The sequence below is a fragment of the Cuculus canorus genome, chromosome 20, assembly GCF_017976375.1.
Source record: "Cuculus canorus isolate bCucCan1 chromosome 20, bCucCan1.pri, whole genome shotgun sequence".
In the NCBI taxonomy this organism is placed as follows: Eukaryota; Metazoa; Chordata; class Aves; order Cuculiformes; family Cuculidae; genus Cuculus; species Cuculus canorus.
In genome coordinates, this window is record NC_071420.1 from 10,149,146 (window position 1) to 10,407,910 (window position 258,765).

The 258,765-nt window shown below is 45.4% G+C and overlaps 1 protein-coding gene across 1 annotated transcript; it reads left to right on the forward strand.

Annotated features, from left to right (window-relative positions):
* The first annotated feature begins 13,666 nt into the window (after positions 1-13,666).
* Positions 13,667-234,135, forward strand: GALNT17 (polypeptide N-acetylgalactosaminyltransferase 17). The gene is made up of 11 exons (XM_009567029.2): positions 13,667-14,076; positions 69,721-69,904; positions 92,168-92,334; positions 101,974-102,148; positions 104,213-104,410; positions 152,743-152,860; positions 214,026-214,211; positions 221,448-221,585; positions 222,906-223,001; positions 230,161-230,328; positions 230,807-234,135. Exons 1-11 carry the CDS (start codon positions 13,839-13,841, stop codon positions 230,933-230,935), a joined length of 1,797 nt encoding a protein of 598 aa, XP_009565324.1. The 5' UTR covers positions 13,667-13,838; the 3' UTR covers positions 230,936-234,135.
* Positions 234,136-258,765: the final 24,630 nt, after the last annotated feature.

The following is a 258,765-nucleotide window of genomic DNA, read 5'->3' on the forward strand; positions in this document are numbered from 1 at the left end:
TGGCTCATTACATTTAGTATGTCAATATTTATTTTGTTCCCTAATTGAGTTGTCCAGATTAATCTTGTGACCGTGTAGCTGTTCATTACAAATGGTCTCATAAGCCAGAATGGAACTAGATAAACAGGAGGACAACTGCAACACAGACTTGTACATACCGATCACTCGCATGATTCAATTTGGTGAGCTAGTGTAGTGAAATTTTAAATATGAGGCTTAAATGAGTCGGTGTTATAGGCAGGTATTGGCCTGGCCCTTTGGACAGGAATGGTTGACAGGCTCTAATGATGCCTTCAGGTCCCTGTTGCGCTACTGAGATTATCCACACAGAGGATATTTTTTCTGTCTTTGTAAGCAGTTCACAAATGCAAGGATTAAATCCAGTAAATGGTGTTTCCTTATTTACTGGATTACTCTGAGTAGCTTTTCTGCCCCCAGTCAAAACCTGCATTCCAAACCCCAGTACTTGGGATCCCAGTTCTCCCAGCACTTACTGCTGTAGTACTTTTTGTCTGAGTGCATGTGGTCATTGACTTCAGCAGGATTGTGCCTGTGCTCGGAGTCAGGTGTGCCGTAGCATCGGGAGTCTCAATAAAGTAATCTTCCAGCGTGTGAATGTCCAACTCCAAAGGCCACGCTGTGCCTGCAGAGCCCTCTAGACCAAGCTTTCCAACTGGTAGCTGTAACTTGAAAGCTTAAGACCTGAATTCCTTCGTTTCAATTATCTCAAGAGGTACTTCAGCCACACGGCACAATCATTTGTATGTGGCACCTCTCTCTCTGTTAATCCTGAGAAGTGATAGCTGGTGCGCTCTGTGAACTTCTTAACCGATTGAATTTAACCTATTGAGTGGTTTCTCGTCATCCTGTCCACGATCCCTTCTTCGGCTGTAGTGCACAACTACAGTAGCTAAACTGAGCAAGTAGCTTCTGTGGTTTGCAGATTTGGGGGTTTTATTATTATTACTATTTTCTGCCTATATGTAATTTTGAAATGACCCGCTCAGTTTTGACTTGATTTTTGTACAAGAAGAAAAATTCACCCATGGAATTTTACTGTTCAAAGTTTCAAATGCTCAGTTTGAAAGTAGACCTCTTCCAGGTTTTTTATCCACAAACCAGGGATAGTCTGGCGAGTATGTTTGCCTGGAGCTCTGCCATGTGCACCTGACTCTTCAAAGGTCCATGTGCAGAGTGAGTGCACATTTCTTGGTCTCCAGCTGTTGCAGGGGAGGGCTTATAGCATCAGAGATGAGGACATGCAGTGATAGGACGAGGGGGGGGATGGCTTTAAATTGGAAGGTGGAAGATTTAGATTAGACATTACGAAGAAATTCTTTACAGTGAGGGTGGGGAGGCCCTGGCCCAGGTTGCCCAGAGAAGCTATGGCTGCCCCATCCCCGGAGGTGTTCCAGGCCAGGTTGGATGGGGCTTTGAGGAACCTGATCCAGTGGGAGATGTCCCTGCCCATGGCGGGAAGGTTGGAACAGAGCAGGCTTTAAGGTCCCCTTCAACCCAAACCATTCTATGATCACCTGATTACTCCAAAGAATCCTTCTGTATACATTTCTGCTGTCCTGTTTCTGAGCACCAAAACACTAAATACTGAAAAGAAAAAAACGTGCATCCTAATTTAGCTGCCTTGTTTTATTGGTGTGAATAGTTGTGAATGGTATTTCTGACTGGCCAAACCTTGTGGTTTTTCAGTGCGAATTCTGGAAATGGGAGGATGTTTCCCAGGGAGAGCAAAGCAGTTTGCAAAGCTGCTGACGGCGTGTGTTCAGCCTCTCAGGCCTGTGGATCTTGTTCCTGCTTATTTACTGTGATCTCTATGGGTCACAATAACCTTTCTCTCCAGAACTGCCTTCTCTGTACCTCAAGTACTTTCTGCTTGAAATTTTTATACTGCTAGTGACAGCACACGGAATGAGTCAGCACCACGCTGCTCACAGGCTGTTAAATGAAGGGATGCTGAAGGCATTATTTCTTTATTACTGAAATGTGGGTTTGCCAAAGTTCTAGAATTCAGTGTTTCTTTGTTGATGTGTGTGCCTGATGGAATGCAAACGCCAAACCATGGTGGAAAAATCGGAGGCATCCTAAGTGGGTAATTCATATGCCCCAATACTTGCTGATGCAGGAATGCAAGGGCAGCAGTGGTCTGGTTAATCACTCTGACACCTCCCCTGTTTAAAAAGCTGCAAGATAAGTGTATTTTTTAGGGAAAAAATGACATTGTTGCACATAGTTGGTTATTTCTCAGGGAAATATCAAAACTATTTTTCCCATTATCTTTAGCCTTTCTGCAAGAATTACCTTGTGTAGAAAATTATATAAATACACTGTCCAAGCCACAAATAAACCCACTCAGGAACAGCATTGCTGCCAGTGTATGGGCCTGGCTCTGGTCCTCTGGTTTATCAGCTGTTTTCATTTCCAGGAGATCTGAGCACACAGCCAGAAGCTAGAAACTCACCTTGCACCCTGCTCATATTTTCCATTTACCTGAGGTTTTGAAGAGACTAAAGATCACTGCACTCAAAATACTTGACAAAAGCGTCTATACTGTGCAAGGAAGTAACTCCTGCACTCGTCAGCGGAAGCATTTTTTCCATCTGCCCAATCTCTTTGCATCATCTTTCCCAGAAAATTCACCCTCCTGCTCTTTTTGGTTTCCTGACCTGCTTCAACTGCCAAGAGAAAAGGACAAGACCAAGTACTTAAAAAGACCAGGGAAAGGAATGAGGTATGAAACCCTTTTAGCCTTTGGCTTTACACATGAGAATATCAAGCTGTACTTTCCCCTTGCATTCCTCAAACACACTTTCCTCCCTGTCCCTCCATCCCACATCAGCCCAGCCGTTTCTGTTGCAAAGCCCTTCAGAAATAACCAGGGCATTTAGGATTAATAGGTGTGCTTTAGTGTTCCCATCCACAAAATGGATATTGCTCATCTGGAGGTTATGGTCAGTGCTGATGGCTCTAAAGCTCCTTAAAGATATGATGCCATAAAAAAATGCAAAGGCTATTTACAGCTGTATTTTTTTTTGTATGTAATATTTACTGCCTTCCCTTGTTTTCTTGGGCAACATAACAAATGCTGTTCAGCTTCCTGAAAATACGCGCTAAATCAATTGTTCAACAGTTCTTTCAAGTATCCTTACTTAATGCTACTTTTCATGCGTGCATTTTGGAAACTATGCAAAATATGCCTTAAATAGCAGACTAAAATAAATGCCAGCGCTCTTACAGCTTCTTCCACCTGCTTTCAATGCAGAGTTGCCAAACAATTTCATTGTTTTATAGCCTGTTGCCCCAAATCAAATTCTGTGTTGCTTTTGGTTTAAGGGCTAATAGCTTTTTGAAATATATTAGTGCTTTCTGGTGACAGATCCAAGATTAGCTGTTTATCCATAGTTCCAAGAGGTATTCTATAATCCTGTGGCACACTAAACTTTATGAGAAATTTTACAAGCTTTCACGAGCACGTTGTGTTTTAAAATGCTAAAAAAGCAGTTAAGGAGGGAAGAAAACAAAGCACTGCAGTGTCTCTGATGTTCGCTGGTCTTTGAAGTGCAGCAGTGCTGGTGAGGGAAGGGGGAATGACTATGGGATGTACAATGAGTGAGGGAGCCAGCAAGCCAGAAGCCTTGACTGCTGCAGAATTGTTTTACTGGAGGCATATAGGTCTTAATATAATGAACAGCAAGAATGTCCCAACTGTTACCTGAGCTGAAATCACTGGAAAACATCGAGCGTGCACTTCACGGATTCACGCAGAATGCCAGGTTGAAAGGGACCTTGGGGTTCATCTGGCGATATAGAGTTTAAATGAGATGGCTCAGCACCCTATCAAGCTGAGCCTTAAAAGTGTCCAGTGTAGAGGAATCTACCACCTCCCTGGAGAGTTTATTCCAATGTCCTCATGGTGAAAAAGTTTCTTCTGGAAGCCAATCAGGATCTCCCCAGGAGCAACTTCTACTCATTACTTCTCCTCTTTTCCATGTGACTCCTCATAAACAAGGAGTCTCCGTCCTCTTGGTAGACACCCTTTCTATACTAGTATGTGGTAATAAGGTCCCCCCCCCTAAGCCTTCTCTTCTCAAGGTTGGACAAACCCACTTCTCTCAGCCTTACTTTGTGTGGAAGTAGCAAAAGCACTGAGAGAATGACAGGATGGAGTCCATTGGAGTCATCCTCACTGTCTTTTCACTTAATGTGATTTTTGAGGCAGCGTGCAAGTAGGACCTTTAGAGCACGTGCCTGCTGCCAGTCCCCATGCAGGTGGCTAACACGGGACAAGGAGAAGGCAGAGTGGTTCTGGGGTGAAGGCAAGGCTGAGGGCACTTCTTTGTGCTGTTGCAAGCTGTGGATGTGACTTGAGTGAATCCCTCCAGCTCTTAATGCCTTATTCCCCTTCTGTATGGAGAAATAGGGAAGCCCCAAGGTGCTACAGTGAGGCAGATGACAGGAGAGACTTGCATAGGCTCACCACAGCTTTTTGCATTTAAAAATATTCTTGTCTGCAAGATCTCCAGCCCTGGCTGTGGGCACGTGTTCCTTTAGGGGATGCATTTCAAAGGCAAGGGTCTAGCAGTAATTCTCTCTCTCTGCTTCCTAAGATCTGTCATATATTTCACCCACAACAAATCCTGTTGTTGGAAAGGGAAGAGAAAATCTTTCAAGCCATTCTTCTGAAATGAAAGCAGCAATCTTCAAGGCTAAAGCAAATCCCTTCAGGGTAACCGGTAACTACTTAGACCATATGAAAATGGACAGTTTGAACTTATGGCCTATCAAGATTGGCAACTGCTCTATCAAGGTAGAGCTACCTGTGGAACCGTTTGCATCTAGCAGTGGCTGCAATGGTGCTTCAGCAGGACATAGGCAGGCTGTGCTTGGAGGCAGAGAAGATTGCTTGAATCCTGCTTTTATAACTGGGGAGAAAATTGTCGCCTATCTTAGGCACCAGGTTTCATTTGATGGAGCGAGTTATAGGTTTATACAGCCTTGGAATCTGCTTTCCATTGCAGCCCTGCCATCCGGTAACCGATGTGAGCAGAGCTGACCCAGCTCTAACTGGCCCTTCTCCTCCTATGTTCTTTCAGAACAAGTAAGCCTGACAAGAAGGCATTATACAGCCAAAACTCTTGCTTGTATTATCCCAGGTCTCCTACAACAGCTTCACCTAGACATTAAGCAAGAAGAGGAGATGGTTTTGCCCTGAATGAATCCTCAGCTAAGAATATTTGCCATAAAAAGGTGACTAAAAGAGCTGCTTTCTAGAGCCTCCCCACTGGGTTTTGCAGTGTTGTGGACCCCACGCCCCAAACTAACTGCCCATCACTGGTGACGAGGAACATTCCAGCATCTTTGCTGAGCTGAGGATTTCGATGTGTTTCTTAAGCCTGCTTAAAAACTTGAGGACAGCAGCGGAGAATGTGAGTTTGTGCAGTATTTATTCAGGAGAAAAGATAGATCCGCCAAAGATCTCCCTTTCCATGTAGGCACCAGCTGTTCAAAGCTGCTTAGCACGTTACAGGTTATGTGCAGAGTGGAGCTCTTGTGAAACCGTAGCCTTCAGCTGAGTCTCTGAGTAGTTGACCTATGAGTACCCTGAAAACACAGCTTTGGGCAGTTTGCCTGGGGACACCCAATGAACCAACAGCAAATGTGGAAAAATCCCATTTGGGTTTAGTTTTGTGGGGTTTTTTTCCTACCCTACTTTTGAACTCCACAGGGATACCCAGCACCTTGTATTTTGACGTGAGGTATTGCCAAGACAGGCACTTGGCGTGGTTTGGGAACTGGCAAAGCAGTTGCTGTACAGATAAAACCAAAGAAAAGGATACCCGATGAGGAAATTCAGTTGTTTAATTCCAAGTATAAACATATCTTTGTTAGTTCCTTGACCTGCTTGATTTTCTAAACATTAAGAACTGCTTTGAGGTAATCTTTTTTCTGCGATGCAAACCTCTTGAAATTTTTATGAGAAGCGTCTTTTAAGTTCTGTAACAAGAAATTTACTCATATATATTAATGATATTTAATTAGTGTGATGCAGTACACAGATTGGTATTCATTAAGCAGTTGTTGCAATCTCTGGTGTCTCTTTACTAGCAGTTTTAAATTTCTAAGGTTAGAACAGTGTATTATTTCCAGATGGTGAGCCCACCATTCATAATCATAGCAGGATAAAAGCTGCCCTACCCTAACTGTAACATAGTTTAAGCACAAATCCAGTGTAAGAGATACCTTAATTATCTAAAATGAATTACATGAAGATACATAAAGAATCAAGTATTCGTGTACCCTGGCTTGTAAAACTTAAAAGTAATTTTTTTTATTGCTTTCTTTATTTAAAGAGATACCCTTTGTATTTTTGATGTCAATACAAAGAGATCTGTCTTGGATAAGGGAAAAAAAGCAGGTGTCAGTTTTCCACTGGTATCTGAATTTGGAGTGATGCATCTTTAGAGCGGTCAGTCTCCACAGGTCTGCCCCAACCCTGCTTTTGCTGGGGAGAGCCATGTATTGCACCTCCTGGAGTCCAAGGGTTCAGAACAGGCTTTCAGTCATGACCCTAAGCTGAATACCTGATATAAGGCCTAGGATAATAACTGATCCTCGTGCATGAGCTGTAGCATTAAGAAAGTCCTCAGAACCAGGCTTGATGAGCAGTGGAGTGCAGATACTCCGTTTCTGGGATCTCTCCTGCTCTAACAGAGGCTGAATTGCTTACAGGAAGCAAGATCAGCCTTTTAGAGAGAAAACTAAGCTCTGAGCGGTTTTATTCTATCTATGTAAACTGACTTCTTGCTGACATTCTCTTTGAAGTGTCCGGTCTGCCCTGCTGACAGTCATGTAAAATGTAAGTCCAGTGTTAATGAGAACAGGGATATGGCTTTGGGGATCCTTCTGGATTTGCCTGCTTTCTGCTGGCATGGATGTACTGCAGTGCTGATGAGAGGGTTATCAGCTGAGTGTGTTGGCCTTGAACTCCAGAGGCTGGTGGCAAACTGAGCTCTTGTGCTGAAGGCTCTGGCTTTCATTATAGCCCGGTTGTTTTTGTCACTCTTGATTTCCTTGGGAATTTAAAGCCCATTTTTCAAAGGTCTTTAGGTATCTTTTTGTTTACACTTGTAACATGAAGAAACAACTGGCTCAACTGGAATGTTCTGAAGGACTGTGGGATGATTAGGTGCTCAAATAACATGGGCCACATCGGTATCTTCCATCATTAAAAGAAATCATAGAATGGTTTGAGTTGGAAGGGACATTAAAGATCATGCAGTTCCAACCGCGTAGCCATGGGAAGGGACACCTCCCACTAGATCACGCTGCCCAAAGCCCCAACCAGCCTGGCCTTGTGGAGAGTTTTTTTCCTAGTCACACAAAAAGTGAGTATTTGAAACATTTTCTTATTTTTCAATTATTCGTCAAAATTTCATTGAAAACTCTCTTCTCCCTTCCTCTCTTTTTTTTGAGAAAGGAGCTGGAACTTTTTCTAACCAGCTTTAATAAGGAAATGATGTAAGAATTAGATTCTGGTTATCAAGCTGAATACTGAAGTTCAAAGCAGTAGAAATGAAGAGCGGTTGAGCTTTAAATTACAATATTGCTTTTTCTGAGTGAGTTCTTTCACTCCTGAACTCGGTCGAGAGTTGAAGCCATTCTAGAAGTTTTAGAAATGCTGATCCTGAAAGATAGTTATTGATAACTATTGCAAAGATCTCTTTTTTAATATTCTTGAGAGAAACATAAAGCAATCTCGTTAGCTACAAGTACAGTAAGTTGCTTGTTTTTCACTGATGTGTCAGTGATGAGCTGTCCGTGCACGCAGCCTGAACTTAAAAAATGCATGAAATATGAATAGAGTCATTGTCATTCAGAACTAAATGTGTTCCCAAACTTTGAAGACAGAACTGAGGAAAGTTACTTTTGTGCATTAGCTGTTCCCGTAGTGGAGGAAAATTTTAAGACTGGAGATAAAGGGTTCACTCCTTGATTTTAAATACTTGCCTAAATTACTGTCAAAAATGAATCCAGGGAGAGCAGACAATATGCCATCAACTTCTTAATATTCTCTCCTGGAAAAAAACATCTTTCTGTGCAAGTGCTTAGTCATTTCACAAGATCGGGCCTCACGTGGCCAATAAGCTGAGAGTATGGAGAAATTTAATCACATGGATGACCCTTGCAACACCAGCACTGCTGGGTTTCCTGGAGCAGGACAGGATGGAGCTCTGCAGGCAACAAGGCTGTTTGCTGCTGGGAGTGTTGGGATTGCCCTTCCCTGGTTGGTGCCCGTGGGTGAGTGCACGCTCCGTGCCTCCTGCAGAAGCTGTCAGCCCTTCATGGAGCAGATTCCTGCAGAGAGAACACTGGTGTGCAAGAACAAAGAGCCCATAGGCAATGTGGAGGTTTGAATTTGCCTGACCCGGTGGGAGAGGACTTCCTTGAAGGTCATTTTGGGCAGCAAAGAAACAAAACTAAAGGTGAATAATCAGGAGCTCTCCAAAGCCTGAGAGAAAGAGGAAAAGCTGGCAACTCCTGATCAGCACCTGAAGTGTTAAAACAAAGAAGAAACCAAATTGCGCTGACGATACTCCAGCCAGAACTTAAAAGATTTTGAAGAAACTGCTCATGGCTTTAAATAGAACCTTTCTGGGATTTGGGTTTATTTTTTTCCCCTCTTGCAGATCCTGGTTTTTATATGGGGATTCAAAGTCTCAGGCTGACTTATGCATCTCAAGCAAATTTATCTAACAAGACCCAAATATATCTCCTTTCTTATACTGGTGTTTACAAAGCTGGAAATGTGAAAGTTTAGACTTCTCCAGGTGGGTGAAGGACACTCCAGCAACAGCCTTGCTTGCTGCCAGCCCTGGAACAGGCCGGAGGTGGAGCTAAGCGGAAGCACCTTTGCCTGGAAAACACACAGCACTGGCAGTGGCTCCAGCAAGGAGCAAGAAACCAGCTTTTTATGCCCCATTTACATCTACCACAATGTGAAGAGTCTGCCCCAGATGTGTCACACTGCCAGCGTATACTTCCAAAGTGATCAGGATGAGATAACTTCTGGAAACTGAGTTATTTTTGTATTCTTAATGCTTCTTGTAACTGACAGTGCTCACTGTATCTTAAGGAGCAGAGTTTTTCGCTAAAGGATTAATATGCCATTAATCAATCCATTGAATATTCATGATTTAATGGATCTTTCCCCCCACAGAAGGAGACAAGTAATTATTTTGGCTAGCACTTAGAAAGTGCACGTGCGCTCTTGGTAGAACGGCACTGGGTTGGGCAAAAATAGAATTTTTCTATTAGACATGCAAACTGATCTTCTTTCCCCAATACTGATAAATACCCTTTAGTTCTTCATCTTCTCTATTTAGTAACAATGTTCCATGCTTTTTTTTTTTTTTTTTTGGTAGGAATGAAATGAAAATGGAAAAAAAATGAGGGAGAAAAACCCTAAAGCAAACACTGCAGTGTTGAGGAGGTTGAGCTGCTCCTTGTTGAAACCCTGATTTGGAAAGTTGGGTCTTTGGACAAACCTTTTGACCTTTATAGCAAACTAGCATTTTGAATTTATCTGTTCAGTTTTGCAGTGGTGCAAAGCTCAAATGAAATACTGGATATGGAGCATGTGGGAGGCTGTGCCAGAGATGCCTGTGCCGCAAAGCATGACCTGTTCTGGTCCCCTACAGCTGTACCCTGTTGTGTCCATCTTCAGTGGATGTTCTGGTCCTTAGTTTGTGATCTGCAGGGTGCTGCTTTCTGCTGTGTCACTTTAGGGAGGTAGGAAAGTCTCCGTTGGTAGGTAATACTGCAGCTTTCGATGCAGAGAGCATCAGGAAAAGCATTGGAGCCGGCCCAGTCTCACACTGAGCGTGCCAGCAGTTGTTGCTCAGGACATGCTGAAAGGCAGATAATGAGTGGTCCTAATTCTTTGGGTTTAGGACTCTAGTGATTTCTAAAATCTTGATCGTCAGGCCAGAAGTGATTGTAGGCGACTAAGCAAAGCTGAAATAACTTCCTCTGGTTAAAAGAAATGAAGGAAAAATTGTTTTTGCTGCTAAGAGTAGCCCAAGGGAAGGAATTCTGTGAAACACTCAATGTTGCACACCTGTTTGAGAGAGGGGAATCAGTTTTTATAAGGTGCATCTCCGCACCTCAAAGCCAATGCTGATACTGTCAGGAGTTTTGGCCAGGAGTAGAAAACTTTTCTCTTCTGTAATGGAGACAGTTTACAGCTGAGTTGGTGAACTACCCAGGCGATGGCTGTTTTTTGTCAGTTTACAGAGCTTCAAAGTCTGTACTGTTTAGTTCTACCCTTTCTACCCCTTCTACCCTTTCTACAAAGAAAAGCAGCAACAACAACAGATGCCTACAAAAGATTTTGAAGTTGATCCTCCTGGATAGGGCAGTGCGGTTGTAGGGCTGGCTGTTGAATGCATCTGTATTCTTATTTTTCAGTGCTCGTGCTGTTTCTCATACAAAGTACCTGTATATTTCTTTTTCCCTGCAGGTTGTTGGACATGGTTGTCTTGTCCTGGTGGGCTGTCCTCACTGGGACCACACAGTGGCACAGCGGCCAGGTGCCCTGTGACTGTAACACAGGGCCACCATGAGGTGGGTCCTGGCTGACTCTCTCTTTCCCTGCTTGCTTTAGGGACTTAATCCTGCTCCTTTTTGGAGAAGGGGGACAAAAATACTATCCTTGTTCTTCAGCAAGGTGCTGCTTCAAACTCCTGTGTTCACTTTTAAAAAAAAATATTATTTTTTTCCTTTAGGATCATATTATCTAATAACCATCTGCCAAGCTTCCTTAAATCCTGCTTTTTACAACTGCTGTTTTATAATTAAAATAAATCTTGCTGTTTCTGTGTAATGCAACAACGCTGACTTCAGTGGGAGCACTGCATAATGAAGGACTTGCAGGAATGCATGGTCTTTATCTGAGACTGTTTTACAATAAGCAGCAGGTAGTTTATTTGTTTGCACAAATACTTCTGCTCCTGATAGTGTGAGGCCATGTGGCTTCCCTTTTTGGTAAACAGCTCTGCAGAGCTGTGGGTTGTGTGGTTTTGTGGGGGTTTGTTGCTGTTGTCGTTTAATAAAAAGTGCTTTTATTGATAGAGGAAAAAAATCTCAGTTGACAGCTCTGGAAACAAAACTCTTCTGTTTCTCCCTTGCCAAAACAGAGAAGAAGAACCCCCAAACCCACCAGTGTCACAATAAGCTTCCTCTCAGTGCCAGCAAAAAGCTTCCACGGTTTTCAGGAACTTGTAAGGTAGTTCTAGCGTCATGTCACCAAGAACATTCACAGGCTTAGGCTCTTAGCAGAATGAGAAACCTGAGTGTGGGTAATAGACTGACCACATAATTTTATGTTCTGGCTGTGACTTATGTGCCTGTCTCCCTTTTCCAGGTTTGTAGTGGGGTCCTGCATGTAGAAACCATAAAAGATTTCTTGTGCAGCTCAATCTGAATTAAAACTCCAAATCCTTTACAGCAATTTCGGGTTTGTTTCCATGGCATTGATTTCTTTCTTTCTTTTTTCTTTTTTTTAATTATAGCTCGAAGGTGAGAGGGGATATTCTTACATCTTGAAAAGTTGACTAGTAGGATACAATGACTCAACGTTGGCTGAATTCTAATCTCTTTTCAGGTCCTATCATAGAACCAAAGAATGGTTAGAGTTGGAAGGGACCTTTAAAGATCACATAGTTCTACCCCCCTGCCATGGGTAGGGACACTGGATCAAGTTCCTCAAAGCCCCATCCAACCTGGCCTTGAACACCACCAGGGATGGGGCAGCCACTGCTTCCCTGGGCAACCTGTTCCAGTGCCTCACCACACTCATGGTGAAGAAATTCCTCCTTATGTCCAGTCTAAATCTGCCCCTCTCCAGTTTATACCCATTGCCCCTCATCCTATCCCCACAAGCCTTTATGAACAGCCCCTCCCCAGCTTTCTTGCAGCCCCTTCAGGTACTGGAAGGTCATGATAACATCTCCTCAGAGCCTTCTCTTCTCCAGGCTGAACAAGCCCAACTCTCTCAGCCTGTCCTTGGATTGGAAGGTGCTTCAGCCCTCCGAGCATCTTTGTAGCCCTCTTCTGGACCTGTTCCATTCTTCCCAAAATCTCACCTAACTTTCCCCTCTTTCAGCTTAAACTCGTTAAGAAGCTGCTCTTAGAGAGGTTTGCTGCTCTTGGATGAGGATAGACAGTAGCTTGGCTTTAAAACTTGGCATGTGACTTCCAGTTTGTGGTCTTTAACACAGCCTCACTCTACCTCCCTTTCCCACCCTGTGCGCTGGGCCCCTGCCCTGCACCCCCCATCGCTCCCTCCTCCAACTGCTCCCTTTATGCCCCAGTCTTGCTGCCTCCTCTCTCTGCCCCGCACCTCCCCACCCCGTTTGATAGACTTATAGAATCACCAGTTTGGAAAAGACCTCTTGGATTATCGAGTCCAACCATTCCTATCAACCACTAAACCCTGTCCCTGAGCACCTCATCTACTCATCTCTTAAACCCCTCCAGAGATGGGGACTCCACCCCCTCCCTGGGCAGCCTCTGACAGGGCCCCATGACCCTTTCTGTGAAACATTTTTTTCCTGATATCCAGTCTGACCCTCCCCTGGCACAGCTTGAGGCCATTCCCTCTTGTCCTGTCCTCTGTCACCTGGGAGAAGAGCCCAGCTCCCTCCTCTCCACAACCTCCTTTCAGGCAGTTGTAGAGAGCAATAAGGTCTCCCCTCAGCCTCCTCTTCTCCAGGCTAAACAACCCCAGCTCTCTCAGCCACTCCTCGTAAGACTTGTTCTCCAGCCCCCTCACCAGCTTCATTGCTCTTCTCTGGACACACTCCAGAGCCTCAACATCCTTCTTGTGGTGAGGGGCCCAGAACTGAACCCAGGATTCGAGGTGCGGCCTCACCAGTGCCGAGTGCAGGGGCAGAATCCCCTCCCTGGACCTGCTGGCCACGCTGTTTCTGCTCCAAGCCAAGATGCCATTGGCCTTTTTGCCCTCCTGGGCTCTGCTGGCTCGTGTTTCCCTCCCCCTCCGCTCCCCCAAAGCCCCCTTGCCCCCCCCCCCCCCACCACGCCGCTCCATCTGCGCCTTCCCACGGCCCCCCCGCCCCCCTTTCCCCCGCCCCCGCTCCTCCCTCCGCGCCGCCCCCGCTCCCCCCTGCCCCGCACGTTATTCTCCCCGCTCCTCCCGCCTTGTTCCCCCCCTGCCCCATTCCCCCCACCCCGCAAACGGTTCCCCCCAAATCCCCCATCCCCGCTCCGTTCCTCCTGCCTGCGCCGCTCCCCCCGCCCCGCAACCGGGTCCCCATCCCCGCTCCCCGTTCCACCCCGCCCCGCTCTCCCCTCCCCACAGCCGGTTCCCCATCCCCGCTCCCCCCGCCCCGTTCCCCGCTGCCCCATCGCCCCCACCTTCCCGCCATCCCCTCTCCTCCCGCCTCTCCCCCACGGGAGTTGCTCCTCCCGCAGCCGCTCCCCCCGCCCCGTTGCTCCCCCCCGGCCGCAGCCCCGCAGCCGCTCTCCGCGCTCCTCCCGCACCCCGGTGTGCGGCGGGGCTCGGGGCATGCCCCGTGCGCGCAGCAGCAGCAGCAGCGCCGCCCCCCGCACGGCGGGCGGAGGCAGCCGCGGTGGCGGCGCTGCCGCAGGGCTCCCCGCAGCCGCGATGAAGTTGCGGGCGAGCGGCGGGGCGGGCGGCCCCGTGTCCCCCCGCGCGGGGCCGTAGCCCGGGGCGCTCCTCCCGGCCGCGCTCCCCGCCATGCTCTAACCCCGCCGGCGGCGCTCTGCCCCCTCGGGGAAGTTTGATGGCTTCTTTGAGGAGAGTCAAAGTCCTGCTGGTGTTAAACTTGATCGCCGTGGCCGGCTTCGTCCTTTTCCTGGCCAAGTGCAGACCCATCACGGCCAAGAGCGGAGATTCCTTCCGTGACATCCATCCCAGGGCAGAAGTGGCCAACTTGACCGCCCGCGGCATCGGCTCCATCCAGGATGCCGTGCTGAAGAGGCTCTCCCTCCTGGAAGACATCGTCTACCGGCAGCTGAACGGTAGGAACGGTCCTTTCTCCATCCCGCAGAACATCTCACCGATTGCAGAGCTGAGATGTTGAACGGGACTTTGAAACGCACCGTGCGGGATGGAGAAACCTTGTAGAGATGGGAGCCGAGGCGAAGAGCGGGCGCGTGTCAAGTTTGCGTGGTGCAGCCACGCTTTTCCCTGTGTTGTCGTGCAAACGGCCGCGACACCGGATGAATTTAGTCTCTGATTTCTTAGTTCTGTTTGCTTTTAAAGCTCAGGGTGCTTTGCACAGGATGGGAGTGAAGCGTAATAACATAACGCTGCCTTTCAGGTTTATGGCATCGGTCAGGAAATTACAGCGTCGTGATTCCTGTATCAGCTGAGAAGGGTGTTGGGTGGCGAGCGCAGGCTGGAACTGTCTATTGATTGAGGGGATGGCTTTTACTACTACAGAGCTCTTTCTTTGGAAGGGAGTTTTGAAACGGCTAAAATACGCTGCATCATTTGAGCGCAGAAGGTCAGGAAGCAAAATGCAGTTTAAGTTAAGCAAACTATTCGGTATTTCCTATGGCTCAGCATTGACAGCTGCTAATGAAAAATCTCAAGTAATGCTTCTCTTTATAGCGTATCGAAGGGATTTCTATTAAAATCTCACCAGGTTCAGTAGTTCCGAGATGTAGAATGGGAGTTTCAAAGACACCATGCGGGATAGAGAAACATGTTGTAAAGAAGTAAGAAGCCTAGGTGAGGTGTCTAATTAAAACACTGACGGGGAAGCGAATCTTTATTGAAATTACTCCCTGTGGATTCATGACTGGGAATGTAATCTCAATCAAGAGTCCTGTTTATTGCTTCCAGCCTCTGTTGCTTTAATGACTGCAAGTTTTTGTGTACCAGAATTAGCAGAGTTAATGTTTTTGGCAACAACAGTGTGATTCCCTCTCTTGAGTTTTGAATACGAAACTACTGAACGATTCTGTGCTGTGTTGAACCAAAAGCTGGCGTGCTCTGTCTCTGCACGGAATCAGAGATGTTGCCAATTACACTTGTGCACCGAGGATGTGAGACAGGTGCAGGAATGCAATGTGTCTTTCCTGATGCCCGTTCCTTCCCTCAGTCAGTGTTTGTGGTTGTGGGAAGGCGCTGTACAAAAGGAGAAGCGCTCGGCTGAGCAAGAAAGCGGTATTTATGTTGCTACTTTATACACTTGCATGAAAAACCTGTCCTACCTGTGAAAATGCCTTGCACTGCAAGGGGTTGAAGCAGCACCATTGGGCGACAAACGGGGTGAACCAAAAGAATAACGAGGAATGAGGCAGAAAGCTGGATGTTATTTACAATCAAACTGTGAAACTGGCTGCGTGTGCATATCTGTAGGGCAGAAGTTTCTGAGAAGATTTATGCCATTGTTTTAAAAGGGGCAGTAGCTGCAGTTGGAGACAGGAGACCTCACACTAGGACCTTGGTATCGGACAAATAATCATGATGCTGTCTACCATTCTTGCAAATACAGAGAGCTGCAATTATAAGTTGTTGACCTCTTTCTGTGGAGATTAAAGTGGGACTCCCTTCTTCGATGTGCTCTGGGGGCTGCTTTAGGAGCTTAACTGGTACTTGTAACAGCAGCCCGGAGCATACGGACCGCTCTGAATGTGCTGATTCCTCTGTAGGGTGCTGTGGGCACTCGGAGCGCGTTTATGGTGTAGTAAAGGCACCTGCTCAGTGCTGCAGAGCAGTTGTGCACCGGAAGACCAAGGGAGGCAGAGAGAGAATAGATGTGTTGCCCATATCACAAATGTTTTCTTAGGGCAGGCAGAAAGCTGAGCACCTTAATATGACATCTTGTCTGGCCTCTGCATCCTTGGGGTGATTTATGGCAACGCTGATGAGTCGTGCTAAAAAATAGCTCTGGCATAGCACTTATGTAACTTTGGGTCAAGTATATATTTGGTACATGGATTTTTAGAAAAGTACAGTGTGCGCTGTGCTGTAAGCGATGTCTGCATGTTGTGTTTCAGCAAGACATGGGTTTAGAGCAAGATGGGAAGGGGGGCATGTGAAACCTCCAGTGCCTCACCACCCCCAGCTCTGAAAGGAAACAGTTGGGTGTGCTGAGTTTGTAGGACCGAGGGTGCGGAGGCAGCTCCACCAGCTTCCCTGCCAGGAGAGTTCTGTGCCTGATCTAGCTTTCCTTCTGGGCGCTGGCAGAGTACCTCAGGCTGAACTGTTAGTACGCTCACTTGAAGTGCGTTGACTTCTTTTTTTTGCTTTAGGATAGGGAGGTTGCATGCTGGCAAGAAGCGCTTAACAAACCCCACCATATGCTCGCCAACAAGCTCCCTCCGAAACACATCCGCTGAGAGAATTCTCTCTCTGTTGCATAGGGTCATGCTCTGTTTTGAATCTCACCTGTGCTTTAGCACGTGCGAGATGTTAGAACGTAGCGTAGCATGTGGAAATCCTACACCTCCGGGAGCATTGGGAAGCGTTTGGCCAAAGAGAGAAACTGAAACACTGTTTGGGTACAATCAGCTATATATGTATTTCTTTTTTTCTTGGCAGGATTTCAGTGTTGAAGCCATTTTTAAAGAGCTGAATCTCTTAAAAAGCTCCATTCTGTAAAGATCAAATGAGCAGTCTGATCGTACTGTTGCCGTGTTTTTGTTTTTTGACTCACATAGTGTCGAGCATATTGGAAATAACATCCCTCTCTGATATGGCAACCCTCATTTTTTTCTGTATGTATATTTATTTATTTTCAGAAAATGTTGGCCTTGAAAACAAACTGAACGACACTGCCTTGGGTCTGGTAAAGGGTCTGTAAATTTTACACCGTCATTCCTAATGAATGATGTTTCTCTGCAGTGCCATTCTGGAAAGAACACCAGGCACCCTCTTACTGCGCTCTGTGCAAGAAGAGCTGTCCCAAACGGGGCTCAGTTTGCCTCCTAGAGTGACTCCTCGCTCTCCCGCTGATGCCCGTTGCTGGTCTCCAGGCACTGTTAGCTGGAGTTGAGTGGCACAAAGTTCCATCCTGTCAGCCATGGACTGTTCGTTTCCGAGGGTGGTTGAAAGGGTGCCTTGGGGATGCTGAATGGGACTGGGGAGTCACCACGGCAGCCGGTGCCCTGGCTTAGATTTTTCTTCTTTGTAATTCGTGAAGTATCTGTGAGAAGACTTGGGATTGTCCATATTTTTCTATTAAGTCTTCTTTTATCCTGAAACCGATTGAGAACTGTTAATGTGCTTTGTTCTTTCCAAGTTTATTATTGCTCCTTAGTTCACTGCACCAGTCTTGGGGGTTTTACTTTTTGCTTTTCCGTTGTGTTTTGGGGGTCTCTAAGTGGATGGCTACCACAGTCGCAAAGTCCAAGTGTGCCCTTTGAAATGGAGGCGTTTGTACGTGCATTCGTTTTTCGGAGGGTCCAGAGCATTTTTAATTTCTGTAGTCACTTTTATGGATGGAATTTTCCTGTTCAGCAGATGTTCAAAGAACACTAATGAAGGCTTGAAAGGAATGTGTGTGTTTTACGCTGGGTACTAGCCACAACTTTTTGATCCAAACCTAATTTTTTTAGTGCTGACATTTACATAAGCAAAAATTGTCATCCAGATTATCTCCTACTTTATGGAGATTCACACAAATGAACTTTTCAGTTGGTCTGTGTTTACAAAGAGAGGGTTTCTGGGCTTACGTGCCAAACTAGTTCGCTAGGGAGGAGCTGGAGTGAACAAAGACTTAGAAAGGGCATTTAGCTTCTGCCACAACCATGGGCATCCCAGACAGCTGGGAAAATACTTTGATTTATATGACTCTTTCCCTCCAGGGTTTGGGAAACAGTGTGTTTGTAGGATCCTGAGACTACAATGATAGGCCAACCTTTTAACATCAAAAGGACCTAAAGGATGAGCGATGTGACTTGAGGGAGGCTGCGGTTTGCCTCGTGAAACGACATACAAGGATTTTGCCCACCCTAAGGCTCCTCTCAGTGCAGTGGGGCCTGTGTCTATTGCATGGTGAGGAGCTGCCTGTGTCCACTCCTACAAGAAGTGGCCTTGAGGGAACTGCCCAGGTAGCTTTTGTCTAGCTGCGTTTCTTCTTCTTTGAACTCTTGCATTACCCTCCTCTGCCTGCCTTTCTCCTTGTGAAGTTGTGCCTGATCCCACTCTGGGTGTAGGAAAGGGAGATGTTCACGGCAGTGCAGCGTCCGTTCACCCCCTCTCCAGAAGGAGAGAGGAGGTGCATTCTTTCAGCAGTGCCTGCCCAAGGCAATAAACATTGAGAGGTTGGACATCTGCTGCTGGGGCACTGGGAGGCTGGTGGGATGTGTAGGGTCCATAAGCAGGTTTCTGTAAGTGTGCAGAGTGCTAAGGCTGCACCAGCGTTCAGTGTTCATCCCAGGTAGGAGGAAACAGCTGGGTTTTGATTTTGTGTGTTGCGTTTTGTCTCTATCCTTCTGAGTCTGCTGCTGCCCAACAGTGTGCAATCCCTTGGTCTAAACCCTGAAGTCTAAATCATGTTCCCTGAAGTCAATATATAAATAGTTTAGGCATTAAATAGTGCTCCTAGTCTGAGAATAAGAATTATAGCAGGGAAAGTGCTGTAAATAAACCGCTAGTTTGCTTGTGAGGAAGCTATCGCCTGTGTCTACTGTAGCTGGGTGCCTTAAACATATGCTTCTGTTCTGCTGGTCTAAGGAACCTTCCACCCAGGTACCCCCAGGTGGGCCGGTGTAAACACCTCCTTGTGCCTCTTCAACAGACATCTGGAATTAAAGACTCCAAGGAGAGTGAAGGCTATAAACTCCCTCTCTATTGCTTTTTGGTTGGTGAACAACAATAGCCAAATATCATAAGCTCTCAGCTGCTTGGAAGCCAATAAGGTAGGATTGATGTGATGCCTTTCACATAGTGTGAAAAAAAACCCATTCTTTGCTTCAAGCTAAATATTCGTAAGAAGAAAACATTGTGAAAGGGCACTGCTGACTCATCCTAAGATCATCTTTTAAATTTTACTTTGTAAACTCGCAACAGATTATGTGTAAGATCAGGGAGAACAAAAGCTATTTGCAAATTGTAATTGAGAAGCTGGCGATGAAGAACCACTGAAGCTGGGCAGCAAGTGGGTGAGCAGAGAGGGTTTATCCATTCATGCTGAAGAAGTGCACAGCGAGTAAACTGCTGCTTAACCAAATGTTAAAAGTTGAAAAGGATCTTTAAATTCCTTGGTGGTTAAATAAGCCTATGTTTGTTTTTTAAACAAGCTCGCATCTGTGCTTTTGCACATGGAATTGTTTGCACATGCTAAGATATGAACAAGTGCGTGGCAGCAGCCTCCCTGCACACAGATCGGGCTCTCGTCTGCTTATCCAGTTAGGAAATGGACTTTGAGTGTTGCAGATGGACATTGAGGCTGATTCTGCGACACAGCCTTTTGCATGATCTTGCTACCCCCCCTTGTAAAGTGGCACTTAATTAACTTAAAGCACTTTAGAGATACGTGGATTTACTTCCCATAAGGATAAGATAATGCTTATCTTCTGTAACACTTATCATCCTCTAAGTACATTACAAACTTAGCTAGCTACTGAGTACAGAAATTATAGATGTAAATAAGGCAGATTAATAGCGGTCTATCAGCCGTTTAGTAGTGTGTAACAGTGTTACACCCACAGACTAGCAATAGTAAGATTTTAACAGGTAGGCAATACATTAACTAAAGTGCTAAGAAATTCTCTAATTAAGATAAGCCACTACATGCAAATAATGGACAGCAGGGAAATGCTATTTGTAGGCAGAAGGGCCCAAACTTTAATCACGTTAATGAAATAAAATAGCTTATCGTACGAACAAAGCCTAGCTGGGTGAAATCCTTTGATATAAGAAATGATGATGGTTATCACACAGAATCTGAGATGCTGTTTCTCTGTCTGCCTCGCTTCCATGATGTTCCTAAACTAGGAACTATTATTTTGCGTAGCCTTTAACGGCTGCTTGATTGCAGCTTTACTATTTATTATATACCTAACAGGTCTGGCTGCCATATTCCCCTTCAGGAATAATGCACATTATCCAGATTCAGCACATATTTTTACAAGTTCTCAGAATAAACTTCGTGGCACCTGAGAGCTGCTGTCTGTGAATTATTCTTACCAGGCTCATGGACATTGGGTCTGATATCAATCGAAGAATGAATAGAAAAAATACTTCCTAGATAAATAATAGAGTTAAAAGATGAGGTTTCAGATAGTCTTTTAGGAAGCATCTGGAAGCTTAGACGTTATTGTGACATTTAGTTTACAACCCCGCTGACTAGGAACTGGTAGATAATTTTTGTTTTCAATAGTTGCTTGGCATCATCATCTGAATATTCACTGTTATTGGCAACGAATGAGTAATAAGCCACTAACACATTTATCATGCAGAGACAACACAGGATTCATGAGATGCAACAGCAATGACTAGAAAACAGTGACAACGATGGTATTTTATTCTTGCATATTAATTCAGGTCTTCCTGAATGGAGAAACAGAACCTTACTTCAGTGGTAACATTTACAGAAGTACGTTAGATTTATGCTGTCAAATTAGTTAGGCAGGCTTTAGGAATACTCTTCTGAGGATACAAAAAAAAGACTTGCTGTAATTCTGTGAATTACAGTACTATTTCCAAGTCTCAGTCTGGATCAGCGATGTACTATCGTCTCTCCAGTAAGAGACTTTTGGAATTGGATGCATTTGGCTAACCATAGGCAGCTAGTGACATTTCAGTGCCCAAAGGCATCCTGCTTGGCTTCCAGCTGCCACTCCAGAAGGGCACGACTCAGCCGTCGGTGGAGTGTCACATCTGCTGGGCTCGTGTGGCATCTTTGAACACCCGAGGCCTTTCGCATGGCAGCAGGCATTGCTGAGAGGACCGAGTCCCATGCTTGCCGTCTTGGAGATCTTTCGCTTTGATCAGGGAGGACAGACACAAACAAAGTCGACTCTAGAAATACACTGTCAATGTGCTTGGATTTTGAGGAGTCCTTCTGGTCTGCTCTTGGCCATCATGTTCCCTCCTTACTTCTCTCCTGGTAGAAAGTGCATGCGTTTCTAATAAGAAAATGCTTCGTGCAGCCTGTGAGCAAATCTACCTGTTAATAAGGCATAGCACAAAAGAAAATAGAAATGAGCCTTCTCAGGTAATTAAAAAGGCTTTACACACTTTGTGATTTACGCCACTAATCTTTATCTAACACTGAACAATCTGGTCCAGATGTTACGGCGGGCTGGCAGTTCCCAGCTCCTACAGACACACCTGAGGATGTTGCACGTGTCAAAATATTAAACCTAGAGGGGAGACCTTTTTTTGGTAAGCTATCCTTATCGAAGTGTGCAAAGAGCTGTTCAAACTGAATATGTGTGGTATTGACCTTGCCGAGAGTCAACAGCAGTGATTTATTCAACTCTGGTAATGTATCCTAGCGGTAAAATATCATTTTTCCTAAATGGTTTTGGGAGCACTAGCAACTGTATTTTCTGGCTCCCAATCCCCGTGGTCAAATTTCTTCAAGAAACTGTCAAATTGAATTCTTTACGTTCTAACTGTTACAGGTGTAGCTCATTCTGCCCATAAATCTAAGAACTATCGACCCATATTCTGGCATTCACTGATGGTTATCTAAAAATAATGCAGTAATGATGTAGTGAGAGCCCTACGTAAAACATGACGTGCAGGGAGAGTGCCCTGCTGAGCCTCGCTCTGTTGTCACGGAGCAGTTCCACACCGTGCTTCTGATGCAGTCTTAGGGCTTTGATGCTTATGTCACTGGGGAGACGTGAAGTTATCTAAAAAAGACAGACAATTCCCCAAAATGGAGAGTGAATTGCATAAAAGTCATGGTTTGCCTTTTCCTTTTTAAAAACCTGATGATCTGTGCTCGCGTGCCTCTCACTGTGTAATGAGTTCCTAGGATACTGCCCTCCCAGGGATTCTCTCCCTGTGATTCTCTGATACCTGATGCCCCAGACAGCGATGCTAAAGGCTAACTGCTGTATTACAACACTTGTTCAGTCCTGGAACAGGAAATACCTACAGCTTCACTGGATCTGTAATATGATAACTCTTGGGAAGTGGATTTTTTCAAAAATAGGGATCTTCCCAGATTGTCCAACGTTGGCTGTTGTGTAAGAGCACCTCTCTTTGTGCTGCTCGGGAAAAGGAAACATCTCTTAAAAGCTGGGGCTGTCACATAGACAGTAAATCACTTTTTCTTCCTGCACAGCTGGCATGCCTTGTTGCACCTGAATTCTTAATTTTAGCACAGAAAACCAACTGTGTGATGTGTCAGCGCTTGATGCTGAGGAAGGAATGGGAATCCTTGGTCCCTCTTCCTTATGGCCTCAAGTTGCACGAGGGGAGATTCAGATTAGACATCAGGAAAAATTTCTTCACCGAAAGGGTTCTCAGGCACTGGCAAAGGCTGCCCAGGGAGGTGGTGGAGTCTCCATGCCTGGAGAGGTTTAAAAGGTGGGTAGATGAAGTGCTCAGGGATCTGGTTTAGTAGTGGACAGGTATGGTTGGACTTGATGATCTCAAAGATCTTTTCCGCCCAAACAATTCTATGATTCTATTCCATTTAGTACCCTCAATGTAGGTGTAACTGGAAACGTCTTGTATTCCTTCCCGTGGTTTGAAGCGGGATTGCCCAGTGCCAGCAGTTCTCTGGAGTCCATCAGGAGAAGGTGGGAAGGCAGAAGAGCTGGGCTCCAGGTTCTGCTGCGTGCCACCTGGGCCCTTGAGCACCTTTGGTGTCCCTGACTCTGTTCCCCAGCACCCCAATGGCTTAAAGGATTTTCTTTTCTCCCAACTCCTCTATGCAACAGTGGGGCCTTCTTTGTGTTTGTGGGCAATGGAAATCCAAACTGCTTTTCCTTGGCGTGTCTGCGCGCTGATGAGATACAGGAAGCAGAAGAACATTACAAGAGCAAAGTCAACAGTGGATTGAGAGACACCAACGGTGCCTTGACTGTGCTTCTTTGGGTGTTCCCTCACGCTGCAGAGAGCGTGAGAGAGTCAAGCAATGTCTCTTACCTGATGGTTGTCAGAATTTATTTAATCTTTCTTCTAATCTTCATTTGCTTGTATGGTGCTTGGGGCCACGTATGGGCCCACCGTGGTTGTGCGTCTTCTCAGAGCATAAAATCAGAGAGAGAAGGTTAATTTTTAGATGCAAGAATTAGAATTTCTTTCTGGGTCTTTGCCTACATTACACTTTAAATTAAATCATCAGAGCGCTCATGTTTGCACCAAATTGCTACAAAATTTTCCAAAACAATTGCTTGACCAGACTCTAAAAACACAGAGCAAAAGAGGAGGGAAACAAAAAGTGAAAAAACATTTAATGATATTTTAAAGCTTGCTTATATTCCATTATTTGGTTTAAAATAATTTGTGTTGACCTTTGTGTGCTTTTATTGTGTGCCTCCTTTTGCGAAATGCCCTGGAACACTGAATGCTTTAAATAGATTGGAACATAAAACCCCTATTCTGCTAGATTTTATTTCAGTTTTTCATATTTGCACTGACAAGACAATAACAATAATAGCCATTATACTTGTTTAAACCTATAGTCAAGGCTGGGGCCGTGTTGTGATTTGCTCTTTGCTAAGTGTAGACCAAACGCCGTAATGTGGAATTGCAGTTTGCATTATTCGTGTAATCAAGAGAGACCGGGGTCACCACAGAGGCTCCTGGCATTCCGTAGGGAAGGGTAGGGCTCTGTTTTCCTCCAGTTTTTTGTGTGGTCCTGGACAAGTCACTTAGAATAGTATTAGAAAACAGTAGACTAGAGGTTCAAGTTTCCACAGGTGTTGCTGAGCAAGTGGCTCAAGGGCAGAGGGATGAAGGGGTTACATGGGTGGCATGGGATGAGAACAAAGAAAAGAAGTGGTAGACTTGAAAATATTCAGAATAAAGAGGTAGGAACACAAAAGTGAGAAAGAATAGGAGAAGTGTTTGCCTCATTTCCTATTCCTTCCCATAACAAATGGCTGGGATGTAGCCTTAATTAAGCAATTACCACTCACTCACATTAAGACCCTGCCTAGTGGCCGTGGCTGTTTCATGTCCCATAGATTTGGTGCTATAAAGCAGTGGGAAACAGGCCATTCCCGAACGGCTTATCATTTAGTGAGATAAATCACGCGGCAGAATGAGGCAGAAGATGGGGGCAGAATTAGATCTAATATTGCATTAATTCCCTGTGGCTTTGGGATTTAAAGCTAATGTTGGTTTAAATCTATATTAATTATGTGTCAAATAGGTTGAAGGGGAGATGTGTAAGAAAATGAGGTAATAGAGCAAACAGATGTGCAAGAGGGAGGATGGCAGGAATGGTCAGAGCAGAAGGTAGGGCAGTGGTTCCTCCAGGAGCAACTTGCTGAGCTAAATCCTGCAGCCGGAGGGTCCTTGTTGGCCTTGAGGGCTGGGGAGGGGGCAGGCAGCAGTTCGATATGTGTGCTTCCTCAGGGTTTCTCCCTCCAGGGGCCTCGCCCCTCTGAGTTATGGGGGACAAGCCGATGCTGGTGGTGGGGCAGGTCCTAGTTGGATGAGGCAGCTGTGACTGCTGCCGTGTGCAGTGCCCAAAGGGACATAGCTGGTTTTTAAGCTCTGCAGGTGGAATGCAGTAGCAAAACTGCAGTATTTGGAGAAATAAATGAATAATGAACCTAATGGACTTGGGATGAGTGAGCTGCTTTCTCTGACGTGAAGGGGGACGGTTCAAACGTGATGCTGTTCGATTAGTGCTTATGAGATGAAGGGACACTATGACGGCTGGATGGTGCAGATGATTTATGGGTGTGTAGACAGCTTTCATTTAGAAATCTGCCCCTGTCAGGAGCGTCTAAAGGTAGTTACTGGATTTTACAATGTCTTACATGGAAGGTGTTACTAGGGTCAGGTCATATTGACTTCGGTTGTCTTTGGATCAAGCGCTGAATCAGTAAGTGGGAGGCTAATAGCTGTTCTGCACGGACATCAAAGGGGTTAGACAGTAAAATAGGATTTTACACTTTTAGCAGTCTTTTCTCAGGAAGTTGCTCAACTTCCAAATACTAATTAATGCTCTGGTCCTTCCACAAGTTTTCCTCCCTACTGATGCTGCCTGTTTGATCCCATAGAACAGCATCAAACCTTGCAAATTATAACTGGCTGCCAGGCTACCATGAGGAAAGAGGCAATGAAAGGAAAAGAATAAAACTTCAACATTGCATCCCAATTTGAGGCATTCAGCATAATTTATGCTCTTTGTGCAGCTGCTGGGAAAATCCTGGAATATGCTTGAATGTCTGGCTTTTATTGTAATTACCAGAACTGCATATCCAAAAATACCCAGTTCCAATTACAGTTACCGGCGTTGGGTGTCCAAAGAAAGTAATTCCCTCCAATGCTGTAGACCCAGGTGTACACACCTCTGGTCACACCTTCTTCTGAGGCTGCCCATCTTGAGAAACTTCTTTAATTTGTTTATGAATTTTCCAGTTAGGTTGAGATAGTAGAATTGTGGAGTGGTTTGAATTGGAAGGGACCTTAAAGCCCATCCAGTCCTACCCCCCTGGCATGGGGGCAGGGACACCTCCCGCTGGATCAGGTTGCTCCAAGCCCCATCTAACCTGGCGCTGAACACCGCCAGGAACGGGGCAGCCACCACTTCCCTGGGCAACCTGTTCCAGGGCCTTCCCACCCTCTCAGGAGAGCATTTCGTTCTATGATCTCATCTCCATCTCCCCTCTTTTGGCTTAAACCAGTTCCCCTTTGTCCTATCCCTTCACTCCTTGATAAAGAACCCCTCCTCAGCTTTTCAGATGATCGGATATTGTCAAGATCTTGTTTATCTTTAATGCCAGCAAACTGCTCCAGATGTGTTTGGAAATGCATTGGAAAAGCATGTAGCATTGTTCCCACAGAGGGACTAAAGCTGGTAGAATGGGAAAAAGAGTGAAGGGACTGAATTGGCAGCTCCCAAAAATGGGGCTGAGAAACCACAGGAGCAGAGAAGGGAGGAGATGAGTAGGTTGGCATGGGTGGGTAACATGGGAATCAGTGGGAAGAGGGGACATTGGGATGAGGTGTCCAGGTAGGGAGCAGTGTCTCCAGGGAGCGGGGAACCTGTGGGCACCTCTCTTTTCCTACAGGAACATTTGAATGCAGTGCAGTTGCTTGGTGGTTTTGTTCCAAATAGTGAGAAAATGGCTGTCTGCAAAAACAGTGTTATTTTCAAATCACCGTTTTATATAAATGAGGTATAACTAGAAAGATAGGTTGCTTCCCAAAACCTTAATGCCAGATGTGGTTCTTGGGCATTTTTGCTGGCTTGATGATTAAAGAGCTACAGAAAGACGTCAGAAGATGTGTGGGTATAAAGCCGGGGCAGGTATTATTAGCTGTGTAAAGCAAACTAGTACAGTCACTGTGGAAAAATTATGGGGTTTATGCTGAAGCAGATATTTAACCTTTGTTTTTACAACTCTAGAAATGAAGCAGTTCGCTTCTTAATGTACGCTTAATGCTTAAAGTGTGTACTGACTGGATTCTCACATCTGAATGTATGAAATGCTGGGCTATTAAAATCTGTTTTAACGATCTCTTTTCCCATAACTCCTAATATTTGCCATTTACTAATTATGATGTGCCTAAGTAGTTCTCATTTGTAGTAGGTGTTTTAAATGCTGCAGCTGTCCTAGTTTCAAGCTAACTGCTGTTGCCTTTTTATTTTATTTATGCCTGAGAATCAAGCACTATTTGTGATTTTTACAGGTTGGCCTTAAGTGCTCACCTCAGCCTGTTCTTCATTAGAAGGTTTTTGATATACAGATCCCCAGCGGAAGCAGAAATAGCTTGAACACATGTATTTTCAGCAAGGATTTCTTTGTGGTTTAAACTCATGCTGAGTCAGCAAGGGCATTACCCAGGGACGCTTGGTGTGGAGCAGTTTTATTATCCGAAGTTCCTGCCCTACTTGTCTCTTCTTATTATTATTAAGATATTCCAGCAATTTATAATGGGGGAAGAGTGGTGATTTGCAAGGTAGCCGCCTGGGCAACAGCTTTGCAAGCTTTGCGAGTGGCTTATGGGAAAGAAAAAGGCAGGGTGCTTTTTTAATGGACCATTTTATTGCTCTGAAGGACCATTGTAATGGGACCATGTGAAGTAGTTTAAGGCCCCACGGATGTTATTGAGGCCTTACAGTTGGGTGAATCTCCCTGCAAACCAAAGAACGAGGAAGGCAAGAAAAGTGGTAATAAAAAAGGAACTTGGAAATAGTTTTAAGCTGAAAGAAGGGAGATTTAGATGAGATATTAGGAAGAAATGTTTTTCTGTGAGGGTGAGGAGGCATTGGCCCAGGTTGCCCAGAGCAGTGGTGGCTGCTCCATCCTTGGAGGGGTTCCAGGCCAGGTTGGATGGGGCTTGGAGCCCCTGATCCAGTGGGAGGTGTCCCTGCCCGGGACAGGGGGTGGAACTGGATGGGCTTGAAGGTCCCCTCCAACCTGAGCCATTCTATGATTTTGTAAATTGTAAGTTGGAAAGACAGGGCTATACTTGAAGGAAAAGGGGGAAATATGCAACTTGGAACAATTTAGATGCTCTCCAGGAAAAGAAAACCTTTGAACTCAGTTATCTCTCCTGCTTGCATTTCATTTTACCAGAATTTTACCTGTTATTTCTTTTTTTTTTCCTTTTTTTCTTAATCCCATTTTTCAATCACCTTCATCAGAGGCAACTCCAGCTGTGAACTGACAGCCGTTCCTGTCTTCCCCAGTGTGTGCTGCCAAAATTCCCCGTTGATTCTAGGGCTTAAGGCACAGTGCTGGCTTGTTTTCCATATTCCTTCCTGCTATAAAAAGATATCTATTAATATTAATGATGCTCTTTCTAAATTCATAAGCCTCTAGGGCTATTGCAATTATGTTTTTTTAACCCTTAGTTTTTGGCAGGGGCGTCCTGCCAAAAGAAGAAGTAGACTCTACTTATAAGCAAGTCCCAGAATACGGGCAATGCTTGACGATCTGGTGCAGTGGGTCTGGAACCAGGTCCTTGAACTCTTAAGGAAGCTTTAACATAAATGAAAGCTTTGAATATAATCTTTTTACTCCCCATCCTGTGGCATTATTCCCTCTGACTTGAAGAACAGACTGTGGTGCCCAGGGTAGGATGTGCTGCAGGTCCTTCTCGTGCTGAACTTTGCCAGCCAGCAGCAGCTCTTCCCGCACAGACCTGAGGTGATTACATATTTACTGGGCTTATTTCTTGCTTCTTAGCTATAGGCTCCATATCTGCTGACTAGAAGGCAAAATGCTGCTGCTGTTAAGAGTCAGACCTGCAGCCTCACTCTCTTTCCTCCGCAAGTTAAAAAGCACTTGGTGTTTTTTCTTTTTTGCCTGCCCCTTCCTTTGCAGTTCTCACACCTCCATGCTGAGGCTTGGCTTAAAACCGTAGGATTTAAAACTCAAGAAGCTGGGGAAAAAAAGCTGATCTAGGAGTCTTCTGACTGGATCAATGGAGCAAAAGAACAGGCTGAAGTTGCACAATTGTGAGTTAGGAGAACTTTGCTGAGTGTGCTGTGTCAGGGTCTTGTACCACATGATTATCTGCAGAGGTGCATAAGGCGAATGGTTTCCCAGTCTTGGGAGATCCCTTTATACCTGAATTTTAAAATGCCATTTTCCCCCTCCTTTTTTTAAAAAAGGAAAACCAAAACCAAACCCGCTGATGGGCACTTTCAAGTAATAATGGAATTCTTGTGCTTCATTTTCTTTGCCTTGTGTTTTTGGATGTTGTTACATAAAACCTTTTCAGTATTGGCCTTCTGTGAGAACTAGAATTTCTTTTCATGCCTTTCACTGCATTTCATGCAGTTTGCACACTCAGTACCCGGAGCTTTCTAACGGAGCTGAGCGACAGCGTTCGTCCCTGCCGTCTGCGGGTGCCGTGCATCCCGGGGGAATGCTCTGCTCTGCTCCCCCGCTGCGGTCCCTGCTGTGCTCCGTGATCTGGGCTGGAATTAGAAGAAGCTGCTTGGTTTGATCAACATTGAATATTTTCTATGAGTCTAAACGGGGACAGCTGAAACCGCTGGTAGTGTTCGAAACCCTGTAGCCTGGGTTGTAAATCCTTCTGATGAGTGGATCCTGCTGGCATCCCTTCATACAGGAGGGATAGGAAAAACCCAAGGAACTTGCTTTCATCATGACAGGTGCACACTGTGTTGCGTTCAGGGACTTCAGCGGGGTTAGGATCAGGCTTCTATTCTGTGCTTTATTGCTTGACAGAATTGGAAGACTGTGTGTTAGGTTAAAGAAATGAAAAGGTAGGGCCTAATTTTCAAGCTGAAATTGGTATGAACAGGGCTGCTTTCACATCTGTCCCTTGAGCTTTTAGAGTCTAATTCAAGAGATTTTTTTTCCCTTCTTTTTCTTTCCCTTCCTAGGCCATGAAGACCCTTTGTATTTCATTTGCATTGTGTTACCTGCCTGGGACTTGGACTTGTAGCTATGTACGAAATTCAGAACTAACTGTATGGCAGATACCTGGCAAGCTTTTGTTCGTTTTTCACGGTTCAGTTTTTTTTGACAGGCAAATATGGTTTCATATTTATTCCCGTGCCAGGAATAAATCAAATTAGTCTGAAATTAGCCTTTGCTCTTACAATGCTTTGCACATGTCTTATATTAAGGAGATAGATAGAGAAGAAGACAAGCAAACCTGCTTTGAAGATGAACTGATTTCCATAGCAGGCAGAGTGACCTACTTTAAGAAAGGGGGGAGCGACTGGAGTAGAAAGTGGGCTCTTTATTTATTTATATAATGTTGAAGTATCTGCGTCAGTGCTCCCCTGGCTGCGCTCTCTCCTGACACTCACCTGACAGAGGGATGAGGAACTCAGAGCTGAAGAAATGCTGTTTGTCCTTCAAAAGTCTCCTTTGTACTAGAAAGATTTCTGTTGGCGTTGCAGCTGGGGTGGAGCGGCGAAGCTCAGTGCGAAGGCATTTGGTAGATGACAAGATTCAACAGGACTTTGGGGGAATGTTAATCACAGTTTAACATTTGTAGGAAATCTACCTCGTTGCTTCACTTAAACAAGAAGGGAAGCAGTGTGTCTTGCTCTTGAGCATCATGTTCAAGAGCACAGGATGTTTGGGAATGTCCTCACAGAGAGCTGCCTAAGGGCACAGCACGTCTGGAGATCCCCCAGTAGATAGGTTGGAGCATCAGATGGGTGGTGAGATGCATTTGCTTCTATCTTTACGGGCTTCTAGTTTGGTAGCCAGGATACACGTAGTCTCATATGTACGCGTGTGCCACCGAATGAACACTGGATGGGTGGGTATATGGTTGGTGGCCGTATTCTTTAATGTGGGCTCCCTTTATGTGTCTGGTTTGGGTCTGGTACCATCTTAGTAGAAGTTTAACTCTATAAAACAACATCAGTGTCTGGAAGGCCAGTGCTGTCCGTGCGGCTGGAGTAAGTGACACAAGCACACGTGCTTATGACTTGTTGCCGCATCTCTACTGTGGTCGTTTCCTTTGGTTTGTAGTCAGTGTAATGTATACGCAGATCAGAATGACCACAGGTCGTACCAGACATTGAAATGCATGAATTTATACAGTAAAAGAGAATTTACCAGTGCTGGTGGTTTTATAACTTGTTTAGAGTGCCAGCACTCGCTTGGTTGCTGAGGGCTGGCTGTGCCCCACCAGTGCTGCTTTGTGATCAGCAGCTGTGTTTGTATCTTAACTTGATTTACATCATCTCCAAGGTAATTTAGATATCCAGGACCTGTGTTGGGCACATGCTTTGCAAGAAACTGTGGTGAATGGACCTCTTGCATACTCCAAAATGGACAGATACTCTGCTCCTGCATGTAAAGTATTATGGTATCTTGATAGGCAGAAGGAAAGGACAGGTTGGTCTGAGCTTCCGACCAAGACAAACTTGTCTGGGTGGATCACAGAATGATTTTGGTGATCCACCACTAGGCCGTGTCCCCAAGTACAACGTCTGCTTGTCTTTTAAACACCTCCAGGTATGGTGACTCTCCCACCTCCACAGGCAGCCTCTGCCAGTGCTTGACAACCCTTTCAGTAAAGAAATTCCTCCTTATCTTCAGTTTAGGTAGAGAGGAAGATTTGTTCATTTATTCACACAAGGTACTAAAAAGTTTTCTTTGTGTACCCTGCATAGTGATAAATATTATGTAAGAACAGTGTCTCTCTGGTTGTCTTGGCCTGAAATCTTTTTTTCTTCCAATACCTGAGTGCAACGAGATGAAAACTTCCCTGCCCTGTGGGTAGTTGCATTTCACTGGAGCCATATGTTGAGTTTGTGGCACCCGTTGGGAATTTGGCAGGATCTCTGAACTAAGTTGGAAATTAAGAAGTGACTAGTAGGTGAGAAAAGGCTGCTCACAGCCACCTCGGGGCATTAATGCTCCTGAAACAACTTTGCTCTACACAATTATTGTCCCCTGCTGCTTTTTTAATAGCATTTCTTTTTCTGTAAGTCAAAACTCAGCTCCTTTTAGCTTCCATTCTTCACCAAGAACAGCAAATCCAGGAAGTTTAGCAGAAGTCTCGTGGCCTGTTTTAAAAGTTTTGTATGTTTTAAGTAATATATATAATAGAAGTTCATTGAACCATTGCAGAGAGGAAAGTATTTCAAGTCAAGCTGGCAGAGTGATGGGGAGAGTGAGTGTTCCACTGCCTTAGATATCACGTGGTCATGTTGTTTCTCAGCTTCTCGCCCCTTTGTGCTGCACTGTGCGGGGACTTTGAGTGGCTTTGTGGTCCCTCTATGGTTCTGCTAAGAAGTGGACTCTTAACTGCATGATGTGGAGAAGACCATTTCTCAAGATGCCCGAATTAAACACTTTATTCCAGTGGAAGTACTTTGCAAAGGACGTTTAGGCTCTGTGGGAGGTGCTGACAGCTGCACACAACTGAGCTGGGCACCGTGGCTGAGAAAAAGCCATCATGGCAGCGAGGGGAGAGTGGAGAAGCCGCAGAATCACATGCACAGTGGCCGGCAAGGGCTTGTCCTCCTTGACGGTCGTCTGGTTGTGTGACTGCATAGCTTCCAAACTGGGCCAAGCCAAAGGACCACCTCCCCCAGCACTACCAGTAGTGTGGCTTTGGGGAAAGACTATGGGCCCCCTTCCTTTTGTCTTCTAACAAGTTGTAAACTTCCTATCCGGTCACTTTATAGGCGCTCCTGACTTCTGAGGAGGTGCAGTGAGTAATGGTATCTTGCTTTTTCTTGTCATTGTTCAGCATTGCAGAGTTCTCACGTCCTCTGAGCTCATCTGCCTTCTTGCCGTGGTGAAGAGTCCTACTTTATTTAATTTCTCCTATACCAGAAGCATTTTTCACATCTGTGATATCCTATTGCTTTGTATTGCTAGGGTTTTATACTTTCATTTGTTTTTAACTGGAGATTACTAGATCTGCACCCAGAACTCTGAGTGTGATAGCCAGGCCCAGAATAAGGAGGGGATACTCAGGCCAGACATTGGTAAAGTGGCATCAGTGTTTGGCAGGAAAGGCAAAGGCACTCCTTTATGTTTAAAGTGGTTCAGGTCGACAGTTTCTTGTACCCTGGACTGAGTGGCTCTAATGTTTAGAAGTCTTCTTCTTCCCACCCTCTTTCCAGGAAAGTCTTGGTGGTGCAGAAGGCAAGACTAGAAGATCCCTTCAGTCTCCAGTATCTTTGGGCTGCATAGCAGGAGCTGTAGATTCTCAGCATGTCAAGACAGCAGTAAGGTGCTTAAGGCTGAACATAAATTCACGTGGAATGCTTAAGCTGCTTGTGGAACTTCTGACCATTCATTTTATTAGTATCAGGATTTTTGGAGTTTTTAGGAGCTGATGTTTACCCCTCTCTCCAGGGATGTGTTTTACCTGTTGTTGGTGGGGTTGCACATGAATCTTCCCCCTTCGCTCTGAATGTGCGTCTTGTAGAGGTTTTGGAGCTCTCACTGAGCAGCGTTTGACAAGTCTGCACTTGTTCCACTCTCTGCTCTGCAACTATTCCTCTTGTGCGGTGCTCATCACAACCCAGTCTTTTCCATGGACTGTGTTGTTAATGTCAGAATCTTTGGGGTTTGGGGTTTTTTTTGGTAGCATACGTGTGTTGGTACGATGCACTTCAGATTTGCACGTGGTAATGCTGCAGAGTGTAAACAGAAATGTAAAACATAGGACGCTTTACAACATAATTAATTCTGTGCCATTAAAATGATTTGTGTCTATGGTAGGGGTTTAACGATTTCTTTCAGAAGGATTTATTTTAATATATTGTTTTAAAGACCCCACTTTAACTGTCTGAACTGTTGGAGACGTAACAAGGCAATGCTTCCTTAGCCGTTTTGCCTTTTGATTGAATGGTAAAATAGGTAAGTTAAGCTTCAATAAAAACTTTTATTTTTACAGAGCACTTGGAGAATTATGCATTTCAGAAATACCAACTAATTCATTCTTGTATAGTCCTGTGTGGCCAGTTAGAGAGGGGTGTAAACTGAGGGGCGAGTGTTTGATTTGTGTGACTGTGGTCTTCGGGCTGGCTTCAGCATCGGTCTCTCTCTCTCCCCTTAGTGCTGGTCCCAGTGTAGCCAGATGGATCTGCTTGGAACCTGACTGATGTACAGCCTCAGGGTGCTTGGGTTCAGGTGCAGGTTGTTGTCCTGAGCCCTATTGCAAGGCACCCGAGCCCTGGGCCACCTTGTTCCCACTGCCTCAGGTGGGCGGTGGCCAGTCCCTGCCCAAGCTGCAGCTGGATGAATGGTCAAGGATGCAGGGATGACGCATGCTGGTCACAGGTTGGAGCTCGTTTCATCTGCTTGTGAAAAGATCTTAACCTCACGGTGGGGAAAGGAGCAAGTCCTGCTGCCCAGCTACACCACAGGGTAGCTCTGGAGCGCCTGTGCATTCAGAATTAACGTACGCTGGTGGGATGCAGTGTGCTTGCCCCGTGTGGAAACATTTGCAGTCGGATATTACTAAACCAGCAGTGTCCGCGCTGCTCAAGGAAGGAATCAAAAAACTCGCTCAGCTTCGCTGGCCTTGATGTAAAGGAGAGGCAGAAGGCAGGATATTGCCTAAGTCAAAACAGTTACCAAACCGGGGTATTTTATACTTGCCAGACAACCCGTTGAGAAGGGAGAGGTGAGAAGTGATGCTGGCTCAGTCAGGATTGACTCTGACTCTGGCATGAAAACGGGGCTTGGGCGCTGGGTGAACTGGAAGACACCCAAAAAGGGAATCCAAAAGCAAAGCTGTTTTATTGTTTGCTGTTCTCTAGCTGTCTTACAATAACTAGTAAATGAAATCTTGGCTTTCAGTGTGGTAGCCTCTTGCCTTTAGCTGAAGGCAGTTTGTTATGGATAATGGCTTCAGATGGCTGGGAAGCTATCTCCAAGGTCTTTTGGGTCCTAAAGCAGCAGTGACCATCTCTCACAGTGCCCAGAATATTAGTCTGAAATCAAAGGTAGCAGGGGTGTTATGGGACACTGTGAGTTCGTTTCATTTCAGAGCTGAAAGCTAAGGCATTGGTGAAATGTCACCTAGGGATGTGATTTAATCCTTGATACACAAGGAGATGGAGAATAAGTCTCCCCATGTCACAACACTTGCTCTGGGTCAGCAGACTCTCTGCTTCTCGCTGTCTTTTAATTCAGTTATTCTGTTCTGTGGTGAGGTTATAAAATAGAAAGATTAAGCCTTATGCTTTGAAACCTCAAGCGCTTCCGTTATCGGGTGCTCCATGCGGATGGCAGTGGACAAACTGGGCTGAAGCCTGATGATAAATGCCTCAGTGTTTCTGTCCTCAGTGTTTGCTGGCTGGCCAGAGTTCAGCTTCTGAGAGGGAGAGTGCAAAAAATGGTTGAGTAATGATGATGACAGTGTCCTTTTTCAGATGTGCTTGTCCATGGCATCGGATAAAGACATTCCTGTGGGTATGGCAATACAAATAAAAATAGCAGAGCTCTTGGATCCAGTTGTGAGAGATGGAACAGATGGGCCCTTGTGTGCAAACAGAGCGCGTTCTGCATTCCCTGGCACAGCAGCCAGTGCGTCTGTTGTAGGAGGGGAGCTTCAATAATGCCAGACCCTGTAAAAGCCCTGGAAAATCATATTTTCTTGAGAAAATTAATTAACTAGTTGTTTTTTCTAATACATATAGACTGACAACTTGTGCTGTTACAGATGGAGGTTCTGCATCACTGAGCATTATGATTTTTTCCCTCTTGCTCCCATGAAGCTCTTGCGGTTCCCTTGTGCTGAAGGGCAGCGAAACTAGAGCGCTGCTGCCTGTGGGACTGCTGCCTCCAACCTCTGCCTGCCTGCGAGGACACGTATCGCTTCCCATGGGTATGCGCTAAAGAGACAGAGCAACTTTCTGGAGCCATGGAATAGATAAATAAACACGAAATGTCTTAGAGATCTTATCTGTGTGTAGAAAAAGGATGGATGCAGCTGTGTCAGAAGGGTTAGCAAGCAGTTGCTGGAGTACCTCTGAGCAAGGATGAATTATATGAACTAAAGCTGTGTCAGCAGAGACAGGTTATCTCATCTGTGCCTCTGGAAGAGAGAGGAGGAAAGTTCCAAGAGCTGCGATGGACTGGGCTTCAAGAGAACGTCTCTTAGGAGCAAGAGGAGAATGCAGGTTTGGATTTTGATAATAGGTTCTCATATCATGTTTCTGTCCTTAAAAGCGTTTGCACTGCGCTTTGTGCTTTTCCATATGGGACCTTGCTCACATGGCTTTCCAAAGAGATGCTGCAACTGGTGTTCCCAGTAGATCTCCGAGCTGGAAGCAGGGGTGGATACCAATCCACTGCCTCCTGTTCAGACATGCAAGTAGAGGGGCAGATGCTCCACATTGTGCCTTGCATTTGAGCCTTCCCGAAGGGTAAAAAACCAGGATGCTGAAACATGTAGACCTCAAAGTAGAAAGGAAGTGGAACATCTGGGATACAGCAGCGTCCAAAATCCTCTCTGGGTTTGGAGGTTAAGAGGAGTGTTTTGGGGTTTTAGTTTTGGGCTCTTTTTGCGGAGGCTGGATTTTTTTTTTGTGGGTGGGTCCGAGTTCTTTTGCAATCCCTGTAGTCTGGCTTGCAGCACAGCAATGCTCATAAAGGCGATACAGAGGTGGTGGTGCAGGGTAGGCAAGGTTTGACTCTCAGTTGTATGTTCCTGAACCAACACAATTCACCTGCTTGAAAAAAACCCAACAAACCTAGCAATTGCTAACAATAAATGATGTCACCAGTTCTGTACAGGAGCAAATATAGAAAGCTGTTGGAAAGAAAATCTACAGTTAAGATCCGCAAAATCAGGCTTTTTGTATTTTCAGATATCCTCAGTATGTGTTCTCCAAGTATGGCTCAATAATTGGTGTCACTTGCTGATTTTTTTTGTCAGGATGTGGCCTACCTGAGAGCCTTCAGTCTGTACTAAGCCTGTGATAAGCAGCTTTCTTTTGGCAAGAGGTCTCTGGGTTCCTCCCGCTGCTTTCTCTTTATGGCTTAATTTCTTTGGCTTTGCCACAGTTTGATTTTATTTTACGGCTTGCAGCATGAGGTCCCCAGATCATTTACGTCCGTTAAGCAAACATCTATTTCTGGGATTGATGTTTTAATTTAATAAACCACTTTCTAATGGGGGTCAGCTGCAGCCGTGAATTTGTAATGAGCGTTTGTTGGAAGGCCTGTCGAATGGCAGTGTTTAGTACTGAGGGTGCTCGTTCCAAGCCTCTGCAGATGGGTGATTTGTCAGGGGCTTTGCATGGCTCGTGCTTCTCGCTGTGCTGCTTGTGTTGGATCAGCCACTGGCGCTGCCCAAACCCTCCTGTTTGCCCTTTCCTGTACTCTTTGGAACTGTGTAGGACCGACATCTGTATGAAGAAAGGGGTATCAGAGGCTCAGTTTTTGCATCCAGGTGGGCACAGTCCCAAATGGAAAGAGCAAGTATGTATGCAAAGAGTTGCATATTAAAAGGAACAAGGAGCTGTTCCTAGGAGCTCCGCTGAGCGATGCTCTTTTGGCGGCACACAGAGATTTTTCCCTAAAATGTTACGGTGCATTTAGGTTCGCATTACAGCAGGTGTAGCACGCAGACATGAGGGTTGCTATGCTATGTACCACCAAGGAGGACTGCCAGACCAACTGTTGTTGGCTTGTGGGAGCAGGGCTGGAGCAGAACATCAGAGGTCATAGAATAGTCAGGATTGGAAGGGACCTCAAAGATCATCCGGTTCCAACCCCCCTGCCATGGACAAGGACATCCCACTGGCTCAGGCTGCCCAAGGCCCATCCAACCTGGCCTGGAACACCTCCAGGGATGGGGCAGCCACAGCTTCCCTGGGCAACCTGGGCCAGTGTCTCACCACCCTCATGGTGAAGAAATTCTTTCTAATGTCTAGACTAAACCTGCCCGTCTCCAGTTTGTACCCGTTCCCCCTCGTCCTATCACCACAAGCCTTTATGAATAGTGTGAATATGAAGCTCAAGAAGCACCACGTACCAGCTTGGGATAAATGGCCTGTTGTTTAGCGTCAAGTGTAAGGGTTAGAAAAGCCCTAGGACACAGACTGCTGGACCAAGGCTGTGTTTAGGTAGAGTTGCATAAGCCAGGGCACAAAATTTTTGTTGAGATCTGTGCCCAGTGAAGTCGATTGGGGACTTCAATTTTCTAAAGCAATACAGAGTGATTCCAGGCTGTTGGCTCTCTTCTTGGTCCTCAGGAGAGCAGGCAGAGTGATCTTGTGTAAATTACATGAGATTCGCATATTAGTTTGTGTCTTCTTTTGGTATGTCCTTTCTCGTCTTTGCTAATCTCAAGTAAATCAGTGTTTGGGGAAAGAAGAGGCATGAAAAATCACATAGTAATAGGTTTTTAATAAATTCTCCCTTGAGCCCTTAATTTCTCTATTCACTTGGACATGCTCTGTCCCACTGCCAGTCCCTTCTCTTGGGTAACATTTTAAAGCATTCTTCCTTTGCCAGACTTTCCCAGATAGATTTGGGGTGAAATGTTAAGCATCCCCTCACCCCTAAGGAAAATCCTGACTTTTTCCAGAAGATAGAAAGACATTTCTAATGCAAGTCAGTTTAACTTCTAACACCCCCTTGAAATCATTTGCTTAAGCCATTTCCTTGCCAGCTCTGACCAGGATAATATCTAGTGAGACTTGCAACCAGAGTAACCCCCCTATTCTTGTGGTAGTGCTGCCTTCTAGGTCATAAAATTCCCATAAGCTCTGTTTTTATTTCAAGACAGCTGTCAGGCACCCATCAAACAAGAGGAGCTTTGATGGCCTGTGTTAAATTTCAATGGGTGGCTTTAATTGATGACATTTTACACCTTCCTAAGCCCCAACGACTCACTACAGTCACTTGTTGGTGATGTATCCTGCTGTACTTGCCCTATTTTTGCTGCTTTTCCTGCAGTGTTCCATCACAGTCTTGTTTGGACCAATGTGGCAGCTCTGGTGGTCAGCGCCCATGCAACCTTCACTAACAATGCTATGCTTTACAGCTTTTTTTCTTCACTCTTCATGTCTTCTTCGTTTTTCTTCCTAGTTCTCTGTCTCTCTTTTTTTTTTTTTATGGATTTTTTTTTCTTACTTCTCTGTGTTTTTCCCAGTGATTCTTGGGGTTGTGCTTTAGCACCTGCTCACAATAGGGCTTAAACCTTAGCAGATGGACAAGGGTACCCATCCTGCGGTGTCAGGGAGCCGTAACTGCCTATAGGGGTATTGAGGAAGAGGGAGAGAAGCAATGTGATGGCAAGGGTCGAGAGAAGAATAGAAAATGTCTAAATCCAAACAGGAGGACACTTAAGCCAAAGCTGAACTTGCCAACAAGTGCCATAATTCTTTGGATTGGTTTAATTGGTCTTGGTACCCCAAGGTATGTAAAAGGGTCTGGATGATTAGCGTTACCATCTATTGACCGCCCACTGGCTCCTGCTCTTCTCTAAAAACATTGTCGGTAGTTTCCAGTGAGAATTGTGCTCCACTTACAGCTGGAGTTTTGCACATAAATAACTTGTTAAGAGCTGTTGGAAACCTGTTGTAACCATCATCCGTCTGATTGCAAGGAGCTGGCGCTTTCCTGTGTTCGCCTTGTATTTCTCAATTAAGGACATATGATTATCCTGTAGCAAGTGGCATTGCTGCACAGAGAAATCTATGCTCAATATCTCCAGCCTTAACCATTATCATGAGAAGAATGGATTTCTCCTCTTCTGTGTATTAAGGACGTGTTGTGACTTTGTGGAATCACTGCAGGAGTAAATGATGTATGAAATGAGAAATCTCTGCTCCGTGCACGCAGACACAGCCGGTGCTGTAAAACGTTCAGCTCGGATGCAGGCAGAAAAATCTCTGAAGTATCCAACATGACTCCTGGTTCTTCCTCTGGTAAAGTATATCCCACCAAATCTGGCTTAAATTTTTTCTTCACAAGTCTTGACTGATCATTACTGAGAGAGGTGTCCATGCCGGATGTGGAGAGCACGCTGCGCGCGCTTAATGAGACTGTTTCACTTGTGGCTTGTAGTCAAGGACGGAAGCTCGTTAGCTTGGGAGGAAGTTTCTTGTTCCTTCAGAGTCCCTAACTGTTGTATGTTAAAGCCCTTATATAAAGCTTCCTTTTGTAGATATCCTACCTTCCTTCTTTCCACAGACAGATGAGGTGGACGAACTGAAACTGGCAGGTGTTACATGGAATTAATGCCCGAGTAAGTCTTGGAAAGTGCTTCAGTTTTCTGATTTTTATTGCCGTATGTGGATAAAGCCTAAGATTGAGGTTAAATCTGCATACTGACACGCAGCTGTCCTTCCTCTAGCCTCCAGTCCTTATCCCTTAGCTCTCACAGGAGAGCACGTGTTTCCCATGCAGCCAGCTCGCAGCTCAGAGCAGCATTCGGGCGAGGGTGAGAAGCTGATGGCTCATGGCTTGTGCTGGTTTGGTCACCAGTGTCCAGGCTGCGTATGGAAAATCCACCACTGCTGCCAAAAGGCTCATTAGGGCATCACCTCCAGTTACAGTGCTTGCGACCTTGAACGTAGGAGTGCCTAAGACAATGGTACGTTACTAGGCTCAGACCCAGTTTCCATCACTGCTATTGCTGCTTTGCACAGTATTCCTCTGTTGGCCAAGAGATTACAGGGCTTTGAGGAAAGAAAAAGGTACTGCAAATAGTGAGCTTGCAACTCGTTCCATGTGTATTTATTACTACAAGATGGGAGGAAGCATGGGGAGGAAGATGATTACTAGGATGAAACTGATAAAGGGAGTTGGGCGAAAAAAGCAGAGGATGTCTTGTGAAAACTCCAAAATTTTCAGTGTTGCATTTAAGAAATTCAGAAAGAGGAAACCAAGCTGAGTAGCAGCTGTAGGAAACAAAATGGGCTCACATCAGAAAAAGGGTGCAGAATGTTTTAGTCGTCATTTCTGTGCTCGGGCGTATGGATCAGCCAAAAGGCATGTGCTTTATACAGTGAAAAACAGCAGCAACAGGAGTCTGCAACTTCTTGTAAGATAGGTTCATGAGGTTAAAAATACAGGGCTACGTGTATTTTCTAAACTAACCTCACCTCCTTTTCTGGAAAAGGAGATTCGGTAGTGCAGTGTGAATCTCTAAGATCCTTCAAGATAATTCAGTTGGAGGACAATTTGGAATTACTCGCAGAGGACATTTGTCTCCCTATCTTTAACAACGAGGCAGAATGACTGAGAGATAACTCCCTTGGCTTCACACCAAGAAGCTGCATCAGTGTTCCTGGGAGAGTGCCTGGAACTCACAGAAAATATATCATCTTTTTAGCCAAGGCTAGATGAGTTCAACACACTCTGTACCTCTCTGCTGTTTTAAGTGGGTCCTTCTTCTGCGCATAGTATTTGAGATGAACCCTTGCCCCTCTTCAAGTTTCCTGTGTGACAGATGGGTGATATTAACCCTTGAGGTGCTTCAAATCTGCCTTGCTTGCTCCCCTAGCTCAAGACAGGTTGAGAGATTGCATCTGGCAGTGGCAGTGACCACGTTGCCTCCTGCTCTGACGGCTCTTTGGGCTCCGCAGCTGCTGTAGAGCCTCCCTTGCCACCCTGTGCCCATAGCCCCTGGGTGCTCTCCTTGCCATGCCGCATGCGGTGCAGGGCTGAGACCGAGCAGTGCTAACTGCTGCTCCACCATGATGTATTAGAAATTCTCTAAACGAAGCTTTTCTCCATCAAAATGTTAGGTACAGATAATATGGATATGGCTGAGCTCTTACAGTGCTGCAAATGCTTTGCCTGCTGAGTTTGGCAGTGGTTTCTTGCTGCATTTGTCGTGTGTGGGGAGAAATGATGGTCTTCTGTGCCATCAGCTCTTTAACTTTCACCCTCAGTAAGTCTCTGCCAGGAACAAATAAATCTAAGGTAGGGACAGGGGAGAGGTGGAGGAAAAGTGATGTGTTTTTTTTTTTTTTGTTCTAGCACCGATGTGGCCGTTTTTTGCTTTTCTCTGCATTTCATTTCAGGATGCTTGATCAGCTATAAGAGCTTCTTCAGTGGTTGCAGAACACAGCTGTTCATGAGGCCTGGAGCAAGGTTGCCTGATGGTTCTTTTAAGGTTGTTGTTTTAGATTTTAAATCATAGTTCTGTATGATTTTCTGCTAAGAAAAACAGCTTTATCAAGAATTCATCTGGGGGCTTTCAGCAGGCTCTGAGAACGGTTTAACACAGATCCTCCCGCCAGCTGATCTCTTCCCAGAATCTGTTCTACTGAGTAGCAAGATGGCTCTTAGGTCTTATAAACATCGGAGATGCGCCTGTCGGTGCGTTCATCTGTTGGTGTGTTTGTCTGTAGGTCCATTTGCTTTCCGTGCTGCACGTGTTGCTCTTTGTATTTTGTGCTGCCAGTTCATCCTTGACCTTCTCTGTCTTTGTGTGTTGGAAGGCAACTGACTGACTGATCCTCCAGCTGTCGTCTTCTGTGCTTGAACCCGTGTTCTGCTGCTATTAAGTGAAACCCAGTTTAAAACGTCTTCAGTTCTCCTCTGTGTTTCTAGGGAGAAAGAGCTCTTCCAGGGCTTTTACCAGCAGGGCAGCCACTTGCAACTGGCTCTTGAAAGAGCATTTTCAAGACTGCTGTAGCTACACATCCCGGTTTGTTTTCCTTAGTGCTCTCTCTAGCAGGGTTACTGTTGTGTTTAGCCTTCTTGTGGATGTTATGCAGCATTTTAACACTTTATATTCCCCTTGCATTGCTATTCCATTATGTCTGCAGATTATTTTAAACATCATTTGTTGGGTCTGGCTGGCTTAATAGCTCAGTAACTGTCTCCCTGTTGGCTTCCGACCCATCCTTCTTTTAAACTTCTTCTTCAATGTGGACTTTTTGGGGTACTAGACAACACAACATCCTGCGGTGACTAACTGAGCAGATGATGTATGAATAGATGGAGAGAGATCTGCCAATAGGGTGGTGCGCCCGGGGCCACTGTGCTGTGGGGTTGGCATTTCTGGGCCCGATTAGCTATGATGTACATGTAATTATTAACAATACACAACATGTCTGGGCATTTAAATTGAATGTGTTCTTGGCGATTTGTGTTTTGTAGCTCATGAACGCTGGATTTCTGCAAAGTTTGCTACACGCAAAGGCAAAAAAGCTAAATTTGCGTAGCCTGGAGTTGTTTATAGACTGCATTAAACCCCATGTTAGTTATTTATTTCTTTATCCTGTCAGGCTGTAATCAATTTGCCCTCAAAAGCAGTGACCCCGCACTTGTGCTTTAACAAAAACTCTAGAGAAATCTTTTCAGTGTCACATGCAGTGTTTGGCCATTCGGACATGGCGGGTGACTTCCATTTTTGAGAAGGCACATTTTCTTTTTCCCTAGGATAGACCTGCAAAGAGCCCGGTGCAGGGAGCAATGGTGCAAACAGAGGTCTCGGTGAGGCTTTCACTTTGCTGTTTTGTGGTTTTGTTTTCTCTTCTTGTTACAGGCTTATGTTTATGGAAAATGCTAGGTAGGTTCTTTGGTTTAGGCTTTTCGTTACGCTCTAGTGGTTTTAGATGCGTGTTTTATAGTAAAATTAATAGATTGCTTTAAAAATGTAGCCACAGGACTTAACTGTGGTAATATAGCCCTGTTTGTAGAGAAAAGCAATAAGCATGTGGTTGAACGCACCACACGTGGGACCCTACAGTGCAGGGCTGTGAGTGGGAGCCTTTCTGTCTGGGTTGTGGACCAAGGAGGGGCCATTGCTCTCCTGTGTTCTACAGAACAGCTCAGCAAACCTCATTTTGCGACACTGGGTAGGACCTCCCTCTCCATCAGGAGAGGGAGCAAACTGATGGCACTGGAGGCTTGAAGGCCTCCTTAAATAATGCACAGAAGCAGCATTGCATGGTCTGTAACTGCGCAAGCCTTCTGAAGAAATGGATATCTTCCCTAAGTGTGCCTTGCAGAGGCTCTATTTTGTGTGCATGCAGGCTTGATTCACCTAATAAACACAGCTGCGTATTGTGCTATAATTGTAAATCCCGAAGATCGATAGATTTCTCTTCCATTTAACAACTTGTGAATGAATGCAGAGCTGCGCAAAGGGAGCTGGTTAATGAAAGTGGTTTAGGAAGATGATACAGGCAGGTGTGGTAGTTAGATGAGCCAGCAGTCCCCGGGGTGTCTCAGTCCTGATATATACCATCCTCTGCCAGTAGTGGGACCTTCACTGTCTTTGTTCTACATGCCCAGGATATTTGGGAATAGGTTTTGTCTTTATTTTCAGGAGGGAAATCTTATGGCACATGTTCACAGAGCATTTGGGTTGTCTGCCTTCCTTGTTGAGAAGGAGATGGGGAGGCAAGCAGTCGCTGTCAATCCTGCAGCTTTCATATTTGTCTTCTGGTTACGGTGTGTGCGCTGGGACAGACAGGCTGAGTGGCTGCCGAAAGGCTTAATCTGATCATATTAAGTTGCACGCTAACTTTTCCCGAGAACTTACGTGGCTCCCTCTACCCTTCTTCTCTGCTTAATGATCTCACGTCTTTTTCCTGTGAAGGAGGGGAGAATTTTTCAACCCACAGGAGAAAGATGTACTGAATGATCGTTATCATGTTAAATCTGTACGCTTTGATTCCTGGCTTGCCAGGAAAATGCTCTTTCCAATGAATCAGCCACAGGCATCTTTTCCCTGGCTCCTCCATGCTCTGTGAACCTTCTCAGCTTTCCTCTTAGGGCTGTCTCCTCCTGGAGAGATCTCCAACTGGAGATAAGTGCTGGCAGCCAGCCCTAAACAGGAGGGTGACCCTGTGAAAGGAGAACACTCTGATGGGGGTGTGGACTCCTCTCTGGTGCTAAATCTGGGGTAACATTTTGGAACGAGGAACTACGTTAACGCTTTTGCATTGTTTAAGACTTGGGGAGCATCACCATGCCCAAAGCAAGGTTTGTGTGTCACTAGTTTTCCAGATGGGGTTCTATCTAGAATTTTTGGACCTATCTTTTCAACTTTCTATGAGCTGCGTAATGTTCAGAAATGCTGGGCAATGGCTTGTGTTGGACACAGACTGTGCTGCATGCCCAGGGCTCGTTTTGGACTCCATGAACCTACAGAGTCACTCTGGGCCATGTGCAGCAGCAGAGGCTGCAGTCAGATGTGCTGCGGCTCTGCGGGTTAGCGCTGTCGGGGTGCCTGGCACGTCGAACCTCCTGATTTGTTGTGCTGTTGTTGATGTTAATGTTGCGCTGTTTACGTTAACATAATTACATTAACATAAACAAAATATTTATAATAAAGTCGTTGCAGGAGAAAAATCACTTTCACCTCCTTCATTCTGTCTTGCATCTCCACGTTGCCTGGTCTTTTTTTATAATGTACGTTTTAGTCTTTGCTTATTAAAAACAGCCAAAGATCTTGAAAGTACAGCTGATAAGGAGTAAGATAATGATAACTCATGCTAGAGCGAAAATGATGTCAGTACATTTTCCATAGCAAATAGTCCGGAATCCTGCTTTCTGTGTAAGGAGGAGATTTTCAGGGGCACAGCATTAGATGTCATCAAGGGGAATCAAACACTGTGTTTTCCAAAGAATTGATGTGGACTGAAGGCCAAAAATCAGTAAGACTCAGTCTTGTACAGAAGCTGGGCTTAGCTGGATGCGGTTAAGTTCATCATTAGAGCTGCTCAGCAGTGTGTTGGGATAAAAAGATACGTGAGTTTCTGCAGGCCTGCAATTCTAGCAACCTTTGGCAAATCAAAGCATTTAACTTTCATATATGTCTTTGGAAGTCTCTTCTTTAATCTCAAGACAGAGCTCGAGTCTGGCTTTAGGCATCCAGTATGAAAAATCTTGGCCTCTCTGCCCAAGGCATACTTATTTCTCCCAGAAAGCAAGGGTGCTTTACTGTACTGAGACCAAAGTAATTGTAATTAATAACAATAATAATACTTTCAGATTTTTTTTTTCTGTTACTTTTTTTCTACCACAGGAGGATCTTAATACTTTTTTTTTTTGGTTATAGTTGCTCCAAGGCAGCAGCTTGTATGTCAAGTTCCACTCTGGAGCAAATTCATATTTTCAACTTGAAAATATAGATTTTAAGGGCAACACTGACAACAGTGTTAGCCGCCTAACAACAAAGCTCCCGCAAGCGCGAGAGGATAACGCACGATGGTCTGGATCTTCTGTGATGTTAATCTGTGTGAGAGGAGAAGGAGGGTTGATAAGTCCAACTACACCAGTCATGAGTTGTTAGGTCGCCTCTGCGTCTTGAAGATGGATGTCAAGAATTACCTAAGGCAGCCCATAGTTTTTAGAGTTTCACTCTGAATTATTTAAGCATATTTTGACCGTATTACATTTGCGGCCATTTGACAGACTTACTGTGGTTTATACAGAGCACTGAAGCAATAAGATGGTTTTCAAGCAGCGGTCACGGAAGAGGTTTTGTCCACCTTATCTGTGATAGGTTGTTATAGGTCACACTTTTTACCTGCTGTTCTGTCCCTTAAGGTATTGCCCATTCTTTCATTTGACCTCGTTCAGGACAATTGGAGGTTTTTCCTTGCTTGTTTGTTTTGTTTGGTGTTACTCTTGGCTGTTACTGATGTGTTTAAGCTTAAGCAAGTGCTCAACAGCTTTTATACGAGGCATCTGTGTTCCCTTCAGGTTCCTTCCAGGTTCGGGGTTGGAGGCTTTTATTTTATGTTTTTGTGCAATTGAAGTCCAGGGAAAGATACTGTATTGCCTGCAATGGGATTACTCGTGTTCTTAACATAAAGCACAAATAAATGGACAGAAATAGTTGCTGGACCGGTGCCTCTGGCTCTGGTCTTGCAGAGGATCTGTGTGCATGGACTCCTGTGTCCCCATGGAAGTCTGCTGGACACATGGGATCCATCGGAACCGGTGGGACGAGCGCAGGGTGTCAGGTGAAGTAGTTTTAGTTAAGTTAGAGAGGACAAGCAGGGAGGGAGGATCACAGGTGCCGTTTTGGGTCACGCGGGACCTTAGCATGGCCTTGGCAAGGGTCTCTTGTAGCCCATGTGAAAGCCATGCCTCTAGACTACAAACCCTGAAGATTTTGCCAGTGCCTCAGACTTACACCTACTCCTGGGTTTTCTCTCCTCCCCTCTTCCCTTTGTCGCTTGACCAGAAGCTGCAAACAGTGCAGATGTAATGAAGCACTTCCACACAAGTGAGTGTTCCGTGTTCTGGGTGTGAGTTGGGAGTAGGCAGGCACACTACGTAGGCACCTGTGCCTTTGCTTTCCTCCCCCATTTATAAATTATACAACTCTCTTCTTAAGGTGATCTCTTCCACACCAAAAATGCTCCTGGGACATTCCTCAACAGGATTTAGGTTTCCAGGAGCATAAGCACGGTACCTTCCCTCAGACTTAAATTCACTTTAAAAATCCATTACAGGTCCTATTATCAAGGATGCTATTAAACCCCCATAGCATTAATCTCTTTGGTTTGTGCATTAAGTGGGTGATCTATTTCTGGACAAGAAGATACTATGACACCATATATCACAAACCTGCAGGTATTTTCCTGCCGGCAGTTAGATACTTGGCTTGATTTGCAAGGATTCTGAGCAGATGTAGTTTCCTTCAATGCCAGAGGTTGTCATGAGTCCAGGTAAATTTGGTGTGAGTATTAAGCAAAGCTGCGATGGATTGTGTTCTCCCATGAGAAAACTGTCAGTCCTTACTGAAAGGAGCAAGTGTCTCTTTCCAGGTACAAATGGCAGCAGGTGCTGATCCCATGGGGCTGTCTTTCAGTTCCTCTCTTGCCTCTGCAAATCTGCCTCGCTATTTATTTGTTTCATTGGCCTAAATAAGTGTTTTAAGCTCCAGAACCGCTTAAGCCCATCTTTAGCTTTAAGTTTGTTAATAGCCAGAAGATAATGGGACTGTTCACATGCATACGGAAAAAGCATATCAGGAGGTTGTAGAGAGGTGGGTGCTGGTCTCTTCTCCCAAGTAACAAGTGACAAGATGAGAGGAAATGGCCTCAAGTTGCACCAGGGGAGGTTTAGACTGGATATTAGGGAAAATATCTTCACCGTAAGGGTACTCAGGCTCTGGTAGAGGCTGCCTGGGGAGGTGGTGGAGTCGCCATCCCTGGAGGTGTTTAAAAGACAAGCAGATGAGGTGCCCAGGGGTATGGTTTAGTAGTGGACAGATGTGGTTAGACTTGATGATCTCTAAGGTCTTCTCCAGCCAGACTATTCTATGATTCTATACCAAAGCACTAACTGCCCCCTTTCTACTTAACTAGCGTTTGGAGCATTTGCAGTTGTTCTCAGAAAAGGAAATGTTCCTCAGAAAACCAAGGATGTGTCACAAAGGTTTGTCATGTGTCAGCTTGGAATTCAGTGCCCTTTGCCAGCAGGATGAGTTCTTTCGCCAGTGCAGGGTGTGATGGGCTCTGTGCACGAGTCATCTGGTTTTATCAGTTGAAAGCGTTTCACAGACACACTGTGTAGGTTGTAGAGTAGCGTGGGTTAAAGTGCTTGCTTGCCTCAATGCTTGTGGGACAGCATGGGGGGAAAAGGAAGGGTTCCACCAGAACTTAGGACCTCAGACCTTGATCTGCAATGAGGTCCCTGCAGAGCCACAGCCTGAGACAAGTTACTCGATACGTGGTCACGCTGTACGTCGAGGAGGCACTGGTGGGCAGCAGCTGAGGCAGCACTGGTGCTGTGCCCATGCCCTTTGTGGAGCTAATTTTACACCCTGTAAGGAAGTTGCTGTACCATGTCAGGAGGGCATCCCCACCCTTATTCATCACTGGGGTGGTAAATGCATCCACAGCTGCAGTGGTCAGGCCCTACAGGAGCAGCCAGGACCTCACTGGGAATGGGGATGCAAATGGCATCTGAAGTATCTCCTTTTGTGTCCCAAGCAACCCTGATGTGCCAGCACAAAGGATTATCATGAGTTAAGTTTGCTGCTGGACAATTTAAGGTTCTGCTTCTTTCCAGATGCCTCCTGTGATCTCAGGCAAGTAATTTGGCTCAGACCCTCATGTGTGATTTATATTTCCAAATATGATAATGAACCTGGTGGAAATTGGAATCTTTATCCCCTTAAACACCTGGCTATAGGTGCTTGTCTGAAAACTCTCACAAGGTATGCAAATTGAGTGTCGGATGTCTAAAACAGAGCTCTTACTTGGGCAGAGAATGGAAAACATTTTTCTGTCTTTCCATACCACAGCTGGAAACATCCAGCCTGCAAAAGAAATGATGAGTAAGAGAAGAGATATTAGACTGTTTTTTTTTTGTCAGCCCCTATAGCCACCAGCTGGTTCCGTGTGTATGTATTTTATATGCAGCACGATTCAGTGCGGCTGGGCTTTCGCTGTTTGCAGTGAGCTCCTTTCACAGCAGCAAATGCTTTTGTGCTGCCTCAGTGGGAAGGAAAATCTGTTGCTTCAAGGCCTTGCGCTGCTGCAGTTTGCTGTGGCACAAGTGAGCATCATGCACTGACATAAGATGGGAGTGGAAATGAGTTAAGAGCTCCCAAGATGACAAATTTGCTGATGTACGATGGTTTCCAAACGTGCAGCTCGCGCTGTGAACGAGGCCGGGGTGTGTAACAGGTTACGATGCGCTTCAGCAGTCTGATGGGGCGATGACATGGGAGATAACTGGGGATGTAGTAACGCGGCTTGGATCCGCTCCAGCAAACATGCCTTCTCATTTCTGCAGCGCCTTTTCTTTAATCTCTGCGTGTTCTTCACCTTTCTTATCTTAATCGTGTCTCACTGCATTTGAAAGGCACTACTCTGATATTATTGGTATTAGTATTTGTGCTAGCGTGCTAGTATTCCGCCAGCGAGATCTGTTCTATGCGTTGATTTTTCAACGGTTACACGGCCCTATTGAGATATTAGAAACACAGCAGTTTCTCCAGGGGAGAAGTCACCCTGTGAAATGGCAATTTTCATCCTGATTCCATGGAAGTATCGCTTAGTTGTATGTGTTTTAAAGTAAAGGTTCTTCTTCCTTTGCCGTTACCTATGCTGTATTTATGCTTGCATTGGCTGTTTTGACGTGTTCGTGCCTCAAAAGACTCACAAAGTCTGGAGCTAAATTTATCGAAGTAGCGTAAAAATAGGGAAAATGCCAGTGTGCTCTGTCGGGCACGTGTTGGGGACCTGCTTGGAGAACTCTTCTTGGCCTCCACCCTGGCTGTTGAGCTCAAGCCCTGAATGCTTGCCCGCTCCTTTTCCAGCAAAAGATGCAGAATCCGCAATTAAATGCAAAGAGAAGTTAATAGCACTGTGCTTGCCTTTGCCTGCCTTTAATCGCTGTCGTTACTTGTTATGGACCAAACGCCCAGGTCCCGGTGCTGCCGTTTCTCCAGTCTGATGTTGAAAGGGACAGTGGCAGCAAAGCAGTGGTACCACTGCTGCTACCACACCAGATCACTGGCAGCTCATCTGCTGGTGATGGAATGGTCACCACCTCCAGATTAAAGAACATCTTTTATTTTGCAGTGTCTTAATGCTTGAAAATGATTTTCAGCCAAGCCCAAGCCAGATGCACAGGACGATGCAATAACTCTGTGGTTCCTCCACTTGTCTTTTTATCTCTGGTACTCGCTCCTCCATCGGGCTGCCTTCTTCCACAGTTGAGTGCCGCCTTTCAGACTTCTACATTTCTCTGTGTACTCCTGGTTCCGGTAAGCACTCTTTCTCCATCAGCTAGAGAACCAAAAATGTGTTTTGTAAATTGGACTTTTAGGGGTGTTGTTGGTGCCACGTTAGGTGGGGATAAGTTGGGTATCTGATGGGCTGCGCTGACTCGCTGGTGAGCAGCAGCACTTGGATGACCTGAGTGTTTCTATGAGTCAGCCACTCAGAGCTCCTAAAGCTTTGCCTTTCGAGGCTGAAATTCTTCAGGCTTGCCCTGGACTGTCTTTGTTCATTTATGTATATGTATGCCTGAGAACTGTTTTTTAGGTGTATGCAGGGTTAGTGACTCTCCGATCTGAGAGCGGTCAACCGGTGTCTCTGTGTTTCTGTAGCAATAACATGACATGCAGAAATGACTAGAAAAAGGTCGTGGCTTACTTTCTCTCCCCTGTTGTTGAGGAATCTTGCTCTAACTTTGGCTCAAATGATTGGGGATTAAAGATAACCGCAGCCCACTACGGTACAAGACTTTTGAGGCTGCTCCGGACTTTAGGAGGTTAAATTAAACCTAAGGATCTCAGGCTGTTGGGTGGGATTCAGGAGAGGTATGTGTGTGTGTTGATGGAAAGAAAGGGGTGATTAGAGTGTCTTCCTTCCCAGACAGCTGCTGACAGCTCTAATGTGTTAGATAACACTGCGGTTCAGTAGCTGCATGCTAATACAAACTCATCTATCTTCATTTACTACCCTGCTGCTGTTCTTTCCCTTTCTTTTCTCCTTATATTAGTGTTTTGGTTAGTTGACAGGACTAGTTTATCAGCTCAAGCCTAGGTATTGCCTGGTTAGGAGGCAGCAAGAGTGTGCCGCAGGGATGCCTGTGGTGTCAGAGAGCCCTCCAGTTGGCAGCAAGTCAAAGTCTGTGTGATGCTGTTGCTGCTGATTGAACTTCAAGAGAGTTTTAATCTGTGGTCCTGATCCTCTGATGGCTAAAGAGCTTTGGGCTCTTCCAGGAACCTGGTATCAGCTCAGCTGGCTGCGCTCAAATAGCAGATTTTCTACCTAAACCTGGGTGGGGTGTCATTAGGGATATATTTTCCTTCCTCCTTTGTCGGTAAGATATTGCAGCCACGTGGTGTTACCTCAGTGTAGTTTTACAAAGCAGATTGCTTGAGAGACTGGTGTGCTAGGAGGGGGTAAAATGACCTTCTTGGTGCTGCCGATGGTAGTTTGGGCCATGGGGTGTTTGGTAGCTGACGCCAACATGTGGATTTTGTTTCAAATTAACATAATAGTGAATCATGTGAATCAAAACATGATGTGCTTATTTTAGATAGAGGAGCAGGGACTGCACAAGTCTGCCTATGGGATGAAACCTGAGAAGAGAAGTTACTGGTTTTTTTTTTCTTGGCCGTTAATTGGGACAACCTGAAAAATTTTACTGGCATCTCAGCATTTCTTCTGTTACCAACAGTAGTAAGTAGGACTTGGTGCTTGATACCAAGTCTAGGATATCCTGGATTGGACCTCGGGTGTGCGTAATGGTTTGCAGCTGTTTATGATTTCATTTGACTGGTGCAGGGCTCACAAAGGCAAGTCTAATAAATGCCAGAAATACACACAGCAGGGTTTGGGGTTTTCTTAACACAAAGAACAAGTTACTTTCTGCTGACAATTACAAGCCTGTACCATATGGGGAATGATGGGATGAGGTCTGCGATTGCCCTGTATTTGTTTAAAAGTTCATCTGGGAAGCATTTATCCTGCTGCTTTGTGGATTGTCATTCCCGAGCAATCTGCTCTTTGGCGCGGACACCAAGGGTCTGGTGGGGCTGCCGTGCTCCCCCTCCAACTGATGCAGCCCACACACAGCCCTGTGTCTGAAAAATAATTCTCTAAGGGCTTTAAGAGTGGTGATTTCATTGCCTTAGGAGCTCCCTGTAAGGTGAGAGGTAGCTGATGGTGGGCAATGTTGGCTCTGTTGGCATTAATGTTGAGGAATAAGAAAAAAATGGAATTACAAACACAAAGTCTGGACAACTCGCTCTAGAATGTTATGCGAGCTTGTCTGCCAACAACACCGAGAAATGAGTATGAGTTGCTTTTCAGATGCTAATAAAAGTCTTCTGCTGGTAACTCGTGATGCACTTGCCTTTCCTTCCCCTCCTACATTGTGCAGCCCAGTAGCAGATGGGATTTTCTCTCCCCAAAGGGATGCAGCTCTTGCCTCCAGCCTTGAGAGGGGAGGGGTATTCATTTTAGTACAGGCAAGTGTTTAAAAATAAGTCGATGGAATGGCAGTCAGTATTGGCTGGAGATGTGAGTTTTGACATTGCAAGAGATAAAAACAGAGTTGGTACAGTTCTGTGTCGTCCCTGAAGACTAATCAATACAATAATCAAATCCCAGCCTCAAATACAGTGTAGTTTGTAGTTATCATCTTTTTTATGTTTGCCACTAGCACAAAGAGCCCTCAGTCCAGGGTCAGATCCCTGCGGAGGCACGTAATGAGGGTGATAAATTTGTCCTGATTAACATCTTTTTCCTGGAGTCTTACAATCACCTTAAATATATTGCATTTATTGTGGCTGTCGTTAGTTATTTGTACCTAGGTAGTGTTAGGAAACCCAGTCATGTATCAAGATCTCATTGAGTTAAGCTCAGTACAAATAAAGACTGAAATGACACAGTGCCTTACAGGCCTTTACAGTCACTGCCTTAACTAATTTCTCTAATTAATCTGCAAAAATCGGAGAATTTATTGAGACCTCTTAAAAATCAGTAAATGTATATTGTCCTTTTTTTTAGTCAGATATTCTCATCCTAAGGTTTTTAACCTCTGCTCTCGGTGATTCAGGAACACGAGAATAGCCGTGCTGGGATGTCCAGGCGTAGCCAATGGATTCATTTAGCCCCTAGTCACCTTTTAATGTTCACGTGCCTCCGAAGCTCAGGAGCGGGCTGGTAGTGACCAGAGAGCAGGGGTTTCCCTTTGGGTTTGCAGGGAATCTGCACTCGTGGATTGGTGTGGAGGTTGGTTTTGGGGGGAGAGGGGTGTAGCGTGTCTGCTGTATCTCTCTTTCAAAAGTCTTGGTCCGGGAACGACTTATTGTTGAAGCGGATTTAGTTGAATTGAGCACCACATTTCTTATGAGAGTGCATGTATTGAAAATATGACAAATAATTTAGCCCAAAGGATGTGATACTGTCCTTCGAAATGAATCCTCTCAGGAAGCTGAGCTTTTAAAAAGTATTTTTTGTAGTTGTTGTTTTTTAGCAAGGTATTTTCTAGTACTTCAAACTACCTTTCTTGCCAGCCCCACACCTATGCCAGTCTGGAACCGGAACCCTGAGCAGCACAACTCTACTCACTCCTGTTGTGCTGTGCTTTTGTGTCTTACCCGTCCTCCTTCCCCCAGTGCAGATTGTTGAGCATCTGCATGCACGTCAGAAAAAGCCTGCTCTTAGCTGCTCCTTACCTGCCCAGGACCAAGAAGAGGTTTGTACCTTCAAGAAGTAATGACTTTTCCAGCATCTGGAATGAGAGTCAGGAGGAATTCAGCTCCAAATGGTAGTGACCCTCTGCAAACTGGCCAGCTTCAGATAAAATGAATCTGTCTTAAGGCTCACTGAAATAAGGTGAAGGACTCCTGTGAAGTCAGACAGCTACGAAGCCATTAGCAGCTTGGGTTCAGTAGTTCAGATACTTGTTTTAATCTGTAGAAGAAGGTGGGGAGAGTTAATTGCCAATATTGCAGTGCCTTCAGGTGCCGTCATGCAGGTTGCAAGCGGTGTGCCCTTCCACCCAGGGATCTCGGCTTTGGTTTGTGAGGCATATAACTTACTTTGACTCATGCAAATTAATCTAATGGCTTGCTTTTAAGTTCACTTGGAGCACAGCAAGGCGCCAGCAGCATGTCAGATTCACGGGATCCTTCTGCATTTCTTTCAAGGAAAGTGCTTGCAGAGTTTAAACTACAAATTTCAGATTGCAGTCTTGCAGTCTTTTTGAAGCCCAGTTTGAATTGGGGATTGCTACCAAGTCAGCACCAGCCTCTGAGCATGTTTAACTCGGTAGCTTGGGGTCTGGATTTCTGATGGTTATGTTTCTATCAATAATTAGAAAATGGAGTAAGAGGAGTAAATCCAAAGCAGCCTGACATTTCAGTTAGTGAGGTTACGTAGAATAAAAGGGTTTTTGGTACCCAAGGTCATCTGCTGAAACCCATGTGGCAGATTGAAGTGTGAAGGATCAGTTTTGAGGAAAAGAGGGATGAACGCTCTCTACCATTAGATGCTTTAATAGCAACAAACGCCGGTATTCTCTGATAGAGAGAAAGTCCTTCTGCACCTGGAGGATGTTTCTGAGGACCTTGCACACATGTAGAGGTGAGATGGCCAAGGCGAGGGGAGGATCATGGTATGCAGGAAAAGATGCAGGAAAAGGGAAAGGAAGGACTGGGTGTAACTCCAGGTAGGGTTTGTGGATGGGATTCCAGGGCAGTGGTCTGGAAGCCACTTGACCATGGAGATGCAAGGAGGACTGTGAGCGTAGCATTATTGTAGCAGTGCCTGGTAGTCAAAGTAGAAGCGGGAGTGTGAGCTGCTGGCATATAAGTCCAAAGGATGAGTTGGGAGAGAAGCTCAGTGCTCTCTCTGCCTTTCCTTGCTTGCTGCTCAATATTTCTTATTCTTTTTGAACTCTAGATCCAAGTTGCTTTTGGTTGTTGTCAAAAGGTGGTATAACCTTAAGAAGTAAACATGCACAAATGAATGTAACTCCTTTGTTTTTTCTCTTGACCCGCATCTGAAGCAGGAGCTGTGTTTCACTCATAAATAGATAATTTCCCCAAGGATGAATGCAATCATCCTTGTGTGAGGGAGGCTTTGTTGTGGCAAACAGGAACAAAAAAAGTGGCAGATTCTAGAAGGATGTCTTTGGGAAGGGTGGGAAGAGAGAAACTATCCCCTTCAGCCCTTGTGTAAGTCAAAGGTGAGTGTGACCCTGTCCTGCTAGATGAAGATGTCCCTGGTTTAGGCCCATGGCTCCCTTTGTCCACCCCAAGCTCCCTGTGAGCTCTGGTTTTCATTCCCTGCTGTATGCACTGGATTTGTAATTGTTTTGGAGACTGTAAAGCAACCCCCTCCTTTGCCGAAGACGAGCACCTCTTTAGGGCAACTTTTTGACAGCACCTCCAGGACCCCCTTGAGCAGCGAAGTGATGGGGCTCAGTATTTGGCAGTTCAGTGTCCAGCATGTTAGTGTTTTCCGCTGGGAATCTGGTTCTCTAGCAAAGACTTGGAAAGGCGAGAAGCTGCTAAATGAGGTTGGTGAACCTGGGTGTCATACAACCTTTTTTTTCCACTTATGTCCTTTAATCTGCCTAGGGGTGAAGAGGACAGGCCTTGCGAGGTGGGTGTTAATTGCATTTCTCTCTAGATAGATTGGAAGAGCGAGAGGAAGATATAACACACTGAACGGTTATGAGATACTCCGAAAATGCTTAAGATGATGATTTGGGGGATTAATTAAAATATAGCCTTACCAACTCATCTTTTTCCGTGTGTGTCTAGAACAAGCAATGGCAAGGCATGCAAAATGTTTTTTAGCTGTAAGTAGCCACACAAAAGGAACAGGTGAGCTCTGTATCCTGGGGAGCTACAAGGTTGCTCACCAGCACAGTTTTTAGGGGTGAGTTCATTTATGTTCATGGGAATCTGTGTGGCAGTCTCTGGCCTTCCCTTGGCTCTCCAGAGCAGGATCTGGCCGTGACTTGGCATGGGATGTGTGGTCCTGGGGACAGGAGGTGGTTGGTGGGAGGGCTGAAGCGTTCACGGAGTGTGGTGTGGAAGGGAGACTGCCCTGATCAGCAGGGGGGCTTAAAAAGGGGATGGAAATAAGGTAAAGGTAGGATGAAGAGGCAGAAGAAAGTAAGTGTGCCAGAGGGCTGGGAAAGAAAATGGAGAAGATTGCGTCTCTGCGTGGGAGGTCGTGGTACCATATGGCAAAATCAGGGCAGCTCTCCCACAGAGGATGTTTGGCAAAGGACATGTTTTGTGAGACCTCTTATTTTCTACTTGGAGGCCGGAAAGCAAAGCAGCAACTGTGCATCATTCTGACATTGCTGGCACTGGATACATCCCTAGGGTGTGTGGGAGTCTCTGCCACAGGGCAGGAGGCTTATGGAGGCCAATCCACAGGCACACCACACACCTCAGTGCTTGCTTCACCTCTGGGGGCTTCTTCATCATTTTCTTTTAACGCATTCTTCTCAAAAAAAGACGTAAACGCTTCAAAACCCCCCAAAATCCTGTTGAGCACTGTAGCAGTTGAAGCTGGCGCGCTGGATTGGTGTGGTCCTTCAAGATCAGCCATACAACCTGGAGGTCGGCTCTCAGAGTGAGGTACCATCCCATAACTGCCCAGATACCCACCATTTGATGTTGGTCACTGAAGAGGTAGCGCCTCTGGAAGATGCCAGTCTGCCATGGTGGCCTGTCCTGAGTCAAGTTCCTCACTCCTCAGAACAGACTGTTTTCCACAGGATGTGCTTTAGGTTTTGAGCAGCTTTTACAGCTGTATCATAGCCCAGATTTTTGTTCTGGAGAAACTAAGTCCTTCAGTTTCATAAGGATGGGTATGAAATGGAGAGGGGCAGATTTAGACTGGACATTAGGAAGAATTCCTTCACCATGAGAGTGGTGAGGCCCTGGCCCAGGTTGCCCAGGGAAGCTGTGGCTGCCCCATCCCTGGAGGTGTTCCAGGCCAGGTTGGATGGGCCTCGGGCAGCCTGAGCCAGTGGGATATCCCTGCCCATGGCAGGAGGTTGGAACCGGATGATCTTTAAGGTCCCTTCCAACCCAAACTATTCTATGATTCTATGATTCTAAGGACTCAGGTTCTGTCTCTGAACACCAATCTTTTCTAAGTCGCCTTGTACAAATTATTTTCTGTGTTTGACCATCTAGAAAAGCAGCAAGCTATGTTTTCTGTTGTGTTCTCTTGGTGCACCAAACACAATGGGACCGAGACCCTATTGTACCAAGTGTTTTATGAAAAGAACAAGGACAGTCCTGCTTGAGGCAGCTTAAAATCCGAGTCATATATTTAGCTCCCTCTCAGGAGTGCTTTGAGCATTAATTATGTTTTTAAAGCACTTAGTGCCTATCATCAGAAGCTCTCTACAGAAACACAAAGTTAAATAGTCACAGACCTGTGGCCTCTTAGGAATTCTTCCTGATGCTGTATAGTGTAACCACTTATAAATTTGTATTGACGTTAGAGATCAAGGTCCAGTTCTCCTTCTTTGAGACCCCCATCTGGCAATGCATTTAAGCTTATGCTTTCCTTAAACACTTGATTAGTTTTACTGTGTTCAGTAATTTGGGGTTGGTAGCAAAGTACTTGAGCTTACACAAAGCTCTGCCTTCACTGTATAGGGACTAAGACTTCCTAAAGCAATTCCAGGTTTTCTTCTAAGAGGTATGTTGTGCTCATGTGTTCGTTACAATAACGCGTATATAACCCAAACCACCCTGGATCCATTAAGAGTGGAGAATGCAGATGTGTACAAGAATAAAGGCATTGCAATGGAGGCTGTTTCTCTCCGATGACCATATTAGCGCATTTATTCCTGTCCATAGATGTTGCAAGTCACGGTGTGTCACCCCTGTGACCTGTTTGCAAAGCACAAACAGATGGGAGGAAATTTGAAGAGCAAAAGCACTCTCTGGGGTGTCCTGTGTGTCTGAGAGCACTGAATGCACACCAGTAAACCGGCAACAAATTGGCTCGGTTGCTGAGTGAGAATAGCTTCTGAGCACAGCCGGAACAAGTATTAAAACAGGAATTAAATGTGCTTAGCAAACCCCTGTAAAATAGACTTTCTTGACCTTCTAAAGTAACTCTTAAGTTCACAGCTCAGTAAAACACAATTAGCAGGAAAAAGCAGGCACACCCTTGCTGAAGGTGCGCATTTTAACTCTGAATTTCTCTTTCTGCAGATACATTAACATAACAGTTGCATGTTGGCTTCAAGATTCTTGTCCTTTTGGGAAAACCCATTGTGGGCATTGTCATTCCTTCTCTAATGTGTCGGTCTTTAAAGAGCAGTTTAATGAGCAGATTTAGGGGTAGCCCAGGGGAGGGGTAATATGGATCAAGGAGCCCCTGTAAAGAAACTTGGGAGCATGCTGAGACCACTCTGGAATGTGGTATTTCTCAGGGCACAGTCCCTTTTTTTTTTTCCACCATTCCCAACTGTTTGGTGTGTTGTCTCAGTGATGTGGGTACCCTGCTTGGGGCCATGGATTAAAAATAGCACCCGTGCTTACCTCCTTCCCCCAGTCTGCAGGAGTGGGAGCTGGGGAAGGAGGACTTCTTCACAGTAAGAGTCATTGGCTACTGGAACAGCTGCCCAGGGAGGGGGTCGAGTCGCCTTCCCTGGAGGTGTTTAAGGAATGGGTGGATGAAGTGCTGAGGGACATGGTTTAGGGAGTGTTAGGAATGGTTGGACTCGATGATCCAATGGGTCCTTTCCAACCTTGTGATTCTGTGATTCTGTGACTTGGTTGGCCTCGTCAGCCTGTGTAAGGTTTTACAGCCTGAGCTCGTACAGGTGCTTGGTGACCATCTCCAGTTTCCTGCCCTTTCCCGACCTCTGTCTCCTGGTGGCTCTGCAGAGGAGATGCCCTGTGCGCGGGGCTGACACAGTTCGCATGCTGAACTTGTAATCTATCACGTAATTAAAAAAAACAAAGTGGAGTAGCCACTTCGTGTTTATGGTGTCTGTGCTCAAGTGTGGTATTTTCCTTTCCTACCAAATGGTGACTTTTTTCTGCCTTTCCCACAGGCTCATCTATAGAGAGAGGAAGTGTTTTAGAAAAAAGGGAGACGGGAACATGCATTAAAAGATACCATAAACACTAACAGCTTGTTACAGAAACACGATCTGGAAATAACAGATTCCTTGTGGAAATAAAAGTGCAAAATATTATTTTTAATCTTTGAATGAAGTTTAAATAATGTTGGCTAGTGTGTTTGTGGGTTCTGTTCTTTTTCTGTTTCCGTGCTTGTTCCCATGGCTCTACTCCAGTTCCTGGAGGTCAGTCCTCTCCCTCTGAGGCTGTAACTCCAGCTGCACTTTTTCTGGGAGCAAGATGGATATAAGAAATTCCTGTTTCCCCACCTTTGACTTGTGTGGTCCTGTCCTGACCCTGCAGATTGGCACCTCGAGGTGTGCCCAAGCAGCAACATCCAGTGCCTGGATGCAAAAGGGTTGTGATAGGGATGGGAATGGACTGCATTGCTCAAAGAAGGTGACTTTTACACTGGAGCATAAAAGCAGCAATGTGGCATCAAAGAAAAGGTTTGTTTGACCCTGGGTTTCCGGCAGTGCCTGCGGGGTGACTGCCCTGGGATGAATAGTTTGCAGAATGGCCCCACAGGTCACTGCATCAGCGCAGATGAGAGGGGGGATGTTCTGCTGTCAAAGACAGAAGAGTTTGGGAACTCCTTAAATTGCCCACGCTACAGGAGTTGTTATGGTGAGCAGTGTATCTTAAATTCTGTTGTTCACTCTGATGCTTGGGTTGCATCTCAAAATAGACGAGGAGACAGTGCAGAATGAGGGAGTGGTTTGGGTTGGAAGGGACCTTTGAAGATCATCTAATTCCAGTGGCTGCTCAAAGCCTGGTCCATCCTGACCTCAGACACTCCCAGTGTTGGGGCATCTGCAGCTTCTCTGGGCAAGAGAGCTGCTCTTGCCATCTGTGCTGCTCCTGCTGACTACACTGAGCGTGTCTTGCACGTAGCCATGTGTCCTGCCAGACTGATTTCTAGGCAGTTTGAATAGGAAAGCAAGATAGTTTGTACTTGCCTGAATTGCAATCTACTTCCTAAAAATAAAGCTGTAGACAACTGCTTAGTTCACCCCCCAAACGGGCTTATGGCTGGCCAGCATCAATATGCATGATTGCTTTTACCCTTGGCCTTTCTCATTCAAGCTTCTGCATCCCAAGGTCTGCGATGGGCACCGAGTCAGTCAGTGTGTATGGGAATAGTTTGGGTGCTTCAGCAAAGTCCATCAATTGCAGAGCTAGCACTTAGGTGTTTGCCAAATCAATACTCCATTAGGTGCATGGACCAAGGACCTTGTCTTTCTTTTGAATGGTGACGCACCCTAAATTGATCTTGGAAGTTGCTGGAACAGTATCAGATTTTTAATGTGCAGTCCTGCCATGGTTTGTGTTATATTGCATCAGTAGGCGGCTTCTTATGATACTTCATCAGGTTTTAGACAGCTGTATGTTAACTCATAGCAAATGTAGTGCTGGACAAAGCTTTTAGTGCTGCTTTTCAACCTCACTTCTGTCAGCACAAAGAGAAGCTGTGATATCTCGCTCCCATGCAGAGAATTCACCTCTCACAGACTGTCCACAGTAGCAGTTGTGTCCCCATCATGTTCGGGAGCCTCAGCAGGTAACTGCCAGATTTATGGCTTGGGGTGGAGCAATCATTCACGTTAAGCCTTACATGTCACTCATCTGGTCCTAAGAGGGGAAACAAATGTCCGAGAGGAGAAGCCTGGGAAGCATTTTATCTGTAGCCACTGGAGTGACCAATGGTTTAGAGAAGGGGTTCTCCAAGTAAATAGAACGCAGATTGCCGACACGGGAGCATCTCACCAAGAAGACGGTTTTAAGCCATACAAATTCACTCACGTTGCCTTGGAATCAAGCTGGTGTGTCCCAGGGTGCTGTGCTGGGGGAGGACATGAGACAGTGGACTTGCTCTGCTCTGCTTGGCATCTGTTCTCTCTCCAATTAGGTCTCATTACTCATGTCTGATGTGTTGGGTGCTCTTCCATCGGCTTTCCCCTCCTTCTAACTGAGAGTATTCTTTGCTTTCTTATTGCTCCCTGGGTATGGTGGTTCTTCATGATGGTTTATGCCAATTAAAAAAATAAAAGTGAGGTGATTGCTTTAGACTGTTCTGAACATTTCAAGGAAATATGTTGCAGTGTGTCAGTGGGGAAATGGTTCTGCCTGTATCCCAGTAAGATTGAATCCTTGAAAGCAGGCCTTAGGCAGGACATAATAAAGTGAGCTCTCTGGAGCTCTTCTACATCTTGAACGTGGATGCAGTATGCCTGGAGCCAGACATCTTACTAAATGATCTTAGTGATGTTTTTGACTCTGATTTTCCTTTTTGTTATACATTGTGATCTACTACTTTTTGCCTTTTTCCCCCTTCTCTGCAGTACAAAACGCAGATATTTCCAGAATATGATCGCCTCATGTGTTAGTCAGTGATATATATTTGTATTTGTGTCGTAATGTGCAAGCAAGATTGCTACAACGCATTCTTTTCTTTGCCTTTTCTGCAAATACACTTCATCCATCCCCTCTCGCAGATAGATTCAAGTCTCTTATCTGGATTTGAGACTCAGCTCTGGTGCTGCATATGTCACTCCATTACTTTGCAGCTGCCTCAAATATATCAATTGCTTGCCTGCAAAATATATATCCTTTCTTACAACCCATGTATCTTCCACCTGCTGATGTAATGATGTGGCTTATTGCAGCGTATTTCATCCCCAGAAGCACTATGAGCTGCGCACCAGTCCCAGGAGGCCCTTTTTCTACAGTGAATACAGAGATGCTTTGGGGCAGTGGGGAGCGAGGTCAAGGTGGGAAGGGCACAGGAATGCCCGATTGATTCCAAACCTTATACCACGCTGAGGGCAGCAGAGTGTAAGTGGTCATTTGGAGGTGAACTTGTACCACCTGTGAGCAATTGGCCTCTGGGGTTGAAATTCTCCTTTGCAAGGGGGAGCTCCTTGCAGCAAGGCATCTCCTGGCGGGGGTTATGTCGGTACAAGCTTGGAAGGACATTTCTCAAATTAAATGGCCAGGAATTCTTTGTGTGTTCCTAGGGTTTTCCTTGGGATATAAATCACCTTCAGCCTTGTCTCGTGTATCTATATGAAGTATCTATGCACGAATCTCATATCGAATTGGTGCCTGTTCTCCCTGCTGAGCTGCAGAGAGCCTTCCCTAGCCACGTCTCCCAGGTTTTCTGACTCTAAATGAGTTCTATTGCTTAAGTCCTGCCTTTTTTTTTTCAAAAAGTTATTTCAAACACGTCAAGCAAAATCATAAACGCTAATATCCTCAGACTTTCAGAGAGCATAGATCTCTGTCCAAGCTCTTCTACTAGTCCCAAGTTTAGAGTCAACTGAATCATTCCTATGAGCAAAACAGTCTCAGCCAGCTGAAGAATTCCTGTTACTTTGTGCCTGAGGCGAATCTTGATTGGGAAATTATCATTTGCAACCAGAACTTGGTAGTGTAATGGCCTAAACAGGGTGAGACTGGCTTTGAAATTCTCCTGATGACTATATTCTCCTTGCAACCGGTGCTGATCCTCCCTCTGGCTCTGAAGGTAATTTCTCCATGTTTCCATTTCCATACAGATAAGAAAACTTCAATTCTGAATGCCTGTGTAGGTGCGTATGTACATATGTATGTGTATAAATGTATATTTATGTTAAAATATTTCAAACGAGACTTCAGAGACTGAGCAGTCTGACTGTGCTCTCTTTTTCCATCCTTTTCATAGAGTACAAGGTGGGAAGAAACCTTGACATTGTCTGACTTTTCCTATAATGATATAAATGCAGCCGTACTTAAATCATTCTGATACAGGTGTTTATCTAATCTCTGCTTAAATATATTTAATAATGAGGAGCTGTGCCTGTCCTAGGAAGCCTGGTTTGGTGCTTGCCTGGCTGGGCTGCTGGAAAGCGTGCATGATTCTGTCCCAATTCTTAGTGTCTTCTTGGACAAATTAATTTTAGTGAGAATTATTAAAATATTTTTTCATACAGAGGAGCATTTTAGAGGTGAAATATGTTGGATTACAGGTAAAGTATGCTATATTTTCAGATAGTCTGTGCCTGGCTATAATTCTTGCTTGCTAAGCACGGGCCCAGCAGCGTTCTCTGCTGCAAATAGAGTTCACATTTGTCATTCAGCGTGAAGCCAGAGGTCTGAAATTTTCTTGAGACCACCTTTGGCCCATCCTTCCGTTGCTGTTTCTCTCTGTGGTAAACCAACAAGTCATTTGCACGGCAAAGGACATCAAACAGCTCTGTGGGATCCTTGCAGCTGCAGGAGCTGTTTCGGTATCCTGAAAGATGGCTCATGGGTAAAGTATTGTCCAAATAGACTTTGCTACCGTTGATCCTTCAGCAAGGGGGCTTTGTCATAAGCCTGCTGCAGCTTCTGAGATGTACTGGCTCTTGATAGGTGGCCAACTCTGGGAAAAATGTACACCTTGCATGTACACTGAATAAAATCCTACAGGGCTCAGGGGAATATTGATTTTTTTTCCACTCAACTCTAGTATTTAAAATCATTTTTAAAATATGCATTAGGGTTTTATTTTTGCTCAAGGAATTTTCTTCTAATCCCTTTACTTCCTCCTCTTGCATTCCTTTGCAAGAGTATAAGGATATCCACTCTGGGGAGGCAGCGAGAGCAAAGGAAGCTGACAGAGGCGGTTGTGTTTGGTACTCCCTGAACAAGTTTCGTAGCCCTTTCACGGCACGCTGTTGCATGGGTGTAACCTACAGCCAGAGGAACTTGCATTATTTAGTCTGATAAACAGAAGGTCGGAGAAAAGACTGTGTGAAAACTGTGTAAAAACTGCTGCAGGGAGAAAAGAGAAAACTCCAGGTCTCAGGTTCCACCAAAGCTGCAAAGAAAAATTGTTAGTCTGCCAATTACCCTTACCGTTAATGAGTCCTCCCTTTAATGGTCTGTATTTGCAGCTATCAGCAGGACAACACTAAGAGCTTCAGCAGTTTTCCATAATTTCTAGCATTACCTATGACATTTCGCCCTTTAGAGTCTATTCTTGTTTCTTATAAAATACCCCTAAAAGCCCATCTATTGTCTCCTCTTTCCATCTTCACTGAGAGGTCGTGCAGTGGCAATACCCGCAGTGGAACACACGGCATGTATCGGGCCATTTACCTCATCGTAATTTCGGCTTTTCCCTGAGTCAGTAATTTCTTGTTGGCCTTCCCATCTCTGCCTGAAGTGAGGCCAGAAGTACGCGTGCTTCGGAGAGCTGTTTGGGCTGGCAGATCCATGGCGCTCAGCTTAACAAGGGCTGCTCTTCTCAGAGGCATCTACTTTAATTTTCTCTTTATGATTTCCTTATTTTTGGTACGATTTCGGTATTTATTTCTTCTTAAGGAGGAAGGCTTCGTGTTCCTCTTTCCTATAGGAACGTGCCTTTCAGTCTGAGTTTGACTCGCTCAAACTCCTGCAGAAGGATGACATCAATAAGGAAGGATGCCACTACAAAAATGGCTTTCCGAGCAATCTTTCCTATATTATTTCCTCCTTTTCTTTTCTCTCCTCCACCTCCAGTGTTGAGACTCGGTACCCTCGTTTCTCAGAAATGCCGCTCCAGTTTGGATGCTCTTCCCTAGCCTTCCTTTGTAGTGCAAAACGTTTTCTGGGCTAAGTTTTGTATCGGTAGGGTTAACGTTTTCCTTCATCTAGGCTGGTATCTAGGAAAACTAGAGCTTCCAACACGCCGGCTGCCTGGGGAGCGTTTGCCCGGGTGCTCTATAAATGAAGGCTGGATATTGCATTATATTGTATTTTAGCAAAGGTTTTCTCTAGCCTAGGAAACTCCTGTCTTCATAAGAAATGTACTCAATCTAGGAATAGTTTTGCTATAGAGATGAATTTTTTATATAGTCTTGAAGAAACCCAACTCTCTGTCAGACCCCAGGGGATCTCTATCTGGCCATTTCAGCAGGAGTGGCTCAGATCTTAGCAGCTCTAAGTGGTGTCCTTTATTTCCTTCTGTTCCTGCAGTACAGGAGCAATACCTTCCTTTTGTCCCAAAGTTCAGATGTTTTAGGAGACTGAAAAAAAGAAACTGGTTTTGTTTGTAAGGTACTTGTTGGGTCAATGTGGCTTAAGGATGAGTGAACCTCAAGCTGTTCAGAGCTGTGATCTACACTGAAGATCTAATCTTGATGCAGCCCATTACCTTCTCATGAGTTTATGAGATTCACTAGGGAGTAAATTTGCACCCAAGATCAAGCTTTTCTGTGGGGGATTAGTGCTGTTTATTGCTACAGATAGTCTGCAGCAGGCATCAGGAGAGTCTTGGAGGCAGCAGTTGAGCAATTCTTCTTTGATGCCTGCCTGCAATCATAAAGGATTTGGTCTGTGACTTGGGAAGAGGGCAGTTATTCAAGGAAATAAGCTGTGATGGGGTCATGCTCTTGTGCTTTCTTGTTCGTTGTGTCACTGTGTGTAACTCCTGGCCCTTCCAGGCTGGTTTCAGGCAGGTTTGGCAAAGACAGAGGTTTTCACAATGTGAAGATGCTACAAACATGTGCTACTGAGATCCCACAGCAGGAGGCTCTGCTGGAAACCAGCCCTGGATGATTGTGTGTGAGGAACAGCTGGCTTCAGAGGCCATGTCCCTTTTCTGCTCCTGTGTCACCGAAGGCACTTCATCATTCATTTGCAGCTTTCTGCCATTTGAACGCGATGTGAGAGGTCACTTGTCCCAAGTGGTATTTCCATGCAAGCTGTGAAGGGCAAACAGAACGTGGAAGAAGGTGTGTGTGCGCTACCAGAAACCTGCAGCCCGTAGCTCTTGGCTCCAGACATGGGCCAGGTCTTTGCCGGAGCGATGGTGGTGTAAGCAGGGACCGAGACAGGTGGAAGCAAAGAGAGGAGGAGACAAAATTGCACATAGGAGTCCTCTTTAGAAGGCAAGCTGCTGGGCTCACTCTCCGTTAGGCTTGGGAAGCATGCAGCGAGTCTCTGCATACCCAAATGTGGGTTAATGCAAAGCCTGGAGTGCTCCCTGCTGAGAATGGGCTTTCCCGGCATTCCTGCCTGGGTGAGTGAACCACACGGGTGGGCTGAGGATAATTTCAGAAGGTACAGCAAAACCAAAATGTGCCCTGCTTTTTGCAGCCCTAAAATGAGTCCAATAAAAGTGAATGGGCCGCTGGTTCTGCTGCGACCATTGTTTGCGGTCCTGCTTCTCCCGAGGCATCTTTTCAGCCAGTTGGAAGCAAATTTCTTCCTCTTCTGTTTGGACAGGAATTATCATTCTTGCCAAAAGTTACTTGACTCTTGCTTTGAAGTGCCGTGCACCAAAGTGACATCCCAGCTGCACGCATGAACCCTTCTGACAGCCCGAACTGGAGGCTGAAATGTTTAACCAGCACAAAGACAGACACGGAGATCCTCTCTGTCACATCGCACCTGGGAATATTCATCTTTGTGACTACCCCTGCGGGGGTGTGTGCTATCCTGGGTGGCAGTGGAAAAGAAGGTGATGGTCCGGTAGTAGTGCCCTGCCCAGCATGTATCAATCGATCACCTTGATTGACTCCTTTGCTTAAATGACATCTGTACTTAGTGAGATGAGGTTTATAGGAGTAGAAGGACTGAGAAGTGCGTATGGAGAAATAAGGGAATACGTGTAGTGAGGAGAAAAAAATATATTGCTGGGGATGTGTGCGTCTAGTTGACACCATCAGGGTCTTGGAATAAAGCAGTTAATGGCATTATAGGCCCGTCAGTCAAAGCTACTGAATATAAAGTCACATCTTGGCATTTCTCTGGTGTCTCCACAGTCAACAAGGAGGCTTCATTTTGACAGGCCCCTCATTTTGCCTTGTCACGGCGGAGCCTGCTGCTTTGCGACAGCTGAGGGCAAGGCGGGCACAGACGGGTCTATGTTGGCTCTGTCCATGCTTTATTTTGGGAGAGATGGAGGGTGCACCATCCTCTTGCGTATCTTTATTCTGTAATAAAACCACAGATGGGCAAGTGAGGAAGGTGTCCTCGTGCTGTCCGGCAGCTCCTACCTGGCTCTGCCCAGGCTGGTGGACGAGGAAGGAAGGTTTGACTGCAGAGTACACACAGGCTGCAGTTTTGGTGCAGCCAGTTGAACAACTTGGGAAAGCTATCCTTCCTCTGGGCATCTCTACTGCTGCTAATACCAGCTCAGATCCACCAGGCTGAGCAATGGCTGGAATAGTCCGTTCCTGTGGTTGTTGGTATTTTGAACGCAGAGAGCCAGATTCCTCGCCTCTAATTTTAGATACTTTACCAAGATAGTGTTATTGGGAGCCCGATTACCTTAGTCAAGAGACAGATGAGCACCTCTGGAGACTATTCAGATCTTGCGGGGGATGAATTAGCCTTGGAGGGATGAGTCTTTCTCTGTTGACTTTAAGTGTGGAGCTCTGGGAGAAATGCTGCCTTGGGTTTCTGAGCTCAACAGTTATGATCTGTTGATAATAACCTGAGCTTGTTGATTTATTAAATCTGCTAAACATAGCAAGGTGCTGGGATGTTAGTGGTTGTGAAATCCCACTGGGTGAGAATCCTGGGTTCCACTGCCCAGTACCAACGTCCTCCATCCACAGAGCCTCTGCCAGCCCTAACCCAGCTCAGAAAATTCCCACTTCTCTTCAGCCCTAGATGTAGATGTGTAGATCCAAAGCATCAATAAATAGCAAAGCACCAGGGAAGTGAAAAATGTGTTAAATGGAATGAAGTAAAGCAAAATCGAGCTTTAAAAGTGAACCAGTGGGTCCCGAGGATCCGTGTGGTTGAAGTACGAGCGTGTTAGATGCCGTGGAAGGGCTTTGTGGCTCTGTGTTACTGTCCTTGTGACCAAGAGCTGCCACTGGGAGACAGGAAGACAAATTCTTATGGATTTTGGTGAAAACATTTAATAGGAAATATAAAGAAGAGGGAGACTGAATTTCTGTTAGAATGTGTCTGTTTCAGTGGTAAAACCCTCAGCTGGTGAACTGAGGAAGCTGTTTTGTCTTTTTGGTGTGACAAGAAGCAAGACATGATCTAGGTTACCCTCAGGAAACGTGTATCAGCAGGTGCAGTGTTCCTGAGTAGAAAAGATCTGGTTTTCCTAAAGGAGTAAACATTTTGAGAAGAATTGTCCATTTGTGAGAATATTTTTTAAAGAATTCTGCTTTAATTCTGCTGGAATCTGTGTCTGAAATGAAATGGGTATGTGTTCTCTTCCTATGCAAGCTGAACCTTGTCCCTCTGGGCTTTTGGGGTTAGGAAGTTCACGGAGCGATCTCTGGCCTACTGCAGACCAGAAAGTTTTGCCTTTCCCGGCTTTCTTGACTTAGTCCTCTGGCTGTAGCTGAGCCTTGAGATGGAAAAAGGCAGCTTGGATATCTAATCCATCCCGTCACAGCCAGCTGCTCCTTGCAGTTGATTTGTTATTATTGTCCTCAGATAAAATCTAATCAAGCCCAGTGCGGTCAGAAGGACTCTATCAACTCTCAGAAGCTCCCTTGCAGGAAAGACCATTTAGAGGTTCCTTGTCAGAAGGAATAACAATAATTTCTATTTGTGTGCTTCAAATTATAAATTACATTCATAGGTGATTTTCTTACTGCCTCACAACACCACTTTTTGAGGAAAGAAACGTTCAAATCTGTGTCAGAGGGAGGCAGAGTGTTTCGTCCAGAAATCCATGGGAGGTTTGGATGTTGGACTGTGCTGTTGGATCATGAAACCCTGTGTAACCTCAAGGTCATTGTCCCTTCCGAAGCGTCAGTGGTGACAACAGTTGGTTCTGCTCTCAGCCAGGGCCGTGCCATTAAAACCAAGGGGAAGATACCCTGCTGCCTTTATTTGAAAAAGAAAAAAAAAATCAACAAGAAAATCCACCCATTTTTTTGTGGTTTCTGATAAAAGGAAGAGTGTGAGTCTCTGCTAATGAAAAATGTTAAAATTCTAGGAATCCTGTATAATAAATAATAACATGAACATGAACTTGGCTTCCCGCAATCACCACCAAATCATCAATACAGCTCTTTTTGTGCAGCTCATTTTGAACTTTGCCTGTTTCCTTCAGCGATGCAGATATAAATAAATAATTCTGCTTGATAAAGGTCTGAGAATGCTATACTTTAAAAGATAAGAAAGCTTTGAGGGGAAATTGTTTTTAAATCCATAACATTTGTATGCTGTTCGCTGTTCATACTGAGCAAAAATTCATTCAGTTGGCAGTTAACCAACCCTATTTTATTCTTATTCTGTGCTCAACCTATCCTTCTCCTGGGGACATCTAACCTTATATGTAATTACCTCTCTGAGAGCGGGAAGGAGGCCTAAATAACCTTCCTAACAACTAAATAAGCGCACAGATCTCTAGGACAGGTTATCAGTTGGATGCTGGTGGTAGAGCTATCAGGAACAGTGGGTTTGAGCCGTGAAGGATTTCAAAACCCGAGTCATTTTCTTTCCAGCATTGGGGCAAAGAACTCCAACTTGGAATATTTTCAGAAAAGCAAAACAGACCGCACTGCGTTATCAGGTTATTTTTGATAGCTTGGCAATAACAGTCATGAATTGTAACAATGATGGTGGTTTTTTTTTTTTCTCTAAAGGTCTGTCCAAGTCACTTGGTCTCATTGAAGGCTATGGTGGGCGCGGTAAAGGTGGGCTTCCAGCCACACTGTCCCCTGAGGAGGAGGAGAAGGCAAAGGGACCGCATGAGAAATACGGCTACAACTCCTACCTCAGTGAGAAAATTTCACTGGATCGTTCCATACCAGACTATCGTCCAACCAAGTAAGTACTGGTTGCCCCATGAAGAAGCGCGTGTATTTTGGTGTTATCTGAGCATGAGGAGTGATAGATGCTGTCATGTTCTCCTGTGATGCTGTTTGCTCTTCCTGCCTTATCATTTGCAGGGCCTTGCTCAGTAATGAGCAACCAATGGAGTTTAATCAAAACTGCGGTACTTTGTAAAGACAATTTATCAGGAGGAAAAAGCAAATTTCTTCCTACTCTTCTCTCTCCTGCTTTTTATTTTCCCGAAGCAGTACATTGTTTCCAGCGGTAGCGCTGCCAGCAGAAGCTCACGTCTGCTTTCACTGGCAGAGGGCTGTTGGCTGAGCTATTGGCCTTTGGTGTTTCTTACCAAAGACGCTCCCTCTCTCCTCCCTTGTCAGCTCCTTCATATCCCTACGAGACCTCCAGGGCTGTTCTTCCCGGGACGCTGCTGTGGGATCTCCTGTTGGAGACCTGTGCCGATGCCTTTGAAGGGAGCGTAATGGCTCAGGGAGCAATATCCTTCCTCTGCTCTTTTCCCAGAATGACCTTTTAAGACGATGGTGCTGTTTACCTACTAAGCGCCACAGAAGAACAGACTTTAAATGAGATGCCATATCATTTTGTTAAAGAGTGTGAGAAAAGACATGCATTAAGTTCATCATTTTGAAAGTTAATTTAAGATATGGCTAGCAGAGTGTTCCTCAAAATAGGAAAGTGTCAATTTGTACAGGCCTGGAGTAAAATCTCTGATTAAAAAATGAGCTGAGAGAGGCTTAGATTCTGAAAGATATGTGTCGGATGCCTTTGTCATTAAGGCAGTGACAAAGCCATTGCAGCAAGGGGATGCAGCTCCATGTCTCCAGCGTACTGGCAAATTGTTAAGAATGTGAGAGCATGGAGAGCTTTTGTTCCTTCCTTTCTCTGCATGCTACATGAATTTCAAGCAGCCACTCGGAGTTTCCAAGGCTGTCAACCGCTGACAACAGAAATATTTGGATGAATTTTCAAAGGAATGGAGGCCCAGCCTCTAATTCTGCTGGTGCGGTTCGTCTGGACAAAATGAACTGCAGGTACAAATTGCACCGTTGGCTATAAGATATGCAAATCCCACTACAATGACAAATCCTTGAAGTGAGACCTTCTCCAGCAGTTACCTGAGTCTGAGCTGCTTATTTTCATTTCTCTTCCAGAACTCTGGCTTCTAGCAGAGCCAGCATTACTTTGTGAGAATTAATTTGAGAAGTAATGTTTTTTTTCAGGTCTTGGGGGGAAGAAAAAGAAGGATTAATTCTGACGTTTCTAGGTTTGCATTGTATTCTTCCTCGGTGCCACTCTCCATCATTTCATGGGAGAGCGGTGGGGAGGACAGAGCAGACACAGCTATTTATTAAATATGCATCATTTTGGAGCTGAGCTAATAATTTGGAGAGAATTTGCGAGTACTGACTGCAGCTGCATAACTTAGCGTCTTTTATCTATGCAAGAACTTCAGGAGTGTGTTTCGGTTATTGCTTTTTTGCTTTTAGGGATCAGTTGTCTTGGTATTGTAAGAGAGCAGTTGGTCTGGTTATGAAACAGGCTTGAATTTCCTGGAGGATTTGGAAAGTTTCAGCTTTTTCTGCTTCTGACTTCAAGATCCATTCACTCTTTTGTGCAAGCAGTTTTATGGCTGCTTTTATGAAGAGTTTAATACAAACCATTTAAGTCAAGTATCCTGGTCTCTGATTAAAATAGATTCAAGTCAAAGGAAATTAGCCTAAATGGTTTTGAAATTGCAGCATTACTGGGGAAAAAATGTTGAAAACCCTCCAGCTGATAAGCATTACAAAGCATGTATTAGTTTTAAATATAATAGTGAAGCCTCTTTGGTTCAACTAAAGGCTGTTCAGTGTCCAGAATGCCGATGGACTGTTCCTAACAGCGGCTATTACTTCTGATTTCTCTGGAACACATAATACACCCTCCCTGGAAGTGTTCAAGGCCAGGTGGGGGCTTGAGCTGCCTGGTGTGGTGGGAGGTGTCCCTCCACACCGCAGGGACATTGGAACTGGATGATCTTTAAGGTCTCGTCCAACCCAAACCAGTCTATGGTTCTTTCCTTTTAATTTTCATTTAAAAGATTAACGTGATTGTCGCTCTTCTGAGTGCTGAGCTGTGCTGGATTAGACCTCTTAGTCCTTTTCTTGTCCCCTCTTTGTGACTGTGGCCAAAGTGGAGGGAAATAAGGGGAGTTTAGGGGAAATTGGGCATGTTTCGTAATCATTCTGTATTTAGCCTCCCTGCAGCAAGGGTGCAGAGCTGCAGGTGTGCCTGCTCAGAGCCATTTGCAGGCTGGTGTTGGCAATGAGGAGCATCATCAGCCCCAGCTGATGCCCTTTCAAAGCCCTGCCCCGAGGCAGCAGCAAGGATAGAGGAGGCGAGTTTCTCTGGAGGAAATAGTCCAGAAGTGCTGGGTGCAGGAGGACTTAGGAGAAGGTAAGATCTTCCCCGGGGACAGGAGTACCTTTCTTGGCTGGATTTGGGAGCTGTGCTGTCTTTCAGTAGTTTGGCTTATCATTTTCACTTTGATTATTAAAATGCAATTTGTTTAAGGCATTTTTTATTTTTCTTAAAAGCTGAGCCTGCTTGGTGAGGTAGGAAGTCTCCCCTGCTACTCACCTCTTGAGCAGTGTTGGGCTTTTCACTGGGCTGATTCCTGGAAAAGTACTGCTGCTTATGTGGGCACATGAAATAAAGTGTGTGGTCTTGGCACCGTAAGGGACCTGTGCCTGTAAAACCTTAGGCTTGAGCTTGTTAATGCCGATGTTTCTGATCTCAGCCTTCTGCTGGGTGGGAAGGTTATGCGGAGTGTGCAAAGCAATGCACTTTTAGAGTGTGTAAGATAATGGCATTTCATTTTGGATGACCAAGAAAGCTGCTCTTTTAGCTAAAATAAGGCAGGAGAGGTATGTTGGTGTAAGGGAACTTATTTCAAGTCCTGCTGCGGGAGAGTAGTGTAACGAGGTAGGCATAGGAAACACATTTCTATCTTGCTTGATTAGCTCTTGGGACTTTAAGATGAGATTCTTGTGTGTTCTGGAAAACAATTACTGCTTTTAGATTGGAAACACCCAAGGTGCTGCCCGCAGGCTGCAGGACTTATACACAGAACTCTGAAAGAAATGAGATGGAGAGATTTTCTTCAGTTGTCTGCAAAACCTGTGAAGGACAAGGCTGATCCGTGAGCTTTACTGATGGTCAGTTCACAGCGTTTTCTGCTTGCCTGTGAGATGGAGGGTTTTAAAAATGTGTTGTTTTCTTTATTCAAGGTGAAGCATATTTACGTGGGGTCATAGGGGCTGCTACTATTCCCTGCATAGACACTGGGTTTTATGCACCTCTCTCTTATCCTGTGATGTATGATTTAATGGGAACTCTTCCTATGTGTAGCAGTGAAAGAAGAATTGCTGTGTTAGATCAGTCTGCCTGTCTGTCTTATCCGCTATCTAATCTCACATAGTGGAATTACCAGATGCTTCAGGCTGAAGATATCATATTAAGGAAAACTATGAAATAATCTACCCATCTGGTACGTTTCGTCTTCTCTAGTCTCTCTTTTCAATCCTATCTAATATAAATGTGGAGTTCTCATTATCTCTTTAAAAGTCTCTTCCTTTCTGGAATCCTGCTAAGCTCTGATTCAGTGGTATTTTATGGCATTATGGGATTAAGGAGTAGGTTTAAGAAAAATAATACCCACAATTGTTAGGACTATTGAATCATTGGGTGAAGATGACATATTCCTGCTGCTGCGAATCTCTCAACAGCTGTTCTCGTGCCGGCAGGCTTCAAGTGAAGGCGAGGTATTAAAATGAAGAGGATAAATGGTGTGACAAGCAACTTCTACAGCTTAATTTTCAGAGGGTTTGGTGAAAAGGCTTGCATTTGCGCTAAGGCCATGTGGTCCAGCTCGTAGCGTCCTGGGTAGAGCTGTACCATCCGGGGAAGCCGTTGCTGAAGATTAAGCAGTTCTGTATCACTGGCTTGATTTTAATTTTTCCCAGTGGTGTGTTTGGGGCTGGAGTCAGTCGTTACACTCAAGTGTCTCAAGTGGCTCAATCACCTGTTTATTTCTGTAGCTGCCTTCCTTGGGAGCTTGGGAGCAATTGGGCTTTTTAGCACCATCTGGCTTTAGCCGGTTTTATTACCACAGACTTCTGTGTAGCAGCCAGTTGAAAGTCTTTATAGTGGAAGAGACAGAGAGGTGTAGAGAAGACTTTGGGTAGTTCTTCGACAGCTTACTTAAAGGAACTAAACCCATTCTTGATCTTATTTTTATTTAATGTGGTCTGTGTGTGCCCTTTGGGGGATCTCGGTGTGTGCTAAAACACTGGTGTGGTGGGAAGGAGCTGTAACGGGAGGCACCTGCTCCCTTTGAGATATCTCCCCACCTGCTAAGAGCCCCTTGCCTTCTTTCAGGGGGTTTCCTTTGGGTCTCAGCCTCCACTGGGTTGTTGCAGGGCCAAAGAACTGGATTTTGGTTTTATAATCAAAACTGCATACATCTTTAGAAAGTCATGAATGTGGATGTGACGTCGGGGCTGTCGGGAGGATGGACCTTGGAGCCTCCTGCCTGTGAGACCACACCTGCCTTCACATCTCACTTGTGCTGAACCCAAGATGCTCTCATCCATATCTGCTCTCTGGGACTCGCCCTGCAGACTCCAAGACAGGAAATGTTTTGTGCTGCGAGGCTTAACCTGTGCCCTGTGGCTGTCCTTGACAGGGCTCAGGAAGATCTGAGGGTTTTATGTGCCATCATTTATTTATCTTCTTGTGAAGAAGAGCCAATATCTTCCACTGTGGAAATAACTAAAAAAGACTTGGCTTGGCGATTGCCTTTGTCTCTGTTTTCTCTCGTACCAAGATGCTGAGATGGGATACCTGCTCAGCCCATACTGTGACTCGGGCAGGAGACTGCCGTGCACGCTGCATCATACATCTGGCATCACATTTGTTGCAAGGTCTTCTTTCTTCCCTAAAATAGAAGACATACAACCTCCTTCAAGCTGTGCTTGAAGCAAAATGCTTTTTACCTTCCCCTCCCCTTCCTGAAGGAGCATATTCTATTTGGTAGACAAGGCTGAGATCTGCAAATGTTATTGCAGTAAGAAAAATTACTTGTTATTGGTGGTTTCCTCAACATTTTTAGGAGCTGGAACATTCCACACATTTGTGATACCATGCCAGTTACTTAGTCATGTCCTGCCCTAGGGTATTTAGCCAGGCTTGATGAAATGAGTCTGAGAAGGACAGCGCTTAAAAAAGACAAAAACAAACTACTTGAATTACGCTGCTGATATTTGCTAGGGAATGGTTTCATCCCTGTTTATTTGTAGTCATTGCTGTTTATTGCAAAGGAGGTCAAAAGAGCTCTTTCTCTCTTGCATGCACGATGCCTTATTTTACCTTAGCAGAGAGGTTTCTCTTTGGTTGGCTGGGTTTTCCTTTCAATCCTGCATCCAAACAGTAGAAAGGAAAAGAGAGGCAGGATATAGTAATTTTTGTTCATCAAGTGACTAAAGGAAGAACTAGCGAGGAATCAAGACAGTGTAAGAAAGGGGAAAAAAAAGCCCCACGTGTTTCAGCTGTGACATTCTGTTTGACTAGCTGTATGGAAGATACTTTTCATCTTGGGAAAACATCAGAACTAGTTGTGTGTATCTTCTCTCCTACTGGACAGTTGGGGTCTGATCCAGCGTTGTATGAAAAACGCTCCTGCCTTTTATGTTTTTATGGCTGAAGCCATAAAAAAGCCCAACTAATATTTTCCAATACTTGGAAGGATGCCACCTGAAAATTTTCTGGGAAAGCAAGTAAAGAAATGAAGTGGTATCAGTGTCAAAGCTGTGATGTAAAGGAAGAGTCCTTTGGTGAGAATAAGGCTCCCAAAACTACATCAGAGGCAGGTTGCCGGATATTTTCTCTCCGTGCGTGCCATCCTGCCCAATCCGTCTGATCTCCTTGGGGATTCAGGCAGTTTTATTCTGCCAGACTGCACATTCCTGATGCTCTCCGAAGGGGCAGTGGTGAATCTTTCCTCTCCCTGCTCGGAAGATGATGGAGGTAGGAAGGTACTTGCAAACCCAGCTTCAGACCTGAAACAACTTGGTTTTTTTTCTTTCTGGCGTCATCAGCGCATTGGAGATCTCCGCAGAGCTGCTGTGTTGTGTGTGCAGCACTGCCTGATGCCGGGAAAGACCTGTGCCCCACCTGCCTCCTCAGGGATGGTGCTGTGACTTTTGGATGATTTACACAAGAGGAAAAAGCTGTTTTATTGCTGCATTGCTTTACTACTACCGATACAAACAGCGTGCGGCTGAATAAATACTGATATTGATCTTTATTCCTCAGCGCATACCAATATGCGCATATGGAGAGGTTGTTATTGGACCTCCAGTAATCCTTTTTTAGAAAACTGGGCAAGTCGAGTCTCTAAAGACTCAGCTTTCTAGCTGTGCTTGATGTTTGCTGATTATTTTTCCTGCCTGCTGCTGTGAGCTTTTAGAGGGAGCCAGCCCTGTGCCACAGAGCAGTGTGGTGCCTGGTCTGTGCGTGAAGGCTCCGCTGGGAGCTGTGAGCAATCACCCTGGCTCTACGTGTGTCTAACTTCCTATCACAAGCTTTAGGGGTTTAATTTTTGTTTGTGTTTCATGTTTAGGTAGGGACACAGGCCAGCTTAGTCCTTTTTCATTTTGATGTAAAAATAATTCGGATGCACTTTGACAACTGTGCGAGCTGTGTGCAAAGCCTTTGGCCCTTAGGAGTCCCGGGATCTTCTTTAAACCTAATAAGAAACTGCTTTTGGGAAAGTAATGCTTGAGTTTTAGTGGCTGTTAAAAGATTCTCTTACTATCGTTAAGTGTAATCTTGAAACACTGTGACCATAGATTTATGTACACGGCACCTAATCTTTTCTTATGCAATGGATTCCACTCATTGTCAATTTTCCCTTCCTGACTACAAAATTATTCCCTCTTCTTAGAGGTTTGGAACATGATGCTTCAGGGAAGACTTCTGTCTGTGAAGTGCGCTATAAAATATTTACTAATGTAAACCCAAGTATTAAATGCACGCTTTGGCAGAGGATGGGATTAGTATAATTTAACAACTTGCTTTCGTGCTCTTCTGAACTCTGGCTATGAAAAATACCTGCATTATCATAAATACTCCTGACTAAACTGTACTTGTGAAAATAAATTAAGCAAACCAAGCTTTGGATACACTTCTTTTAAGTTGGCTTCCAGCGAAATCAAAGCTTGCGTGTTTGAGCTACCAATCTACTTCCACGTGTTGCAAAGAGCTTTTCTATTGCTATGGGAGCTTTTGAATAGGGTGCATATTCACAGCCAAACCAGGCAGAGGTATGAGTCAATCATTAGTATCTTGACAGTATCAAGAAGTCCTTGATAGTCCTGACGGTATCCTGAAGTCATTTATTTGTTTTCCAGCATTCAAGGTAGTCTGGTGTATTGGTTGTGTGTCCAGTGGGTTGTTGTCTTCAGCTGCCGGTCAGAACACGTGCGGCTTAGGTTGGGGTGAGCCAGTCCACCACAAAGCATAAATCCTTGGAAGTAGTTTTAGAGTTAGTAACTGTCTTTTTTCCCTCTTCTCCCTGCTGTCCCCAAATCGTGATCATTCAATAAACCCTCAGCCAAGGATCTGCCAATGACTCTCCATATGTGTGAAATGGCTCTTGTGCGGGAGGACAGATGGGTGAGTGGATGTGCCACTTGTCATTACTCTGGCCTTTATGCCTCTTAGATGTGACTGAATCTAATAACTTTATTACAAGAGCCCCGCACAGAAATAAATCCTGTTCTGCACATCCTGTTTTTACAGCACGGCAGATCATTTCTCGTTAGAGCGTGCTGAGTAAGTCGTGTGCATTTAGAAACGCCCGTATACCCCTCAGTAATTAAATTGTAATGCATATTTTAGATATCCTAATTCTCAAATATAAAGCATAACACTTCTGAAGAATAGTTACTGGCAATAAGGGAAGTGCTTTAAAGACAAATTTCATGGGGAGATGTGGGGAATTTTAGGTCTTTAATGAATAGAAATAGTTTACGAGAAGCCTGTGTTCTGATCTATAAACACTAAAGTGTACCAGATAGTGTTAGGTCTTTTAAGATGCTTGGGTAATAGAAAAAGATTTACTTTTCCGTGTACTTTATAGGGTAAACAAAATTGGTTTAATATTGATAATCCCTTTTGCAGGAAGACACGTGCAACCGAATCAGCAAAATAGAAACTAAAATAAGCAATCAATGAATGGAGTGTGATTAGGAAGTGGCAATATGAATAGCAGTCTGAACACTTGCTTTCTTTTACACTTGTTCATAATCTTTACAAAAGCCAAATGAAGATCAATTCATTTCCTGGTGAAGCTTTATTTTTGTGAGGAGAAAATGAATGAAGCTTGTTTGAAATCAATAGCTTTGGTTTGTGGCATTACTTGTCATCGGTTCAGAAGGATATGCGAGGTTTTTACTTTCCTATTGAGATTTAAAGACAAAAAGCAATACTGATGGGAAGTCACAGCTGAGAATCAATCTATGTGGATTAAAGAAACTTGAGCGAGCTTGAACCTGCCCGTGTGCATTCGCACGCACTGTGCGTGTAGGCAGCAGAGGATTGCAGCGTGATTTATAACGTGCTGTATTGTAGCTGCGGTGCCGTGCAGCCCCATCATGAGTAAATCATTCAATCCAGTCAGTGCACCATTAGTACACAAAAATTCACCTCCCAGGTTTTCAGCTGCATCACTACAAAGCATGTAGGGGTTTTCTGTGGCAAAGCGGAGCGTGTGCTGGGCCAGGAGGGGATCCAGGAATAGCTCCTGGCTGCAGGTGGGAAAGAAAAGCCTCGTCTTGGCATTGTGCGTTAATGGGTTAGGTTTGTCTGTGCAGGTGGGAAATGGTTTTGTATTAGATTTTTGTGTTTCGTCTTGTGGAAAGCCAGTGAAGGTCAGATGGGATTTGTGAGGTGAGGAGAGGGAAGAAGAAGCAGCCTCCTGGATGTTCCCACTGTGTGGTTTTCAGGCGTAGACCCTGGTCTTTGTGGGTAAATGACAAAAGTATGTTGGGATGGTGTAGATTGTGCATTGCTGTCAATGTTTCTGTACAAGCTTGCTGTTTCTATTTTGTTTGCTCACATCAAGTGTATCGTGGCCAGTGCTGCCTAAAAATGCACCTAATAAGGCAGTCAGTATTTATTATTGGAAGCTGCAGTCTACATCTGTCTCCTTGGGGGCTGGTGGTGGCACTATGAGAAAGGATCTGACTTCAAGTGTGTCAGGCTTTTGGTACTCCTGTTAGTGTCTCTATTGTGGCAGCAAACATATATATAGCCCTAAATCATGTTCTCTGGATTTAAGTAATAGTAAAAGACTTCTTGAAGTGTCTGTAATAGGTAGCTGTGTATCTGTTGTCATTTGGATCTCTGCAGATAAAATCAGACGCTGGATAGGTGTAGCATAAAAGCTCTGATACCCAACTCATGAGGCATCTCCAATCCATTGCTTAAAACAGTACAGGTTTTTCATTCCTAACCCCGTAGCAATTCAGCTCTTGTTTGCCTGACTGTATCTTCCTAACCCACTTAGTAGGTATATAAATGGTGTTACTGGTTGACCTCTCTTCTGGATGCTCAGGCTCCGAGTTGGTCGGGTTTGTCTCCCAGTTTTGCCTCTTCTGTTTTAAATGGTAAATGGAACCCTTAGCAGTATGGAAGTCGTAGAGAAGCAAGGTTCGCCTCTGGCAGTGCTGGTGTAAATTTTCACCTGTGGAAGAGAGGGAAACTTCTGGCTTACTGGAGTGAATGCTTAGCCTTTTGTGTCTGTTGCACTTGAAAATCTTTGTTGCATGGAAAGTAAAGTGCAGATAGCATGGCCGCTCATTTCTGTCACTCACCATCACTAAGTGCCAATGTTATCTTCCAGTTTATTAACCCCTCCATGCTTAATCATCCCCTACCATTAAGGGGACACATTTAGTTTACAGCCAGTTAATTGCATTTGGTTAACTAGTACCTGACATTGGAACATGAGTAGAAATGCAGACCAAAATCGGCCCCATCTTGTGGTTTTGACTTTTCTCATATTGCTTGTGACTTGGGTTTTTTTTCCACGTAACGCAATATGCGTCTCTCACCAAATATTCTCATGACCTTGGTGAGCAACCTGTGCTGTGTGGAGATGTGGGTGTCAGTGCTGCCAGCGCGGGCAGGATGAGGCCGGGCTTGGAGAGCTCTCCCTGTGTGATATCCACCATGTGGAAGTCTGCTAGACCAAGCGGAGCGACACCCCTCTGCTGAGACTGGTGGAATTCTGACAAGGGTAAGGGAACTTCTACAGTGATTTCTGTGCATAACAGAAGAGGTTTAAAAACCTCTTGATCTTCCCAGTTCGTAAACCCATCAGCAGATTGGATCTGTTATTATAAAAAAGAACAGCTATCTCTCAAAAGCTGTTGTGCCTTTTAGGTTCATCATTTTTATACTAGCTGTTCTGGAAATGGCATCGTTCCACCCTGCGTTCCAGGCAGCGCAAGTGTTGGCCGCTTTTCTTATTCATTGCCATAAGTGTGTACTGAAATGTCAAAATCTTGAGTTCCCATGAGATCTATTCTAGTAAAATGCCTCTACGGTAAGACCATATACCAAGAATTTCATTTTAAATGGGGCAGGTGAGGCTTACAGCAGTGCTGGTTTTATACCAACCTTCCCAAGCAGGGCTGGGAGATTGCCACCATCAAGTCACTGGCCTGTGAGGCTCTTCAGTGGCTGTGCCCGTCTGAACGTTCAGTCTAGGTCTGCCTGTCATCAAGGGAGGAAACGGGCATTTTCACCTGCCCAAAAAAATAGCTGCCTCAGTTGGTTATAGCAGATGGTGATGTAATTATACCTTGAATAGAGGGGTGCAACAAATTGTCTTTTGGCAGCATCAGTGTCTCTTCATTGACCTCAAAAGGAGCTTTGACTTATACCTTATACTAGATGTCTCTTATTTAGCCACATTATGTTGTGTCTATACACTGCTAATAGATGATGTCAAAACATACACTGAATTTACAGTCTTACATTGCCACTTTTCATCCCGTGATATCATAACACTTACACGCTTGTAGTTGTTGAGGATTTGGCTGCCCCCGTCTAGCAGAGTCAGCGTTCCTCTGCTTGACGGCGCCGGCTGGCGCAATGCCAGTCCTTCCTCGGTGGAAACGCAGGGTCTGCTCAGCAGTTTGGTGGTGAAGTCGAGAGCGGACCCTGCATCGCAGCCTGACCGCTCGGGATCTGCAGAGCACAGGAGGTCAGGGTGCTTCTTGCTTTGATGCAGTGATGCCCGTCTTTGTAAAATGCTTTAGACAGCCATTTTCAAAGCCTGTTCCTTCAGCCCATGCCTGTTTTGATGTTATTCAGCATTCAGCTCTGTTTGGAGGGGACTGTTTTAGAACAAACAGTCAAAAAAAATGCTTTTAAATTTTCTCCCTGTCTGATGCGCTTTATCCCTGAGAACAGAAAGGCCAACAGACTGGCAAGGCATTGCAGCAGGACAAGATTTGCTCCTGAGCCTCACTGACCTCCTGTCACCTTGGGGTTGACCACTTAATTTCTACATTCCCTCATTTGGAGCAACAATAATGTTAACTTTGAACAACATCATGGGCTTAAATCACCAATGCTTTAGTTAAGGGGAGGGCGGCTTTCTTCTCTTGAAGACTCTTGACAAACTGGGGCTCCCCAGCTCTTCTGTATTTGCCCAGGTGTGGCCCTGAGGTGGCCAAGGTGTCCAGATGTGGCACTGGTCTGTGCTAGCCCTAAGCTGTCGGGGTGTGTTTTGTCTCTGTGGGACTGACGAGGAGCGTGCGAGGAGCTGGAGCTGGGGCTCCATGCAAGAAGCAGCTACAGTGGATGTCTTTACTTGCAGTGATTTGAAAAGTGTGCGCATGGTGATAAGCACCCAAAGGCTCTTGGGACCGTGCTCCACCAAGAGAGCCCTGATGCCCTGTTCTGTAATGGGGTAAAGTATGTGCATCAAAAGAAACGTGGCCAGCAGGGCGAGGGAAGTGATTCTGCCCCTCTATTCCTCTCTTGTGAGACCTCATCTGCAATACTGTGTCCAGTTCTGGAATGCTCAATGTAGGAAGGAGATGGAGCTGTTGGAACGGGTCCAGAGGAGGCTACAAAGATGATCGGAGGGCTGGAGCACCTTCCCTACGAGGACAGGCTGAGAGAGTTGGGCTTGTTCAGCCTGGAGAAGAGAAGACTCGGAGGAGATCTTATAGTGACCTTCCAGTACCGGAAGGGGCTACAGGAAAGCTGGAGAGGGGCTGTTCATAAAGGCTTGTGGGGATAGGACGAGGGGGAATGGGTACAGACTGGGGAGGGGCAGATTTAGACTGGATATTAGGAAGAATTTCTTCATGATGAGAGTGGTGAGGCACTGGCCTGGGTTGCCCAGAGAAGCTGTGGCTGCCCCATCCCTGGAGGTGTTCCAGGCCAGGTTGGATGGGCCTTGGGCAGCCTGAGCTAGTGGGATGTCCCTGCCCATGGCAGGGGCATTGGAACTGGATGATCTTTAAGGTCTCTTCCAACCTGAGCTATTCTATGATTCTGAAATAGTTGGTACATCATATTTGTGGAGTGCATTGAAAGTGCATGTTTGGGAACTGAAGGGTCAGACTAGGTGTGCTGGAGGGTCAGGAAGCTCCAAAGGGATCTGAACAGGCTGGACCACTGGGCTGAGACCAGTGGCATGAGGTTTAACAAGGCCAAATGCCGGGTCCTGCACTTGGAGCGCAACAACCCTATGCAGTGCTACAGACTGGGGAAGAATGGCTGGAGAGCTGCACGGAGGAGAAGGACCTGGGGGTGTTGATTGACTGAACATGAGCCAGCAGTGCCCAGGGGGGCAAAAAGGCCAATGGCATCTTGGCTTGGATCAGAAACAGCGTGGCCAGCAGGTCCAGGGAGGGGATTCTGCCCCTGGACTCGGCATTGGTGAGGCCGCACCTCCAATCCTGTGTTCAGCTCTGTCCCCTCACCACAAGAAGGATGTTGAGGCTCTGGAGTGTGTCCAGAGAAGAGCAACGAAGCTGGTGAGGGGCTGGAGAACAAGTCTTACGAGGAGCAGCTGAGAGAGCTGGGGGTGTTCAGCCTGGAGAAGAGGAGGCTGAGGGGAGACCTTATTGCTCTCTACAACTACCTGAAAGGAGGTTGTGGAGAGGAGGGAGCTGGGCTCTTCTCCCAAGTGACAGAGGACAGGACAAGGGGCAATGGCCTCAAGCTCCGCCAGGGGAGGGTCAGACTGGATATCAGGAAAAAATGTTTCACAGAAAGGGTCATGGGGCCCTGTCAGAGGCTGCCCAGGGAGGGGGTGGAGTCACCATCCCTGGAGGGAGTTAAAAGGCAGGTGGGTGAGATACCTGGGGACATGGTTTAGTGGTTGATAGGAATGGTTGGACTCAATGATCCAGGAGGTCTTTTCCAACCTAGTGATTCTGTGTGATCCTAGGAACTGAGAGATGTACTGATGATCAATTTTGTTGCAAAATAATGTTTGCTCCAGCTTGGCTTTCTTAGGGATCAGTGAAACAGTAATATATGGTGGCAATTTTTCAGAGAATTCCACTTAATGTGCAGAAATTCTAACCAAGTTGTCTCTTATGCACCCTTAGCTTTAATGTTGCCGTTCCGTATATCATTGTAGGAAAGGCATTTAAAAATATATGAGCTTATTAAGTTGAACTCTCTCTGCTGCAGAACGATTTTTTTATAGGAAAATCTACAAAACCTTGTAAAAGCTGCGCCAACGTTGAGCACTTTTGTGACGCTAACAGTGTTTTTAAGGACTGTAAGTAACAAGAATCATTTATTCCACTAATCAAAAGAATATTTGCCTATTTAAACATTCAAACCCTCAAGCCTAATACAAGAATGATATGTCAGGAAGGGATAAGCTCTAGATAAGCACGTTAGCTGGATTTATTTTGTGTGATGGCCAATGAAGAAATGATTAATAACTATACTTCAGGAGCCAGATTGGGGAACTACTGGGTGCTCAGAATTAAAAATACTCAGTGTGATGGTGGGACAGGAATCCACCCACTGCAACGTGTAGGAGAGGAGGAATTACTTGAAAACTCTTCATCCAGTTCTTTTATGAAGAAATGTGGTTTCTGTAGTCAGAACCACCGAAGTCTTTATCTCCCTTGTCTTCTTCCACAGGCATGTAGGATCTGGGTTCCCCTGCCCGTTTTGTGCCCCTGTACAATTGGCACAGATTTTCATGCCTGTTTGTCTGCCCAGTTCGTGAATGTTTATTTTGGCTGATCACCCAAAAAAGACCGAGATGGGACCAGTAGATCCCCCGTTAGTAGTTACAGAGATAGCTTTATAGGATGTGGGAGCAATATAGAGCCCTCAAGACTTTGGGCTTGCTGCAGGCCCTGGGTGTTTGCCCTTCTCCATGGCAGTTCCTGCTGTTGGCATTTCAAAAGGTCATGTAGAAGGGATGTCACCTTCATGCAGCATGGGAGAATTGTGTCTTGAACAGCCCTAAAGGGCATTTCTGCGAAGATGAGTAATGGTGTAGAGTCAAAGCTAATGACAGTGTAGCTATTAAATAGATACACTGGTCATCAATCAGCCTGAGCGCCTGTCAAGGCTCGCACGGAGGGCTTCTGCTGCCCAGACCCTCTGCTGTGCGGTGGCAGAAGCAGTGAGTCCAACACCTGCATGTGGCCATCAGCGTACTCCTGACATAAGGAGCGTAAAACAGTTCTGGGTGCTTCCAAAAATCATCTCGTATGATGCTGCCTAATCCCTATGGATCCCAGACATCAGTCAGACCGATTCCATTGTTCCAGTGGCTGCTTGCCGTGGTTTAACCCCAGCTGACAGCTAAATACCACGCGGCTGCTTGCTCACTGCTTCCTGTGGATGGGGCGAGGAGGAAAATCGGGGAAAAAAAAAGGTAAAAGTTGTGGGTTGAGATAAAGGCAATTTAATAGGACAGCCAAATAATAATAATAATGAAAGACTATACAAACTGAGTGATGCAGAGCGCAACTGCTCATCATCCGGTGGCTGGTACCCAGCCTGAGCAGCAATTCTGCCCCCGATAAACTTGCCTCCCCAGTTATATACCGAGTGTGATGCTGTATGGTACAGGATAGCCCTCTGGCCAGTTTGGGTTGGCTATCCTGGCTCTGTTTGCTCCCGGCTTCTTGGCATGTGCTCAACAGTAGCGCATGGGAAGCAGCAAAGTCCTTGACTTTGTGTAAGCATTATTAAACAACAACTAAAGTCATGGGTATGTTATCAACATTGTTTGTTATCAATGTTGTTCCCGTACTAAATCCAAACCACAGCACTATGCCAACTACTAGGGAGAAAATGAGCTCTGTGCCAGCCAAAACCAGGCCACTGCTAAAAAGGCTCTCGGGTTTGTATCAGATTGGGGACCTCAGTTCTGTAGGTTGTTTGGGAAGGGCTTTAAACTGAGGGCAGGCGAGTGATGGGTGGCTGGAGGAGGCGTATTGCAAGACCTCAGACAGATGTAGCTTCACTGCCTTTGGCTTTCCCTCCATCGTTGTTCTTCTCCAGTTACCGGTTAGATCTGTGTTTAAAAATAAAAACACAGCTTGAGGGAAGATGATTGCCCTCTCTCTTCGCTCTGATGTGACTTCTGCTCTCTGGCTTGGGCACTGTGGTCTTGCTCAGGACCTCTGGGCATTGTGTCTTCCTTCATACTGTAGTAGATTGAGTGCTTCCTTTTGTGAGAAGGTTTTGTTTTTCATTGGCATTCCTTGAACTTTGCTTGGCTTCCCTTGCTGCTGTGTTGGCATCATCAATGAGGAACTGAGTTGAGTGTAGAGATGGAAGTAACCTTTGCAGAAGGGTTTCTGCTGTTGGGGCTGTGGGTGGAAATTGGTTTTGGGGCTTTCATTTGCAGACCAAAGGGTAAATCTGCAAGCAGAACCTCTACTTACGGTCGAAACTGTGCCTCGGGCAGTGCTATGTTGGTACCAGCCTGGAGGAGAACAGCTTGTGGCAAAATGTTATGTCTGTGTGGTTCCATACAATGCAAAAACGTGTCTCGAAGCAGATGGCGAGACTATTTTACTGGGTGTCTTAGTGCCCAGGGAGTAAGAGGTTAGGGTTTTTCTCTGCCTTGCCTAAAACTATGGTTTAAAACCATCATCTGCAGCAGCAGGTACCTCTGCTTCACTGGTGTTTCTCTAATATCTCTTCACCACCTGATCTTCCTCCCAATTTGTCTTTCTGGATCTTGATAGGCAACCTCTGCGTGTTGTTGCACCCCCCTCAGTTGGACAGATGGCTCCAGGCTCAACAATAGGCATTAGGAATGATTTGTTAGAAACGTGTCATTAGGAATATCAGGTTACTGGTGGATCATCTTCATTTAGGCTATTGAAGCCTGTTTTTTACCTAGATACGAGTTTTACCTTTAAAACTCCGGGCATATTTGAAAACCAGGGCACATCTAACCTGTGAGGTGTTTCAGATTTATGGAGTTACTGCCTCCTCACTGGAAATGAGGACAGCTATGCTCTCTGCTTAATGGTGTTTAATCTTCACGTAAAGCTTTGGTAGGCATATTTATGTCGAAACTGAGAGAAGGGAGGTAGTACAAAAGGCACAAATCAGGAAGAAAGTCATGGTCTGTAAGATTTGAGGTTCTGTGCAAGGTAATGCATGTGCTATTGGGTGTGGATGACTTGAGTGAGGCACATCGGAAGATTGAAGATAGTTCCTAGAATCAGTGATGAGTATTATCTTTGATGCAACATCTGGGGTTAGCAATTACTGGATCTCTCTTTTAAGAGGTGTTTCTGCTCTGTGATCTGGGGAGGAAAGCAAGTTGCAGGTCTGTCAGTCTTCTCTCTGGACTAATATGTGAGTGCTGTGGCTCAATTTATAGAGTATGAGATAGTGATCCTTTTGTCTGTGCTTATGGACTTTGAAAGAACAGAATGCATTATTTTCTCTTTCGTTAAACTGGGTATTTTTGTGAAAGGTGTTACATGATGGCACTTGCCATCCATCAGAGGAGATTCTCCGTGCGCGGTGAGCCAAGTTACACTATTGGCTTGGAAGTCCACTCTTTGCTATGTGCCAGCATGATTTGATCTGGAGCTGAAGGATCAGACAAGCAGGGGCCTGTTTTGTTCCAGATCGGTCTGTGTTCCAGGTTGTTCATAAGCTGCACTCGTTAGTGCTGGTAAATGGCTTGTGTTGGGGGAGTGAATGTGTAGAAACCACCTGAGTTTGGTTCTGATGCTGAACAGTGCGATTCTAGGTGGTCAACGGAACAACTTTCCACCCCGGAAGATGGTAGAGATAGATTAATGGAGTGATAGAGTGCACCATGTTAAATTACAGAGAAGCAATAAGTGTCCTTTAAATATTAAGTGCCGTTTTGTGGCCTCTTTTTGCTCCAGGAGCACTTGCTGCTCTGATTCCAGGTGATTTTTTTCTTTGGTGTAGGATCACGAAGCGCTAAATGATATGATATCCCTTTTCTGTTACCGAGACAGCAATAAACATCCTAATCGCACTCGCTGCGCTGAAGGGTAGATTTACAGCTGTGTGCTGAGCATAAAACCTATGATGGGAGGGTTCCAGGCAGACTCCTGCAGCAGACAAACATAAATGGCAGCAGAACTTAGTGTGTTCTTTTTGTTTTGAAATTGGCTGACTTGGTTAATGTGGCTTGATGTATGCCAAGCTGTTCAGCATGAACCCAGACATATTTCCCCTTCTCCCTCTCCCTTTTTCATCCTTCATTTCTTTCTGAATGGCTTCTTACATAAAGCAGTAACTGCAAAGGGTTCACAGTGAAAAATTGCCTCTGTAAATATATTTTATGTAATGCATTTCTTGCACGTTCTCCTGATTGGCAATTTGAGCTTCGTGTAGAATAAAGACCTCTGACCCAAGAAAGATGACTTAGTGCTTAGGGACATGGTTTAGGGAGTGTTAGGAATGGTTAGACTCGATGATCTAATGGGTCCTTTCCAACCTTGTGATTCTGTGATGACAGTGTCCACTGTCCAGTTGTGCTGTGGCCTCTGCTCTCATCTACCTCCCTTCCTCCCTTGCGGAGCGGGTGGGGAGAACGCTAGGAAGTGGTTCATGGAGGCACCAGACAGAGGTTTATGTTGGGTCTGGTGTCTGGTCAGTCTCTCAGTCTGCTTCCAAGGTGAAAAAAGATGTATCTAAGCCTTGGACCAAGGGTGAAGTAATGCCTGATTCTTCCCCTGTGTTTGAGGGGAAGCAGTGCTTCTCATTCAGAGCTCAGCGAGGTCCTTAAATTAAACCCAATGCCATATGTTACGAGGTTTTCCCCAGCCTCTCAAAACTTAGAAAGTTTTGTAAGCATGATTTAATGGGACGTAGTCGAGCATGATTTAATGGGACATAAAATGCTCTTACTCTGATAACCCATTGATCTAAATGAGAGACAAAACCGTAAGGGATCTGCTTCTTTTTGGTATTGATTCACAATGTTTTGATATAAATCCTGCAAGCAGGTGCCAGCCTACGTTTAACTGAGGAGAGCAGGATTTAGTGGGGAAAATGGCATTGTGTGACCTGCATGAATTAGTTTAGAGGCGTTGGCAAGCGAGTAGTGTTCTGTCTTTTACCAGTCAAGTGTTTCTGGTCTAGCACAAAGAAGATTGCAAGGGATCAACTGCAGTCTCTTCAGTTTTCTCCCATCAGGAGTATTTTCAGATGTGAAGGCCAGGTGTTGCCCTTTTGTAGGTTGGCACAGTGTCTTTGTCGTGCAGCTCTGTCTTAGGTTCGTGTGCAGATGCACACCCAATGCATGGTGGGGAGGAGTTCCTGAGACAGCTTTTTGGTAATGATGAGTGAGAGAAAGTAGCCAAATGCAAATCTAAAGTGAGGTGCTGGTCTTGAACCGCGTGGGTAACGGACGGCAGCAGGAATGGAATTTAGTGGTGTCTCCATCTGATTTAGTTTAGTTTTCAAATGAATGCATGTTCCCTTGGAAATCCGACTTACTGGACCAAGAACTGCTCGTGGGCAGAGCAGATGCAGTGTGAGCTGAGCGTTAGAAATAAAACCTGAGCTTCTCGTCTTAGTAGACATGAGGAGCTCCAAATATTTTCAGCCCACATAAGAAGTGGATTTGCTTTGGAGTTAATTCAGGTTCTAGAAAAGCTTGACAAAAAATCTCAGCACAACAGGTTTGTTCCTATGGCTTCTGGCTTCCTGCATGCTGGTTAGCCTCAAGCTCCCCAGAAAACCACATTTATCTCATTAATTGTCAGTCCCCAAAGAGACCAGCCCACAGTCTGAGCTCAGGGCTCCAGCTGCGCTAGAATCCAGCTCTGGCCCTGTGTGTCCCTCTTGGATAATTAGTGAGACTTGAATTCTGAATTTTTAGAAGTATTTTGGCCTGGGATCTGAATTTTGGAGGTACTGTCTGGCAAGATGGGAAATGCATTCTCGCTTGAGGGCAGTAACAGTGGGCGGAGGGGGAAGGTGACTCAGTTGTAGTTGGATAGCCCACACATTGCTTGGGACTCATTCCTGTCACTCCTGCAGGGTTGGTACTGTTTTTTTTTCAGTGCTATTTCTCTGGATTACCCTTGAAACACTGAAGGCAGCAGAAATTTCACATCGTGTATCTTCCATTTTACACCGCTACAAGGAATTGCGGCCTCTTAGCATTGACAAAGTGTTGTGCTTTGGGATACAGGAGGTAACTGGAGCGATGAGCAGCCCCGAAGCCTCACCTGCCCACTGCCGGTGGGGTCCGGACCCTCTGACCTGCTGCGAGAGGGTAAATCCTCCCTGAATTACGCTCTGATGTTTCTAGGAGAAAAACAATCAAACCGGTGTTTCTCTGCCTGCGAATGGTCTGAAAGGAGCGGCTGAACCCCAGTGTCCAGATCAGTCCCTTTCCTATTTAAAATGCTTAAAAGAAACCCACCAAAGAACCCAAACCCCATGGCTTCCCATCTTGCGTGCTCATTAGTCCTGCTGTTTCTAACAAGTTCTCCACTGGCCCTTCTAATTATGTTTGAGCTCAAGCATTATTTTTCCTTTTTTTCTCTCCGTGGCCCCAGGAGAGCCCGAAAGCACCAGGTGTTTTGCTGCACGTGTGCAGGAGCAGTTGCTGCCCCATTAGTTTGTCAGTAAGAAGCCGTGGCGGTGGAGCGGAAGGCTGGACTCCAATAACACGTGGCTGCGGGTAGAGAACATCACCCATCTCAGTTGTTTTTTACGCCGGCAACTGAGGAGAGCCCACGTGAGGGCTGACAAATTTGAGGTTATTTTGGTTTTCAGTTGCCGCCTTCCCCGTTCCTGTGATTGTGGCCAAAGCCAGCGCCGAGCACAAAGCCGTGGGGGAGCACAGTGTTTCTAAAAAGCTTTGCCTCCTTGCACCCCACCTGCCTTTGGAGAATTGCACGTAGGAACAATGCGGGTGTATTTGCGTGCCCGCTCCTTCCCTGGAGTTATCTCTTTTCCCCCCGAATCTTTGTTCGCCTGTCCTCAGCGGTCGGGAAAGGAGAACCATGATAAGAGTGGTGCAGGGTGAATGTGAATGAGCAGGAGATGAACCTCAAAGGGCCCGATTTGGATTTTCCTCCAAACCTCTTTGATCACAAACTGAGCTCTTTATCCTTCCGGAGCGGTGCCCCAGGGGAAGGCTGCCCAGGGGTGTGCAATGATTAAAAGGAAATGCTCTTGCTCCTGTGACCACCTTCTCTTCAGCTTAGCAGGTATCAACATATATCAAAAGCAGGTTTTTAGTATCAGTCAGTTTAGTTTGACTTTTGTGCAGGATTTCAGGGTCAATTGTCACTTCACCCCATCACAACTGTTCATTCGCTTTAAAGAGAGCTCTTCCCTTTGGAAGATCCTTCTCAGTATTGGGTGCATTCCTTTTTGTAGAGAGCTTGGCTTTCTTTTGGGTAGGCAATAGTTAAATCAAGAAATGCAACCTTGTTTTTATCCAGCATGCATGTTTAACTAAAGAAGATACATAAAGAGCTGTGTTTCTGTGAAAATCCTTGTCTCCCAAGTCTCCTTTTGCAGTCAGAAGAATGCCTGCTGTTGCCTGAGAAACACCCAGCACAATTAAATACAGAGTCATTGTTGGAGAGTCAATGAGCTTGAAGGGACTTGGGATGTCATTCCTGCCTTCAGTCTTTCTCTGGTTATCTAAACTGGATTTACTTGATAAATGCTTATTGTAATTCTGCTAACACTGCTAATGTTGCATGTCTAATCTGTCATGAACGCAAAAAGGGAGGAGGAAGGCTTGTTTTCTTCTCCTTCCTTTGCATGTATTTATTGTCGGGAAAGCTGGAGAGTTTGATTGAGTTGTTTGAAGTACTTAAAGATCACCTGCTTGCTTTTAGTAATTACTTTATTAAGGTTAGGTTTCTGGTTAGGATTAAGTGTAGCATTAAAACATCATCTGCGACTCTCTGGGGACAATGTGTGCGCCTCGGAGAGCTGTGGGTTACCTGGAAGAAGACCTCTCCTGCTCAGAACTACCCTAGTTCTGCTCCATGGATGTCCTTGCTCTCAAGGTGTATCGATGTACGTGTTGCTTTCTAGAGGTTATAGTGGCTGGTAGGCAACCTGGGAGCTCCTCCCAGAGAGAGGATTGCAAGTTTTTGTAGTTCATAGCTATAGGATAGGTTAAAAACAAAGACACCACTTCATGGCAATGCTCTGCTGGGGTACTTTGGAGACAGGAATGTGTTCAGAAATATCTGCAAAGAGAGCTAAAACATTTATTAGGACTGTTTAACCAGGGGTCATTTCGTATTCATTTCATTCCAAAGCAAATGGGAAGAAAATTCCTAAGTGGTGTTTAAGAACAAAGCTCATTTCTGACCGCAGTTTCAAATAGCAAAGCCATTTTCTCAGTGCTGGAGGCTGCTGTTTGTTGCATTCCCCCACGCATACAGTCACAGGCGTACGAATGCAGCTCTGGATTTTCACTCTCTTTGGTGCTCTCTGAGCCCAAAGGATACTCTCTGTCGCTGCCGTCTTTACTGGACAACCCTGCTGAAATTGAGTACGGACAGCTGTAACATCTGGCTGCACAAAGCTGTGGGATGTCTGCTATTGTCTTGTGCTGTGTGTTAAATTTGTGCCCAGCTCGGGCGCTGCCCTGTGTGCTCTACTCACCCTGTCACTCTCTCTCTGCCCTTCGTGCTACAGGTGCAAAGAGCTGAAATATGGCAAGGACCTGCCTCAGATCTCCATCATCTTCATCTTTGTGAATGAAGCACTGTCGGTTATCTTGCGATCGGTGCACAGCGCTGTTAATCATACGCCAGCTCACCTCCTGAAGGAGATCATCCTTGTGGACGACAACAGTGATGAAGGTTAGCAGCGCTGGGGTCTCAGGTCTCCAAAACACTGGGAGGGTGCTTAATTTCTTAAAATCTCATGCAAGAGTCGTGCTGCTTTGGGAGCGGTGATGCTGCTGGAAGGCAAGTGGTGTGAGGGGGCAGGCGTGCCAGCTGGCACACAAGTCTTCTCCAACTTCCGTAGCAAAAAAGGAACGGCATCAAACCGCAGTTAAAATCTGAGATAATTATCAATTGAAAGCATAGCTGAGAGCTAGAAGGATAAAGGAACCCAGAAAGCCATCTTGCCTTTCTCTTCGCTGTAGTGCCCAGAAGTTCAGGTTTCAAGTCTGTTCTTGTTTCTGGTAATAACACTGGTTCATAGAATCACCAGGTTGGAAAAGACCTCTTGGATCATCGGAGTCCAACCATTCCTATCTGCCACTAAACCATGTCCCTGGACACCTTCTCCACCCGTGGTTGTTGCGGAGATGCACCTCTAATTACCAACACGGAGGTGAGGGAAGAGACTTTGGAGCCTAGTGAGCTATTCTACTTTAGCTCCTTGCAGTGGTGTTAAACAAGACATTCTCACTGTGTATGTCTCAGTTTCCCTATCTGGAAAATGACATCCCAGGCTTTATAAGTGACTGAGGCCCTGTAGAGGCCATCCTTCCTCTTGCATCATGATTTGGTGTGAGAAGGATAAAGAAAGAGGAAGAGGAGGAAACAAACACACCCAACCTGCTTGAGTCGGGCCGTGACGAAATGTGGAAGGGGATGTTAGGTTTCCCATGTTGTGCACGTGTGTCGTTCAGTTCAACCTACTCAGACACTGTTGCAATACCTTCCCTTCTGGCTTTTGATAGCACAAAGCTGCAGGAGGCGGCTTCATGTGGAAGCATTTTCAGACGCTGTTTCTTCCAAAATTTGTTTCTCCCAATATGCAATTGAATAATGTTATTTAGAGTAGTTAAAATCTTCACGAAGAACAGCAAATGGTTAAGTTATTTTGATTAATGCCGTCTTTATCTGTACTGCATGCTTGTAATATTACTTTAAACAATAATAGATGTGTGCTGCAGATGCCGTGATCAAAAGGGAAAAGTAGGGAGGGTGCAGGACATGGTGAGCTCATTTCCAGAGGGAGCCTGAGAGGTTGCTCGTCTGTCTGCAATGAGACGAGATGGTATATAGCAGCTACTCAAGCCTGTAAAAATAGGCACTCAAATACCACAGTAATGAGCACCATAGAAAGCTGATGAATTATAATTACTAGTAAAAGAAGCAGAAGGGCAGCTCCTCAGCTGATGGAAATCACAGCAGCTCTACTGCAAAAGCTGGAATGATGGGCACCCGTGAAGCCACTGGATTTCGGAGCTGGAGCTGTTTTGGCTAGCAAAGAGAGAGTGCAGGTGATATCACTGCATGCTTAGTGTTGCCCAGCACTTAAAAGCATTCGAAATACCCAAATGAGACACTGCTGCTCCAAATTTTACTGTATCAATGAGGTAAAGAGAACACTTTAAAAGACGACCCACTGGTAATAATTATTGAGCTTCTCTGCCCATTGCCATGGACAAAGAAATAGGTTTCTAACCAGCCTCCACCCATCATTCAGTAGGCAACACCGAGGCTAATATTGAGTCAAGTACTCTGGAGACACTACCAATAAGCACAGGGCAGTGAAATGAATCCTTTCAAGAAGCGTCACCCCTCAGAGTGAGCTGAGCGTGCAGCTGGCAGCGAGAGCGCGGGATGAAATCTCTTTATCCACCACTGAGATTGCAGGGCACTGTCTTTCTTCCCTGGCGGTTTGCCACGAGGGCTGGGCCAGCGTTGGTGGGATCTGGTAGTGGGGCTGGATGGTGGCAGGGCAGTGAGATGGTGGCTGAAGCTTGTGGTGTGCTCAAGTGCTTCAGCTCTGGGATTTCTTCTTTGTGCAGTTCAGGCTGACTGAGCTGCCTGGGTTGTGTTGGAGTGCCCGGTGACACCTACCAATCCGGGGAGGCAAATCAAAGAATCATAGAATAGTTTGGGTTGGAAGGGACCTTAAAGATCATCCAGTTTCAACCCCCTGCCGTGGGCAGGGACACCTCCCACCGGCTCAGGCTGCCCAAGGCCCATCCAACCTGGCCTGAAACACCTCCAGGGGTGGGGCAGCCACAACTTCCCTGGGCAACCTGGGCCAGGGCCTCACCAGTCTCATGGTGAAGAAATTCTTCCTAATGTCCAGTCTAAATCTGCCCCTCTCCACTTTATACCCATTCCCCCTCATCCTATCCCCACAAGCCTTTGCAAACAGTCCCTCTCCAGCTTTTTTTGTAGGACCTTTTCAGGTACTGGAAAGTTGCTATAAGATCTCCTCTGAGCCTTCTCCAGGCTGAACAAGCCCAACTCTCTCAGCCTGTCCTCATATGGGAGGTGCTGCAGATGCTTGTAGATGACCTTAAACTGAGGGAAAATTTCAGATATGTGCAGGAGGGAGGAAAATCCCAGTCCCCTTGCACACCTAGCAACATGCCACCAAGAAGATGCATTGATTGCTTTGGGATCTTGAGCATCCTGGGTCTCTACTGATGGGCCAGGGTTGTGCTGAGGATTGTCCGATACCTGAACACTAAAGTGGCTCTATGCTCACTGTCCTTGTGATGGAAGTATACAAGGAGAGTGGGGAGTGAGTGTAGGTAACAAGGTAATGCCGTTAGCTGGTAGTGTTAATTAGTCGTGTCACTATGATGCTGTTGAGTCTTTGTAGGCAGCATGGCAAAAGGTTTTTTTAAGGAGGAGTTTGAAGGAAGATAATGAGGTAGCTTGGCAGATGTTTACAGAGAGTTCCTCCCAAGCATGTAATAATGTAGTTTTCTCATGTAAAAGAAATGATACCAACCAGAATGTATCTCCGGGACCCATGCATCCACTCTGTATCATCAAGGAGCTTCAATGACAGCAAAGGATTACTAATGGCAATAACATCGTCATACAGCTCCTACTAATGGTAGAGAATAATTGTGAGCAGCAATAGCAACATCATGCAGTTGATGCTTTGGATATTACGAACAAAGTCATTGTAATATATGGATTTGGCTTCTACAGGAAAATAATTACAGGAAAATAGTTTCTCATGAGCTCTGAGATTTAGAGATGAATCCTGGAGAATTGAGCACGAGTGCCGAGTAGAGGATGGGGTTGCGTGGGTGCGACTTCAGTGTCCGTGATTGAATAAGAGGAGGAATTATCACAGCCTGTTGTAAGCAGCCATGTGTGTTTGAGGGTGGGTGGCTGGTCACAAAGCCCAGGTATGGCTTTGTACACCTGAAAGAGAGTTGGCCTTCAGAGAGCAAGGGAGCTCAAACCCAGTAGCTGTGTTGTACCGGGTGAGCTGCAAGAAGCAACTTCTGGAAAATGTTCTAAAGTCCGTGGCACTGCTGCATGCTGAGGGGTTTCAGAGAGCTCTGTACACAGGCGTGAAGAGGAAATGGAACTTGTGCAGGGAATTGAAGAACAAAGCGTGTTCCCAAACCAAATATTAAAAGGCTTCTGGGATTTCCAAGTCAACTTCATGTTTTAAAATCGGTCCCAGGGATGGAGGCAAGAGCTGCGTACGCTGGCCACCCCTGGCTGGTGTTGGCCCTTCAGGTGGACCACTGACTAAGTACAGACCCACCATCAAAACCTTCTGGTGCTTTGTAGTTTTCAGACTGGAACAAATTGCTTCTGAAGACTCATTAGACACTTCTTGCTCTTATCTTTGTTGTAATGTGGAATGTACAACACCACCACACAACATAAAAGTATGCCATAAGAGATTAAAAGTTAATAAACTCAGTCATTCAGATTCTTTATATCTGAGCTGTAAATAGATAAAAGATATCAATACATTGTCATTGGGGGGGAAAAGAAAAATCTCTCCTTAAAGGAAACAGCTTGGGGAATTGTGATTTGAACCCCGTTCTCCCTTGAGCTGCACATTATACTTCAAAAAGACTTTTTCAGAGGCTGCTTTTGTTTGTGTTTGTTGCAGGGGTGTAATACAAAGCCAGTGTGCAGGTTGTGTTTCTGAGTGATAACATGTTTCCTGGGTTGTTGGAGAGATGCAGCCATGTGCCCCTGAGATGTTACCTTATCTCACAGCTGCACACTTTGTCTGAGTTTGTTGCTTAATCATCACCTGCTTTCTTTTTTTGCTGTCTGCCTTTTAGTGCTTTTAATCTGGGATAATATCTCTTTGAAAAGCAAACATCTCGGTATAAAAGAAAACCTTTGGATGAAAGAGTGCTTAAAGGAGCTGGCTGCTCCCAGGGAGACATGCGATGGGTTGTAATTTACCTCGGTGTAATGTATTAGCTGAGACTTGATATATCGCTTTCTTGTTTTGCAGCTCATTTCAACAGCAACAACAGCACTTCGTGCACACTGTCCCAGGAGGTGGCTCGCTTGTGTTTTGTGTGTGTTTGTGTTTAGAGGAAGCTTTTAACAGCATTTCAAGAAGCTGAGTCATATCTCAGCTTCTCCTAGGCGCTGGTCCAACCCAAGTGCCTAATTATTCTAGTTGCTCAAGCTGAAGATGAGTTGCTTAATTGCAGCTGACCTGGTGCTGTCCCACCGGTGTTTGGATCCGAGACTTTCATGCCCTGCCAAGATGTGGAGGAGAGCAGCAAACCTTGGTTTGTCTATTTTGGTGAACCAAAGGAAGCAGAGGCTGGCAGCCGAATGCACCTGGTGGGACCAGCTTTGCCTATAACCCTGTGTAAGAACTGATTCATGCACCTGCTCCTTTTTTCACAGTTTCCTCTTCAATATTTGCAAGCAAACATCAACAGCTTTGGAGACTCACCTGGCTCTGAGTCTTGCTGCAAAAATTCTCATATTCACTATTTGCCTGCTAAATAAAGGAGCTTGCTTTGTGAGTTTGTGCTGTGGAATTCCAGCCTGTGATGGTTTTGGTGTTTGAGGGAGGTGAGAGCGTGGGACAAGGGCATGCTGGTGTCCCCCAGAGCACTGGAATGCTCCCAGCCAGGCTCCTGTGCCCTCGAGTTTTCGGTATTTCTGATAACAGGCTTGGGCTCTGTAGACTTTTCCCACCCAGCTCAGCCTGGGAAACACCACTATGTTTTCTTTAGGGGTGTAGAGGAGGTGCAGTCCACTCCCTAGGATCACCTGGACCACCTGGACGTTGTTGAATAAGAGTTTTTTTTCTGCTGTTGGGAGTTCCTTGAGCTCCTCTGTTGCTGTTGATATTTGCTTCTTTCTTTTTGGGGCACCAAGCAGTTCCCACCTTTAGTTCTGGGGATTTCAGCAGGATTTGGGGGGATTTGGGTGGGATTTGTGGTGTGGAATGCTGAACAGTGGATGTTCCTGCTGTTGCTCCTGGGCTAATGTCTGTGACATGGTTACTGTCAGTGGTATCAGGTGGTGTAATTTCTTTGGCAGGCCCGTTTCCCAGAAAGCTCATGTCAGTGACAAAATACTTTGCAATAGATAACATAAGTCACGGCAGCTGGCAGATGGGTTTTTTAATAGAGCAACAGGTCTATTGGATTCTAGTTCTTTGGACTTGCCCTTCAGTGAAGATCGATACAGATAGATGTGAACAAAAGGCAGGATTGAAATTGAACCTGCTGGCATTTTCAGTAGAGTTTCTCTCTGCAAATCTTCCTTAGAAGCAGCTCATGCATTGGCAAAAACCAAACGTTAACAAGTACTTCCATGTGCAAATATGGATTGCATCTTTAATAATTATGGCTTAGGAATGATGTGGGTGTGCTCAGAAGGGTACTCTGTTACACTTCCTCAAAGGGTGCGTGAGCAAATTGGGGGGATAAGGAAGAGTGCCATAGGGTGCAGAAGAGAAAGGAATGTCTAGATTCCATTGCAGCGCTGAGTTTGGGTCGAATTACTGGTTGTGTAGCCCATATAGATCCACCTGGCTGATTACCTCACGAGCGCACAGCATAAAGATGTGTTCTTTTGGTTAGGAAGGATGAAGGGAGCTGTGCTCCCATCTCGGCTCCTGGTTTTGTTGTTACTTTGCATCCAGAGTTTCAGTTTATGAACACTGAGCTGATTATCATGCTAGGGTTGTTATCAGCTCGGTATCTAGTGGCGATTCTCATTTTCAGCAACGAGCTGAAGGGGCGAAAGCACCGCTGTGACCCTGTGCAAGGCAGAGGGGAGGAAAATGACAGCGAGTTATCTGTGAGGTGCTTTCTCCCCTGCTGTAGTTTACATCAACTCCTGGAAAGAGCAGATCCAAAGGCCAGGTATCCAGTTTGTGTGAAGGGTCTCCCTTAAGCGAGGATATCGGCTACTGTCCAGTAGTGCAACTCATTTAGTTCCTGGCATACTACTGCGGAGCTCCCAACCTTCCTCTCCCAGCACACTGGGATGTGCTGCAAAGACACAGGGTTGAGGATGAAACAGTTCTTAAGTTAATATGACAGACGAAAAGCTTTGCTGCTACTGACCTCAACGCAACAGCTCTCTGCATCCTCAGCCCGGAGCCAGACGTTCTGACAATGCATGTCAGCGCCACTGCGAGTTGGTTTCCTGTTACGCTAATGGCATGCAATGAAGCGACTGCCAAGTAAAGGAAAACGCAGGGTAAAATTAGAGATGGCTACAAATGACTTGGATTAAGATTAGATTTGTGAGTGAGTTATGAATTCCAGCCTGCTGGAGCTCACATGGAGGGAGCAGAGCACATCTGGTCCCACAGGACCAAGGGAGTTCTGACAGCGCAGCTGTGCCAGCGCTGGGGTTCCCACTGATGCTTTTTTGACATGGCAACGTCAGCCCTGTTCATTGGTGAGACAAGATGTGGGCCAAGCCCCACTTGATACTTGAGCGTTCTATGGAACGTTCCACAAGACTAGAACTTTGCTTATGTTTCCTAATGCTGGATTTTCCACACCTGCACTTGTGGATATGCAGAGCAATGAAATACAAAGCCTACCCCATCTCTGTGCCTGCCGGTTGGACACTCGGTTGAGCTCCAAGTACGTATCTCATAATACCAAAATAGCGTACAGCAGCAGCTGTGCAGTGTGTCCTCCTCCCGCAGAGCTGCAGACCAGCTCAGAAAGGCGAGAGACTGGCAAAAGCCAGCACAGATCCACAGCCATCCTCTCCCTTAAGGCATGCACAGGCACATAGACACCCAAAGGGCATGGGAGGGAAGGCAAGGAGTAAAGCCTGGAAATCTGCAAGGTTGTCCAGGAAGCCCTCAGTGTAGAGAGGGTCTGGAACTACGTTTCTGGTGTCTGGTCAGTACTTTTGTCTCTATTGAATATAAATTGGAGAGGGGCAGATTTGGACTAGACATTAGGAAGAATTTCTTCACTATGAGAGTAGGGAGACACTGGCACAGGTCGCCCAGAGCAGTGGTGGCTGCCCCATCCCTGGAGGTGTTCAAGGCCAGGTTGGATCGGCTTTGATTACCCTGATCCAGTGGGAGGTGTCCCTGCCCGTGGCAGGGGGTTGGAACTGGATGATCTTTAAGGTCCCTTCCAACCCAGACTATACTATGATTCTGTGAATGTTTCTCTGCTTGAGTAGCAGCCCATTAGGGATGTTTGTAGTTCACGTTGTGGGCAGGACAGGGACAGTCCAGTATCTGCTATAGATTGGGGTGGTGGGTTAGAAGCACGCTCGTGATAAGCGTTTTTCTCTGCCATGGTCACCTCGTGCCACTTTACAGGTGCCGTGGGAGTGCTGTACTGGCCTTCGTGCTCTTGGCAGATCTATTCTTCATCTGCTGGCATCCAGCAGCCTTAAGGAGAGGAGGAGGATGTGGCTGTGGCTCCCGGGGGTATTCCTGATGAACTGCCTGTTATGCAGCATGGTGGGCATAGGAATCTCTCGGGCTTTACCCTTTGGTGCCTTTGAGGCACAACGTTACAATTCTGCCCTGTTTCACTAGAGCTGTGCACTCCTTTGAGCTGCTCAAGCAATTCCCAGGAAGATTTTTCTTGTTTTCCTTCAACTGAGTTTAAACCTCAAGTTTGAAAGTTGTTTTAATTGTTTGGTCTAGCCTGTAATGCAGTGGTCTGCAGCGTTAATGACTTTTCCTTCTGAGAAAAACACCTGAAATTCTGGTGCTGTGCTTGTGGGGTTTCGTCTGTCAAAAAAATCTGTGTCTTTGTCTCCTTAAAACCATTCGGAAGAGTTGTTGTCTCTATAAAATATTGGGTTTTTTTCTGAGTGGCTCAGCATGAAGTAGAAGTTGCTGAGTTAAGTATGTGTGGGATGCAGATGCTGTGAATAGAGGAAGGGGCTCATTTGCTTTATGCTTTTTATTCCCACTTCAGCATAAAAGAGAAATGAGACTCTGTGGAAAATGAGGGGAACCATCCCAGAAAGGCAGTCTGAAGAAAGCACGTTTTCTGTGCCTGGAAAAAGGCGTGGAAGGGAAGGGAACAGAACAGATAATCCCTTTCCTTTGATGATTTCTTGGGCTAAGCCCAGCAGATGGGACTTGCTGTTTATGCTTTTGCTTTCCACTCTGTTTCCTTCATGTAGGAGCCCATGAGTGCTCAAACATCTTGGGTATTCTACCCTCTGAATGGTATTAATAGTGACCTTTTTTCTGGAGAAGGGAGTATGTGTGAGGGGCAGTAGACTATAATTTGAAAGCGTGAACCATATCTTAATTTTATGGTGTCCCAGAGCCTCATAGGGATAGAAGAGATTCTGGGGAACTGCTTTCGTGGTGTTAACAGTTGGTGTTGGTACACAGCGGTGTTGCTTAGCTCTTAGAGTGCTTCTCACTGGTAGATCTTTGTGCATTTATCTGATGCACGAAGAGGTGCAAGGGCCAAGGTTTCTGGCAGAGCGCTAGTGCTTTTCTGAATTGTTGAAACCCATACCAGTACTTGCCCCTTATTATAACCTTTCACGTGCTTCCACCTTCACAGTGCTGTGTCTTTTATACTCAATACTTGTAACCATCAAAAAGTTTAACGACTGCAGGCTGACAGATCCATTATGTTCTCAGTCGTAGCACCAATATAGGCTTAGACAACATAATTAAACGATCTGCGGTTTCCAATGAACAGAAGATTCATGGTATGAGCATCTTCTGAATGAAGCCAAAAATATCTTTCATCATAAAAGCAGAGGGAATTTTGACTTTTCTAGTGGCAAAGCTTGGAAAACAGAGCAAATGCCAAGCCTGCAGTAGTGAGGTTGAGTAAAAAGGATAGCGAAGCTCTTGCACGGTTTTGATGTAGTTTAAGTTACTTCAAATGGCTTTTTGCAGCATTTCTATTCCATTTAGTGAAAATCTCCATCAGAGATATAGGGCAGAAGTGTTTGGTATGCACGGATGATGACTTTCTATTCTTATCTTTCAATGGGGTGATATGCAGGTATTGTAAAGCAATCCAGCTGGCTTCTTGCTGCCACCTTTTGCCTCCAGAGATGACATTTGGGCTCCTTAGTCGTCCAAGAGCAATGTTATTGGCAACCTTAAATTTCTTCTGTGAGGGTTGTGGTCAGTCCACCATCACGTGGCCTTTTTAAAATCAGCGTTGATTGACCCTAAATGGTTATATCCCTCCCAGAGGTGCTCAGAGGTGTGTGGTTCCAGGGAGTGCTTGTATACATTAATAAAGGGGGGTTATTTTTGGTGAAAAATGTTGTACCTGAGCAATGGGTTCTCTGGCATTTCTCTAGAGGAACTGAAGGCACCGCTGGAAGAATATGTCAACAAACGATACCCAGGGCTCGTGAAAGTGGTGCGCAATCAGAAGAGGGAAGGCCTTATCCGAGCTCGCATTGAAGGCTGGAAAGCTGCCACTGGCCAGATCACTGGGTTTTTCGATGCCCATGTGGAGTTCACTGCCGGCTGGTAGGTGCTCACCCTCAAGATGTTAGAGTGTGTGTGTGATGCATTAAACAAGACGCTTCATCATTTTGTAAGGGTGTGTTTGCAAACAAATCCTCTCTTCCTTCTGTACTGAATGGCTGCTGATGAAATACAATATTTTCTATTGATTCCCATTCCCGTACCCCTAAGAAATTTCTGCAAGTTTAAAAAAGCCCAGCCAGCAAAGGGTTGAAAGAGAAAGTGTTTCCCTGTTCTTGCCCTTTGCAGCTGGATCCCACTGAGCAAAGCTTAGATGTTTTAGATTGATTTGTTTCTTCTGCAGCTAGGAATAAGTGCAGAGGGGCAGGGTGTTTCGTAAGGATTTTTTTTATTCAGAGAGATTCAAAACGTTTAAGTTCAAGTGGTTAAGTTTGAGCAGAGAGGAGCCTGAGAATCTCTTTTTTTTTTTCTTTCAAGTGTTAAAAAGTGAATAGTCCATGTTTAGAAAAGTGGAGTTGGGAGAAGCTTACTTATGTCTAATTTGAACAGAGTAACATCCTCAAGAAAATGACTCAGCAGCTGCAAACAAAGAGTTGTGTGCTGTTACTGGGTTTGTTGTAATGACAATAGAGCTGAAGGATGTTTCTAAGAGCTGTTTCTTATCTCGATACCTGTATTCCCAGCTAAACACTCCTCTCTTTGGGTTACTAAGTCCTCGCACCTGATTTTGTTGATAGTCAGAGGAAGCTCTGATTTACTGAGCTCTTGAAACATCTTTTCTAAGGGTAGAGAGTGAGCTCGTCTGTAGCGTGGGCTTGATCATGCTCCGGTGCTCTGCAGCTGCTGTTGCTGGAGGTGCCAAGGGTGGAAGCTGCTTCCTGTGTTGGCAGATGGAGCCTGGGTTGATCCGTAGCTCTTAGGCTGCGGAGATAAGATTGTGCACACTCCCTGTTCTGAGCACATTACAGTGTTCCAGAGCTCATTTTTGTAGCTGTAGAGTGTTTATGTGGTTCCTCAAACTGTGTTCCCTTGGTCAGGCATGTGGTTTTTTTGGGATTTGTGGAAAGTTCAGGCTAGGTAAAGCATGGTTTAAACAAAATACATTCTATATGGCTCTGCTTTACAGAAGGGAAGTTTTCAAGCCAGGCATCATCTCCAGCACCTTCTCTGAGCCTCTTCTTCCTGTACACTTGGCCTGTGCTGCAAAATTGGTCCCTGGTTATTCTATCATCTGATTTCATTGTGACCTTAGTAAAGATGTCAGGAAAGCTCAGTTATAAAACCATGGCCATTTTCAAAATGTAATAGTTCAGAATATGGAATTGGTACTTAATGTATTTTTAACCGGCACACCAGAGGAAACATGGTGTACTAACTCTGCAGAAAGAGAAGGTCCAGTTCAGGGGCTTTAACTCATTTCCATAGCTGAACGCCTCGATTTATGGAAATGATGCTTTCTTTATGGCGAAAGTTTCAGCTTGTCCATGAATTTGTGTAATCAGTTGTGTAGGAGAGCAATAAACACCCCCCCCAGACCTCCACGGCTGTGGCACCTGAGCTTCATGCCCGCTGGCTGGCCTTTGTGCTCCGATGGCAGCTGCACGCAAGGAATATGTCCAGGTGGGAAATCCCATCAAGTGGAAGTGCTGAAGCCTCTTCCACCATCTCCCTTGTGGCTGACAAAGCTCGGCATCCTTTCAGAAATAACCTTTTAAACTTTGCAGCGTGAGTGCTTTGCCTTTCTTTGTGGTTTGCGTGCTGATAAAAGCGTGGGCAAGCGGAAAGGTGAGGCAGAGGCGGCGCTTTCCAGTCTGGGGTCACTCGCCGAGTCTGCAAGGAGCCCCATGACAGCCTCTAGGCCCCTCTGGCTGGGTTTTGCTGACTCTCTTGGAAGATGTGATGCCACTTGTTAATGGGAAAAGAGCGAATTCCACGTTATTTCCTTCTTTTTACTGAATGGTGACAAGAATGCCTGTTTTCTTACCCTCATTTAAGTGCACAAGCTGTGTGAAAGCTGCAGTGTCCGTATGCAAATTACAGGAGGAATTAATGGTCTTTTCTTGCACTTTGTTGGTATTTTTGTTTGTTTTTTTTTTAACCACTCAGGGCTGAGCCAGTTCTTTCACGAATTCAGGAAAATCGGCGAAGAGTCATCCTTCCCTCCATCGACAATATCAAGCAGGACAACTTTGAGGTGCAGCGTTACGAGAACTCTGCCCACGGGTACAGCTGGGAGCTGTGGTGCATGTACATCAGCCCCCCCAAGGACTGGTGGGATGCCGGGGACCCCTCGCTGCCCATCAGGTAGGCCCCGGGGGCCGCGTGCTCTCCGTCAACGGGGTGCAGTGGCTCAAAATGCAGAAGGATAAAGTGAAGAAGCTGGTTGAGAGGGATTGGGTGGATGAGCCAGCCGAGAGAGACCGTCACACAAGCTGGGAGCAGTTTTGCTAGGGTGAAGGAATGCGGAAAAGGGAATTATTTGATAACAATCTACAACACTAGGGAAGCAAAGGAACGGTGTAGATCGGGGATTGTGAGATTTCAGGAAGCGCAGTAATTGGAAGGGTGGCGAATGGTTTTAAGCTGAAAAAGGGGGGATTTAGATGAGATCTTGGGAAGAAATGTTTTCCTGTGAGGGTGGGGAGGCCCTGGTGCAGGTTGCCCAGAGAAACTGTGGCTGCCGCATCGCTGGAGGGGTTCAAGGCCAGGTTGGATGTGGCTTGGAGCCCCTGATCCAGTGGGAGGTGTCCCTGCCTGTGACAGAGGGTGGAACTGGATGGGCTTTAAGGTCCCTCCCAACCCAACCCATTCCATGAGTCTATGATCTTTACAGTCTTACGTTTAACTGCATATGACAAAGTCACTTCACCTTAATTACAGCATTAAGATTTTGCAAATTGTAAGGAATGAGGTGATTTTTCGTGTGTAATGAACTGAGGATGAATTAATGAAATACAGCACTGTTTTTCCTTGAATAAAAAGTAGGTCTCCTCTCAGGGCACGCTTTGTAAGAAATGTTTCTTCGGTTGTTCTAACACTTGAGCTTACAGGGTTGGCAGCTCTGAAATGTTGCCCCAGCTTCTCCAAACTGTGGGACAAACCAATTCGGACCAAACAGAAGCAGGAGGAGAGGGAGTGTGGGTGGGAGACTGGGGCTGCCCTGTGTACAGGTCAGTGATTTTCCCTTGACAACCTCTAATTATCAGAAGTGATACTGTGATTGGGAGAGGTTTTCTGGCCAGGTGAATGGGATATGTTACTCCTAACTTGGATAATATGGAGAAAGTTTAACCTTGGGCATATACCATGTACATAGGTGTAAATCCACGCCTGATTTGAATCCTAAACCGAAATATACATGCTTTGGTCAAGGGTATTTTCCCTAGAAGTTGAAATTAGGTCCATTCCCACTTACACAGAGACCTTTTTTATTTCCTTTGGGCTTGCTTGTTCCAGACAGCATATTCGGCCATCAGCGTAGGAAGTGATGGTTTATTCTGGACATGAATCAAGTCCTTGAGGAATAAACAGTTATTTTAACCAAATGCAAGCTGCTGGACTTCTTAAAGGAATGGATAAATGGAGGGAGAGACGTACAGCAAGTAAAGCTGAGGGATTCCAAAGCCTGGGCAAGCGAGGTGTGGCAGTCCCTATGGCCACCTCACTCCAATGCCCAAACTAGTACCTCTGGAGGATGGTAGACAATCAGCCCGTGGATGTGCAGGTCAAGAAAGTCTAGCAGGGAAGAGCAGCCTCTTTTATTAAACTGCTGCAGTTGAGAGAAACAGTCAGTCGTTGGGCGTGTTGGATGTCCTCTGTGGCTGCAATGCCACCCCAGGAGTTTGCTGGGGCTCAAAAACTGTCAGACTAAAGTGTGTTGAGGAAACAGAACCCATCCAAATATGGCATTTGAATGTATTGCATGGCCTTCTGTTCTGCTGTTCCCAAGAATGTGATTTTAATTTCCCTTTTGGTGCGCTTAAGGGAGCGGTTAAGGAAGGCTGTGGCAGCGAGAGATGGGAGGGACAGGCTCTTTGTGGAAGCTGGTGTTTGGTGGCAGGAGAGATGAGGAGAGACAGGGAAGAATATGGAGTGACTGATGAGGAGGAGAGCTATGGGCGGCCGAGAATTTGGATGGCTACGAAGAGGTGGAGTGGCGATGTCAATACCTAATGCAAGAAGGGTGGAGGGTTTTGGACTCGGTTATCTCGAGAGTCTTTTCCAACCAATGATTCTATGATTTCTAGGATGTAGCTTTGCCCCAGGTTCCCCAGATATAAACCAGTTTGCAAAGGCAGCCACCAAGGCTAGAGGCTAAATAGGGTCCCATGGGTGTTGGTCACTTACACCCATCTCCAGATCTACCAACACACCTTTTGTTCTTTGGCTCAATGCTGAGAGCCAGCAGGTCCTGCTAAGCTTCGAGTGAGTGCAGCCTTGACGTTTTATGTACTTATGATCTACGGTTACAGAAGTAGAGGGTTTGCTGTGGGAGTTGTCTTCTCCTGGGCAGAATGTTGTGTTAGGTTGTTCTGGAGCTTATTTTAGCTTTAAAAAAAAACCAAAAAAACCTATGTCTGGTGCCAAGATGCAGATGGGATGTTGAGCATCATATTTCTGCATTTAAGCAGATTGCAAATAGTTACTGCTTCAGAGGGAGTAGCTGGGAGGTGTGAGAGGTGTGTTGATCTACTCTGGGTTTCCTACAACCTTTCTGCACCAGTTGCATCCCTTTTCGGAGCCAACCTCGGAGCAGGAGGTACCCTGTGAGTCCCATGGCATCTGCAGCTTGCGATCCCAAGGCTCTGCCTGCTCAGCTCTTGAGCCCTGCTGAGCTGAACCACCAATGAATCGGGGATCAGAGAAAGCTCAACCAGCAGCAACAAGGATGCGTATTGTGATCATCCACGTTGACTTTGTTCAAGGCATCTTTACAGATTCCCACCCACCAGGGCCTCAAGCAGCAGCGTGGACGGGTGGGAATCCACCTGGTGGGTGGGAATTGGGGCTCAGGGATTAAAAGGAGCTGGGGTGGAAGGGCTCCAACACGTGCTCTGGGAAAGGGCTTCTGTAACAGACCCAGTAACCTCCCAGTGGTGTTCAATAATTAAATGACTTACTAAAATAGTATTGTTAACGTGCGCTGGGGGAAGGATTATGAGAAAGATAAATGGGTACTGTCCACAACAAAAAGCTAATGAAAAATACTGTCTCATTGTATTATGTTGTGTAACCACATACAAACCAGAAATAAACGGCTACGGTTATTTTTTTGTCGTATAATGCTATGAAAACTATGCACTTTATGGCAGTATTTGCATGAGAGGGCTACCAGTGCACTGCTCCATGTAATTAAGCGTGGGATTAAAGGAAATTCTGAAATTATACTATACAGAGGTACATTAGTTTTTTTTAGAGACTTTTTAGGAAGAAGAATGGGAGGGAAGCCAGGTAGTTTATTCTTTTTTTTTTTTTTTTTCTTTTTCTCTCTCTCTGTGCTTGGAGATTCTGGCAGCTCAGGGGGGGGTTCCCTGTCTGCCAGGGGGGCATGTGAGCTGCGGCGTGTCAGCCGCTACCAAAGACTGGAGACAGACAGCCGTGTGAATGAGTTTGGAGGCAATTTTCTCTCATGGATAATTCACAAGATGTAATTATCCAGGCAAAGAGAGCTGATGGCATGAAACCCATCTAAAATGTGGCCCAGTCTCAAACTGGCTCCTGCTTTATCCAATAATTTCCTCTCAAGAAATAGTTTCTCTTCATGCCTAGGAGGGATGCCGGTGTAATACCTGTATTCTGTAATACATCTTCTTTTGTGTTTTTTTTCCATTAACATTTAAATTCCTCATACATGGAGATAGCTTCAATCTTAGCACTCGGTTGTGCGTGCATTTCACAGCTAGACTTTCCTTGCCGGCCTTGGACTCCTCCAACTACCTCTGCCCAGAAGAGGATACAGTAGGCTGTAATCAGTTTTATGTCTAAATTAGCACTCACAGAAGAGGCAAATGGTAAGTGATATTTGAAACGGTCATCTTGTAGATCGAGATCTACGTCAGCACAGATGTTTTGGTTTCGTGGTTCAAATGGTGCTAATGTGTGGGTATAAGCAGGTACATGTTTCCCTTGCACATCTGGACCTGCTTTGCTCTAGGAGATGTAGCCAGGATTTATCCAGTTCTTTGTGATCAAGGATGTACGTTGATCAGGGTTTACTGAGTTTCTGGAAAACCTTTGTGTCAACAAAAGAAGGAAGAAAAATAATGCTCTCCATAGAATCATGAAATGGTTTGGGGTGGAAGGGACTTGAAAACCCATCCAGTTCCAACCCCCTTGCCGTGGGCAGGGACACCTCCCACTGGATGAGGTTGCTCAAAGTCACATCCAGCCTGGTCTATGGGAAGCCCAAAAAAGGTCTTTGGAAATACTATGAAATTGCTGATCGATGTGATCTGGCCGTAGAGGTGCGATCTGTGTTCTTGTCATCTCCAGGAATGCTTCATTTCCCACCTGGCAGCGTGTGAAGGTTTTCGGGCTCCTTGGGGCCCATCGCCCATCTGCTGCAGCAGCTCTGGTGGGCTGTGAACCTCAGTGCCAGCAATTTCTTCTACCTGACTTATTTAGTTCACGCTGCATCCGATTTTGTCAAAAAGCAGCTTTGAAGGATTTGCTGATATCTGGAAGATTTATGGCTAGATGTGCTGATTGTGTCGCAGTTGCAAGAGTCATGATTTGTAATTACATAAGTGAGATATCGATGGCTCCAGGGGTCTGATTCAGGGAAACAATTAAATGCACTCTTGCACCTGTGTCTCTTCTAGAAGCCAACCGAACAGATAGTGCATATTAAGCAGCCTTGAGGACAAGGGACACTTACCTGAGCATGGAAATGGGGGTTGCCATGCTTTTCTGCTGGCAGTGGTTTTTGTAAACCAGCAGAGAGAAAAGAAACTTGAATCTTTGCTGCTTGGTTGGTGAGTCCGTCAGCAACGCTGTGACCCCACCAGTCCCAACGGATTATTTAGAATACAATGCATTTCCTGACTTTCTCTCTGTATTTTCCACTCTTGGCTGGGTGGATCGCATGAGTCCAAGAGGCAGAAGCACTGCTGAATAGTTCCATTAGTTAGCAATGCCCCGTCGTGTGTTGGGGCTGAAGGAGAAGTCCCTGGGTGACTCTGGAAATGACAAAGAAGCCTCTTTTCAAGCCTGTGGTGCATGGGGAACCAGCTGGGAAACAGCTAGCAGGTTAAATTGGACTTTGGATGGAGCTTTGCTGCAGCTGTTTTATGTGGTACTTAATCTTTACTGGTGTCGGAAGACAAAAGCTCATTTAATTAGTATTAAAATCACTGTGAGGAGGAAATCAGTTTTGAGAGTTATGGATTGTAAAAGAATAGAAAGGCTGTTAGGTCTGGGTTTTTTTTTAAATGAAAATAATTTGAATTAACCCACCCAATTACCTGTTATCTCAGCCTCACAAATGCTAATGGACTAGTTCTTGCAATGTACTTAGGGAAGAGCGAACTCTCATCCCAGTTGTGTAAATGATGCGGAGGTTGAGATGGAGAGAAACAGAGTGATTTTAGGTTATTGAGTACGACACGCGAGTAGAGAGAAGGTGTCCAATTCCATGACTTAAGCAAATGCTTATGGTGTTTAATAGAAACTGTTCTCTCAGTCGTAGGCTGCAAATGGTATGAAGGTCTCCTACTGTGGTTGCTGTGCATTTCACTTGCAGTAAGACCACAGGAATTTGTGGTGATGATACTGCATGTATTTTAATATATATGTTTATTTGTATTTATATATATGTATTTTAGTTCCAGAAGCTGCTATCTATTGTTTTTCCTCAGTGCCTCCAGTAGCTGTCATATGGTGTCATTCAAAACCACAAAAACTTGATATTTCTTTATTTTAATTGCATAAATGGTGCGTTCTTTCCTCTTTTAGTCTCACCACTGAGACTTCTTCCAGGCAACTGTTACAGCCTGAGACTTTTGTCTGCACAGGATGTGTACAAACCTTTAAATAACCATAGGAGTAAAACAGTTCTTGGGGGGGATACCTTCCATGGCCAAGCAGAATGATGCAAGTGGATCTTCATGTCTGGGACAACTTGTTCCTGTAGCGCATCCACCCCTTTGCAAGGATTAGCGTTCTACAGCGGCACATCGAAGCCTCGATAGACAGCTTTCAGATAGGTTTGCGTAAGGTATTCTAAATAATTTCACCAACATTTGAGCACTGAGTGTGGCGTTTTCTCAGAAGGCATCCAGCAACTCAAAGATGTTGCAGACTCTTGAACGTGTGGTGGCATGTGAGAGAAGGGCAGAATTTCAAGCATTATTTCCTGGATTTCTGTTGGTTTGTGTTGAAAAATCCCGAACTGCCTAGAAAATTCTTCGTACAAAGTGCTGACTATTTTTAAACCCTGTGCTTCCTTACTTGAACTGTCATCTACCAACTGCAGGAACGTTTCCATCTCTGTATGAAGACAGGTGTAAGATGTTGTTGCTCTTCTGGCACAGCTGCTTTGGAAGCCAAGGGGAAAGCTGATTTCCATAGAAGTGAGACATGGGGTGATGGTGATAACTTCCTTTTGGAAACCTCACTTGGTGTGTAAGGAAATACTCGTGTGCAGGTGTTTGCTTAGAGAGATGGAATGTGTGTGCGTGTCACAACAGCTGCAGATGCTTATGAAGCTCTTTGATGCCTTCATAGAAAATTTAAATCAAACAGAAGGATAAAATAATGATTCTAGAGATCCATCTCAATCTCTGAAGCCCCTTTTCTTAAACTGCTTTAAGCAACCAAAGCTCTATGTTGAGCACTCAAATGCTTTCCGTTCTTGAGGTCTTAATTCTGCTCCAAACCCTATATTGGCTGCAGTTTTGCATCCAGAAGGTCAGCATTCCTGCTGGTGGGTTTATAGCAAAGATGCCTGTGGCTTCCAAGTACCTTGGACCACACCTTAATCCAGCATGGATGCTCTTCCACAGACAGGGTGTTGGTGCTTCTGGAAAGAGAGTTTCCTGTATAAACATCTGAATAAATCAACCCACAACCAGCCTTAACGTGTTGCTGGAGACTTGTGCTTCCACATATGTGGCTCTTAAGTTGAAGATTCAGTCACTCCTGGCTGGCAAAGAGAACGGAAAGCTTTGAAAACTTGAAACCAAGCTAACAGAAGAAGAAATGGAGGGGATTTTTTGTAATCAGTGTGTAATTCATGGCAGTCTTGTTTGGGCTCCGAATCTGGAAGGGGGAAGATTTAGGTCAGAAACATGACCTCAAGAACTTTGTCATCCATCTCCGGATTAAATTACCACCATCAACTGCTTTACCAGCTTCAAAATACTTTGACAAAAACCTTATCAGTGTTTTTTCAGTTTGGGTTTTCCTTTTAGTCGTAAAGAGGGGGTTTTTTTTGTGATTATTTGAGGCCACGGATTTCAAAAAACCCCACTTTTAAATGCCTGTCTTGATTTTTATTTTAAAGGTATTGGGGAAAAGCGAATGTCAACTCACTGAACAAAGTGACTTTCACTCACTAGTGTGCTAATTTTAAGCTCTTAAACTTCACAGCAATTCCCTGTGGTGTGAGAAACCTGCCACAAGCTTTGGACATTTGGAAGCTCAGATTGCTGGTGTCATGCCTTTTTATGATGAATTCTTCATCTGGTCATTTCTAACGTTACATGATTTAGTGCAAAGCATAAAAGAAGGGTGTCTAATAATTTGTAAGAGTGTCAGATTTAACAAGATGAACAGATTTTTGTCACTGCCTGAAAGACTATGAAGCCTCTGCTGAGGGTGCAGTGGAGATATAAGTGAAGTAGCTGATAGCAGGAGCCCAAGTGATGACCGTCTCCCTGCCGTTAGTGCAGAGTATTTATTCAGAACTTTTTAGTTTTGGGATTACAAATGTTGGTTTCATCCAGAAGGTGTGGTTGGTCCAAACCTCACTGCGACACAGCAAGATTCCCACCAAACGTGAAGGTTTGGGAGTCAACCCTACAAGCTGTAAGATCATTCTGTAGAGTAGATTAAAGCTTTTGGAGAGGAGGGTCAACAGTTCTCCGGCCTCTGAGCATCGTGGCCGATGTTGTCATCATAGGCACCAGCGTGTCATTGTACAGATGCAACAGAGGGATCTGAGAGGGCTCGTGCTTGGCTGGTTTGGCCAGCCAAGGATTTTGGAAAGGGAGTATCTTGTGCACGTTTTAGGTAGACCATTTTGGAGCATGGACTGGATTTGGGCGCAGTTCTAAGTACTACTCTTAGCTGCCTGAGAGAAGGCTGTGTTTCTCCAGGGACAGAGGAGACCCATCCCTTGAGTCTCAAGCCTTCAGGCCAGCTTGGGGCAGAATTAACTCCCGTTGCAGCCAGGAGCCCCTCACAGCCTCGAGGCCAGGCTTGTTTTTGTTGTCTTTGGTAACCAGAAGATGCGCTGCGTGTAGATTTAAGTCCTCCTTCAAGCACCAATGCCAGTCGGGGTTGTTCCTGAAAAGGCTTTAAAACTGGGCGAGGGAAAATTAGCCTGTGGGCTTGTGCCTTTGGGAGGGAGGAACTGAGGGTGCAGGGAACAAATCCTCCTTCCTCAAGGACGTCCTAATTTATTGGTATCAAATGTTAATAGAATTCAGTTCCATATAGTAAGAAAGCTGGATCTACTGGAAGAATTTGCCTTTGTATTTTGAAAGCTTTACATAAAGAAGTGTTTTGATTAAAAACAAAAAAACCCTGTGCTCCTGATATGAAGATAAAATAAAATAAATACTCTCACTGACAGAGCTTTTAATCTGAGCCAAAGTCACAAAACCAGCCTTTATTGATGTCAAAGTTGCTTTAGAAAAGGAAAGAGTAAACACGATTTGGCCTTTAATTTGTGAAGGGTTTTGATTTTTTCAGAGGCATTAAAGAGACAGAAAAGATGGGTATTGAATTATTTAACAATTGCTAGTAAAATTAAGCTTCAGTCAGCCTGTTTCCACTGGAATAATCTTATGAATAAAAACAAAACGTTCTGGGGGTGACACCAATATAGAGAGCTCATATCCCACTGACTGAATTGTTTCAAAGTGGTCCATGAAGTGGTTTTGCAAGTCAAAGCCAAATGGAGCCTTTTCTGTCGTCTGTTCACACTTCCCGTAGGAGAAAGCGGCCGTTGCTGGATTATACAAACATCTTTTCTCTCTAAATCGGAAACTGAGGGGAAAATATGCAAAAAGGAGATGGGGGAATTCGGTGCTTTGAATTTCTTTTTTTTTTTTTGGCAGATGGCATTTAAGTGATTTATTAGCAAAAACCAATCTATTCTCATTAAGAAGAGAGTATTTAATGACTTTGGAGGTGAGTATTCGAAACAAAGAAGTGATAATCAAGCCGATTGCACTCGGTGACAAAATATAGCAGCCCTTCATCAAAAAGACTTAAAAGACTGTTTGAGAGCAAGTGCTGAGGGCTATGATTTTCTTTCATGTGCACTTTAATTCACTGTCCTTTTCAGTCAGTGGCGCATAAATTGGCATAGTTTAAATTAAAGAAAAAATAGATCCTTATTATCATATCTATTGGTAGAAGCAATAAGTGGTTGATGCCTGGGAGCTCCCAGCTGCCTCTGCTTGGGAGCACTGGAGGCTTCTATAAACCACCCTGCCCAGAGCTTGCTGCTCTGTGTTGAGTAGTCTAAATTAAATCTTCTTGAGGTTTAAGCTCTAAATGCTTTCACGGTGCTTGTAAAGCATGTACGCATGGATGCGAGCGGCAGGCTTGCGTATCTCGTGTTTAATGGGCAAAACATATCTTGAGGGTTGTCCATTAAAGCTGGGCTTGGCAGGTGCGGAGCAGAAAGCTGTGGTGGTGTCTCGGCGTGCTCGCTTTGGCCGTCTGGGGCAGCTACGAGTGGCTGCTCTCCACGCTGGTGAGCCCGGCCAGCTCCAGCCATCTCTCTTCATCGTGGATGTCCAGGGCAAATGTGTAGGTTAGGAAATCGGCAAGTGGAGAAAGCTGGAGAAGGGCAGTGTTGAGAGTTCCTGCTGGTCTCGCTGCTGTCACTTGTTTTGGTCACTGCTGAGCCTGGATGTAGGGGGTTTTCTGAAAATTTAGCTTTTAGAGTATTTTAAAATTCTGGCATTTCAGTTGGATTTCTTGGAGCTTCTCTGGGAACTTGGAGGCAACATTGCCCATTAGGCTGTGTGGTGGCTTTTTGCTTCACAATGGGGTAGGATCAAGACCACATACCTCCTTGCACAGGGCAGCAGCCCTCTGCCCACTGTCTCGGCTGTGGCATAGAATCATAGAAGAGTTTGGGTTGGAAGCGACCTCTGCCAGGGGAGGTTCAGGCTGGATATCAGAAAAAAATTCTTCACAGAAAGAGTCATCGGGCACTGGCAGAGGCTGCCCAGGGAGGGGGTTGAGTCACCTTCCCTGGAGGTGTTTAAGGAACAGGTTGACGAAGTGCTGAGGGACATGGTTTAAGGGGGTGTTGGGAATGGTTGGACTCGATGAACCAGTGGGTACTTTCCAACCTGGTGATTCTATGATTCTAAAGATCATCTAATTCCAACTCCCTGCCATGGGCAGGGACATCCCACTGGCTCAGGCTGCCCAAGGTCCATCCAACCTGGCCTTGAACACCTCCAGGGGTGAGGCATGTGTACGAGTGTGTCCAGGCCAGCAGCATGAGGGGGACCAGCATCTCCAGAAATGAATGGTGTTGCACCTTGAGGACCTTGGTGATGTGGAATGATGTCTGATAAGGTAGAAGTCACCTAGAGAATAAGGTGAGGGTGGCAGAGTGTAGTTATAGGCAGGATGCGATTTGGTGGCAGCAGAAGAAGAGTGACTCTGTGGTTGGTCTGGCACGTGTGACAGATGTCCTTGCTGGCAGCTCTCTCCAGTCCATCACTGCTTTCTCTGAAGACAGGGCTTTCTTGAGAAGATTTGTTTTGCTGTCGATTCGTGCCTAGATCAAGCAGTAGCTTAGAGAGCGCTGTCAGTTAGGGGCAGGTCTCTTCTCTAGCAGGCGCTGCTGCTCTCCACGGTGGGCTGTGCACACACGTCCTGCGGATAGAAGAATCACTGCTGAACACCAAGCTTTGCAAGAGACAGCTTGTCTCCAGAACACAGTCCCCACGGCCCCATTGTTTGTCAGGGGGAGCGACGCATTGGAGATATCACATCAAAGTGAGCATCTCGGATTGGAATAAAGAAAAATTTCGGACTTGGACAAGAGGCTGGCAGTTGGGCATCTGGATGCCTGGTATGCCAGGGTAGTGATCCCTCACCCCTATAGATGGGGGTGCACCCACCCTTTCCCCACCTTTCAGTCTTCAGGGAACAACAGAAAAGTTGATATTTACTGCCTTCTGCAGCCAGGCTGGCTCTTACGTGGCCCTTAATGGGGTTATGTGCATTGGGCTCCTCCAAAGTAAAGGTTGGTCTGACATATGGTATTGCTGCTGATGGGGTTTTTTTGCATTTGTGTGTAAAATAAACCACATTAGAACATGTTTTAGTTGCTGGGTTTTAAGGCTGCAGAATACAGTTCTCATCAATGCCTTCAAATGGCTGTGAGTAGCCACAGCCTGGGGTCCGGCTCTGTGCTACGATGGAGAGGCTGCAGAAGCCCTGCTGCCTACCTGCAGAAGCTCTGCTGCCTTGTGAAGCCCTGCTGCTCTGCAGCTTTCGTAGCATCTTTATAGAAGAGTGTCAGCTGCGCTGATCCCAAAGCTTTTGGTGAGATTCTGCGTTGTCTCTGCTCCCACTTCCCTGCCACAAACTCCATGGCTTTGGCTCATGGATTTAAACCCTGTGCAGAAGGCGGGTGGAGAGGAGTCCTTAAGAACTTTGAGGTCCCCAGATCAGAAGCATGTTGTTCTTCCAGTCCCAAGAGAATCTCAGGAAAGCAAAAGGCTCTTTCAAGGTGGCAGGAGGCTGGGAGCAGAGTTGTGCTCTGACGAGCTCTGTGGCCCCGTCTCCCTCAACGCAACAGCTGAGGAAGGCTGTTTTTTCTGTGTTGAGCACCGTGGTGGTTAATGAACACCTTTCTTAGATCCCAGATGCCATGTAGCTGCTCTGCTCCTTAGAAGATGAGCAGGTGCTTGCTAATGAGCAGTCAAGTTAGGGTTGTTCCTAGCTAGATCTGACTAGTGCTCACTTTGCTCTGATTAATGCCTGAGCAAACTCTCCTCTTTTGCGGGGGAGAGGGAACTGTTTTAAACCTGCTGCATTGAAGCAAAAAACCCAGCTGTCTGCAAGGAAGGCTGGAGGCTGGGTGCTGCACCAGCCCCTTGCCTGCCCTCAGCCCATCCCTTCCCTTCTTCCGTCCTGTTTTTAAGTTTTCAACTGCGGAGATTGTAGTAATAGTCTGATTGGCATCTCTGTTAACCCAGCACAGCCTGTAGCACTACCTGATGGAGCAGTGATAACACCAGCGTAGCGTGTCCTTCCTTATCCTTTCTGTCCGTCTCTCTCTCTCTTTGTGGTTTCTCTTCAGCAAAAAAATAGTTTGGGGATGGAGGGGCGGAAATGACATGGAATATTTATGCAAACAGCTGTCAGCAGGTTTGCATGGTGCCGTAAGACCTCGAAGTTTTGCATCGCAGCAAGCTCATCTGTCTGAATGGAGAGCTGGGCTGAGGAAGAGGGTTTGGTGCTGGGAGAAGGTGTATGTCCTGGCTGTCACACAGGTCAGACAGAGGGATGGGCATCCCAGTTCTGCATCAGCCTCCAGAGACATTCATCACTCCCTGGACAGAGGGAAGCTCAGGTTTGCCAATCTTTGTAAATTCTTCCCAAAGTCACTGCTTGGAGGTGTTTTGAGTGAGCTCTTTCTTCTGTGAAGCATTAGATTGATGTCTGCAGAGGCAGCAGTCCGTTCTGTTACCATCGCTGCCGCCACCACCATCATTGCTCTATTTTTCTTTGCAATTAGAAAAGCCATCAATCATTTTCACAAACATACACTTTATAATTGCCTTCTCGCGCTCCCTGTTTAGCGTCGATGTTCTTGTCAAGTCCAGCCCTGGGAGAAAAGAGCATCTGACAGCTTTCCCAGAGCTCAGTGGAGATTCTTCACAAATGTGCTTTCCACATGGGATTTAATGACCCTGTGATTTCATGTCTGGCTTCTTTTTTTCAGGGAAAAAAAAAGTTATTTTTTTTTCTCCTATTACACTGACAGAAATTCTTCTTTAAGCGTAGAAATCTGCTAAGGCAAGGTGCCGAGGAGCAGCGTTGTGAATTCCTCACAATATGAACTTTGTGCAAGCATGAAAAACAAGAGTTGGAGAACCCTGGGCTCCAGGGAAGGAGCCACTTGGGATTTGGAAACTGGTGCAGTCCTGCGAGGGGCTGGATTCGGACTATTGAATGTGTTGAGAACATTTGTGGCTGAAGTAGAAGCAAAGGGTTGACGCTAAGAAAGGGTTTGGACATGCAACTTGTTCTATTTTTCTCCAAGTTTAGAGGGCATTGGGAAGTTCCTGCTTCCTTGGTGGGCGATATGCGATGGAAGAGATGATAAGATGGCTTTTTATACGGAGCTGTTTGGACAGAGTAATTCATGCTGCAAAATGGGTGCATTAAAAACTGCTCTTAATTGCACGTGTTTGCATTTCATAGGAAGATCAAACTGTAGGTCGGAAGAGTGAGTTGCCGCCCTTATCGGGTTAATTATATCAGCTTGAAAAGCAGGCGTTAATTTGGTTTAAAATGGAGGATGAGTTGGCTGAGAGCAGTTCCCCTGAGTATTTCTTCTCTCTTCTCAGTGTAGCTGCGACTGTCACAGAAGCTTGGGATGTCTCATTGCATTTCCTGCTTATTTTACTGAAGGAAAGGGACGTGAACACTTACTAACCAACGCTGTATCAACCCAGCGCTTAGGCTTATCTGTTTGCTGGAGTTGACAGCTGTGTGGGTATCATCTCGGAAGCAGGCTGAAAAGAGGGAGAAGAAGCAAAGTGCGTGAGCATTAGGGTTCCTCTTTGTCCATAGGAGTCTACTCTTCTATGTGAGCAGTCACGAGCCTGGCCACTGTTTTAGAGAGAAAAAAAAGAAATAAATCTGTTTTTCTTTTAAATGACAAGGTTTGATGAAGGTATTCTACCTTCCTCTGGGTGAATTTCAGGATCCAGGTCTGTCTAATCTATGTAATATTTTGCTTTCTTCATTTTGTCAAGTGCTCTATTCTCTGGTCAACAAATGTGATGCTTCTGCTGGAATATTTCTGCTGGAAGAAAATGTGGGGTTAAGAAGAGGGAAGCACAGAATGTGCAGCATTACTTAGTGATGGGGAACTGAGCTCTCTCTGAAGGATGCTCTAAAAATAAAATGGAAAGTGGAAGAAGAGGAGAGATTCCAGTAACTTTTGGAACAGAAGTGAGGAGATGGAGGAAGCAGATGGCTGGCGTGCTGCTAGCCACAGCGGATTGTTCCAGCTGATTTTGGGACAGGGACTTGCAGTTATTGCCAAGGAAAATCACTTGGGTATTCATGAAGACGACTATAATAAAGGATTAATAGTTTTACAGGACTGTGGCACCAGGTCGATGGCCTCTTCGCGTTCAGGACAATGAAACAGCCATCAGAAGGGGCTCCGAATGTTGTAAGCGGTAAAACCCTTATGGTTGAGATTTCTAGGGAGACCTCGATGTAAATCAAGGAGCTTTGCAGACCTATTAGTTATCAGGGCTGTACAACAGAGGCACATTTTCCATTTTCGTAAGGAACAGCCTTGCAGACAACAGTGTAGTATGGCTGCTTTTTTCCTGTGAGCAGTCCCTCTCTTGCTGATTTATGGCTGGCTTAGTCAAGAAATCCCCGACTGCTCGGTAAAATGAGCTCATATTTAACTATGAGGGAGCGTTTTGTTTTTATATAGTAGTTTCTTTTTGTGTTTTTGTGAAATAGTCTTTCATATAGAAATAATTCATCACAGCGTTACTGAATTAAAAATAAGTATAGAAGCAGACAGTGATGCTAAGCCAAGGTTAAACTTGGATCAGGAGATCAGATTATAGTTTCATCAGTCTTCCCTCCCACTCTTAGCTTAATTTGGTACTTAAACGAACTTAATAACCATTTCAACGATATGTACACCCAGCTGCTTTGAAAAGCGGTCTCCTGGTCCTCATGTTCTTATTTTGGGTCACGCGCATCATTGCACTCGTTTGCTATAACTGTACTCCTAGATGCCACAATTTTTTTGGATGCAAAAGATTCACGCTTGCTTGGAGCAGAGATTAACATCAAATTTACCTACATTTCCTATAAAGCAGAAGAGGAACAGGAAATGTTTTTTAGCCTATTGGCACGTTTCTTGTTGGTTTGGTTAACTCTGCTATCTGTCCCCTGGCTCGCTTTGAAAGGATGTTGAATTGACAACGTCATTGGGAGGAAAACTTAACAGCACTAACAGGCAACGTGGCTCTTAGCAGTCATAAGGGACAAATTGGCAAAGGTTTGTAAGCACCTGGTGATTTCCCGGTGCTGAAGGGGATTTATAAAGAGCTGTCCAAAATATGTTTTATTCCTTACAGTCAGGCTAACCCCAGAGACGTGAGCTGTGTTCTGAACAGCTTTGCATTTCGGAAACATTTTGTCCCTTTCACAGGCTCATCCTTAATTACCTGTACCTCCATGCCCGTCAATTAAAGGAATGCGATGATATTTTTCTTCCTGCTTTTCCTCTTTTACTGCAAGTGCCATGTGGCAAAATGTTTGAGCGTGTTCTTAGCCTGAAGAGCTAAACCATGAGTGTTTAAATGATGCTCTATATGATAGATGGCAAAGGATGGTGCTGAATCCTGACCGCTGTTTGTCGTGGCTTCTGTACAGGTCTTTTTGCTATTTGTTTGCCGTAATCTTGATCAGTTGTCTAGATGCCATCGCTAAACAAATGAGATGATAATTAGCATAGCAACATCAGTGGAAGCTGATTTTTCCATCTGTAATAAGGATGATGATAATTAAACATGCATGACCTCATTGGCTTGAATGTGAATCAATTAAAGTTAAAGCTTGTTGGGAATTCTTTTTCTCCTACGAAATTTTTCAGAGAAAGCAAGAACAATATAACAACTCCTAATAAAAAGAAATTGGACCAATTTGCACCCTCAGTAATTCAAAAATGTTGTGAGACTCTTCAGGGGGTGGAATATTTAATGATGCTTCCCCACCCTGCTCCAGCCTTGTGTCAATGTCCGATTTGATGAGGTTTTTCATTTGAAAATAAAAGGAAGTTAAAAACTTTTCAGCTGTTTCTCAAAACTCAGATCAAACATGTGCAAATGCTTCCAGAGTCTGTGTCCAGGGAGGCATATTCCACAGGCACTGTGGCCAACAGAGTGCATAAATTAATTTTATAATTCATTTGAATTTTTGATGCGTGAGTGAGCACTGCATCGGAGCATTTTATTTTAAAGGAAAATGATTTATTAAATGTAAAGTGCTGAGATAAAGCAAAAGGAGAGTTCAAGTTGGGAGCGGAGATTTGGTACCCCAGAAGGAGCAGACGATGCAGCCTGAGCCCGAGCAGTGGTCCGGGAGGGCGGCGCGGGCGGGACAGCCTCCTCCTGCTGCCGTTGGTTAAATACGAAATTTCTGTGGTGTTGCAGCAGCTGCAGCCAAACTTGCCTCCGGCTTTTGGGTTTGGATTTGAGAGCCGTATGAAACCTCTTCACTGGCTGCAGGATGCAGCCTGGTTCAGTACAGAGTGTTGACCTGACAAATGGGAATCCAAAGCTTGCGTAGTCCCAGGTCAGCATTTTGAGAGCCCTTCTGGGCCCTGTGGTGAAAGCTCTTCCAGTCGGTATAATTTATCAAATGTAAGAAGGAGTTGGGAGCAAATTGCAGTAACTCTAGTGCTCGGGGGGATGCGCAGGGCATGTTCTGGATTCAGCTGCTGCTTTCCCTGTTTGACATCCAACTTGAATATCCTGAACGACACGATATTCAATGTGTTTGCTCTGCGATAGTGTTGTCCTTTGGCCATTCATCAAGGGGAAAAGAAAAAGCGTTGTTTCATCCAGTGCAGAATGAAAACAAATGCTGGAGTCTTTCTTTTTTTCTCCTCTTTTGGAAGAGTTTTATTTCTTGACTATCCGCAGTCACTGATAATGGGGAGGGGAGGGGGTTGCGATTGTGCACGTGGATGGAGGTAGCTGCGTAAATCTAGCTGTGGTCCTTTGTGCTGGCTGGGGCGTCGGATAGGGATGTCTGTGATTCACATTCTCAGATTGCCTGATAAATAACAGTAGCACGGCATCGTGTCTTTGTGGGTTATGGTCCTAACCGTTGTAGAAGCCATGTGTTGTCTCAACGAGCACATATGGTGTGTGACAAAATAAAGTTGTGGCTTTTGTTTTAATACATCAGTTTAAACACGTGTTTTCCATACTTTTTTTTTATCTGTCATTGTCTTCTGTGAACGTGGAGGACTGTTTCTAAGGAAAGATGCAAGGTGCGTCTCTGATAGCATAAAAGAAATAATATATCTTAGACTAGTTAATGCTGGGTTTGTTTCATTTTTCATCTCATCCTGGCTTTGTCTTGTTCAGGCTTTGGTTCTGCAAGATGAAGCGGTCATAACCAAACATGATGTAGGTACTTTCTCTTATCTTTATCGGCTTGGCTAAAAATGCAGAAACTGTTATCCACAGGGGTCAAATAAAAGGGGTTATGAGGGATGCAGATATCGCCACCAGCTGAGTTCAGATGAAAGCAGCATAAAACATTCAGTCACTCTGTTTCAAACAATCACGCTGTCTTTCCATGTGCCAACCCCCATCCGCTTTCTGCTTGCATTTGGCCATGAAGCCGCACATACGGCAGCTCTTGCCAGTGGCTTTCCAACAGGGAAGAACATTTCCAAGTTTCCTTGAGGAAATTTCAACCCCGTGTTTTTTATCGCCCACCATGCGAGTTGTTAATGTAAATGCCTTGGGTTCAAATCCAGCCCCGTTTTTGGGGCTGTGTGCCTGCTCAGCACACAGGAATATGGGTTTTCCTGATAGCACCGTGCTATTTTCTGAACTAACACATAGTTTTAAGGGGGAAAAAAGATGATGAGGAATGAAGAAGATATTTTGTTAGTTGTCTGCTCCTCATCAGGATGTTCTCGGTGATGTAATTTGGAAGAAGGTTTTATCCATGGAGCTGCTCCTCCATTGATCCTTGTGGGCTCAGCTTGTGCACAGTGAATACTGTGATCAAGAGCAGTGCTTGGTAGGTCAGCACATCCAGCTCTTCAGTCTGATAGCAGGAAAAAAGTTTTCTTTGGTTCTGTCCATCCACTTCTCTGTTGTCTTGCATTATCCTTAGTGTCATAGGTAAATACCCCCAACTTGGCTGGGCTGTTGCCATCAGCTGCTGAAGATCTCTCTTTGGTGGCCTCTGCGACAGAAAAGATCACAGTTGACTCAATGGGACGCAATTTGCTTTGATAGTGGTTAACATGAGGGGAAAAAACAGGTTTTTAACTTATAAGCTGAATCAGTGTTGTTGCAGAGACAGGACAAATGTAGTGTCCTGCCAGGTGTGCTTATCATCACACTGCTTTGTTCTTGGAAGAGGAGGCTAAACGTGTAGGTTTGACATGGATATTTATTAAACATAATGAATTTCAGTAGAGTCAAGGGCTATGTTAGGCTGGAGGCAGCTGCCTGATCAAAGGAAGAGGTTTAATTTTGAGGCCTCTTACTGTTTGTTAGACAAATCTTGGGCAGAAGTTCTCTCTTTTTTCCTCCTAATTGCACTATCGAGGCCAGTATCAAAAAGGCAGGATGCGAGTGACTGCTGCTGCCCAAGATGCTATTATAATTAGAGGAGTCCCTGAACCTCATCCAAACATACAATGTAGTATCAGTTCAGGTTAAATTGGGAAACTGAGCAGAAAATTGCTGTCTGGTGTTTTGAGTGGTTTTTGCATCTTAACATTATCTGATATTGGATCATTATGTACTGATGCAAAATGCCAACAAGTAATGGTACGGCACTGCAAGTAATGACACTGGGATATAAGAGAAGGAAATAGCGAGAGGAATTTAATTTCTTGTGTAGTTTTGCGAAATAAAGTCAACTCAGGTACACGATCGTTCAGATTAAATATAATGGTCTGTCTGCAAGCGAACTCTGCCGAGAATGCCTATCTTTAAGGTGTTGAGAGTGGGGGGAGAGTTGCCATGGAAATAGTACCAATGTCAGAGTTGTGATGTGTTGTAAATGGCTCGTGGGTCATGGCTCATTTTCCAGAAGAAGTGAAGAAGACCAGGAATTAAGGGAAAACGTCGTTAAATGTTTGCAGCAAGACACATCTGGGACTGTGAAGGTATGGCTTAGTAGGCAAATGTTGCAAATCGTAAGTACTTTGTTGGGAGAAGGAGGCTGAAAGTACATCTGTAGCAGAGCTTTGTGGTTTTCATGCGCTGCTGGATTTGTTCCACTTTCTCCTCCTGACGGCAGCTCTCCAGGACTGCCCTCTGGGTGGCACGGGACGATGTCAGCTGAACCTCCCACAATCCAGCAAGGCTTTGCCCTTCTTTTTGAGAAACCAGGGCATCTAGATTCCATTGGTTTGGGCCTTCCAGGACTTTGATAGTCCAATTTCTGTTTACTTTTCTTTCCTTGCTCTCTGTTGATCCTTTTCAGCCTACGAAGGAAACCTTGGGTGTCTGGCGGGTTTGTGTGAGAAGGGAGTTTCTAGCAGTTGCAGAAGTGTGGCTTTTCCTTTCCAAGTTGGTTGTGGTGTGGCAAATGGTCCAGCTTTGTTTGATCTAATCCTTTCATTGAGAATTAAATTGTTTGCTGTTGTGTGAACTAACACATCGCTTACTTTAAATTCGATGAAGCACTCAAGGATATTTTTTCTTATCTTTCTGGTGTTTGGGGGAATAATTTCTTTGCCGTGCAAAAACAAACGAGGCTGCTAGACAAACAGCTTGGGTCTTTATTGCCTCTCTTCAAGTAATTATGGTGTAATTCAGGCTTCTGAAATAAGAAGCGAACAATAAACAGATGATTAACCTGTCCTTATAGTGTTGAACTCTCTATGTATTTTAATGCAGTCCTGTTTGCCATAGTGGGTAAATATGAGCAAATGCATATTTGAACATGTGATACAGGAATGACATGAAAATGAGAGGATTTGATGCCAGAATCCGTGAGAGTTCACCAGCTCAGGATTTGTCTGGCTCCCTGCGCCTGGGTTTATCTCCGTTTCTGGTATCTCTGCAGTGTGGGTCTGACAGCCCTAGTGTGGCTGGGGTTCACTATTCTTTGCCAAGCGACTTTTGGGGTGTGCACAGAAGTTACATTCACTGGAAGTTTTCTAAAGACTCATCTGTTCTGCAAAGCAAGGTTGCTAAATGTAGAGGAAGGAAAGAGCTGCCCAGTTCTTTGCTTTGGTCTAGAAGGCAAGAGCACTGTCGTATGCAAACAAATACGGAACCTCAGACAAGAGATAAGTGGACTGTTTTATTGAACTTTGAGTAACTTCTCAGCTGTGTCATAGCACAGCCTCGAACGGTGTCTCCAGATGGCCATGGACAAACTCTGCCGTTGAGTTAAGTCTGCGAAGCCGGTGGGTACGGCTTGATGTTATGGTAAGCACCGTGGACGCTTCTGCTGCAGAACCAGGAATGAGGCAGAAGGTAGTGCAGAGAGCAAAATCCACATCTTCCCTTCCCTCCCCATCCAAACAACTTGTTAAAATCAGTACCTTGAGCTGAAAAGTGGGTAAAATCAGAATGTAAATCTCTGAGTCCTCCACCATAGCGATGGTGCCCTCATTTTTGTCAGCTGAGAAATGCTGCCTTTCTGCCAAATCCCACCTGGGGGTGAACAGTGGACAGATACCCTAGAGATGCAGCTCCAAGTCTGGTTTATTTTCTGAAGCAAGGTGATGCTCCTTAAAATTAAGCATCATTTCTCTTTTCTTGCTGATCTATTTCCTGTAACAGCAAAGAAAGGCTGCAGGAAGAAAATTGAGTAGAATTTCTTTTGAATCCAGAAACACTGTAGTGATAAATATGGTTCAGAATAAACCTCCTTGAAGTCACAAATCAATTAATCTCTTTTTCCCCGTGCACTCCATCCTAAGGATTTACTTTTTCCTTGAGCTTTTGCTAGCTAATGCAGTGTACCTAATTCTTCACCTGGATAAATAACTAGTGGCATTTTTACTCTAAAGCAAACCGGTATTATCTTTCTTACTGTGTACAAGCAAATGGAAAATAACCTTCATTTTATTTATTTATTTATTTATTTATTTATTTCCCCTAGAGCAGCCTCTCGTGAATTGTGGCTTAGAATAAAAAAGAGTTCAGGGCTTGGCTCTGAGGAGCAGCACACTTGGCCTCTGAAGACAAGGGGGTAGCGTTATGCTGCGTGAGCCCTTCAGTTTGCCGTTACCCCTTGGCTGATGGTGCACCGTGGATTTTTATGGCAAGAGCTGTCCTGCTGGTTTGGATAAGGTGATGAGCAAAGGCAAGCTTTCCCTTTGTCTGCTTGGAGCCAGCTATAAAAACTCCACAGTGAGTTTTGCGTGAGCTGTGCATGGGCTCATCGGCTCCAGTGCAGGTGGTGAGGCATAAGCTGAGGATGGGCAGAGTGGAGCCATGAATCCCTGCGATAAACGATGGAGGCACACCTTGTGTGACTGAACCTTTTTCTTCGGCCTTCTCTTTCTCCTTAAGTGAGTTAAAAATAGACCCTAAAGGAAGACTAGACGGGCATACGCAGCCGACGACTTTGTGTGAATCTCTCACGTTGCCTCGGTGATACCTGGGGGTGCAGCACGTCCTCGGTGCAGGTTCTTGCTGGTGCCGCTTTTCAGGCAGGGAGCCAGGCTGGAAGAACTCCAAAAGGTGGTTTGCTAACTTGTACAGCTTTGGATTCTGGTGGAGGTGTATGCCCACGCTGAGGGGCTGAGAAGTAGGGCACAGCTTACCTTGAAATTAATGGGAAAATGAAGTTAACTGGGGTGGGAGAATTGCTCTGTGTCCTGACTGTCTTCTAGCTGGTGTCAGCTAACTGCACAGTCCAGTGCAAGAAAACCTCTAGGGGGTCCTCTGTGCAAAATTTCCACGTTAATCCCATTTCTCTCTCTTCCTCCTTTCCACTTCCCCACGCTCGCTGGTTAGGATCTGGGCTGTGACGGACCTACCTTTGTTCACTGCTAAACATGGGAGGAACAATGAGAAACAATCTGTGGTGTTGTGCTTCAGCCTATACTTCAAAAGCCACTTCCAAAGGTCTTCTATCTGACCATCTTAATAATAGATGTGGACACGGACCACTGAGCAGCTTATTAATTGCCTCTGCAGAATGAATTTTTCAGCTCTTTTTTTAGTTTTTTTTTCTAGTGACTTAATATTTGAGAGGATGCTTCAACAAAGATGAGCAACATCTTCATCCCACAGCCTAAAAATGGCACAACCATTTGGCTCTCTCCCTCCCTGGTGATGGAGATGAAGGATGCTGCAATGCCCCACTGCACGGTGTTGCGTGTAGAAGTGGCAGCCAAGGAAAGGCAGGATGACAGTGTTTGGGAGTGCTAAGAGACTGTGCTGATAGTGGTAGAGGAGTCGTGTTCTGAAATATGGCACCACCTGCGCTTTGCCACTGTGCCTGCCTTACAGAAATATTTCGAAGAGGATAGGACAGAGGAGCGGGAAGCTGGAAGCCAGATTGCAGAGCTCACGAGAACTCTTCTTTCATCCCTTGGAGGTGTGAAGTGTTGATTGAGTTCTGAAATCCTGAGAAATAGAGATATTTAAAATCTCTAAAGAGCTCATCTGCTCTGAAAGATTGTCTCTTGTTAACATCCAACACTAAGGATGTTCCCTGAAAAGAGGAATCTTTCCAGTACAGTGCTCCATTAAATATCCTCTTTGGATTGTGTCCTGCAGTTTATAAATGGGAGAGTTTTTTGCCTAGGACTGCTGTGGAGGGAGAGGAGAAAAAAAGGCAAAGGAATAGTGATTACTTGTAGAAGTTCTGTCAGAAGTCATGCGCAGTGTTGGCCACTGGAAGTGATCTCTGGGGAAGGCGCTGTACGTAAGGTCTGGGGTTTATCACCACAAGGTCTGGCTTGTTATGTTTAACCAGGAGGTGGTAAAACCAGTTTGCTGCCTGTTGGATGTCACACGGAACAAAGTGGAACTGGAAGGAGGCAGAAGGATGCAAAGGGGCTGGCTGGTCTGTCTTTTCTGTCTTGAAGTTATCACACTGATAACAGCAGTGTGAATCATAAAAGCTAAAATTAATTTATAAGAATGTGAAACTGTCTTAAAATGACAAAGTTTAACAACTGCAAACATTAGCTACATCTAACAGCAAATGTGAGCCGACAGCAGATGGTTCATAAAAGCATCACGATGGCTGTATAAATGGTTGCAGTTTAATTTATTGATGGGTATTGCAGGCCTTTATCGCCAACTTGACCAACTGAAGCCCATTTTGGTCAACAAGATCTATGTCATCCTCCTCCTTACTTTTTTTTTGCCCTGTGAGGAAGGGAGGGAGAAGGGGGGTGTTCAGCATTAACTCTTACATGTGATACGTGCCCTGGTTGTTCCTTCCCTGAGTGGATGATGCTGTGGTGGATGTTTTTTCTCTGTGTTGCAGTACTTCCCATCGAAGTCGCAAACAAGATTAAGTGTTTAATAAGCATGCGTCAAGCAATCCTTCTTGCATAGGCCTTGGAGTCTGACGAGCTAGAGAAGGGTGTTTACAGGTAGGATAAAGCTTAGGAAGTGTAAGTGGCTCGCCTCAGGCCACGAATCGAGCTGTACAGACAGGAAGAAGGCCGCTGGCCTGTACCCTGCGGGCAAAACACTAATTCATATCATCTCTCTGAGTATTTATTCACTGTACCCTTGTCTTTACATTAAGCTCTTTTGCAAGGCGATGCGTGTGCTCTGTCTTGCAGAGTGTGAAGCAGAAAAGAAATGATTCTGCTGAGAAGTGCGTTGTATTGCGTGCCATCCCATGAAAAATCTGCCAGGGCGCGATGCATCTTCCTAGCACATCCAAGACCTTTAACGTCCTAAAATACGAATTAATGCTGAAGAGTGTAATACAGGTGCTGAATAGTCCAAAACTGTCTCGGCGTCACCAGTACATGGTGACAGTCGCCCAGGCTGACCCACATGGCCCATGGCTTGTCAGATGAGCACTCCAGATGATGACATGGCATGATCCTCTCTGTGTGGCAGGGCACTGACAGCAGCAAGGCGATGAATTCGGAGCCACTGAGCCTGCTCTGTGTGCATAATTCATAAGGCTCGTTTTGTGACAGTTTGAAGGACATCCCTGTCACTCCAGAACCAGACCCCTGGGGCTGTTGTGTCAGGAGCCAGCTCTGGGGAGCCCATACGTGGGTTTGCAGAGCTAAACTCTACACTGCGGCTGAAAGAGAAGTTGCAAATACAATAGATGGGACTGTTTTTCTCATTTGAGCTGCAAAGGATGTGTGAATGCAAATGGGAAGCATCCAGCAAAGTTGGTGTTTCACAACTTTTAACCATGAGGCACCAAGGAGTCCAGTTGTAGAGAGGAGAGACTTTAAGAAATTGTGGTGAAGTGTAGTGAGTTTGTATAGATTTCATCCAAATCAAAGGCTGCTGGCAAAGCCATAAATACAGTAGCGCTTTGGAAAGAGGGAGAACACCACTGTCTTCAGAAAAAAATCCATCTTGTGGAAAACTCTGGAGTAGATGTCAGGGTTGTGGTGCTATGCACCTGTAATGGCCAGAAGTCAGTGGTCTGGACTTTGCCCAGGCACACCTAGGACCAGCTATTGGGATAGAGTCATGGAATAGTTTGGGTTGGAAGGGACCTTAAAGATCATCCAGTTCCAACCCCCTGCCATGGGCAGGGACATCCCACTGGCTCAGGCTGCCCAAGGGCCATCCAACCTGGCCTGGAACACCTCCAGGGATGGAGCAGCCACAGCTTCCCTGGGCAACCCGGGCCAGTGCCTCACCACTCTCATCATGAAGAAATTCTTCCTAATATCCAGTCTAAATCTGCCCCTCTCCAGTTTATACCCATTTCCCCTCATCCTATCCCCACAAGCCTTTATGAACAGCCCCTCTCCAGCTTTCCTGTAGCCCCTTCAGGTGCTGGAAGGTCGTTCGAAGATCTCCTCTGAGCCTTCTCTTCTCCAGGCTGAACAACCCCAACTCTCTCAGCCTGTCCTCGTAGGGAAGGTGCTCCAGCCCTCTGATCATCTTTGTAGCCTCCTCTGGACGCGTTCCAACAGCTTCATCTCCTTCTTACATTGAGGATTCCAGAACTGGACACAAGATTGCAGATGAGGTCTCCCAAGAGAGGAACAGCGGGGCAGAATCCCCTCCCTCGCCCTGCTGGCCATGTTTCTTTGGATGCAGCCCAGGACGTGGTTGGTTTCTGGACTGCAAGTGCATGTTGCCAGCTCATGTCGAGCTTCTCATCAACCAGTACCCCAAGCCCTTCTCTGCAGCGCTGGTCTCCATCACATCATCCCCCATCACATACTGAAAATGGGGATTGCCCTGACCCAAGTGTAGGACCTTACACTTGGCCTTGTTGAACCTCATGAGGTTCTCACAGCTGTACTTCTCCAGTTTGTCCAGGTCCCTCTGGATGAAGAGTGGCTTTGGAAGGGTTGGAGAGGGATTGATCATTGCCGGGACCTTTATTACAGGATATCTCTGTGACCTTAAGGAGAGGGGAGGCCCGGGCAGCTTTGCTGTCGCTGTTGGGAGCTCTTGAACACATGGAGGTCTTAATGCCTGGCTGCACAGCTGGTCAGGGTGGCTACTGAGTGTGCCATACCATGGCCCAGCCCCAAATGCATCAGCAGCAGGGAATAAACCTGAAAATCCAGGTTTTACTTATGTTTCTTAGGGTATTTAGGTTAAAAATCTTCCTGCTGCATTGCTGAGAATAAATAGTTGACCAGCTAAGTCACTGTAGCAGTAACGCCTCGCTGTTAACATTGAACCTCTCCTGCAGCTAATGGGATTGCAGAGCTATTTCCCTTATTTCTCATAACAGTAAGAGAAAAGAGAGGATCTGCCCCAAATCAATGGGATTCAGGGTTGTAAGCACTGAAGTCACGTTTGAAAATTGGATTTTGATTCTGAAGACCTCTAAGCGCTTTTGACTGGTTTGCTTCAGTGACACAGCTGAGGTTTTAGGGTGCAATTACTACTCATTGTGAACCGAAACTTTGAGAGCTGTTGTAAAGTGTTGTTCACTGTAAATGAAAACAACATTTATAGAACATGAACTCCCGGCTCTAAACTTTAAGCTGTATCCCTTGGTTTTCTTACAGAGATTGATAGTGTTCTCATCCAGCATCAGAATCTATTCTGAGTACTGCTGAATATTCAGCCTCTGAAACAAGAGAGGGGGAAATAAGTGAGGCAGTGAAGTTGAAAACACAGCTTGACAAGAACAAGGAGAGCTAAACTCTCCCAGCAGTTGAGCTGGGATGCTGATGGGCAAGAGATACTGAGCATCTTCATCCAGGAGATTCATCTCTATAGATCTGCCTTTAAAAGGCTGGTGCTGATCAGCATCTTGCAGGATTTGTCCCTTTATGCATTAATAAGGATCAGACAAATACTGACAGATTTATCTCCTTCCTGAGATTTCATCAGAAAAATGGGTGAGTTCTGAATTATTCACCATATGTTTCGTGTTTGGGCATCAGGCTTTGCACTCTCTCTCTCTTGCCTTTAGGGACTGGAGCGATGAAGCAAAGGTGTATGTCAAACCTGGCTACCATAATCTTCCTCCTTTGCTCAGCAACTTTGAAACACTAATATTTAATGCAGTGTCTTCCCTTCCTTCTGCTGCTGTTCCCCTCAGACTTTTCCACCCACTTGTGCAGTCAGCATGTTCTGCTCCCCCTCACATATGGTGCGCATAATTTCCTGTATATTAAAAACCAAACCCAGGAAATAGTTAATGTTCCAAAAAATGTATCAGTGAAATTAGAAACATCAAAATATGAAGGCTACTAAAAGGGAAGAGGATTCTGCCCAGGAAATGGCAAAGAAATCTGTCTGTATCACGTCCCGTTGCATTAGTGAGCAATATCAGGATGGAGTTCTTTGGTAACTTCGAACATCTGGCTTTGGGCGTGAAAGGCCTGCTTCAATTGTCTTGGTAAATGCCTTGCAGGTATGGGTGGCTGTTAGCAGATGTGTGTTCCCAAAGCCTTCTCATCCTCAGGCTAAGCTGGCCCTGTTCCCACAGCCTCCCCTCCAGCATCATGGGGGCCTCTGCTGAACTCACATTCCCATGGGCTGGTCCTTTTCTTACCTTCAGGAACCCAACAGTGGATGATCTTCCAGATGTGACCCAACAAGTGCCAGTGAAGGCGAGTGGTCCCGTTGTCTACTTCTCGCTGTGCTTTGAGCCCGGGTTGCTGTTGGGGTGAGCTGCTGCTGGGCGTTCAATCTGCTGTCCCTTGGGACACCCAGGTCCTTCCCAGCCTGTCTTCATGCAAAGGGTTTGGCTGCTCAAGGTGCAGGACATGGCATTTGTCCTTCCTGAATTTCCTGAAGCTCCTGTGGGGCCCATTTCTCCCTTTTAAGTCCCTCTGAATGGTGATTTGCTGCTCATGGAGTGGTTGCTGGAGGAACCAGCTCGGTGTTAACCAAGCAAGAAATTTCAGGTTGGGTGGTCAGAGATGTGTGCTGTTGTGTTTGTAGGGTCTCCAAGTACTCTCAGACCACTCTAGGCAGTGAAGACATCCATGCTCCAAGCATCGCGAGGGCTGTTTTCTAGCTGCTGTCATCGCTGGTGAACCAAGCTCCACAGGGACCTCTGAGCCCGTAGCCCATTCAGTTGGACCTTGTAGCTGGCCATTACTGAAGAGGTTTGTCAGACAGGGCAGAGGAAAGCTAGTGAGAGGTCATTTCAGTTTCTAGTGAAGAATGCCCCAAACCAAAAAGCTCCAAAGAATATTAGATCTGAGATCTGTTCAGTCCTATTATTATCATCGCTAGGTTTTGAAGGCTCTTCAGTTAAGCAAGTCCATCTTACGTGCTTCCAACATATGGCCTTCGTAAATGATTGCCCTCCTTATATCCCTGGAGTTTTGTCAAGCATCTGTTTCAAGCACGGTGTGGCAAGCATGAAATGTTTGGTCACATAAGCGCAGTGTACTGTATGTATTTGTTAAGAAGGCAGATGTGATTTTTAGGTCAAATGTCTGGAGCGAGCAGCTTTATATAGTCCTGCTGGCAGTTGCCCGTACGTTGAATTATGTTTTCTGTTAATCTTGGGATAGGAGTTTGGTTTGTCCATACACGATCCTGTGATGACAAGGCGAATGGTGGACTCTTGTTTCCCAAAGATGTTGTAAAATTATTGCCTGTCCGTGACCCTGGACCCGGCCTGGGACGGGACTTTCAGTGACACTGAATTATTTTGTACACTGTGCTGATTTATTCTCAAAGTCCCAATCGTACCTTGCTGTTAACAGGCAGAGTGGAGTTTTAGGTGCTGTTCTAATGCACGTGTCATGGGAAACGGTAGCAAAGGAGATGACGGGTGGTGGGGATAGCACTACTCTCCTGAATTAATCTCGAGAGTGTTGCTGAAATTCCTCGTGCAGGTTGCCGCTTCCTCTGAAACGTGCTTTCTTTTTAATTCAGTCATGCACAGAGCAGCAGGGGGCTCTGGTGCCAATTGGAAATGTCAGAAGTCAAAATGTTGATGTTGTTGTTTTTTTTACTGAAATGTTGTGTTTAATGGCAAATGAAGGCGATGTCCTTTTCCAGAAGAACGGTATTGGAAAATGTGCTGGTTCTGTCTTTCTATGACCCACCACAACCTTGACAGTGTTTATTGTTGGAGCATCGAGGATACTGCATGAAACTTTACATTTATACATAGATAAGGAAACTAATTGCCTAAATAATGAAGTTTTATAGGAAGAATCATATTTAATGTAATAAAACCCCCATGCAGCTTAGAGTCCAACATCTGCAAGCGGTGATGGGGTACCTGTGAAGAGAAGGGCAAGCCCAGGATGTTCTTTTTCCTCCTGTCTTGTGCTATGGGTGATGTTGGATTTAGCATTAACTTGTGCCTCAGCCTGAGTGTTGAAAATGTGTTTGTGGACCTACCCTCCAGAAATCCTGAATATTCAGCTTTTCCTTGTGCTCTGTGGCAACGCATCCCCTGCACCATTTATATTTCCAATAACCTTTTTATTTTTGTAATTCCTTGTGGTACCTTTCTGCCTTCTAGCATCTTCTCTGTAAGAAATATCAGGTAAACTGTTCCCTCCTGAACTTTTTAATCTTCCAGTTCAGTTTGCAGCATTGCACTTGACCTGCTATTTTTTTTTTTTCCTTCTTTTCTTTTCTTGGGAGTACAGAGCGGAGACACTGGGATTAGCTGGCAGTTGTCATGTTGTCATAAAAAATCCAAAGTAATTAAATCCTGTTCCTGGGCACGGGAGATGCAGTGCAGGTGTTGAATGGTGAAATGAAGGGAGGACGCTTACATTCTAAAGGACGTTGGGTTTTTTTTTCTGAAAGCGTAATTGCAGTTCTTGCCATCTGAAGCCCTTAGGTATATCCTATATGAATTTTTACTGATTTATAATTTTATAAATTGTATTCCCTTTTGTATCCTCGTTGGTTGATGGAAAGAAATCTTATACCATCAGTTTTATTTGTCTGAAGTGCTGTATTGAAGCACTTTCCCTGTTTATATAAATGAAAATGAGTCATTTCAAAAATGAAATAGAATGTCTCTAGTTGTTTTGCCAACTGATATTTGAGATCACAGTATAACCACAGACATTTCGGTGTCTGTGTCTGTTTGACTCTTGGTGTGGTTAGACCCTTACAAAGAGGAGGTTCGTATGAGCTTTTCCTCATCCTTATTTAGCCATAAACTGTTTGCTGTATCTCCTTGTAGTGTCTTAGAATCATAGAATCATAGAATAGTTTGGGTTGGAAGGGACGTTAAAGATCACCCAGTTCCAACCCCTGCCATGGGCAGGGACATCCCACTGGATCAGGCTGCCCAAGGCCCATCCAACCTGGCCTGGAACACCTCCAGGGATGGGGCAGCCACAACTTCCCTGGGCAACCTGGGCCAGTGTCTCCCCACTCTCATCATGAAGAAATTCTTCCTAATGTCCAGTCTAAATCTGCCCCTCTCCAGTTTATTCCCATTCCCCCTCGTCCTATCCCCACAAGCCTTTATGAACAGCCCCTCTCCAGATTTCCTGTAGCTCCTTCAGGTACTGGAAGGTCACTCTAAGATCTCCTCTGAGCCTTCTCTTCTCCAGGCTGAACAACCCCAACTCTCTCAGCCTGTCCTCATAGGGAAGGTTCTCCAGCCCTCTGATCATCTTTGTAGCCTCCTCTGGTCCCGCTCCATATCCTTCTTAAAGCTGAGGATGCCAGAGCTGGACCATTATTCCAGATGAGGTCTTGTTGGTTGATTATGGTGTCAAAGTGGGTGGCTGATAAAGCTATAGTAAATTGTGAAGGAACTGGTGTTTAATTCGCATGTCCTTGTACAGCAGAGTGACCACACTCTGATCTCCCTCCGACTGGGCTCAATCCAGTCATTCAATTGATTATGCTGGATCTTTGCTGGGGTTGTGTAACTGAGGACATGAACCAGCATCATGTGTTTGCTTTAATTAAAACCTGCCGTTTCTAGAAGAGGTGAGGCAGACACAGAGTGCTCAGCTTTTGGACCAAACTACTCTGTCAAAATCCCGAAGATTTGGGCTAAAACCTTTTTTCCTGCTGAAGCTGATTGCGAAACTTTTTCTCTTCTTGAGCCAAGATTTTCCTTTTATTGAAGAGGGAGGATGTAAGATTTAGGCCTGGCGTTTCTTACAGTTACAACAGCTCTGCTGTAGGATGTGCTTTGCAGAAGGAAAAGGTTGATTTGCCTGTTTTCATTTAGAATCATAGAATCATAGAATAGTTTGGGTTGGAAGGGATCTTAAAGGTCATCCAGTTCCAAACTCCTGCCATGGGCAGGGACATCCCACTGGATCAGGCTTGCGTGTATCCAAGTTAGAACTCCCACACGCTGTTTCAGTCGGCAAAGGGAGGCACTTTATTCCTTCCCCACTTGGAAGTAATGAGCTTCCAAACCAGAAAAGAGCCTCAGACCTCAGCCTTCCTTCGTGTCTGGCTGCGTTCCAGTTTGGCTGAGACGTCTATAAAGAAATAAAGGAATGTTGCAGACTGGAAAAACTTCTGCTCAAAAAAAAAAAACCCTGTTGCTGAGAGGTCAGAGACGTTCACGTTTGGATTGAATCCGCTGCTGCTCCACAGGGTGTAATTCAGCCAGGGTCAGCAGTCGTTGCTTAAACGTCTCTTGCTGTACCCAAGAGTAGGTGAAGGCAGCAAGGCACTCTGCCCCTGTGTTGCCTCCCGCGGTTTGTGCAGTGCTGTCTGCCCACAGATAGGCAGGAAAAGAGTGAAAACAAACAAGGGTTTAAGATCTTCTCTGCAAGAACAGTTGCGATGCTGAATTCATGCAGTTCTGACTACAGAGCTACACAAATGTTTTCCCGGTAAGGAATTTACAGGCTGCCCAAGGGGTCACCATCCCCAGAGGTATTTAAAAGACAGGTTGATGAGGTACTTAAGGATGTGGTTTAGTGGCAGATAGGTTTGGTTAGACTTGATGATCTCCAACGTCTTTTCCAACCTTGTGATTCTATGATACTCTTGCAGATTTTTCTGAAGCACGGGATTAGGGTTTGCTGCTCTTGAGTCTGAATCCAATAGATTTGGGGGTTGACTGCTTCTCCACCTGCCTCATGGTATCCATTATGGGAGACGATCTTCCTTGAAGAGGAGCAATACGCCTCCTGTGTGTTCTTTTTCCAGTCAAAATAGTCTGCATCGAATAGAAAAAGGATAGGTTGAAACAGGCAAGTGGTGAACATTAAAATAATCTCATTATAACGTGCAGGGAATGGAGATTGGGATGGGTGGGGAAAGGAAGCACAAAAGGCTGTTAGCCAGGGCACCAGCCTCTTTTCTGTTGAGTTTCAGCTTCCCTTAAAATTCCTGCTGTTTATCCACTTTGCCCACACGGGAGCCAGAAGCCTTCCTGCTCTTTTCTGTCAAATTAAATTAATGGAGAGAAAAAAACAACCACACAGATGCTCTAAATCCCAGGCTAATACTGCAGAGTTTTGGCTCTCGCATCTGATTCTCGGTGTGGTTCAAAAGCAACTCTGGAGACACTTGGGACACTCAGGCAAAAGAGCAACAATTTTTGTGGTTTAATTGAGAGCTGAGGTTTTTTTTTCATCCAGTTTGAGAAGGTGGATGTGGAATCAAATCCTGGACTTGCCTGTGATCTCCTTCTGCATATGTGTGTGTGTGTTGGGGCTAATTTGCTGCAGGCGATGCCCAGGAATTTTTCCATTGACTGCGTCGACCAGATGAGGTTTTCTGCTAAAATAATTGTATAAGTTTTTTTTTAGGAAGCTTCTGTGAGTGTGAGGGAAATGTCCCACCATTCCCAAACCACATGGGAGACACAGAGGTGAAAACGCAGCTGCTTGCACACAGCAACGTTGCCTGCGCTTTAGCTATTTGATTAGATTTGGGGCTGTTTGAGTCTTCCAAGATGACACGAAGTCTCCTCACTGCCCAGTAACTCTTTGCAGCCAATATGGGACCCGGTGACAGATCAAACAGCCCCGATCATGAATATGGAGCAGCTACTGTGGGCACTTAAGGGCAGAACTGTTTGTCCTGTGGATGCAGATGCGATTTTTGTGCAGGAGGTAATTCAGGCAAAGGTTGCAACAGCCAGGAATGGCACCAGCCACCTGCTTATTTTTTGGTTGTTGTATTTTCAAGTACAGAGAAGACCTAAGAGGAGAGGGAAGTGGGCTTTTGGCTTTAACCATGCCTACGAACCCAGCTCATCCTTTTGTAAACGGCTTTGATTTGGCTCTTTAAGGACAACTTGGACCTTCTCCTGGCATCACTGCACCTCTCTGATAGCTCTGCTGTCATAATTCCTCTTCCTACTCTTTCTTTCCTTTTCTTTCTTATTACCTGGATGATGGAGTTACAAAGGAAGCGCGCACGCACTCCAGATTGAGGGCTGGCATCTTGTGGTACTGCTGGGAGTTTGTCCAAGCAGAGCTATGTGCATGTGTTCCCTTTTCTCTGATAAACTCTTGGGGGATGAGGGCAGTCCTGCAAACCTTGAGATGGATGGAAGCAGATTTATCGGTATTAATTATAATGAGTTGGTTTGGCCTGAGTGAAAGCTGAGGCTCTGGATCAGGATAAGAGGGAAACGTGCTACATCAGGGATCTGAAGCTGTTGGAGCTACTCGTGGTCGATGCCAAGGATGTGTTTAGGGTTTTGCTGGATTGGAACCTTTATGAAGGTCAGGAGTAAGCACTGATCCTATGGCAGATGCATGGTCTGGGCTTTGTTCACTTTGTCATTTTTCAACTGAAAACATATTATTAAAGTAGGAACTGTTTTAGTCGTGAAGACCAGAATTTGCCAAACAGTATTTCTAAATGCTGGTGACTGGGTATTTATGAGCAAAGTTTTGGGATTCTGTTTTGGGTTTTTTCTCCCGTTGGGGTAATGGTACGAGCAGGACAACATGTGCCCTTTGCCGTACCGTGGTTCCCCTGGGAATGCCGCACATCTGCAGGCATAAAGCAGCAGCTTCTAAAAATGCGTGTGCTATACCATGTTTTTAATATCAGTGTTCTTTTACTTTTTGAATGTTGTTAGTCAAGAATCTCTAAAATGTGTTGCAAGGCATCAGTATGGGTTTAAATAGTTTTCTTAATTCAGAGTAAATTCTCCAGCAAGAGCACGTGATCCACAATTTAGTCTCTCAACTCTTAAAATGTCAAATTCTCGCCTCTCAATTAAGGCAGGGATGATAAAGTGGGACCTCAGTAAGGAGGTGGTTCTTCTTCAGCGTTAATGCTGAGTGTTAAGATGCGTTTCACGTACGGATTATCAACCTTTTCATTACAGCACTTGTCCTGTGTGGGTTATGTACAGGTTACCCCACAGCTTCAGAAGAGTTTGGTTTTGCTGCTCCCTCTCCATTTTTTATTGACTGCTAAAGCTCCCAGCATGCTGTTAAAAAGCAGCCTCCGTCTGCACCTGGCTCTGGCAAGCAAGAGATCAAAACTTCCACCGCCTCCTTTGCTCTTCTGTGATCCTTACTTAAGCTGTGAAAATAAACACGTGGGGTTTTTTACTGATTAAAGGCAAAAATGAAGTCAAAGTGCTTTTGGCTTTTCTGACACACTGTGCTTTATAGAAAGAGAGGGCAGAATTGTTATTCCGTGTAATGAAACTGGCATCGATTCTTGCACATGCCTTTATTTTTTTTGTATTTCCTTCCCACTCTTAATTTTGCACAAGCAAGAAGCCTCTGCAAAGACACTTGAAAAATGCAATTTAAGTTATAGAATCATGGAATGAGTTGGGTTGGAAGGGATCTTAAAGCCCATCCAGTTCCAACACCTCCCGCTGGATCAGGGGCTCCAAGCCCCATCCAACCTGGCCTGGAACCCCTCCAGGGATGGGGCAGCCACCACTGCTCTGGGCAACCTGGGCCAGGGCCTCACCACCCTCACAGGAAGACATTTCTGCTTAAGGTCTCATCTCAATCTCCGAATAATTTCATACTTGTTTGTCAAAGAATCAGAAGGCAGTTTGGATTGGAAGACATGAAGTATCTCCTGATGATACCAGCTCATTGCAACCCATGATTTAGTTCAACAATCTTTGGATTTGCAGGAGTCTGCAGACAATCCACTGGTAAAGGTTTCACCACTAATCTTGACTTCTTTTTTTTAGGAGTTCGGATACTGACTTTCCCTCCCATTTTTTTCCAGACCATGCATTCAGTCACAAAGTCTTGCTGTTTCTCAAGCCTGCAGCTCGCTGGAGGTCTGCCAGGGTAAGCTGCAGATCCTCTCCCTCAAGGGATCTGCTGCTGCTTAACTTTTAGGCAAAACCCTAATAAAAAAGCCAGCCTTGTGGCCACAAACATATGCATGGTGAGGGACAAATGCTTTGTTAGCAAAATGAGAATGGCAAAGCACTTGGGATTCCCTGTATAAAAATGTCGCCTTTCCCTAGCAAATGAAAGCAGATCCCTCTCTGCTTGCAGCTGCATTTTTATACATCAAACTACAAAACTGTGTTGCAGAGCCAAAAGGCGCAACTGTCTCCCATAGCTCTCCACACAATGTGTGCAGCGGTGGGTGATGGGTTGTCCCCACCACCTCCCAGAGAGGAGCCCAGGCCCATGCCGAGCCCAGGCAGTGGGGAACCAGCCTTCCCTTGATCTTCTTTTTTGTCCTGGGAACGTTATTACCAAATTGGTTGTGGATTGCAAGAGAGCATCTGAAATGCAGCTAAATGAACATTCCTGCTGATTCCTCCGGTTTGACTGTGTGTAGTTGGTGAATAACCTTATTTTCCTCGGGATGACAGTTTGAAGAGGGGAAAAGAGGAACTATTTTCTGCATTGCCTTTGCTCCCTGAGGAGGCTGACTTCAAATGAGCTCCCATCATGGTCAGCGTGAGTGTAATCAGATCCAGTTCTTCTCAGGCTGATGCCAGCTTTGCACATGGCCAAGCTCATTCCTCCCAACTTGCACAGTCACCTGATTTTCATGTACCAGCGAGCGTGAGCTGGCTGCTGATGTGTGATGGTTGCTTACAGGACCAACCTGTGATTCAGACACGGGGTTTGGGTTTTTTTTGTAAACATTGAAGGTGAACTCTTGCCACCAAGGAGTTTGTTTTGCCAACAACTTCGAGGGTGTCTTGAACCCAAGCTCTCCATTCAGAAAATCAATGCATTTGCAAAGAACCCAACAACCAAAAAAAAAAGGCAACATAAGACACCCTAAAAACCTTGCAGTAAACCGACTCTGATTGGGTTCATGTTGTGTCCCATTCTAGCAGAAGCCACTCATAGGCTCCTGTGTTCTAACTTTGACCTTGGTACCAACCTGAAGTCGGTAGGTACAATCTACAGCAATTTCATTGCTTGCACTGTGATCAGCATTGCTTCACGCACCTTCTCAAAGGGCTTCTGCATCAGATCTAGTCCAACTTGGGTCCCCAACTTGGGTGCATCTGTGGGAGGAAATGTACAGGGCCTTCACATTTTTTTTTTATACCTGTTGGTGTAATAAAGTACCTGGGATGGGACTGGATGGAATTTTTATTTTTGGAGCTGTTGCCCTTGTGTTGTCTGACCCTTAAACAGGCAGTTTGGTTAAATCCCTTAACAAACATTGGGACATCTGATTTGTGGTTGGGTAGATCTGCTGTAATACAGATGGAGATGAATCCAAAACAGCCTCTCCGCCTCTGAGTTTCCTTACCTGGCAATCATCTTTGCCAATTTTGCTTTTACATTTGATACGGTTCTTCCCATATTCATTTTTCTCTCCCGTCCGCTTCGCTCAGTGTTTAAAGTAAAATAAACGCCATTCCCTGAGAAATGTGAATGACATTTGCTATTAAATGCTGGAGGCACAAAACGTGTCTGTTATATTTCTCAGGAATTGTGCTTCTGCGCTATGGGTGCGTGAAGGGTAAGAGAAACCTGAGAGCTGCCCTCCCTACGAACAGACTCGTATCAAGTAGTTGTCAAAATAAATGCATTACTCAGCTTCTCCGAGATGCTTACAGGGCTATTTCAGTGCACTCTCATTTACCCACAAAGTGAAACTGCTCCATCTGTCAATAACCATTACTCACATCGCTATTCTTAGTAGCAGCCTATTGTGAACGTGAGTACGTTTGTCTAAATTCTGTCTACGGAAATATCCGTAAAATTCCCAATAATGTCAGTTTTCTAAATCTTTAACTTCAAAATCCATTTCTGCCGTATGTGAGAAAGCAACAGGGGGCTGTGTAAAACCAACAACGAGGAGGTCAGTTGTTGGACGGTGCGTGTTTCTCATCATAGAATCACCAGGTTAGAAAAGACCTCTTGGATCATCGAGTCCAACCATTCCTGTCTGACACTAAACCCTGTCCCTGAGCACCTCATCTACGCATCTTTTAAACCCCTCCGGGAATGGGGACTCCACCCCCTCCCTGGGCAGCCTCTGACAGGGCCCCATGACCCTTTCTGTGAAACATTTTTTTCCTGATATCCAGCCTGAACCTCCCGTGGCACAGCTTGAGGCCATTGCCCCTTGTCCTGTCCTCTGTCACTTGGGAGAAGAGCCCAGCTCCCTCCTCTCCACAACCTCCTTTCAGGCAGTTGTAGAGAGCAATAAGGTCTCCCCTCAGCCTCCTCTTCTCCAGGCTAAACAACCCCAGCTCTCTCAGTCGCTCCTCATAAGACTTGTTCTCCAGCCCCTCAGCAGCTTCGTTGCTCTTCTCTGGACACGCTCCAGAGCCTCAACATCCTTCTTGTGGTGAGGGGCCAGAACTGAACCCAGGATTCGAGGTGTGGCCTCATCAGAGCTGAGTCCAGGGGCAGAATCCCCTCCCTGGACCTGCTGGCCACGCTGTTTCTGATCCAAGCCAAGATGCCATTGGCCTTCTTGGCCACCTGGGCCACTGCTGGCTCGTGTTCAGTCAACCAACACCCCCAGGTCCTTCTCCTCCGTGCAGCTCTCCAGCCACTCTTCCCCCAGTCTGTAGCGCTGCACAGGGTTGTTGTGCCCCAAGTGCAGGACCCGGCATCTGTCCTTGTTGAACCTCATCCCATTGGTCTCAGCCCAGCGGTCCAGCCTGTTCAGATCCCTTTGGAGCCTCTCTGCCCTCCAGATTGACACTTCCTCCCAGCTTAGTGTTGTCTACAAACTTACCAAGGGTGCACTCAATGGATACTGCCTGGAGTTTAGTTTTCAGCTTTAGGAGGTCCTTCTGAGTGTTTGAAGGACACAAGGGGAAGCTGCTGGGTTCTGGTTACGCTGCGGGTTTGGAATTGACTGGGCAAAAAAACCTTCTTGTGGGAAAGGTGCTGCATGCCTGCTTTCACAAGCACAGCCAGGTGCAACAATGGTATTACTATTTCACAGCTCTCTTATTCATGCTTCTTTGGGGCCAGCCAAGCTGACAGAGGCTTGTGTTCCTACCTGTCAAGGGAATTATTTTTAAACTCTTCTTTGTGACAGCCACAGTTTCATTTGTGTGTTTGTCCTCAGATGCGTGGTTTTGGCTCGCAGCATCTTTGTTATACGCAATGGTTCACCAAGAGATGTATGTTTCTCTATTTCTGGGGTTTGGCTTTAATGTTCAGAGAATAAAAATGCTATATTGGCCCTAAACAGAGCAGGTTTGTTCTAGAGCGATGCTCACATGTGTGGCCCTCAGACCCCCTGTTCATAGAATCATAGAATATTTTGGGTTGGAAGGGACGTTAAAGATCATTCAGTTCCAACCCCCTGCCACGGGCAGGGACATCCCACTGGATCAGGCTGCCCAAGGCCCATCCAACCTGGCCTGGAACACCTCCAGGGATGGGGCAGCCACAGCTTCCCTGGGCAACCTGGGCCAGTGTCTCACCACTCTCATGGTGAAGAAATTCTTCCTAAAATTATCCATATTATCACTATGTTTATTTAAGAAGTCAATTTAACTCTAATTTTGACGTTTATTTTATTTTGTATTTGATAGTCACTTGTAGCAAGTTTAGAAGCTGGATGAGTATTTTGGTGTAAGTGCTGCGTTGGAGCAATGCTTTTTGAGGTTACATGATTATTTGTGAGCGCCTTCCTTGCGATATCGTGTATCTTCGTCCCCAAAGGGTTAAAAGGAACCGCACAGTCAGGATGAGCCTCCAGCCACCACCAAACCACCATCTTGGCCCGGTCTTCATGGATGTGTGGTGGGTGGGGTGGTGGCACAGCCTCCTCCAGCTTGAAGAAGGCTTTTGTGGTTGTGTTTCTGCACTGAGCTCCTTCCTCTCCGCATAAAGAGCAGCTGAGAGCAGAGTGCCTGGGGAGCGCTCACCGAGATGTGAGAGCTGGGTAAATTCAACTGGGACGCTAATTTTCCTGTTCTCACACGCAGGGTAGGACACAACACGCTGATCCAGTCCTGGTTTTGGGTACCGAGGAGTCTTCGGGAGCTCGGACCAAGCGGAGGAGCAGGAGCTTTGAATCCTGATCCTCCAGCTCAGTGTTTCAACTGACTTGTTGCCGCATTGGGCTGAGAGTTGTGTTTCAGGCAAAGAGGAGTTTGTTTACCTGTGAAATTTGTCTGCTGGGCTTTTTATGCTGTGTGGAGAGGAAGAACATGACTGGAAGTCAGCTGCTTTGCTGCCCTGGAGAAAAAAAATATATGCATGTTAAAAAAAGAAAAGTAAATAACCTGTTCTTGTTAAGTGCCTGTTAGTTATATATATTACATCTAGAGGTAATTATCATTTAATTAGCAGTCTAGCAACAGTGGAAGAAGATGAAGTTACAGTTACATTGCGTTTATTACTGATAGCAAGTGGAGAGACGTGTTCCTGATGAAGCAGTGGCTCTTCGGTGAGTGCAGGGGACCCCGCGGAGCTGAACCCGCTGGGACCGGGGGCTGCAGTGGGAGGGACAACAGAGACCAGAGGTTGTGCCAAAATCTGCCAATTGCAGATTTACCCTAACTGGTATCTGCTTTATCCACGAGGAATTAAATGCTCCCATTTGGAAACCAGTGGGATTGGGATCAAATGGCAGATTAGAGGAGCCTGTGCAGCCTTTGACACCCCAACTCTGGTCTCCACTCCAGGTATTTCTAAGGATAAACATTTGGTCTTTTTTTTTTTTTTCTCCTTTTCCTGCACCAGATATTTCGATATGATAGTGAGGGAATGAAAATGCCAAAAGATCACGCGCTGGAGGAAATTAACCACAAGCGATCTTTCATCTTCGTGCAGGTGGAAAGCTAATATTCATCTGCTCTTGTGTCACTGGGATTTTTGAAGTGGTACAAGTGCAAATCCTTAAATCTAGGACTGTATAAAAAAGTTGTTTCCTTGAGAAGCTGGGAGTTGTTTCAAGGTGTTGGCTGCAAGTTGTGCGCCTTAAATCCAGGCATCTAGGAGGGCTGGTGGAGGTGCCTCCCATTCTGCTCAGAGCTGCCCAGTGAGGTGGATTTCAGTCACTGCCAATTAAGGAGAAACAAGGTTTTAAACAAATTCTGGTGAAACTTTGACGCCTGTCCCTGACATTGCCCTGGGGAGTTCTGCATCTCTAACGTGGAATAAATAGGTCTGATTTGCATAGACAAACACTACCCTTCTAATGAGAAGTTCTCATGGGATTGAAAACCCCTAAATAAGCTTTTCAGGAGGGTGCTTGTCAATAGTAGGAAGAGACTGTGACCTTCTGTTGATTAATCTTTAAAGGTGTGTGGTCTCCTTACTTACCTTATATTCAGTAATGGCACTTTTCCTGAGCACAGTGTAGTGATCCATATCGTGGGGAAGAGACTCTGGTTTACTCTCACCTCCCAGCTCAGATTAAAATTGCAAACTGCTTTGTCTTGCTAGAATTTTATCTCATGTCAGTTAACGTGTTTTAACTAATGAGATATAAGAAAACATCTATTTTCCTAGAAGAGACAAGGCTTTGTGGCTAAGCTCTTGGGTTTGATTACAAGATCTACTCTCGCTGGATATTGTCAGTGCAAGGAAAACATAAGAGCAATTTCCAGATCTCCTTTGAGTGTAAAACCTTTAGGGGACCAATCATATAGGAAAAGTAAAACCAGATTAACCAAATACGGAGCCTTTCTGACTCTTCATCCATGCTGATCTGTGCTCCCCTTTGTATTCTATCTTGATGTGCAATAGCTTTCCAGGCAGGGGAAATATTTTTCCTGCTATCTTTTGTGTGTTTGTCAATGGCTTCCAGTATGAGCTGGTGCACGTATGAAAATGATGCTCTGGTTATCTCAGCCTCCAAATCTGAGATTGTGTCACCTCTCCTCTAGGGCTGTCTCTGATAAATCACTGTCAGTGATCACTATTATTTCCCCCAGTTCTGCCTTTATTAGTAAATAGGACATTGTTAAGGGTCAAACCATGTTTGCAAACATGTAGTCATGCTGTAGTGGCTTTTGGGAAGGAGCTTCTTTCCCCCGTGCTCTGGAGAGGCATCTGGGCTCATAACTGCAGTCCAAAGGCTTCACACCGAGTGTGAAAGCCTGGATTTCTCCCTGAGTGCCTATCTCTGTCCTGCCTCCAGGAATAGCTCTGCGACTGCCATTAATTAGCTAAAAGGAACCATCTTTAAGATTCTCCCAAGGAAGAATCCTGTAATTGCAACTATTTCCTCAAAACCATTCCTGAGCAGAGACTGAGCCCCGTTTGAAGGGGAGTTATCAAATTTACTTTCTCCAAGGTGACGTTTTCAGGTCTTGTACTCTGAGTTACGATTTTTCAACTCAAACCTTCACACCTCCAGCGCTGGGATGCAGCATTGCTCCCCTTGAGCATGCAGAGAGCACAGGACCGGGTCTGTCAGGAGTAGCACCTTGCACCGTTGCCAGTGCTTGGGAGAACAGCCCAAGATGCCTTTTGCAGATTCTCCTAACCCTGAGCAAGGCTTACTCCTATCTCATGGCTCTTGGTTTGGAAGAGCTTCTCAAGGTTGGTCTCTTTCTGGGGTCCCTCGAAGATGGCTGTGGGAAATCACTGGGCAGTTGGCGTGTCCTAAGTGTCTTCTGCTTCCAAGTAGCTGCGGAAACAGTGTAAGCTCTGATCCACATAATGGAGATTTTGCAGGGCTGGAGTTTTACCTCAGCTGACAAAATACGTGGAGTTGGAGACTGTTACTACCTGCACAGAAGCGTTTTGACAACCTATAACAGCACGTGTCTGCCTTTTGACAGCCTATACCAGCACACGTCTGCATGAAAAACCCTGCTAAAAGTGCTGAAGAAAATGGGAGCGTGGAGGTGGCTGCTTAGGCATCCGGTGATCTTGAATGCTGGGACATCCTTGGGTTTTCCATAATCCGTAAGGAAGGAACATGCTTTTATGCAATGACCTTGACAGCAGATTTTATCCCGGAGGAGAAATTTTAGAGTTGAGTTACAGTCCTGAAACTTGGACGTGTAACTAGAAATCTGCTGTAGGCTTGTGTGCTCTATCTTAGCACACCGTGAACACCACCGGGGTGTGGGCGCAGTTGTGTTGCTGCTGATGGCTTAAAGCAGGGCCAGAAACAGCAAATTGTGTGTGCAATTCCTCGCTTGTAAGGTTATTAAACTACTGGTGCTTTTCTCACCGTAGAAGACTTAAACTGAGGGAATCTGGCGTATGTAACAGTATTAGTAGTTAATTCAGCAGCTCCAACGTGGAAGCCACTGAAGGGATTTATAAATTCCTTTTCTCAGGAGCGTGTGGGTGTTTTACTCGTCAGACAGGTGAGGAAACAGAGGTACAAAGAAGTTAAAGGCTTTGCCTGAGGTCCCAGAACGATTCTCTTCTTGATGCGGAGATCGGAGGAGGCATACAACAGCGACAAAGTCAAATCTATCTCGAGCAAGGTCACAGCCGTGAGTAGATATAATAGGTATTTTAAAAAATACATAGCTTTCACAGCTTCTGTGCCATTAAAAGTTCGGATCTTATTAATCTCCAGTAAATTCAGAAAAAAAACATTCAATCTAGCATCTCTTTTATGTGGTATCTCTCATTTTTAATTTGTTTCACAGATTCTGTAGTACTTAGCAACAGCGGGAAAATAAACCCATTTGAAACAGACAATTAACCAGGGTCACTGGGGCAGGGAAGCTAGAATTATTCAAGAAACAACTATTGCAGATGCCATCCTGGGGATAATATTAAGCAAGGTACGCTGCTGAGGGCTAAAATGCCGTTCCTTCATAGAAATTTTATTACATTCTTGTGAAAGACATCCAGGAAATATCTGCCCAAGCCATTACGCAGGCAGTGAAGGGAAGCTGAGAGCGTGACTCCTGCCTGACTCCACTTCTGTGTGTCGATGTCCCACCACGGGAGGCAGAAGCAATATGTATTTCTCTTGGAGATGCGCTTCGTGCGTGACATTAGTTTTTGGGCTTTTCTGCAGTCGGCATCGTGCCCTCGTGCTCATGCAGTGCTGTTGACGCCTCCCACAGCTGCCCTGGCACTCAGACACTCTTCCATTACTCCAAACTTCTTAAATTAATATTCTGAAGTTCACTTTTTTTAAGCAAATACTGCTTCCTAGCGTGCACCCAGGCTGCGTTTGCCCTGCGGGTTGGCTTTCAGGAGAAGCTGCGTTGAGCTAGAGACAGCGGTACCGCACGTTTGCCTTTGCAGTTGAGGAGCTCATGGGGAGGAGGGCTGTGAGGGCCAGCACTGCACTAAAAGGTGCCACCACATCTTCCTCCTCGTCCTCATCCTTGCTGGTGCCTCCTGGATGTGAGTGAACCCTCTCTGAGGCCAGGGGAGCTTGGCTCTGCCTGGCCCTGCCATTTCCTCTGCCCAGAGAGCTGCCATGTCTTGGTTCAGAGAAGAGGTTCAGAGAAGAATGGGGTTGTTTCCACCTCCAGGCTCTGCCTGAGCCTGTCCTGTCTCAGCCCTAGTGCCCAGGCAGGTTTTGCAGGGCATCTCCCATGGATGCAGGTGGCCACCGAGCCTTAAATCCAGGCATCTAGGTCAGACAGGATCCAGTACGTGTCTGCAATGGGCTGCTCTACCAGGGAACGGAGGCAGAGCAGGAACGCTCCAGCCTGGAAACCTATTGGCAGCTCCAGAGACAACTTTTGGAGCCCCAGAGACAGCGCTTGTTGCCAGCAGAGCAAAGGGTTTTGCACATTCTCTGTCGCTGGAGGGCTGCTGCCCGTGGGCAGGGTCTGGTGAACCTTATCCCCAGAGTCCTTCACGCCACGCGCTTGAACTTCATTTCCACCTGTGTATTCCACTTGTGTTTCTCATCCCCACCTTTCTTTATCCTGCGATATGTTTGATGTGCCACCAATGCAGAAGCACAGAGGTGACACCACTTTTCTGGTTGCAAATCGAGTCCTTAATTTCTTCTATAGCCAAGAGAAAATCAAGTGTTTTATCGGAGAGCCTTGTCAAAATAAAGCTGGTGTTCTTCCTTCCCCTGGCATCGTCAGGGGAATATCTGATAGGCAACTATTTAAAGCCAGAGGCTTAATTTGACTGAATTTGATAATTTACATGGAATTTCCTACATATTGTAACCTGGTTAAATTTAAGCCGTGAGGCTCAGTCTCCTGGTGTTTCCTGCTGCAATATTGGCTCCTGCCAGTGACCTCCAGCTGTACGGCAGGATTGCAGACGGGCAGCAGAAGTGCAAAATAATGCGTATTTTGGACAAGTCTGAAATTTCAAAATGGAAAATAACAAGTTTGGGTGTGGGATGTTAAACTAGGAATGACAGAGGGACAAATAACACCTCTCTGGACAGGGAAAGGACCATCCCAGACTTGCTGAATGTGGTGGTGTGTCTCCTAAAGAATAGGAGATGTGTTAATGAAGGCAGAGCAACTCCGTGATTGAAGTTTATTAAAAACAACAGCGGTTTAATGGAAACTGGACACACCAGCAGTTCTTAAAAGTATATTATCAGCCCTCCTGCACTCAGCGGTATGACTGCTAATGATTTTTTTAATATCTTTTTTTCTACATATTTTATAACTTTAGCTTCAATATAAAATTGGAAGCAAAATCCAATTGTGTAGGAAAATTAATTTCCTTGAATTGAAGAAGCAATCTACTCGAGACTTTTTAATCATTAGATGGTAACTGTGCGCTAAAGAAAAGACAACCATTAAAGTAACTTAATAGAGTAGGATAAACATTTTTCCTTGTATCTTCTTCATCTTTATTTAGAGATTCATGCTTAGGATATTTCATAAAAACAACCTTTCGTCGCTTGTCGTACAGAGGAACCAACAGAAATAATGGCAAGGAACTAACGCGGTGGATTTCTGGCTTCAAACCCAACAATTCTGCTATACTCTCTGTTCATCCTTTTCTGCCAAATTCTGCTTTTCCGGTCTCATTAAAGAAAGAATAGCTATTGGGACAAATAAAAATGCTTTTAGCTGAGCTGAGCTGTGTGATTTTTAAAAACAAACTGTGTTAATGCTTTTAATTAAGGGGCAGAGGAACAAGAGGCTTTATCAGCTCTTTGTCTGCAGGCCATTATTTCATTGCGGATGGGCTATCTATTATTGTAGACGTCCACCTTTTTGAAGGATTTACTACAAAATCAAATGGTGTTTTTATTTAAATTGTTGAGCGCTGCTTGATTCCCCATTTATTTAATATGGAGGCATTGTTACAAAGAAGAATGTAGCACTTAATTTGTATTGCTTGAGGGAGCTCAGATCCGCTCCGGAGTGCTGCTTTGCATGCTTTATTGTGTCGTGTGTTGAAAACAGAATGTGCAGGCAAACGAAGAGGAGGAAAATCGGAAGGTGAAGTTACAAAGTTCCTATCAGGGACTTTTGGAAAGGAGCGGTCACTCTGTGGTCTATAAAGTGAAGTCATATTGTAAAATAGTGATGGACAAAGCTTTCTTGGGGTACAGCTCCTGTGCGTTCAGAAAACTCCTGTGTATCTGGCGGTGAGGTGATGAGGTCCCAGGGATCCACATAATTGGGTCAGAAGTGCCGTTTCATTTGTCTGAAAGTTTCACCTAGATTTTTTTTCTGGTTTGAACTGTTCTCTGAGTGCCTTTAACAGACCAAATAGGTTTTGACTGGAGAAATAGTAAGTTCCTGTGCTCCTCTACACTTATTCCCATGGAGAAGATGAACTGGATTGTTCACGCTCCGTGTAAAACCAGAGTAACTTACCCTTCTATTTAATTCCAGGAGGTAATCTAGGATAATGGAGCTATTAGATTTGGCATCTGTAACGTGGTTATCATTTCAGAAAGAATTGTTTCTGCTAATGGCAGTTAACTTGCTACAAATAAAGCAACAGAATTGAAATCTTAAGTACTAGAGTGGCAGCAAACCATGAAACATTATAGCACTGATTGGAGGGAAGGCCGAGCTGCTTGTCAAGGAAGAAATCTATTGAAAAAAGCCTCTGATGGATTCCAGTTCTCACTAATTTAATATGGCAGCAGCGTTCAGCTGTTCTACCAGTCTATTAAAAGTATTAAAATGTCTATAAATAATAATACTTAAGTGGCTTGAACTCTCATCCAAGGAGCTCAAGGGTTTTGCATAGATTAATTTGGCCGTCTGTCAGCGGAGCCGAGCTGCGGGTCCCTTGGGGGTTATTGAGCCTGGGGAACGCTGGGGAGTCCAGATGCTTCTCTGGCAGATACGGGCATTTTGAGTGGTGAGAATGGAGAGGTTGAGCATGGGCCTGATCCTTGCCATCTATAGGTTGTGGCTGGTTATATCACAGCCCAGAAGGCCAACCTTGTCCTGGGCTGCATCCAGAGCCACGTGGCCAGCAGGGCGAGGGAGGGGATTCTGCCCCACTGTTCCTCTTTTGGGAGACCTCATCTGCAATACTGTGTCCAGTTCTGGAGTGCTCAATGTAAGAAGGAGATGGAGCTGTTGGAACGGGTCCAGAGGAGGCTACAAAGATGATCGGAGGGCTGGAGCCCCTTCCCTACGAGGACAGGCTGAGAGATTTGGGGTTGTTCATCCTGGAGAAGAGAAGGCTCCGAGGAGATCTTATAGCGATCTTCCAGTACCTGAAGGGGCTACAGGAAAGCTGGAGAGGGGCTGTTCATAAAGACTTGTGGGGATAGGACGAGGGGAATGGGTATAAACTGGGGAGGGGCAGATTTAGACTGGACATTAGGAAGAATTTCTTCATGATGAGAGTGGTGAGACACTGGAACAGGTTGCCCAGGGAAGTTGTGGCTGCCCCATCCCTGGAGGTGTTCCAGGCCAGGTTGGATGGGCCTTGGGCAGCCTGAACCAGAGGGATGTCCCTGCCCATGGTAGGGGGATTGGAACTGGATGATCTTTAAGGTCCCTTCCGACCCAAACTATTCTATGATTCTATGATTGTATGATTTGAGGGTATTTTCCTCTTCTGTGAGCCGTAACTGCTTAGATCAGCCTTAAACATGGTCCACAATAAGGACAAGTCATGCCTAGAGCTAGGACTTTGGATCTGCCATTAAAATACATGATTTTATTGCTCCATTTCTGCCTCAAGACCAGGTTCCCTCTGGAGAATGTGCATTTTTAAGTGGTGTGAGATTTCGAGGCACACGAGCTACTGTTGGTCTTACACCTTCCTTCCCCAGGGAGCATGAGGCGAGTGTCCTTTAGGTCCAGGCAAGAAGCTGCAGGGGTGATGACATTTCCATCCTGCATGGTGGAGCTCCCCCTTCTTGAAGCTCTGAGCTCAGGGTGTGCAGGGAAGTCCCAGATCTCCCCGTAAGAGCAGGCTCTGGCAGTACCTTGGCATGGCTTAGCTGTAAATTTAGTTGTCTCCTCCCTGCTGATCCCTTTAAGTGAATCCTTGAGTCTTATCTTTACAGCATGGATTCAAATGTAAACAAGTTGAAGGAGAGAACAGTTTTTATGTTTCTTTTTTAGTACAGAAAATATCCCAGGGGGTAAAATTTCCACATACCATAATTGCAAAAGATTAGTGTATCCCCAAGCAGCAAGAGCGTAATGATATAGCTTTGTTCAGTGTTGTGCTCCGTGACAAAAAAAGTCATTTTATGGAGAGGGTCACGAATGTTTAAGCACTCAAATAAAAGACCCGCAGGCGTGATCTCAGCTCACGTGAATCGCGGCAGGCAGCCTCAGCACAGGGCAGCTCTATCAGATGGAGATCTGCTCTGGTGTTTTGCAGGCTAACGAGGGAGGGACGTGTGCGTGTGCACGTGGCAGCCAGGGTCGTTAGTAAACACAGACAGCTATTACATCCTTCAAATTGCGTAGTTATTATAAATTAACCCCTGACACTGAGTTTTTCCTCAATCTATTGATATCGGTATTGTTAGTTCCATTCTCATTTTTCTCTGTTATTTTCCCTGACCGAACGCTGTGCTTGGCTGCTCTTGCAGTGGTGGAGCTGAGCAGCAGTGTTAGCTGGAGGGCACGAGATTTCACAGGATGATTGGGACAACTTGATCTCTTACCCGGAGCGCTGTTGATGTTGGTGGAACTGGGCAAAAGACACAAGAGATGTTTCTACAAACAGTCATCTTGAGTTTTTGCTCGTTGGTGAAGGCTCCTTTGGGATGTGTTGGAAAGATCCCAATGAGAAACCCTTTTCCAGGACGTACCATGAAAACTGAGGTCTCTTCTGAAGTCTACCTCTGTTTGTAGACACTCCAGAAGAAAGTAAGAGAAAGAATATACTATTATTATATTTCCTTCACAAATAGTAATGGAAACCACAAGAATTTGTGCCCCTACCCATAGACACAGCAAGACGTTTGTTACGCAGCCAAGACCTAAAGGCTTCTTAGTAATTTAATCCTAAACTCTTTATCCGGTCTACACAGTGAAATGAACTTAAATTTTGGACAGTTGCATTGCAGTGGTAAAATAATGTCCTCGAAGGCACAGAGATCACTCATTGCTGCAGAGTCTCCGAGATAACTTTGCAGGAATCAGCCCCCAGTCCATTAAACATGGGAAAATGTCAATAATTATGCATGTCTGTTGTTTTTCTTTTTGTGCAGGACACCAGCAATGATCGGTTGCTCGTTCGTTGTGCACAGGAAGTTCTTTGGAGAGATTGGGCTTCTCGATCCCGGGATGGATGTGTATGGAGGGGAGAACATTGAGCTCGGCATCAAGGTTTGTGACACATTTGTGAGAAAAATTGCACCTGGAAGTATTTAAAGAACCCAAAGCAACATTTTAATGACTTAGCAGAGACAGTTTTTAGAATGCTTTAGGGAAATTTGATGCGGTTTATAGCATTTTAATTTAAGGGGGAAAATTACTTGCTTTTAGGGATGAATCCAGCTTTTTTCTTTTTTGGGTGCTTATCTGTCTGACCTGATGTGAAAAGCTACTGAGAAGAAATGGTATGCCAATATGTACTGGTAAAATATAGTGCTATTTTTGTCATGTGAACAGTCTTAGGGAGGTTGGTGGGACTCGTGAGGATCTCAAGGAGACGCAAAGCCAGAAAATATTTTACAGGCATTCAGTATATGCAGATAAAATCAGTCCATAAACAGGCAAAACCTGCTTTTTAAGCCCCGTTTTTAGATCTGCCTCAGTGCATCCATGCAGACTCTCGTCGTTACCGAATCCACTGTGACAACATCACTTGATTACTATGTACAATATTAGATATGGCTTAGTGATTCAAGTGTTTACATACAGTGAAGTGATTCATAAGCAATGAATTTGATGTTCCGAAGCAACTTGGGGATGCCAACGTCTGTGGAGATTCTTCCAGGCATGTTTCAGAGTACAGTACTTGTACGTTAACAAGCTGATAGGGAGAGGCTTGAGAGTTATAACTGGAAAATTGGATTGACTGTGCTGTTGTAAAAATGAAAAATCATTGTTCACTTCATAGGTTTACCAGATGATATTTGCTTTGCTGGCAAATCAGAAGAAACTTAAGAAATCTATTGTTATTGGCTACGGGGAACAATAATCTCACTTAAACAAGGGAAAAGAAATTAAGGGTTTTAAATATGCCACATAGCTCTTCTCCATATGAAGTCATTATTGCACATCATCATGCAGCTCACTTCTTTGGTCTAGAGAGATCCCTCTCTAAACCAGGCTTCTCTTGTGGCTATCCTAATTTGTTTGTTTATGGGAGATTTTAATAGTGTTATTGTTGGAGTAGTCATTTCACAATTAATAATTCAACTCAGATGCGAATTTTTTGGGGGATTTCATAGCAGATTGACTTCTTAACCGGAAAAATAAGATGTACGTCTCAGGGACAAGTGTTGAGCATACGTGCTCTTCTTTTTCGCATGTGGAACTTTTTAGAAAGACTATACAATGAACGTCCTTTGGTAAAAAAATAATCCCTCACTTCCCCAGGTGTCCTTCCCGGGCTTGCATTTCCAACCCACGCGTTTCCCTGCTGTTTGCCCACTCATACACTGCATGTTCTGGTCAAAGTTTTAACAATGGTTTAGAGAGCCAAAGTACTTAGGAAGTCCACCTTGTAAGACTACATAGAAAGTAGATTCTCAAAGAGTCCTGAGTTCCACAAATCAGTCTGTGAATAAGTGTCTTATTTAGTGACCAAGAGCTCACAGCACATCAATACCATTTCATGCATGTTGGCTGTTTTGTGTGCGGGTCAGGTAGCTCATATGGAGTGCGGTCCTGGACATGGTGTGTTTGCGACTGGCAGATAGAATCATAGAATAGCTTGGGTTGGAAGGGACCTTAAAGATCATCCATTTCTGACCCCCTGCCATGGGCAGGGACATCCCACTGGCTCAGGCTCTCCAAGGCCCCATCCAACCTGGGCTTGAACACCTCCAGGGATGGGGCAGCCATAGCCTCCCTTGGGAACCTGTTCCAGTGCCTCACCACTCTCATAGTGAAGAAATTCTTCCTAATGTCCAGTCTAAATCTGCCCCTCTCCAGTTTATACCCGTTCCCCCTCGTCCTATCCCCACAAGCCTCTCTCACCCTGTCCTTGTATAGAAGCTTCTTCTTCCATACGAGGACATTTAGATATTTGAGTTCCGCTTCGTAGTAAGAGTTCAGATGCAGTTTATCCAAGGCTGGTTGTTGGATGTGTAAGGAGTCAGAGTCTTGTTATGGATTCAGGTAGATATCAGGTCTTGGACGAATATATTTGTTTCAAATAGTCCTGATGAACGAAGGTTGCTAGCCTTTCCTCACATGCGTACATCCTGCCGTGGATGGGGTCTGTAGCGGCCGGATCACAGTACCAGTAATGCAGGGCTCCTGGTTAATAAAATCATTTCAAAGGATCAAATCAAATGGAAAATTATTAGGCGTTTTGTGGGTGTTTGGCTGTTTTGCCTGATAAGTGGCTGGCTGTAGTCAGAAAAGTGATTTGGTGGCTCCGTGTTTGTTTTGGTGATTCTTGGATGAAAATAAGTACAGAAAATATTTCTTTTCCTGTTGATGCTTGTGCAAATTCCATCTTCTTTCTGAGAATCATGTGGCACTTTTAAAATGTTATATTCTTGTATTAGCAAAAACGCTCAAAGAACAAAAATGAGGTGATAAACTCATTGAGGCTGCAAGGAAGACACGGAAAAATTACCGTGTTTCAGGCAAAAGCACAAGCTAACTGCATTATGGTAGGATTAACTTCAAGTACTCTAAACAATTAAATTAAATAAGTGTGAAGGTTGATCTGTCCTAACTGAGAAGGGCCAAGGTTTTGTACATACTCTACAAAAGTCTTGTTTTATTAATATATTTATTTAATATATTTATTTAATATATTTATTTAATATATTTATTAATATATTTCAAATATTCCAAAATAAGCTGTACTATGTGTGTTGAAATATAGGGCCGACGTGTTTCTTCCAGATGCTGGAATTCAGTTAGTGAAACCAGAAAGCTCCTCCATGAGGCACTTAAAATAAAGCCGCACATCACAGAGGTGGCTCTGGGCTCGCTGCTGTCCTGTTCGTGCTGAGAAGCATCCTTGGATTCTCGGATAATAATAATAAAGCCATTAAGCATGTTGCTGCCCCAGGCAAATTCCTGTTCCGCTCGCGGGGTAGCTTTGGCCCTGACAAGGGGAACATGCCGTTCTTTCTATTAATGTATTTCTTTTTATCGTGTTGGAGTGTCTCCGGAAGGTTGCGCTTATTCACTCCTCTTGTCCCCGATGACCACTACTTCACTTCCCAAGGCAGATTTGAGTCTAAATCCCCTTTTCTTGGCAGAGAGAGGAGAAGGATTTGCTAAGCAAGGCAGCTTAGGCCAATATTTCAACTGAGAGGTTTTCAACATGCTTGCTTTCTTCCCCTTGCTCCCAAAGCGTGCCTTGCAATCCAATTACAATAGCGCCAGGCCTTCCTTACTGTCTTGACAGCCACATTTGATCAAACACCTGATCTGTTCTTGTGTTAATAACTGCCTCCAGCAGATTGCTTGTGGAATTCTCATCCTTGAATGCGGCTGGTGGATAGGCGATGCCGATGAAGCTGCTGGAACCAAGGTGTGTGGAGACATCTCATACCTGGTCTCAAGCTTGCCCTAGGAATGGGGAGAGCAAGTGTTGCTCCAGGCTCCCACCGCTTATCCTGGGGAGCACGCAGGTGCTGCAGGACACAGTCTGGCCCCTTCCCTGGGCCCAGCTCCTGCTATTCGTCCTACATAGAATGACCTCCTCTCTGAACAAGCTTCCAGCCAACTCTTTTAACCCTTCACTGTTCTGAACAAGTTTCTGCTCTGACTTTATAAAGCCGGTGTCCAATTTCTACGACTTGAAAGTGTTGACGCCCAACCAGCTCCACATCTGGATTTTGGCACAGAGGCTTCTCTGACTGTCTCTGCTCCTTCTGCAGAACAGTTTTATTTCATTTTAAATCTGTTTGTGGCCCTGGCTTTTAGTGACTGTGTGACCGAGTGGGAAGACTGCTTTTGCTGCGTCTCGCTTTTTCTCTGCAGGGAGAGTTTCATGGGTTTTCGTGGTTAGTCACACACATTCACTAAAGATGCTCCATAAAATTGCACCTGTCTATTTGAATAATGATGCAGAAGTCTCTTGCATGACTGTTGCCATGATTTCAAAGTCTGAGATGGGTTACAAGGTTGTTTTCAGAGTATTTTGTGCTTCTGTCATGCATTGCTAATTAAACTTATTTGAGTTGTCTTTAAGAGATTAATTTAATCAATAAGGATATTATTACTCCTTTGATGGTATCATTTGTACAAATTGTCACTTGAAGAAAGCAATTAACTAAGAATGCTTATTAGCTGATCCATCCCACACTTTATTTGTGTTGTAAGAATCGATTATTGAATTCATTAAGGAAAGCACAATTCAGGGATCCCTTTGAGGTTTAATGACTGACTCATGCTCTTTTTAACTATGAACGTTAAGTTGTTTGGAGTTTGGGTTAGAGCTTTTTAAACACAGCACAGCAAATCCTCTTAATATCCCAGATTTTTTTCCCCCAGGTTTGTCATCAGGCTTCAACAAGACGGATTTCTGGTGCTGCCAAGCCAGCAGTCGTGTTTGTGAAGCAGGCAGAGTTCCACCTCTGTGCATTGCTCTAAAGGTTTGGAATATGGAGCTTTGAAAATCAAATGGGTACAATGAGGGATGGAGCATATTGTTGTTAGTGGGATTTCTTTAATAATCAGTCTCTTATCCTGCAGCCGCGCAGGCACGTAAGTAACCTCATTGCACTGTCTGTGACACAGATCCTCTCCTACAGACTGCGTCCCCTTCAGTCTTTCAGAAAACCTTAAAACAGATTAAATAGCATTTTAATGGTACAAATCTCTTGTGTGCGTTTCATCCATGAAGGAGCCCATTTTGTTTATACGAGTACGATTATTCATATGCTGAAATGTTGAGAGGGTCAGGCAAAAGAAAAAGGAAAGCCATCAAATAGGTATATTTAGATTCCACAAGGGAGCTTGACTCTTTCTGCATTCAGAAAATCAAACCCTTCTCTTCCTGCATACATTTGCCATAAAATTGTGGCTATATCTTTTTGTTAAGAAGAATATGGTGAGAGTGTCTAGAGCAAAGCCATTCTTTCAGGCTCTGTGGCTTTGTTGGATTTGAAGAGAGGGATATGCAGCCCTATGGGAGCAGAAAATCCCCGCTGTGGGGTGGGGTGCTGGCTGGGAGCAGAGGAGGAGGTCAGGGCAGGGCTATGAATCATGAGAAGGATATTTTAATTTTTCTCCTCTCCTTTTGTAAAAAAATCCATGCCAGCACAGGCTGGATTTCTCATCTCAACTGGGAACACAGGCTGCGGTGCAGATACTCTGTGTCTTTAGATGACATGATGCATGGCTCTAAAATTGAGAGTGATAGACATGAGCATAATGGGCAGTGCATAAAAACCATTGCTAGGTGGATATTTGGGAGGGTTTCTACCTGCATGAACCTGATGTCTAAATAGTTAGAGCCTGTCATCAACATATAAAAATATCCCTGGTTAGGGTGGAATTTATTTTTATAACGTTAACCAAAGGCGCAGACATCTAATACCAGGTGTCACGTCCTGACTCTGCGATGTGTTTTACTGCTGTCATTCGAAACGTTGTTTTGCCGAGGCTTTTTGTTTGATCGTCTTCAAATGTCTCACTCTCTCTCGGTTCTTCTGATTAATATATTAAAGCCTGGGTGCAGGCAGAGATACCTGATGGTAGGCAGCATCTGAAATCCCTTTTTAACCACCCTGTCCATCAGCGCTTGGCGTGAATGACAGCGTTCCTCTGGTGACTGTCACGTCTACGGGCTTCACGAGTGCTTGCAGGCTGCGGCGCGTGGTGGGATCTGGGAGATCTGCCATGATGCATTGTTACATTTTTTATCACTTTGAAAAATATGAAGCTGAAAAGCATGTAATTTATTCATAAGGCTTTATTAGGCTTGTGAGGGTTCACTGAGATGCAGTAGTTCGGGTTGAATCGGATTTCTCATATTGTGCAGAGTTTCTTTCCCTGTCTAAGCTTTGCTGAGACTGAATTAGTCATGAAATTACACGTATGGCCCCAAAAGGGTTTTTCTGGGGAGGTGTAGGAACAAATGAGCCTAAACTTCTGAGGGAAGGACTTTGAGGAACGTAGATTGGATTTGCTGTGAGATGCCTCCCAGACTGAATCTTGTGGTTGGTTGCAGAAGGTGTTGGTGCATCTGGTTGCAAGGAAGGAGAAAATGCACCGTTGACGAGGGGAAAGCTTTGGGATTAAGTTCCCGGATATCAGTCAATATCAATTATCTCAGAGGAGTTTGTACTGTTCAAATAGCCACTCTTGACATTCCTGAGAATTTACACTGAGGACCTGCAATCTTCAGAAGGCTGTTCAGATGCAGATGATGTGGAATTCAGTGCCAGCGGAGGGGGATGCTCAAGCGTTGACTGGAGGGGAGGGGGATGAAACTCTGGGCTCACCTATCAGGGACAAGAAGTTTTGAAGTTAGAGCACAATGTGTTGGGGGCTAAACCATAGTGAAAGCAACAGGGAACTGCTAAAGCCCAGGGCAGTTTTATTTAACAGACACACGTATTCCAGTTGGTCCACCCTGATCTGTAGGATGAAGCTGTGTGGGGATGATCACATCTCCCTCCTGCATCTCCGGGCACAAAAAGCATCCCTGTAGCATGGAACAGCTGTAGCAGCAGGGGGGTTGATGCAGGCTATCGCAGACCTGCCTGTGGCTTGCCAAGACTCCAGAGGCTCCTGCAGATCAGGAAACATGAAAACAACAACAAAAACTCAAACAAACAAAAAAAAGCCCCCAAAAACCACACTGCCAAAACCTGCCGACAATATCAACTCAAGATCAGTTCTAAAAAGTGTTTTATAAGTCAGGCACCAAAATCCACTTAGAAATTGGGGCTTAAGGCTATTCCCCCCAAAAAATCAAGTTAACTTGGAACAAAATGAAATGCTGAGTAGGAATGACCTTGGAAAAGGGCTTAGAAATATAGCTTTAGAAATAGTGATACACCGGTAATCCATTACTGTCATGTACATCCCCAGTCTGTTTATTTGTACCTGTATCCCTGTTAGATTTTGCTCTTCAGAGGGATTGTTTCCTGGCTGGAAGAAATATTTCCACCGCTGAACAATATCCAATCATTGCCTGCATTTATTTTAAGAGCAGGAATCAGTACAAGTATGAATTCAGATCCTATGTTTGGCATTTTACTTGTCAGCTCAGTATTTACTGTAGGTGCTTGAAGATGCTTTATAGGAAGCTCCGGTGTACTTTTCCAAACTGGTAAAATGCTTTTCATCACAACCGCCTCCATGGAAATGGAGCCGTATTTTGATTATTTCTAAACAGGCTATAACCTCTGCGCTGGGAACCGGAGAGCAGCTCTGCTCCTGCTGCCGCAGTGCTTGGGTGGTTTATAGCCATCCCTCCTTGGGAAAGGAAATTGCGGGCAGGCAGATGCAGAGCTCCCATCTCTCTCTTCCCTCTCGATAGAAAATGATTTGTCATCCCTGCCTGTTATCCGCTGACGGATAGGGATGGGTAGAGCAGGGGGAAGGGACTGCTATTATCACCCCAGTTGATTCTAGTGGTTTCACTGACAAGTTGATTTTTATGCTGGGAAGACACTGATCATCTTTGCTGGGAAACGTGATAGCTCTTCCCGGGCAAATGCCGTTGAGATTCACTGGTGGATGAAGAAATCCATTTTAGGATTCAGCCATGCCTTATCTTCACTTCGAACTCTGACAGGTGCCAACTTTTACCGGTTGTTCATAGGGCTGGTGTCCCTGCAAGTGGTGGTTAGAGACTTGCAAGATGTTGGTGAACGTGCTGGACCACAGCCAAATTCTTCCACCCTGGAATTGCAGCTCAGGTGGAGAAAGCCAGATGTGGAGAGCATGTCCGTAGCTAAAGGGGCTGTGGCCACGTAGGATCGTAGAGATTTGGCATGTTTTGGTTTATTTATGCTTTTCAGTGGTGGGTTTTGGAAAATGGAGCCTAAATGCTGGGAGAGGTTCTGCAGTGCTTGTGTTGGGCCCATCTTTGGTCCTGATGAACAAACCCCCTTCACCTGTTTCTCTTTCCACTGGATTTTGTGGAAATTTGAGTTTGAATTTCCACTCCTGCAGGTTTTGGACCACACTGTCGTTGTCCAGTGAGGTTGTTCCAGGGGCTTCTCAAGCACGGCTGCTCACACCCCTGCCCGCATCCAGGCTGTGGACAAAGCCTGGATCAAAGACACCTCCAGTATCCCTAAGACAGGTTTGGTTTTTTTCCTATAACACACTGTGTTTCCTGGACATGAGACCCATCTCACAAGCTATTTAATGGGCTACCAGCTCCCGGGCTATCTTTCCTGGCTTTCCAGCTCTCTATGGAGATAGATGTGGCAAAGGAGGCACCCTGAGTCTACTTTTCCTCTCTTTCTGAGTCTTGTTCCAGGGTGCATCCATTCCAACCCATGTTCCTTCAACGTTTTATGTGGAACTGCCTGATCCCTGCTAAGCGTGGCGTTGGGGCAGGGGTTCAGGGGGATCTCACCAGATACATAACTCCTGGTGGCAGTGCGTGATCTGCTGTGCCGCTTGCACCAGTCTGGGCTCTGGTGAAGCTGTTTGCCAGGCAGATATAGGTTGTCTGGCAGTTCTGGCTTTGATGCTCTGGCAATGGTTTCCCTTCGTGTCCAGCCCCAGAGATACCTGCAGCGCCGTCCTGTGCGTCTCACGCAGCAGCTCTTGCTGTTGTGGAGAAGACTCCAGAGACTCCATCCCTGGAGGTGTTCGGGGCCAGGTTGGATGGGCCTTGGGCAGCCTGAGCCAGTGGGATGTCCCTGCCCATGGCAGAGGCGTTGGAACTAGATGATAACTTTGAGGTCCCTTCCAACCCAAACTATTCAATGATTCAATGACTTTCCTGTAGCAGGAGACATTTCTTGGCTGGCCGGGCAGGGGTGTTGGGGCACACTGAAATATGGGATCAGTGTGCATTTTTGGGGTATGTCAGCAGGCATTTTAAGTACTGTTGGAACCCAAAGCTTCTCGTGTTGACATTCAGCATAGGCGGGAGTGTCTGGCTGGTGAAAGGGTTGGTGAGGGTGATACCAGCAGGCTTTGTACAGCCATGCTTTGGCTTTCACCCTCTGTGTTCTAGCGGGGATATAAATTATTTAACTCCTCTTAAACAGCAGCAATGGATATAAGCTGCTGAAGAAAGATTCACATATTGTTTCAACTGACATATTCCCCTCTGTGCTGTAAGGTACATTGGTTTGCTTCTTTATTAGCCCTCTGGGACCTGCTGAGTGGAAGCAGCTCTGGAATGTCCCTTCTCATCCCCTTTCGCCTGGACCGTGGTCACGTTTCCAGCACTGAGCGCTCATTAACGTGGGGATGATGCATGAGCCAGAGCGCTCCTGGCTCTCCGGGTGCCTGGTGGCTGCAATTCGGTCAGGAACTGCTGAGATGTAGCAAAGTTAGGCTTCTGAAAGCTGGTTTTATAGCATCGCTCCCTGGAGGACAACTGTCCTTTAAAGTATTTCTAGGTGTCTGAAACAATAGTTCTCTCAATTTTCTTCCTCCTTTCACTCAGCGCTATACAAGGTGAGCAGCACATTTACTCTGTGCATGTGCCTATGATGCCTGGGATATAAATTACCCTATAAAACAAAAAAAAAAACCCCAGACTTGTGTCTTCCTAAAAACCAACTCCAAGCCAAACTGAACTCTATCTTCTTATAAAAAACACGCTTGGGAAATGCTGAGAGAAAATCTGACATGAAATTACGCACCAATAAATGAGGATCATAATAAACTGAGATGAGGAATGAGGTTTTTTCATCCCATTATATTCATAAAGCTTTCAGAAAGCTCCCTGTTCATCATGATGGCAACGGCAAGGTTATTTTTCTGTCTTTTCATGTGTCCTTTCTTATGAGAAAACTAACTTGTGATGCGCTTGCTGGGGCTGTGGGCCACACAGGTTTCTTCCCTACCTCACCCAGAGCCACAAAGTTGATTTTGTCCCTCTCACAGGTCTCTGGTGACCCAGACAGGGAGGTATCCTCCGACCTGGGAGCGATCCTGTCTCATAATCACCAAGCTTAGGGTTTGTTTTCGAGGATAAGGTTTTCTTTTCTTTTCATTGACTACAGATTTCTCCTAAGCTTGAGGATTGTTCCTGGTGAAAAGTAATCAATGCCGTTACAGTCCTGTGATTTTCAACCAAAAAGCTTGTAGTTAAAAATTCCCAACCAGCTTTTAGTGTGTTCAGTGTCTCTATAAGGCTTTGCAGTCATCCTCTCCCAAGCACTTTCAGGTCAAACCTGTTCATTTGTACAAAGGAAAATGCTATTTTCTGAGACCTCTGCTGCAATCACAGCCTCGGTTCTGAGAACTGTTCAAGCCATATTTCTTTCCATCTGAACTTCTCACCGACAGAAAAGGCACTGATGGTGAGAAACAGAGATTGACTGCATTTCCCTGAATCTGTCTGCCCTGATTCTGCTGAGTCAGGAGAAATTTACAGTAACAATAATAATATTTATGACCAAACATTGTCCCAGCCCTGTAGCGAGGCCAGCTTCACACCCAAATTAAGGAGGGGTTTCTATCCTGCGTCCTGCACGTGCCCTTCAAGCAACCTAGATTTGCTGTAGGACCCTGTGTCTCCTCCTGGGCTCCCCCGTGAACATCCAGATCCTTTTGAGGCCGTTATCATGTTCTTGGTGATTGCTTTGTAGTAATTTCCTTTGTGCCAGCTTTTGGCCAGGTTTGATGGATTTTGCCAGCCTATAGTCACCCATTCCTCCAAGAAATTCAGTCCAGCGTGTTTGTATGCAAGTCACCTGCCTCCTGACCTTTTGCTTTTCGATATTACTGGACATAATTTGCCATTGTGCTGACACAAGCTCCAGCATGCGGTGAGTACAAAGCGGATGTAAAACACTTAATAAGGATGTTAACACTTGGTATGCGTTGCTGCCCGACTCTGAAGCTTTGCAGAAGGCTCTGGAAGAACTCTGCCTCTGGCAGATCGTGCTGTGTCCTGCTCATGACTGACTATGACCTAAACAAATCCTTTGCACTCGAGCTCACTTTGCATGGTTTACCATATTCTGGTAGGTTTTGTATCCGTGAAGCTTGATTGGGGTAGGAATTGCATCATGTCGTGTTTAGAGAAGGTGTTGGTGTCTTTGGATTCTACCGGTATTAATGGCAGTGATAAAAGCACCAGCTTCTTCAGTCATCTTCTCAAAGTAGTTGGCTCACTTCTTCCAGAGCTTTTCCAGCGCTGGCACGCTGGAATGACTGCTTCAATGTGACAGAGAGGACAGGATTACCAGCAAAATTCAGTGGGAACTCATAGTTTATCTCCTTCAGCCATCCTGGCAAATCTCCTCTTTCGTTTTGTGCCTAGCACGAGCCCCGTGCTGCAGACGGGTCCTTTGATATGGTATCACTTGAGACTCGCCCTGTGCATCGCTGACAACAACAATGGAAATAACTAGACATGATTTATGGTTCCCAGTGCATTTATCCTTCAGTCTAGTGTGTCCTTGTGATACTCGATGGTGACTGCAGAAGTGGTGCTCTGTGGGACTTATTTTGAAGAGCATTTACAGCCAAAGCTCCCTATAAAGTGGATACCATCACAGCAATGATGCATTTATTATCCATCGCAAGGCTGTTGCCTCATAGGTGATCTAATTGCTATGATGCACTGCTGCTGGAATGCGTAAAAGGTAATTAACCCTAAAAACACTACACACAGTTTTTGTTTGTCTCCTTGACTTCAGGCTTTTCCCAGGAGTCTTAGGGCAAGGGAAGAAGTCATAGCTTGACCTCTACACACCAGGCTGCCTCCTCAGCAGCCTCCCTGTGCTGCTACTAAGCAGCCACCCAAACCCCATCCTCAAATTCTGTAAGAGTTTAGGTGTTTGACAAAAACTTCCTTAACTTTGCTCAAAAACTTGGCCACTGAGGTGTTAGATACCATGAAACCAAAGCATATATTGGGGTTTTAGCAGTGTTTTCAGCATCCCGGCTCTCCCTGAGCTGGTTAAAAGGAGTTGGTACAGGAAGCTGGCGAGGCAGATCAGGGGATAAAATGCAGTTCCACCTTCTCCTACCCAGGCTGGGATCCAGCAAATTGCCTGGGCAGTCGATTTAGCTTCTGTGGCACTGCTGCGCCTGCTTAAATGTAAGTGCTTCTTAAGGGCATTTCTGGATTGAGGCCTCTAGAGCTGAACCAGAGCCATAAGGGTTAATATTTCCAAAGCAAATTTTTTCATTGGAAGAAGGTGGTGTTTCTCCTCCTCCTTCCCCTGCCCCTCTCCAAACAGTTCTTCCATTTTATGAGCTAATTAATGCTTCCAGCTATAAAATACAAGTGCATCCTTCTTGGATTTTGTCACATGTCACCACCTTCTAGGGAGTTATTGTGTCTTATTTGCACAGAAAATACTGAGGGAAGACACCGGGAAGTAAACTAACTTGTTCATGGAATAAATTTATACCTAAAGCTTCAATGGCAAACTCATTATTTCATTTACAGACACAAAATGCGTATTAATTAACTGAAGTATTGCTAGTGGACATATGCAAATGAAATGGCATCAATCAAGCCAAGATCACCCCGTCTTTTGCGGTTTTACTTTATTAAGAAGTACCGCTTTGTGCTGACTGAGGTTCCTCGGTATCAGATCTGTGCCTCAGAGCTCAGTGCTAGGACTGAAAAGAGGAATAAAATCAGAATTTCCTAGAGCTGCAGAAACTGCTGCAATAATGCAGCTTATAATGAAGAGTTCATGTGAAATCCCTGAGCGGAGATAACTGTCTAGATCTGCCTCAGGCACAAAGAAACCGAGTTTATTTTTGTAGCAGGTACTTCATTCCATCAAAACAACGGAGTTAAACAGAGAGAGACAATTAGATATAAATTCACATTTGGACTAAATACATCTAACTTAATACGTAAAGTAGGAGGTTTAAGTCTATAGCTCTGCTTTTCCAAGGCACAAGGCAATAGCAGTACCTGAAGTGATAGATAACAAAGGATTTTCCATGTTGGCTCACTTTAGGAGGACGGTGATCCTTGGCATTGTCACCTTTCCCGTCTCCCTGGGGTGCCAGCAGCCAGGACACCAGGTCGAGCAGCAGCTCCCGAGGCCTTTGCTCCTGGCTACAGGCACTGGGATGCTCTGAGTAGGTGCTGCTTCCAGCATCTCTTTGATCTTATTTGTTGCTTTGGCATCATTCAGGTATTGATTTGGGCTAAGGCCATAGCCGTGGTTTTATAATTGCGTCTGAGGATGCATTTTGTTTACTTTCCAAAGGAAGGTTCTGAGCTGGATATTAAATGATGAGCCGGGACTGTGGGGGAGTGCTGTAATCTTTCAAGTTTAAGAAGAGCTAGGACTAACATTGCTGGCAAAAGCATTGTTAGTACTAATAGAACTCCTTACCTTATGGTCTTTTCCATCTAGAGGGGTCTATCCACCCACTAAAGGCACAGGTAACTATCAATAATTTCCTCTTACTTATGGAGTCGTGTAGCACAGACGCGTCTGTGTTAGCCTCAAACACTCCTTGAGCCCCTGTGCCTGCGCATTTCATCCCTGGTGCTCTCGGTGGAGAGAATTGGTCCAAGTCCCTGGGTTGGTACTTTCCCTTGTGATTTAATTTGGGTCTCCTCTGCTGGCAGGGCACATCCTCTCTTCCCAGTCACCTCCAAACAGCTGTGAACTCCAGAAGAGTACATTTAAAGCCAAACCTGAGGCTTAGCTGTCACCCCTCCATTTGGATGGATTTGGTTGGCTTTGCAGCTGTAGAGTTACAAACAAATGCAAAGAAACTGCATTCAGAAATAAAATGTTTCCTTTCTCCTTCCTGGGATTTTTTTTTTTGTTTAAAACCCTATAAATGTACACATTTACATCTGTTTTATATTCAAAACCTTAATTTTGGCCATTTGTACTTGAGAATCGGTGTGGGTCTGCAATAAGCATGTGTTCCTTACTGGATTTTTCCAGGATCAGGAGCCTGTGCTTTGGCTGTGAACATTAAAAAAAACATTCCTATGGCTTTGGTTTCTGCCCAGCCAGCTCCAGATCCCATAATATCTCGCTGTGCTGGTGAACTCGGATTTGGCAAGCTTTCTTTTCTCCTTGTCTGTGCTTGCTCCAATGGCATCTCCAGTGGGTGCTGGGAGGTAGTGAGTCACAGGAGATGACACATGCTGCCTGCCCCGGGGGTTCCTCTCTCATGGCCAGCACAGATGTCTCCGTTCAGCACAATCGGAATAACCCAGAGCTGGAGAGAAAAATGCAGAGTTTCCTTATATTACAGCCAGTTCTTGCACTGAGCTCTCCTGATAGCCCTCAAACCCTTCTCTTCCCACCAAGGATTTCCTTGCGGCTGTGCCCAAAGGCACAAGGAAGGGGCAGCGTGTGGCCGTGGGACCCAGAGACCAGTAGGTTTTGCCAGAGCACCTAAAAGGCTGACCAGCCACGTTGTCCATCTCCACACCCTTCACAGTTCCTGCTACCTACCTTATCTCAGAGGTTTGCAACCATATTTCTAGTCCAAGGTCATCACAAACACTGAGTCCCAGGCAGAGGCACTGCTTCCCCGATGCTTTACTTTGATAATGAGCACGTACAGCCTCTCTTACTGACTATGTCTGCTTTACTGAGGCTTGACCTTTTGTCCAAGGGTCTGCTGAACCCCCGTGTCTGCTTGCAGGGCCCATGACTTGTCTGATGATGCATGTCCATGTGCTTCTAAGGCCGTGGAGCTAAAGCTTCAAAATAAAGAAGTCTTAGAAGTTATTGAGAAAACAAATCTGGCTGATCACTGCCTCGGAGGTCTCAGTTACTCAGGTTTGTACAAGCTGCAGGAACAGCGTACAGACCTTTTTAGGCACGACATCTTAATGGTAATTTTTGCTGACAGTCAAAAATCAGCCAAGTGAACCATTTTAAAAGCCTTTCAAAACTGTTCATTTACATCATCTGCTGCTTTTGTCAAATACGCGAAAGAGTGTCTTGTCCTGTCTTTTGTCTCATTTTTACAAGAGTTATGTTGTCTATTTAGATTATATTACAGCAGCAAACAGTTGTTCAGGGATTACCATTTGTCTGATACAAGGAGAACATTCAAGAACAGTAACAGAGAGTAACAGTAACCTCCTCAGCTGAAACTGCTATTAATTTTTTTTCTTCCCAATGTATAAGCTTAGTAGAACTAAAGCAGCACCCAGGCTTGACGCTGGTCTCTGGTGTAAGGAGGAGCTCATGAAGGAGAGTTTCTGGTATGTTGTATCCTTTTTTTATCTGCCAAAGTGAGGTGAGGGACCAGAGGCAGGTATAGGTTTCAAGGCCAGGTTGGATGGGGCTTGGGCAGCCTGATCTAGTTGGACATGTCCCTCCCTGTGGCAGGGAGGTTGAAACCAGATGATCTTTAAGGTCCCTTCCAACCCCAACTGTTCTATGATAGGCTTAGCATGTTCTGAAGTCTCTTTGTGGTTCAGGTTCTGGTGCGTGGTTGGTTTCCACCATGTGTCCCCATGGTGGCCGCTCCAGCAGGGCTCCCCGCGGTGACTGGGGGGTCAGGAGGAAGGTGAGGATTGTTCTGCTGTGAACTGTGTATGGGCAAGAGCCCAACTCCTTTGAGAGGGAAATGCTGCTGACAAACCAGTGTATAGCTGGGGTAGAAGATGGAGCGGGTGTGCCCATCCCGTTCCTGTGTCTCCTGTGCCTCCAGAAGCTGCTGCTCTTGATAGAGATTTATACATTAGGCCAAGGAGCTTGGCTGTTCGTTCTCCTTCGATTTCAGCTGGAAAGCACCTCTTGTTCCTAAAATCTCTTTTGTATTTAAAAACATTTACAGCAACTGTATTTTCATTTTTTTTGCAAGGGGTGCTTAGAGAAGAAATCACTCCTCTCCTCCTCCCAATATCGTTCTGAACAATAAAATTGAGAACCGTCTCCCTAAAATCTGAGCCCCTCGGGGACGCGTGTGCCTGTGCTGCTGTGATTTAATTTGGTCTGGGGAAACGCCTCGTTTGTGGTGTAGCACCGGCGTGTTTAATGGATTTGCTTGGCTCTTTCTGTGGGACTTATAAAGGGAAAAAATGTGTTTATTGGTATCAAATTTAGAAGACCTGTAACATTTAAGAGAGAGATATGTTCGATGCTTTTGAAAATGTGATGTGAAATGGCAAATCATCAGTTTTGCTATCTTTGCAGAAGTTCTCTCAGCTTTACTGACCAGGCTTCTGTGATGCAGTTATAATCCCAGTCCTAAAAAACTGAATGCATAATAAAATACCTATGGCATGTCATCATTTTCGGTTATATTACTGTAACTGGTGCATATATCTAAAGGCAATCATCTCTACAGAGGAGGGAGAAAGATACAGAGCGTGCTTTAAATTTCTTTAGACATTGAAACATCTGAAGGAGGAACTATAACGGTAATATATAATAAACTTATTTTTTTATCTTCTCATAAAATGGAATCTCTCTTCTTTTTTCTCCTAACGTTGATCTGACTTCCAGTATGCGGGTTTCAGAAATAAATCGATGATTAACTAAACAACAGGTATCCATAAAACTCCTTGTTTTATAGCAACATTTGAAGCTGTGCGCAGTACGTGCTCTTCAAGCAGATATACGCACACCTGAGGTTTATCGTTGGAACTGTAGATAAATGAGTAGTTCTATCTGGTAGAGCCTGTGTTCAGGTGTACTTATCCCGCCGGTGAAAATTCCTGTACGTTTATGGAGGGAGAAGAGCAATATTTTTTTTATAGCTACAGGAGGCTTGGCCTAAGGCTGAAGATCTCCAGGCGTTGTGCTGAGGGAATGATATTGCTTCTGCTGACTTTTTCTGGTTTAAGAGTGCATCTCAAGAAGTGCAAATGAGATTTTTTTTTTTTTTTTTGCTTTTTGCCTCTCAAATTTCCATATTTCAATTCCAGTTGAGAGTAAGTCCTGGGGCATTTTGAGACCAGCTGCTTTCATTACTGGAAAGCATCACTGTAAAGCAAAAAGGAGGACTTTATTCCAAATGAGCAGTGTGTAGTAGATTATTCTCGTTGAAAGCATTTGGCTCTTGGCAAATGTGTATCATGTAAATAGAAGAGACCGTGAAGAATATCTGATGATGTTTACTGAAGAGCATGAAAAGCCCAACGTACAAATGCTATGGATGGTCACCTGATCTGTGGCTCTCGGAAGTAAACATGTGGAGGTTTCTCTGTTAGCGTTACTTGAGAGGCGTTTGGCACTTTAAATTTAGAAGCATTGTTGTGATTGACCCACATTTGATGGCAATGTCCATCCTTTTGTTTATGATACTCTCCTCTTGGTGTTAGAGTGGCTCATCACGGGCAGATTCTGAAAAAATGTGATCTCTGTGTCAGCAGCAATTGAAAAGACAACAAACCCACCAGGATTTATTAGGAAAGGAGCTGAAAATGAAGACAAAGACAGTGCTGTGGCTGCCCACACCCTGACTATGCTGTGTGGCTGTGGGACCTCAGTCTCAAAAATGACGACTTAGAGTTGGAAATGCTTCAGAGGAGGGCAGTGGGGGTGGTGGAGGGTACAAAAGGGCTCCTGTATAGGGAGGTGCTCAGCAGAGAGCTGGGCTGGAGCCTGGATAGCAGAGAAGGATTTGGGAAGGCTGCAAAATCAGAAGTGGCACAGAGCAAGCGAATGGAGAGTTGCATTTTCTTGGGTCCTTCCAGTGGGATGTATATGAAAGGGATCACAGGGGCATTTGAAAACACCAAAGGTGATGCTTCTTCGCAGTGTTTGTGGGCTGCTGAAAGTTCACTTGTTCAGTTATTGGATGAAAAATCCAGAGGATTATTAAAATTAGAGACACTGCCTATGGCTCTAAATGTGACCCACGTCTCTGCGCTACACGTTTCTCCTCTTCACCAAGCACTGGCTGTTGGCCACATCCAGCTTCTCTTCCCAAAACCAAACCGAAAACCTTGGCCTGCCTCTGGCTCGAAGTAAAGAGATTGACTCCTGACTGTTATCTTTGCTCAGCTTGTTCAAGTTTCTTCTGCACCACCTATTTCCATCTTATTTTACTGGTTCCACCTCGGATATACGTAGTTATGGCTGTGCGGTGCTGCTGTGGATGCTGCTGCAGCTCTGGGCTTCTTGAGTTGAAGGTTCTCCTCTTGCATCTCTTGTTGAAAAATCCTGGAGAGGAGTGTGTTTCCTTTATAATGAGAAGAAAGAGTTGGAAACTTGGTGTGATTCACCCTGCATAACGCCTGCAGTGGGAGTTTGGATAAATGCCTTAGGCTGGATGATCACTGAGAAGGGATGCATCTCACAGTCCCTACTTCACCTCTGTTTATGCAGCCTCGCTTCACATCTCGAGTGTATATAGGACAAGTCTGGGAAAGCGATAAAGCACAGAAGACACGCACAAGTTTACAGCAAGTGATTTCTGAGTTGTTTCTGTGCGCTGCTGCTAGCTAAATCATAAGTAGAGGAGGCATTCAGCAGCAAGGAAGGATTTCTTCTGACAGAGCAAATCAGCTCAGAATCTCCTTGCAGGAGAGGTTAAGCACAGCAGACCCAGATCTGTCAAAACTACACTCATTTCATCATCAAGGCAGACAGTGTCCTCTGTTCTGCAGTTGGGAGCGCAGTATTTGTTAACTCTTTACCCCTGTCCTTTCTCAACCCATGTCCTTTAATCACCTGTTAATCAGATTAGTGTGCCTGGCTTCATCCTCCTCATCACTGCTGTACTTGCCAGTCCATTCGAGCCAGTTAAAAGTCAACATTGGCACATATCACAGATTTTTCTATTTGATTTTATTCCTGCTCTTGCTCCTCATTTGACCCTGCCTTGTACCTCACTAGTAGAGACGCTCAAAGATTATATCTGTTTCCTTTTGCGTGGATACTGCATTTGACGCTCCTGTTCCGCAGGGAGGGCTGATGCGTCAGTGCTTTCATTTTAAACCACTTTTGGGAGGTTTAGATCGGCCATAAAAATGTGTGAAAGTTGATGTACGGGTAGCAGGGACATGCAGGCTGCCATTGATGAGCTGTGGAGATGCAGCTGCCAGAGTAGACATCTCAAGTGCATTTTTTGGCACTGCAGTTATGGCCAAAATTTGTTTCTTTCCCCATGAACAGTAGGTTAGTAAGAAGATGAACAGAATCGATTCATTAGTGGAGCTTGGGTGAAAAAAAGATCATTGCAGGAGACATTTATACTCTCAAGAATAGCAGCTTTGGGAAATTGTCTCCACCTTAGGAAAGAGGTTTCTTTTCTAAAAGTGATTGAAATGTTGCTTTAAAAAAAAAAAAAAGAAAGAAAAAGGAAAAATACTGAGGGTGCTTGAAGTGTAGTGAAACGTCTGGTATCTAACAAGTCCCGGGGCTCGGTCAGGGAGAGACAGGTCTCCATGGCCTTTAACCAGCAATACATGAAAAGTCTGAAGCCAGCAAACATGACACCGCGAGCCTGAACTATCAATGTGAAACAGTTCTTGCCTTCCAGCAAACAATGCGACAGTCACTCCGCTCATCTTAAACGCTTACTAACGCCATGTAAGAGCCAGGCACTTCAAGCATAAGAAAACTGACTGCTGCTGCTTTCTTGTCTATCGTCTCCAACGTAGGTTTAACTTTCTGATGCTCATCCAGTGCTGCACCATCCTGTGCCATACTGGCGACATCACCTGTTTCAGGGAGCCGGCTCTGGCCCTGATCTGTCACTGAAGTTTTAGGAAAGACATTGAGATGCCGGAGCGTGTCCAGAGAAGGGGAATGAAGCTGGGGAAGGGTCTGAAGCACAAGTCTTATGAGGATGAGCTGAGGGACCTAGGGCTGTTTAGTCTGGAGAGAAGGTTGAGGGGACACCTCATTGCTCTCTGCAGCACCATGAAAGGAGGTTATAGCAAGGTGGGTGCCAGTCTCTTCTCCTGAGTAACAAGTGGTGGGATGAGAGGAAATTGGCTCATGTTGTGCTAGGGGAGGATATTAGGAAAAATTTCATTACTGAAAGAATGGAGAAGCATTGGAACAGGCTGCACAGGGCAGTGGTAGAGTCACCATCCCTGGAGGGGTTAAAAAAACATGTAGACGTGGCCCTTTCGGACATGGTTTTAGTAGGTACAGTTGTGTTAGGCTGATGGTTGAATTGGATGAGCTTAGAGGTCTTTTCCAACCATAGTGATTCTATGATTCTAAGTCTCATTCCCAGATTGTCATTATCTACTTTTTCTTGTCTGCATCAGTTTCTTTGAAAGGCAATGCTATTTAAAGGCAACAAATGTTCCTCCCAAGCATGTACAGATATAAAATATATTTGGTGAGGTCTTGCTTTGCAAGTTGCACGTTGCATAAGAATTGCTGTTTAAATTACGGTGATGTCCTGAAAGTGGCACAGTCATATCTTAAGGAAGTGAACTAGCTTATTTTCCCATAAATATGTGCAGGGCAGCAGGTAATAAGTAAAGTTAGTAGAAAATGCCCATTTTTCTGCTCTCATGCTTTTCGAGCTGATCCACAACAAATTCCCTGTAGGCAGAAAATGACAACTCCTTAGTATTAGCTATGGGGAAATCTTAAAACATAAAATAGAGTAAATCCACCTGTTTTTATGAGTTCTGAAAGTATAAAAAGGCTGTCTTTATTCAGGCATTTTCTTGTTTGTCTTGGTTATCATCACAGTAGGTGGATTTTTTCTTTTGAAATGGATGTGGGATATCTGAGATCTCTATTGCTGTTGTTGACACATCTTCAGAGAGGAGTACGGCTGAATTTAAGGAACCGCAGAGCTCAGGATTATTACCGAGACCCTGTTTGATGGTGACATAAGTGGCAATGAAGTAGAAATGATGAAGGTGATGAATTCCTAAGCATGGAAATACAAGGCCTTCTACCATGAAGGAAATCTTTTGAGCATCAAGAACACGTTCGTAGGCATCATTTCCAGGGCAGGTGCCTGCTTCCAACACCAACCTCTTTGTTTTCCTCTGCTCTTCTCCCTTTTAGATGCCTTTAAGAAACAGCAAAATTAGATGCAGACAGGCTTGTAGTTTTCCTTTATAATCTGGCTGGCTCATCTTTGTGAGTTGTCCTGACCTTCTGCTAGTTCTGGTATAAATGTTTCCAGGAAGTTGAGTCATGTGGCGTCAGCCTTGCTCTGTTCTTGAGGTCTTTGGAAGATGCATGATTGCACCCACTCAGGATACAGAAAATAATGCCCTTGGCCGGGGATGATTTAACAGAGTATTTGAAAATGTATTTTCCTTGAGGGTTTCATCAGTTTTCTGTTTTGATAATTGCTGCTGCTTTGAATCAATGCTTGTGGATGGCACCTGAGTCAAAACAGTCCCAGTGGACTCGAATCCTCTTTCTCACTGGATGAGTGGTACTGATGATAGGAATAACACTTTGCACTGCTCTAGGTCAGATTGTCCATAGGAGATTTGCAGAGTCCTTTCCAAACCTGTGATCTGGACTGCAGCACAGCAAAAGCACATCTCGGCCAGCTCTGAGCACCTCACATGGCTCTCCCCAAACCACCCACTCCATGCTGGTGTTTTAGCCACCCCAAACTCACCCTGCCCTCCCACTGCTGCTGCTTCTGCTGGTCTCACAAACACAGGCTGACCAGGTTTTCTAAAAGCAGGAGAAGATGCAACTGCAGGGGGGGGAAAAAAAAAAAGACCAGTGAGCTTCCCCATCGAGGCAGAGAAGGTTATCTCAGGGTGAGAACCACATGTGTCAGTCATAAGAGATTTTAATTTCCAGGAGCTGTGTGTGAGTCCCGTATCAGCCAGGCTGAATCCTCAGGCAGGGTTTTGCTCAGTCTGTAGCAGAGAAGGTTAGGTCGTGCAATTTAGCTACCACAGCACCAAATCCTCCTTGTGTGAACTTGGTTTACACCAGCATCATGGCATCGTTTATACCTACCTGGTCTCCAGATAAAATATGTTACATTAACGACCACTGCTTCTTCCTATAAAAATGCCATGAAAAAAATCATCCCCCTCCCTGGCATTGCTCCAAGCTGGGAAAACCTAAAGAAAAACAGAGCCTCAGTCCCTCTGCCCCACATCCCGCTGTTGAGCCAGGTGTCATCGAGAGCTGGACTGTTTCAGACCAGTGCTTTTCACTGAGGATGAACATTACAGGCTGATACCTTTGTGACCTGTGAATACCTGGAACTGGGTGGCCCAGCAAATATTGTAAAACAGATCCAAGAGGGATGAGCAGGAAAGCTGGCAGTGGGAAGGGCAGCCGCAGCCTGTGCGTAGAGTATATACGGCCTGGGGCAGTGCATTACTTAAACCGATTGCTGCTGTGGACAAAGTGGCTCCCGGTATTTTTCTGCAAACAGTCTGCTTAATCCCCAGGGAAGGCAGGTTCTAATTGAGGAGCTGCGTGCTGTGTATTCACCGCGAGCTCTGATTTATGTGTGCTGCTATTGGAATACATATTCATGACGTTTTATGCATAAAGCAAAGCAAATTATTGTTGGGAAAATATATAGGGCAAGAATGCCTTCAATTTGTTACCTCCTGAAGTGTCTCTTGTGATTCAAATGAAATGCAAAGTGGCGGGTTTGGGTTTGTGTTAGTCTGAGAGGGGTGGGGAGGGTCATACGTTAAAGAGCTGTCCTTTTGTGAAAGGGGTGTGGAGGATTAATAAATGCTTATAAACCCCATCGTTCTTACTCAATTGTATCCCCAGATCCCTCTCTGGCTTCTATCAGTGTGTGACATCGGTTGTATCATTATTGGTTGTATCCTGTTGTAGTAGCCGATGAGGTTACTGGAGTGCATTCTTCTCATTCATGTGACGTGTCTATAACGTGAATTAATGTAGGTGTAAACGTACCCCAAACCAGCTTTGCTGTCTCCTCACCATTCCTCCTCATAAATGTCACCAGTTTCTGTACCTTTCTTGTAGTGTTTGTGTGGGTCCAGGGCTTCAGGGTTACTGCTGAATCCTATAGCCTTTCAAGATCATAGACTCATAGAGTGGTTTGAGTTGGAAGGGGTCTTAAGGATCATCCAGTTCTATCCCTCTTGCCATGGCCACGGACATCTCCCATTGGACCAGGCTGCTAAGGCCCCATCCAACTGCCCTTGTTTGTATTCATGTGCTCATCCTACAGCTGTAAATATTTTATGCACTTAGAAAATATCAAAGCCTTTTGGTAATTCATAAGCAGAGAAGGTGGTTGAAATTGTTGTCTGAACTGGATAAATTGCTCTACGTGTGTTGTTTGCCCAGCCCTGGCCCTGGCTGCTGTGTCGGTCAAGATGAGTTACTGGGGTTTGGGTACTTCGTGCTGTCTGGGTATGAATAAAAGACTCTTGTCCTTCATCAGCGCTGCTGGAATCAGGCAAATCAAAGAAACGAGGGAGAGGTGGTGCTTAGCAAGCATGAGGCTGATTTCTGATTAAATGTGAGCTTTTAGCATACTATGTAGATGAGATCTACCATTAAATTAATACACCGAACTCTAAATAATTACTTGAAGGAAAAAGAGCTTGAAATGATGGATTACTTGCCAGCATGCCGAGTGTTTCCTGAATGGAGGACAGGTTGCTGCTGCTGCCCTCCTGGAGGGAAAGATACTTCAGTAGAACCTGTGCCCGAGTCTGCCTTCTGCAAATTCATCCTCCTTTTCCTTTCTGTTGGTGTTATAAAATGTTTCTGTTTGTTTTATACAACTATTCGATTGGCTTTGAGAAGGAACATGATGTTATTTACTGTGCTTTAGCCTTGTACTTTAATCTGTTTTTTAGTAGCAGAACAAATTAACTTCTTTCTCCATCTCTAGTAAGAGAGCTCTGGTTCAGAGCCAGCTTAGCCTCAAAACAAAGGATGCTTTTAGTCACCACATCTTCCCAAGCTCCCATCTTTAGTGGATTATTTTATTATTCTTTCTCTGATTTTAGATCAAAAGTGGATATGTTTAAAGCTATATATTTACAATATACTTGGCGTAAGCCCCTGAGAGCTAATGCAGTCTGGCTTTACGCAATTTAGGGCACCACTACAGATCAAATGCTTTCCCTGACTAAGTGTGTTCTGATACATCTGAAATCCTTTTATGTGGCAAAAGCTGCACAGGCAACCAGATGCAGCGAGTGATTATTAATACTGGGAATTAGTATACTGGGAAATTAGAAGGCTGAAGAAAACTCCTAAAAGGGGGTGATCTTTTGGAGATGGTGTTGAGAGTGTGCTGACCTGCAAGCTTGGGAGTGAAAAAGGGGATCTTTCCACTAGTAGGGAAGAGTGTACAAGTACTGCTGACACAACTGGGTAAGAGAATACTAAAGGATAAAATTAGTGATCATAATAGTAATAATCATAGAATCACCAGGTTGGAAAAGACCTCTTGGATCATTGAGTCAAATCATTCCTATCTGCCACTAAACCATGTCCCTGAGCACCTCATCTACGCATCTTTTAAACCCCTCCAGGGATGGGCACTCCACCCCCTCCCTGGGCAGCCTCTGACAGGGCCCCATGACCCTTTCTGTGAAACATTTTTTTATGATGTCCAGCCTGACCCTCCCCTGGCACAGCTTGAGGCCATTCCCTCTTGTCCTGTCCTCTGTCACTTGGGAGAAGAGCCCAGCTCCCTCCTCTCCACAACCTCCTTTCAGGCAGTTGTAGAGAGCAATAAGGTCTCCCCTCAGCCTCCTCTTCTCCAGGCTGAACAACCCCAGCTCGTCAGACTTGTTCTCCAGCCCCTCACCAGCTTCATTGCTCTTCTCTGGACACACTCCAGAGCCTCAACATCCTTCTTGTGGTGAGGGAACAGAACTGAACCCAGGATTGGAGGTGCGGTCTCACCAGTGCCGAGTGCAGGGGCAGAATCCCCTCCCTGGACCTTCTGGCCACGCTGTTTCTGATCCAAGCCAAGATGCCATTGGCCTTCTTGGCCCCCTGGGCACACTGCTGGCTCATGTTCAGTCAATCAACACCCCCAGGTCCTTCTCCTTTGTGCAGCTTTCCAACCACTCTTCCCCCAGTCTGTAGCTGCACAGGGTTGTTGTGCCCCAAGTGCAGGACCCGGCATTTGGCCTTGTTGAACCTCATGCCATTGGCCTCAGCCCAGCGGTCCAGCCTGTTCGGATCCCTTTGGAGCCTCCCGACCCTCCAGCAGATCGACCCTTCCTAATAATAAGTTGTGTGAGTACTAAAGAGAGCTGGTTTCTGAAAACAGTGTTTAAAGAGGCATTGAAGTTCTCTTCTCCGGGCATTGCTCCATCAGTCTGGTGTTACAGAGGTGCTTGCAGTCTGGCGAATCAGGGGAAGCCTCATCGTTGGTAATTAAATCCTCTGCATCTTTGAATGTTTTATATCAGGAAGTTGGAGTAAAACTGGTAGAGAACTTTGGGGTATTGCAGGTAGCTGGCTTTGGATGGAGCTTTCTAAGCAGATCCTGCTAAAAGGAATTTCATGTCCTAGTAGCAGTGATGTGCCCCGAATGCAGTTCTGCTGCTGGCCAGTGTTATCACAAAAAATATTCTTTCCATGCTGGAAAGCTGCTTATCAAAACTTTGCCCAGACCTGATTAGTTCCTATTTCTTTGGAAAGGATTTAAAGAAAGATCATGCTTATAAATTCACTTGCAGTCTTTCCCCTGCCACCTTCACAGTGCAGACCTAAAACCTCACATAAAATAGCTGGTTTTTCTAAGTTTCCAGTTACAAATCACGGGATTTCATGTACTTTCCCACTTGTCTTGTTCAAATATAGATTGTGCATAAAAAGGCATAATTATTGCAGGCTTGGTAAAAAAGAGAATACGAAGCTCTTAGTTTCTCTAGGTATTTCTGTCTGAATTCAGGAGGAAACTGCTGGAAGCAGAAGTTGGAACCCCCGGCCCAAACGGATAATCTGGACCTTGATGAGGCTTTTCAGAAGTAAGAATAAACATACTGTAAATTTTTATTCCCATTTTAGTTCACATCCCTTGTCTCAATTATACAATTGCTTGGCAAGACCAGACATAAAATTCCTCAAGTAAAACCAGATGCTGCAGGAATTACGTGAAATAGTTTCACTGAGGAGAGAGGGCACTTGGAATATTATTCTCCTGACTATGAAATGGAAACCATTTTTACAAAATGAAACATTTTTCCTACTTAAAAAGAAAAAGGGCATGATCTGCGCTCACTGAAAGGAAGGGTTGTTTCTGTGCGTGTTTCACTGAATTGGCTGCAAAGTTACTTGGAAGAAAACACGGAGTCTTTCTCCATGTGGAAACATTTTCATTGGTTTCACTCAGCTTCTTGGGTGATGGAAAACTGGGCTGATATTAGATTTCTTTCCTCAAAAGAAAACATAGTAGAGGATTTTTATAGGGCCTTAAGCTCTGTTTTGTTTGAATGTGGCGTGGTAGTTCCATAGCTCAGGGGACACTGGGATTTCTCACTGGTCCTTTACACCACCAACAGAGGTGAGAGCTGGATCCATCTGCCTCTGCAGGCTATGCCCCTTCCCTTCCAAGTGTCAAATAGTTTCCAGCAGCTCTAAGTTTAATGAAATATCCTCTTTCTGTGTTACAGCCCCAAAACACCCATGTGGATATCCTAGAAGAGTTTGGGTTGGAAAGGACCTTTAAAGCCCATGGAATCCAAACCCTGCAGTGAGAAGGGACATCAGCAACCAGACCAGGTTGCTCACAGCCTCATCCAACCTGATGTTCAGTGTTTCCAGGAAATATTTCCTCCACGACCTCTCTGAGGAACCTGTGCCAGTGTCTTCGCACCCTCAGTTTAAAAAATTTCTTCCTTCTATCTCGTCTGAATCTCTCCCCTTTTAGCTTAAAAGCACCCCCCTGCCTTGTTCTGTCGCAACAAGCCCTGCTAAATAGTTTGCCCACATCTTTCTTATCAGCCTCCTTTATGTACTAAAAGGTCACAATAAGATCTCCCCAGAGCCTTCTCTTCTGCAGGCTGAACAACCCCAACTCTCTCGTCTTTCCTCCATCCCTCTGACCGTTTTCGCTCCTCCAGGCCCTGTCTTGCAGTGTATCCACTCAAGAGGTTTGGGGACAGAAGTTGCTAGGAAAGACTGAGGCAAAAAAAAGTTATTGAGCACCTCAGCCTTCTCCTTGTCCATTGTTAGCAGTTTGCCAGCCATGCTCTTTGAGGTGGTACACTTTCTTTGACCTCTCTTTTCTGGCTGACAAACCTGTAGAAGCCCTTATTATTCTTTGTGTCCCTTGCCACGTTCAGCTCTGTCCATAGAATCATAGAATAGTTTGGGTTGGAAGGGACCTTAAAGATCATCCAGTTCCAATCCCCTGCCATGGGCAGGGACATCCCACTGGCTCAGGCTGCCCAAGGCCCATCCAACCTGGCCTGGAACATCTCCAGGGATGGGGCAGTCACAACTTCCCTGGACAACCCATTCCAGTGTCTCACCACTCTCATGGCGAAGAAATTCTTCCTAATGTCCAGTCTAAATCTGCCCCTCTCCAGTTTGTACCCGTTCCCCCTCGTCCTATCCCCACAAGCCTTTATGAACAGCCCCTCTCCAGCTTTCCTGTAGCCCCTTCAGGTACTGGAAGGTCACTATAAGATCTCCTCTGAGCCTTCTCTTCTCCAGGCTGAACAAGCCCAACTCTCTCAGCCTGTCCTCGTAGGGAAGGTGCTCCAGCCCTCTAATCATCTTTGTAGCCTCCTCTGGACCTGTTCCAAAAGCTCCATCTCCTTCTTATGTTGAGGATTCCAGAACTGGATACAGTGTTCCAGATGAGGTCTCACAAGAGAAGTTTGACCATGTCTTGGCCTTCCTGACACAACCAGGCAGCATCTCTGTACTCTTCCTAGGATCCTTGTTGCTGCTTCCACTGCCTCTGCATTTCCTTCTTGCCCTTTAGTTTGACCCGCAGGTCTCAATTCAGCCATGCTGATCTCTTGCCTTCCTTCAGGATTATTTGTAATCATAGAATGATTTGAGTTGGAAGAGACCTTAAAAATCATCTGATTCCAACCCCTCTGCCATATTTGGATTATTTGGATGCAGATGGGTAACAAACTACCGTTGCAGACCAAGGTCTTCAACACTAAATGTGTCAACCGCCTTCTGTAGGCACCAAGACAAGGGGGAGATTGAGCTGGGATTTGCAGGAGCAAAATCTTTTGAGTACTTACTGCAGGCATCTCCTAAGTGTGAAAGTGTGTGGGTAGTTCATGTTCTCTGTTCCTCTGGAGAAGGCACAAATACAATGCTGGGAGACCCCCTTACACAGTTTTCCCTTCAGCTCAGCTGGGACTGGCTTCTCGATCAGCCAACCTAGATGGTTTCTACTGACCCCAAATTCTGAATACAGCCAGAGACTTGGAAAAACTCTTCTCTGTAAAAGCATTCTTGCAGAAATAGCTTTCATTTTGTGTGTGTGTGTATATATATATATAAAAACAAGTCCCAACTAGGCACTGTGCTAGTAGCTATAAGCGGTTATTAGAATTAATTAAAATCGAATAGATGGTCTGGGAAATTAAACTCAATTTCGTATTCAGTCTTTAGCCTAGTTATTCCATTATGAACGCAGTAATAACTGTTGAAAATGCAGGTGCATATCATGCAAATTAAAGGCAGGATGAAGTCTTTTCTATTTTTATCTGGAAGAACACATTTTGGACGCCAGCAGGTCAGCTGGTGTGGTATTAATCACTTCCCAACCCCTGTGGTTGGGCGTTTGGGTCACTTGAACGGCTGCCTACTTGTTCAGGGAAAATAGAGGGAGTTTTAGGCACTCTAGGCATTGTTCCCAGCGAAACCAAAAGGTGTTATTAACTGTCTTGTTTCTCCAAGTTAGTTTTCCTTTAAAACTTTTCTTTAGGCAATTTTTTTTTCTTTATTTTTTTCCTCATGTAAAATAATCCATGCAAAGAGCTGAATTGTTTATGCAATGCGATTACTCCTTGTTATCTTTATGAAGTCCAAACTAGCACAGAAAAATAGGGACCTTTTGCACTGAACTCGCTACCAGCGTTTAGTTCTTCATACACAGCAGCCAAGAAGTGGGTGGTCTGGCTCTTTCTATTACTATTTTTTCCATCTTTCTGTTGCTATAGTTCTGAGCTCCCCTTGACTTTTAGGCTTTTTTTCTATTTTTTTTTTAAACCAGCAAAGCAGGCATATCCTATTGAGCATCTGAGCTCTGATAGAAGGTGGTTGGTCAAAGGAAAGATTGGCCTAAATTGTGGGCTCTTGGATGGGAGCAAGCTCTACAGAAGAAAAGGTGCAGCCAGCTCGTTCTTTTTATAGCTGATGTAAATCATTGGGCTTGGCACGGAATAAATATCCTATAGCCCAGCATGGTCCTAGTCATCTGTGAGCCATCTGGAAGGGCACAGGGTAGTGTGGTGCCTGGGCTGCTCGTGAGACCACTGGATGAGGGGTAGGAGGTGTGGGCCTCCCATTCACAACCAACCTGACTTTTCTCTTCCTCCTAAGCTTTCAGCATTTCTAAAGTGTACCACGTGTGCTTGAAGCATGACCAAGGGCGGTGGTTTAGATCACCCAACTCAGGTGTAGACGATTGAAGTCACAATTACCCGATGTCCTTAAGGCTACATCTGTTCCTGAGCTTCTCACTTCAGGTTGAACTGCAGGAAAGGGGTTGGATTTACTACTTTGCTCTTGTGCCATGTCTCTTCATGTGTATGCACTTGTGGTGACCATCCGCTGTTAGCTCAGTGGTGTTGCTCACCACTTCAGGCGCACTGCCACTCCAATGGTTTTCTGGCCTGCCTTTTGTTCAGAGGAACAGAGTCAAAGAGCTTCGTCACCCTCCTCATCTTCCTCCCTCTTTGCACCAACATATTACAGTGCAGCACTGAAGCTGCAGTCCTTGGATTTTGTTCCTTAGAAAGGGTAAGAAAAAATTAGATGAGTACTTTGGCCTCAGACCAACCTTGTCTTCCTCTAGCCAACATGTCTGAAGGGTTTCATCATGTTGGATGAAGTCACATCTGAACGGAATACCTTTTGTTATGCTGGTTCCAGGATAACGTGGAGGGAATGTGTTGTGGGTATATTTTGTTTTATGATTTCTTTATGGACATAATGTTAGCATGGCTCTTGTACAAACAAAGACTTTGGGGACTTTTCCATGCTTTTGCCATCTTCAGCATTCGGCATTGCCTGCTAAGGGTGCCCTGAACATGGCTTATCTCTTCATATCTCTTAGAGGCTGCCCAGGGCAGTGGTGGAGTCACCATCCCTGGAGATGTTCAAAAAGCCTTTAGACGTGACACATCTGGACATGGTTTAGTAGGCACAGTAGTGTTTGGACTGGATAAGGTTAGAGGTCTTTTCCAACCTTAATGATTCTATGATTCTGTAACTCAAAAGAAACCCCATAATGACTGTTGAAAAGGGAAGGTGATTGATTCAGCTTGTGTTTCATCACATCCCTGTTATGAAAGTGTCGTACAGAATACAGAACACGTTCAACACCTCTTTTTCACTGCAAAGTGGCCAACAGACAAGACTAAATTATTCCTTGGTACATTAAAATCCCTGTGAAGCATGGCAGGAGAGGAGAGACTGTGCAAATATGTACTTTGCCGTACGTATCGTACAGATATCTGAGACACTAGGGTCTACCAAGGACTTGGCATTGGTTCCTGTGGCAGAAGGGTGAGGCCAAGAGTTGCTGTCTGAGCTGGTGTTTGCTGGAAAGACTTACTTTAAGATCAGTATTTTCATGCAGTTTCATAAATTTGAATGAAAATCCATGCAGTAAGAGATTTTATGTGCTTAAAGTTTGAGCTGGAAAAACTGTGGGCGCTTTAGAATTTAATTTCAAGTTGAATTGTGTTAGGTTTAACGGGTTTATATTTATGACTTGTACGTGGTCATGAAAGTCCTAGCGGCTGACTTCTGAAGCAAATGTAGTGGTATTGTGTTATAGTTAAATTGCACTGTGGCCTTGTATTCTACTTTCTGATTTTCTCTTTTGTTCTGAGATATGGGAGCGTTCCTGTGCATAATCCTGAGCGAGATACCTTTGTGTCCAGAGCTGAGCATCCTTTGTCTATTTTTCAATAAGCCACTTTAGTGCCAGAAATTATTGGTGAAGATAATCTTCTTCTCAGGTTAAAATCCCGATGGGGAAATCAATTTTTGAATAGCCAGTTTTCTGAAATCTTTCAGGAACATGTTTGTTGTTGCTTTCAAACAATATAAACTGTTGGTTTTCTCTGTGTTGCCAGAAGCTGCATATTCTGTGCAGCACCACACCCCAGTGATGGAGTTCATTTCTGGGCTATTCGGGACAGTCAGTTATCAGCAAATATTGAAATAAGGAAGGATGGGCTCACCAAACTTTAAGACTTTTGGGAAGCACTGAATAAGACTAGATTTATGGCCTGAGTTAAATCTTTAATCAACATTCCACATTAAAAAAACCCACTGCACGTCTAAAAGGACATTTTGATTTGCATTCTTGGCTCTTTGACGTCTCTGAAATGAAGCGGCAAGAAGAATAAATGATCCCTTTCTCTTGCTTTACCTTTTCTCTTAATATCCCAGTTGATAAGTTTTAAGTGCTGGCAGTTAAAATAGGAGAGGAAAAGAAAGGGAGGAGTTTGTCATGGCAGCAGCAATGGAGCGGTGAGGACCACAGTCCTCACGCTTTTGTCAGTAATATATTTCCAAAGTCTGTCTTGAAGTCAAAATGATTTGAGGGCTACTTGAAAAATAGGGCAGTAAAGAGAATTTAAATAGAATTTACAAAAAGGAAACAAATTCAGGATGTAGCCCGTCACAACAAAGGGTATTTGTCTGTAAGGTTGTTTAGATAATCCTGTTCCCTCTCGACGGTTGTGTAACCTCCTGTCATTCTGCTTCTCCTCAGTATTTTTACTTCTCTTGTCACTTTGAAGCTCTCCCTGGTTTGAATACCAGCTTCAGCATTTTCTCCTCTGGACTCTTCCGCAGCGTGGTTTGGACAAAGGTGATAGATTGACAGTGGCCTTTATCTGAAAGCCAAGTATGAATTTTAGTCAATAGAGAATGAGGGTTGCTCTCAGATTTCATTTTGTTGTCTTCAACCTAGTTAATTGTGGACAGAAATTTATGTGCCTGTCTGGGCAGAATGGTACGAGAGGCTGCCTTTCAGCTCTTTAATTGAATTCCTGTATGCAAGGACCTTTCAGGCTGCTGTGAATGCAAAGCCTCATTGTATTGTGCATGAAGGAGTGAGCATCCGCTGGTCAGTCGCACTTCAGGTCTGCTCACAACATCCCCAGTCCCGCCCAGCAGCGGCCGCTGAAGTTGTAGCTGTAATATGTGATCGTGAGCTAAACGTTATTGCAAAGGTCAGAGCTATTTTGGTTGGGAGAGAGGTAGGTTGGGGTAGCGTTAGTAATTGAGATAAGGGATAAATTAATACTTTACTTTTCTTTGAGGTTGGCTGATTCCATGAACCAAGTCTTGTCCCAGCTGAAAACATTGAAATTTGGGAGTTTGAAGCCAGAAATGCTGAACTATCATGGCTCATTATTGCTCTGTTGTGTTACCGTTCACTGTAATAAGTTCAGAGGGTAAACTGAAACCACACAATTTCCCCTTCCTGATGACGTTCAATACAATTCAACGTCCCGGCCAGGTCCAGGCTTGCATTTCATTCTGGGGGCGTTATGAATTTTATCATCTTTGCTGCAGAGCAGGGCTCAAACCTGTAAAATGACCGTTCTACAACTGAATGTTGTTGGTTTGAGCCTCCAGACAGGAAAAAAGATCCATGTCTTTGGCAAGCCCTTTGTAGGGATTTGCCTGCCGGGCTGCGGCTCTTTACAGCCTCAGAGCTGGGAGCAGGCACATGCTCTCCTGCAGTACAGAGAGGAGCTATAAATAAGCAAAGAGCAAGATGTTTTCTCCCCCAGTTCCCTCCCCTTCCGCTTAATTCCTCCCATCCTTGCTTACTCTCTGCAGTAAATATAAGATTTCACCTGTATTCAGTGCATTGGAAGGGTCAGTACTTGGGTTTCGGCTCAGTCTTCAACTGTTTTGGGCTCCTTCCCTGTCTGAGTAATGTAATTGTTTCATACTTGGGTTCCCCATCTTTAAAATGAGAATCAGAAACTTTTTCTCGTTCCTTTCTTTGCAGCATGGGAGAAGCAGAGAATATATTTGGACACAGTGCTCAGCAAATCCAACCTCCAATTAATTGCCACTAATTCAAGGAATAAAAAGCACATGTTACCCTGCACTGCCCGGCTTCCCACGGCCCTATCAGATGAGGATGTGTGAGGTTATCTTAGTGCCGTGTAATTGTTACAGACCTGTTAGCGTTACTGATACTGTCAGCGTGGAGGATCCGGTCAGCTTCCCAGCCCACAATCCTGGCTGAAGGCCACCGTGGGTGTTGGTTGCACTTTTTCCAAGCTAAATGCTGCTGCTGGCTGCCAAGCTCTTAATTCTCCTTTCACTCCTCTGCAAATCAGGCATCCTCAAAAATTCCTTCACTTGAGTCCTTGTGGGCACCTGCAACAGCAAAGGGGCCATCGCGAGTGTGTCGGTGAGACCTTGGGGCTGTGCGGGGTGATGGGTGCCATGCACGTATCCTGCCTGGGCTGCTCACTTCCAAGGAGCTTAGAAAAGAAAAGAAAGGAGGGACAGTTTACAAAGGCTTGGAGTGATAGGACAAGGGGGAACGGGTATAAACTGGAGAGAGGCAGATTTAGACTGGACATAAAGAAGAATTTCTTCGCCATGAGAGTGGGGAGACACTGGAATGGGTTGTCCAGGGAAGCTGTGGCTGCCCCATCCCTGGAGGTGTTCCAGGCCAGGTTGGATGGGCCTTGGGCAGCCTGAGCCAGTGGGATGTCCCTGCCCATGGCAGGGGGTGGAACTGGATGATCTTTAAGGTCCCTTCCAACCCAAACTCTTCTATGATTCTATGATTCTATGAAGGTGCTGTCTAGGTAATACTCATGGTGTGTTTAGAAGATGAATGGGCAGCATATATTTCAGAAGGCTGAGCTTCCAGGTGGGCTGAGAAGGAGGATTTTGGAAGTGCTCAGCTCTAGCCAGGACTGCACTAAAAGCCATGGCGGGCCCTGGCAGCGATGGCTGTGCAGCAACAGCGGCTCACGGTGCTGTGGTGTGTGCAGCCTGCAGGGCATTTTGGCCTGTTTGTGATTTATTTTGAATATTCATACCGTTATCAGGCTGATACGGAAGGAAACAAGACAAAGTATGCTTGAGCAGCTGTTCAGACTGCCTTTGCCAAGAGGCTGTCAGGGACAGGGAAGCCTTTACGTGGCGAGAGGCAAAATGAAAAATCAAACCCAGGAAGACTGGATTTTCTCATTCACTTTAATTTGCAGAGTCCACGTGCTCGAGATGATGTGCACAGCAGCTCTGGGAGCCCGTTTGCTGAGCTAGGCAGCAGCACAGTGCTTATTCATGGGCTTCCTATTAATATAGGCAATAAGTCATCGTGGACTAATTAAGCATCTCAATTTGTAAAAGAGGCATAAGGGAATTGGGTACAGGACATTTGTTTAAAGAGCATGATGTGGTGTTTTGTTTTGGGCAGCCGACCGTTGTGAATCCTGCTGTCCCCTTGACAATGGCAGCAAATTGTGTGCGTGTGCAGTGTGGGGGTTCTCGATGTTAGGCTGCCACTGCTTTTCAGGTGACGGATAACTTTTAACTAATCTGGAGTAGCTTTCAGAGCAAGAGGAAGTGTTTGTTTTCAAGGTGACACAGTACCTCTTGGTCTGGAAGCTGCCAGCTCTGAGTGCCGAAATTCCCAATGCCAATCACGCTGCTGGCCTCCATAAAGAACACAGCTATCTCCAGTGTGAGCAGCTCGTCTCCTAAACAGCTTTCGTAATCCTGCGACGTTGTCCAAGTGTACTGTGCTTGGGTTGCCTGGCTTCACGTGGATCTCAAAGGGACAGAGATGTCATGTTTCAATGTGTTTTTTCATGTAAAATCTGTCACGGAGATGCAATTGGTTACAAGTGGTGTCCAGGGAAGCACTGTTGGCACCAAGCCTGACAATATTCCAGAAGCATTTGGCCAACACCCTGAGAGACACGGCGTGAATGTTGGGGGATAGGAGTTGGACTCAATGATCTTTGTGAGTCCCTCCCAACTGGAGACATTCTGTGAGTCTTAAAAGTCCTCGTCTGAAAGGTAGAAAAAGCCCTCAGAGAATGCGCAATTGCCACTGATTTATGAGAGTTTAGCTGGTTTATCAAAAGAAACCTTCCAGCTGTTTTAGTCCGGTCTCCTGATGGTTTTTGGGGTGAAATGGCAGGGGAGAGCCCCAGGTGGGACCAGCCACGAAGAATAGACACTGAGCTGAGACTGCAATGCTGGTAGCTGGGACAGAGGAAAAAGCAGCAGCACCACAGCCCGTGCTTACAGGAGAGGCTCTGGGTAATTGCTAAAGCTGCTTACAGCAGATTTTGAGGGCTTGAAGGAATGCTAGCAAATATTTTAAAGCTCTCCTAATACCTGGGACTGTGTTGAGAAGCCTTAGCCCTAATGGTGTGCTGATTTATCCGAATTGGTCTGGTTGCTTCTGTCAAAGCAGCAGTCCTGGTTGATGTGTCTGCTGTGCAGTCTCTCACATGCATTACATGGGTGTCCTACTGGAAATCACATCTTATTTACTCGCCTTTAATAGACAATTAGGCTGAAATGTTTCTACAAAATGGATAAAAAAGTTAGCGTCTAAGAAAGTAATATTCTCCTTACCAGGGACGACATCTGGAATGACTGTCAGTCGTAAGCGTGTACCTGCACTGCATATGGAAATATTTTGACAGTTCAAACTCAAAGCAGGCTTTGGAGTTTGGACTTTTTTTTTTAGTACACTGATTTTTTATTTTTTTTTAAAGAACCTACAGTGTGGAGCACAGCTTTGATGCTTTAATGGAACCTAGAGAGCTCAATAATATATTTCAGGTTTGGATAGAAGAGAGGAAAATTGCTTCTAGCACTTTTATGATCAAGAAAAACAAAGCCAAAATCATCTCTTTCTGATGTGTTATCCATAATATTTTAGCAGAGTGGTATCTAAGCATAGCTTTGGTAGAGCTCACTCAGACTTCTCAGCTGAGAGAGGAGGTCCACGAAGACTGGAACACACTTTGAGTTACTTTATATTGATCTTTTCTTTAAAAAAAACAGGAACAAAAATTGAGGAGGCATCTGGGTGGATCAGTTCCTTTGATGTGCACGTGGTCCAGCAAAGGTGATGGGAGGCCTCTGTGGATAAGCAAGGAGCTCCTTACAAAACCAAATATGAAAAAGAAATGTGCCATGGGTGAAAGCAGAGTCAAGTCACTGCCAGGGAATCTAGATGCTATCCAATTGTGTGGGGTTGGAGCTGGGAAGGCTGTAGTCTACCCGGAGTTGAATCTGGGGAAAGATGTGGAAGGCAACAACAGAAGCTTCTAAGGATGTTGTAGTAAGGTGGGTACTAGTCTCTTCTCCCAAGTAACTGGTGATGGGATGAGAGCAAATGGCCTCAAGTTGTGTCAGGGGAGGTTTACAGTAGTTATTAGAAAAAACTTCTTTACTGACAGAGTGGTGAAACACTGGCAGAGGCTGCCCAGGGCAGTGGTGGCGTCATAATCCCTGGAGGTGTTCAAAATACGTAGATGTGGTACTTCAGGACATGGTTTAGTAGACACGGGGGTGTTGGGCTGACGGTTGGACAGGATGATCTTAGAGGTCTTTTCCAACCTCAATGATTCTATGATTCTAACTAGTTCTGGAAGTAATTTCCAAGTATCTGAAGGACAAAAAGGCAACTAGGAGTAGTCCACATGGATTTACGAAGGGGAAATCATACGCGACCAACCTGACACCCTTCTGTGATGAGGTGGCTAACTCAGTGGATGAGAGAATAGCAGTAGATACTTATCTTGACATTAGCCAGTCTTTGGACCCTGTCTCCCATAACATCTTCGTTGCCAAACTGCTGAGGTGCCAACTGGAGAGGTGAGCAGTTAGCTCCTGGGCTCAGACGGCCGAGATCCAGCCAGTCTAAGGGGTTTTGTACCACTGTGAGACACGTATTTTTTTTCAGTGCTGGGCTTTCTGAGGACAAACACGTGGAATCACACGGGGAAGTTGGCACAGTCCTCACCTCAGCTGTGTCTCATCTCTGGTACATCTCTGCTCAGCAGCGACTTTTAGGGTCACTGAAGGTACCTTGGGGAAGATAGACAGGCAGCGCTGCCCAGCTTGGCTGGATTGAGTTGCAACTATAAAGACTTCAACGTAGCACTGAGATTTAATCTTCAAATTCCCCCGTTTGCTTTAGCGGCTGCTAATTCTGTCCTGTGTGATTTTCAGCGAGAAGCCCTATTAACTCATGCTGTGTACAGCGCCTTCGTAAAATTGAACAACAGAAGTTAATCTTTTCCCTTTCATCTCTGTTCCCATGTTGCTTCCGAGCGATAGCTTTGTAAGTTTTCACCCTTTTTAGCATGCCAAACGTTTCCCCCATCTCTTTATCTTCTTTTATTTTCTCTTTATGTCCTTATCCTTCTTCTTGTGGGAGGCTCATCTGCAGGGACCACTGTGCTGCAGATCCAGACCAGCTGGTCTGGGGAGGTTTAAGAAAATAGTGATCTGAAGATAAAGCAGGGATCGCAAACAGCCGGCTCTGGTTTTATCTGTTTTTGTTCCTTGCTAATTGCCATCAGAGAGTAAAAGGGGGTTTACGTTTCCAGTGATGAAGAGATGATAACTTGTTTAATCTTACAATCTCACTTCTTCCACTCTTATGACTCACTCTGGAAAGGAATAAAACTGTCTCAAAGATCACACAAGGTAGTTGCCCAACAGCATCTTTGAGCCAAGCTTCTCCCCCTCATTCCCAAGACAAAATGAAGCCAAAGACACACACTGTCACGCCAGCCCCACGCACTGCAGCAGGCCCTAAGCCGTGGGTGTGGGTCAGGCGTGTCCTCCAAGATGATTTCTGGCTGGCTCTTTCCATCTGCAGAGCAGCCCCATGCAGGGCGAAGACACACCGGTCGCTGTTCATGCACCCACCACCTTTGCCAAGGAGAGGACAGGAGGTTCCCAGCAGGGACACAGCCTTTTCCCATGCTGGCTCTTGTAGTAATATATATTAATTTTGGTAAATTACTTCAACCTGAAGCCTTTCGAGCTGCCCCCAGGGTGTGAGCAGAGGTGTGTGTTGGCAGTCAATGCTTTGGGGACAGGTCAGGTGGGCTGGGTGTGTGCAGAGTGTTTCTGCAGCAAGCTGGAGGACTCATTTGCTCTCCTTTTCTCTCTGCTTTGGAGATACCTCATTGAAAGGTTACAGGGACACTGCCTGCACACAGGTCTTTTCTCCTCTTTTTCCGCTGCTGATAGAAATTCCTGCTGGAAGGAGCTAAGGAATTTCTTCCCCCTCTTGTGGCCATTTGCACTTAATTAATTTTACGAAGAAGAAATAACGATTTGCAGATGGCAGCAGAAGAACCCTCCAAGAATGTGCCTTTCATTTTGGATACGTCTTTTTACCACAGTTTGAAGCCAGGAGATTGAAGAGTCAGAATGGAATCACATGAGGCTGAGCAGAGACTGCCAGATGTGACCTGCTCAGCTCCAGACTTTTGATTTCTTCTTTGCTGTGGTGAGCTCTTGTCACACGGGGAGTCTCAGCAAGTGCCCAGCTGGCCCCGAGTTAGCTCTTCTCAGCTGCAGACCTCAGCAAGGGGACTTCAGTAGGGTGGTGCCTGAGAGAAACCACTCAGCAACATCAATCATGGATTAACAGTTCATGTCTTAAGATTTGCGGTTCATTATTCTTTTTTTTTTTTTTAATCCACCGATTATCCCAGTTCCTACCAGTTCTTGTGGCTCTCGAGTGAGTCACCACTTCAGTTTTCAAAGACATTTTCTTCCAGTGTTAACTTGCGTGTTTCCTCCTGGTTTATAGTTTTTATTTTATTGTGGTGCGTAGATGAGCTCAGAAACTTATAAATGTTTGGCCAGCAGTGCCATGACGGTGCGAATCTCGTGGTGATGGTATCCGGGCAGTGTTTGGGTTTGTTCCTGCAGATGTAATAACCCATGTGTAGCAGCCTCTGGGCTGTGTAAGCCAAATGGCATTTGCAGCTCAGTTCCTCGGTCTGAAGGCAAGCAGAAGACTTCTCCATGGCACAGTGACACTGGAACAGTATTAGGTAGATATTTGTTATTTAGTCCTAATTAGCTTAACTAGCGTTAGAGGGAAGCTGGGTACTCCTGCTGATGTGGCATTAGGGAGCAATTCATCCTCTGATGGTGCTCGTCCCTCTCCATGGACAGCAGGGAAAGCCTGGCTGACGGGCAGGGATGAGGCGCCTTTGTTGTGAGCAGCCAACGAAAAATGAGCCTCGCTTAAAACTTAGTTCAATAAATTACTGCTTTTGGAAGCCATTGGCAAAGAGGAGGTGTGGTTGTAGGGAGGAGAAAGTGAGGGCTGGATGGGGAACCTATCTATAAGAAATAAGCTAATCTCTTATTCTGCTTAATAAGGACAATAAGGACCTAATAACAGCTTGAGCTTTCTTCTGGTGACTGAATATTTTAGTCCTTACGCAGCGTCTGATGAGGTTCATAGAGATTTCTTATTGATTTTGATGGGGATTGCCTGAAGCCTGAAAGCTGGTTCTCCAACCAGACGCGTATAGAAGTTGTACTGGTCTCCAGAGAGCCAAGAGCGTGGGGATGCCAACCCTGACCAAAGCTCTTCTTAAATAATCCCACATGTGGATAACCTGTATAATATCCATCTCGCCTATCCTGAAATGTCTTTCTGTATCTTGGCTATCTCTGCAGATCAAAGGGAGACGAGTGCCTTTTGAGGGATGATTGATCCCTCCCTGACATTGGTGGATAAAGCTCTTTGTGGAGGTGCCTCTCTTTCTGAGTTTAGGAAGAACAGAGATGGTGAGCTTGGGTTAGAGATCTTCCTATTAAAAGCCTGGGAGGGGAAGAGATGCTCCCTGCTAAAATCTCTTTTTCCCTGCTTTACTTCAGTGCAAAAAAAAACTTAGGATGAAAGTCTGGAGCTAAATAAGAGTAGCAAAGTGGCCTTGAGTTTCAGGAAGGACCTGATGACAGTGGGACACCACATGCAGGTAGGCTGGTTGGCTCGATGACTCCTTCGGCTGGATTAAAAGCTCCCAGTTTAGGGTGTTAACTCAAATCCAGCACTAGAGTAGAGCTGTCATGGAAGTCCTGGCCCTTGCCGCAGCTGTGACTGAGAGGGTTCCGTCTTTGCTTTGCAGCTGTGACCCTTCACAGCTCATCATGCACACATCCCCACAGCTCATGTGTGCAGGTCGTCTGTCTCCAAGTCCAGTGCTAACTCAAGCAAGGGACAGGCACCGGTGTCAGCTTCAGCTATCCCATCCCAACTGCTGCCAGATCTCCACTGTGACCCCATCTTCCACTTGGAAAGATGAACAGTGTTATGAACTGGTTATGAAAGTATTTGACTTATCGAAAGCTTTGCAGTACTTGTTTTCTGGAGCAGGAAGGGAAAAACAGCAAAAGAATGTTTTTCAGCTTTCTTTTCATTTTTCGGTGCGTGAAAAATTTGGGATTTGGTTTTCGTTTATAAAACGCAGAAAGGGAAACACCACCAGCATGAAAATGGGAGAGAATAACAGGCTTTGGTCAAAGTAATGCACTTTAAAGAAAAACAGCAACTACAATACCAGTGTCCTAAGCAATTGTTGCTGCCTTTTGGAAGGAGTTAAATAGCACTGAATTGATCCGGAGATAGTGTGGGGTGTGCCCCCTGATGAGGTATAAATTAATTGCTACCTTTAAACCGTACATTTGCTTAACAGCTGCTCTTCGTTCATTTTAAGAGATTTTACAGATCTGGGATCAAAACCAAGTCCCTCTGTCATCATCAAGAGATGCCGTTGGCAGCGTCAAGGCTTCTGCTGTGCTTTGTGCAGCACGTGCGTGACCCAATAACATATGATCTTAACACAGATGAGATGAAATCCTGTCTCTCTCCTACGTGTATGGAGCTTAAGAGAAGTGAAAAGCAGCTGCTGTTAGACTGGCTCACTGCCGGCAGTGCTGGCTGAGGGGTTAATTGCTGGCATATGGATTTGGTGAGGAACGTCTGTGATTAAACTTTGTGCGTGTATTCTCCCAGTGCTCCCAGTAAATCAGTGCAATGGCTGGTCAGACTTGAGAAGGTCCACGAGAGCAGGATCTATGTTTCTGCATTGATGCCCTTATCTGGGACTGGTGAGAATGCAAAGGAATTTCCAACTTGCAGTATATTTCATGGAGGTGGAGTTCTTGGTAGCTGGCAAGCCTGCCGTGTCTGGGCTGTGGCTCCTTGATGGAATTTCTGTTGTCGATCTTTGTGCCTATCCCATCCTTGCTGAAGCCAAGCTGAGCTTGGACGTCTGGCAAGCCCAGAGCAAGGCAGGAACTTAGGCAGCGATTGCCCCAAAAACCTTCAGCAAGGTTTCCTCACAGCAAGAGGGTGTCAGAGAACCAGAGACTGCGTTATTCTTTGGGAAATCTGAGTCATCTCTCTCTGGTGAAGGCATCTATCTCAGAAGCAATTATACCAAGATGAAAACAGTCAGTGACAAGTTCTGTACCAGCAGTTTGAGTTCAGATTCTCATTCCATCTCACAGAAGGATGAGAAATTCTAAATAGCTCTGAAGATATCTAAAAGCACCCAAACCGTGATAGACAGAATATAGCAAATGAGGATGAGGTAATTTATTATATGCTTTGTGAGCCTATACAAAGCCCCATTATCACTGGCACACTGATACACACATAATCATTGTGTGTATGTACCTGTAATGGGCTTCTCTGGTGCCAGGCAAGGTTGGTGACACCAAGCCTGATCCATTTTCTCCCCAGTGATGCTGAAGGTTTAGGTGTCCTTTTTGACTATGAGCTGCATCATGTACTGATGAAATTAGATATCCAGCTGCTCCGTGGTCATGCTTTCAGCAGGAAGCTGCTTGGTCAAAAATACAAGGGAACCATTTTATGATGGAAGGAGATTCTTGATGTCTACACTCGGACAGAAAGCTAAAAATACATAGAAATGCCGAGGAGGCAGGAGGAGCACCTCAGCCTTCCCCTGCTTGGGCTATCAGAACAGGTTGCCCAGGGAAATTGTGGATGCCCCTTCCTTGGAAGCGTTCAAAGTTGGATGGGGTCTTGAGCAACCTGATCCAGTAGGAGGTATCCCTGCTGGTGGCAGGGGCTTGGAAATGGATGATCTTTAAGGTCCTTTCCAATCCAGACCATTCTATGATTCTATCCATGGCAATAAGGAAGAGGCGAGCATCCATGCCGACTATTTCTCTGCCTCCAGCGTGATGTTTGGACCTTCTTAACGGTGTGCTAGAGCTCTCGCTTTTATAGGAGAGATCAATGAGCAGCTTCTAGTTAAACTAATGAAGCAGAGCCGAGAGGTACTTTTCAGGCCTGGAGCCTCAGAGGAGCAGATCCTTTCGCACCTGAATGCATCTTTTTAATTAAAAAGAAAGTTTTACCAGCGTATTCTGATTGAAATCTCGGTCCTGGTAGGTAGTGATAGCATTGGCACCTTCCAAAGGAATCACTGCCGAGTTTGGCATGTGGGACCACTCTTAAGGCTGATTTAAAGCCCGTCAAAGTGGATGGAAGCATTTCCATTCTCCTTGAGGGATTTGGCTCACACTTTACAAGTGTAATTTGAAGTGGAGCCAGAACGCGGCCCAAGCTTCATTTTAGAGGGAATTTGGTTGAAGGCTTTTCAAATAAAGTCATCTGCAGTGACATTAAGGCTGCCCAGTGAGTTAGAGTTAAAAAAAATGAAATATCTTAACATGCTGGTATGACTTGCCAAACTATGAGTAGTGTTGGAGTAGCTCTTCTCCTGCCTGACCTTGCTAGAGCATGCAAGCAAGGTGGAATCTTCTGTTTCATGCTTTGTTTCCATCTCTTGTGGTTCTGTGTGTCTACAGAGAGTTGCTATATTCATCATTTTAAAATCGTACCCAAATCAGGAATACTGATGAATAGCATATTGGTGTTGAATAACTAATAACAATTACACTAATAACAATTGGTGTAGAAACCTAAACAAATGAATGAGAAGTGAGTCATAATGTCATCGTGACCTGAAGGCACAGCTCTGCTCATTGTCTTTTTTTTTCCTTCTGCTTTATTCACTTTATACATTCCAGTTTCCAAAACTCATTATTTCCCTTTGGGTTTTGAAATGCGTTTCAAAAAAAGCCTGAAAAGTTTCCAGAACCAGAGTTAAAAAAACGCTCTGGTTGATGAGAATGTTTTGTTTTGCTAAATGTGAAATTTTGCTCTATTCACAGTTTTTATATTTATTGTAATTTGTTATAAATTTTGAGCCTAATGCAAAACCAAAACCAGAGACACTTCTCAATCTGATGAGCTCTAAATAATGTTTGATCCATTCTCATGAAATGACACATTTCCTTTTTGCTGGGATTTCATTGAAATCACTGTATTCCAGATTTTTAAAGGAAAAGCTTTTAGATGTTTCTCCGTTTTCAGATACGGCCAGACCTTTATATACTGAATTCACAGCATATATCTGCGGGGTGAAAGTGTGAGAGCAGAGAGGGGCACCCCACATCCGTGTCCTTTGTGTTCGTGGTGCGGTAAAGTCTCCCAGAGCGGAACAGAGTGCCTGTGTGCTGTAGAGCTGTTCTTAAAGCTGTGTCCTGTGCTGCTGCTCTGGGGGTTGTAGCCTCTGTCATGCCTTTGAAAGGGATAAAATAGAAGTAGCTGCTTCAGCAGAAAAGTTATTAACGCTGGTGTGCCTTTGAATGGCAGGTCTCGTTTTTGAAGGCAAAAGCTGAAATGAGACATTTTCTGGTTTATGATTTTGTCGGTGGAGAAAGTCCTTTTAATCTCAGTTTAATGAAAGGTGGCTTTAGATGTGTAAGTGACTCTGAGTGCTTGAAGAGGTGGGAGTAAAGCTTGAAGTGGGCTCCAAGACAAGCTGAATCTCTTCTTTAGTGAAGGCAGAATGTGGAACGTGGCTGGGTAGCCACCATGCATTGCTTTATTTGTAAGTATGCGATACTTCATTTAGATAAATGCCTGGGGAAATACTTCATATACATGGCAGAAAGTGTGGTGGAATAAATTAGCTCAGTGACAGTTACATCAGGAGCACCCATCTTTTTCAGTCTCTCAGACCAAAATAACTGAGAACAGTCTGGCCTCGTTGTTTGTTTACTGTTAACGGGTGATGTCTTTCATCCTCCTGCACTCCTGCTAAATGACAGGGATCGCTTTTTCCACAGCACAGCCTTTCTCCAGATACAGCGTTTTTAATATGTTGGTGAGAGTGCTGATATAAAAGCACCCATTTGTCCCACCTGGGCATCAGCAGGCTCTTCTGGGAGTCACTCTTGTCCTTCACCAGGGCCTTGCAGAAGTTTGCGAGCCAGCAGAAGACCCTACAAACAGGTGGGGGTCAGGAGGATGGGGCCAGACTCCGGTCAGTGGTGTGCGGTGCCAGGACAAGGGGCAATGGGCACAGACTGGAGCATTCCACCTGAACGTGAGGACAAACTTCTTGTGAGGGTGACAGAGCACTGGAACGGGTTGCCCAGGAAGGCTGTGGAATGTCCTTCTCTGGAGATACTCAAACCTATCTGGACAGGGTTCTGTGCAACCTGCTCAAGGTTACCCTACTTTTGCGGGGGGGGGGTGTACTTGGGGAGCTTCAGAGATGTCTTCCAATCCCAACTATTCTGTGATTCTGTGAAGATGCGATTTTCCCACTGGTGGGTATTGTTGGACCCTGCACTGCTGGGGCCTTAGGTGCCTGCAGTCGTGGGACACTCCAGCTGATAAGGATGTCTGGAGCCAATCAGAAAAGAAAACGGAGAGAAAAATGCGGTAAGACTGCATAACCCAGCCGTTCCTCTCTGTCTGTCTTGTCAGATGTTTGCGGTGCTTTGCAGGATGCCTGGTGCTCTGAGCATTCATAATGTTTCTGAGATGTCCACAGCCAGAGTGGTGTGAACTATGAAGGAACAGGTGTGAATGCTCATGAAAGGTGGATGCCACCACATGGTGTAGTCTTTCCACTGAAAGGGTCACTGGGCCCTGGCAGAGGCTGCCCAGGGAGGTGGTTGAGTCGCCTTCCCTGGAGTTGTTTAAGGGATGGGTGGATGAGATGCTGAGGGACATGGTTTAGGGAGTGTTAGGAATGGTTGGACTCGATGACCCAGTGGGTCCCTTCCAACCTGGTGATTCTATTCTATGACTCTAAAGTACGGGCCAGTTCTGGCAGCAGTTTTGACATGAAGATAAGTTTCTACAGTGAGAATCTGTTTTGTGTGCTGTTCCAGTCTTCAGTTGAAAAGGAGAAATCTTCTCCCTTGAAATGTCTGATTAGAATATAATCACCATTTTCATACCTCTTGGTGCTTTTTGAGGCTCTCCGTGACAGGGAATGGTAATTGGTTCCTTCGTTTTAGAATAAAATATCTGAGTATGTGTTTGTATGTACACATATCAATAAATGAAAACATTAATTGTTGTTATCAACATGCTTCACTGGGAAAAAAAAGATTCCCTATGTGCTTTTTTTATGGCTTCCTAATAGCTATTCGGGTGACAATCTGTCTGAAACCGGCATTGTGGGATTGTATCGCTTCCACCGCAGTTATTTCTAATTGGCAAATCAAGGACAAGAGAAGTCAGAGAAGAACGGATGCGGACTGTGATCCTGTTATTAAAATGCAATCTCAAAATTGGCCTGTGCTGAGTGAAATGTAGTGCTGCTAACCAGGCTTGCAGTACCTTATTCAGGGATTGAATGTATCATTATTCTACAGAGGCTTTCTTTTTTATTTTTTTAGGAGTTAATTAGCGATTTAAAAAACGGATGTAATATGAAAATGGGAACAAATAGATTATAGGTGATTTTAAGCAATGACTGTGCATTTGAGGACTTAGTGTATGTCATTACCACTATCTCTATTCTGCATATTTCATGCAAAATAAATAGTATTAGTTCCTAATGTTTATAAATAAATCACTGAACCGAGTCCATGACCTGTTCAGAGGTGTTTGGTTTGATCCATAGATTTCAAAGGAAGCTCCTCAGCTAAGCTCTACAGTACTTTGGAAAATGACTGTTCCCGGCAACTTCCAACACAATTTAATTCACATGAGAGCTTTGACTGTTCAGCAAAACAGGGCTTTTGTTGCACGGCGGGATTTCTTAAGGTTTATCCATCAACGTTTGTCAATATGCCTGTGTCGCCCAACCCTCTTCTCGTGATTCAGGTTCACTGTTATTACTTTAATAAAAACGTTTCATCCGTTGAAGTAGAAATTGACATTTAAAAGACTCCTAACCATGTCTTCCTTGTTCATCAACCTCTTGTTCTTATAGACCCCAGACACAGCTCAGATCCCTGTGTGCTGTTTGCTACATGGAGAACAAGAAATATATACCCTGATCCATCTCACCTGGGTTTAGCCATCAAGTCTACCAGAATCACCTAATGGATCCAGTGGGAGGGGTGCCTGCCGATGGCAGGGGGATTGCAACTAAATGATCGTTAAGGTGGTCCCTTCCAACCCAAACCATTCTATGTTTCCATGTTCCTATCTCCTTCATGTTATAAGGAACCTAGAAGATATCTCAGACCAGGTTTTCGGTCTGGTTCCTGTGGACGATGGCTGTCCAGGAGTTATTTTGCAGTGTCTGTGAAGAGGGTAAGAAAAAAACCTTCTTATATGCTGTACGGAATCTAACCTGGAGCAGTTTCTGTAAGGATCTTAACTGGAAAAATTCACAGGGCTCAGAGATTAGAAATGTCTGAAAAACACCATGGTAGTCATTTAAGTTTAAAATACCCCTAAAAGCCCTGCTGTACAAATCATTCCTTACACTGCAGTATCTTGAAGGGGTTCCAGCTGAGGTTAGACTGCTGTGGCACTTGGAACAATCCACACGTGTTGTGACAGCCTCTCACCTCATGCAGTTGTATCTCAGTTAAAGTACATGACTTGTTAAAGGAGAGAACAAAGGTAGATAGCACAGAAATAACTTGTCAAGATGCTCAGTGGAAGAACCAAGACAGTATTTCACAGTTTCTCTGCCCTGGCCCAGTGGTGTCCTCGCTGTGACCTCCAAACATCTGTCTTAAACATCTCTTTACAGAAATTATTGAATAATTGAGGCTGGAAGGGACTTTGTGAGAACTAAAGTCCACTTCCAGCACAGAGGTAGCTGAGAATCAAGGTCAGATCAGCTTTCCCAGGAACTTGCCCAGTTGATGATAAAGAGCAGAAGCTCCACAGTCTCTCGTGGTCCTGGTGCTGGATGCTCTTGTTGTGCATCCTGGCTGTGGGAGCTGAGCATAGGGAAGGCATATTTTCCTCTTCACTATAAATAATTTGAAATCAAGATAGTTACAGAACCAGAGGTCGCCACAAGGTGCACGTAGGAGGGAGGGGGGCAGCTCTGGGGGTGCTCACAGCCGTGCACCGCAGGGGCAGAAGGGCTACGGCTTTCCCACCCACTCCTGCACTCCCCAGGATACTTCTTGGACTACATACTATGTAGTAAAGGAGAAATAAGGAGTTCATGAGATATCAGGGTTTTTTTTAACTTAAGCACAAATACTTAAGCACCGAAGCGGTTGTGTGTTTTATCTTTCGCATAAAGCTCCCTCTTGGACCCATCATTACGCGTGATTGATTTACAACATTTTTTTGAGCATAGCTTCACCTTCAGCCAGCGTTCAGGGCAGTGGCCAGACACTGTGATGGTGTGGAGACCCATCTAGCAGTCCCTTCTAGAAAACGTGATCAAAAAGACATCCTGATACAGCAGCTCATGCAGCGTGGCAGCCAGGTGATGCCAGAGTCACGGAGCGACTGCACGGCTAGCGCTTCATTTGGATCGCACTGCTGTTAAATTGCACTGAAGAGGGGCGGTGTAATAAGCACAACAGCCAGCTGGCGTTCGCTGCATGAAAAATCATTAGTTGTGATGCTCTGCAAAGTGGTGTCCGTGTTGTGACCAGACCCCAAGGTGAGGGGAAAGAAATGATGGAGATACTTTATGGCTGGAATATCCGGAACAGGACAGCATTGAAATTTGCTCCTTGGGAGCGGAGTGCCAGCTGTAACAAGCTAATGGGGTCTGCAAGCAGCAGAGGTAGGATTTCAGAACTGCTTTGATCTCTACTCTGGTAGTTTGGTGCCGTGGATCAAAGGAGAAATTTGCAATGTGGATTATAAGAGGGCTTAATGTGAAGCAACATTCTTTCTGGGCTGCTATGAAGGGCACTTTCTTCCTGGGCATGAGTGATACCCAGCTGGGTGGAGGGAGAGGTGAATGTGGCGTTGCTGGAGAAAGGTTACTGGTGCTTTTTGGAACATTAATGTCATCTCAGATCTCCTAATGGAACTTTGACCATCTTGTTCCAGCAGGCTGGGTCACCCTAAATAGCGCAGTAGTAAACATGCTCTGACTTGACTGGGTTTTGTTGAGTTATGTTTAGGGTATATGTATTCGGGCTCACGCAAGCAGCTTTGCCAGCAGATCTGGAGTATTTTCTTAAGCTGCCTTGTGATTCTTTAATTATTATAAACAGCCTGAATATTGAAGTTCACTGTAGACAGGGAAAAGCTTGAACTAACCAAGATAGATTGCCTGTTTCATGCCACCAACACAAGGCCATTTGTAACATGGAGGGCGTAACACCCGGGCGCGCAGCTGTGTCTGTGACAGCCCTCATCAAAAACCGTGTGAATCCTTTTTGCGTTTGACACCAAACTATTGCTGGTGCTGGTTAGAGGGAGGCTGAAATCCTGACTCTGGGAAGGACAATTGGAGTTGTGCTGCAGGTCTCATAGAGGGCAGGACTTAATATCCAATCAAGGCTTTGATCACGATTAGATGGTGCAAGAACAGTGTTAACGCTATTATTAATAAAATAGGAATGCAGATCTGTTTTTAAACGGGGTTGGGTTGCATCAAACACATTTTTGCCTCCATCCTTTCTCAATCTGTCCCCCCTCACTGCATAGCCTCGGCCCTCTTGGCTGTTGCACTTGCGTGCTAGCTGAATTTCTGACCGCTGTGAGCAAGTTCGAGTCCTCTGAAGTCAGTGGCAAATATGTCTGCATCAAGGAAATGCCATGGCCTTTATTAAACCAACATGTAATGGTGAGTACAAGGCCTGGCTGCTTGCCCTGGAAACTTTTGAAGATGAAAGAGAGGGTCCAGATGGACAGCCACCAAGGTAATTCAATGGTCTTGGAGTGTTTAATGGGTAGATCAAGCAGCTGCGCCACAGTTACCACCCGCAACACTGCCCCCAAAGACAGGGCATGAGCATCCAAATTTAAAATCACAGCTCCAGCTCAGCGGCCGTTCCATCCATCCTGATGGGAGATGTTTCAAATATTGACCAGATTTGAAAGGGTGATGGTCAACAGATGATGGTGCCTACCATGTTGAGATGAGCACCTGTTATTAGGTTGTTAGTTTTAGAGGGTCTTTGCACAATGCTTTACCTGCACGCATACCAGGTTTTTAACACGAGTTTTTTGCAGAGGAGGAAGGCTGGCTGTGACAATCAGTTCTCAGGGGGGTTGCTGATGATAGTTTCAGAGTCACAGCAATTGCTCAGGTTTTAAACTTTCATACTTGCTTCAAGTTGCAAAGTATTCGTTATTTCAAAGCATAAGACGGCTCCACTGCCAGAGAAAATAAGCAGATGGCAGAGTGAGTGGCAAAGAGATGATAGAGCTGCCCTGGTCTCTGGCCATCTGGTTTGAGCCTTAGTTTAACATTTCAAACTCGCATGTGCTAAGTCTGTCTGCAGCAGACTTGGTGCTGGAAGGGAGAGAATGTTGGGCAGTACCATGCGGCAGCCCACAGACGAGGATGACTTACATCCCTAACATGGGTGGATAATTTTTCTCCTTTAAAACAAGGGCCAGATGACGACGACAGGCTGAGAGAATTGAGGTTGTTCAGCCTGGAGAAGAGAAGGCTCTGGGGAGAACTTAGATCACCTTCCAGTACTGAAAGGGGCTGCAGGAAAGCTGGGGAGGGGCTCTTGGTCAGGGAACACAGGGACAGGATGAGGGGGAACATTTTTAATCTGAAAGAGGAGAGATTGAGATGAGATTTTAGGAAGAAATGTTTTGCTGTGAGGGTGGGGAGGCCCTGGCCCAGGTTGCCCAGAGCAGTGGTGGCTGCCCCATCCCTGGAGGGGTTCCAGGCCAGGTTGGATGGGGCTTGGAGCCCCTGATCCAGTGGGAGGTGTCCCTGCCCATGGCAGGGGGTTGGGACTGGATAATCTTTAAGATCCCCTCCAACCCAGCCCATTCTTTGATTTTATGACAGCTCTGTTCCAAATCTGAATTGCCCTCCTTGAGCTGCCCATAGGTTGTTACTAAAGTGAGGGTCAGGTGTGTGTGGCAACACAGCATTGCTCTTGGGTTTGGCAGGGTCAAGAAGATAGGTTTAACACTAGGGCTCCATGCACCAGGAACGGGCAGAACCCTTTGAAACCACTCCTAAGAAGAACCAGACCTAAAACAAAAGTAGAGCGCGTTAAGTAAACCTGACAGTTTCTTTCAACATTGTTGTTCAGAATCCTTTCCCAACATAATGAATGAGAGAGACCGTGGCATAAACATCAGAGAGCTTAGGAGGCATTGTCGGTTTGGCTTTGAGCACTGACAAGGCATAAAATACCTCGTGTGTGTACGTGTCTGTGCGTACTCATAGGCATTCACACCAAATAGCAGACATACACAGACACTGCCTGCGTTTCCTCCCTCTGTATTTGCATGCTCCAGTTTTAAACTCATTAGCTGCTCTTTTTGATGAGTTACTTGAGCAGGTTCGCGCAGGGAGGATAGGCTGAGTCACATCCAATCGTATCCATCTATGGAGGAGCTCGGCTTCCTTCCAACGCCTTCCTCATCTCCATCTGATGAGAGGATATCTATAATTACAGATCACAAAAGTCTCAGTCGTGATGTGCTGGAGTTAAAAGGACTGGAGGGAGTTTGGTGGAGCTGGGTGCTGTCAGCTCAGGAACTGCTCTGTGATGCGCCTGCCTCTCTCTGCATAAATAATTCTGTTTCAGAACTGCCTCTTACGGTTAAAATGATACATGGCACCTTTCTCCCTCCTCCTACTGCTCCCCACGCGGAATCATGTTAGTGCGAAGAACGGTCTGGTTCTAATTTTCTCTAAAGACTTTTTTGCATGAAAAATTGATCAAAATTCTCTTGAACTATTTATGTTATTTTGCTTTTACAGCTTTGACAGAAATGGTAATAGGAAAATGAAATCAAGATGGTTTTGGTACATTACTGGCATTAAAAAAAATGAAAAAAGAGCAACCTCCAAGTAGTTGAGGGACAAATCCTGCTGGTAATTTCTGTAGGACGAGCGTATAAAGTCCTGTGTGTTGTTCTCCTTCTGCAAGGGCTTACAGGTGTTGTTGATGCTGTTTTAAGGCAGTTGTCTTTTATGAGTCTGTAATAATCTTTGCATTATACTATTAGAACATAATCAGGTCGTTGTCATACTGCCAAGGCTGATCAGATAACGTGAGTGCACCGAGGAATTTTAGTACTAAACTTATTAGGAGAGACCTAGATTTATACCACGATAGTCACAAACTGCTTCAGTGCCTAAACTGCAGCTTTGTGCTCCGCGGGAGTGCCGGTCTCAGCCATATGGGAGCTGGTGATACACATTTTGGCTCCTGCTTCAGCCAAGGCTGGGAGTTCAGGTGTGAAAGCATCTCTCCAGTTTCACCAACCATTTGCAAGATGTGGATTTAAAAATATTCTATTCCTCCTTTTTTTTTTTCTTTTTATGCTTAAATAACTTTCGAAAGCGCTAAAATAGCAAAGCTGCAGTCACTCTGGTTGCTATAATTTAATTTTGCAGCAATTAAAATATCAGTCCTCATGTGCTGAGAAGTGAAATGCAGCATTTTTTCCCAGCCAAGAGATGTGGACGCTTGTCATTACAGCTAAACCTCCCCGTGCTGTGATCAGAGTGGTGATCAAGAGTCCTTTAAATGTAGCTTCCCACCAAGCCCGTTCTTATGTATCTTATCTGGTGATAAAGTCAAATCAATAGCTATTGTAGCCAGGAATGATGTGCTATTTAGAACAGGTTGTGTTGCATTTGTTGGAGAAGCACGGCATAAATTTTTCATTGGAAAAACCTCCAGTTTGAGCAAACACAATTGCGGTGTGTATGTATCATTCTCCTTGAACTGTGGCAGCCCAGAGAAATCACTGCTTCGCACTGACGTGAAGCTTCTTTATTCCAATATCTCCAGTATTTCAGATGTTAAACTATTTGTGTGCTTTGCTGAGTTAAGCGGATGAAAACTGTGGCTATTACCTGGCATTGCTAGAAGTTAGGAATTGTGGAGTCAATTGTGCACCTGAGTTCCACTCTTATTTGGCAGTTTTAAGTGGCCATTATAAAAGGAATTAATTTAGTGCTCTCAGCAGGAAAGCTAAGACATTTGGACACTGGACAAGCTGGATATTTTGGTTATTATTGGTCTGGCACAACATAGACAGGAACCTGTCCAAAGCAGTATCATCCATAAGAATAAAATGTGAGAGAAGAAATGCTGAAAAAGAATTGATTGTTTAAATGCAGTATTGCTTTCTCCCACTTCCATTCTCTGCTTGAATGGACGTGGTCTGAGACGGTCTGGTGAGGACGTGTCCATTAAAAATTCATATTTTAAGGAAATTTTACGTGAATACCAAACCTGATCTGGCTGCTTGGCCCTGATCCTCTTGGAAAGGGTTTCTGTGGCCTCATGAGAGAGAAAACAGATATAAAGGTTTAGCAGTGAAATTCTTTTCCCTTTCAGCTGCAGGATTCTAGTCTTTGCCACTTCTTTGTAGAGGTTTCCAAGATAATTTATTAGTTGTTCCGAGTGATTTGTGTTCAGATTTCCAGCAAGAGGAGGGTCTCTGTTGGATCCATCAGTGCTCATGTTGTCCCTACCAGCATGGTGTTGCTTTCTTCGGAGATCAATATACCCAAAGGTAGATATACCTCCCAGTATGGCTCCTCACGCTGAGAAACGCTGCGCTCTCCGGTCGGTCTGATTGTTAGTCTTGACTATAGTCAAACTCTGCGCCTTTGTTGGATCTACCGCACAATGGCCTCAAAAGTGGCGCATCCACTGCTTTTGTACCAATTCTTACACCAGTAGTCATCTCTTGATTTGATCTCTGAAAATCCACACATCCAAATTAAAAGGTAATCCTCTTCAAGGAGTGCTGGTGTCCACCTGCAGATAACGTGAATACTCTGTTTCACTGCAGTGGAAGTAAAAACTTCCCAAAGAGAGCTGATTTTCCTTCTTTTTTTTTCCTCCCCTCTGTGTGTGGTTTCTTAACTCACCTTCTTGTAATTCGACGTAACGTTTCTACTGAAGAGCTCGCTGTGATTGTTTCACGAGATGGTGGCGTTCACAACAGTTTGAAGAAATGCTTCAGTGATGATATAAGATATAACATATATAAAAATACGTATGATGAAATAAAGTATTATCCAGCTTGCTGTGTGTGAGAGGTATGCAACTTTATGAGTGCTGCCCATAAACAGCCATCAACTAACGATGTGGAGGTGTTTATTTACCCAAATTTGGATTTAACAGGCTTGCTGTGGTGCGTGTCTCTCACCTCTACATTAGAAGGGCCTTAGGGGTGGGGGAATCAAGATGCTACAGCGACGTTCGACTTGTGAGTACCGAACTGTAAGGTTTTCTAGAGGAAATAAGGCTAACACGGCACCTTTGCTCTGTGATGAGGATGCTTAAATAACAGGCAGGAGCTGCATTACCTCTCTCTTAAGAATGATTTTAAGTATAAGGGATGGTTGCTCCAAAACCATGATGTATTTACTTCTTGCACAATCCGGCACTGTGGGAATCCTTTACCCCGCTGACTGGGGGTGAGGAGTTTGGCTTGGGTTGCCCTGCCCCACATCAGCGCTGCCTGCTCGAGTCTCTGCCTCCCGTGGTGTCCTCTGGGGATGTGGGACAGAGCACAGGCAAAATGGGGACAGAAAAGAGAGAAATTGCTTCCGATACATAGCTGGAAATGTATCTGTACGTGTTGTTTCTTCTGAAAAAAAGGAATAATTCGGAGAGATACCGTCTCTCAGAACTATATGAAGGAGCATGTGGAGAAATGATTATTTCTTTGCCTTTTTTGCTGTTTCTCAATGTTATTATTTGGGTCTTTGTTCTGATTTGTTCCTTATTATTTTGGCTGCCCTGAGTAATTATGTTTTTCTCTTAACTTAGGAAGTTACTTTTAAAAGAAATGAGGGGGGTGAAGATAAGGCAAAGCTGTTAAATGGGAAATCTATTGCTAATTAAGACTCGGGTTTGCTAATCACCTTAGAAATGAAGTTATCAGCTGAAAAAGCCTGGAGTTTGTGTAATGAAAGTTTGGAGCAGTTTTCCCCCCGTTTCCTTCTGTCACAATACATTCAGAGATTAAAAGTTTACCTCGTAGACTCATCTTGACACCACTAGACATGATGTCTCTTTGCATTAACTGCAGGCGGGCTCGAGCTGTTCTAGGATATATTTCAGTCTAAATAGTTAAAATTTGGCAAAGTTATAAGCAACTAAAGTCAGGATCGTTTAATGGGAGCTGTCAGTGTTCATTACTGATGTCACGCCGCGCTCCAGCTAGAACACCGTGTCCAGGACCCAAGGTAGTCACCGTCCCTTCCTATTTTTTGTTATTATTATTATTATTATTAATGATATCCCAGCGATGAGGAGGAAGCACAGCATTATATAAAGCAGCGACCCAGGGATGCTGATAGAATTGGGTTTCACCTGGAAATGCTGATTGTCGAGAGGAGAAGGTGCTGTGCTTCAGAGGGACTCTGTCCTAGCACTCTGTGGGATGAAAAGGGGTGAGGGACTGGCCCCAGCGATGCCTCTGATCTTAGAATCATAGATTCATTAAGTTTGGAAAAGACTTATAAGATCATGCAGTCCAACTGTCAGCCCAACTGCACTGTGTCCAGTAAACCATGTCCCAAAGCGCCAAGTCTCCATGTTTCTTTTAACAGAAAAATCTTGCAGACATCCTTCTCCCTTTTTCTGATGTTGACTTTCTTTGTGCAAAAAAACCCAAACCAACCCAGACGGAGAGCCCAAATTCCCTTCTATGGCTCGCAGCTGCGTGGAGGGAATCACAACGTATAAGTTAGTCTGTCATTGCAGAGGAAGCAACCCCTGCATCGGTATTTTCTGCTGAAAGTGTTCTCCTCAAGTTATTAATTTTATCTTTTGCTTCCCTGCCAGTGGGCACCATGGCGTAGCGAGGGCTGGTTGACGGCAGCTAGAGAAAGGAAAAAAGGTTTTCTTAATATATATGCATTAAACCTCTGGTTTCGATGTTAATTTATTCAGCCATTCTTTCGATAGACCTGTGGGCACGCCTTCTCCCTGTGTGCATCCTTTGCTGCTCAGCGAGTGCTGGTTGGACTTCAGTGGAGGGGATGGGGTGGACAAGGCAGCGGCCCCCCATGCTCAGCGGCATCCTCCTGCTTGCCCCAGCTGGCATCCAAACGCATCTTCTGGGCTGCTCCGTCCAAGCAAACCAGATCTGTAAAGCACTTGTAGCCCCACCAGCCTCAAGGCTTGAGCGTGACCAGCCCCTCCAGTACCTATTTCCAGTGCAGATGATGCCTCGAGCCTGGTGTAGCACAGGACGGGCTTTCGGCACTCTTCTGGGTGGTGGATCTCTTTGAGTCACCCTTTTCTGCCTGGCTGGCTCCTATGACATTAGGCAGATTGCCAAAAGCCCTTTTGTTTAAATAATGCTCCTTGAGAGTAATTGCTGGCTCTGGCAGACAGGAGCAAAGCAAATTGATGGCTGCAGTATATTTTTGAGGGCAAAGGGGATCGTGAGCAGTAATTGTTCTTAACTGCTTAGCACTTTGAAAATTGTTTCTGTGGCTATTGCAAGGAGCTGGCAGAGCAAAATGGGAATTTTCTCTGTGGCTCTATTGCACTCACAGAGGACCATTAGTACGTTGTGTTTTGTCTTCCATTCCTTCTCTGCTCCCAGGAGCACAGTGACCACAGGGGGTGTGCGCTTCCCCAGTCTCCTCCCTTGGCTTGCTTGCAGTCCCACCTAACAGGCTGTTTTCCAGGATCTAACCGCTGTTTCCCTGATCCTTGAGTCCTAGCTGTCATTAGGACACATTGTATAGAGTCCTCCAGAAGACCAGTGCAAAAACAAGCCTTTGACTTTGTGAACGGGGACCTGAAGGTGGATGGAAGAGGAGAGGCTGGTGTCTTGGCTGGAGGAATAAGGTGCTATTGAATATAGCCAAGTACTCACACCCCGACAGTGACACGCAGGTGCACGTGCACGAGAGGAGCACCTGGACCTCCCTTGTTGCTCTGCTGCCACATTGCATCACACCGAGTCTTCTGCCCATTTTGGGTTATTCCAAAGCAGGACGCTGAGGTACCGGCTGTTTCATGAATACTTTCTCATACTTTTTTTGTGCTTCTAGAAGGGGATTAGAAAGCAAAGCTGGGTCATCCCTTCACTGGAGCAAGGTGATGCAGTCTTATGCCAACCAAAATGTGCCTCCCACATGTGCAAACACTTCTAGAACGTGGATGGCTGATGCAGTTTCAGCCGTACTCAAACATTTTCCTGCTCCATCGGACTCACTGCTTTTCCATGCTTAGGACAGTCACATTTTGCTTGGAAAGTGATTGCAAGGGTATTACCCACCAGCTTTCTGAACAACACACGAAACATCTTTGGGTGATGGATTTGTTTGGGATTTCTTCATTAGAATTTAGTGTTAACTGGTTATTTATAAATCCAGGCATCTTTCTGTGTGTTTGATTACTCCTGTGTGTAGACTGATGGAGAACTTATCGAGTCACTGTCATTTACTGGAGGGGAATGCTTCTATTTTTAATTCTGCATCTCTTTACGGGTGGATGACTGGCAAGCTAATAGTTGTGTTGAAGTTTGAATGTCAGAAAATAAAGGAGAAACTTGAGACTTGCTCGTCATATTTAGCCTGCTGCGTTACAGACTATATCTTGAGTCTTCAAACATGCCTTTACATCTCATCTGTGCGTGTTTTATAAAACGAAGTGATCGTGGTTTCATCCTTTGCAGGAAGCAAAATAAAAGACTGTGCCTCATTAAATAGGTTAAACATTAGTTCATTTGACAATACCTTGTTTTTCTGATTGGTCTTAAATTTGTGCTGGCTCTTGATTACCCATCTACCAAGAGGTAATTCTTCAAGGAATTAGCAGAAACAACATGCTGGACTGATTGTCCTGTTAATGCTGTTAGGGGCAGTAAATAGAGTATTTTAAGCGATTGTAGGTTTATTTGCTATGACAATGAAAAATCTACTTAATAAGGAAGTCATCTGTTTGTTAAAGGTCTTTGGTGGGACAAATGGCTGCTCAAAAGGGACATAAATGAAGATTCCCAAGAAGCCTTCTACCTTCAGGGGTCTGAGTGCATGAGGGTGGAGTTCCTGCCAGTTGGGACATTGGTGTCAGTGAAACGGTGGAGGCGGTTGCCTCTGTGTGCGTGTGCATTATTGAGTGTGGCCTTTGCCTGTAGCACATGGACAGAAGTGGTCAAGGTGCATCAGGGCATCACTCAGACGATGGCTTCCAGTGTTGATGGAGGATGGAAAATCTGCTGAGCCCTTTAGGTTGTGGTGTCTCACAACTCATTTCATGTTTGCATGAAGAGAACATATTCTGGGGCCTTTCTTGGGGCTATTCACCACTGCGCAGTTGTGGTTATTGCAAGGATGAAGCATCATGCTGACCTTGTAGGGCAAAGGCACCTTATGCTTCTTAGAATCATAGAATCACCAGGCTGGAAAAGAACTCTTGCATCATCAAGTCCAACCATTCCTGTGGGACTAAACCATGTCGCTGAGCACCTCATCTACCTGTCTTTTAAACCCCTCCAGGGATGGTGACCACCACCTCCCTGGGCAGCCTCTGACAGGGCCCCATGACACTTTCTGTGAAACAATTTTTTCTGATATCCAGCCTGACCCTCCCCTGGCACAGCTTGAGGCCATTCCCCCTTGTCCTGTCCCCTATCACTTGGGAGAAGAGCCCAGCTCCCTCCTCTCCACAACCTCCTTTCAGGCAGTTGTAGAGAGCAATAAGGTCTCCCCTCAGCCTCCTCTTCTCGGGGCTAAACAGTCCCAGTTCCCTCAGCCGCTCCTCGTAAGACTTGTTCTCCAGCCCCTTCCTCAGCTTCGTTGCTCTTCTCTGGACACACTTTGGAGCTCAACATCCTTCTTGTGGTGAGGGGACAGAGCTGAACCCAGGATTCGAGGTATGGCCTTACCAGTGCTGAGTGCAGGGGCAGAATCCCCTCCCTGGACCTGCTGGCCACGCTGTTTCTGATCCAAGCCAAGATGCCTTTGGCTTCCCCTGGTCTGTAGCACTGCATAGGGTTGTTGTGCCCCAAGTGCAGGACCCGGCATTTGGCCTTGTTGAACCTCATGCCATTGGTCTCAGTCCACCAATCCAGCCTGTTCCCTACCCTCCAGCAGATCGACACTTCCACCCAGCTTAGTGTCATCTGTAAACTTGCGAAGAGTGCATTCGATCCCCTCATCCAGGTCATTGATAAAGACATTGAACAGAGCTGGACCCAGTACCGAGCCCTGGGGGACACTACTTGTGACTGGCCTCCAGCTGGAGTTAACTCCATTGACCACCACTCTCTGGGCCATCCAACCAGTTTTCCACCCAGGAGAGTGTGCGCCTGTCCAGGCCAGAGGCTGACAGTTTCTGAAGCAGAATGCTGTGAGAAACTGTGTCAAAGGCTTTACTGAAGTTCAAGAAGACTCCATCCACAGCCTTTCCCTCATCCAGTAGTCGAGTGATTTTGTCATAGAAGGTGATCAGGTTAGTTTGGCAAGAGCTGCCTTTCGTGAACTCGTGTTGACTGGGGCTGATCACCCGGTTTCATGCGCTGTATGATAGCACTCAAGATCACCCGTTCCATGACTTTCCCCGGCACTGAGGTCAGACTGGAGTTTCCTTCCTGGCTGTGGAGGATGTCTCCTGGATTGAAGACCCTGTGCTGCCACCTGTGGACACATTCATGTGTGCTTCTGCATGTCAGTGGGAACAGAAAGTCCTTGCCAGGCCACGTGGGAGCAAGCAATGTCTTCCTGGGGCCATGGCTTACTCCTCTGTCCTGAGGACAGTGGTGCTGGGTGCCTCTTGGATGTTCCCAATATAATAGTTCTCCTTGTTCTTATTGTTACCAGCAGAAACAGTTATAAATGCCTTGTAAAAACAGATTTTTTTAATTTACAGTGACAATTTAGGCTTTATTTAAGAGACAGAAGTATGATCTTTCATGGCATAAGTGCATTTTTGGAATTAAATTTTTATTGATCACTCTAGGACTGGCTTGTGGATGCGTTTATAACCAATGCCCTTCGCACAATGCCCAACACACTTTCTCTCTCGGGCTATCACAACGTGTGTGTTTCAAAATATTTTGTATGGATATTCCAGAAACCTAGGAAAGCCGTCTAGCATAAAGCTATGTGAATTATTTAAAGCCTGAAAAGAAAATATTGCACCTTTACTGCTAGAGGCAAGCATGCTGGAAAATGACAGTTTAATTATGTCATGGTTTTTATGTTTCAATAGTAATGATTCCGATCTCAGATCAGGACAAAACCCAAGAAATCCCCCAAACCACACAAACAGGTGGTGCTGGGGATCTTCCAGGACTGGCAGTTTTATTCAGCAGCTTTGGGAACACCTAAGGGCAGAACTTGATGCTCCTATTTCACTGAGATGTTAAGGGACTAAAGAACTGAGCAGTCAAGAAGCAAAGGCAGTTTCTGTCTAATTATTGCCTTTAAAAATATATATTTTTTTTTTCTTAAGAACTACCTTGCTCCCTTTTTATTTGCATTGCCAGAATGTGCCCCCTTGCAAAACTTTAAGTAATCCTTGTGGACTTTGCTGGCCGGAGGCACGCGTGGTTGTGGCTGGATAAGAGGGGTGGACATGCCCCTAATCTCAGAAATCAGCTCTGAATTTGCTCTAGAGGCATGAAATTGTATTTAAAAACATTCAGAAAGGTCCAACAGCAGGACAGGGGTAAGGTGGGATTTTTGTACTACGTGTTTATGCAGCGGCTAAAGAAATGGGGCTCTGCTTTTGTGATGCGGGCACCTGTCCTCTGTAGCAATCCAAGCGAGAACAGCATGAGGAGGAGGATTACCCCGAGGAAAGACGGCTCCCTGTTGTTCTGCCCCTAACTTGTGTCTCCTGGGCTTGGGGTGTGCACGTGCACTGCCTTAGGTGGGGTAACCCCCCTACTTGGAGATTAAAAAGGGCATCAGGTACAGCCAGGAAGCTCCTCGTGAGGAGAGCGGAGGGAATAGAGTCGGTAAAATTTAGGGAACACAGATGGGATAAAAGGTGGTGAGCCTGGAAGAGATCCCAGAAACGATGGGTGTTATAACAACTGTGCAAAATGATAATGCGGAGCAGAATGCAAAATAGGCGAAACTGGGGTTATTAGGCCCATTTGGCATATGTGTTTGTAACGATCGTGCAGTGCCTGGTGTCCTGGCTGCATGTCTTTGATTTAAGATAAATTCCTTCCTGGTGAAGACAAGCGGGGAGGGGAGGTTCCAGGTATAGTCTGTCATTCTCTGAATTCCCCTTCTGTGTGATAAGAAGATCTCAAAAGATTTTATTAACTTGTAAGCTGTGATTTAAGGTAATTTTAAACAGCATGTGAAAGAAAAATAATGAACAAATGTTTTCAAGTGGGAAAAATCTGTCCTTGCCATATGTCTCACTGAGTCATCCCTTCTGCAGGAGGAGATTTTGCAATTGCTTCAACTATTCCAGTTACTAATACTTTTTATTTAGTAGCAACATGCCTGTAAACTCAGCACCCCATCCTACAACACATTAATGCCACATGCTGGATGTAGACCTGATCCTTCTAATGTTGACACTTGTTTTGCTCTGGGCACCGATCAAATTCTCCCTGCGTGTCTTGCCATCGAGCAAAGGCCAAACCCGGCCATGGATTTCCACTTGCCAACTAGACGATGTAGTGCTCTGCGCTCACCAGGATGTCATAGAAACCTCAAAACCCATCATTTCTTTATCTTTAATTTATATGTGGGCTCTCTGGCAGAGCCCTGTGCTGACGGTGTTGTCTGGTTGCACTGCAGGTGTGGCTGTGCGGTGGCAGCATGGAGGTCCTGCCTTGCTCCAGAGTGGCTCACATCGAGCGCAAGAAGAAGCCCTACAACAACAACATCGGTTTCTACACCAAGCGCAATGCCCTGCGGGTGGCTGAGGTGTGGATGGATGACTACAAATCACACGTCTACATCGCATGGAACCTGCCACTGGAGGTATGACCATTGCACCTTATCCTAAGCCTTCACTTTATTGGATTAAATACTTTAATTATAGAGCATTTGGTGCCCCTACGAAAGAGGAGCCTTAAATGCCCTGCGTCCCATCCCTAGCTGTGGCAGTCAGCAGAGCTCTCTTAGCTTTGGCGGAGCTCCTGCGAGACATGCAGACTTTGGAGGAATTCCTACGGTTCACATAATCCTTTTTATTTTCATTTCTCAAAATTAAACCTGTATTGTAGTGTTTATCTCCCCGTTGAGTGTTTACACAGCATGAATTTATGTCATTATACTGCTCCGCAGATGGAGTCTGTCTATAAAGTCAGTTGGCAGAAGATTATTAATATCAGCATCATTAGTGCATGAGGTTTTTTTCCTGCGGCTTGGACAGGTCTGTGTTACGTGCAGCCCAGAGGGGGTTTCCCAGCTTGCAGATGCTGTCACAGCTCAGAGCATCCTGCGTTCCGTGTGTAGCCCGGGTGCCTGAGCTGTTTGCTTTCACAGCATTGGAGAAGTGAACTCCAGCTGGGCCACTCCCTTCCCTCCCCTGGTCATGCCAGAAGAATAAAAAGAGGTGGTGGGGATGGGGGAGACAGCGATGCGCTCCAGGTGATGGGTGGGATGAGGGTTCAGGGTGCCCTGCAGAGCCCCCCATCAGCCTCTGCACCTTCATTGTACGTCTGCACAAGTACTGGGCTGCACTGGCGAAGTGCAAGGAAAAACCATTGCCGTGTGTGGCCAGACCCTGTGCGAGCAGTTCTTTGCAGTCCCCCTTTTGGTGCTAAAAATAAACATGAAATATTCATACTTTGTCAATCACACCCCTACAAAGAGCCGCTTTGCCGCGATTAAGAGACAGGACGCAGCTTGATGCAAGCAAATGTCGTCTTTATTGTGCAGCTAACTTATATTTATACCAGTTACAGCTAATTTAGGCTCATACATATTGCAAAAAGCGAGCTCAGTATTGGCTAATACAAAAGGGTCTTTGGCTAATACAAAAGGGTCTTCTGCCTCACCCAACGACAATTTCCTGCCATTCAACAATAAGTACCCGCGATCAAGCCAGCAATCTTTGTTAAAAGTTCTTGTCTCATTCTCTTTCAGGGCCTGTGACAGACAGGCTCCAGCATGTCTGCCTTTATCAACTGATCTGTGCTGGGGGTTCTCCTGAAGCAACCCCCAGCTGTTGCAACATCTCCCCCTTCCTGTTGCACAACAAGAATCTTTTTCATAGATCGCGCTACCAACCTTTGCAAACATTGTAATAAACACGGCAATAAAAGTAATAACAAGACAAAAACACCTAAAGCATATACGACCATTTTTACAAGGCTTCTCAACCACCCTGGAAGTCCCCATCCTTCAAAGAGTTTATCTAACCAGTCCCAACTACCACTCTGTTGTAATTTGGAGACTCCAGTCTTAAGCTGTTGAATGCTCGCATGAATAGATTCCGAGTGGTCGGAAAGATTCATGCCAACACATACCTTCAAAATCCTCACAACCATGTCCCTGTGCTAAAAGCAAAAAATCTATTGCAGCTCTATTTTGTAATGTAACATGCCTAACACTATTAACATCAGCTAACAAGCCACTCAAAGCCATTGAAGTAGCATTAGTCTGCTTACTCAACCAACATCCCAAATTTGCCAGCTTTGTCAAGGTTGCTGCAGTTGCTACCCCAGGAGCTAATGCTGAGGCAGCTACAATTTCTCCAGGTTCCCAGAAAGGTGACTGTACTCTTACAGTCAGCCCCAAATTGATGGATAGATCATTTATTTTGTTTACTTCGTTTCTTGTTATAAATCATAGTGAGATTGGGAGTTAGTAACGTAAGCTATCCAAGGCTACATAGCCTGCAATTAAATTTTGACAATATTCCTCTGCACACTTTAACTCCATTAATCAGACAAAAATTTTCTACATGCAAAGCAACTGGAAAAGAAAAAGAACGCGATACTTTAGGAAAGATATGACTATACAAGGCTGTTTCGTTTCTATGCACAGGTAAACTAGCATTTACATTCTGACATTTTTGAGTGATTTTATAGGTACAATTATACATTACACAAGCATCCATTATTACTGACCTATTTCGCTGGAACCTATCTTGGACCGCTGTCTGTAATGACAAACAAAACATAACCTCTTCCTGTCATTTTTAGCTCAACAGGTCCTTCCCATTCACCTGAGTCCCAGTCTTTGTATAGTACCTTGATATCTTGCTGGTCCTGGTTATTCAGTCCTGACTCTAGCGATCAGTGATGGATTACAATAGGAAAACTAGTTCTATTTCCAGTTAAATGTAAAAAGTTCAAAAGTTCAACACATAAGTCGCCTTTGCAATTCTTTCACTAGGAGGTAATATTTCTCCCTTTTTTTTTTTTCTTTTTTTTTCCTTTTCAGTTTGAGGAGCTTTACTTTTAAAAGGTACTAATTGTGCTGTTAGACCAAATGCCTGACCATCAAGTCGTCTATGAGCTTTTCTCTGAGTAATGGCTTTTCCAATTTTGCTCAAAGTTTGTTGTGCATCACTCTTAAAAGTAAGAGGTGCTGTTAAAACCATGTCCTCCCTTAAGAAGATCAAATAATGGACTTAGTTCTGCATTAGTTATACCCAAATAAGGTTTAACTCGATTGATAGTTCCTTGGAGCTTTTGTAAATTGATTTAACTACTATTTGTAATTTGCCTTGCAGGGGTTCAATTGTGGCATTCAAAACTTTCCACCCAAAACACTTCCAGGTTTGAATTCCCCCAGGTGCGACCTGAAGGCCTATTTTCTCTACCACAATCTTAGAAATGGTATTAATTGAGTAACACAACTGCTTTGGGTGATGTACACAGGTGGGAAAGGAATATATACCATAACTTGTATTTGTCCAGTAAAAGCAGAATTAATAACACCAGGCTACACAAAAAGACCCTGCAAAGCGACACTCGAATGACCCACTAACCAAGCACTCAAACCCGCTACCAATAAGACCAAAAGCTTACAGCGAAACCTTCAATCCCTTATTATTGAAGAGGCTGTGGAGAAGATCCAAGCAGGAGCATTGACTGTTGTCACACGTCTCCGCTGCATGCTGGGTTGCTGGTTTCCTTGGTTCTTTAATGTTAACGGTTTACCCCCTGGCTTCTTTTATCTGTTTTTACCTGTATGGAAATTCTCAAGGGTGCAAATGTATTAACTTTTCTATGCAGTTTGTTACTTTCAGAGGATACTCCTTTTGGACTCTTAAATCGTCTTCATTAGTATCTGGCTAAAAATTCCCTTTACAGTTGTCTGCACTAGGACCCAGCAGTTGCTGATCTGATAAGGGACACTGGAATGCAGAGTGTTCTTCATAAATTGTTACTCCCCTAGAGAGAGATAAGGACTCCCAAGCTGAAACAAAACAAAAAAACCTTGACTTTCAAACAAAATCAGGAGTATGGGGGGGAGACTCACACACAGCTATGTATTTTAAAATCTTGTCCTCTGCAGCCTTTCACTTCAAAGGTCCCAGGTAAATCTACCTGTTTGCCGGCTTAGTGGACGTTTGAGATTGAAAGGTTTCAGAGTTGCATTTTAAAGATTAATCAAAACAGAGGCTCAATATAACCAAAACCCAATTTGCAAGTCTTACAAACGTTTAAAGCGCTTTAAACACACACACGCATACACACGCACAGAACCCCTCTTTTGAGAGCTAGCTTAATATACCCATACAATATTTTTTACGACCAGTCAATAAGAATAGCATGATGGTATGAATACTCAAACTACACACGGCACCGAACACACACAACACTTAAAACATGCAGATATATCACAAAATAAGGTTTGTATCAATTGTTTAACAGGTAGTAGTCTTTGGTTGGTAGAGCATTTTAGTGGCAGAGGACTATCCTATGACGGCTGTGAATTATTCATGTATACGATGGAGCCGGTGGCTGTTTCGAGCGCTGGGGAGGTGGGCAGCTTGGTGACGAAACAGTCAATACTTTCTTTTTACAGCCTTTCAAATCTCTTTTATCGCTTCATAACTAACTGATTTCCAGCGAAGATCTGGTGTTTCCTCTGCCACGCCATCTTCTACCTCCTCTGATTCCTCGCTATTATTTTGTGCAGCCCTGTTCCGTCTTTATCTCTCCAAAGGCTTATGATGTCGGGCGGCAGATTCCTTCTGGACGATCCAGGCCTTTGGAAAGGTCCTGGATCAAAGGGATCCTCCTCAGGAGGACAGCCAGCGGCGCACAGTTCTGGTACCGCGGAGGGTCCATCCTTTACTAGTGATAACGGAGGGATAATTGGAAAGTCCTCCTCTCCTTTCACCTTGTCTCGGGGGCTCTTTTCTTGTACTTTTAAAGTCTCAAAAATACTCTTCCACCACGGGAGCATACGCTGTGCTTCAGCATTCCCTGTGGTTGCTGCATCCCACAGTTTTAACCCTACTTCATCCCAGAGTTCCCGCGTAAATATAGTAGATGCGGTTACGATGGGTATCTTTTCCTGTACCCATTTAAGTATTACTTTAAGAACATGCCCAGAAATATTTTTACCTTGTTTCTTAAGAAGGGCTTTCATGAGTTCATATACGTCTCTTTCGGGGGAAGACATCCGATTCCCCATCTTTCCCACGGCTCACCTCAATTCTCCAGAGGGATTGTTCCTGGCCAGGATCCTGCTTCCTTTCAGCAGCTCATTCAAAGTTCCGAGGGACTCGCGGCATGCCACACAGATAGGTGGTTATCAGCCTTTTCCTCACACGGGGCACCAATTTGCCGCGATTAAGAGACAGGACGCAGCTTGATGCAAGCAAATGTCGTCTTTATTGTGCAGCTAACTTATATTTATACCAGTTACAGCTAATTTAGGCTCATACATATTGCAAAAAGCGAGCTCAGTATTGGCTAATACAAAAGGGTCTTTGGCTAATACAAAAGGGTCTTCTGCCTCACCCAACGACAATTTCCTGCCATTCAACAATAAGTACCCGCGATCAAGCCAGCAATCTTTGTTAAAAGTTCTTGTCTCATTCTCTTTCAGGGCCTGTGACAGACAGGCTCCAGCATGTCTGCCTTTATCAACTGATCTGTGCTGGGGGTTCTCCTGAAGCAACCCCCAGCTGTTGCAACACCGCTTCGGTTCTGATCCCGCTGCAGCAGCGTCCCCGGCTGGCAGCGCTTTGCTCCGGGGCATTTTGAAAAGCATTAAAACATAAAACCAGGAGCTGCTGCTTTATGAAGAAAGGTTACATCCGAGGAGGGTTACTGGCATTTAGAGCCACGGTAGTCACAACTTGGTACTGCACCAGAGAACAACAGGTACCTGAGAAGGGGCAATGAGCTTCCTGCTTTGCTGGTTTATTGTTCTGGGGGTGGCGGGGAATCCTGGGTTAGTTTGTTATTGAGAAACAGATAAATAGAGGTGGAAAGAAATGCAGGACGGCGCTGGCTGTGCTTCAAGCATTTGGAGGGGCAGAGTTGCCTGCAGGACTGAGCGATTTCAAGTCTTTCTTAAAGATAGGTTGCAAGATCCAAATGCCCATAGGCAGGGATCCTAAATTACTGCAGGCTCAGCCGCAATCCTTAGGCTGATTCGTTTTTTAGAGGTGAGGCACCGTGGTCCGGCTCAGGAATGGGTTTGAAGCATGGATTAAAATTCAACATGAAGCTGCAGGTTGTATATAGCTCAGAAAAGGCAGCATCACACAAGTGATGGGGATCATCACACTCTGGATGGGTCTGTGGCAACAGATCTGTGGGAACAGATTTGAGATTTTTATGTAGGTCTCACCAGTAAATTTGAGATTTAATTTTAGAGAAGCCTGGTTTGGCAGGTGGAATTGTGCAGGAGGGTGTGGACACACACTGTATTATTTTGAGATGCCGCTACATTCAAAACCAAACCCCAGGTACTGAATACTTCAGGTGCTGACTGGTTTGTGGTCCCGCTTTGCTCTGCATCCCATCTCGCCCACTCGGATTTCAGCCTGTCCCACCTGTCTACACTGAATCATCTTTATTTTTACCTATGTGCTACCAGTCACGCATTGAAATGGTGTCTTCTCTAAAGCAGAGTGAATAATTCATTAGAAGATCATTACAAGCATTGTAATGGAAAATTGCTTTCCAAGCTTTATTTAATGATCACTAGAAAAGGCAAGAACAGGCGCTAAAATAGAGTAGAAACTGAGACACCTGTAGGATAGAGTAAAAGGGGCTGCAATGAGCCTTTGGTTCTCTTGACCTTGTTGCTGCATGTGTTCCCCCAATTCTGTAATGGAATAAAATGTGGAGGGGGGAAGAGGGCTGATCTCTTCAGCCCCTGCTCCTGGCTCCAAGATTATTCTTCCAGGGGCAGCTACCGTAGCTTTGTCTGCTTTTAAACCAGCTCAAGCAGTGGGGTTCCTCTGTGTCTCCAGGGAGACTGTTTCACTGCTTAGTTCTCCAAATTGTCAAGAGATTTTTCTGAGGTTCAGCCTCAACTTCTCTTGTTATTTTTATCCTTTATACTTAGCTACCTGCCTCTGTTATATATGAATGTTAAACCTCTTTCTTTTATCTTCTTTTCTTCACACCTCACCTCACCTTATTTTATACCTTTTAACTGTGCTGTCCTCTGTGTTGCCTTTCGGTAGAGACACACAGCCTTGGTGAGTAAGGGGAAGGGATTGGTGCTCAGTCCACAGTCAGGGTTTGCATTTCCAGGAGACAATCTGCGACCACTTTTTAAATCCTGATGGGCATTTGCTGTTATGCTTTTCTGAAAGTCCTGCACATCAGTACCTAAATGGGAAGTCAAATCTTTTAAAAATACTTTGTTGTTGTGCCCATTGACAAATTCAGTCTGTTTAGAGATACGCACAAAAGCCCAGGGGAATCAGTTGGAAATTTCGCTTGTTACACTTCACGTCCCATATTTCCATTAAAACCTTTTCTTCTCCGTTTCGGTGCTCTTCTCTAAATTACTTCCCAGGACCAAGACTTGTCCACATCCATCTGGTGGCCTTTGCAAGGATGCCTTTAAAACCTATGAGAAGGGCGCGTCTCCTCCTCGCTGTGGCTGTGAAACCCAAGTCTTCCTTCTGAATTGTGCGAGGCTGCTTTCAGCTTGGACACGCATGCTAAAATCCTGGCATGGCCTCTGCGTGGAGTCACTCAGCTGTTGGCAGTTTCCTGGTGATCTCAAACATCAGTGAAATATGCTTTTTAAATATCCGTTTGCGATGGTTTTGTTTTTCAGAATCCGGGTATTGATATTGGAGATGTTTCTGAGAGAAAAGCATTAAGGAAGAGCTTGAAGTGTAAAAATTTCCAGTGGTACCTGGACCATGTTTATCCAGAAATGAGGAGATACAACAACACCATTGCTTATGGCGAGGTAATTAAGGCTGAGCAGTCCCTTAGATCAGACTGGTAATATTTACAGCTGGTGAGTCTCTGCCGAGAAATAGCCTCAAAGGAGAGGAATGTGAATCAAAACCTACTGTTTGTATAATTATGCAAATGTGTATAAATCTGTTCAGAGTTTCTTCTAAAAAACCTAATTTGGGGTTTATTTCTGACCTTGGAGACCATATATAGTAAAATATGCTAATACCTCATTTACTGAATTGACAGAAAGTTATCTCTATTACCCGTTGACTCTATGGATTAAGCTGCTGTATGTATATTTTTAACACATAGTCGTTCTGTAAAACCCTTTGACTTAAACTCAGCCTAATTCCTTACAAGGTCTCTGTAGGATACAGAGCATTGTCGCAACAGCTTAAGGACGAGATAAAGTAAGGAGACTTAATTCAATCTCCCCTGGCTTTGAGACTGTACTGGGAATATAAACCCAGGCATTTCTGGGAATTAATAATACTATATTGCAATAGGGCTCGTGGAATAGTGACGGTTTGAGAAGGCTTCTTGAAGCACAGCCCGAGCACCCCAGATGGGCATTAATTTGAAGAAAGATTTATTATCAGAATTGTGTAATGCCTTCAAGCTAAACTCCTCAAAAGTAGTATTTTCAAAGACATGATTGCTCTTGCCCTCCATGGGGAGCCTGGAGAGAGGACATCTCGGCGTTAGCAGGCCTGGTGTCTGGGCTTCAGCAGGCATTTAGCTTTGTAGCACGAACCCAGCACTTCCACGCTCCCTCCCACGTGTGTCCTTCAGTACTTATAGAATCGTTAAGGTTGGAAAAGACCTCTAAGATCAGCAAGTCCAACCGCCAGCCATTAACCCTATTTGACAGCTGGTTTGCCACCTCTGCGTCTCCTCCAGCATCCTCCCAATGGTTTGAAGTTACTCCTTGTGCTCGCTGGAGTTTTTTCCCTGCCTTGTTGAGCACTTCCAAGTTTTCGGTGATACAGAAGCAGTTCTGCATTGATTTCAGGCTCCTGGCAACATGCTCATGGCAGTCTAAAAACATGTTTGTTACCACCACGCATGATCAAATACAAAGAAAACCGTTTTCGAGGAAGCTGGCTCCTTTGGATGATGATTGTTATTTAAAGCAGTCATCGTTCGGCCCTGTATTTAAAGAAAACATACAGTGCACTAAACCTCTCTCTGCCTGATTACACCTGGTGATATAGCACCATATATTCTCTCCAGAGCAAGAGAGAACAGAGATGTTGCTGCGCATCGCTTTATTGCCTGTCTCTAAAGAGACAGGATGGTGTAACTCTACGCTTTTTATTTCTTACAGCTTCGAAACAACAAGGCGAAAGACGTGTGCCTTGATCAGGGCCCACAGGAGAACCACACAGCGATATTGTACCCGTGCCACGGCTGGGGACCGCAGGTGAGGAGTCACTGTGCTGAGTTTGGATGTGCAACGTGTCTGTTGGTGCCTCTCTCAAGTGTATAAGGCCGAGCTTCTCCTTAAAAATACTTAAGATCTAAAGGTGCTTTTCCCCACCTACTCTTAGAGTAGCCGTTTTCTGGATTACCTCAGTCATGCCAGAGCTGCAGGTAGAAATGTAATTTGAAGAAATCTTCCAGATGAGGGTAAATAATGCTGAAAGCAAATAGCTGATGAGCAGAGCAGAGTGTCCACAGGCAGAGCGTTATAAGAAGTTTCCTTTCTCTTTCACCCAGTGGAGTAAAAATGTACCAGCTGGGTAGAAGAAATAAACAGTACTTTCTAACAGGATGATAATTAGCCATTTCGGCTCAGCTGGGTTTTACTGTAATATTAGTTTTCTAGCACTTCTTCTGCCTCTTCAAAAGTTTTGGAGCATCCCAAAAGCTTTTATATCCTCATTTTAAATTCCTCTAGATTAAAAATCATCATTCCAGGATTCACTCCAGATCTCGTAAGAGGGTTAGTGGATGTGTCAAATACTGAAAGTTAGTGATGATGAGCTAATTCAGCCTCTTCTGTGGTTTTTTCTATATTTTAAGAAGAAAGCAGCATGGCGGTGCTACTACTTCAGTCACTGTAGAGTTGAAGCAAAACCAGGTACAAGAGAAGCTCTGCTGCTGCTGGCATCTGTAAAAACAATGGTAGACTCTAAGCTGGGCTTCGAGGATCTGCTGCTCCAAGGATGATTTACCCAGTTCCCTGCTAACTTTTCCTCTCTGTTCTTCTCTTATCTCTGCCCTTATCCTCATTTCAGTGTTTTGCCTATATCCTGTGATTTCCTTTGTTTTTTCCTTTCTGTATGCATCTCATCATGCAAATGCCTTAGTGCGATGTCCTTCTCCCCTACAAACTATAAGGAGAAAAGACAGTGTTTCCTTTTAGGTCTGGAAGCAGAATGATGATTTTATGACACATGGAGAATTATGATGTGCTTTTTAGGTTATCCTTCATTATCGAAATCATGCCTGACCTCCCTAAAGCTGCAGAGAAGCAGCAGTAGTTCTTCTGGCATTTTACCTGTATCCAGTAAGGCCCTGAGTGCTTCTTTTTTGAATACCTCAATACTGAGAAGTTGTGTGAATACCAGAAATAAGTAAACTCGGTCTTGAAAACAGAACTTTCTTTAATCTATTGGGCATTGCAGATAATGTCAGTCTGGTTCCTTCATGGTGCTCATAGAGCCCTTGCGAGGGAGAAGGTCTTTATGAGGGAGGGAGGTGCTACTGGTGCTGATTTTCAAGTGGGAAAAGCATACTAGAGTTCACAGCAACATCTTGTAGCCGTTCCCTAGGGTCTGGGAATACGTGATCCCATTCCTAGTAGCTTTCCTGAAACAAGATCTGACTTCTTTGTCATGTCTTGAGGATTAGCTCATCAAATCTGGATGAAAAACTGGAGCATTAATCAGGGCTTCGCAAGATGGGATATCAATTTTCATTTCTATCATGGGCCTCAATTATAACATAAATACTTGTCTTTTAATTTTCCACCCGCAGAAGGAGCCTCATTGGCATGAGGGTGAGTTGAAGATTGCGTTGGAGCCCAACAGGGATGTAGAGTTGCTGGACACTACAGCTGTGGCAGCCTTAGTAAATGTCTGGGGTGCAGCATGCTCAAGGAGGTTCATTTTCAGCTAAAAAAAATGTATAGTTCAAGTGACAGGAACGTGTAAAGAGCCTATTCTCACAATATGGTCACCCTGGGCTTTCCAGACTCGCCTGGAATAAGTAGTCCCAATGCTCCTCTGAGCCTGAACTGCAAACTTCAAGAGCCACCTGGCCTTAGGAACCAGACAGGGGAGGCCTTCAGGGTAGAGACAAATCTCGCTTTGGTTCATCCTTACCTTTAAACAAAGATCAGTCAACTGTGGCTGATCGAGTCCCTGCTAAATATATCCTAGCTGTTGCTTAAATGCACACAATTTTTTCTTAAGTGGCACAAACTGCCTTTTTGATTTCTGGATACAAACTTAAACCTCTAAGTGCATTACAGGATGAAAAAACTGAATTAGCCCGACATTGTCTGCCAGCTCTGGGCTTTAAGATCAATGCTAAAACCAGGTTATTTCTTTTTTTCTTGGCTGTTTCTGTGATTAAACTTAACAATGTTTTCTTTTCCTACCTGATGTTCTGAAGTGAAATGTAGCAGTGCTGCTGGCTCCCTTCGGCTCTCCTCTCACGCAAGCTCAGCGCAGATTTCTCTTCTTGGTCTTCCACCTCCACATTGTCCCTTCCTTCTGCAGCTGAGAGCCAGTTCTTGGCAATTCTTTTGTTTCATGATACATGAAATTAGTTTAACTCCTTGAAAATGCTTTTTAAAAGTACCTATCAGTGAGTGCAAAAGCTTTAAAATTAGCTTTTTGCAGAAGCACAGGCGCCGCACAGAAGAAATGGGACTTTTGCTACTCCAGTTTAATTAATGGGCTTTGTGTTGTAATTTATTGCTGGGAATATAATTAGAAGTAATGTAAACACTTTATTCAAATAGCGTTCTTGTTTTATATCTATAAAACCACAAGAAGTTGTAATCCTTTTTGAGTTGTACAGCACCGGAAAACCCAAACTGTGGTGCCTGTGTTGAATGGTCACCTAGTGTCCTAAAATCTCCATGTCTGTCTTTGATCCTGTGGCACCTCCATATGCATTTAAATGGATTTGATGATTAAGGAGCAGGTTCCTTGGCTGCAGTGAGTGCGGGTGAGGCTCTATGCAGGCGTTCTGATGGTGCAATGACAGCAGCGTTGTGTGTCCTGTTCCCTGCCACACTGGGTGGCGTTGGGATTTTGTTGGAAGTCTTCATTCCTTCTTAGTTTGCCCCCACACCGTGCTACTGTCCGCTGTGACTGCTGTGTATCCGTAGGTGAGCAGCCCGGGGCAGAGAAAGGGGGGAATGACCTGCTCTGAGAGGAGAGATGGGTCCGAGTCGAGGGAGGGCAGGTGGTAGTACTATGGAGCTTCTGCTTTCCCTCCTGATGACTGCTAATTGGTTTAAGCTAAGCATATAGCACTCAAATGGATCCAGTTAGGATTGACAGGCTGAGAGAGTTGGAGTTCTTCAGTCTGGAGAGGAGAAGGCTCTGGAGAGACCTTAAAGCAACCTCCAGGACTGAAAAGAGCTACAGGAAAGTTGAGGAGGGGTTCTTTATCAGGGAATTAAGTGATAGGATAAGGGGGAATGGTTTTAGGCTGAGAGAGGGGAGATTGAGATGAGATCTTAGGAAGAAATGTTTTCTTGTGAAGGTGGGGAGGCCCTGACCCAGGTTGCCCAGAGCAGTGGTGGCTGCCCCATCCCTGGAGGTGTTCGAGGCCAGGTTGGATGGGGCTTGGAGCCCCTGATCCAGTGGGAGGTGTCCCTGCCCGTGGCAGGGGTGGGACTGGATGATCTTTAAGGTCCCTTCCAACTCCAACGATTCTATGATTCTGTGATCCCATACCCAGTGCTGAATGCAGATGAAACCTTGGCTTTTGCTTGCAGCCTCTGTTGTGGCATCCATCACTAAGGAAAATGTTTGGGTTTAGCTTGTTTTCCCTTTAGCTTTCTATTCTCCCTGCTTTCATTCACTTCCAGGTCAAATCATCATCAGATTTTGTGATGAAGTATCCTTTTATCCTGTAATTATATTGAGCCCGCTTGTGGATTTTTTTTCTTCCTGATGGCTTCATCTTTTAAGCAATACATCATGAAAACACCTTGCTGTAATGATGTATTACACTAATAATATAGCAATACCTCATTGGAGTGACAGAGCTATGGTGATATATTAAGGTGATAGAAAGCACTATAACACTATAAAACTTAAGATAATGTTCACCCAGCAGAGCATTTCATTTAATTATAGGATAAAATATGTTTTGCCCATTTAAGCATCAGGACTTGAGGACAAAACCATCAATACCGAGATCATCCGGGACACTGTAGTATCAACAGTGGCAAAATAATGCATCAGATTTAACTGTGTTAAAAAGAAAATACTGTACGCTTTGCTTATGGTTGCTAATTGATGATCTGCTCAGTGCAGAAAGGAAGCTAAACAACTCTAAATTATTTTCCAATAGAGTCAATGAAGGTCACGAAGGCTTTTATTTCCCAGGTGCTAAGATGTCTAATTAACTTTCTCCCATCCCTGAGATGCAGCCAGCCAGAAACACTAATCAAAGAAGATGTATTGGTGGTGTAAGTTTGCCAACGGGCGGTCAGCCCAAGCGATGCAGCAGGCGCGTGTGTGGCCCTGCGCTCTCCTGCCATCTGGGGGGGCTGTGGGTCCCCCTGCAGCACAGCAGCCCCCCAGAATCGGTACCTGGGGATGGGGGAAAGGCATTTGTGAGAGGCCGTGGGTAGGAATGTGTGTTTCTCCCTGGGGATGTGGCTTTGGGCTGCTTTCACTGATTAAGGGGTTTAAGACCTCGTCAATAGTAAGTACTTTTAAATAGGTTTCTTGTTAATATTTTCAAACTGTTTTTCTCTGGTCCTTCGTTGTGTTCTTTGGATTCGTTTCTTGGCCTGAGCCAGGCGGTGTGATTCCTTGATACGTTCCTCAGGCTGGTACTTCCATGTTTGGCAAAATATCCCAAAAGGCAAGAATTCCATAAATGTCCTAGGAGCACAGCGAGCTTGCACTCATGCGTTAGATGGGATTTTGGGGGAATAATCGCTCTCAGGTGTAATAATTGGACAGACTCGAAGGCTGCAACGGCTGTTGCTGAGTCTCTGCTGGGCTGCAGAGCGGATCAGATGTTAGGCAGTGTGCTGGATCCAGACACGTGTTCGGGGCTGGATTTATCTGCCTATTATACATAGTAGATGACACATCTAATAATGCACTTAATGCATTTTTCATAATACCCATGTTTGTTTTTCAGCTTGTTTTGTCTCCTTGCAGCCCCTGCCCTGCTCCTTCCTCGGGAAAAATTTGGTTTTTGCTCTACTTATTTTTCCCACCACATTAGGCGATGACATGGAAGAGCAGCACTCATGTTGCCTTGTGGGCATGAGGCCAACTGTCTGAAGAGAAGCTGCCAAACATCATAAAAAACGAAAGTGTCTAGCACACTAATTATTTACATGGTAGGAAACATCTTGGAAGCAGGAGAAGAAGAGTAACTCGCACAGCCCATTTGGGACCTCTGGATGATTTCCTTCATGTGTCATAGAGAGGGCTTGTCTTTTTTTGTCTTCTGCTTTATATACCTCTTTCTTTTCGCAAAGCAAGCGGCCTCATTCTCTGTGTCAGTGCTCAAATAATAACTCTGATAAGTTGTGTGGTTAAAAACACGCTGTCAGGCTGAGAGCACCGTCTCGCTCAAGGCTTGATTCGTCAAAACATCAAGCTGCTACAAACAATTAATATGAATCTGAGCCTTCAGCTTGCCTGGGGGTGCCCAGGGAGTCATTCCCAGGTTGCTCCAGTGTCGTGTGTGGAGCAGCTTCCTCGCTGGGAGCCTCTCACCGTGTCAGCCGAGCTCGATGGTGGACAGGCTCCCCGGTTGGCAGCTGGGGGAGATGGTGGATCAGTGGGAGGAGGAGTGTAGGTGATGGTTAAAACTTTAAGCTCTGCAAGCTGCCCTCCCTTCTGCTCCTGCTGCACCAGTGCAGCAGTTTGGAGGGCAAATTACTGTAAAGCTGGAGAGATGTCTACTCCTCTGCACCGTCTTGCAAACGGATATGGGGGCAGAAGAGGTACTGTACTTTGCCCCATGCCTCCATCAGGTGTATGGTGTGGGCATGCACGCACCCCTCTGCTTTTGTACTGCAGCTGAATCACCTCTAGGGGTGAATACAGTTGGCAAAGAGACTTCTTTGAGAGGTAAAGTAGGGGAGATCGTGCTTTGATACATAACAGACTGGCTAAAGCCACCAGCGGTGGGGAGCGAAGCGTGCCAGGCACACCTCCCAAGGAAGATGATTGGCACAGTGGGCAGACGGAGGGTTCGGCACACAGCATCACAGAGGGAAGGCAAAGTTGGCTTCAAGCACCATAACTCTATCTGCTGTTACTGGCTGGAGTTGGACCTTGTTACATTGTTTTAACTTGATTCCCAGTGTTTAATTATCCTAACTGAGATAACCCAAACTCCCAGTGTGATTTACTCTCTCTTTTTAAGCATCTGGGTCACAGATACGCTCAGTTAATTAATGCGCTGGATACTCCTTATTTCTCTGCTAGATAATGGCTTGATTCATAATTTAAATAAGCAGCTGTGTATATCTTTCCCTTGAACCAGAAAAGGCAAGCCACTGCCATCCATCTCTTTTTCCAGTCCTGAATTTAAATATGCTTAGGGAAATATTTTGGTGGGATTCCTTAAACCCTACAAATGGAGAAGCCCTTTGTGGCAGCAGGGCTGTCTCAGTGCCGTGTTGGTGCCAGCTGGGCACTGTCTGCCCAACGCCTCCAAGAGCCATCGGCACCGCCCGATGCTCGCAGCCTGCATCTCCTGGCAGCTGAGACAGGTTGCTGGGAGCACCGGGCAGTTGGATGCAGGGGTGTTGCAGGGGTCAGCTGCAATCCCGAGCCTTTGCTTCAGTGCTGAACTGTTGGAGAGACCTGGGCTTGAATCCCCAGGGAACGGGGCCAATTATGTATCGGCCCCCTTTGGCTGATGTTGCTGCTCAGCTGCTGTTGGGGTTGCTGGAGGGCTGTGCCAGACACACTAGCAGCATCGTTCGCAGGCAAAAGCTGGGCTGGCTTGCCAACCATGCGAGGAGCCACGGGTCGGGCCAGCGTGACCAGCCAAGCCTGCTGGCTCTGACCGAAAAAAACAGGGGAAATCATCAATTTCCCCAACCTACAGAGTTTTCAGGCCCAAAGGAGGCTGGAGGAATCTGTCCTATGATGGGTTTAAGGCTCGGTTATTTTTATCCCTTCCCTGCCCCCAGCTCCTCACCTGCATCTGTAAAAAAAAAACACAAAACAATAGGAAGAGAAGGCTGGAGAAGGCTGGGCTTTTTTTTCTTCTTGTCACTTCTACTACCTCTGTGCACCATCATCCTCTCATTTTTTTTCCTGGGGCTCTGCAAACTTGTCCTTTCCTCTATTGCTTTTTAGTGATGCTCCAAAGATACTGATGGCTTTATTCCTCTCCTTCCCTGCCCCTAGCTTGCACGCTACACCAAGGAGGGCTTCCTTCATCTCGGCGCCCTCGGGACCACGACTCTCCTACCCGATACTCGCTGCCTGGTGGATAATGTGAAAAGCCGCTTTCCTCAGCTCCTCGATTGCGACAAGGTCAAGAGCAGCCTCCATAAGCGCTGGAATTTCATACAGGTTTGTTACATTCATATCGTGCTGCTCCTCTTCTTCCCAAACCATGGGCTGTGGCACATTGTCTTTGGCATGGGATGGTGGGGGAGAAGACAAGATGGTCCTGTGAGACGGCATAGGCCAAGTTCTACAGCAGAGGGAAAAGGTTAAGAGGGATCGGTGGCAGGAATAGTATTTTAGGACAATTTTCAGTAGAAGTTTCCCCTTCTGATACCCTTCTGTAACCTATTTAATTGTTACGGATGTCCCTTGGCTGCTGACATGCTCGGGATCTGTGCTGTCGGTAATAAGCGTCGTTCATTCAATTCACATTGATTGTTTTAGGAATTATTTTATTGTTTGAGTTGCATGACGGCCCAGCTAAGTCGGCACTGCACAAGGGCTCAGCTGTGCTCCTGGGCACTGCACGGTCCTGGCTTGCTTCACAGCACCCCCAGGGCTTTAATTTTTTGAATGTTTTCCCTATATCTTTTAATTTTAGAACGGTGCCATCCTGAACAAGGGAACAGGACGATGCTTGGAGGTGGAGAACAGGGGAATGGCCGGCATCGATCTGATTCTTCGCAGCTGCACAGGACAAAGGTGGACAATTAAAAATTTCATCAAGTAGAGGTTGGAAGAGTCAGTGGAATTTGACTCAAAACACGGCTGACTTGGACTAATCTGATTGGACTCCTTTGGAATGGACAAAATATCAAAACAGAGCTTTATTCATGTTATTAGGAGAGGACATGGGGGAAATGGGCATTTGTGTCTTTTTATTTTTATTGTACATTAGTGTCCCACAGCTGATTCCAACTGTGTGAAATTGGGTCAGAACTGCTATTTTCTTCTGGCAAGCACTCTTAAAAGGTACCACTTATTTCTGCTGGAATGACTGTAATAAGTTCATGCAGTCTTGTGAACATTTTACTGACAGGGAATTGTTGCTTTCCCAGGTGACTCCAAGCTCTCCCAAAGGGCCAGGTAGGTTTGCACCACGATCAGAGTCAAGAGACTCTGGAGACAGCTGCCTGGCAAGCATGAAAATTTGTGTGCTTGTGAGAGGAAAAGGTTGCCAAGCCTCAAATGAGCCGAGTTTGAAAGATGTGATGTTCTGCTAGGTCCTCTCTTTCTTATCCCCTTCTTGACCCTGCGTCGAGCAGCCTCCTCCTTGAGTCTGGGAGAGCCAAAGCTTACCCTAGTAGCTCACGTGTCTTTCCAATCCTTAATCACAGATGTCATCGAAGAAAACCCTATTGAATAAACACACTGATCTCGAATCGCCCCCTTTTCACCACCCACACGCTGCTGTTGGCCCAGCCATCGCCATGCAGCACTAGTCCCTCCAGTGGTGACCCCAGATGGGTTCCCCTTGGAAGAAACCTTCGATATCCACCTGTCCCTTTCAAATCAGTCAGGTACACACATGGTGCGGAGGGCTCGCAGGGTGCTTCCTGCCTTGCAGTAGCCCACACGTTGCACAGTAAAGATGTTGGCCAGCTGGGAGCCTGGGGAGCTGCAGGTCCACCTTGCCCTCCCCGTGGGGCAATTGGTGTGGCACTGTCCCCTTGGAGACCCACCTTTACCCTTTTTTTGCTCTTTTCTTGCAGAAGTGAGGATGGATGCAGTGGTGTCTGCAGCAGGCTGAGAGCAGGTAACACAAGGGAAAGTCCCACTTGGGCTTCTCTTCCCTGGGGGCTACAGGGTTTGGTTTTAAGGCAACCTTGCTCTGAATGAAGACATCAGTAATGGTAACTTTGCAGTGGTGTAATTTTTTTTTCTGAGGCTCAAGGGCATCTAGCCAGCTTGCGACCATGGTCGAGGTCCACCTCAAACAGCACATGTTTCTGCAGTCCTGCATGGGCAGTGATGAAATAAGGAAGGGAGAGGGAGAGCAAGAGACCAAGAAGTGGCAGTTTGGCTGAAATTCTGGACCTTGAAGTCACTCGAGGCTTGTTAACACAGTGGGGTGATCTCACCTGCTTTTCTTAGCCCACAGCTACCAAACCTACCCAGACATCATGGGAGACCATTGATTTGGGGTCCTAATGTCTGGCTACCTGCAAAAGGGAAACATGGTCTTGCAAAGTTGTTTTACATGGATGCTAGACTGAAGAGTGGATGCAGGCTTCTCTCGGTGGAGAGGAGAAGCCAGCCCATCTCCTGTCCTTCTCACAGAATAATACTCTTTCTGGTTGCCCTCTGGCTAGGGTGCACTAAAATATATTAATATATAAGATGTATGTGTAAATATGTTTCCCAAAGACGGGATGTGCACAGAGTTGTTTGCTGCAGAGCGCTCATGCCTGTCTTCCATTTGCATCAGGATGAAGCTACCTGGATGTTTAATGAGTTTAATTTTCAATGCCACGCAGCGGGTTTATAACTTATGTTTTAGTAATTTATTGAACAGAAGCAGAGAGCTTTCATTGTTCCTTCTACAGCAATGAGTGTCACATAGGACTGATTGTTCATTTAGGCTTGACTAGACTTCCTCATCCATTGGGGTTGTCTCTGATTTTTTTTCCCTTGCCTTCCTTAATGAAGCAAAACCTCTTAGTTGTCCTGAATCGCAAAGTAGGGAGTCAACGTAGAATTTTACTCTCTTATTCGCTACTGCATCATCTCTTGTATAATAAATTTTAGCACTTACGAACCCAACATGATCACAATGTCTTTAGATGCATGATATGTTTCCCCTTGCATTTGTTCCTGCCTTCTAAGAAAAGCAATGTACTGATGAAGTGGACTCCAAGGGGAGTCTTGGGGGATTTAAGACTTCACAACTACTGGCCAAAATGGTAAAATGCCCTTTAATTGAGCAATCAGTTTGCTGTCAGTCATCAGCGGAAGCCACATATCATTTAGTTGGGAAAAGCCTGCATGTTTCAGGATAAACAATCAAAAAGCCTTTGGATGTTGCCTGTGCTATAATTCATGGTTCCCGGTTCAGCTTTAGTCCTGCCAGTGCTCGGGGCGCCAACAGATGGGCTTTGTCAGATTTAATTGTGGTGGTATAAGGTGTCACCGCCCCCAGCCTTCCATCTGCTTCAGCTGCTGGAGGCTTCTTGTCACCGGCAGCAGAAATGACTGTGTGGCTGCACCTCAGCTACCGTAATTGGCAGGATGCTGTTCAGCCACCAGGCAGGAGGGACTTGCTCTATTTAACACACCGCACTGTCAGCCCAAGTCGCTCTGGGATGGCCACGTGGCTCTGCTCGGGAGGCAGCAGCCCCTGGCGGAAGCGGGATGGACCGCTGAGCATCTCCAGCTGCCTGGTGGCATTTGTGCTGCCTGTTGGAGGTGGTGTCCGTGTGCTTGGGAGTCTGCCCTCAGCTGACACAAGATCTTGAAGGCAATGGGCTTTTTTGATCCTTTTTAAAAAATTAAAGTTCAGATATGTGTTTCCTTCCCGCTTCATCAAGAAAGCAAACTGCTGAATATCCCAAAGAAAGGGGATGCTACAAATGGACACTTTGCCCCAGGACCCTCATGTGGGGCAGAAACCCAGTTGAGGTGGCTTGCCTGTTCTCCCTGGTGTACAGAGTGCTTTCAAATAACTGAAAAGAAGCAGCATGAGTAAAATCGGGATTAAAAGCAAGAATTTCATCTGCTGTGTCCGTGTAACCGAAGTTCTGTTCTGACATTAGTTTGTGACATGCAGAGATGATTGCTGAGGTGACGACCCGAGGTCCACACCCTCCTAAACTGTAGAAATCTGTCTTAGAAATCTGGATCTAAATGTTGCATCTTGCGCTTATCTCTAATAATATGTTAATTGCTTTAAAAAGTGATATCGAAGTGGTTCTTATTAAATATATGATTTGAGCCTTGACTCTTGAGTGATTTTAAAAAGATTCGCTGCCGATGAGATACAGAGGCAGTCATTCTTCTGTGTTACTTATTTAATAGAAAAGTGCTGCTGTTTTAATGGAACTTCCATTTTAAAAAGAAATGGAAATGAAGAAGAAATCAAGAGAGATGGCCGATGCAGATTAACCTTCCGTTCCATCCATCCCTGCTGCTGCCACTCACCAAGATAATGCAGCTACATTCAAGAAGCTGAAAAGAGACATTACATGGTAAAAAAGCATCACTTGCAAATGCGTTCCTGTATCGAAATGCAACCGAAAGCTTGGGGCTCTCCTTAGATCCACTTTCTTACATCCATATTGTCCTAATAAACAGGCTGGCTGATGATGTGATGTTCCTATAAGCACAACGAGGTACATACCCGTGCAGGAGAGAAGCACATCTGTGGGTGCACCCTGTAATAAGGGCACCGTTGCAGTTCTTACAGGAGGAGCAGCTCTCCCACCCGGGCTGAGCAGGCAGCAGGCTGTTAGCATGACTCCAGGTAAGCGTAGCCACCAACATTGAGCTTATTTGGTAAATAAACCTCCATCATGGACTGTCCCCTTTGTACCCACTTGAAAGTTGACACAAGATTGGTGGAAGAAAGCCTGTGCTCTTGTTGTGTGCATTTCACACGCTCAAGATTTTCTAAGGAGAAAGATCCAGGTTAGAGAATGATACAATCCAGTGTGCTTTACTGCAAATTGAAGTCAACAGCGAGCTCTTACTCTTTTGACACCTGTAGCTGGATCTTTGTGCTGCCCGGGGCAGAGAGCCAAACTTTCAGAAAAAGTTCCCTCTGTGCTCTGTAATGGAGTTAAACTGCTGTTGCCTTGAAGTCAGAAGTTTAACACTTGGATTCCCTATAGAAATGCCTCTCTGCTTGCTCACTGAGCAATCCAGGCACTCGTCCACTGCGAACAAATACAGATGTGGGCATTGTGAAATGTATTGCAGTGTGAAACTCGGCATTTGAAATCTCCACAGCTCACCTGTGCAGATGAGAACCCATCTTGCATTGGGTTGGGGAATAGGAGAAACGTGCAGGACCATTAGTCGTCTCAGCTAGATTTCCAAGGACTTCGAGATGAAGTATGAAGGGCTCTTCCTTGGCACTGGTGAACCATAGTGCTCTGTAGACGGGCCTTTAAGCATTTAGCAGTTAGGAGACCCTGGTGCTAACACCTAGGTTATTATTTTCCCAATAAATAGCACAGCCTTGAGTGAGGCTTTCTGCCAGCTTTAGGGACATCAGCCTTCCCAGCCCCAACAGCCTTTTGCCGGAAAGGTGAGGGGCTGAGCTCTTTGACATTTTTACTGAAAGGCTTAGGTCTTGTAGCTGGGCTGCTCCTGCGAGTTTGGAGGAGGTGGTTCAGGAATTGCTGTTCTTGTAAATCAAAAAATTCCCCAAATTCTTAATGGCTTTAAATCTTCCTACAGGCAGGAGCCACACAACACGCTGAAGCCCATGAAGTTGCTCAGAGCATTCAAGTTTACAGCTAAGTTGGTGCTGGTGAGGCCAGGACCTCAGCTGCATCTGTTGCTTACAATCAAAGTGACTGCACCCTTCTAGCAACATTCAAATAGAATAACAGAGCAGAACTGACAAGCTTGAAATCCCAGCTCGGCAGCCTCCACGTATCCCGGATATCTTGTCGAGAGCAAGTGAGTTAACTGTCACATCCCATGGGGATTACTGTGACAAATACACAACAACAGCTCAGCTGGGTGCTGCGGCTCTGGCTCCTCATCCTGGGGAGGACTCACCTATGAGCCGAGGTAGGAGTTTATAGCAGAAAAAGAAAGGGTCAGTTCCTATTTACAGGAATAATTTGGATTCCTTGTGCAAGCCCCAGCTGAGGATTTGGCCCCGGTGCTTTCATAGATCACAGAATGTTTTGGGTTGGAAGGGACCTTAAAGATCATCCAGTTCCAACCCCCTGCAATGGGCAGGGACATCCCACTGGCTCAGGCTGCCCAAGGCCCATCCAGCCTGGCCTGGAACACCTCCAGGGATGGGGCAGACGCAACTTCTCTGGGCAATTTGGCCCAGGTTCCTTTGGATTGCACTTGGAGCTGAGAGGCCTGCGTGCTCGTGTCACTCAAGGCTGTGCTATTTATTGGGAAAATAATAACCTAGGTGTTAGCACCAGGGTCTCCTAACTGCTAAATATTTATTTTGAAGGCATGCGGGAATTGCTACCTTCGGCAGCCATCCTGAACATCTGTGTCAAGTGTAGTTCCTCTGACAGAAAGCAAAATAACAGGAAGAAAGATTATATAACTCGGAGAGCTTTCCAGAGGAGGAGTTTCTTATTTTATTCCCATCTGGTGGCTCTGGGACGTGATGGGTAATAGCTCTCCAAATGTCTTTCCCGGCTATTGTAATTCTAGGTTTTATTGTTATAGGCAAGTATTTCATAGTTAGGCAAGAACCCGTGCAGGAACTAATTTCTTATTGTGCTCTTCAAAAATCACAGCCGGGAGGAAAATAACAGCAGAGTGGGGCCAAGGTGATTTGCTGTGCTCAGACACAGAATTGGCAGCCGGCACTAAACCGGTACCCACTTCTGGCATTTTGAGAGCAGAACAGCCACTGTGAGGATCCTTTTAGCCTTGCATCTCCCCCTGAGAAGAATGGGTTATTTCCTGCAGCGTTCCTCAGCACTGAAAATGTCCTCAAAGCCTCATCCTGGGCAAACTGGCCCAGCGATGCAGCTCTGTGTAGTGGATGGAGCAGAGTCATTGGCGTGTGCAGGAGCTTCCTGAGCCTGTAGAGCTGTGAGCGGAGGAGAGGAGTGTGACTTTGACCCTGGCTGGCTGCTGGCTGCCCACTCAGCTAAGATGAAAAAGGTCATGGGTCGAGATAAGGGCAGGGAAATCACTCGCCGATTACCACAATGGGCGAAACGGGCTTGGCTTGGGAAAACCAACTTCATTTATTGCAGTTAAAAGTGGAATGGGATGGTGAGAAAACAAAACTAAAAACACCACCTCCCCAACACCCCCTTTTTTCCAGGCTCGACTTCACTCTCTGGTTCCCAACTCCTCTACCTCCTCCCCACCCCCAAGGTGGTGCAGGTGGGTGAGGAAGAGAAGTTGCAGTCAGTCCATCACATTTTATTTACATCGATCCCTCTTCACACTTTTCCCCTTTGCCTTCTGTAATGGTAACTCAAACCACAACATCATCACGGGGTCCCTCCTGTGGGGTAAAGTCCTTCATGAGCTGCTCCACCATCGGTCCCTTATGGGCTACAGTTCCTGCAAGAAAGCCTTCTCCAGCGTGGGTTCTCTGTGAGCTGCAGCTTCTTTCAGGGCTTCTCCACTTGCTCCAGCATGGAGGCCTCCACGGGCTCTATGGGGACAATCTAGTTCACCATTGTCTTCACCAGGGGAATCTCTGCTTCATTGCCTGGAGCATGTCTTTCCCATCCTTCTTCACCAACCTCAGTGTCTGCAGGGCTGTTTCTCACACATTTTTCTCCTTTCACAGCAGCTGTACAGCATTTTTTACCCTTTCTTACATCTGTTATCCCAGAGGTGCCACCAGCTTCACGGCTGGCCTCAGCTTTAGCTGGTGACAGGTTTGTTTTGGAGCCACCTGGCCCCTGAGTTCAGCCTTGCTCTGCTCTGTGCCTTCTTGCCAGCTGGAATCTTGCAGAGCTCTGGGAGTAAAGGAGGGGACAAGACAGCTCTGGCTGTAGGAGGGATGTATTATGATGGAAAGGGTGGCTGCCCCTTCCCATTGATGGTTTTGCAACGACAAAACACTTCGGGAGCTGTTATATCTTTGGTTTCTTCAGGCAGACCTGTCTTCAGGCCAGGCAGCCTGGGACAGCACTGTCCCAAGATGGGAAGGGAGGCAGATGGTGTGTGACCAGCCCTGGCTGTGGGGCTCTGCTCCCTTTGCCCCCCTTCCCCAGGCTCCTCCTCACCCCACAGGGCTACGCTGGGTGAAGGGAGGGCAGCAGAGGAGCAGCGTCTGCCCCAGCGTTGCTCTGCCCTGCTGCCCCACACTCTGCTTTGCCCCTTGATTCCAGTGTCATCTCACTGGTACCTTCACTCCCTTCATCTTTTCTGCTCTGGTGCTATTTTTGTTCCACTTCCCTTTGTCTTTAGTACAGTCTTGTCTTAGTTCTTGTGTCCCGGGCTGCCTTATAGTCCCCTCTTTGTTCTCTGCGTGATTTTGCACCATCTCTGTCCTCTCTCATTCCTTTATTCTCCACATGTTTCCTTTGGTTGCTCACTCTTTCCTTTGCTGTTTCTTTTGATTTTTTCACTCACTTTTTCCTATTTCACCCCTCTCCTTTTTCTTTTTCTTGCTTTGTTTCCCCCGTATTCCTGTCATCTTTCCTAGTTGTTTTGCTTCCCCTCGTTTTGCTGTTCAGATTCCCCATCTACCGCTTTCTTCTCCGAGCTTGCATTTTGAGCTGGAAATCCGTCTGTTGTTTCTTTAATTTTTAATCATAGTGCCTATAATCCAAATTCCTTTTCTTGCTAATAGACAGTGGCAGAGGTCATTACAGCGGTTGGTACCTACACTTCTCCTGCAGGGCTTTGACACAGCCTCGGTGGTGGTCATCACGTGGCCAAGGCCATGTTTTTTCCAGACTCCAAAAGCTCCCTGCCACGAAAGGATGCAGGCAAGGGGTAGATCCTGCTTTCAAGCTATGGCATTTCGGGAAACGTCTCTTTGAGGGGCGGAGTGAACCTGTGATCCTTCATCAAGGGGGTCCACATCACTCGTGCAGAAGGAAGGGGAAAGGGATTGGTGTAGATGTAAGATGTAGGTCTCAAGAACCTGGTTTGCTGTAGGCCAAGATTGTCTTTTTTCTTTTGTCTGATAAGGAAAAACCTCAAAATATTCTACTGGCCTTTATGCTACCGTCATTGAGCTGAATGAGAGCGGAAGAAATACCCAGACCCTTCTGTTCAGGCGCCCTTTTGTGGGGTCAGCAGTGGGACTTTAAGCACTTGGCACTTCAAGGGGAAAGCCAGGAACTGGGGGGGAGTAAAGCAGTAGTCAAGAAAGGGAGATTGAAGAGGTTAGGGCCAGATTTGGTGAGATGAGCAACAGACAGATACCTGGGCTGCTGGCTCCAGAAAGGGTCTGTCTTTGGCCACGAGGAAGGTGCCCAACACAGCATCGCCAGCCGGGTCATGCCCTGCAGCGGGAACTGGGTCGCTCCCAGCCTCGATGTGCATGGGGCCTGGCTGGGAGGTACCAAGCAGCTTCTCCATCCCCCAGGGTGGCCGTAACTGGGCCCCTTCCTGGCAAGTGTTCATCCCATCTGGCCCTGAACCACCGATGATGGTTCCTCGGGCATCCCTGTCCTTCCTGTCAGAAATATTTTTCACGTCTGGGCTGAATTTTCCTGCTTGGATGGCAAACCAGAGCCTTTCTGCCTTCCCCAGCCGCGATAGGGAGGTTGGAGGGATATTTTTCCTCCTGCTCCTGTTCCCCGTGTCGTGTTTCAAGAGCTCTTTCATGCTTCCTAGCCCAAAAGCAGCAACTTCTTTTTGCTCATCTGTGATTTACGGAGCCAGGAATCACTCCATGCTTGGTGCACAGAGGCTTCACGTATCCCAAATCCTCAATGGGAGATGACAGCAAGGGACTGTGGAGCTGCCAACTGCGTGACCCACTGGGCTGGGTCTGCCAGGTGAAAGCTTGGCCTCAATACACCTCATAAACCTAATTCATTATAGACAATCTATAGAGCAAGGTCGCGGTCTCACATTTACTCTCCCACTAGGATAATTTAGTTGACCTCCTCTGTTTAAGTGTAACGGCTCCTGCTGAGCTGCGTTGTTGCAGTTGATAGCAAGATAATTATAATCCCATCAGCGGCTAAACTGTTTCAATAGGCAAAAGACACACTCTTCAGGCCTTTGATGGATATCTAACAGCTCCCAGAGATTTGATATTAATCAGCTGCTATCTCTTGACTGCTGGGAGAAAAGTGATCACTGGCAATAGCAGGCGAGGGAAAACATGATTTTTCTGAGATGCACATTTAGAAAAAATAATGCTTTGCGAGGACGGTGTTTGCGTGTGGAATGCCAGAGCCGGCTGTTAGCTGTTCCTGCTCGCTTCGCTACAAAAGCGGCCTCGGAGCTGGAAATGCAGCTAGAAATCTTGCTCCCAGCCCTCGCTGAGCCTGGTTAGCACCAATTTCCTTTTGCTGCAGGTGAAGGGATGTGAAGGAGAGCACCTGCCTGTTGCAATCAGGGATTTTTGTCATTAAGTCTCATGTGAATTATGTAACGGCTGGAGTTGCGAGGTGAGGAGTGAAAAATGCCTGTTGAAACGTTACTTAATATTTGATTGCATACAAAATGAAGGCCCCATGGTACGGGAATCCTTCCTGGGAAAATGTGGCAAGTAAAACACTTTATTACTCAAGCCTTTGAAACAGAGTCTTTATAACCTTAAAATCAAATAAGCTGCTTTTCATATTTCAATGAACGATTTCCCCCATACTGCAAATTTGTGTGTGAAATTACAAGAAGTAATAAGCTCATCCATTTCCCTGCAATTTTGCTATTAAATTGTAATGAGACAGACAATCCAGCCAATAATACTAACACTATTTGTCGCAAGAAGTCAGCTGTGCTGAAAGCCTTTGAGCACAAAACTCTTCCCACTGCCGTCCTGCGGAGCAGAGATGTTGCTTTTCCCTGAATGTTTGGCATCTTAACCTATGTAATTGCATCCTGTGATACGTCTTGTTAAAAGATTGGACACCTATAAGACTCCAAACAGAGCAGAAAAAGTATAATTGTTTTCCAAAGAGGGTTTTATTTTTTTCATTTTCGGTCTTGTTAGGAGTGCACGCGATTCTGTTGGTGTTTGCTTTAATTATTGTTATTTGTGTGTAAACATACTGAGAGGTTGTTGTAACCACTGGCCTGGAAAGCCTGGAAAACTACCTAGGAGGTATTTGCTCCTCACTGCAGTGTTTAACCTTTTGTGACTGTTATTTTTAAGCTGTGCTGTATGCAACACACTCCAGCTCTTTCCTAGAGAGACCCGACGGGGTGAGTGTCCCCGTGCTGAGAGCTGTGTGAAGGAAATGGCTGAAAGGCCTGAGACAAAGAACGGGGACGGGGAAGAGTAGTTGGGCATGGTCCTAGCACGGGGCAGAGCTGGTTCTGCTCTAAGGATAGAGAGATCATAGAAGCGTAGAATCATAGAATCACCAGGTTGGAAAGGACCCACTGGATCATTGAGTCCAACCATTCCTAACACTCCCTTAAACCATGTCCCTAAGCACTTCATCAACCCGTTCTCCCCTGGCAGAGCTTCAGGCCATTCCCCCTTGTCCTGTCCTCTGTCACTGGGGAGAAGAGCCCAGCTCCCTCCTCTCCACAATCTCCTCTCAGGTAGTTGTAGAGAGCAATAAGGTCTCCCCTCAGCCTCCTCTTCTCCAGGCTAAACACCCCAGCTCTCTCAGCCGCTCCTCGTAAGACTTGTTCTCCAGCCCCTCACCAGCTTCGTTGCTCTTCTCTGGACACACTCCAGAGCCTCAACGTCCTTCTTGTGGTGAGGGCTCCAGAACTGAACACAGTACTCAAGGTGCGGTCTCACCAGTGCCGAGTGCAGGGGCAGAATCCCCTCCCTGGCCCTGCTGGTCACGCCATTTCTGATCCAAGCCAAGATGCCATTGGCCTTCTTGGCCACCTGGGCCACTGCTGGCTCATGATCAGTCGCTGTCAACCATTACCCCCAGGTCCTTCTCCTCCATGCAGCTCTCCAGCCACTCTTCCCCAGTCTGTAGCGCTGCATAGGGTTGTTATGCCCCAAGTGCAGGACCCGGCATTTGGCCTTGTTAAACCTCATCCCATTGGTCTCGGCCAGCAGTCCAGCCTGTTCAGATCCCTTTGCAGAGCCTCCCTACCCTGCAGCAGATCCACACTTCCACCCAGCTTAGTGTCATCCGCAAACTTGCTGAGGGTGCACTCAATGAATGTCCTAGCACAGGGCAGAGCTGGTTCTGCTCTAAGGATGGAGAGATGGCTCCGGGCAACATAGCTGCCTGTGCCTGTCCTGGGTGTGGATGTGCATCCCGAGAGCCAGAGAGGAGGTAGAGGACTTTATTTATTTCTAGATCTGGGATTCTCTCCCTTGCTTTGTCATCTACTTGAGCCAGAGGGCTGGTATATATCACAGAGAGGCTGGTCTGAGATACTCCATATTTTAGCTATGGTCTTCACTTGTGCCAACCTCTCACGTGGGCAAGCAGTGTGAAGTGTTGTTGCCTCCTGGCTTTGCTGGAAAATCACTACTCATCCACTTTGCAGTGACGTTCATGTGGGACCTCCACCAATGTCCATCATTTTGTGTGCTCCAACAGTGATGGCAGCTGCCTCGTAGCCATTCCCTTCTCTCTGGCAGCCCTGGGAAGGTGTTGGTGTTCAGTGCTTGACCCTCCTTGCTCATGGGGCTGGTGCCACCCAAGCTGGGGCTTTCAAGCACATCCCAGTGCTTGGGATGATCGGAGGGGTGGAGCACCTCCCATACAAGAACAGTCTGAGAGTGTTGGGCTTGTTCAGCCTGGAGAAGAGAAGGTTCCAAGGAGATCTTACAGTGACCTTCCAGTACCTGAAGGGGCTACAGGAAAGCTGGAGAGGGGCTGTTCATAAAGGCTTATGGGGATAGGACGAGGGGGACCGGGTACAAATTGGAGAGGGGCAGATTTAGGCTTGACATAAGGAGGAATTTCTTCACCGTGAAAGTGGTGAGACACTGGCCCAGGTTGCCCAGGGAAGCTGTGGCTGCCCCATCCCTGGAGGTGTTCCAGGCCAGGTTGGATGGGCCTTGGGCAGCCTGAGCCAGTGGGAGGTGTCCCTGCCCGTGGCAGGGGGGTTGGAACTGGATGACCTTTAAGGTCCCTTCCAACACAAACTATTCTGTGATTCTATGATTCTATGTCCCAGTGTAGGGTATGAGGCTTCAAGAGAAGAAAAGTCACACAAGGCATGCGAGAGCAACACTGGCAGAGCGTGATGGGTTTGGTGCTCCAGCAGGAGGTGTCCAGGTGTCCCTTGTGCACCGCGGCTGGGTGATGCTCTTCTGCATCTGAACCCCATGGGGCTCATGCAGGGATGGGAAGCTGGTGCTGTGCTGGATCCAGCAGGATGGAGAGAAGAAGCTGCTTCTCAGTGCCACCTTGTGCCTGAAAACCAAACAGCCCTGCGGCTGAGCGGAGTTCAAAAGCACAGGGTGGTGACAGGGCTGTGAGCAGGCATGGACTTGCTGTTAGGGCTGGGAAACCCAAACAGGAGAAAAACAGCAGCTTTTGAATGAGGCTGTGAATGCTGCTCCCTGGGAGTGATGCCCTGGAGACTTTAGGTGCAGCTTTAACCAGGAAATTCAAGCCTTGCCTTACAAAATGTTTTGTATTTGCCCAACTGGAGAGGGGAATATGGACTGGGGAGCTCTGCACCCTCAAATGCAGCTCCCACACAGGACTTTGCTGCTCAGTGGATGTGGTAATAAATAGGATGTGGCAATAATAGTTTGAAACTTGGTTTGCCTCCTGGGCCTGAAAGGTGCTTTCCTTGCCAGGGAGGGCTTTCGTGGAGATGCTCTGTTGGCAGATTGACTGCATGTGGTGGGACAGCCCTCGCTTTGTACATTGAGCAACTCAGGTCTTTGTCATCTCAATGCTTCCCCACTAAAAAAACCCCAAATTAGATAGTGAGCAAAGATGTCACGTGTGGCTGGAGGGCTGGAACACCAGCACCAAGCGTGTTCAAGACAGACTGCATAAACACAGGCTGGCATTGCTCCCCTAGGCAGGGTCCTGCAAGGAAGCAAGCAAAGAGTGAAGCTGCAGAGCCTGATTCCCAAGGTTCCTCCAAGGGTGGAGACAAATGGTCCATCACTGCAGCCTCCTCGTTTCAGCGTTATGGAGTTTGTGCTGTGTAACCGAGAGTCATTCCCTGTGTCCCTGTAAAGGCTGCAGGGACCTTGCCTGGCACAGCTATTTGCTGCCTTTTCAAGGGGAGAGTTACTTATCCTTGTCTGCGAGCATCTTCAGTCCTTTCTTTCTTTGCGTCTAAAGTTTCTTTAAAGAAGCTGTGCAGCCTGCCGGGTTAGACCTCAGTCCTCTCTTACTCTTCTCAGATAAACGCATTTATATGTTCTACCACAAGAGGTCTCCAGGACCCTAAAGCAAAATAAAAGGACAATAATCTGGGAGTGAGGCTTGGAAGCACCTGTGCTAAACCAGTGGTGGGGTGGAAGGGTTCCTCCCTCTCCCAGAAGGAAGACTTCAAATACATTTCTTTCTAATCAGGTGTGGGGGCTGGTTGGAGAGCTGAGGTGCTCCTAGCACGGATTGGGAGCTTCTGCTCCAAGGGAAGAGCCAGACTAGGGGAAAACTAAGTTTGCCAGCAATGGAAGGCAGTGCAATCGTGGGGCTGGCAGTTGTGAGCCCTTTCCTCCTCAGCGGTCAAGGTCATTTCGGTGGCTGTGATCGTGTCCATATTTCAGCCTTTCTCAGCTAAGGGGAGCTGATTCTTACCAAATAGCCCTGTTAGAATTCTAAATACATCTCTATTTTCTTGTGTTGCAGCATTTTTATGAGTGAAATGAAGAGTGGTGTCCACTGAGGAAGCACAGCCTGCTTTGAGGCTTTATGAGTAGCACAGGCTTGTTTGTCCCTTTCCCTCTACGCCTCACAGTAAGCAAAGCTCTGTTTAACGACTTTTCAGTGCAGAAATGATTACAAGTCAACTGCAGGACTGCTAAGATGACAAGAGAAGTTGTTAGTGGAATAGTTTTAGGGCCAGAACCACCCACCAGGTAGGCAGCAGCCCATGTCATTTAGCACAGGCTGCCAAGAGAGTCTCCGTGCCCGTGCAGCGCGGTCCCCTTGGCCCCGCGTTTAGCGTGGATGTGGGCAGCAAAGACAGAGCCAGTTAATTTGCTGTGTGCTTCAGAGGTTTGGTTTGAAGGCGGATAAATGGCTCATGCAATTTAATGTTGCAAACGATGGGAGGCTGGAGGCTGCAGAAAGGCAGGATACAGTAATAGGAAGCTCGGGCTCAGACTGCAGTGTTAAATGAACAGCGGCAGAAAAGGGCAAGCAAGGGCAGTGGGGTTACTGTGGGAGCTGTGACTTTGAACTCCCCTCCCTCAGAAATGCCACGGGCAAAACTGCTGGATATTCCAGAGACCGGCTGTGATCATCTCTTGGTGACCCAGCAGCTCGCAGCTCCTCTCACCCGTGGCTGCTGCAGACAGTGTTAGCCCTTCCCCAGTGTTGGACATGGTGGTACTCTTGCATCCTTCTTGGCTCTTTTATCTCTGCTCTTTCCCACTTGGTGCTCTTGGGTTTTATTTTGCTGATGGCCATAATGCAATGCACTCGTATGCTGGTGCCTGTCTGGCTCTGGTGCTGCTTCTTCAATTTCATCATCTGCTTATAGCATAAAAGGTGTAATGCTTTCTTCCTTTGCTCACTTTGGCCTGGTTTTTGCTGTACCGTTGTACTCTCCTGCCTCGTGCAGCTTTGGTAGCAGCTCTGAACACACAGGTCCACACAGATATGCGGTGCCATCCCTTCCCTGGGCTGCAGATCTCCCTTGGCCTTTGCATGACCAAATCAATTGTGACAATTTGTTTTGTTTGGCCTGGCGTGGTTTTCCATGTGTTCCGAAGCACAGCTGTCTTTCCAGAAAAGAGGAGAATATGTTTTTCTTCCTCTCCCTGTGCACCAACATTGCCTTGGCCATCCTCACTGTGTGGACGGACCATGGGAACTGGTTACCTCAGCCCTTCCCTGGGAGGACCACAGGCTCTCTCACCCCTCTCCACCAGACCAGAGGGAGACAGACAGTGAGAGATATACGAGTCCTGAATGAACTTTTTAATGAACCACTTTGGTGTTACTCAAAGGCTTATCACAGGATGTCAGCAGGGATTTCTCGGTGGTCATGATCGGTTTGAGCTCATCAGCAGGCAAAAGGGAAACAATCTTTCCTTTTAAATGTTAATAGAGATGTTTCTCATTCTTATCCTGCAGGAAGATTTAGTAATCTGTGACTTATTCCTCTTGTTCTTGTGAAATCATAGAATAGTTTGGGTTGGAAGGGACCTTAAACATCATCAGGTTCCAACCCTTCTGCGATGGGCAGGGACATCCCACTGGCTCAGGCTGCCCAAGGCCCATCCAACCTGGCCTGGAACACCTCCAGGGATGGGGCAGCCACAACTTCCCTGGGAAACCTGGGCCAGGGCCTCACCACTCTCATCATGAAGAAATTCTTCCTAATGTCCAGTCTAAATCTGCCCCTCTCCAGTTTATACCCATTCCCCCTCATCCTATCCCCACAAGCCTTTATGAACAGCCCCTCTCCAGCTTTCCTGTAGCCCCTTCAGGTACTGGAAGGTCACTATAAGATCTCCTCTGAGCCTTCTCTTCTCCAGGCAGAACAACCCCAACTCTCTCAGCCTGTCCTCGTAGGGAAGGTTTTCCAGCCCTCCGATCATCTTTGTAGCCTCCTCTGGACCCGTTCCAACAGCTCCATCTCCTTCTTACGTTGAGAATTCCAGAACTGGACACAGTATTCCAGATGAGATCTCCCAAGAGAGGAATACAGGGGCAGAATCCCCTCCCTCGCCCTGCTGGCCATGCTTGTTTTGATGCAGCCCAGGACACGGTTGGTTTCTGGGCTGTGAGCACACGTTGCCGGCTCATGTCGAGCTTCTCATCAATCAGTACCCCAAGTCCTTCTCTGCAGGGCTGCTCTCAATCACATCATCCCCCATTGTGTACTGAAGATGAGGATTGCCCTGACCCAGGTGCAGGTCGTCTCTTCTAACAATAGACACTTATCAGGACATCTGAGTTCGGGACCCAGTGAAGGGATTCTCTGATGACACTTCCCCTGAGTCCTACAGGAAATTGTGCAAAAACGCTCTTTGAAAGTGACCCCGAGCGAACAGTATTACTCACATTAAAACAGGGTGGAAAGCTAATGGAGATCAGGGTATGAGGAAAGTGTGGAGCAGAATTTCCTTTCAGATGGTTATAGAAAGGTGGTTTGATTCTCAGACTCTAGAGATCTCTGCCTGTCCCTGATAGATGCCAGGCCCTGCACAGAGCTGAACCTTGTGGGCAGCAGCCCTCAGCTTTCTTGTATCCAACAGGAGTCCCTCGTGCAGTAAAGCACCTGCTGAAATGGAGGAGAGTATGAGGAGGAGTCAAGAACCTAAGCTTCAGTGATAGTTGTTGAGCTAAAGATCAGATTTGCGTTGGATTCCTGGAGAAAAGCACACTGACAGCCCTGAATTCATTCTGTCAGGGGGTGAAGCGATGATGTGATAGAGGCTTTGCTATGGAGAAGGTCTCTAAAGGTCCATGGGGTTTCTTCCAGCCATGGCTTTTCTGCAGGACTGAGGCAGCTCTTCCACGATGGAGGGCAGCACCATATGAGCTAGAAAAGCTGAGTTTATCCTGTATCCTGAAACAGCAATCTGTGATGATCACAGTAGTTCCTACAAAGGTCTCTAGAAAGAAAGCCAGTAATTGGCTACTTGGAGAACAAGGTGGATATAAAAGGCACGAAGGAGATGCTTTTGCACAAAGATGCCATCTCTTACTGCTGCAATAAAAGCAAAGCACAGCTACATCAGACATTGTGTGTGCTCTGAGGTGTCACAAGGGCGTCAGTGCGTGCTCCCATCATTTGAGCAGTGACTGGTACCTGCTCGCTTCAGAGATCCTGGGTGCAGTTTCAGTAGCTTTTATTCTTACTCTAGCATGGACATTTTCTGAACCAGAAGAGTAAAGGATGCAGACAGTCATCATTTCTGAGAAGCCGGCTACAAGGTTAATAATAAAAGCTCACAGATATCTGGGCTTGAGCCGAAGCTATCTTCTATTGTCAGTATGATATCTGCCTACGCAAAGGTCTGTTTTTCCCTGTGCAGCGTAGTTGGTGGTGGAATTGAAAGTACTCATCCGTTGCGTGTAGTGCTTTGACTTTTGATAGACCTGCAAAGGAAGAGTCAACACTTTGCACACAGATTATTGTCAAGAAGCACGAATGTAAGTACAGAGAACTCGCTGCCGAAAATAGCCTGGCTCTCCTGACTGGCATACGAGCAGGAGGCTCACAGGGCTTCGTGCACTGCCAGTGCATGGTGTGCACATCTTCTTTTACCACTAGATGTCATAAACTGTTTTTTTATCCTCATTTTCAGAAGCTAATTTCAATGTGTGTGAGACATCACTTGATGGAGACAGTTGCATTGATAATCCCTGAATAAGCTTCCCGTTTTGGATTTTGGGCATTTTTCCTTGACTCTACCTAACACTGGAATAAGACTCGGAATAGGCTTTTGTAAACATCTCACACATGTGCCAGAACAGCTTCAGCGCTTCCTAGATGGAGTCTTACGCCTCTTTGGGACTCTGTTGAGCTGCAGACTTATTCAATGCTAAAGGTGAGTCTAAAGATGAGGCTTTCCCATGTATCATTGAGGACCTGGAGGTTGCTTTGGATATTGCAGCAATGTCTCTCTAGATGGAGGTGGAAAGAAAAGAGGCAAAGTTCTTTATTAAGTTCTTTATGACTTTCTGTAAATATGGGGCAAGACTATTGATTTGACCTCTCTGCCAAGTTCATTAAACTCATTATGAGGGCTGTCTGAAAGAGAGATTACTTCTTTTTATAGATGTGATGGATTTTTTAAAGTTAATTTCCAATGATAAATACAATTACCAGAATTTCTTATTACCCATAAATTATCTTCATGGAGTGTGGTTCCCCAGGATGGAAGCTTTCTGCTATGCTGGAAGTTCAGGAAACATCAAAACACACAAACACAAGTGAACAACAAGGGAAGAAAACCCAAGATAATTAGGTCCCAAAGATTCTTATTCCCAGGTCAATGTAGAAATTAAGTCAATACAATTGAATAGTTAAATATTGACTGAATTGTAATATTTAATCAAGTAGTATTCATATTGCTCCTCTTTCAAAAGAGGTTTAGCTGACTGTTTTATTGGCTTTTTAATCAATGCTTTAATTATTATGGTGCTCTAATTTCATAATAAGTTTGCATTAATTAAGGTGGCTCTTCTATATGCAGAGGGTAACAGGAAAACCAAAACAAACAGAAAGAATATGCTGTTCCCATTCTCCAGAAAAGATGTAGGCTGTGCTATTTACACTCATTTACTCTCACAAAGGAAAAAGAGACTGGGAATTTCTGTCTTTCTTCACGGAAAGAGTCATCGGGCACTGGCAGAGGCTGCCCAGGGAGGGGGTCGAGTCATCTTCCCTGGAGGTGTTTAAGGAACGGGTGGATGAAGTGCTGAGGGACATGGTTTAGGGAGTGTTAGGAATGGTTGGACTCGATGATCCAATGGGTCCTTTCCAATCTGGGGATTCTATGATTCTATGATTACTCGAAGTCACCATGAGCTCTCTATTCAATGCTTAGGTCAGCTCTTTGTTTGACTTCAGTGAAAGATTTGTGAAAATAAGAACTTGGGTCAACGGTGTCTTGTCAGATTATTGATCAGATTCTGAGAAATGAACGGTTTGGATGTAATGGAAGATAAATGGTGATCTTCATAAAACAGAGAAGTACTGAACCTTACTCTTGAGCCAGACTCTCTCACAGCTGGTATCTTTTTCTGCTGATGTCAGCTCTTACTGGCAGGGTGATGGTGAGTGGTGAGAAGAGAAAATGGAGCTTTTTGTTCAAGGGAAAAATCTGCTGTGGTGCTCAGGACGCTTACAGATCCATAGAGGCTGGTGTGAACAGTTGAGTTTGCCTATCAGGGTTCAGGCAGTTAAATAGGGCTACAAAGATGATTGAAGGGCTGGAACACCTCCCATAGGAGGACAGGCTGAGAGAGTTGGGCTTGTTCAGCCTGGAGAAGAGAAGGCTCTGAGGAGAACTTATAGCAACCTTCCAGTACTTAAAGGGGGTTACAAGAAAGCTGGAGAGGGGCTGTTCAAAAAGGCTTGTGGTGGTAGGGCAAGGCAGAACGGTTATAAACTGGAGAGGGGCAGATTTAGAGTGGACATGAGGAGGAATTTCTTCACCATGAGGATGGTGAGACACTGGCCCAGGTTGCCCAGGGAAGTTGTGGCTGCCCCATCCCTGGAGGTGTTCCAGGCCAGGTTGGATGGGCCTTGGGCAGCCTGAGCCAGTGGGATGTCCCTGTCCACGGCAGGGGGTTGGAACTGGATGATCTTTAAGGTCCCTTCCAACCCAAACTATTCTGTGATTCCCTGATTCTATGAAATATGGATGGCTACAGTTTAGATGCTTACACCTGAGCTTGTCTTCCTGTATGAGTAACTGTGACTCAGTAGAGTCTAGGGCACAATTTGGATAAAAAGCTCATGAAACTGTTTATTAGAACTGCCTGCGTCTCCACTGCTGTTGTAGCCTCCCCTAATAACCTGTGGACTTCTATGGTGTACATCGGCTGCCAGTGGTTTAGATGAACACCCAGAGATAAAGATGGTTTGTGATGTAGCTGGGAGAAATCAGGGGAGTTATCTCCCATTCCGGCTACCTCCATGGTTTGACCAAACTGCCTTGGTGGCTGTAGTTTATTGGGATTGGCGACAGCATGGGGCTTGGGGCAGCTTCTGGGATTCTCTTGGCTGGAGGCTTCTTGTGTTTGCTGTATGGCAGACCTGTTACTCCTGCGTGCGTGTGGTGTGTATGCAGCCAAATTCCTGCCACAAATGTCAATGAAAAACTAATTTCTAATCCTATTTTTTTCCTTCTGAGAGATGGCAAGAAGTCACATTGCTACTTCTAAGTGTGTTTTTGCACTTGCTCAGTAAATATGGGTGATCGCTCCTGGTTTGCATTAGCACAGAGGTGTGAGCCGCAAGCTCTACTGCTGAACTTTACCTTGGCATACCAGAGCAGTGAACAATTTCCCTGGGACACAGAAGACAGCATTGTTTCAGCGAGAGGCAATAAAGCCTTATGGTGAGGTCATGTCTTGGACTGGAACGTGTTTGGAAGGCCATGAGGATGCTGTTATCCCAAGACTTCTTTGTCATGGACTAATGCGATCATGGATCGTTTTTCGATACAAAGGATTTTCCTTAATGAGGTCACTGTGATTGGAAGGGTTCCCCTGTCACCAGGGTCGCAATAACTTTAATAGCACATTATTTCACACTTAGAAGTGATGCAGAGAAAAATGGATCTCTTTAGTCAATGAGATAAGGTGCCCCAAAAGTATTAAAGAATGTCTGTGAATATCTAAATCAGATGGTTGGGTCTGTAAAAGGATGTGATTAAGAGACAGCTTTTTGGAGCTGCCTCCAGCTGATGCTTCTACATCTGTTGATCATCATTTTCTGTCAGAGTGGGGAGACTGTGAGCTGTACAGGGATAACAGTTTGCCTTGTAAGAATGCTTCATTGATTTTTATTAACACTCCTTGTTAGCTCTACCTGCTGGTATCTGCTTAGCTCAGCCTGGGGCCTTCTCCAACAATTTCAGAGCCAAACCTAGTGAAAGGGAGAAGTAAGAGCTCCTGCTGCACGCCATCTAGAAGATGTCTTTATAGCTTATTGCGAAGGCATCAACATGTCAGTATTTCATAAACCTAATTTAGAAAGAATTAAATGGTAATCCTTCTTTGGGAGTGTGGCATTGGCGTAATTGCAGCAATAACAGCCTTGGTGGTAGCGCAGGGCTTTCTGCTAGACCGGGATAGTGGTTCTGCAAGTCTGTTAAAGAAACGCTGTGTTTACCTAGGCTGCTTTAGGCTGCTTTAGGTTTCTTGAAAGCCAGAAATAGTTTTAACTTTGCCAGCTTCTACAGAAAGGAGTCTTTTTTTTATTTGTGGAAGTTCACTCTCTAATTTGGTGAAGAATACCACAATAATGATCTGAACTCCAGCTTCCTGCCTGACAGATGTCAACACTCTGAATTCTTGGAAGCAATTTATCGCGGCAGTACTGAAACTGCTTTCCCAAGAAACAGCAATAATTCGTCGTACCCCAAATATGCTACTTGTCTCTCTGAGCCTATCGCTGAGACCGGCATACGCAAATCCATATGCTCAGCCTTTCTTCAGGGTTGGTACAGCGTTGTCCCTCTTGAGTTGTTTCTTCCCTTCTGTCCTAGGAACCGATGCTTGTTTTTCTTTTTTCTAGGGGACAAACATTTCAAAATAATTGCTAATTTAATTTGTTCCAGAGGCAGTGAACATTGCAATCAGTTTCTAAATTAATAGGGCAGTAGCTAATTGATCTAAAAAATGCTCTCTGACATTCAGTTTAAGAAACAATAAATATTTAAAGTAAGAGGTTGAAGGTTTTCAGTATTAAAGTGTAGGTTATGCACTTGTAAATACATTTAATTTTGGCAGGACTGTGTTGACAGGTCCTAATCTGTTTATGGTACTTCGAGTTTTCTTTTACCATGAGAAGCAATTCCACTTTCAGTTATTTTTCAGGCTTTTAGATTCTCTGTGGTTTGAAGTGTGAGAAGACACTAAAATTGGCACCAGCACAGTCGGAGCTCACACCACGTGGTAAGAAACAACATCCCCTCTCACTCAGATCTTATAGCTTTGGTCATTATCTTCTTCATGGATCTTCCTTGATCTGTCTGTTCACAAAATCTCCAGGCTTCTTCTCGAACACAAAAAGGCTTCCTTAGAAATACAGAGAAAAATAATGACATTTCTTGGGGTGTACTATGTAATTAAGAAACAAATTATCCCTTGGTTTCACTTAGCGAGTCTTACCTTCAGCGCAGGGTCACCAGCCCCATCTTGATGGAGGCAGGAGAAATCCACAGGTTTTCCAAACTCCTCCCAGGTGCGGGATGCTCAGAGTTAGTCCCATCCTTTCTGTCCAGGGAGGTCTGTGCTGCCTCCCAGGCACAGGCTGTAAGCTGGAGACAGCACCAGTTCTGAGTTCAGATTTAGAAATAAGGTGCTCTCCCCATCCAACGATGAGGAGAAGATTAAGGAATCTCTTCTTAACCATAGCCAGGGTACAGAATTAACCCTTTCATCACTTCTAGTTTGTCCTGCACTCAGTGTGTTGCCAGGAACCTGAGGAAGCATTTCTTCTAGAGGGTGGTCAGATATTGGAGCAGGCTTCCTAAGGAGGTGGTCGATGCCTCGAGCCTGTCGGTGTTTCAGAGGCATCTGCACATGGCCCTTAATAACATGTTTTAACCTTTGTTCAGCCCTGAAATGGTCAGAGAGTTGGATTTGATGATCATTATAGGTCCCTTCCAGCAGATATAGTCTAGTCTAGAAGTCCAATTCCATTCCATCCCAGCCACGCAAGATGGAGAAACATGGAGAGCAGCTGAATGAAATGAAGTTGAGCAGCAGTGACTGGTAGCATCACAGTACAGGCAACTGCACTCTTTCCAAATGGACAGCTCGAGGCTAATTAATTGCTTGTTCATACTCCGCATGAAATCCTCTCTATGTAAGTGAACATGGTTCTTTTCATTTCAACAAGACGCAGATGCCGAGGTTGCCGGTGCTGTCCCACAAAGTGTGGAGCAGAGGTGCCAGACCACGGGATGAGCTCCCCGAATGCTCCACAGCCAATGGGAAGGGTGCTTTTGCTATTCGATTCACATATCTTGCTTAACATGCAGATGAGTTTAATTTATATTTAATCAGCCTCTGCAAACAGTAATCACTTGAGAGTTTTTTTTCTGTGTAACATGCAGTGATTTACCCTTATTATAGCGGTACTGCGCCTCCTGCCGGTGCTGGGGTCTCTGAGCCCCTCCATTTGAAATCCTTCACTTTGGGAGCTTTTAGTTCTTTTTGTAAAACGCTCTGCGGGCTGGAACGTGTTGGATCTGGAAATGGCTCAGCAGCAGCCACGCTCACAGCTGTGTTCTTCTTGGGATTGAGGTGCCTCTGAGAGCCCTGCTTTGTCCCTGGGCTGTACAACCACTCCCCACAGGCAGGTGATCCTGCCTGCAGAGACCCACAATGCCAGGGATTTTCATTACTCGTGGTTTTGCCCTAGGATTTGTGTCTGTGTGTGAAATTCAGCGTTGCAGAAACAACTTCGGCTCTCTAAGACGTGATGATCTTTGACGTGGCGAAACTTCTCATGTGAGGCCTGTTTGTACGCCTGCAGGGGATTTCTCTGGCATCTGTAGTGGAGCAGGACCTTTCTGGCAGGTCTGACTTGATGACTTCAGAAGGCTGAAGGCAGAGACATAAATCATTTGTGGGACTAATTTGTGATCTTAGAATCATAGCATAGTTTGGGTTAGAAGGGACCTTAAAGATCATCCAGTTCCAAACCCCTGCCATGGGCAGGGACATCCCACTGGCTCAGGCTGCCCAAGGGCCATCCAACCTGGCCTGGAACACCTCCAGGGATGGGGCAGCCACAACTCCCCTGGGCAACCTGGGCCAGGGCCTCACCACTCTCATGGTGAAGAAATTCTTCCTAATGTCCAGTCTAAATCTGTCCCTCTCCAGTTTGTACCCGTTCCCCCTCATCCTATCCCCACAAGCCTTTGTGAACAGTCCCTCTCCAGATTTCCTGTAGCCCCTTCAGGTACTGGAAGGTCGCTATAAGATCTCCTCTGAGCCTTCTCTTCTCCAGGATGAACAACCCCAACTCTCTCAGCCTGTCCTCGTAGGGAAGGTGCTCCAGCCCTCCGATCATCTTTGTAGCCTCCTCTGGACCCGTTCCAACAGCTTCATCTCCTTCTTATGTTGAGGATTCCAGAACTGGACACAATATTCCAGATGAGGTCTCCCAAGAGGAATAGAGGGGCAGAATCCCCTCCCTCTCCCTGCTGGCCACGCTGCTTTGGATGCAGCCCAGGACACGGTTGGTTTCTGTGCTGTGAGCACACGTTGCCGGCTCATGTTGAGCTTCTCATTGACCAGCACCCCAAGTCCTTCTCTGCAGGGCTGCTCCCAATCACATCATCTCCCATCGTGTACTGAAAACGGAGATTGCCCCGACCCAGGTGCAGGACCTTGCACTTGGCCTTGTTTAACCTCATGCGGTTCTCACAGCCCACTTCTCCAGTCTGTCCAGGTCCCTCTGGATGACATCCTGTCCTTCTGGTCACGCAGAGAAAGAAGAGCCGGAGCTTTCACACAACTTCAGACAGTCCTCTCCCGGAGTTTTCTCAGACCTAGAGGTACGCCATTTAAGGGAGGATTGCTGGATGCTATTTTTCTTGCCCGAAGCGAAGGTGGGAGATGCTGCTCCTCAACTCTTTTTGCAGCCTTGTCTCTGAGCAGTCACAGGACAGTGCAAGTGTTCCTGTACCATCAGCATCATCCTGGAGGTGGCTGACCCTGTGCTCACACTGTTGTGTAGGAATTTCTGTCTGTAGTGACACGTGTGGCCATCCTGTGATTATCTCAGCTTTCTGTCACTACGTTCTGAACTGGTTTTGACAGCTTATTCTAAAGCCAGCTCACTATGGGCAAGTGGAAGTCCAGACAGAAATTGGGGTTCAAAGACACTTATTACAGCATTGCAGGTGTGCACTTGGCACTTTCAAGCTGATAATTCCACACCCTTGTAACTTTGCGTGTGCTGGTGGCACTTCCAGTGGATTTATCATCTTTCCTTTAGGGAGGCGACGGTGAAGCAGGACCTCTTTTCACTATAAATGGTATTACAGGTAAAATGAAATGGCTTTCAGCTATTCCTTTCTGTTCCTTGCCCAAATCCCTGTATTCCTCCTTCCTTTCCTCTTCTCCTCTCCAAATTTCCCCGAGCCTTACCAGCTGGCATGAAAACATCCCAGGTGCTGCACAGACAGCCTCCTCTCTGAGCAAAGACCACGAATGGAAATTCCTGTTTCAGAAAGCTGTAAAAAAAGTAGAAGTTAGGAGACTGATGTGTAGCATTCAGCAACCTCAACGCTAGCAGCAGCGATCAACATCTGCTCTAATTACTTTCTTTAGTACTTTACAAATGTGCTGATAATTTTGGTGGGCAAGGGAACAAATGGGAAAAGATTTGGAAGATACTCTTGGTGAATGTTTTAATTAAAATGTTTTTGATTTTGGGGGAAACTGTTAAAGAAGCAATTAAAATGAGATGATATTAGCCTATACTTATATGGAAAAGCCTTGCCAGGATTAACTAGCTTGTACCAAATAAATTAGTGCCTCTGGATTTGCATTAGCAAATGCTTTCTATAGATCTTAATCAGGAAGGAGTGCGTATTGAGTGAATGGGAATGTAGGAGCAAAACCACTTTGTGGGGTCATGGGCAGAGGAAAGTATTGTCTAACCAAAGGCACTGCCTGCTGGGAGTTTTGAGCTCGGGGAGCCCAACGATGGCCTGGGTTTTTAGCTGGGGCCCCGTCTGAATTTCATTCAGGGTAAGGAAAACCTTATTTATTCAGTATTTGTATTTCAGTAATGAAATTTCAGGCCTTGGCCAGACTCCATTTAAACAAAGCAGAGAGCCAGGGTGTGAAATACTGTGCTGTATGATGACCTCATCCAAATCACACTAAGTCTGGGAATGTTTCCACCGGCTCTCTGGGAGCTGGATTAGACCTGTGTGGGCGTTCGTGCCCATTGCCAGCGCCCGCTCCCGCGGCAGCAGCCACGCGAGTCCTCCCGTTGGGGCACAGCCGAGGGATGTCACCCTCAGCTTTGGGGGGGTGACCTTCAGTTGTATTTCTCTGTTGAATGGAAAGCATTAAAACAACGCAAGAGCTAAGCAGGCTTCGGTAGAGCTGCAATAGCGGTCATGGTCATTGGCTCTTCATGGTGGGACAAAGCAGTTTGGTCTCAGTTCCAGTGTGGTGTGGCTTTCTCTTTTAAAGTTTGTTTTCTCTGTGTAGGCAGTGGAGATTTCAGTGGTCTCACACTGACCCGGTCAGCACGGTGCTGAGGGCTGATGGGCAGTGAGGATGTGTACTGGCAATGACACCAGCAAATTTTATTTTCTGAATGGTTCTGATGGCTGAAATACAACGTACAAACCTGCGGTTTTATTGAGGACACCGAAGGCAATGATCTGCCCGAGAAGACTGTTTTCAAAGGAGAGCTGTGCATTGTAGGTTTCTCCTTCCAGCAGAGAATTCCTTCAATTACTCATCTCTTCTTCTGTTAAATATATAGGAATTCCTACAATACATTTGATTCATTCCTGTAATGAATTCGGTTTCATTCCTAAGCCATTCATTAAAACGCTCTCCAGTTGCATAACGTAAGAGGTCATTTAGAGTGTACAGTATCTTTTTTTTTTTCAACTATTAGATTACAAGTTTTGTAAACACAACATTTCTGCATCACTTGCTTTTCAGTGGCAATCCAGGCAGAACCAATTGCTCATACCGAAAGTTGTGATGGCTCCAGGAACAAGGAACAGCATCTGAGCCGCCAGGCTGTTGTCCAAGTAGTTACCATTAATAAATAATATGAGCCCATGAAATGGAGCGTGATATATGTAGTTGTCTGGGGAAAACTACTAATTTTTTTTTTCAGTTTAAACGAAGGAATCAGAAATACTGTTCTTGCAAAAGCGATCAGGTCTAGGGAAAGCATCACAGCTCCTTTCCAAGCACAAGGCAGAGGTGGCACACTCTACCTATGGGCATGGTGGGAGCTCTGGGGGTTGCATTGGTTGTTCCAGTGTTCTCCTGCTTAGACTTTCTCCAGCAAAACACTTGAAACCAATCCCACTGCATTTTATACTGCGTCTTATACTTGGCAACCCCCAAGCATGGTTGCAATATAAAGAACAAAGCACTATTCTTCTGTAGACAGAGTTAAATAGCAAAGGCACTTCAAGCTCCAGATACTTCTCTCCTGCTAGAGGTAGTCTGCTATTGATATAAAAGATAAATAAGACCACAAGAAACCCTTAGTCACTCAGGAAAAAAATACTAAGTCACCCATTGGAGAGCCATTCTGATTGAAATGAACAGTTCAATGGACTAAAATGGGTAGTTATTGACATAAAGCATCCCAAGTTTATCTTCAATGAGAGTTTTCATGTTGATTTCCTTCAAAATAGCATTTAAATCGAAGTCGACAGTGGGGTCTCTGTGGGTGAAGACAACTTGCCCAGATCAGTTGTTTCCTTCTAAGCTTTAATTTAGGCATCACTACAAGCAGTCCTGGGGACTACCATTAACCTCATCCTCATCTTCACCAGCAAAATGGCGTGCAGGACACAGTGGACACCTGTGGAGAATGGTCTACGGTGAAATAAAGAGATTTAGATTTACTAAGGGAGCAGATGCTCTGCAGGACACGTGAGTGTATTTTAGCCTCACAGAGCAGCTCTCATGGCATGGAGCGTTGGCAGTGGAAGAGACAGGATTAAAACCTGTGGTAAATGTCCTCTTCCCAGCAGCAACGCGCTGGACCCAAGCCCATCTGAGCTCAGGGAAACGAGCTCTGACTGTCTGGTAGGTTTAAGAAAAGAGGTTTTGAGTTTTTAAGCAATGCCATAAAAGAGCACATGGCCTGGTCTGACCTTTCTCTTTGAGATCTGCATGTGGTGCCCACCACCCACACCAACTGTGGCTTTGACTTCCACTTCCAGAGGAGAAGTTCATTCCTCTCTTTGGCACGGTGCCGTGTCCTGTGCTTCTGTGTCACTCT

Coding starts and splice junctions, on each gene's coding strand:
- GALNT17 (XM_009567029.2), top strand. CDS start 13,839: ATGGCTTCTTTGAGGAGAGTCAAAGTCCTGCTGGTGTTAAACTTGATC. Junction 102,149..104,212: donor GTGGAGTTCACTGCCGGCTG/GTAGGTGCTCAC, acceptor TTAACCACTCAG/GGCTGAGCCAGTTCTTTCAC. Junction 104,411..152,742: donor GACCCCTCGCTGCCCATCAG/GTAGGCCCCGGG, acceptor CTTTTTGTGCAG/GACACCAGCAATGATCGGTT.